Consider the following 288,358-nt stretch of genomic DNA (forward strand, 5'->3'; position numbering starts at 1 on the left):
TTTTCCTTCTCCCTCTACTGCTCCCCCAGCTTGTGATCTCTCACTCTCTCTGTAAAATAAATAAATAAAATCTTAAAAAAAAAAAAGAATGGTGCTCAAAGGAAAAAAAAAACTGCCAATCAAAAATACTGTACCTAGCAAAGTGTCCCTTCAGAAATGAAGGAGAGATTTCCCAGACAAATCAAAGCCAACGGAATTTTTTGTCACAATTCCTGCCTTACAAAAAATTCTAAAAGGAACTCCTCAAACTAAAAAAGTTAACAACATGAAAACCTGTGAAAGTAGAACAGTCACTGGTGAAAAACATATAGTCAGTTTCAAAATACTCTAATACTACAATTGTAATGTATAAATTGTAATGTATGAACCCTTGCATATATGCTAAAAGTGTTAAAAATAACCATAGTTACAATATTTGGTTAAGGGATATACCATATAAAAAGATGTAAATTGTGGGGTGCCTGGGAAGCTCAGTCAGTTAAGCATCCAACTCTTGGTTTCAGCTCAGGTCATGATCTCATGGGTTGTGGGATCAAGCCCCAGGGTGGGGCTCTGCACTCAGCAGGGAGTCTTCTTGAAAGATTCTCTCTCTTCCCCTTGCCCCATGCATCCATGCCCTCTCTCTCTTTTTCTAAAGTAAATATATAAATCTTAAAAAAAAAAAAAAGTAATTTGTAACATTAACAACATAAAATGAGACAGTTCCAAATGTTTGGAACTTTTTATGTAATTGAAGTTAAGTTCTTATTAGTTAAGACAGTAAGATGTATTATAAAACTCTCATGGTAATCAAAAGCAAAAACCTATAGTAGAAACAGAAAGACAAAAGCATAACAAAAAAATCACCAATTAATAAAACAAGAAAGGAAGCTTTTTAGTTTGATGTGGTCCTGCCTGTTTGTTTTAGCTTTTTTGGTCTTTGTTTCTTATGTCTTACCCCAAAAAATCATTACCAAGACCAGTATCAGGGAGATTTACCCTACATGTTCTTCTGGGAGGTTTATGGTTTCAGGTATTGCATGTAAGTCTTTAATCCATTTCAAGTTCATTTTTGTAAGTGGTATATGATAGGGAGTCCAATTTCATTCTTTTCCATATGTATGTACAGTTTTTCCAATAAATTTATTAAAGAGACTATTATTTCCCTTTGGCACTCTTGTCAAAGATTAGTTGATATCTTATGTGTGGGCTTATTCCTTGGCTCTTTATTCTTTTCCACTTGTTGATGTACCTGTTTTTATACCAGCACTATACTGTTTTGATTATTAAAAGTTTTTAGTATATTTTGAAATCAGGGAATATGATGCCATCAGCTTTGTTTGTCCTTCTTAACATTACTTTGGCTATCTGGGGTCTTTCGTGATTCCATATACATTTTAGGGTTATTTTTTCTATTTCTGTAAAAAATCCCATTGGAATTTTCATAAGGATTACACTGAATTTGTAGATTACTTTGGATAGCAGGGATATTTTAACAATATTAATTTCTCTAATACTAGAACATAGATATCTTTCCATTTATTTATGTCTTCAATTTCTTTCATCAGTGACTTATAGTTTTCAGTGTACAGATTTTCTACTTCCTTGACCAAATTCATTCTTCAGTATTTTATTATTTTTGATGTTTTTGTAAATGATAAGCTTTCTTAATTTTTCTTTTAGGATAGTTTATTAATGTATGGAAATGCAAATGATTGTTCTATGTTGATTCTGTATCTGGCAACCTTACTGAATTTATTCATCAGTTTTCATAGTATTTTGGTGGAGTCTTTAGGTTGCTCTATACATAAAACCCTATCTAAAAGACCCAAATTGACATTTTTACAAAGACATAGAAAAGGCCAAATAGTGCAGAAAAGTGTGCAACATCACCAGTCATCAGAGAAAAGTAAATCAAAACCACAATATTACCTCATACCTGTCAGAATGGCTAAAATCAAAAACACAAGAAACAGCAAGTGTTGGTAAGGATGTGGAGAAAAAAGAACCCTCATGCACTATTGGTGGGAGTGCAAATGGGTGTATCCACTGTAGAAAACAGTATGGGGCTTCCTAAAAATGTTAAGTATAGAACTATCATACAATCCAGTAATCTCACTACTGGGTATTTACCTAAAGAATACAAGAACACTAATTCAAAGGGATATGTGCACCCCTATGTTTACTGCAGCATTATTTACAATAGCCAAATTATGGAAGCAGCCCAAGTGTCCATTGATAGATGAATAAATAAAGAAGATGTGGTATATATATATATATATATATATATATGCCATAAAAATGAACAAAATCTTGCCATTTGTAACAATATGGATCAATATGGATGAATTTAGAGGGTATAATGCTAAGTAAATTAAATTGGTCAGAGAAAGACATATGCCATATGATTTCACTTATTTGTGAATTTAAAGAAACAAAGCAAATGAACAACGGAAAAAAGAAAGAGACAAACTAAGAAGTAGACTCTTAACTATGAGAACAAACTGGTGGCTACCAGAGAGGAGATGAGTGAGGAAAAAGGTGAAATAGGTGAAGGGTTTATGAGTACACTTGCCATTATGAGCACTGAGTTATGTACAGTTGAATTACTATATATTCAATATAGTTGAATTACTATATTGTACACCTGACACTAATATAACACTGTATGTTAACACATTAGATTAAAATTAAATAAACAATAATAAATAAAAGATAAGAGATAACGGATGTTGGCAATGATGTGGAGAAAAGAGGATCCTTGTGCAATAATTGGTGCAGCCACCATGGAAAACAGTGTGAGGGTTCCTTAAGAAATTAAAAATAGAACTATTGTGTGATCCAGCAGTCCCACTCCAGGGTATATATCCAAATGAAATGAAATCATTATCTTGAAGAGATATCTCCAGTCCCTTGTTCATTATTGCTGCATTATTTGCAATAGCCAAATATGAAAACAGCATAAAGGTTCTTCAATGGATGAATGGATAAAGAAAATGTGGTGTATATACAATGGGATATTATTCAGCCTTTAAAAAAAGGAAATCCTACCATTTTTGACAACATGGATAAACCTGGAGGTTGTTATGTTAAATGAAATAAGCCAGAAAGAGAAAAGCAAATACTTTGAAGTAATTTATACATTAAGTTAAAAAAAAAAAAAGGTGACTTCACAGAAACAGAGACTAGAATGGTGATTGTCAGGCTGTGGGTAAGGGGGTTATAGGATGGTATAGGTAAAAGAGTACAAACTTTTACAAACAGAGTAAGTTCTGAGAATCTAACATACAGCATGGTAGCTATCCTTAATAATAAGGTACTATATACTTGAAAGTTGCTGTGAATAGATTTTAAGTATTCTCACCACACACACAAAAGGAATTAACTGTGTGAGTCGATGGAGTATTAATTATCTTGATCTTGTTAATTATTCTACGAGGTATATATATATTAAATCATCATGTTGTGCATCTTAAATACGTACAATTATATTTGTTAATTATTCCTCAGTAATGTTGTGAAGGAAAAGGTAGAATCTAGATGTTTAAAGGAGGATCCCCACAGAGCTGAGATGACTCTGAAGAGGTGGACCTGTCCAAGTGATATGGTGAATCTGACAGGGTGCAATGAAGTTCAGTCTACAAATATGAGGAAAAAAAAACACCTGGAAACAAACTAATTACTGTTTCTAGAACCAACTAACACTGGCAGGAACAGATAGATGTAGACTGGAAGGAGCAATCCCTTCTGCCTCTGTTATGGGTTGATTAATATCCCCTGCAAAATTCATATGATGTAGTACAACCTTAGTACCTTAGAATGTGACCTTATTTGGAAATAGGATAACTCCAGATGTAATCAGTTAAAATGAGATCAGACTGGACTAGGGTGGAACCCTAATCTAGTATAACTGGGGTCCCTATGAAAGGGGGAAATTTGGACGCAGAGACATGTATACAAGGAGAACACCATGTAAAAATGAACGCAGAAAATTGAAGTGATGCTGCACGAACTAAGGCATGCCAAAGATGGCCCCAAATCCTGACTCTTGGATCTTGAACTTCTAGCCTCCAGAATTGGGAGACACTAAATTTCTGTTGTTTAAGCCAAAAACAAAAAGAAACCAAAGTGGTCATCATCAATAAAGGGATAAATCAAAATTGTGTGCCACTTGATATAAGATGCAATTAGAAGAACACATCACATGTGCTCTTTTTGCTAAAAATGAATAACTTAAATCTAATCATGAGGAGGTGTTCGACCATACCAAATTGATGGATATTCCACAAAGTACCTGGCCTGTGGTATTCAAAAGTGTCAAGGTCATGAAAAAAAGAGTAAAGAACTGTACCAGACTAAAAGTGACTAATGAGACATGACAGCTAATGCAATGCATGATTCTGAACTAGATCCTTTGGCTGCAAGGCAGTTGGTAAAACTTCAAAGGGGTCGGAGGATTAGATGGTAGTAATGTATCAATGTTAATTTTCTGACTGTGTTGCAGTTATTTAAAAGAATGTGCTTATTTATAAGAAATACATAATAATTCAGATGTGATAGGGCATGAGGTTGACAAGTTACTCTCAAATGTTTCAAGAAAAAAAACTATTCTCATTTTTCCTGCAAGTTTGAGATTGTTTTGAATTTAAATTATTTTTAAAATGTTTTATAGTATGTACAAATGGTGAGAGAATAAGCTTTAGAGTTTGCTTGTTTGAGATCTGTTGATGGGTATGAATTATGAATTAAATTCTTTTAAAAATTATTTGGAAGAGACTCTTCAGGATTGAACTTTCTCTTCAATTACTTTTTGGTGATTTGACTGTGGTTTTACGAATATGACTTCATGAATTGACTGAGCCACATAGGCTCAAATTTATTAGAGTTACAAGTGAAATCACACATTAGTGACTAATATAAATTGTAATACTACTTGCACAGACAATATTGAAATTATTTGTAAAAGGGCATAAATACACACAAGTTATTAGATGTAAATAGCAGAATAGTTATTTACATACAACTTTTTGTACTAATGATATGATTAAGAAGGACATTAAGTTTAGAGCTAATTTTAGTTGTATTAATAGTGAGTCAAGTATGAATCTATAAAGTCACATAATAGAAAACACCTACCTATAGAAAGGAGTATTTATGAAATTTTTCTTATTTTGGTCCTACATATTATGTGATCATTTGTGTTTGACTTACAGATACCTAACGGTGTCAATTACATTTCTGTATATATTAGCTATAAATGTTGCAGTTATTCTATCTTTGAATGTAAGAACTTAGTTTTACTTATTTTTAAATTATGTATTTATTTATCTGAGATCAAATGAGAGAGAGAGAGTAGGAGTGAGGGGAAGGGACTGAGGCAAAGGGAGAAGCAGGCTTCCACTGAGCAGGAAGCCTGATGTGGAATTTGAACCCAGGACGCTAGGGTCATAAGCCAAGCTGAATGCTTAACTGACTGAGCCATCCAGGTGCCCCTAGTTTTAATTTTTAAAATTTCATCCTCAAAAGCTTTCATCTCACCTATTATTTTCTATTTTACTGAAGCTTTATTGTTCAACTCTGAGGTAAAATAGTGAAATGGAAATTGCTGTTAGTGGAAGTTGTCATAAATATTTCTGAGAAATACTTTAGTGCTAAGTTTTGTTTACTCTGTGCTTAAAATAGATATTCTATGGAGAGAAGTTATTAGGAAATTGTTACATAATGCCATATATTTGCAAAGTTGTTCAAGTGCTGGTGGTTTACAACGGATTAATTCTTGGTCACTTTTCCTTTCAAATAAATATGTCAGATGTCACATTATTAGACAGGAAAATGAGGTAACAGCTCAGAGAGAGCTGTTATAAATACTGTTATTATTTATAGAGATAAGTAATAGGGAGGATTTCAAAGAAACCTTTAGAAACTCTATTAGTTCAAAGCTCTATTAAAAGCGAAGTGGTTTTGACTGGGGGAGGCCAACAAATAACTATCTAAAGGCAAAATGGTGTTTTCACAATGATCAATTCAATAAAGCATCAGTCAAAGCAGTGAAGCACACAATTGAACACTGTAGTCAAACCTCTATAGTGCGTAGACAAAGTCACACACTTTGTTTTATTTAATCCCCAGTTTACGAGGTAGCAATTGGAACAGTTCAAGTTTATTTTTTCCCAGATATTAAAATTAAAGATTAATATTAAAAATATAAAATTGTAAAATGTAAATTTTTATAATTTTATAAAATTATAAAAAATATAAAAAATAAAGATTAATAAATAATAAAATTAAAGATTAAAATTATATGTATGTTTTGAGCTCCTTAGTTTAAAAAAACTATTTAAATATTAAATTGTACCACCAGCAACAACAAGGATCATTACAAAGTGTGGTGGGACATACTACATGATTATGATTCATGGCACTGTCAATACTTAATCATAAGCCTTATAAACCACTTTCATAAGCTCAGTGTACTTGAAAGTAAAAAACTACTTCATATTTTAAGTTACATCTACTTTTATATTATTCTTTACCTTTAGATGCAGATATCATGCCCATGAGAGGTGAAGAGTTTGTGAAAGTTATCACTGAGTGCAACATTTTCACACTAGTAAGTTATTTGAACAAACCACTGCTAACTTACAGCTATCAATCAGTAGACCAGTGAGATTGATTTGAATTGGTGTTAAAAAAATCTTTATCAGATTCCTATGCATAAAAATGTCATCTTCTCTTACTAGTAAGACAGACAGAACTCTTAGACTCTCCTGACCTTCCTACATATAAATATGTTCTAATTTCACTGCAATTTCTCTAAAGAAAAACAGAATCCTAAGTATTGTGTGAGATCAATATACCCAGTTCAGTTTGTGTAGGTTATTGAATCTAAATTTTTCATATCCCTAGTCTAATATCCCATAGCAGTGTCAAAAGGGTTTTTAAAATTTTATTAAACTAGCTTATCATTAAATACTTGGGTTTTTAAGTTGCACAAGAAAACATGGTCATAACATAGCTTTATCAAATAATATGCCAAACATTAGCTACAATTCTCTTTGTCAGGAGTATGCAAATTTTGAAGTTTTATTTTTCTGAGAGCAGGTACGTTTCAAAGGTATTCTGGAACATAATTATAGTTCAAATCTACTTTTCTCCAGTCAGCTATAAAGATATTTGGATGCACATTCTTAAATGATTTGGTTTTCTTTTAATATGGACCTTGTGATCTGATTTGCATAACCAGACCATCCTACAAGGGGATTTCATTTTCTACTGACCTCAGAACCACTTTTAAGAACTACATACTTCACAAAATACCCAGAAAATGGAGGTCACTTTCCAAGATACTTCTGACTCAGCTTTCTTTTAAGGGCTCATCTGAAGCCATACACCTGCTTCCAGTTTCCAACATAGTCAAACAGCTACAAACTCTTCCTAAAAAACTGTTTAACCAATTTGGCTATTTTCTCACAAGAAATGCCCTCCTTTATCTCCTTCCACCTAAGGAAAGCCTATACACATTTTGATGCCTATCTAACTTTGATTCCCACCTCAAATTGCATCTTCTCATAGAAGTCCAAGCTGCCCACAAAAACTCTCAGTAATGTCCGTGTCCTCTGTGCCTATATGGCTTACTGTCTGTGTCACTCCAGTTACCAATACGGCCTTTGCGTTATATCTACGCAACAAAATGTTGCATCCTCTGAAGTCAATGATCCTGACTCATGACTTATTAATATCTTCCATAGCCCCAAATTCAGAATTTTGCACATGGCAATCATGAATTTTTTAAATCTAGAAAGAATTTTTAAGACTAATCTTAATCATATTAGACAGATAAGAGACCTAGATCTAAAAGGTTAAGGAAAGGCTTGGAATTATATATAGTGATTAATCAATGCTAGATTTACTCCTGACTATTAGAAAGGATTTTAATATTTTTCTCTTTATAAAATATCCTCTAAGACCACCCTTTCCACACTTGAGGATGCATCGGAATCAACCAGAGAACTTGTTAAAACACAGATTGAACAAACAATCAATCAATCAATCACAGATTGAGGGACCTGAAATCCAGCGTTTCTGACTAGGAGGTCTCTTGTGAGTTCTGAAAATTTGCATCCCTGGCAAGTTCCCAGGTGATGCTGATACTACAGGCCAATGGACTACCTTTGGAATAACATTGCTGCAAGATAAAATTCTCACATGTAAACGTTATCTCAATTTATAGTTTTTTTCTACTTTTGAATAAAAGGGTCATTTAAAACTCTTATATCAAATTACCATATCCTTAAAAACATATCAAAAACTTTTCTTCCTAGCATGCTTTTAATTTGCTCTTAAGGATTTCACTTCTAGGAGTGCATGGGTAACTCAGCTGGTTAAGCATCTGTCTTCTGCTCAGGAGGGTGTGAGGATTGAGCCCAATGTTGGGCTCTGGGCTCAACAGGAAGCCTACTTGTCCCTCTCCCTCTGCCTTTCCCCCTGCTTGCACACGTGGGTATGTCCGCATGTGTGTGTTCTCACTCTCTCTAACTTGTACTCTCTCTCTTGCTCATGCTCTCTCTAATAAATAAATAAATAAAATATTTTTAAAAAGGATTTTTTGGGATATCTGGGTGGTTCAGTCACTTAAGTATCTGTCTTCAGCTCAGGTCATGATCCCAGGGTCCTGGGATCGAGTCCCACATCGGACTCCCTGCTCAGCATGGAGCCTGCTTCTCCCTTGGCCTATTTGTGCTCTCCATCTCTCTGCTATGAATAAATAAAATCTTTTAAAAAATAAAAAGAGGATAATAATAATATAAAATAAAAAATAAAGTAAAAATAATAAATACATAAAATAATAAAAAATAAGAGAGAAGAACCACATGGTCCTTTCAGTTGATACAGAAAAAGCATTTGACAAGATAGAGCATCCACTCATGATTAAAACCTTTCAAAGTGTAGGGGTTGAGAGAACATTCCTCAACTTCATAAAATCTATCTATGAAAAACCCACATCAAATATCATCCTTAATGGGGGAAAGCTGATAGCCTTCCCTTTGAGATCAGGAGCACAACAATGATGTCCGACTGGACATCCACCGTTGTTCAACATAGTACTAGAAGTCCTAGCAAAAGCAGTAAGACAAAAAAAAAAAAAAAAAGGTATTCAAGTTGGTAAAGAAGAAGTCAAACTCTCTCTCTACACAGATGACATGATACTTTATATGGAAAACCCAAAAGACTCCACCCCCAAACTATTAGAACTCATACAGCAAGTCAGTAATGTGACTGGATACAAAATCAATGCACGGAAATCAGTTGCTTTCTTATACACTAACAATGAAAATATAGAAAGGGAAGTTAAAGATTCGATTCCATTTACTATAGCATCAAGAACTGTAAGATACCTTGGAATAAACCTAACCAAAGAGGTAAAGAATCTGTACTCAAGGAACTACAGAACACTCATGAAAGGAATTGAAGAAGACACAAAAAGATGGAAGACCCTTCCATGCTCATGGATCAGAAGAATAGGGGCGCCTGGGTGGCTCAGTGGGTTAAGCTGCTGCCTTCGGCTCAGGTCATGATCTCAGGGTCCTGGGATTGAGCCCCGCATCGGGCTCTCTGCTCAGCAGGGAGCCTGCTTCCTCCTCTCTCTCTGCCTGCCTCTCTGCCTGCTTGTGATCTCTGTCTGTCAAATAAATAAATAAATAAAATCTTAAAAAAAAAAAAGAAGAATAAACATTGTTAAAATGTCTAGACTGCCTAGAGCAATCTATACTTTCAATGCCATCCCAATCAAAATCCACCAGTATTTTTCAAAGAGCTGGAACAAACAACCCTAAAATTTGTACAGAACCAGAAGAGACCCAAACTTCTTTCAAGACATGTCCCCAAAGGCAAAGGAAACAAAAGTGAAAATGAACTTTTGGGACTTCATCAAGATCAGAAGTTTCTGCACAGCAAAGAAAACAATCAACAAAACAAAGAGGCAACCCACAGAATGGGAGAATATATTCACAAATGACACTACACACAAAGGGTTTATATCCAAGATCTATAAAGAACTCAAACTCAACACACACAAAACAGATAATCACATCAAAAAATGGGCAGAAGACATGAACAGACAATTCTCCAAAGAAAACATACAAATGGCTAACAGACACATGAAAAAATGTTCAGCATCCTTAGCCATCAGGGAGATTCAAGTCAAAAACCACATTGAGATACCAGCTTATCCTAGTTAGAATAGCCAAAATCAACAACACAGTTGACAAGTGTTGGAGAGGCTGTAGAGAAAAGGGAACCCTCTTACACTGTTGGTGGGAATTAAAGTTGGTGCAGAGCCACTTTGGAAAACAGTGTGGAAATTCCTTAAGAAATTAAAAATAGAGCTACCGGGGCGCCTGGGTGGCTCAGTGGGTTAAAGCCTCTGCCTTCGGCTCAGGTCATGATCTCAGGATCCTGGGATTGAGCCCCGCGTCAGGCTCTCTGCTCAGCAGGGAGCTTGCTTCCCTTCCTCTCTCTACCTGCCTCTCTGTCTACTTGTGATCTCTGTCTGTCAAATAAATAAATAAAATCTTTAAGGAAAAAAAATAGAGCTACCCTATGATCCTGCAGTTGCCCTACTGAGTATTTGCCCCAATGATACAGATGTAATGAAAAGAAGAGCCACCTGTACCCCGATGTTCATAACAGCAATGGCCACAGTCGCCAAACTGTGGAAAGAACCAAGATGCCCTGCAACAGACAAATGGATAAAGAAGATATGGTCCATATATACAATGGAATATTTTGCCTCCATCAGAAAGGATGAATATCCAACTTTTGTATCAACATGGGTGGGACTGGAAGAGATTATGCTGAATGAAGTAAGTCAAGCAGAGAAAGTCACTTATCATATGGTTTCACTTACTTGTGGAGCATAAGGAATAACACAGAGGACATTGGATGAAGGAGAGGAGAAGTGAGTTGGGGGAAATCAGAGAGGGAGACAAACTGTGGACTCTGAGAAACAAACTGAGGGTTTTGGAGGGGAGGGTGGTGGGGGTTGGGTGAGCCTGGTGGTGGGTATTAAAGAGGGCACGTATTGCATGGAGCCCTGGGTTAGGTGCATGAACAATGAATTTTGGAACACATACAAAATAAATTAATTTAATTTAATTTAATTTAAAAAAATTAAAAAAGGATTCCTCTTCCACAATGGTTCAATGATATCAATTATCAAAGCAAAAAAAAAATCCCTGTAAAAAGTCCTTTTATTCATTTTAATCAAAATTCAGATCTTATTGGAAGGGACAACTTGACTGCCAATAGGGCAATGACCTCTTATCTAAATTTATCTTTCTCTCATAGGACTGAGAACAGGGCAGATTGTAACAGTTTTCTGGAAAGTAGTTTGGTGATACATTTTGAAAGCTTTAAAAATATATGTGACTCTCACTCCACTCTCCAGCTTCTAGTGATTTATCCTGAGAAGAGAATAAAATAAGTGATCAAGGACAGAATATTCTATACCCTGATGGGATGATAGTTAACCAGGTGTATGAATTTGTCAAAACTCATCAAATCATACCCTTAAAAAAGGCATCATTTTCGGGGAAATTATACCTCAATAAAAGTAAGGATGAGTGAGAAATTGAATGAAGGTGTTTGCCATGGCCTTTGCAGTGGATGTTATATGTATGTGGAGAAGGCCAGGTTTTTGAGTGTATGTGAACCCCCTAAGACTGAGAAGTAGCCTTGCAACCACCTTTCTGGTTTTAAGTTCCAGATAGTCAGAATCATTTTAAAGACTCACCTGTTGAAAGTTTCCCAGGCATGCAGAAAATGTTGACACATTGATAAGACTTTTAAAGGCACAGTGGTCCAAAGACCTAAGTTTAAATTTTTTAAATTTTTTTAAAGATTTTATTTATTTGACAGAGATAGAGAGTACAAGCAGGGCGAGTGGCAGGGAGTGGGAGAAGCAGGCTCCTGCTGAGCAGAGAGCCTGATGTGGGGCTTGATCCCAGGACCCTGGGATCATGCATGACCAGAGCTGAAGGCAGACAATTAACTGGCTGAACCACCCAGGTGCCCCAAGACCTAAGTTTTTAGATTGGATTCAAGCCATTGGCTAGAGTTTCATTCACTCTTTTGTCTGAGATACTTTAAGGTGAAAGAACTCAGTCTCAGGTGATTTCATTGTCACACATTCCTCAGAGAAAGGGAAGCAAATAAAGAAATGGCCTACTGCCATAAGGGGCTTTCTGGGATAACACATAGGTCTGCTATTTCTGCATCATCTTTCTGCTTTCTCATCTTGATTGTCAGCTCCCTGAGAGTACTTACTCATCCTCTGTCTTCTGGAACTCTGCTTTACTCATAACTGTTACTCAGTAATTATGTAACAGGATTGAAATAATTCTGTACTTTTGAGTTTGTTTTTTGAAAACTTTCCTTTCAGTCTACTTAGAAGTGATCCATATAGTAGTACCCTGGGAGGATGTTAAGTATATTTGGAAAGTAGTTCAACAATGTTGTAAATCTTTTTTTTAACAAAACTTTCCAAATGGCATTTGTTTTCTTCTTAAGTGACTTGCAGATTAGATTTTCTTAATTTTAAAAGTAAAAAACAATGTTTTCCTCCCTATATTCTAGAACTGCAGATGAATGTGGTTTCTAAAACTTTTGCAGAGTCATATATTTTCATTAGCCACAGTGATCTTGCAACTGAAGCTTTGCTATAGGCTATGTTAAAGATACATGAGGCAGAATATAAAATAGCTAGAATTTATTGCGTTACGTGGTATTGCAAAATTAAGGCTACGTGCTTTTTTTTTTTTAACTAAACACATATAAGCTGACTGAAAAGATGTTTTGAGGACCAATCTTTCAAATAATAAGTTATATTTTAGTTAAGACTAAAATAAAAGTCTGTTAACAACATGAGGTGAAATTGAATGGGAAATGCCTGCATTTGTGAGAATCTGCTCGAGTTCCTAATGGTTAGTTCATAGAACAAGGGCCTTCAGATGTAAAAGTATGATATTATGGTAGATATACCCGAAGCTGTGACAGAAGGAAGTCTATAGGGAAAGGGCACTCCACTGCCTCTATCTGAGTTTCTTCTGGATTCCCATATAAAATCTAAATCCTGCTCATAGCTTGCTTTTTGTTGAAAACTTAATCAATTAACCTTAGGATTTTCTACTTTGTACCTCCTGATTTTTTTCAGTGGTGCAGGCATTTGCAAACTGTTCTGTTATTTTGTATGCCGAAGTGTTTTTCACCTTGTACGAAGGTTAAGAATGTCTCTCATGGAAGCTGAATTTAGGATGTAGGTATTATCAGAGATGAAGTGACTTGTCCAAGGCCACTCTGCTGATGGCGTCAGGGACAGATTTTAATTTCAGGTCTATCTGACTCCAGAGCCCAAGCATATTTCTGCAGATATGAGAATTTAGATATTAGTACCTACTCCTTAAATGTCCTTAATTATTTCCAGGTGTCCTTCCTCCTTCCCCTGTCTAAATAGTGGCCAAGTTTACTTATTTATTTATCTATCTATTTACCTATTTATTTATTTACTTATTTCTAGATCTTTATTTATTTATTTGACAGCAAGAGAAGGAACACAAGCAAGGGGAGAGGGTGAGGGAGAAGCAGACTCCCTGTTGAGCAGGGAAACCCAATGTGGGGCTTGATCGCAGGACCCCAAGATCCATGACCTAAGCGGAAGGCAGATGCTTAATGACTAAGCCACCCAAATGCCCCAAAATTGTGGCCAAATTTCTTTAGAGTGAAATCAGTTTTAGTCAGTTCTTAAGTCTTTCCTCTGGAGAGCTCTTCCTAGAATACAAAATAATTAAAATGTACTATATATCTTCCATAGTAATTTGTCTTATAATACCACCCTCTCACCCTGACTGCCCTGTCTACTTGCCAGTTACTCTCTACAACTACTTTCTGTAGTGATTGCTGACTTTATTCTCTTCAAAGCATGTTTCACTGTCTAAACTTATATTATTTACTTATTTACATTTTCCTGTCTGTCTCTCCCTACTGAGATGTAGGCTACCTTGGAGCATGAACCTCATCTACTTAATTCTACTCTTCCTTTAGCACTTATGTGCTAAGCATGGACTAAGGCTCACTAGATGTTAGTTGAATCAATAATCACTAGGTATTTGGCATTGGGCTAACAATTAGCAGGATGGTGACATCATTCTCACACTTGGCTGCAGCTCTCCTGGTAAGAAAGCAGTATATTTTTGTTTCTAGTCACTACCTTCCTACAGAGCATTTCAAATCGGTTCCAGTGTCACTAAGCTGAAAATTATTGCCATTAATATGCTTCCATTCTAGAAAGTTACATAAATGAGATAAAAGAGTAAAAATATTCTCTCTGTTACATATGAACAGTTTATGTTTTAAGGTGTCCAAAACTGTTTTTCTATGTGTACTCACAAGATACCACATTTTGCTTAATTATTAATTTCAGCCATTTGTAGACATTTACTATCAGAGAAAAGTGAATATTAACAAGGAAATAAAAAATCAACTCTGAGGTTTTCTTTTTATAACCTAAAATCATTCACACAGTGTTTGGTTATACATGACTTTTTCTCATTTCTTCTAAATCAAGCATGTATTTTTTTTTGTATTGTTAAGTGAGCACTTATAGATTGTTTAATAAGTGTGACTATAACCACACATTTAGAAGCTCAGTCACTATTAAATACTCTATTATAGTAAACTAAGAAGAAGACTGACATTAAATATCATGGACAATTAACTGTTTCCTGGTGAATGATTTATGGTTTTTTTTTTTTAAGATTTTATTTATTTATTTGAGAGAGAGAGAATGAACAAACAGTTCATGGAGTGGCAGAGGCAGAGGGAGAGGGAGAAGCAGACACCCCACTGAGCAGGGAGGCTGATGTGGGACTCTATCCTAAAACCCTGGGATCATGACCTGACCTGAAGACAGACACTTAACCAAATGAGCCACCCAGGCACCCCTGATTTATGTTTTATATGATGTTTAGAGATAATACCCTTTCCGTGGTCTAAAAGCAAAAAGCAAGAATAAAGCACTTGGTAGATAAGATCATAAACTGCAATGGGAAGTTCTAACTGGAAATAACATTGAAACAGAAATAAAACCATGGGTCACTTTTTTGTCAGCCTTCAGGCTGATAGTGACCGTAAAGCACACCCACATATATTTGAATATGTGAATATATAAATATATACATGCATATGTGTAACCTGACATTGTTTAAAAGTATTTAAAGTAACTCTTTATAGTATAATTTGTTATTCATAATAATACTTCTTAGAAGTAGGTGTTAGCTGTTTTCCACATTTTACCAATGAGGAAAGTAGGGCTCCGGGAGATTATATAATCTATCCAAGACTGAATAATTGATTAAAAAAAAACGTACATGTGTGCCTTGAATTCTGTCTGTTGTTTCACTACCTAAAAGGAATAGAAATTAAACAGGTAGAAAAAAAAAGACAAAAATGCCCAAATCACAATTTCACTTTTAATTTTAATTTGTCAAGTTTGTAAACTTTTGATTTTAATTTGTCAATTTTGTTGGCATATAGCTTTTAAATTATTCTCTTATTATTCCTTAATATCAGTAGACTCTAACTCAATTTATTTTACTGTTATCATTAAAATTTGTTAACCCATTTTTTTTTAAAAAGTAAGACAATTACTACCTTAATTTAAGGTTTAGTTGCAGGCAACATAATGTATTATAGTTAACTAATGGAAAAATATTTATTTCAGGGTATTGATTAGCTTACAAGAGTACTGGGAAGGCCAGTGTAGCAGACTTGACTGCCACCAAGCTAGTAGTACTGAACCATACCAAGAGATTGTTACATGGAAATTCACCTGTTCTGCTTCCTGCAGCTCAATTCTTATGGGACCAACAGCTTATCAGCTGCAGAAACACCATACCTTCACAACTGTGTTGGCTTCTTCAATACTCATTCTAGCCATACAGTTCTCACTAAATAGAAGCTAGCTAGCTTGTGGGAAAGTTACTGAATGCATGTATCAAGAGCTATATCAACCACAGTGCTGCAGCATAGCATATACGATTCAGCGGCTTTAACAACACTTGTCCATTTCTTCTCGTACTTCCACAATGTGGCTGAGCTTAGTGGATGTAGATTGGGCTTGACTGGGTTGCTCCACTTCATGGTATAGCCCTGGCTGGACTTGGCTCTTTGACATGGATTGAATTCATTCTGAATGCAATCATATTCATTTTGGGGCTCAAGCTGAGGGGGCAACAACTACCCAAGAGAATTACCTCTCATGGTAATGGGAGAAATCAAGAAAGCAAGCAGAAACACGCAATGTCTCTTCCAGCTTAGGGTCAGAATTGACAAATTATCAACTCTGCTACATTTTTGGGGCTTATACAAGTCTCATGGCCAAGTCCAAAATCAAGATGAAGTACATTCCACCTCTAGTGGAAGGGACTGCAAAGTCACATGGATGAAGACCTGGGACTAATACTTAAATCTATCACACCAGGAAATATTGCTCTGGGATTCAGCCTATGATAAAAGAAAGGCACAACTGGAGAACTGTGATAGTGGAGAGTTTCAAAAACTGGGCTGTGACAAAGAAAAGAGGTATACTACATAAAATAAATGTAATGGAAATCAAGAAAATATATTCTTGTAGCTAATATAAGCATAAACATTAAAACATCAATGGAATGTTCTGGGTTACAATTGTGATTCCTATCAAAAGACTTCTATATTGCATAAATAATGTGTGCATGCATAGTAGATGTATGCACATGGTAGAGACTCATACCATACCCACAGGTATGAGTATGTAAAAAAATCAGTCTTACCAACTGTACCTTAATAGGACAGAAATAAGATATGTGTAAAGTTGACAGAGATTTAAAGCTGAAATAACTTTGTTTCTAGATATTATTTGTTGTAGTCTATTATGTAGTATACATGTGGCTATATGCTGAGAATAGGGAGAGGACACTGATTAAGTTTCTGCTGGCGCAGGGGCACTTGGGTGGCTCTGTTGGTTAACTGTCTGCCTTCAACTCAGGTCATGATCTCAGGGTTCTGGGATTGAGCCCTACATCGGGCTCTCTGCTCAGCAGGGAGCCTGCTTCTCCCTCTGCCTCTCCGCCTGCTTGTGCTCTATTAAATAAATAAATAAAATCTTTAAAAAAAAATTCTGCTGGTGTAATCTTGTGCATACACAGAATAGTAACACAGGCCCCAAGGTATAAGTTGAATAAGAAGTAAAATATAGGCATTACTTATTAAATGAAAATCTTATTAAATGAAAATCTTATTAAATGAAAATATTATTAAATGAAAACTGTACTCTAGTTATGAACCTGAGGAATTAACAGATGACGCGTCTGTAAGACTCAACTCCTCAACCTCAAGAGACTCTAGATGATGCGATTGCTCCAGCTCCAGCTCCAGCTCCAGCTCTTTTAAGTTCCTAGTACCCTTACCATGGTCCATGAAACATTCCATAACCATTTATTTTCCAAGACCAGTCAGTACTTTGCCAGTCTCAGTTGGTAATGATTTCATAGTCCTGGATTAGCGGAATCTTCTCTTATGTAACAATACCATCATGTAGGGAAAGAAGAGAAATAGTTCGGTCATTTCCTATTCTTTCCCGACACTGGGGAGGGCCTTCCTTTCAAAAATTTGAAAAGTTAGACTTTTACTTTAGCAGCTACCATCTTTCCAAGCCAAGGGAAAAATTAAGCTACGGCTGCATAACAATGTATAGTATTACAGTTAAACCAATTAGAAGAAAGGCTAATAAATTCAAGAGATGTTAAAACTATAAAAAAAGATTAAAAGGTAAATAGAAATGATTACATTATATATGGTTTCTTTAAGCACTAAGTTGTAAAAGGCTGGTGAAAAGGTTTTAATTTTAATTTGATTTCACCAGGTATAAGAGAGCTTTATTTTCTATTACTCTAATATATTTTACTTATAGCTATGCTTATTTTATGATTATTTTAAATCATTTTTAAATATTTTGAGTACTATAAAACATTTTATGTTGTATTTAGGAACTTAGTCTATGAACTAGAGCATTTAAAAATGTTAACTGCCTTAACATTCAAGTGCTTAAAATTCTTCCCCAATAGCAGAAAATACCCCTAATTTTACAGTGGATTATAATGGAAGAAAAAGAATGGTATACAAGAAACTGAGTTGTTAAAGGGTAGTTAGGAATAAGCAGGAGGATACTATTACATAGAGATAAACAACCCAATCATCAAAATCAGCAAATGATTATTCAGCTTCTAATTTTTTTTGTTATGCTAGTTTTATTTTTTAAATACATCCTACAATAAATGCAATACAGTTAAAAATTTAGAGAACAGTTATTCATCTAGTGCCTAAAATCATCTCAGGTGCCATCAAGGATAAACATACCACACATGTTCAGGTAAGCAGTGGGTAGGACTTGGTGGTTTCTAGCAGGGGAATGATATAGTTAGATTTACATTTTAACCAGTTGCTTGACAGCTAGGTGAAGGATAGGTTTTCCCCTATTAATTTTTCAAAGCCTCTTGACGTTTACCTTTTTTAAAATTAATAAAACTTACTTCTTAGAGTACTTTTCGGTTCATAATGAAAATGAGCAGGAATTGCAGAGAGTTTCTATATATTCCTTGGTGTTTAAACACACACACACACATACACACACACCCTTCCCCACTATCAGGATCACCCACCAGACTGTCATTTGTGAGAACTGATGAACCTCCAATAATGACACATCATTATTACCTAAAGTGCATAGATTACATTAAGGTTCACTCCCTTTTATTTTTTTTTTTAATTTTAATTCCAATATAGTTAACATACAATGCTATACCAATTTCAGGTGTATAATGTAATGATTCACCAATTCTATACATTGGTCAATACTCATCATAAATGTACATTTAATCCTCTTCACCTACTTCACCCCCCCTCCCCCACCTCTCTTCTGGGAACCATCTGTTTGTTCTCTGTACTTTATGAGTCTGTCTTTTTGTTAGTCGCTTTTTCCTTTGTTCATTTTGCTTGTTTGTTTCTTAAATTCTACATAGGAGTGAAATCATATAGTATTTATCTTCCTCTGACTGACTGACTGACTCACTTAGTGTAATACACTCTAGCTCTATCCATGTCATTGCAAATGTCAAATTACATTCTTTCTCGTGGCTAATATTCCATTGTATATATGTACCACATTTCCTTTATGCATTCCTCAGTCAATGGACATTGGGTTCTTTCCATAATTTAGCTATTGCTGATAATGTTGCTATATACACAGGGGTGCGTGTATCCTTCCAAATTAGTGTTTTGTATTCTTTGGGTAAATACCCAGTAGTGTGATTACTGGGTCATATGGCAGTTCTATTTTTAATTTTTTTAGGAAATTCAATACTGCTTATCACAGTAGCTCACACTCCTACTGACAGCACAGGAGGGTTCCTTTTGCTCCGCATCCTCACCAACACTTTCTTGAGTTTTTGCTTTTAGCCATCCTCACAGGTGAGAAGTGGTATCTCATTGTGGTTTTGATTTGCATTTTCCTGGTGATACTTATTGAGCATCTTTTCTTGTATCTGTTGACCACCTGTATGTCTTCTTTTTTTAAAATTTAAAGTCAATTAACCAACATATAGTACATCATTAGTTTCAGATGTAGTGTTCAACAATTGATCAGTCGCATATGACACCCAGGGCTCATTGCATCACATGGCCTCCTTAATATCCATCACCGAGTTACCCCATTCCCCCACCCACCTCTCATTCACCAACCCTCAGTTTGTTTCCCATAGTTAAGAGTGTCTCATGGTTTGTCTCCCTCTCTGATTTCTTCCTATTCAGTTTTCCTTCCCTTCCCTTATGGTCCTCTGCATTGTTTCTTATATTCCACATATGAGTGAAATGATATGAAAATTGTCTTTCTCTGATTGACTTATTTCACTTAGCATACCCTCCAGTTCCATCCACATCGATATAATGGTAAGTATTCATCCTTTCTGAAGCTGAGTAATATTCCACTACACACACACACACACACACACACCCCACATCTTCTTTTCTTTTTAATATTTTATTTATTTATTTGACAGGTAGAGAGACAGTGAGAGGAAACACAAGCAGGGGAGTGGGAGAGGGTTCTCCACTGAGAACTTTCCACTGAGCAGGGAGGCTCTCCACTGAGCAGGGAGCCCGAAGCAGGGCTCCATCCCAGGAACCCTGGGATTATCACCTGAGCCAAAGGCAAACGCCTAACAACTGAGCCACCCAAGTGCCCCTACCACATCTTTATCCATCATCTGTCGAAAGACATCTTATCTCCTTCCACAGATTGGCTATTGTGGACATTGCTGCTATGAACATTGGGGTGCAGGTGCCCCTTCATTTCACTACATCTGTATCTTTTGTTGTAAATTCCATGTATAGCAATTGCTGGGTAATAGGGTAGCTCTATTTTTAACTTCTTTTCTTTTAAAATTTTATTTATCTATTTGAAAGAAAGAGAGAGGAAGAGAAAGAAAGCACAAGCAGGGTGAGGGGCAGAGCGAGAAGCAGACTCCTCATTGAGCAGGGAGACCGATTTTGCGACTCGATCCTGGGACTCCGGGATCATGACCCAAGCTAAAGGCAAACAATTAGCTGACTGAGCCACCCAGGTGCCCCTCTATTTTTAACTTCTTGAGGAATGTTCATACTGTTTTCTAGAATGGCCGAACCAGCTATCAATCCCACCAACAGTGTAAGAGGTTTCCCCTTTCTCCACATCCTGTCTTGCTTATTTTAGCCATTCTGACTGCTGTGAGGTGGTATCTCATTGTGGTTTTGATTTGTATTTTCCTGATGACAAGTGCTGTTAAACATTTTTTCCTGTGTCTGTTGGCCATTTGTATGTCTTCTTTGGAGAAATGTCTCTTCATGTCTTCTTCCCATTTCTTGACTGGATTATTTGTTTTTGGGGGGTTGAGTTTGGTAAGTTCTTTACAGAACTTGGATATTAGTCCTCTATCTGATATGTCAGTTGCAAATATCTTCTCTCATTCTGTAGGTACCCGTTTAGTTTTGTGACTGTTTCCTTTGCTGTGCACAAGCTTTTTATCTTGATGAAGTCCCAATAGTTCATTTTTACTTTTGTTTCCTTTGCCTTTGGAGATGTGTCTAGTAAGGAGTTGCTATAGTCAATATCAAAGAGGTTACTGCCTGCGTTCTCCTCTAAGATTTTAATAGTTTCCTGTCTCACATGTAGGTCTTTAATCCATTTTGAATTTATGTTTATATATGGCATAAGAAAGTGGTCCAGTTATATATTCATTCTTTTGTATATAGCTGTCCAGTTTTCCCACTGCCATTTGCTGAAGAAACTTTTCCCATTGCATATTCTTGCTTCCTATGTTGAAGATTAATTGATCTTATTATCATGGGTTTACTTCTGGGATCTCTATTCTCTGTTCTATTAATCTAGTGTCTTTTTGTGTCTGTGTCACCCTGTTTTTATTATTAACTTTGTAGTGTATATTGATATCTGTGATTATGATACTTTCAGTTTTCTTTTCTTTTTTCAAGATTGCTTTGCCTATTCAGGTCTTTTGTGTTTCCATACAAATTTTAAGATTATTTGTTCTAGTTCTGTGAAAAATGCTATTGATATTTTGATTGAGTTTGCATTAACTCTGTAGATTGCTTTGAGTAGTATGGACATTTTAGCAATATTTAATCTTCCAACCCAAGAATATGGAATATCTTTCCATTTGTTTGTGTCATCTTCAATTTCTTTAATCAATGTTTTATACTTTCAGAGTGCAGGTCTTTTCCCTCCTTGGCTATGTTTATTCATAGGTATTTTATTATTTTTGGTGCAATTATAAATGGGATTGTTTTCTTTTTTTTTAAGATTTTATTTATTTTTTTTGTCAAAGAGAGAGAGAGAGCATGCACAAGCAGGCAGAGTGGCAGGCAAAGGCAGAGAGAGAAGCAGGCTCCCTGCCGAGCAAGGAACCCAATGTGGGACTCGATATCAGGACCCTGGGATCATGACCTGAGCCGAAGGCAGCAGCTTAACCGACCAAGCCACCCAAGCGTCCCTAAATGGGATTGTTTTCTTAATTTCCCTTTCTGTTACTTCATTATTAGTGCATAGATATGAATAGATTTCTGTACATTGATTTTATATCCTGCAACCCTACTGAATTTATTTATTAATTCTAGTAATTTTTTGATGGAGTCTTTAGAGGTATTTTTAATATATTATCATGCCATCTACAAATAGTGAAAATATTACTTCTTACTCATTTGGATGCCTTTTATTTCTTTTTGTTGTCTGATTGCTATGGTGAGGACTTCCAGTACCATATTAAGTAAAAGTGGTGAGAGTGGACATCCTTGTCTTGTTCCTCATCCTTAAGGGAAAATCTCTCAGTTTTTCTCCACTGAGAATGATGTTAGCTGTGGGTTTCTCATAGATGGACTTATTATATTGTTAAGGGTTTTTATCATGAATGGATGTTGTACTTTGTTAAATGCTTTTTCCACATCTATTAAAATGATCATATAGTTTTCATTGTTTCTCTTGTTGATGCGATTATCACATTGATTGATTTGTACATATTGAACCACCCTTGTATCCCAGGAATAAATCTCATTTGATCATTGTGCATTATGTTTTTAATGTATTGTTTTATTGGTTTGCCAATATTTTGTTGAGGATTTTTACATCTGTATTCATTAGAAATATTGGCCTGAAGTTCTCTGTTTTTAATAGCATCTTCATCTGATTTTGGTATCAGGGTAATTATGGCCTCATAGAATGAATTTGGAAGCTTTCCTTCCTCTTCTATTTTTTGGAATAGTTGCAGAAGAATAGGTATTAACTTTTCTCTAAACTTTTGTAGAATTCGTCTGTGAAGTCATGTGGTCTTAGAGGGTTTTTTTGTTGCAAGTTTTTGATTACTGCCTCAATTTCATTGCTACTAATCAGTCTGTTCAAATTTTCTGTTTCTTCCTGCTTCAGTTTTGGTAGGTTGTATGGTTCTAGGGATTTATGCGTTTCTTCAAGGTTGTCAAATTCGTTAGCATATAATTTATATAAATATAAATGAATTAACCAATCAAATATATTCTCTTACAATAGTTTGTATTTCTGTAGCGTTGGTTGTTATTTCTGTTTTTGTTTATTTGAATCCTCTTCTTTCTTTCTTTCTTTCTTAAGTCTGGCTAAAGGTTTATCAATTTTGTTGATCTTTTCAAAGAATCAGCTCCTGGTTTCATTGATCTGTTCTATTATCTGTTTTGTTTATTTCTGCTCTAATCTTTATTATTTACTTCTTTCTATTGTTTTGGGTTTGTTTGTTCTTCTTTTTCTAGCTCTTTAGGTGTAAGCTTAGGTTTTTTGTTTGAAATTTTTCTTGCTTCTTGTGGTAGACTTATATTGTTATAAACTCCCCTCTTAAAGCAACTTCTGCTGCATCGCAATGATTTTGAATATTGTGTTTTTCTTTTCATTTGTCTCCATGTATTGTTTTTTATTTCTTCCTTGATTTCTTGGTTCGCCAATTCATTGTCTAGGAGTATGTTATTTAACTTCCATGTATTTGTGTTTTTTCCAAATTTTTTTCTCGTGGTTGATTTCTAGTTTCATAGTGTTGTGGTGAGAAAAGATGCATGACATGACTTATTGTTTTGAATTAGTTGAGATTAGTTTTGTGGCTTAACATGTGATCTATTCTGGAGCATGTTCCATATGCACTTGGAAAGAATATGTATTCTGCTGTTTTAGGACGAATTTTTCTGAAGGTACCTGTTAGATCCACCTGATCGAAGGTATAATTCAAAGCCATTCTTTCCTAGTTGATCATCTGTTTGGATGATGTTTCCATGCATGTCAGTAGGATATTAAAGTCTCTTACTATTACTGTATTACTATTAGTTCCTTCTTTATGTTTGTTATTAGCGGCTTTGTGTATTTGGGTGCTCCCATGTTAGGTGCATAAATATTTACAATTGTATTTTCTTGTTGGACTCTTCCCTTTATGCTTATATAGTGTCCTCCTTTGTCTCTTGTTTCAGTCTTCGTTTTAAGGTTTTGTGCCATGTAAGTATTGCTACCTCTGCTTTCTTTTCACTCCTATTTGGATGACAAATCTCTCTCCTCCTCTTATTTTTAACCTCCATGTATCTTTAAGTCTGAAATGAGTCTTTTGTAGCTGGCATATATCCATTGATGAAGTGTTTGACTGGAGTGTTCAGTCCATTTATATTCAAAGTGATTATTGATAGGTATGTACTGACTGCCATTTTGTTACCTGTTTTATGGTTGTTTTTGCAGTCATTCTCTGTTCTGTCTTCTCTTGTCTTCTCTCACAGTTTGCTGGCTTTCTTTAGTGATACACATGGATTAGTTTCTCTTTATTTATTTCTTCTTATTTTTTGAGTACCTATTACCAGTTTTTGAGTTATAGTTACAATTAAGTTTATATGAAATATTTTATGCATATAGCGTCTGTATTAAGTTGGTGGTCTCTTAACTTCAGACCCATTCTTTACTCCTCTCCTACCCCACTCCCCATCTTTTAGGTATGGTGTCATACTTTACATCCTTTTATTTTGTGAATGCTTTGACTGATTTATATAGATACACTTAATTTTACTGCTTTTGTGCTTCTACTTTTCTTACTTCTTTCTTTTCCACTCAAAGAGTCCTCTTTAACATTTCTTGTAGCATCCTTTAGTGGTGGATGAATTCCTTTAGCTTTTGTTGGTTGAGGAAACTCTTTTTCTCTCCTTCTATCCTGAATGATAGCCTTACTGAATAGAGTATTCTTGGCGACATTTTTTTTTCTTTCAGTATTTTGATTATATCATGACACTCTCTTCTGGCTGCAAAATTTCTGCTGAAAAATCAGCTGATAGCCTTACAAGGTTCTCTTGTATGTAATTGTTTTCTTTCTGCTTTTAAAAGTCTGCCTTACTACTACCTTTTGCCATTTTAATTACTATGTGACTTGATGTGGACCTCTTTGGGTTCATTTTTTGGGGGGTTCTCTGTGACTCCTGGATCTGGATTTCTATTTCCTTCTGCAGATTCAGGAATTTTCAGCTCTTATTTCTTCAAATAAATTTTCTGCCCCTTTTTCTCTCTCTTCTGGGATCCCTATAAAGTGAATGTTATTATGCTTATTGGTGTCACTGAGTTCCCTTAGTCTATTTTCATTATTATTTTTTTCTTTTTTGTTCAGTTTGATTGGTTTCCATTACTGATCCATACTTTTGCTTCTTCCAGCCTACTATTTATTATTTTTTTTAAGGATTTTACTTATTTTTCAGCGAGAGAGAGAGAGAACACAAGCAGGGGAGCAGCAGGCAGAGGGAGACGCAGGCTCCTCACTGTCAGGAAGCCCAACACAGGGCTTGATGCCAAGACCCTAGGATCATAACCTGAGCCAAAGGCAGACACTTAACTGACTGAGCCACTTAGGTGCTCCCTTCTAGTGGATCTTTTATTTCAGTTATTGAGTTCTTAATAAGTTATTTTTTTTAATGTTTTTGATCTCTTTGTTGAAGGTGTTACTGAGGTCCTCCATTCTTCTCTCAAGTCCATGGAGTATCTTCATGACCATTATTTTAAATTCTATATCAGGCATATTACTTGTCTGCATTTTGTTTAGTAACTTGCTGTGATTCTGACCTGTTCATTTATATGGAGCATATTCCTCTGTCTCCTCATTTTGTCTTTTTGTGTCCAATTCTATGTGTCAGTAAAGTCAGCTGCATCTCCTGCTCTTGAAACTGTTGGCCTAATGAAGAAGAGGTCCTGTAGTGTACCTTGTTCATCAGAACCTGGTTCTTTGAAGTATCTCCCATGTGTGTTGCATATGCCCTACTCGTGTGGCTGAGTCATTTTTGTCTTCACTCCAGTCATCTGCAATGACTCTCTTTACCCGTTGTGGTCAGGATTTGGTCCTTGTACAGTTGTCAGTGGGCGAGTCTGGGGCTGCTTCGGGCTTCAAGTGAGTCAGACAAGACATTTGCCGAAGATGCAGTAGCACTTGAACTGCAGGACACTTTCATGGTGTCCCCTGAGAAGCTTTTGTTGGTGGCTTAGGCCTGCAGTCAGACCTGATGTCTGTCCCCAACCTATTGTTGGGGCCCCAGTTGGACTGGTGGATGTGATTATCTTCTCCTCTCTCTGGGGCAGAAGTCATTTTGGAATGGTGCTGACCCCTGTCAGAGCTAAGTTTACACTGCCAGACTCGTGATACTGCTTTGGGTGGGCTCCCTCCAAGGGTGTATTGGAGGGTCAGGTCTGCAGAAGAACTTGGGAGTGGGGCATGCAGTGCCAGCAAAGACCACATTGGTCTGCTATGGGAGGGGTTGCTCAGCCTGAGAAAACTCTGGCTGAGACCTGCTGGGTTGGAGGGGGCAGATCCATAGAAGTGTGTGGAGTTTGCAGTTTGTTGTTAGCAAACTTGGTGGAGAGTAATGGTGTTGTACCTGGTTCTCACAGGTGTCTGTGTGTTGTGGGGCAGAGGAGGGAATTTGTTCCCACCAACTCTTTTTTCTCTTGGAGAAGTCTCCCAAAGACCCCTACTCCTCCAGCACATGCTCTGAGATTAGTAAACAAATCTGATTCCTGTATACCCTAAGCATTTTTCAAACTGCTGTTTCTATGCTGTATCTCATTGGGGCTGCTTGTTGTGCTATCTCTTTAAGGGCAAGAACTATGCTCTCTCAGCTCTCCCAGAGCCCAACCCATTGATTTTTAATGTTCTAGTTTAAGCCCCACTGATTGTTAGTTAGGCTCTTCTGGGTTTCGAATTCAAAAGTTATGGGGACACATATTCCATGTGCAAATCCTGTACCTGGGGTGCCTGGTATGGGTATCTGCTCCTCTTCCTACTCCACATCTGTTGTGTGCCTCCATCCTGCTTATAGTACTATGGCTCTATTTGACTTCTGACCACATCTCCACCTTCCCACCCTCTTTCATGTAGCCTCTTCTCTCCTATAGCTGTGGAGGGTCTATTCTATAGTCTTTGGATTCTTTCCTGGGTTGTTTACACTAATGTGGGTGTTATTTAATTGTATCCATGGGATGAGTTGAACTAAGGATCCTCCTTCTCTGCCATCTTCCCTTGGAGGTCAATTTGTGAACAGTTCTCATTAGAGTTCACTCTTGATGTTGTACATTCTATATATTTTGACAAATGCAAATTATATGTATCCACCATTGTAGTATCATGAAGAATAATTTTAGGACCTAAAAAGGCTCTGTGAACTACCTATTTATTCTTGCCTCCCACATAGCCCCTGAATAATACTAATCTTTTCACTCTCTCCATAGTTTTGCCTCTTCCAAAATGTCATATAGTTGGATTTATATATTATGTAGCCTTTGTAGGTTGGTTTCTTTCACTCAGTAATATGCATCTAAGTTTCTTCCATGTCCATTCATGGTTTGATAATTTATTTCTTTTTAGCATTGAATAAAATTCCACTGTCTGGGTGTACCACAGTTTATTCATTCAAACTACTGAAGGGCATTTTGTTTGCTTTCAAATTTTTGCAATTATGAATAAAACTGCTATGAACACCAGTGTTCATTTATTTCTGTCACCAGAAATTTTCAACTTCTTGAGTAAATACCAAGGAGTGCAATTCCTGGATTGTACGATAAGAATATGTTTAGTTTTGTAAGAGACTGCCAAACTGTCTTCCAAAGTGGTTGAATCATTTTGTATTTCTACCAGTAATGTATGAAAGGTCCTATTGCTCCACAACCTCATGAGCATTTGCTATAGACAGTGTTTTAGATTTTGATGATTCTAATAGGTATATATTAGAATCTTACTTAATTTTCAATTGCCTAATGACAGATATCTTGAACATATTTTCATGTTTACTCGGCATCTGTATATCTTCTTTGTTCTTCTCTGTGTCTGTGCATGTATTTTGCCCATTATTTAATCATGTTATTTTTTTTCTTTTTGTTGAGGTTTAGGAGTGGTTTTTATTTTTTGAATAACAGACCTCCTACAGGTGTGTCTTTTGCAAATATCTTCTTCCAGTCTGTAGCAGACCTTTTCATTTTCTCAACAGTGTCTTTAACAGAGCAGAAGTTCTTGATTTCAATGAAGTCAAGCTTATTAATTCTTTTTTTTTTCATTAATCATACCTTTGGTGTTGTATCCAAAAAGTCATTGCCATACCCAAAGTCACCTAGATTTTCTCCTGTTATCTCCCAAGAATTGTACTGTTTTTGGCTCTAAGAATTGTGTGGATTTAGGTCTATGATCAATTTTGGGTTAAATTTGTGAGAAACTATAAGATCTGTGTCCAGATTCTTTTTTTTTTTCTTTTTTTTTTTTTGCATATGGATGTCCAGTATTGTTCCAGTACCATTTGTTGAAAATACTGTTTTTATTGTATTACCTTTGTTCCTTTGTGAATGATCAGTTAGCATATTTACATGAATCTATTTCTGGGTTCTTCATTCTGTTCTACTGACAAATCTCTCTATTCTTGCACCATTACCACACTGACTCTATCTTTAGAGTCAGTCTTAAAGTAGTAGTAACAATCCTCCAACTTTGTTCTTTTCCTTCAATATTGAGTTGGCCCATCTGGGTCTTATGTCTTTCCATATAAACTTCAGAATCAGTTTGTCGATATCCACAGAAAACTTGTGAGAACTTCATTTGAATCATGTTGAATCTATAGATTAGGTTGAAGGGAACTAGGTTTTGACAACGTTTCCTCTTCCTATCCATGAATTTCCCCTATAACCTCACTTTTCTGATGGATCAAAGAAAGTTGTTGATTTTTTAGTTTTTTAGCTTTGTACTTGCTGTTAGGACTTCTCAGCTTCTTACATTTAAACCAGAAACCAGAAACCAGAAGCTCTCAGTAGTTCTTTAAAAGGCTAATGTGTTTATTTCTCAACACAAAATGAAAAATTCAAAATGGCAAAACATTACAGAAATACTATGGAGATGTTGTGGGTTTGGTTCTGGACCATTGCAATAAAGCAAATACCACAAAAAAAGTGACTCAAACGAGTTTTTGGTTTCCCAGCACATATACAAATTATGTTTATACTATTAAGTGTAAGTCTATTAAGTGGGCAATAGTACTGTGTATAGAAAACTATGTACACACCTTAGTTTAAAAATTACTCTGTTGCTAAAAAAATTTTAACCATCCTCTGAGATATCAGTGAGCCCTCATCACTGATCACAGATAACTATAATGAAAGAATTTGAAATATTGTGAGAATTGTCAAAATGTGACACAAAGACACAGTGAGGAAATGTTACTGAAAAAAAAATGTTGCTTGCTTGACTCAGGGTTGCCACAAAATTTCAATTGTAAAAAACTTCAACTTGGAAAAAAAAAAGTATCTTTATTGTGAAGAACAATAAAACAGAACAAAACAAAACAAGCGTGGCTGTTTTATAAATTTTGCCAAACATATTTTTTTCAGATCAAATTAAAGTTGAGGAGACCAGCCAAAGTGTGGTGGAAAACCATAGGTTGTTTTATAAAACCTGTAGGAATTAGCTATAGAGAATCCATCTTCTCCATGAATTTTGTAATTTAATCAATTCTAGCGACTGTGGTGATCATGGTGATCGTTGGGTAAACTTTAAATGATGACCTAATTACTTTCAAATAGTTTCAGGTTAACTGAAATAAAAATATGTTGAAAACATTATGTCAGTGAAAAAACAAAAACAAAAGCCTCTCTAAAAGAAGTCATTTAGGGGAAAGTGTCTTACCTTTCCTTTTATTTTTATTTTTGTTTTTGCTCTTGCCAAAGAAGATACCATCATGAATCCTCTTCAGGCCTGAATTAATAGAAAATTAATACTCAAGGCTCTTGAATACACCTTTTATGATAGGCAGTACATAAAGCATACTTCAAGATGATATTGAAAGCTATGGAAATTCCTAGAGCAGTGCTTTTCAGATTCATAGATTTTAACTTATATATTAACTATCACAGAAAGAATTTCTGGAAGAATTAGCACCCAATTATTACTGGAACTCTGTACTAGATATGTCTTTAAAGGTCACCTATTCTACTATTCTACTCTATTAGCCTCTAAGTAAAATAATCAAGACAGATGTAAGTAATATTTGTTTTCAAAGAGCTCTAGAATATTCAAAGAAAATTCTCCAGCCTTCTTCAGTACCACATACCTGATTTTGACAATCCTTGCCAGCAAGAAGGTTTATCAAATACCTAAACTAAATCATTACTATGATATTAATGCAATTCTTTTGCCTACTTCCACAGACATGGTGGCAGGGGTGTGTGGGGGGGTTATCCCTACAAGAATCTTTGACAACCAAAGAGAACTTTAATGTTAGCTTCTCTTATTAATTTGCTCAGGCAAGAGCTTTGAGGAATCAGGTTATCTTTGACTCAAATCCTGACTCTCCCACTCTTCTGCTAATGGAACCATGAACAAGTGATCTGGTGTTTTAGAGCCTCAACTTCCTCACCTGTAAAATGGGGATAATAATCCCAAAGTTAAAGGATTGTTGTGAGGAAGTAAGACAAAACATACGTAAACTGCTGAGGTGATGTCTGGCACATAGTAAGCACTCCTAAATGCAGTAGCTTCTGTGGTTGTGTTTATAACATTGTTTGATTAAACCATTCATCCATTAAAATTAGCAAACACTTATTATGTACCTTCAATGTTATAGTCATTCTGGTAACTATTATTGTCTAGTGCTGCTGAATTAGGTTAAGTTAACATAATCTATTATTTATTTTGTTAAAAAAAAAATTGTTCCTGGTCCTGTAACAGTATCTACTCTACCCCTTAGGAGTATGCCAATTTATGTTCACAAATTTATTTTCATCTGTTGCCTTAATTCGGAATTGGAGCTTCTTGCTCAGCTTAAACACTATTTTATTTCCCTTCTTTTACACTAACTGCATTATGTCAGTTTATTTTGTTGGGAAAAAACGCATGCTTTGAATTCAGGTTGACTTGATTTCCAGTCTTCATACTAGCACTTATTTACCGAGAAACCTGGATTATTGTGCAGCCTCCCTAAGACAGTTTCCTCAGCTTTTGCGGACATAATGCCAATTGCAGTGAATGGCCCTGAGACATAAATACATAAGGTAATGTTACCTAGTTTAGTGCCAACTTGGCTCTCAGTATATGGTAGTTATTCTTATTCAATGAAATAACTTAAAATCAGGCAACAATTTTAATCTGAATGTGTCATTTCTTCTATATTTTAAATTTTTCATTAGAGTCTTATTTTGACAGTTCTCATAACTTTTTAAAATCATTTTTGTTAAAGAAATTGCCTATTAAGAGAGCAGCATACTACATAATCTTAGTATTCTATTCTTTGTCAGATGAAGACCTTGTGAAAAACAGTTGAGAAAAATTTTAAATGGAAATCAGGTGTTAAAAGTTTAATTAGAAAAATTCATCCCTTATAGATGGGCTAATGTAGGCTATGGCAAGCTGCTTAATTGTTGATTCTAGGGCTATTTTTACATTGTCAATATTCTATTTAGTAATCTTGGGGGAAATAGCATCAAAAGCAGACAAAGAAAAATGTTTCACTTTCCTGCAGCTGATTCCCATGATTGCCTGACGTTTAGTTACATTTGGGCATCTGTCTCAGGAACTCCCATTGTCTGGAACCATATGCAAACTGAAGTGTGCATTGGGGTATAGACATGAGAACAGAATTTACACTTGGATATGCCATTCGACAGCAGCGGGAGAAGCTGGACAAGGCTGGGATACTTCATACAGTTCATTTAATGAACTGTTACTTTATTATTTTGTAAAGCTTCTTAATGCACATTTATGATATAAAAAGTGCCTTGCATACTGCTTCATCGGAAGGGGACCTCATTTAGATTAACCTGTGACTTCAACAGCAGGTGGTAGAATGAACCAACTGCTTCAATTACTGCTTTTGCGCATGACTTTCATGTGTTGCTAAGATTATCAGAGGAACCTGATTACATCCCCTTAGACACTATTGTTGGCACGATGATTAAGCTGTTATTTTTTTTTTTTATTTTATTTTTTTAAGACTGGGAACCTAAAAAGCTTTTTGGCATGAGGCAAAAGCACTGTGTATAGAGATCAGTAAGATAGTGTGTATCATTGCCCTGTAGCTTATCTCCACATATACAGCTCCCTGGTGGATCCCTATGATAAACATTATTGGAACAATTAGCTGCTGCTGACACAGAATCCAGACACAATAGCCATGGCCAGCAGCACAGAGCCAAAAATTATGGAGCCAAAAACCATAAAAAGCAACACCAAGCTAGTCTCCCCATTCAACTGCTGTCATAAAACCCTCCCAGTGCTATGTTTGCATAGCTGGCTTCACCGATATGGCACTGTTAACACAAAAGAAGAAGCTGCAGCACTTGTCTTTGTTTAGCTGAAATTACAAGTCATTGAATTAGTATGTCATCTTTATTGTGCTGTCATGCAGCGGAGGTGAGGAAGGCTCTGTAATGGATGGGAGAGTTTGATGGCCTGAAAGACAGGCTCACAGATGGTTGTCGATATAAAACAGTTTTCCCCCCTTTAAAAAAAAAAAAAAAAAAAGGAAGAAAGGAAGGGGGGGAAAGCAAAAAGCCTGTTTGGAATGGATCTTTGGTGATTTGTGTGCAATACCAAGCAATATTCATACCAGTATCATCTGTAAGAACTTTGGTGGCCTACAGTATATGACAAAGGCATAAATGCAGACATTCCTAAGGAATGCAGTGCCTATTTAAATAAAAGTGATGCAAACGTTTTAGCTTCTTCTAAAGCTGGTAGTTATTTTGGGGTGGGGTGTTGTTTGTCTCATAATTTTTCTAAACAATTATAAATGATTACATGTGAATGGGAAGAGTTAACAGTGTTGTAGAAATTTTAAATTCAAAGAGTGAGAATTTTGGCCATTCCTGTTAAATGATATTTAAGGTTCTGTATTTGTATGGTTAAATATATTTTGTAAGGGATATTATGCTGTCTAATAATGAGAGAGAGTTTAGGCTGAATGTAGCTTAAAATATCTTTAACTTAGTAATTTCTTCTTTTTCTCTATATTTTAGTTTTATTCACAGCACATCATTTGACAGTTATACTATATATACCTACTTAAGATCAGTGAAATAACAAACTAAATTTCAACTTTAAAGGTAGAACATTCTGTCCTTTTTGTCACAGTTATTAAAAAGTTTGATCCAGTCTAAAAGGCACTGTTCTGAATCTAATTCTTTAACAAAGAACGCACTCTTCACCAGTATTTCATTTCATGTGGGACTATAATCTGCCAAACATCCAGGGCAATGTTTTAATTGAGGAGCAAACTAGTTACACCTGAGTGTGTAGAATTTTTAATGTATTGGTAGTTATTTTTGGTCAAATTTGTCTTTTTTTTTTTTTTTCCTCTTGTGGACAAGAAGAGCAAGAGAAAAACTTAAGATCTGATTTTCTGTGATAAAATTGAGACAGATGTATGGCTATATACAAAAACTTCTAATGGGGAGCACCTGGGTGGCTAAGTCAGCTGTGTCTGACTCTTGATTTCAGCTCAGGCCATGATCTCAGGTTCGTGAGATCAAGCCCCACCTTGGGATCCAGGCTCAACACGGAGTCTGCTTAAAAGTCTCTCTCTCTCTCCCTCTCCCTACCCCCTTCTCTGCCCTAAATAAACAAATAAATAAAATCTTAAAAAAAAAAAAAAACTTCCAATGGGAATAATGCAAATGTAAATATACATTTTAAAAATATACTTAATCACATGTAAGAAAACTCTGAGAGCTGAAAATCAAGAATAGCTTAATGGCAAATATTAGATCTGTTCATGAATGTGCTTATCTTTCTTGAAATGTGAAAAAAAAACCTCCCTGAATATGTCTAAAATAGTATTTACATCTTCCAAATAAGCTGTATAAAGGAGAAATAAGGAATTAAATGCCTAGCTGGGGCTCTAAATTTATCTATCTATTTAGCAACATTATTAAACTTATTGATTTCTAGTTAGTGCTTATTTTATCCTTATTTGAAAATTCTGATGCTGACCCTTGCAGTTTGTTAGGAAAACCACGCTTTCTGGAGAATATTATTTGTATGCGTGTATTTTTGTGAGAGTTAGAGGTATGGCCAAAGATTATGGACTTTACAATTAATCAGATCTGGATTTGAATCTAGTCTTTGCCACTTGTTAGCTGTATTACCTTGAGCAGAGTATAAAAACCCCTGGCATGTCACTTTTTCATTTCTAAATATGAGTGAGGATGACTGAGCAAGGAGTGGGGATGAAGGCAGCAAACATCAGTGACATGAGCAGCAGGAGACCACAGCTTAGAAATGAGCTTTCATGGCTACAAGGTTACAAAGTGCAACTCACTGTCCTTTAGTGTCCAAATGTTACCAGTATAAGGGCTAGGACCAACAGACTCAGATATTGGAACAGGAACCAAACATGGGGGTTTGGGCACAGAAAAATATAAGTTTGGAGCAGAACCAACAGAAGGACAGCCTGATGGTACCTATCAAATCTAAAGAGAGAATCTGCTCAACTCAGGTGAATTCTCGTGCCCAAAGACTGGGTTGAGGATTAGGAGGTCCCAGCTCTTGGTAGAAGTGAATTCTGTAGCACAAAATGAAGCAAATCATTAGAGTTATGATCATCTGCAATTTAATATGACTGAACTAGGGCAAGGGAAATATTGAAAGGGGTGAAGGAAGGAAGAGCACAAGGCATGAGCAATTAATTGAAAAACTAAGATTTCTCCTTTACGGAGGAAAAGATTAAGGAAAGAAGAAGTTAGGACAATCAGGGATGAGGTGCTCAATCTTGTATTGTTAGAGCCACCTATTTTGTTACCCAAATAGGGAAAGTGTTTCCGGGCAACCACTAAAAAGCTCTAGAGCTGTTATGTCCCAATAATGGGTCCGTGATTAAAGGAATGAGACTGATATAAAGCAAAGGTCAAGCAAACCTTTATTTCGCGCCAAGCATCAAGAATCTAACCGAACGTTCAGGGACGCACCTCTTATAAGAGAGGGCGACCCTTCTCTGTTTCACAGTCTAGCTTTTAAGGGCAAAGGCCACGTGGTTGGGCCTGGCCACGCACAGGTGACCAATGAGATTTTAACACACACAGGAAACTCCACAGTGATGCTAGGTGACCAACTGAGTTACAATTTACCCCAGTAGACATTTAACCCAGCCTATTACACCTTGATTAGCATTGGTGCCAAAAAAGCTCCCAAAGGGCGGGGGGCCGTACTCCTTGGTACCTAGGGAGACAGTATGCAACCCCCCCACTGATTGATGTCTCCACCTGGCCTGACCCACCCTTGTATCTGGGCTTTGTTACCTGGAACTGGTTTCTGGGACTTGTTTTTAAGTGAATCCCCTGGGGGAAGGGGAGCAGGGACAGTTTAAGGGTTAAACAACAAGGTTTTTGTTTAACCTCAATGAAAGCCTCTTGCTAAAATATAAAAATATAAAATAGATCCTTACAAGAGCTTCCCACTTTAGGTCCTCTATACCAAAGATTATTTGGTTCAGATGTAGTGGCTAAAATAGTTTCCTATGTGGTGTGACATTTTAGGGATTCCTATTACTCCTTCTATTGTTCAAACATCTCCAACTGTTCTAAAATCTCTCAAATTCTTCTATGAGTTGTGTAAAAACTTTTAATCAACAATTAGGCTTACATTACAACCCAAGTGTCCACTAATAGATAAATGAATAAAGAAGATGTGGTATATTTATATATACATACAGATATACAATGGAATATTACCCAGCCATAAAGAAGAATGAAACTTGGTCATTTATCAGATTTATGGATGGACCTAGAGGATATTATGCTAAGTAAAAGAAGTCAGACAGAGGGGCGCCTGGGTGGCTCAGTGGGTTAAGCCGCTGCCTTCGGCTCAGGTCATGATCCCAGGTCCTGGGTTCGAGCCCCACATCAGGCTTTCTGCTCAGCAGGGAGCCTGCTTCCTCCTCTCTCTCTGCCTGCCTCTCTGCTTACTTGTGATTTCTCTCTGTCAAATAAATAAATAAAATATAAAAAAAAAAAAGAAGTCAGACAGAAAAGGCAAATACCAAACAATTTCACTTATATGTGAAATCTAAAAAACAAAACAAATGAAGACACAAAAAAACCAAACAGACTCTTCAATACAGAGGACAAACTGGTGGTTGCAGAGGGAAGGTGGTGGTGGAGAGGTGAAATAAGTGAAGCGGACTAAGAGGCTCAGTCTTCCAGTTATAAAACAGTAAGTCAAAGAGATGAAAACAGCATGGGGAATATAGTCAATAACATTGTAACAACCTTGTATGGTGGCAGATGGTAGCTACACTCACCGTGGTCAATTGTATGAGTGTATGTATTGAGTAAGGTATAGAACTGTCAAATGAATATGTTGTACATAAGAAACTAATATAACATTGTATGTCAATTATACTTCAATAGTAATAAAGAAATGAGGCAGGGACCCCTAGGTGGCTCTGCCAGTTAGTGTCTGTCTTCAGCTCAGGTCATGGTCCCGGGGTCCTAGGGTAGAGTCCAGCAGTGGGGATCCTTGCCCATTGGGGAACCTGCTTCTCCCTCTGCCTATGGCTCCCCCTGCTTGTGCTCTCTGTCTCTCTCTCTCTGACAAATAAATAAAAATAAAATCTTTAATAAAATTTAGAAAAATAAAGAAATAAGGTATACCTAAAACCTAAGAAATAATAAAAATGACCACAGAGAAAATAATTTTCTTTTTAATTCATGGTTTGCAAATCTAGTGAGACAATATATATGGAAGGCATGAGATCGGAAGATGCCAGTGTACATGAGAGTAATTAGCAACATCTCATTTAATCTGTACAAAAGAGGGAATAAGATTAGAAGTTAGTGACATGTTCACTTGAATTTGCATAAAAATGTGAATGACCTGTGAACAAAGAAGATTGTATGGAAAATAAGGGGCATCTGAGGCAAAGAGAAGTGAGAAAGAGGGAAAATGCAGGGATGAGGCCCAGAAGAATGAAGATAAATTAGTTTTCAGTTGTAGCAAAAAGACCAAATTACCTGGTGTTTATAGGTGTCCAAAGCATTTTATTATGTACATTTTTTTCTCTCTTCTTTGATTTCATCCTTCCCATAAATTTTTAATTCATTTCCTGGATGAGGACAAGAATAAAGCCAATGAACAAAAAAGCATACCTGTTCATTATATTCAAAGGGGAATATTTTTTAAATGTCACACATACACATATTTATATTCAGCTGTTCTAGAGTTATCCTAGACTAGTGTTCCAATGTTTAGGGCACAGGGTCATGTATTTTGTAACATAAGCTGATTTCAGCTGAAACATCTTTTTTTTCTTGCAGCCTGCAACTTGTTCTTTTCGAATAAATGTCACTTACCATGTTTAAACTGCCTTTTGGTTCTCTGGTCTTCCCCTTTTCTCTGGGCTCTGCATTTTGCTTCACTGTGTGATTAAATGAGAATCAGATGATAATTTGAAATGATCACAGTGTTACAACCTTGTCAAAATCAACCAGAACACATTTGGCGATCATTTTAATAAACGATACTACATAAATAATTTCATCATTTCTAATTGTTATTTTTATTCAACCAATGTGTAAACAGTAACTGAATACATCCTAGCCCATTGTAAAATTGAATTCAGGTTATCTGGCTTGGCTTGTGTATATGTCCCCCTAATTCTACCTATTTCCTTCTTTTTAAATCTCTGTATTTTCTCCCTCTGGATATTGTTACAGCCTCCTGTGGGTTCATCCCTATGCAGATAAAAGCTTGCAAATCTAGCCCAGGGTATTCTCTGTCTTCAGCCTCACTTTTATCATCGAATATTGGATTAATAATAGTCACATAAAATTCAGATTTTCTCTAAATCAGAAGTCATTAATTTATTTCTCATTCCCTCTGTGTAAGCTATGACACCATCGTTTTCATACAGGATAATATACTGGAGTAGAAAGTTACTGAAAACTTACTTTTTAATTGGGGAACACACTAGCATTGTCACTTCACATGATCTATTAGATTCCTTGCTAGTGTCTCACACTTGGTATAGCCAGAACACCTCCTCCATCATCTCCCTCAAACCAGCACCTATTTCTGCTTTAAGCCACCAGTCATGGGGCTTCAGAGTCCCTATTTATACCTCCTTCTTCAGTCATTTGCTATGTTCACTAGAATCTAGCTGTACAGTGTCGGTAACTTCTCCCCCACTGTTTTCTCTCACACTGTTAGTCTCCTGAATGGGACCTAAAAATATTTTTTTAAGATTTTATTGATTGATTGATTCATTCATTCATTCATTCATTCTTAGAGAGAGAATGAGAGAGAGAGAGAGGAGCAGGGAGAGGGGCAGAGGGAGATGGAAAGAGAGAATCTCAAACAGACTCGTACTGACCACAGAGCCCTGCACAGAGCTCAATCTCAAAACCCTTAGATCATGAACTGAGCTGAAACCGAGTCACACCCTTAACTGGAAGAGTCACCCAAGCACCCCACTGAATGGGGCCTTCAGACTTTCTTGCCACCCCCACCAAAAATTAGCCTTCTGAGGAGTCACCCCACCTTTCATTTCTCATCCTTCTCTCCTTTACAATAATTTTCCTACACCTCATATGTCTGTTCTTCCCAAAGGTTCCAAAGACGCCTATCCCTGATATACAGGGTATGTTTGTTCTTAGCCTGGAGCTTAGGGTCTTCTGTGTAATGGCCAGTTTCATTTCCTGCAGATTCCTTGAACAGAGCCTCTATTTCACAACCTATCTGCTTTATTTGAAATGATGTCACCCAATAAAATCCACTTCAAATGCCATCTTCCCCCTATGTTTCTCCCACCCCTTTGTCATCTTTTCTACTGTGAACTTTACCCCCTTGGATTTTCTAACTATTCAGTGGTGCTAATTATATTACAGATACTTGGAGATTATCAGAGCCCTTCTTTTCTCACCATGTTTGTTCCCATTCAAGTGTAAGCTCTCTCTGGGCCAGATCTGGTCAAATTGTCTTTACGTTTCCAGGACATATCACTGCAGTTCCTATACCCAATATTCAAGAGTAATTATTATTTTTGAAGAGAAGCACCTACTTGAAGTTTATGTCCCCTTGCTATTTGTCTTCACAGATGCTTCTCCCCAAACATACAGAATTATAATATATGGAATTCCAAGGATCCCAGTCAGCTGACTTAAATTGTGGGTTGTGTGACTTTCCGAGGCGATGAAATGAATGAATCCTTATAATCCTGGCTTGATTGTTGGGACTTGCATTCTGTGTGCTATTCTTTGGATTTACATTTTGGGACCCGGGCTGGTATTTGTGAGAATAGTTTAAAATGGTAGTGTTAATAAACTTCCCAGTTAACAGGTGAATTTTCAGTATCTACCCACTCTGGTATAATTCCTGAATTATAATGATAGTTTCACATTTTACATTGAGAGGAATTAGAAAATTACTTCATGGCTTTGACATCAATAAAATCTGAGTTTTGTATGACTGTTTTTTCATCAAGGGCGAAGGGCACAAAGAGTAACTCTGAAGTGATGCTCACAAGTACCTTTGTTTATCGGGCTTCCATCCAACCTTCCAGATTCACGGGAGTAGAGGGAGGGGCAGGGTATTTACAGCACTGCAAAGGCCTTATTCACCCCCTGACTTCACGCTCAGCTAAACTTGGAAATGCAATTGGTTTATTTTGTATAAATAAGCAAGAATGCTGGAAGAAACTAAATATCTTCATAAAACAAAACATTATGATACCAGAAACCCTTAGGAATAGCACTAATGCTTTTAAATGAAGGTTTTATTTGTCTCAGAGCTGCAAAAAGGAGTCACTAATGAGATGTCATTTAAATTCTAACACCTGTTTAATGGCACTTTTTTCTCTATCCCCAAAGAGTAACTGTTTATGAATGTTTGCAGTTTTCCAAGTGTATCTACAAGAATTGTTTTTTCATAAACAATGCGATGCCTTTTTCCTCATATGCTACAGTCACATTACAACATATGATGAAAATTGTTGGTTGTGGCATATTCGTATTACATAGGTTTCAAAGGTAGTGTTATTTTATGTATGGAAACTTAAAATTTTACAATTCATGTAGTGTATATTTATCAGAAACTTCATGTTTCTCAGATTTATGAGTATATACTGGTACAAGAAAAATAAAATCTCTAGTTGTATTCTTTACTTAAATTTAAATAACATGTGAAAAGACATTGCTAAAAAATGGTTGCCCCTATATTCTCTGTTATGAAAAGAAAATATATTTATAAATAAACATATATGCACATAGGTATCGGAGAGTTACAAAGAAGAAATGCTTGTTGATTTTTTTCTCAGGCAATAAATAACTAAAAAAGTTGGAAATGAAACTGTACCATATCTTTTGTGATTTTATTTTTCTTATGTAAACAATTTCTTATTCACGAAAGAAATCTACAATAATTGGATTGCCATTTTTTTCTATGATTTCTCTAGAACTTGCTAGTGAGGAGTAACAGACACTCTATGGATAAATATGTGAAATATCATTTACTCTTGGAAATATTTAGGATTTCCTAAATATTTAGGATCTCTCTCATTTGATATCTTTAGGATCTTTCTCATTTGGTATTTATAGCATTTTATATAGGTCACTTTCATGTTTAACCTCCTTTGCTAAAACTACTTGTACCTCAGGAAAATAAATGACTTCTAAGTTTATTTTAAATAAATTACCTCTATCTTGAGAAATTCAAGTATAATTAATTTCTTTGGATAACAGAGACCTCAGGCCGTGGATTTTTACCAAGATGATTGTATGAACTCTCAGAACTGCTGGCTTTTAGGCAAGCTCCAGGGAACTCATCGTTTAAGGAATGTATATCTCTGAGCTGATGTGAGCCATAGTTTTGTCCTGTTAGCATGCCGGAAGTATGACAGAGCCGTCCTTGTCTGTGTCAGGAAAGCAGGAGCTGGTCTTGAGGAAAGGTGAGACCAGGGCCTGTGGACGAAACCTCCCTTAGAACTCTTTGGGATTTCAGCTGAATGCACCAGGCTTACTTACTGCAAAAGAGAATGGCTGAGCCATAAAATGTTCAAAGTGTGGACTTGAACAGTTCTATAAAACCTAAATGTTCTGCACATTAAAGGAGGAGAGAAGAAAATTGTTGCAGATGTGATTGGATTTCTCATTATGGAGAAAACTATTCGAAATTTCTTCCTCATGATCATTATTCCTTAGATTTCTTAGTACCAAATCATTTCTTTTCCTCCCCTTTCATGACTCCCCCTTCCGTGAGATCTTTGACAATTTAAGGTGCTCTTTTGAGTGAACAGAAGAGCTAAATTTTTTCAGTTTTTAGAATGCTTTCCTTTTCTCTCTCTCTCCCCAGTATGTATGTATATATAAATATATATTTATATTTATGCTTTCCTTTTTCCTCTCCCCAGTATATATATATTTGTATGTTTTACATAAGTATACATACACCTATATATGCTTATATATATCTGCATATGCTTGTAGATATACAGTATATATATATATATACACACTGTAAGCACATATGTATACATGTGTATATAAAAGCACATATATATGTGATGCACAAGCACATATATATGCTTACAGTGTAATAGTGTGTACATTTATGTTTGTGTACACTGTGTACACTTATGTACATAACATTTATGTAGTGTATATATATGCTTAAGTGTGTATATATGTACACACATATATATATAAAACACTGAAGAATTGGGGAGTTTTACGGTTGCTTCTGGTTTATATAATTTTTATTTATAGTGGGAGTTCAGCTCTTAATCAGTGTGTTCTCTAATTATGCACTGGCTTTATTCACAATCAGTTGACATATACCTTGCTCTGAGCTGAGGGAAATAAGCATATTCTTTTTTCTATGCAGTTCCTTCCTGGCTTATGAAAGCCAAATATCCATTCTGTATGGAGAGATGAATCAGCAATCCATATAATATCTATTCATCATACATATTTCACAAGGAGGATATTGTGGTGACTGCAAAGTTCTTACAAAAATAATATGGAAATCCGGAACTTGATGTGGAGTGTCAGAGAGCTTCTTACTATTATTTACCTTATCAGCTTTTGCTTTCTGAAATCAATGGAAGGGCATCAAGTTCAGCTAATCCATATTTCTGAGTATGAAATTGAATTTATAGTCTGTAGTATGTTGACTACCGCTCGCATTTAAGGCATAATTGATTTTTATTGAAAAGCCAGCAGGCACATCAAAAATTTCCACAAACCACAAGGATGTTAAATTTTACCCTGTTTAGATAATAGTGTGGCTTTATTTATCCTTTAAAATGAAGCTTTTATATTTATATCAGCAAATGCTATGGAAGTGTGACTGATACCTTATGAAACCATCAATCCATGGTTCCATAGAACTGTACTGCACAGAAATAAGCAACTTAAGATTTCTAAGGTAAATGTCTATGGTTGGCTTGTTTTAAGAATAAATGGATAAATGGAATAATAAATCTAGCACTATATCATGTCATGTGGTGAAGTTATTTTTTTCCATTGAAACAACTGCTTGTACCATTATTTCTTCTCCCTCAAATTCCTCTGCATCTCATTTTTCCCTCTGATTTATGGATTGCATTTTTGTATCTGGGTTAATTCTTTATACATGTGAAATGTAATTTCCAAGGGGGAAAAAAATCTCGTCTTTCTATTTTTAAGTTAAGTAGTCAACTTTAGCATGCGTGATACTTCATGAAGCAAGTTTCACTCAAATGTTCCCAATCAATGTGTTAAGTCCATTTATTTTTAACTAAAAGTTATCATCAGAAGACTTTCGAGTACTCCTGCCACAGAATGTAGAAACTTAGTGTTAGTTGCATGGTGGAATTTAAAAAACCAAGCTTTGACTCACCTTAGCAAAAACAAAACAAAATAAAAACAGAAAGATCCCAGTACCATTATTTGTTTTAGTCCTCCTTCTGTAATCCTACAGCAATTGTTCTCACTGGGAGAAAATATTGTACCCTAAAGAGAAATTTGGGGATTTTGTGAGTGAATGAGGCTTTTTAAAAAATGGATGGAGTGGCGTTGGGACTGGCTTGGGTGGAGCCCAAGATTGCTAGACATTTACAGTTTGCAGGGGGGGTCCAGCATATCATAAAACTGTTCCTCCTTTGCAAGACTTTTGACTCTCCTATCAGATATTATTGTAGTTAAAAAAACTAATTATCTGCAACTAAAACCCATTTGTATTTTACATGTACTGTTAAAATATTTTTTTTACATTTTTAAATATACATGGAATTTTCCAGAAGCCAAACTATCATGTCAATTAAGAGTAAAATGTTAGTTTGAATTTTCCAGTTGTTGGTCACAATTTACCAATTAGTGGCAATTCTATAGTGTCTGCTGCATCAATACACCAATCTTGTTTCAGTTTGCATTGGTAGCTGATTCGTTTACAAATTTATAAGTTTCTCTGCATAGGTATCACACTCAATTTCTTCCTGTCTTCATTATGTAGCAATTACCTTTCAAAATATGTATTATTGTGTGATGAAGAACTTTCCTTTTTATTTCTCTTTTATTCTATAGTTGGTGTACTGTATTGATTTTTTTAAGTGATGTACTTAGAATGGCTATAATATCTATGAATTTTATTTTAGTATGGTAAATGGGCTACAAAATATTGTTATAAAAAGGAGTTTCTAAGTCTGCTAGGGTTGAAAACAATTGCCTTATGGCATCAAGGCAATGAATGCATTTGTTGGAAAATTTTCAATGATAAATCTAGAGATTATTTTAATAGAACAATTATTTCCAATGAGGAAAATAGTATCTCGGGAATTTTTAAATATGTGGTGATAAGCCCTTAGTGCCTACCTTCTTATGTGTATGGATGAAGAGTGTTCAAAACAATTTGTCATATGCACAGAAATACAAAAGATGAAACCTAAAGAGATTATACATTAGTCTCCTAAGAGTAAAACTGACGGAGAGAAGCAGTATACCTTTCACAGAGGCTGATATTTTCAAAGCAATGTGTGACAGGTACAGGGACAAATCCCGTTAATAAGTAAGAGGATTTGTGCTTGGCTCTGTCACATGCCACTTTGAAAACCTACCCTCAAACTGTCTATAAATTTTCATGCCCATCTCTTTCTCCTTGCTTTTTCCAAAGCGTCTGATTTTTTTGTGCACCATTTTTTCCTGCTTTATCTCATGGCATCCTTTAATAATTTCTCAGAGGTTGGTATGTGTACTATGATTTTTGTGGCTACTTTACTGTTAACAAAATAATATTTGCTGTATCTATTCACTTTCACTGTCCCTTTTGTTGCTTTGTTATGAGACATTTTTATATCACTTATGACTTCTACATATGAAAAAAATCTGCCTTATTTAAAGTAAGGGGAAGAGGAACATTTATCACATTTTTAGTTTTTCTTCTTAATATGTAGTTTTCTTTTTTAAGGAAAAAATATTTTAAAAATTAATGCTATGCAATATGAATAGTGTACTATCTGGAAAGAAAAAGTTATTCATTTCTTTTAGTTACAAGTTTTTTAAAAAATCAATTACTATGCCTGGAGATATATAACTTTTTTGCAAAGTAACTTCAAAACAAACTTCAATCCTAATGATTACCTCTGCTCTTGGATATTGACCTTGGTGCCTCATTGCATGTGAGAATGCTGATGGAGGTAGAGATATACAGTATTTGGTAAAATATCTGTTGGTCTATAATTTGGTGCTGGGTGATGCTACAGCCTTTTACTCTCACCAAAGATTATTTACTTTCTGGCAGTACATATTTGATAATTTGCTGTTGAAATAAAATAATTCTATGGAACTTTTCTTCTATAAAATATTTAACTCTAAATATGAATCCAGAAATTTTGCTGGTAGGAGTCAATTATTCAAATTTCAGTATTATCTTAAGATGACAAGTTTCTGAAGAAAAAGTTATTCATGAAAAGTGCTTTAAACGTGGGAAGTTCCAGAGGCGCCTGGGTGACTCAGTCCGTTGAGTGACCGACTCTTGATTTTGGCTCAGGTCATGATCTCAGGGTCATGGGATGGAGGCCTGTGCTGGCTCTGCATTCTGAGTAGAATCTGCTTGAGATTCTCTCTCCCTCTCCCTCCGCCCTCCCCCCTGCTCATGCAGTCTCTCTCAATAAAAGATCACACACACACACACACACACACACACACACAGGTGGGTATTTCTAAGCAAAAATCATCACTCTATGGATTGTCTTTTTCTCACTCAAGAATGATGCCTAGAACCTATTGAAATGAACATGTTTTCTAGAGGACTAGCAACATACAGCTGACACCATTTTTATGTTCATCTTTAAGTGCAAACTTAGGCTGCCCTTCTGTAATACTCAATAGCTGATGAAAAGTAGAGAACTAAGCTGATCTGCCAGATGGTTTGTCTACATTAATACAACATCTGGATATTTTTTAAACATTTAGATGATTGGCTGAGCTTTCCATGTTATATCTGTACATTTTTGGCACTGTGTTGCTTAGTGCGTGTGTGTGTGTGTGTGTGTGTGTGTGTTTGGAGAAAAGATGGCACCCACTCATATGAAACAATCTAGAAAAGAGAGCAATGGGCTTTAAATTTCTTTGCCTCTCTCTGAACATCCAAATCTGGACTCAAGGACCAACTAGCTCAAGTTCAAATTACAGAAAATTTCTGAGAGTCAATGACAAAGTATGAAATTCAGGATTGCTTCTTGTGGTATTCAACTCAGTAATGTCAGTAGATAGACACAAGTCACTGTGAGACAGAGGCTACCTGGCTAGGTACAGAACTTACCGGTTGGCAAGGCAAAAAGTCAAGATAATATGTTTCTTATTTTAGCATTTTTTCCTTTAGAGATGAGTTCAAATAAAACAAATGCAGAGTTGAGCCCTCAACATAAAATGGCACTTATTTCTGTGAAACCATAATCTTAGAATGCCAAGCAAGCATGTCCATACTGTAGTGATTATTCATCTAATGAATAACAAACTCTTATATTTACAAGGGCTTTTGATTTTTTTTAAGCTCTTTTATAACCATGGTCTTATTATCCCCATTTGTTAATAAAAACCTTCCTTGAATACAAGTCTTCTCATTCTTGATTTGGTGCAATTTCTAGTTATCCATGAACGGAAAACAAAATGGAAAGGGAAGGAACATTTGTGAAGCAAATCTTGTCTGAGATACACTATATTGGGGAGATTGCAAATGCATCTTTTTATTTGTTATATTGGGGAGATTGCAAATGCATCTTTTTATTTGTCACCTTTTCTTCTGGGGTAGGAAATACAAAAGCAGAATTCGCTTTATCTCTGAAAAGCTGGGTTTGAATCCTGCCTCTGATACACAGAAGCTGGCTGTGTGTCTTAGTCATGTTATTTATTATAATTTCCGAGCCTTGGGTTCCTTGTGTATGACGTGGTAATACTAATGACTTAATATACTTGTCATGAAAATTATGAGATAAAGTATGCTGAGTGTGGGCTAAATACAAAACATAGCCCATGGATAATGCTCAATAAATGTTGTTTGACATTTTACAGATGAAGAAACAGTCTTAGAGAGTTGGAACTAGAATGTCCTTTAAGAAGGGACCAAATCTATGCTTGTCTCTAAGACTTCTTATCCTGTACTCTTTCTTACATTGCTTATTTATAGAAACGATAATTTCCACAGTTCTGTTGCTTTTATAAGATTCATCCCAAGATAGCAGTGTAAATTATATAGTAATTTCACGTCTTTATTACTCATCTTGAAGTGTTATCAAAATGAAATAGATGAATGCATAGGGATGGTAATATTGATGACATATTATGGTTCCTACGAAAATCAACATAAACATTCCCGTTACTTTTACTAGGCTTTATTAGCAACAACAACAATCCTGAGGGGTGGTAGGGTCTAGCCTTCACTCTGTCACTACATCTCTGTATGACAGCAAGCTATGGGGTTAGTTGTGCAAATATTTACTATGAACCCGCTTTGGGCAACAGGATTCTGGGACACCCAAATACTGATCTTGCCCTTAAGAAAAATATCAGACAAGCCATAACATATGCAATGGAGTCTAATAAGTTGGGAGTGCACATATGTTGTGATTTGGGAACATGAGTGAATGTAAAATTCTGATTAAGGTAATCCTAGAAGTTCATGGAGAAAGTACCATTAAGAGGGCCTCAAGGATGGGTAGGATTTTGTGAGCCTAGATGAGCAGACAGCCCAGAAGTAGAGAAGCACAGGAATGTATTTGGGAAGCAACTCTACATTTTGGTCAGCACATTGGGCTCATTTAGATGACACTCAAGTTACATGTTTGGTTCCCTCAAGTCCTAGAATGCTATGGTAAGGAGTGTGAATTCTAAGATAAGTCAGTGAGGTAATCCTGAGATGTTTGCCTATGACATTAAATGATGGGAGCTGAACAATGAGAAGTTAGGTAGGGATTAGGGGAAAATGGATTGTATGGTGAAACAGACTCAAGGAAGCTGATAAAGAAACTAAAACATGTCATGTTTCATGAATCTGCAAGACATCTTCTCTATGTCTAAGTTTACTTATCAATAAGATCAGTGGGCTGGACTTGATTTATTTTATAGACCTGTTCCAGCTTTTGTTTTCTAAGTCAAATTTCCTAATTTGTGTTCTGTCAAATGCTTTTTCTCCTAGATAACAATGTGTGCTGTGTTAATGCAAAGAAGAATTTGAACAAATTTAGGAAACACTGAGTAAAATAGTAATAAGATGTTTTTAAAAGGACTTCTCAAAGCCTTATTCTATTAATATTTGTTAATGCTCATTGTACATTTCCAAAATGGAGAGTATATGTATATTGCTTTCCAAGATTATGTGACCATGGTACCCTTCTCGCTTACATGTTTTGCTGTCAGAGTTTATGACACAGATTTATTTTAATGCCTGACCCATTATGCACATTAGAGTCTCTACTTAAATCATAATAGGACTTGGTTCTCTGTTTTAAAAGAAACTTTAGTGACTCAGGTGGTACAAGAATGTCAATGGGAATTATTTTCCCCTTGACACTTTGAGAGCCATGTAAGGCAGACAAACATGTAAGGCATGTGTTCAGGTCATCCCACATTATTTGAAGATAGAATAGTTGTTTCCTCAACTATCCAAGAAGTTTGCTGTTTCTTACAGTGGACTATCATGGTACCTAAACTCTTGAGTAAAAGAATTTTTCCTGGGAGTTCCTGGGTGGCTCAGTCAGTTAAGCATCCAACTCTTGATTGGGGGTTGTGAGATAGAACCCTGCAGGCTCTGTGCTAGGCAGGGAGCCTGCTTAAGATTCTCTCTCTCCCTCTCCCTCTGCCTCTCCCACCAAAAAATAATTTCTCCTCTATCTGGAAAGATAATTCTCTCACTTATCAGGCACCTTTTTGGGAGGGAGAAACATACAGAGTAGTGAGAAGGGAAGGTTCAATTGACCAGACAGTAGATGAGTGCCGTTAACCCCTGGCTCTCAGTGGGTTGGTAGACCTCATGACCAGAATGCTCACACATCTATCAAAGAAAGCTTGAAATTATCTCCTCAGAAGAGAAGAGTTTTCAGGAGAGTCTTAAGTAAGATATGACACTTGTCAGAGGAAAATAAGAAAATTGTTCCAGATGGTTGAGATTGTGAGAAGGAGGTGAAGAGGTCAAAGGAGGCAATGACTGAGAGAGAAGGAAGAGGAGTGGTGAAAATCCTTGGGGGCTTGGACAGGTAGCTTAAACTTCATCTGAATGACAATGAGATTCCAGGAAGGAAACTCAAAAAGAAATTCTAAGTACTTTAGAATGCAAAATCAATGTTTTAGAGATATCATTCAGAAATGAATAGGAGTTGTCAGGTTTGGAGAAGCTCATAATCAAATGGCATAACATTTAAGACGAGAAGAGATCTAAGCGCAACGTACACTGGTTGGTTGCTTTCCCCCCTTTTGCTGGAGCCTGTTTACACCTTGCTGCTGAATGTACTAACAGTTCCCTCTGCTGTCTACTAGCAAGATGGTGATAGTGCAGTCAACGCTGCCTGATTTTGTGTTAGCTATTTTAACCATCTTAAGGAAATACTGAAATGAGGCATATGCTTTTTCCATTAATGACTCTTCAGACTTGGAAGCATGTCAAGTTTTCAGTTTATTGGTTTTTAAAAAATCAAAATATATCTCTTCAGCAACTGAAAGTATTTAATTCTACCTAAACCTTATCTTCCTCAAATGAGCTAAAATAAAACAAAACCAGAGATCTGGTCTATTTCTGTTCCCACAAAATATTGGAAAGTGGAAACCTGGGATGTCGAGCTAGGGCATCTCAAGCAAGCTAAGCACCATGGCACCATGGTCACATGCATATCCTGGGTGCAAGGTGTTCTGGCCATTTGGCCTTGGCCAAATTATGTATCCTTGCTCTTCCTTGGTTTATTTATGTTTAAAAACAATATTTGCACTATGGAGTTATAGTTACGATTAAAAAATACAGTATATGTAGAGACCTTGGTATAGTTCTAGGATCATGGTAAGGTTCAAATTCTGCTACTTTAGCCCTTGGATTTCTTTCATTCATTTATTTATCCCAAAAGAAATTTATTGATTACTTTCTAAATACTAGGGATACAAAAGTTCTTGCCCTTATGGAAATTACATTCCAGTTGGAGAAGATGGATAATAACTAAGCAAGGAACATACAGTATATAGCCTAATGATAAATGCAGTGGTACTAGGAGTCAAATTACTAGGTTTTTAAATCATTGTTCATTTTCTTGGATAGTAAAAACTATGCACAGTGATTAACTTATCTACAGGTGTATGGATACATTACTGAATCAATATGAAGGCAGATGCCTTACAGTCAGGGTATAGCAGTATGATCATATAATTTATGATCCAATCCAGGACTCTTTTGAGAGTGAAAGGGGAGCTTGGGTGCCATATAGGCACAACAGATGTAAACTGGGACTGTCTTGTGCAAACTAGGGAGCTGTAATTATACCAGTAATCAGGGACTGGAGCAGGCACATTTCAGGCAGGTGATGTTGATACCAGCATCACCTGCCTGAAGTAATGTGGCAAAAATTACATAGTCCAAGCAGTAAACATCTGGATAGAGTAAGATTGATAGTGTCCAAAAGCTAAACAGGATTCAGAAATAGAGTGACTCAGTGTCAACTGAGACGTTCTTGTCCTGATGCAAGTAAGCTGCTTCCATCTTGGGCTGGTCAGCTGCAAGCCAGTCACCTCCCAACCTAATACAGGTCCTCGTGGGCTCTGGAGCCTGGCTTCTGTTGGTCAGGTAGCTGTCCTTTATGGAAAAGGAGCCATGTGTTTTCCTCCAAGATCTTGCAGTGAGCCTATCCTAGTTCATGAGTCGGATAATCTTGTGCCCTTTGAGGTTTAGTGATTAGCAGGAAGTTGTTCAGACTCCTAGGAGACAGGGCGAGGGGTCCTTAGGGCTCTCTGGATGGTCCCTGTTGAGGTCCTGTTCTTCGAAGGGCCCTGTGTCCCTTCTCATGAGCTTATTACCTCCTTTTCAACCCCTTTCTACCTTGGATTAGGGAGAGACCCCTGATAACTCAGTCCTCTGAATACAGATAAGGAGGAAAACCTCTATTTGAGTCTCACAGGGGAAAAAAAAAAAACAGTTGAAAGTTTCAAATAAGTGAGTAAAATCACGACAGACACTTGGGTCCTTTTCTCTTGCCTTAAGTCAGGTGCTTGTTGTCAATTATTGCTAAAAGTAATCATATCTGCAAAGTGTATAGTATTTTAAAGTGTCAAAATGCTTTATGTTTTAAAATCTACTTTTGATGATGATAATGACCTTGTCATATATGTTGTTAAGTATCATCATCATCCTTTTCTGTTTTTACAGATGGCTCTGTTTTATAGGCTTTGGGTAGTACAAGACTTACACAGGAAAGTTAAGAGAGTCTGGTCTAAAATTTTGGACTGTTCTGATCCCTAGAGGGTTCTCTACTTTTAACAAGCACTCCTGTATCTAACCATACTTTAAGAGACTGCTTGCTCAATAGTTTTCAAAGTATTGTTTATGTTTGCAATCTTTTTGTCTATTCTTTCTTCAGCAAAGCAACAAAATCATTCCTTCTTTCTTCCTCCTCCACATATCTATCTGCCCAAGACGTAAAGATCGAATGCCTTTAGAGAAATGGTACATGTATGTAATTCAAAGAACTTCCACACAGAAGATACTTCTGGCAATTATATATTTTTTTATTCTTTGGTAAAAATAACAATCACTACAACGACAGTAGCAAATTTGCACTCTTCTAACTGCTATCATAACTAACATCTATCTATCATATCTAACATCTATCATATTATTTAATGTTTACAGTATATCTATGACTCAGGTATTATCACTATCTGCACTACAGAAATGAGAGAAGTTCGGGACACCTGGATGGCTCAGTGGGTTAAAGTCCCTACCTTCGGCTCGGGTCATGATCCCAGGGTCCTGGGATCGAGCCCTGCATCAGGCTCTCTGCTCAGCAGGGAGCCTGCTTCCTCCTCTCTCTCTCTCTCTCTCTCTCTCTCTCTCTCTCTGCCTGCCTTTCTGCCTACTTGTGATCTCTCTCTGTCAAATAAATAAATAAAATCTTTAAAAGGAAAAAAAAAGAAATGAGAAAGCTTAAGAAACTTTTGCGAATTTGAACCTCGCTCTCCTCTGGTTATCTTATAACTATTTACTGTTGCCTAATAACTGTCACATAGTAAAATAATGCAGAATACCATAGAGAGGAGTATGGACTCAAATCACAGATTAATGGTTTCACATTAATCTCTGGTTCTATAACTGACCAGCAGCATAGTTTGTACATTCCCTTAGTACCATCAGCTTCTACATCTTTAACTGCAACCTAGCAAAATAGTGGTTGGTTTGGATCATTGTGGGGACTAACGTCATGTATCTTTTAACTAATTACAGTTGACTGGTGAACAACATGGGTTAGAACTGCATGTGTCCACTTATATGTGGATTTTTTTCCATAAATACAGTATGGTGCTGTAAATGTATTTTCTCTTCCTTATGATTTTCTTAATAACATTTCCTTATCTCTAGCTTACTTTATTGTAAGGATGCAGTTTATAACACATATATCACACAAAATATGTGTTAATTGACCCTTGTGTTTTTGGTAAAGCTTCTGGTCTATAATAGGTTATTAGTAGTTAAGTTCTGGGGGAGTCAAAAGCTATACGTGGATTTTCTACTGTGTGGGGGTTCAGTGCCCCTAATCTCAGCATTGTTCAAGGGTCTTCTGTGATTCATCTGATTTTTTTCACCACCTATTATGTTCCAGCCACCATTTGTGTGTTGAGGAAAACATAGATGAGCAGAGTACTCATCCCCAAGCAAAAGAGAGAAACAAAGGAAAAAGAAATGTAAGCAAGCAGGAAAAGTAAATTACATCGATGGACTAAGGAGATCAAGAATAGAAGGGTCATTGCTGGATTATCAATTCTTTGGGTATAGTGATTGCATCTGTCCTGTTTCATCACCATATTCCCAGTGCCTGTAATATTATGAACACTTGATAAATACTAACTGAATGAATATACAAATAAAAGAAGAAAAAAACAGTAGAAGTGTCTTTAGGGACAGCTTCTTTAAAGAAGTAAGCTATGAGTTAAGCTCTGAAATATGAGAAGAGTTGGCCATGTCAAGCACAGGAGAAAAGCACTTTCTGGGTGAAAGTCATGGGCAAAAGTCCAGAAGTGAGAAGGGAAGTTTATCTTTCTCTACCTTGGCACCAAATGGAGAGAAAAATGCCCTGAGAGAATGAGGAACCCCTGACTTGGGGTCCCAAGCTAGAATACCAGCCAAGAAAATTTGCTCTGGAAGGACATTTCCTTAACCCAGACCACACAGAATAGGCACAGAAAAAGCCCTACAGATGAGATCACTTTTTAAAATTACACAACAAGATGTACTGTACTCTGAGGAAGAATTCACACATGTAACACACAGAAAAATGAGAATCACAACAAATTCAAACAATAGTATCAACTGATGATACACTAATAAGCATGTTTCAAATAATTAATGATATGGAATGAGACTCAAATAAAGCTATACACAAATAGGAAGTAAATATTGTAATATAGATTCGAATATCTTTTACACCATTTTTGTGAATTACTGTTAAACTTATACTAATGTCGCCATGCTTGCAGCCATTTATCAACAGGAACAATTCAAAACATAAAGCTCTGAATTTATGAATTAGACTCCACGGTAGCTGTCCATTTACACACGTCAGTAGCATACGTTCCTTCCCTAAAATTTCCAGTTTTGTACTACTCTATCTCACATGCAACCCGGTTCTTTCCCGTGTATGTCCCAGCATACACGCTGGTTTATATTAGGATTCTTTAAACATACAAAGGCAGAAGTTAAAAAAAAAAAAAACAACAACAACAAAGGCAAAAGTAGAAGCAGAGGCCTATAATTGATTGTACATTTAAATAAATGCACTACAGATTGAGACAAATGTGCCAAGCATGTGTGTTTCAATCACTGTATCGTCACACAATTGAATAAACACACATGTACAATACAATGTTTAATTGAGTGAAGCAAGTACATTTATTTTAGTGATTGCACCATTGCATATTCAAGCGAATGTACTGAGTTCACTCTGGTGAGCTCAAGTTTGGTACATATACACAAGTTTTAAGTCTTTCACTCAGTTTGATAGATGGCAGATACCCATATACTTCCAAGCAATTGACACGTGTGTTTATATCACAAAATTTGCTTTTAATGGACTCAAGGAAATTTGAAAAGAAATCTGGTTTTTAGCTCCCTAAGGAGAAAACAAACTTAAAATCTCAAAACATTTCTTCCTCTTAAAATGTCACTCTGGTCTCCGTGAGGAGGAAATAGAATATTTCCTCTGTGCCCGAGTAGCTTTTCTATGACTATCGCATCGGGAAATTGCAGTTCCAATTCTTTAGGCATCAAACATTTGAGTCATTTTGCTTTAGGACTGTTTGCACAGCTCCAGTCAGATTCAGTATTACCTCGTGCATGCATGCACATCTGAGGGCCAAATCTGGGCTATTAGGTCTAAAGACCCAAATGAAGCTTGCTAGATTCTTCCATACTTCCTTCATGCTCTTTTACATAGATGTTCTTTTTCAGAAGTGCTGCCATACACTGATTTCTATGTCATTTCCATTAGTAGCATCTCACAAGGAAGAAAAAAGAAAACGAACACTAAATAGTAGTGTTTCCTTTACTATGTCAGCTTTCTAACATCTGTTTCCTTTGCCAGGTGTGATGGACAGGTGGTAATGAATGCTCAGAACTAGGTACCCAAAAGCAAGTTGTTCAAGTAACAAGTTTTATGGCTTGATCTTTTTATCGTGAATGTATTGGCTTTAATTTTAATTATCTTTCTTTAATAGGTACTTTTAAAAAAATTCCTGCTCTTAGCATATTTTCACATTGAGGGTTTATCGACTGGAGAGATTCTCCAGGAGATATTCCTAACAATAGAAGTTTTACAATGTTAGGGTCAGGTAATGTTTCCAAGAGTGAGTTCTGCAAATTTGATTCCAAGTAATGTTACTTGGGAAAAAGATACTTCCCCAAATATGTTTGGAAAACCTATGCATGCTAACAATATTAGCTAACTTTGATTTTTTTTTACTCTTTGCCTGTGTTAACTGGTTTTAGAGCCTGCTTTTTCCTGCACTTTTCAGATGAGGAAACAGAATTTAAAATGTAAAATAATGTCCTCGTGTGTTTCCTACTTAAGGATGTACAAAATTCATTAACTAAGAAGTCCTGCCACAAATTAACCTGGTTAATTTTACTTAGGCCATTTTCTACCCATTGAAAAGTGAACAATTAAGTCAACCCACCAGTCATGATGCCTTGTGACTGATTTTTCTTTCCACTAAACTGAATGAATGGAATAGTTAGTTTATCTTCAAAACATTTAATGGTATTTTTCTTGCCAGTGATTCTTATACTGTTGTAGATTTGCATTAGAAGAAAGTTTGTGTTTGCTTATTATCCACAAATAATTTTGTCCAAAGTAGACATGACCCAAAGAAGACCATCTAACCACTAGATAAGTTTTCATGGCTGGGAGAAAAATCACTGTGCTTGCTTTTAAGTAAGTAGTGAGGGAAAAAAAATTAAGCTTTTTTTTTTTCTTACCTTCTCTGATGCAGCATCTTCTTTTTCTTGTCCACACAACAGAGAACATATATGATAATAAGGCATACATAAGTTTTTACGCATTTTATATCAATTAGATAAGAGCAACATAGAAGACCATAACCCCTTAATGAACAACACTTAAAGATATAAAAATATGTACATATTTTTCCTTTGTGCTGACAGAGAGCACATCTGAGATAAGCCAAATACGGCTAAATAACATCACAAACTTTTAGAGAGAACGAAATTAGCTTTCAGCCTGATTGTCCTGCGATGTTTCTATTGCCATTTTACCCATCCTCTGCTTAGCTTCTGCTTAAGATGTTGCAGAGATGATGAAAGCTGAAAAGTAAATAGATGCTTCAAAAAATGCAAACAAATGGGTGCTTTCCTAGCAAAGAATCACGGAAAATCAGCCTTTCCTCTGAAGCTAATCCCTCGACAGCTAAAACTGTGAATTTCCCCCCTCAACATGCACACAGATGGGTTGCCACTGTGGATGACAGATGAGTTGTGTTTGGCGGGATTAATGCGCATTATCATGTTAATGGGTGCTTAGGTGAGGTCTGAGCCAGTTGCAGGCCTGGGCAGAATTACCGGGGTTTACAGAACTCTGTGTGCTCATGCTCCTCTTCTCTTTCTTCTCCTTACTAATAATTAACTTGTAATGTTTAACATTTTTAGCCCACCAAATGATCCACAGCCTACTGCCTTCTTAAGTACTTGGAGCATTTATAGATCCAGCATCATGTGCTCTGTCCTTTGACATGCAAAACGCACGCAGTCCTGCCTGATTTGTCCTTCTATTGCCTTTGTGCGTTCAGATCCCTCATAATCCGGGGTCTACTTTGTTGCAATCGCTTTTGAAATCTGACATATTGATCAAGAGTAACCCTTAGTAACTACTGCACATATATCAACTGTTGTTGAGAGTGTTGGGTCACATTTGATGGCAAGATGATCCTGGACCCAACTGGAGGGGCTCCTGCAGCTCTCACCAGGGTTGCTTCTGGTAATCTCAGCTGGCCAGAAAGGTATGTTGTGGTATCATTGCTAACGCACCAGAATTTCATAGCCTCAGTGCAGGATGACTACGTAAGTGTAGAGGCAGTGGAGATAACACCACGGAGAGAAAAATACATATTTTCAATATCCTATAATGGCCTGCATTTTTAAATGAAGATAAAAATCACTAAGCATTAATGTCAGACTTTTATGTTCTTTTCAAATTGTCTAAAAAATGGCCGGGTGTTTTTCTGTTTAATTCTGCAGACTCCTTTTCCATGAAGTGTATTGATGTTACCCAATAACATGAGCAAACTTATACCGGTCTCTGCTTTAAAAAATACTATTGCAGAAAATGATTTCCGTATCCCAGAGATGTCCTTCACACCCTAGAGTGAGTGGTATTTATTTAACAGTCTAGGTAGTTCCTTGAAATTCACCCAAAATCTTTTTTTTTTAAGATTTTATTTATTTATTTGACAGACAGAGATCACAAATAGTCAGAGAGGAAGGGAGAGAGAGAGAGAGGAGGAAGTAGGCTCCCCGCCAAACAGAGAGTCTGATGCAGGGCTCAATCCCAGGACCCTGGGATCATGACCTGAGCCAAAGGCAGAGGCTTTAACCCACTGAGCCACCCAGGTGCCCCTCACCCAAAATCTTTTAGACAGAATTTCTGCCTCACTCTTAAGTGAGAAACATGGGATTAAGGGGGAAATATTTCACATGATATTGGCTTTGTGTATTAATTAAACCAAATAGCTCACCAACAGAGTGATACCTACAAGTAGATGCAGCATATGTCCCTGTTTGCTAGAGGGAACACAGGGTTACTCCTGTTGTCACAGAGTGGCTGTCAGCAGTTCCCCTCTTTTATTCCCAAAGGTTCCTATTTGTCTGATAGACCTATAAACCAAAGTAATGGATTTCTAAATGAGGCTGTCCCATATTCAGAGTGTACCAGAGAAGGAGGCTATCACTTGGCAGGAAGTTCCCCACTGCCACAAAGCGTATCAGAACCACTGAGTCTGAGGGGGACTCTGAGACACAGGATTTCCTCCTGAGGAGAACTGAATAGCTTGTGTTTTTTTAAGAAACTTTTTCAACTTTCCTTTCCCCAAATAATCAAGAATGTTAGATACACAATCAATCAATACATGATTTCTTTTTTTTTTTTGATCCAGCAATTTTTATCTCCAAGAGCTTATTTTAAATAAAATCAAAATAGAAATTAATTCAGTACAAAATCCTTAGTTATCTGAGTTGATACAATTTTGGCTACATGTATTGTCACATTAACTAATCAGTTAATTCTCACACTAACTTTATGGGTTAGGTGTTAACATAATCATTTTATACATGAGGAAACTGAGATCAGAGAGGTCAAGTAGGGTAGGATGCCCACAGCTAAGCAGTGGAGGATATGCTCAACATGCAAATATTAGATTCTGAAAGGCTCAGTCTTAACCCTTATGATGTATTAACTTATATAAACACAACCTACATATACATTTCCTTAAAGTCTAAAACATGTTGTTCATTTTGATATGATTCTGGAAATATGTTTGGTGTCAAAATATGTTCACACTAACAGAAATACCGAACTGTTCCATCGGTACCTTTGATTCCTTTTATTTGTTTTTGTTTTTGTTTTTTTTGCTATTTTCATTTTATTGTTTCCTCATCTGTTCTTATGTGTGGCTGAATTTAATAACTGACAGAACTATAATATTCATGCTGAATGACCAATTAGCACATTTCACAAATACCTCTGCAATTCAGACACAAGAAAGCCAGACTGGGAAAGATTCTTTATTAGAAAATAAAAAGAATTTAATAGATCAACAAGTAAATCTTTAGTGCTATGAATAACAGGCATCTGTGTTTTTGAGAATAACTACAGGCTATATAACAGAGATAATCTTTGGTAATTTTCCCAGGGTTTGATGTTACTCTGCAAAAAGCAAAAGCTACTGAAAACATACGAACAGAATAAAAAGCATTCCTCTTAATTAATTAAAACATTAGTTAATGATCATTAATGTCTTACTCTAGTTTCTCCATTTAAAACCTTGATATTAATAGTAACTTCTGTCCCACATCATAAGTTTCTGAGGAGGATAAATGTGGCATTACTATAAAGGTGCATTTAACTCAAGGTAATCCTTAAGGACTCAAGTAGGGGACTCACCATTTCATAAATTTTTACCAAAATGCCATGGAAAAGAATGTCCCTGGTCTAGCTGTACCTCTTTAGTACCATTCCAGGGTCAAAACCTGGTTTTAATATTGTTAGTTTTTATGTTCATAATTTTTAGTAAATGTTAATTCATGAGAATCTCTCACACCTCAAGAACATAGAGTTAATTTTCATGACCTAAGGGTGAAATGTTTTTTCATAATAGCTGAATATGGAGTGTAAATTTCATAGAAATTGAAAAGTGAATTTCAGTATTTGTGTTTTCAAAAGGTTCCTTAACCTCAGATTACAGCCTTTGTGGTAGGTTTTCTAACAGAATATCTATATGTGTTGTTGAAAAAACTTTTCAATTTTCTGAAAGATTAATTAATTCAAATTCATTCCGGTTTATCAAGTTACATAGTATTATTCCTTGTGGAGCTGAGCTTTTCACCCTCTCACACATAGATGTCTAAAGAAGGGAATGGGAGGGGGGTAAATTCTGTAATTTTTTAAAAAGTCTTATCCCATTTTGGTGAACAAATGTTACCACTGCTGCCCTTAGACCCCTTGAAAATGTGTGGCTTCCTATAGGTCTTCCTCAGATGAGCTGAAGCAGAGGACAGCTTCAGGCCTGCTGAGTTTTTTACTTCTGTGAATGTCCTTCAAGGCAGGGAGGTGAGCTCTGTGCCCTGAAAGACCCTCCAGATTAGGTGGGTGAAGTTCTTTGGGAATAAATCTTGAGCAGCGAGGATCCTCCGTCCACATATATAATCTTTTCCTTTCATCATCCGAAGCCTGTCAATGCCTATTGCCAAGGAATTAGAAGAAAAAGAAAGGCTTACTCGGCAAAATTTCTATACAGGAAAATGTGTGAAATGAAAATTATTTGAAGTGATGCACCCATTATGCATTCTCGAGTCAGACGATATGCAAAAAGACACTCCTCCCGCATACTCAGTGCTTCAGCGAGATCTGAATTTAGCCTTTTGATGAGGGCACCCTTCCAATCTGTTTACCTCCTGCGTTACCCTGAGTAAATAATTACCATAACAATACGGCTGGCATTGCAGGGGTTAACTCACTTTCTCCAGGCCTTTCTCAGAGCTCTCCTCTTTGGAGTGGTGGCTTATTTGTGTGCTCTGAAGGCTATGTGCCTCTGTTCTGGATGAGACACTGAGCTCTGAGGCACGCACAGAGGGGGCCTGGAGAGGTCCCTGGGAGGTACCTCCGTTAGGTGATGCCCTTGGAGAACAGAATTTGTTGCTTCAAGGAAAATTATTTCTACCAAATCATTTCAAATGTGTTGTTTAGTTAAGTTCTCTTCCCTTTCCTCCTTTTCAGATGTAATGGTGTCATTTTATCTCCACCCAGGAACTTGTGTCAACAGCTCCCTCCACGGACCATTCACTAGAGTTGCAATGTCACACAGTGTCAGAATCCTGTGTGTGTGTGTGTGTGTGTGTTATTTTTTTTTCTTTTTTTAAATCTAGAGATGATGCTTTTTTTTTTTTTTTTTACTTCTACGGATCTCTTTTTTCCTTTGATGTCTGTCCTTAGCTGAGCTCTTTGCCGGTCATACTGAGTCCTTACAATCCCCAGTCACATGTGCGGCCCTCCCCTCCCACTCCCCTTTTGCCCGTTGGGATTCTCTATGTTACCATTTTAGTACTCTGTTTAAAAATATTTATCAGCTCCCGTGTCCCCTAAGATTAGAACTCTTAAACTTTTATTTTCTCTAAAATTTGATTCTGATGTGGAAGAATCTTAGTAGTATGCGCTTGTGTGTTTGTTCGTGGGGGAGGAGGAATGTGTGTGTGTGCGTGTGTGCCTCTTCAATTTTTGTTTGTTTTTTTAAACATTTGGGACCAGAGTTGAGTATTTCCTATTAAAAACCTGTTGCTCCTATAGGCATCAATACTTGAAGCCTGACCGTGATTGTAAGATTATATGATGACAATGTATGGACAGGCCTCCTGCACTGAGCCTTTAGCAGAACAGGTTCAAGATTGTTTTCATTTGTTGCCTGTTGAGCAAAGCCACAGGGAAATGTCAAAGTAGTACTCAATGACATGTTACACCACTTTTAAGCAAAGGGTAATTTTTAATTTTTTATCGTTGGTACAGTTGCCTCTGTGTGTTTTTGTCTTTATGTCCTGTAGTTTTACTTCCTACTCCTGTACAGTGACCCTTTGATTGTCAAATCTTTTCTTGCTCTGTGACTCGGATGGAATGGATTACTTATCTGTTAGGGTTCTCTCACCAGATTTTCCTTAAGCCTTGAGATCTTCCCTCATTTCCTTTGTCCCAGCCCTGAATCAGAATGGGAGTGTCTCTGCGGGAGGGGAGGGGTTGGGAAGGAGACTTAGCCAAAGAAAAATCTGCGTTCAGAAAAGATGTTCTTTCTTAGGAATTCAGATCTTGGTGGAAGTGTTGAAAGTCTAGCAAACTCGAGAATCTTATCCTCCCTTCCACCAGCCTAAACCCCTAACACGTGAGAGATTCAGTATTGACTGTCATGTTATCCACTGGAGAAGTTTACTAATAAAATTATATCCCTGCTTTACTCAGGGTAAGTTTACGTGTTGCCACAATGACATACTTTATTCTGGTTTTATTATTAAACTGTCTCTGCAACTCATTTGAAATTGAGCCATCGCAATGGAAAACGAACAAAGCTTTAATGGAAGATGGTGGAATTTTTATACAAAATGAATTTCTCCCAGGACGGACTGGTAGTAGTTTGGAAGGCCCAGTGACAAATCAGGTTGGGTGCAACTAGGACACAACTGAACGGCATTTATGGTTATCATGTGTACTGCTTTGTTATTGTCTATTTATTGTATTCATAATGGATGAATAATGTAGAAGGGCTGTGCGGTTTATCAAGTGATGACCAATGGCGTATTGCATCTTGTTTAGAGGGAGTCAGTCCCCTTGCCTTGGTGGGAATGGAGAGTTTAACAAGGCACTTGCCATCATTTCCTTAACAGGGATAATAAACAGAACAATTCTGCATAAAAGCTCATATCAGCTTCTTTTATGCCTTTTCTTTTCAGAAGGCTGCCTAAGGGTTTAAGCAATTTACTGGTCTGACCCGCATCCTTTCTCTGCAGTCTGCGGTTCTTTTGTTTAACATTAGTATGTGGGCAAACAGCATTCTGAGCTGTGCAGAGCTTATCAGCCCGCGTTCAGTCGACCGGAACCCCATTCTATGTATCTAAGCGGGGCCACATTTAATACTTCACAGTGGGAGCATCTGCAGTTTCCAAAAATGACTTGTTTATCAGATAAACTCTGTCCTTATGCTGACAGATGTGGTGGATGGTGGATCTTCAGCATCATACTTCTCTAATATCGGGCATGTACAAAATATGGTGTGCTGAGGGACGATGAGACCCACAGACCAGAGTCCTGACAGGAATTGTTTATGTAGCCACTGGACGACTGAGCTCAAAATTCACTTGCTGGATGTGCGAAAAGGAAGGCAACTCTTAGTTTCTCTTTTGGAATTGAATACGTAATGAATTCCCACATTACCTGAAGTATTAAGGAGAGGAAAGATGTTTTCGCTGTTAACATAATGTTTTATGACCAATGATGGTAAACACTGTAAGGCGCCTTCGTGCCATGGTCTGATAAAAGCCAGGAGCCTGAGGGGGCTGGCTGAAATATTGATCATTGCGTACCCAGTGGTACCAGAGAGTTGGGAAATTAGAAGAAGTGGGCTTAGGAGACTTATCTGCCATTAACCCAAGCTAATGCTAATATAGTCTGTTACCTCAGAATGATCTTTTCTTTAACATTCTTATTAAAATCTTATGAAATTATTTTAAACATATCAAGGAATTATAAAACCTTGCTTCTAAAACCCACGACTCCAATTTTTTGAGATTTGGTACTACGGGCCTATAGTGTTGCAGGATCATTTTGAAAGCACTGCCAGAGCTTTATGTGTCTATGCACACATATATGCGTATATGCAAATACTTCATTTATTAACAAAAAGTTATCATGTATGCCTTTTAATAACAAAATCGTATTCTTCTTCAAGAGAATGAATTAAATGATGTGCATTTGAAAGAATTGAAAAATACTCCCCAGAGAAGTCCAGTTATGACAGAATGATCTGGACCTCACACTGACACTAGAGATTTCTAAAGTAGCATCTAAAGTGATGTTCAGTTTAACGCAGGTATGGACAACCTAGAGCCTTCCCACCAGGACTGTTGTCACAGAACAAGTGCTGATTTTAAGTGATTAGGTTTGATCCTTAATGCAATTCACATTGCTTGTGGTACGCTTATAATTTAGCACATATGTTACATTTTTACTCCTACCTATAATTACTCTTCATATTAAAGCATTTTCCCTCTAATTATTTCACTAGTCACAACCCCCTTCACCTCTCAGCTCTCTGCTAATTAAATACCTTTAAACATGTCTTTGTTATTAACTGTAAAGTGTTGCCATGACCATCTGATAAGATAATTATTTGGAAAACCAATTTAAAATTAAAAACTAAACTTCGGTATTTTCATATTGGAATAAAGGCGACACATTAAGAGCAAAACAATAAGTGCCATGAGATGCACCTTTGAAGCCTACGTGGTCAAATCATAGGCAAGGTACAACGTCATTCTTAACAAAAGTATAATCACTCTGACGCCCAAGTCAATACAGTTCTAGGAAAGAGGATGACGTATTTTTGTATTTTCTCCATATTTGCTCAGTACCCTTTTTAGGTCTGGTTAAACACATCCATGCACTGTCTTTATACGGGCAGGCTTATCAGAGAAGCAGCCATTAAGAAATACATTCAATATCAGACTAGAAGACATTTGTGTGCCTTCCCCTACTCTCACTAATGTGCGCTAGCCAACTGTTCATGCAGAAATTGTAACTGTTAATGAGGGTTAAAAGGAAATTTTAAATTAGGTGTCATCTTTGGAATAAGGTACTTCAACAGTCATATTCTGTCTACTATTTATTTTCTCATCTCGCCTCTTGCTCCTAACACAACAGACCACTAACAAAATAATAATTATTATTACAGTATTTTTCAAACCAAACACACGCAGCACCCCCTCTCCCGGCCCCGCACATTTCCTGGGTCTAGCATTTCTGATTGCGCACTGTTTTTCCTAACACTAAACCCCGGGTGTCATATGCCTTGCATGGCTGCAGACTTTGGCCTTTTCACCTGCTGTTTTGGTTGGCTTTAGATGCAAAGGGAAGAATATGAAAAAGAGAAAGGGGGAGGGAGGGAAGTTTGGAAGACTGAAGCTAAAAAAAAAAATGGCAAATGTTTTTAGCGCCTTCATCTAGACATGTGTCCCCTCACTCTGTGACATGGCTGCTCCAATGTTGCCATGGTGAGGATTTCTAATCATCCCTACACATGACAGGCTCCTATTTGTCTGCGCTCCCTTGGGTGTAAATTTCTAGGCTTAAAAAAAAATCCATGTGAGCGTATCATCCGCCGTGCAGATGTTTCGCTGCTTTAGAATATCAGGCAGCTGCTTGTGCCACCGTAGACAGCTAATTGGAGACTGCATCGTAGGAACAGAGGCGTAATTATGGCATAAATACACATCCTCTGGTGCATCATTGTATCTCTATTAACAGAAAATTTTAAACAGTGCTCAGAGTGTAATTAGTGTAGTTGATAAAGTTGTAAAACATGTAAATAAGGGAAATAGCAGGTACGTGGCCAATCCACTATCCAGCACTAGGGGATGCAGATTATTGCCTATTTAGAAATAATTAGCAAAGCTGCATTAGCAGAGCCTGTGTCCAACAGAAGCAAGGCAAACATTTATTCTGGTAACAGCTCTTTCTGTGCTAGCCATGAAAATCTACTAATATTGGTAATTTAGCCCTCATTACCAGAGGATAAAGCATGAAAAGAGCTCAGACATGAAATATGACAAGTAATATTAATTTTTATTCCAGAGGAAAGGATGCTTCCTTGGGTTGCATGCTGATTTCTCGGCAGGGTCTCAGCAGTGTGCGTGGAGGAGGCAGTGGGTAGCTGGTAGTTGAGAATTCAGGATACGGAGCTGACTCCCTGCTGGAGGTATACCCTGGGGTGGCTATGACAGTGGCTGATGAGGCATGCCACTGTTAGTGCCCAGCCAAACCTCAGGTCACAGTTCAAAACAAGCACTCAGCCATTAAACTTCAGTCCTTATGGGCCTGTGAGGGCTTATGTCCTCATTCCAGCTCTCTCCCACCTCCCGGCCCCTTTTCTCCCTTCCCCTCCGACATTTCTTTTTTCTTCCCTGGAATGATTTTGCAGAGCTATCCAGGCAATCAGATTGATTTTTGTGCTTGTACCGCCCTTTGCAACGTGCTTCTGATAATGAGCTGCTGTTGTTGAAGTGGAGAGTGTGGGAGGGGTGGTTTCAGCAGCGCCTTTGCGACGTCGGGAGCCCGGGATGAGAAATGATCCTTTGGCTCATATACATTGAAGACTGTGTCACTGGAGAATCTCACCCTGTGACCAGGAATCATGAATGGCAAAAATTTGGAGCTTGTTTTACAAATACACTTCCTAATGAAGAAAAATGCAAAGGCACTGCTAGTTTCAGAAGCCTCAATTCATTTTCCAGACAGTAGGATGAAAAGGCAGAATGTTTGGGGAAGAGCCACCTTTTTTGCATTAATCTCTTGCTGTTAGCTTGTTCTTTGTTTTACTCTTGAAATGTGAAAAAATGGCAGGAATGAGAAACCAAGCCTAGGCAACTCACCATGCTCGGTGGCATTCCTATTCTTTACTATTATCGCCTTCTTTCCCTTATGCACAGGTACTGCTTCTTTTTAAGTGCTCCTGGGCACACACATGTGAAGAGTCAATTTCCTGAATTTTAGGTTGAACTGCTAGGAAGAAGTTATTAGCCGATAGCAAACAAAATTTCCACTCCGTCTGAGTTTCACAGTATGTTCAGAATGCCACGCCAATACTGCCTTAAAAAAAAAAAAAAAAAAAAAAGGAGATTGGGTATTTTGGAATTTGTTAAAATGGAAATGGTACGTTCTTAATCAAGCTGAAATAAAGAGACGGTCCACCGGTCCACCTCCTTCTTCGATTTGAAAACTGAGACTCTAAAAGCCAGCTTCACATGTAATAGACACTGAGAGTTGTCTCCTACCCCGGGCACTCTGACAATGACGGTGGTGTTGTTTGGCACCATTAACAACACCTACTTGTTTGTCCCTACTATTTCAGATCGTCTTAATAGGGTAATGGTAACAGCCAACTAAGAAGTACTTTCACTGTTCTAGGGCATGTAAAAAGTGACTAAGACCAGAGTCATCAATGCATTTTCAACCACACGAGCCATATGAATGCTGATCACTGTCTGTGGGGCATGGTTACACACAAAATGCAAATGCGCACGTTTACCATACATGTGCACTGTCTCTATCAATATCCACAAACACACACCGTTATTCTACAACAGATTCTGAATTGTGAGGCTGCATTTCATTCTCTCTTGTTCTCCCACTTCTGAACCAAAAGCAGGAAGCCTGACCAGGCATTAAAGCCCTCTGTCTTCATGAGCTGCAAATTGGCCCTGGAATTGGAATCAGATGATCTGAATTAAAGTCCTGGTTTGAAAAGTTACCTCGGGCCAGGTAACTTCTTGGCCTCAGTTTCCTCAACTGTGAAAATGAAAATATCTCCTTTGTCTTCTTTATAGAGTCGTCATGAGAACCAAATTATGTAATACCTATAGAAGTACTCTGCAGACTGTAAATACAACAGAAATTGCTATTTAAATTATTTATCCCATTAGTATTAACACAATTTACTCACTAGACCAAGTTATGATTGTATCATTCCCCCAATCACGCTTGGACATTTGCCTAACTTTTAAAACGAAGCACAAATAAGCTCGGATAACGTCATAAAATTAATCTCTGATTGTGTCGGTACAGTGCCAAAACTGCTGATTCGCAAATGAAATTGTAGTCAACCAACCAGATGTTTCTTCCACAGAATGCCAAATTGCCACTTTAACTGATTTTTATCCAAGAAGCTTACTATGTGTATGGGAATTGTAGGAACACTGCATTCATCATTTTCATGTCAATTCCCTGTAAATAATCTTGCCCCCGATCCCGTATACCTTGCAAAGTGCATGACTCCTCATTTACCGGAGACACTTTTCTCAGTTTGGCGAAGTGAATGGCTCTTTGAGAGACCGCCTACAGGAAAGTTATGCCCAAGTTGTGAGTGAGTCTTCCCAGGGGACGGGACAGAGACGCCTGATGCTCAACTGCCCTTGTTAAGAGAAATCCCGCGTAGAACACAGCGCCGATTTGAATGATCACAGTTGTTTAACCCCTAGTTTCCTAATTCACTCTGTTGGCTTCTGGTGTTTGACAAACAGTTTCCGTTTGGAGACATTATGCTGTTCCTCTCCTCTCTAGCGCGATGCCCACTGCCTCTGCTAACTTGGCACCGTAACAGCAACCGTTGCCAAGATCTACGCAAGGGCAGGAGGGACTGAAAGGGAACATGAAGCAAAATGATCCCTTAATTCAAGTGGATTATTGTTACCTTTCTTCACGTATTCCTTCTCTCCTCCCTTATTGTCCTCCTTTCAAAAGAGAGGTAATAGGTTCCAAATCAGACCACAAAGAGGATCTTCAGAATCAAGTTACATCGGAGTACAAGGATTGGGGCTGATGGGAATATGGATTTGCAAGGTGCCAGAGTCTGATCTAATTTACATCCATTTCCTGATTTCCAGTTCTTTGACGTCTATTAAAACAGGGGTTCAGTGTAGACTTCTCATATAGCATATATTCCATATATGTTCTTTCATATTTAATTCAGAACATACAATTTTATACATTTTCTTCCGTGCAAAATCGTATGTATGTATGAATGGCGAGTTCTATGTGCCAAGTATTTAGACTAGTTTTATAATTTCTCTGGTGCTTCTCTAAGCAGCTTGCTCCAAAGGGGCCTGTAACTCATAATCACAGGGCCTGTTCGTGAATATATTTCTCTGGGTCAGAAATTTTGCCAGCTCTGACAGGCACCCTGGACAGCTTTTCAGAAATCTCCTGGTTATTACTCATCCATTAGAAAGGAAAAAATGATATTTTGCATCAGTAGTTGTTTCTCGCTCTCTTTTTTCCTTTTAAATTACAGAAATAAAGTGCCCATTGTAAATCGTTCATGCTGGCGGACAATATTGCATGCAGATCAGGCAGACAGCCCATTGGTTGGAAACGGTATGGGGGTGGGGGAGGCCTTTGTGAACGAGTAGACACAACTGGTCCTGAAATGGTTTTGGTTAGGTCAAAAGTAGCTCATTATTGGGCAGGAAGGCTAGCTGCTCCTCCTTTAGGGTGCAGAAAGGCTAACCCATATACTTACAGAGTTTCCTCTTAAGATATTTTAATAATAAAAACGTGCATTTCTTCTTTTTCTACTTAAATTTTCTGTGATCCAGCTTGGGGGTAAACAGATCTCGAAAAAACCAGAAGTTATAATAATAGTTGATAGCCTAAATGAGATTTTTTTTTTAAATTCCCCCAGACTTGAAAAGTAGAATTTAGAACCTCTAGGATCCAGAGAGAGAGAGAGAGAGAGAGATTAGTGTATTTAATCTCATTGTTCTTAACATTAAGGAGAATTTAAAGTTCCTTCTTTGCACTTCCACATTAACTTTAGCATTAACAACAGGGCTGCCTCTGCTACCCTACCTCAGAAGGTCCATGCATGGGAAATGGAAATGGAGAATATTGCATCAGACTGACAGGCTTCTTCCAAGAAACTAACCAAACAGCAGTATGAATTCTTTTGGTGGAAGATCAAAATTCCTTGTCAATTTCTTCTTTTTTTTTTTTTAAGATTTTTTTATCCATTTATTTGACAGACAGAGACCACAAGTAGGCAGAGAGGCAGGCAGAGAGAGAGGAAGGGAAGCAGGCTCCCCGCCAAGCAGAGAGCCCGACATGGGGCTCGATCCCTGGACCCCGAGATCATGACCTGAGCCGAAGGCAGAGGCTTTAACCCACTGAGCCACCCAGGCGCCCCCCCTTGTCAATTTCTTCTTAAAGAATAATCAGAGGGGCTGGGTGGTGCAGTCACTTAAGCGACTGACTCTTGATTTCAGTTCAGGTCACGATCTTGGTGTTGTGGGATGAAGCCCCAACCCCACATTGGAATTCCATGCTCAGCAGAGTCTGCCTGAGATTCTCTCTCCCCTCTCCCTCTGCCCCTCCACTCTGCAACCCCCTCCCACTTGCTCTTTCTCTTAACAAAATAAATAAAATTGTAAAATAAGAATAATCAGAATCCCAAACATCATTGCATCTATTAAGATGGGGAAAACTTTCAAAATCCTCAATTCCCTACTTATAAATGGAGAAATATGTAAATCTGGAAGAAAGATGAATAATAGACAGGCAAAATATCAGCATGTATCATGTAAAATACCATATGTTCTATTTGTTTTATGTTTGTCTTGTTTTCATCTTTATTTTTTCTGAATTAGTTTATTACATAGGCCCCTTCCTTTTTGTTTTTCTTTATTTCTCTCTCTCTCTTTCTTTTTTCTTTCTCCCTTTTTTCTAAGAGGGGAAAGCTGCTCTAATAAAGAGACTGAGCATTCTTCAAGATTCTCAAAGCATTCTAGTCTGTAATCAGACCTCTCAGGGTTACAGGGCTTCAGTTGCTCTGGGCACATTCTGGTTTGTGAAGGTGATAACTGAATTATTCAACACTAAGCAAAGTGTTATTGACTACAGAACTAGTACTTGATGACTGCAGAGGCAAAACGCTGATCAAAATTTCTGTGATCATGGATTTATTGAGCATTTATTTTGTGCCAGGCACTACGGACAGCCCACAAGTAATGAAGTGGTAAAATGGGCTGCACAGACAGCCAGAACTCGCAGGAGCAGGACCATTCCAGTCATTTCCAACATTCAACTGACCAGTTTCATGTCTGAAATCTCATACCTTGTGGGTTGTCTTGAAAGAACCTAGACAAGGCCAAGAATGGCATACTCTGTGTGCTTCTTTACCTGTAGCTGTTTTGAAAGGCCCTGGTGCTAATGTTTCTCTAGCAAAATCACTTTGCGTTCTTCAAAACTATTCATGAACTGTTTCTTTTTTAGTTTATTGAATAACTTCAGAGGCTAGAGAACATATGGAAAATCCCCTTTGTGAATTTTCTTTTGAAAAGGATAAGAGAGGCAGTTGTAGGTTACTGTTAAAGAAATCCAGTTATTTCACTGCTGCTTTTGTTATAATTTGGGAAGTGTTATTATTTATGTTTTTTTCTATTTTTACTTCAACTTCATTGGGGAGGGGGTGAACGTGTGTGTGTGTGTGTGTGTGTGTGTGTGTGTGTGTGACTGTGTGAAATATCAGACTGGAGAATGGCAAGCAAAGGCATAAGTTTTTCTATAAATGTAGAATTCAAAGTTTTAATGTATGGCAAATAGCTAGCTAGCTAGGTTACAAGTAGAAAATAAAGAGTGAGAGACATGGATGCCTAAAGATTGTAGATAATCATTTTGACAATGAAAAAAATGAAAGACAGGAAAGAAAAATGAGCACTGGGTAAGCTAACCAAGAACTAGGTAAGCTAACCAAGATCCCTGATATATGAAGGATATATATACATATATATATGTATATATAATTTAAAAAAAAGTGTCAAATGTCACTTTGTCAAAGTGTCATTAATATGTTAATGACACTTTGTTTATATTTTTATTTTCTTCATATACAACATTTACATTTCCTTTCTTCTTCTTTTTTTGCTTCCTTGCTTTTACCATATAATTTTCCTCTAGATAGGAACGGATGAAGAGGAAATAATTTTCTTCTTATATGATTGACCTGTTAGTACATATGAAATAACAGAAAAACAAAAATGAGGTCTGTGCTCTGTTAAAAGAATATGAAAGACCATGCCCTCTTAAATCATTAACTATTTAGTTATGTATATGAGGTTGTGGATAACATCTTATCTTAAATTTAAACTTATAGATGAGAGCCACCAGTTTGCATGGCTATATGATCATTTCAAGGATATTACCACTTTCTAAAACATTCTGGATATCTTCTCTTGAAATTTTCAATAAAGTTAGTTTGTTCAAGTCATATGAGAACATCAGCCTGTTTCTTATTCAAATTAACTTTATCAACTCTGTTATTAACTACTTTATTCACTTCATTTTATTCTGAATAGTTTCTATACCCCAACATCAAAGTATGAAATTGAAATAATAACTCCAACAAGGGAGAAGAGAAAAAAAAACAAAAACCTCACCAGATAATTCAATAATAGTGTTTCTACCTACATTTTTGGACTTCATACTTTTATTTGCTTAATTAATTCCAAAATATTTTGTTTAACTCTGTTTTACTGTAAAACACAAAACAGAGAGGGGAAACATATGTATATGTGAAGTTTAAATAGTTTCTATTAAATTGAGGGCCTTAAGGCAACATTTTTTACATAAGAGAATAAAAATTTAAACCAGAATAGAATTAATGAATTGCAATATTCCTGAATACATTACCTAGAATTAGATCCTTATCTGTGAAGAATGCGTAAATACTTCTATTATAGGGTGTAAATGGTTGGGTGACCAGTGTTTTGGTGCCTGAGGCTAAAATCATCACTGAGCATCCCAGACTTCAGAAGCTGAGTTTAGAGGTAAATTTCCATGAGTATTTTGGTAGAACTAGAGTACTGACCATATGGAGCTTACCTGTGGGCTTTGAACGGTGCCTGGCACAAAACAAACTTTCAGTAAATCTGAACAATAACAGAAATTGTGGTCAGCACTTTGCCTGTGGAGTTTTCAGTTTGCATTATTTGAAAACTAAGCAAGGTGCCCATCTCACACAGACCAATGTCTTCTAATTTGGCAAATGTCTGTTTGAGTCAATATATCTGTTTATCCCTCAGTAATTTATGGTGAGAATCTGAGAGCTATACTGTTGTTAGTGGTGATCATAGATTGACAAGGGCAGATAATGCCAGTTGAATTGGAACATATTTGACCTCATGCATACCAGAACCAAATTTTAATAAAGATTTTTGCTATTTCATTCCATCACTTTTATTTTTCACTTCCACTGCTGAAGCCCTTGGTATATTTGGACTATGGATATCATTATTTTATTAGAATGTCTTGTAGCATATATCTGCTGTAACTTTTGAACAGTTTTATTTTCTGCAGGTTTGGGCTCTGCTCTATGGCAAAGTTTTATTCCTGGTATAAGTTAGCATTTATGCAACTGGGTCACTTGTTATTTTTTTCAATGAGTCTCTTCAGGGCCATTTTTTTCATCAGTCTCAAAATACATTACTCACCCTATAAATACTTTTCCCATCATGTCTTTGTGCATAATAACTTGATGAAGTCCACTTTATTATTTGGATCAAGATCTGTTCTTTCTTTGTTCTCTTTCTCTGGTCTGCTGGATGAGTGGAATATTTGCTTCTTCAGAATACATGAGTATGGACATAAGCAACATACTTAAGGTGTATTCTTTCCCACCTAACATACAGATCTCCCAGTGATTTCAACAGGAACCTGAAAAGGGCATAAAGAGATGAAAATCTGATGCTAATTTTGGAAAGTAAAATTCACTTTTTTCTTTGGATGAGTTTTCATTATCCAGTTTTTTTTTTTTTTTTAAAGATTTTATTTTTTTATTTGACAGACAGAGATCACAAGTAGGCAGAGAGGCAGGCAGAGAGAGAGGAAGGGAAGCAGGCTCCCTGCTGAGCAGAGAGCCCGATGCGGGGCTCGATCCCAGGACCCTGGGATCATGACCTGAGCCGAAGGCAGCGGCTTTAACCCACTGAGCCACCCAGGCGCCCCTCATTATCCAGTTTTAAAGATATCTTTTTTATAGATTTCCATCTCTGTTCACTAAAGGTAGAAGTATCACAAACTGTCCCTCAGAAAGAGAGAGAAATAGTGACAAAGATTGTTTTCATGTCCCAGACTAATCATTTTTACTTAATAATTGCTAAAAACAAGCTTGAAAAGAAAATGCTTCCTTTAAATTAGCTGCCACTGTGCAAATTAAATTAGTTCAATAAGTAATCTGATGGTGGCTTGCCATATCATGTAGCTAATTAATATATTATGATTTGAAGAATTATCTTTATATTAAATGTATACATAATACACATTTTATGGGTGATTTTTACAAAGCAATTTTTAATCAGCAATAGTTGCTGGGTGGCTGCTTAAAGTTAAATTTGGAAAATAAACTTTAGAAAGATTAGTCATTTGTGCCAACTTCTATCTATATAAACTGAACCATTTAAAAACAGTTTATTTCCCTTTTAAAATCATGCATTATGTGTTAAAATTACATTTTATTTTACTAAATGTTAACAGTGAAAGTTTGTGATTCTACTTTAATATTATCATCTGAAAATTAAAATGACAATGAAAATCAACCTTCATGATTATTCCTCAGGAATGAAGAAATGTGGTGGTTATTGCGTTCATCACAACAAGGAAATGAACACTGCTATTAAAAAGGCATTTAAAATAGCTAGGTTTAGGGGCACTTGGGTAACGCAGTCTGTTAAGCGTCTGCATCCAGACGCCTGAGTGGCTCAGTCCGTTAAGTTTCCACCTTCGGTTCAGGTCATGATCCCAGAGTCCTGGAATCAAGACCCATCAGGCTCCCTCTTATCAGGGAGTCTGCTTCTCTCTCTGCTTGTGTTCTTGCTCTCTCTTTCTGACTCTCTCTGACTCTCAAATAAATAAATAAAATCTTGAAAAAAATAAAGTAGCTAGATTTAGAGTATCTCACTAATGCTTGAGTGTCTTAGTCAAAATGAGTCCTACGATTAGAAAATGATTTATAGGAACAAAAAAACCACCTAGATCTATTTCAATATACATGATTTTAAGTCACTTACACTTACAAACCACTTACACATGTATGTTTCTATAAATATACGAATACTTGTACATATATATGTGTATAATGTGATGTAAGTATATGTACAAGTATGAAGTATATCTATATGTATAAATAGGTACATGGATAAATATGAAATGATAAAATTAGTATGTACAATGCTTCTTATGAAGAAAAAGAAATCATTTTGGAAATAGAATAGTGTTTTAAATATTACTGAATACATTCTCCAAATGTTAGCAAACTCAATGAATAACACAATTTTGCATTGCATATTATTTAGATGTTGCTTGGAAATACATTCACCAAAAGTCTTTTACTGGAGGGGAACATACTATGACAAATAGCTTAGGAAAACTTTGCAAAAAATTCAAGTGTCTTCAAAATATATGCTCTTTGATGGAGATACTGCTATTAGTCCTGGTTGTCTGAATATGGAAACTGAGTCTTCGAGATTTAAAGCAACCTGGCCAAGTTCACAGAGCAAGTGAGAGAGGCAGCAATGTGAATCATGTGCTATGCTTCTGCTGGGCCTGTTGGGAGAGGAGTGGGGTTGTGATTTACAAAGTCGTGCTTATAGTAGTTCAAAATAGAGGTGGAGAGAGAATGAAGGCAAGCCTAACCAATTCTAAAGATGTTTTGGTTTTGTTTTCATTTGGTAGCAATCTGTATTGGAGAGACTGTGAGGGCCCAAACCATAATGGAAGCAACTGAAATTTACTTGAAACAACTGAAATTTAAAATTATGTATGAATACTAGAAATAGTGAAAAGTCAAAATCAAGAGTTTTGGTCAACTGACTATACAGGGATTGAAAAAGTAGGTGCCAATAACAAAACAGAAGAGAACTGATTAAGTAGAACAAAGTTCACTCTATTGCTAAAGGTTAACCCAAAAGGAAATACTCAAACCCTGAGTAACCTACCACAACGGTTTAACACTTTTCTAGTATAAAAACTCTCTCTTTTGTGTACCATGCTTTTCATTTGTTTAAACAAAAGAGAGAAAAGAAAAAACAAATTGCATTTTCTTTTCTAAGCTTGATTTGATTATTCCAGAAATTTAGTTCTTCGAACTCAAAATTCTTGTTATTTTTCATGCTTTTCAAATACTTCTTCCTCTTTTATATGGATGAGTTACTAACTAGTGACTTAGTCAAATTAAATAAATATTCAGGTGCCGCAGGTGCATCTAGTAGAAATGATTAGGCATTTGGGTAGTAAATTAAACCTTCATGATTTATAAAATATTTCCAGGTTGCCATCCTATAACTTTTCCTGCCCTCTTCTCTCCCAAAACATGGGCATATAAAGGCAGGTACTCTTATCCCAGAATAACCTGATTTAATTCATAAAAAAAATCATTAGTTCAGTAAATTATCAAAGAGCTGCTAAAATACACTATACCACCTCCACCCCTTGCCTAGTTCTGCCAAATCCTATGTTTCTGAGTGCTGGTCAGTCCATCACCTAGGTTAAGGTGTCTGTGTGTCTAGAATCTCTTTCCATTAGGCCACCATGGCTTTGAAGCAGCCACACACTTGTTTGCTCTTCTGCTATTCTTATATGGGCCACAGCCTGCCAAATTGTTGCTAGTATGTTTAGCTTTATGTTTAGTTTACTTATTATGAAGCCCTTAGCTCAAATGTGGCTAAACAATCTTCAGTTTCACCAGTAGGTGGGGGAACATTTCTTTTTGCTTATTGTCAACCTTTTTTTTTTTTTTCCCCCTTGGAGGGAAGTGTAACATTTTTTCCTGTGGCTTTTCCCATAATCCCACTGATGTGCTCTGGACTTCTAGTTACGGGTTCCTAGAGTGTAACCATGAGGATGTCATGGAGGAAGATAGTTTGGGAAATAAGTTCAGTTTCAGACCTATTGACTCAATTAAAGAATATAAATCAAGAAAATTTTAAAAAGTCAATTTATTTGAAAACAGTCTTTACAGTTGGTAATTAAGAGAAATTGTAGACTTCGAGAAATGTCTTTGCTTAAGAAGTCAGATAAAGTGGGACGCCTGGGTGGCTCAGTTGGTTAAGCAGCTGCCTTCGGCTCAGGTCATGATCCCAGCGATCCTGGGATCGAGTCCCACATTGGGCTCCTTGCTCAGCAGGGAGCCTGCTTCTCCCTCTGTCTCTGTCTGCCTGTGCTCGCTCTCTCTCCCTCTCTCTCTCTGACAAATAAATAAATAAAATCTTAAAAAAAAAAAAGAAGTCAGATAAAGATAGAAGGCAGATTTCATACGTAAATATTTTAAGTGATGAAAAAATTGCATGTAGTCTGCACTTTAATTTCTTTGGGTGGAACAGAACCAATAGAATCACATAGGTTAGAATCTGTTCTGTTTCTAAAAATTGATGGGAAAACAAAATCCCCAACTCTTTGAATAATCTACTGTAATTTTTTAAGAATTTTTCTATTAATGAAAGTCTTTTTATCTACAGTGCTTCAGTTTATCCTATCTTTTCTATTTCTGATACAAAGGTAGGGCATATTAGTCATCATTTTCCACTCGCAAAGGAAAAACACTTATCGTTTTCTTCTGTTTGTCAAACCCTCTCCCCTCCCTTACTTGTAAGAATCGCTAGCTAGAGTTAGTCAAGAAATTTAAATGTTTAAACATAAAGACTTTTAAGTTGCAAGCAGTGGAAACTAAATTGTCAGAAAAGGGCATGGCAGGATGGGTATTGGGTGGCTCACAGCAGTTACACAGGAGTCAAGATGACAGTGATTCATCTGAAGATTAAAGGGTGCATTAGTGCCTGGGCGCTTCGGCACATGTGCTAAGTAGATGGATGTGGGCTGCCACACTTAGGTCTTCTTGGAAGAACCTCTGGGTCCCATGGTGCCCCTATCACAGCTCATACCATCCGAGAGTTTGCAAAACCACGTACTTATTCTCATATTGAAAAGCAAAGAGGAATAAAAAAATATATGAGAGAAAAGGTAAATGTCCACCGAAAACATATAAGATGTAGCCAATTTTTTAAATCACTTGCCTCCAAGAAATGATGACTTTGATCTAATTGAAAATTAGAATGATTTTACCCCACTTTTACTGTTTTTATGGATCAATTCTGGAAAAATATTGGCATATATTGAGTAAACTTAAGATATACAATGCAGTATGTATACAGAAGAGTTATGATTTAAAATATAAAATCAGAAAATCTGAAGAGAAACACAGATCACATGTTTCGCTATTAAACGATATTCACTAAGAGTTTATTATAACAATTAGTAGTCTTCATCTATATGCTAATGGGTCAAGTAAAATTCCCATGAGTTGTTTTCACGACCTTGTCTCAAATTTTGGTGGACAAAAGAAGCTTAGTAAGCAAAAAGTAGCTCAGTTTTAAAATCATTGAGGAGGTGGAACTATAGAAGAAATATATCTATTATATTAGAAACGGTGAATAACCATGAAAATGCTGATAAACCACACAATTGAAATTCATCTAAAAATATGTGGTGCTATTTAATTTATTACCATGTATTATGCATCTCGCTCAAGTTCCACTTCAAAGAACATCTAAGTGTGTCAGTTCAAGTATACCCATTTTAAAATATACTGAGGCTTAACGGTATTAACACATTTTATTCTCCAGTCTGGGACATTGTCATCTTGACCCCTGTATACTGCTGTTAAACACAGAGGATTTACTTTGAAGCTTTCATTTAAGGAATTGAGTTATTATCCTTTGCTTGACCTTTGTCCATGGCATATTTATCATGAAGCCCTGTAAAACTATAATGTTTGAGAAAAGTGAGAAAAGGAAGTAATATATTTGTGATTTATAAAGAAAGGAGGAATGGGTATAAATCAGACTTTTAAAATCCATTCCTAGGTACCTCTTTACATAATCCATTTATAATCTCAAAATCCCTCCTTAAAATGATTTTTGTACATTTTTAAAACAATCATTAGCAAAACTAACTTGAAATCAATCATGATCTGTGACTTCTAGTTTCCATTGCCGGGTATGGTTTATATTTATTACTGGGAAGAAATAAGGGAAACAACATTATTTGTAAAAGTACAGAAAGAAAGAGTTTTCAAGCTGTTCCCTTAATGAACTAGAAATAGTAACCCTGTCAAATTTAATATAAAAATAGTGTTATAAGCCTATGGCATTTATTTATTGCTGGAGAACAAAAGCCTTCATCCATTTCCTTTAGAGAATGACATTTTTGTAATTCGCTGCCCATTTCATTTGCTCCAAAGGCCTTCGTGGGGTGACAAATATCCCACAGAAATGGCTACTGATACTTGATAGGATAATGTGCAGCCCCTCAGGACAAGGGCAAAGGCAGCAAACTTATCATCCTTTAGTTTAGCTTAGCATGGGTCAGTAACAGCGCCAGAGGTGACAGAAGATGTTAAAGTGTGGGAAGCAAGAGCTGAAAGCTGTAGGAGGGGAGTTTTTATAGTTTATCCTTTCTTTTGCCAAGAAGCTACGGAGACAGCTTGAATCACATTGTTGATTTGGTTCACTGCACGCCACACTAACTGTTTCTGGAAAAGAAGAGCAAGGGGGAGAAAAATCCAACACTTATGGGTCATTCTCACCAACAGCATGTGGCATTTCAACATATCCTATAGGAGGAGGAAATGCATATTTAATATTTCAGCTTCAAGTTCATATTTTAAGAATGCATTTTCCTGTTGGAAGGTCTGTGGTGAATAATCAGTAGGACATTACCATTATATCAACCTGATCATTTTGTGGAGAAAAAAGCATTAGTGGTGTTGTCTTTCATCTGGGAATTTTCACAATATTGTTATTTGCATCAGAGTGAACAAAAGACTGCTGCTGTGATTCTTCTTAAAGAATCTAACTTATAGGTGTTCCCAAAATGTAGTACTTTTAATTTATCATCAACATTTGTCCGTTATAGACAACTGACTGGCATGAAATCTGAATATATATCCTTTATTCCCAAGAAAATTAAATCAGCATAGAAAGTCTCCCTCAGAATGTTGTCGAAGAATGATATGTATCAGCTTGTGTATTACTGCTGATTCTATTAAAAGATCATGTGAGCAAAGGCTCCTAAACACGTCCCAATTTGAAAAAGAAGAAAGTGTAAAGAGGCACAAGTTCTTCATTAGGCAGGTATCTGTCGTCATGGCTGTCATCGCACACAATGACATTCTCAGAAATTTGATGGTTATGCTGTAATGTCTCTAATGGCACATCTGGTAAAATGATTCCTGTTTTGCAATATTAAGAAATTACTTTTTTATGTTATGTGTGATTTGAATTAATTTGTTTTAAAAATTAAATTATACCATGCAAAAATTCCTTAAGGACTGATACAAGAAAGAACGGAAAATGGCGACCTTGTCTCACAAGCAAGAAGCCAACTCCACCTAAGCGACTAACAGCTTTGATGAGCATTTTGAACCATGAACCTCCCTAGGAACTGTCAGAGCCTTTTTGAGACATTTATTTTTCTGAGCAGAAAAAAAGGCCCGCTTGTGAATCTTGTCTTGCTAATATAGATAATGAGACACGTGTTATCAACACAGAATGATGAATATTAAAACTTTAATAGAGTAAAGATGTTTTTAATTGAGTAAAATCCTTTGCAGTTTGATATAAACATAAAGAATGCTACAAAGTGTGGAGTATTTTCTAGCAGACTGTTTTTATTCCAGGCATATCTGGAAAATTACATAATTCTGAATTGCGGGAAGATGAAGACAAACGGATACCTACTTTGAAATAAGTATGTTAAATAGTTCACGTACTTTATCTCTGAAAACCTGGTTGTGTTCTCCTAATAGCACTATTGCCGACTAAAATTTATACAGTACTTTTTCCATTGAGTTGGAAATTGTTCCCTTCTCAGGAAGAGGCTCATGTTTATTTCCAATGCAGAAGAACTTGTTTTAGTTTTGAAGGTAAATTGAACAAGTGATTGCTTTCATATATCATGTAATTCCTTACATGTTGATGGCTGTAACTTTTCTACTTAACACATTTTATTCCTTACCATGCCTGTCACTGGTTTAAGCAATCTGTGGGTAATTGATTTCTTCTGTAAAACAGATAACATTTGCTTAAAGCTCTTCTGATAGCTTTACAGCCTCTGCATTAGGAGAAGCACTTCCGTCACCACTGGCATTCTTATAAAATATAATTATTATATATCCATCAAAGACTAGAAGAAAAGGGGAAGAAGAAAAGGCAGTGCAGATATTTCTTGCATTCAGTGTCGTGGCAGTCACACTGTTACTAGTCCTCCTCAGACCACCGCTGATCTTGTTTGACGCCTTGGTCGTATGACCCGCCCTTCCTTTGCACTTCCTTGTTTATTTCAACAAATGAATCTTAGTCTTTATCAAATGCTAAACTATGTCCAATCCATTGGGTTTCCTAATGAAAAACAAAAGTATCTTTAATGTGACTAGTGACTATTGCTTCACTATGATTCACACTTTTATTGCTAACTTCAGAAAAGTAAATATGCAGTAAGTCCCCTAAATAAACAATATAATGCACATAATTTGATTACAAATAAATTCAAATAGTTAAGAATTCTTTTTTGGTTTCTTTCTCTTTCTTTTCCTTCCTTCCTTCCTCCCTTCCTCCCATTTTTCTTTTCTTTTCTTTTTTTCTTCTTTTTTTTTTTTCTTTCTTCTTTCTTTCTTTCTTCTGTTTTGGTGTTTTTCTTTCTCAAGCCCCAAACCAATTGTCTAATATAGCTCTTGTCTTAAGATAAAAGAGGGGACATTTTTGTGACCCTTTGTATCTGTAACATAGGAGAGCAAACCTAACAATTTTTAATTTATCAGTATGTGTTTTTTAAAAGATTTTACTTATTTATTTGACAGAGATCACAAGTAGGCAGAGAGACAGGCAGAGAGAGGGGGGGAAGCAGGCTCCCTGCTGAGCAGAGAGCCCGATGGAGGGCTCCATCCCAGGACTCTGAGATCACGACCGGAGCCAAAGGCAGATGCTTAACCCACTGAGCCACGCAGGCGCCCCCAGTGTGTTTCTATATGAGTGGATGTGACAGAAGAATACAGAGAAAAATGGAGCTATAGTTATAATGTTCAAAGAAAAATTATTTGCTTATCTAATGATCTAGTTGATATGACTTGATCTTTCCTTTCCTTTTTTCCTTTTTTCCCTTAAAAAAAAAATCTTTATACAATAGAAAACTGAAGATTTTGAAATACCAACTGTCAGTTCACCACAAGCTGAGTATGTGGATAAGGAGATAAACCAGGTAAACCAGATAGCCAGAAGGGGATAGTTCAGTTTGAGCGGATGAAAAGTAATCTGTTAGATCTAGGTGCTGTATTAAGTTTAATATCTATAATAAATATTTAGGAGATGTATCTAATAGAAAAATAAATAAATAATCCACCAACCAAAAAAGCAAGCAAATGCTTAATGTTTTTCTATCACAATTAAATCTAACTGGTGTTCTTTACTTTGAAATGCAAGTCCTGTATAATGGGTACAAATTTAGCATTTCTCAATCTCCTATATTTTTCTTTCTTCTTATTTGAATCATTTTTGCATAGCTCATATTTTAAACACAGTTCTGCCTTTGGCATTTGTTTTCCACACTGAATTTCGTGGTTTTGAAATAGAAACTGCCTATATGGGAATTTATTATGAATAATTCTCAGACTTTTTTTTTTTTTTTCTATTATTTCTAATTCAGTTTTTTACAATTCAAAACCAGGAGTAACACTGACCTCTCCTTGGTCCAGAAAGCTGTAATTTTGGTTCTCCATGCTCAGGTTTCTCTGGTCCCCTTTCGGCTTTGTTGCCCATTTTGCTGAACACACCTTCCTATAACTTTAGTCACAGTTTCTTGGCTGCCCTCTTTTCTGTCATTCCATTCCAGCATTGTTCCAGCCAGACCCATCACATGTGATCACAGAGAATTCCATCTTGTCACTTTGCCCCAGTGTAATCTCTGTGGAAGCCCCACATCTTCCAGGAAGTCTTTGTATAGTGATCAGAGGAGAGCTGACACATTCTTCATCCCCACACTCCTGCTCATCTCTCACTCAAACTTTTTATGACGTCCACATTGGCACTTCTCTTTAGATGAATTTGTGGTCATATTTTAGCATCTACTACTTTTCAGTTATGGTGTCGTATAACACTGATCGAATCAAGTTAGTGTCAGCAGGACTGATTTTAAAATCCTCGAGGTTAGAATCTCTTTTTCTTATCCAGTGACTACTTTAACATTACATGTAAATAGTAAGCAATACATATATTTTAATTATGTTGTTAAGGTGCATTTTTAACTATAAGAGAGAATAAGCATTCAATGCTATCATGCCATTCTTTCAAAAAGTAGAATGTTAGTAAAAGATTCAAGCCACAGATCATCATTTATTTTTTTTTTCCTTGATTGATTTCAGGACTCCAAGACATTTACAAGTTTTACTATTTACTTTGTTGATAAAGTACATGTGTTCAGTGCACATAGTTGCAGTTAACCTTCTCTGTATTATGTTCCTTTCTTTCTTTCGACTAACTCCTTATGGCCCAGACTGTTCAGATGATGGAGAAAAAAAAAAATCAATCTTCAAAGTTTTATCTTGGCAATCAAAATGATTCATCTTAACGGTTACTGTTGCCCAAGTTTTTAGTAATATTTCTGAAATAGTTTAAACTCTTTAGGAAGATCTGTAGCATATATTTGGACTGTAAGTTTTTTATAGAAAATATGTCTTAATTTTTACACTGACTGTGTGTAGAACTCCTAGGCATAGCCCCAGGCCAAGAGATGTCTTTACAAAAATGATGTAGAAAAAGTTGTTATTTCAAATCACCAGTTCTAAATCACATCATTATGATGTACTAGTCTTTAATAAACCAACAATAGATTAAATTAGGTTTACTTTTTTAAGACTAAGAGAAGTCTCAGTCAGAAATGATTATACAGTATTACTAATATTATTGAAAAGTCAAAGCAAAAAATCTTGACATTTGCACTGACTTGTAAGAGGTAACACAATGTGATGGAAGGGAAGATTTATATTAGTGATTTATTCTTAGGAAAGTGCTTTTAAGTGCAAGTATGATATTAAATGCTTTTCTTAAGTCTCTAAGTGAGTTCTTCCAAGTGACCTATGAGTTGGAATCGTTTGACCTTAGAGCATTTGAGTGAACTGTTTAATTTCCTTTCTACTTAAAGATAACGTTGAGACTGGTGTTATTACTCCTATATTTTAATTGAAATTTACTTATTCTGTGTGGGAGTGGTACACAGATCCCTAAATATTTTTTTTTTAATCTGAAAGAATAAAAAAGTCTATAAACTTAAGAATACCTTCATGTTTATCTACTACAACTTTTTTTCAAGTGCAGGCCTTTGGGGTCCTTGTTTAAATACTTGTATTTCTGCAATATATGTTTCCCAAGAATGTGAAATGATACCAGTTTTAGGCAGAAATGTCTCACAGGGTAGTGCTGATTCCCTTGAGCCCTCCCAGCCCCTCAGCACAGTGTAGGAACCAGGAGTATTGCATTAGCAGGCAGACAACTACAGCAATTTAGCTGCTGTGCCTGAGAACGGCCCACTTTCTTGGCTGTAGATCTCAGCCATTTGGTCTTTTCTGCAACTTCACCTGTGGCCACAGGGGTTACCAAGCTGACTGCTTTATGTGTGACAAGCCAGGAAGGAGGAATTGAACATGGGAGAATAGTGTGCTAGGCACTGGGGACAAGGCAGGTGCCCACAAGGTCATGGCTGCAGCCAGGAGGATCTTTGTAGCTCATATATATGTGTGTCAAAATGTGTTAGATTATTTCATTACATTCTTATCATTTTTTTCTTTGTATTTTCCCTATTTCTTGTACTCTTAAAACTTGAGAAACACTCCTCGAATTCTGATTTTTCATTTGTAATACCAGTGTCTGAAACATAGTAAGCACTCAATAAATGTTTGCTGTATGAGTGAAGATGTATGTATAAGTCCTAAGTACTTAAACATTACTGCAATTGTAGATAACATGGACCTTTGTGGCCATTAGAATCCAATGGAAAACTCCCAAATGCCACATAAAATCACAACTTTATCTAGACACCTTTTGGAAAATGTAGCAATATTTCAGAAAGAAAGAAATCTGAGTCTCATATTTTACCTATGTTTTTGCAATGCTAAGACACAGAATAAAAAACATTTAACATTGTGAGTTACTCTAGTTCTGGTTAAAATATTTCAGTGCACTAAATAGGGTTTTCTCTCAGGAAGAGACAAAACTTAGGAGGAAATGAGAATTGATAGAGAATGATAAACTTTGAAGGATTAAAAATGTTTTCTGAAGTCATTCTTAGGAGGAATTCTAAACCATTTCATAGAGGAATCCTAACAAATGTAGAACTGGGATCCGTGTAGGGCAATGAGGTAATTGGCGTAGAAGAGAGTTTTGCCATCCCCTGGGAAACCAGTCGTCCTTATTATCTTCTCAGGGCCTCTCCAAGTTTCCATGTTATTCAAAACCTAAGGTTATTATATTTCTCTCTTTTTTTTAAAGGATGATTTTATTTTTTATTTTTTTATTTTTTAAGATTTTATTCATTTATTTGACAGAGAAAGAAAGAGATTACAAGCGGGAAGAACAGCAGGCAAAGAGAGAGGGGGAAGCAGGCTCCTCACTGAGCAGAGAGCCCGTGTGGGGCTTCATCCCAGGACCCTGAGATCATGACCTGAGCCAAAGGCAGAGGCTTAACCCACTGAGCCACCCAGGTGCCCCTAAGTTTATTATATTTCAATAAAGTTTTCCTTACCTTTAAGTGACAGCCACAATTATAGAAGAAAGTAGATTTACTTTTTTGTGTGGGTAGTAGGCAAGATTTATTTAACAATGGGAAAATGTATGGGCCAGTGTCAGAGAACAGAACGTTTACATATTAGACAAGTTTGCAAAATTCTTACTCTCCATGCATTATTTTTGAAAAAAAAAAAAGAATCAAAACACACATTTATGTACACGACTCTCAAATTCCCTATATTCTTTATAATAGTGTATATAAATTTTAATAGTAGACAATGCTTCCAAAGAAGTGCAACCAAGTCATAACCCAAATATGATTTTTATTCTACTAAGAAAAGACTTTTTATTAATGATGTGACTGGAGAAAAAAGTAAGCAGTAGTATTCTTACATTTGTGTTCAGGATTATAAGCTATTAGGGAACTTCATTGCACTAAATAAGACTGAAGACAGATTACTTAATGAGTTCAGTCAGATATTGATAAGCCACTAAACCCCAAAACATTATTTATTTTTTCTTAGTATTCTCTCATCCATAAAATTTTTTTTTAATGTTTTACATGTCTGACAGATATCTGAAAATTGTAGGCTTAAAAAGAGACATTCTAAGGTAAATTTGCTCATAGGCTGTAAAGTTTGAGATGTTTCTTCTTGGAAAAAACTTCATGTTTTAAATCATCTTGGGAGGCAACTGGCTATGGCCATGAAAGGTGTTATGAAATTTGCTCATAGGAAACAAAATTCTACAACACATAAGGTTAGCAAGTATTCAAAAAAGACAGTCTTGTTTTGTGCATAGTCTCCTGGCAAAGACTCAGGAGACATAGAAAGACACAGTAAAAAACAATATGAAGAGACATGGGAAGTTCTTGGGTAAAATTATGCAAACATTTCCATATTCCTAGAAGACATCAAAATTATCTCTAAAAAATCTGGTGGTGAAAAAATGATGTCATTCATCCAAACTCATTCTTTCCAGCGGTGGAAAAAATGATGTAGTTTACCACTGAACAGATTTCATCTGTCCCGCCCTTATTATCCATTAATGAGAGAGAGAAATGAGAGTGTAAGAGATGAGGAATAGAGACAAACAGGGCAGTCTACAGACATAGAGAAGCTTAGTAAGAAGCCCCATCAAATCCAGCCTAAATCATTTTGACCTTCAGCCATCCTGTAACCTGATGAGCATGGAAAAATGGTTTGCTCTTTTAGGACACTGAGGAGTTGAGGAGTTGTTTGTTACACAGCACTACAATGGAAATAGTTGACCAATACATATGCTATTGGTAATCTTTAAAGGGACTGATCAAGTACAGTTTGTCCATATGGACATATTGAAAGGTATTGATTTGCTGATTTCACAACTGTAGAAAAGGGACTTATTCTGACTAAATCACATAAATTCTAAAACAACTTTGTACCAGTATATGCAAAATTAGCCATTAAGATATAAGTAAGATGTACTGAAATCTGGCTCTAAGAATAATCTATAGAGTAATAAATAAACAAATAATGATAATTTTAATAATTTCACTTTTATGTAAGCACTATTAATAACTTCTTTTTTGCTGAAATTATATAGATGTTTAAGAGTGAAATCTTTTCTCTGAAATGTTATCTGAATAGTCTAATCCACACAAATTTTTTTCATTCTTTCATAATCTGATATTATCTAATATAGAGATTAACAAATCTCCAGCAAGGACTCTGTTCTTAAATGTCCTTCTCTTTCAAAAAGTGTTAAGGGAATTGCTACATCCTAAAGTTTGACTCTGTAGTAATGTTTATATTTAACTCTGAAGAGAAGATATGGGTCTAGAAATAAAGGGAAATACTAGGGGGGAAAATCACAATTCCTATTTTAAATGCTCAAGTAAAGATGTTCTTTATTAGTAGCAGATTAAAAGATTTTCCCACCCTGTACAAATGTGAGATGGTCAACTATATAGGCAAATGTCTTGGTTAGAGCTCTTAAGTTGTAATTTGTGGGAGTTAATATTTTTTCATCTATCACTTGGATTATTTGGAGTCTAGGTTGTTTTCAATGAATACATACAACTTGTGCAATATTTATAAAAATTATGTTTGACAGTAATTTTAGTCACAAATGATTGAATAAAGACTGCATAGTCTAGCCAGTCCTCTCCATTAAGGGTATCCTTGGATCAAGCTAGTACATAAGAAAGCTATAAACAATAAAAAGCCTGTTTTAGTTCTTTATATAACTAATTTTATTGGCTTGTGTTTGTGTTTATATTTAACCTAGTGAGCTAAAAGAGCCATTTTGGGTTCTGGAACAGAGTGATACAATGAAAGCAGTACTTTGTTAAGACGAGTCTGAAATGCCCCGGGCCCATATCCCTTCCTATAATTAATTGCCCTAGAAAGTAAAATGTTAAAGTGAAATAAAAACTAGTTAAAAAATATTTGTGTAAACTTTCACTTCTGGTCAAGATGGAGTCATAAGGATTAGAATTACCCTCCTGTAGAAACATTTAAAACTGGAAAAACATGTTTAAAACAATGTTTTTTAAGATACTGGACAGCAGTCAACAAAGGACCCTGATTTTTGAAAGATGGGAAACAGATGAGATGAGATAGTGATGCCCCAGCTAACTGCCATGAGAGAGTTTCCAGGAAAAAGGAAACATAGGTAGAGGCTGCTAGCTTTCCTGAAATGAGGAGGTGGAATGGGAGTCCAGGGGAATCAAGGGTGTTATCGTTCACATAACAAAATTCAGAAAAGGAGAGAAATGCTGATAGAGAAAACTCCAGAGATCTGCAGAGGGCTCCTCTTAAGTAGTCAGTAGATCAGTGTATGCATGTGAGGAAAATACCCCCACCCTGGGAAATAACCACACAAAAGGACTAGAAGAGATGATGTCCAACACTCATAAGCACTGGCGACATTGTCATTTTCACCAGCTAGATTAGAAAAACTCATAACTGGGCAGAGTACTCCAAAGAGTCTTACCTCACTAGCTGGGAATAATTCATCCTAGATAAACACTCTCTGGTTCTGAAATAGCAACCTTATGCAAAGCCAAAATGACTGGAACGTTTTCTAAAAATTAACTGCCTCCCAAAGCAAAGCTTAAGAATATTTTTAGGAATACAAACTTATCTACCACCCAACAATGTAAAAGATACAATATCTCAAAACCAATGAAAGATTAATCAGCATGTAAAGAAGCAGGAAATTATAAACTACAATGTGGAAAAGAAAAATCAATCAAGACCAGCCCAGAATTGACACAGATGGTAAACAAAGACTTGAAAAGTTATCCTGTTTCACATACTCTGTATATTACAAATTTAAGTACAGACATGGAAGACTGTAAAAAATTACTAAATTAATTACTAGATATGAAAACCACAATTTTTGACAAAAACACACTGAAATGGAGAATAGAAGATTAGACATTGAAAAAGAATAGATTAGTGAACTTCAAGCCATAAAAGTGACACCATTTGGAATAAAACAGAGGAAGAAATAATAATAATAATAAAAAGAAAAGTGCATCAGTGAGTTATAGGACAATTTTATATATGGACTTGTATATATGTATACTTGAAATAACTGAAGGAAATATAAAAGCTATAAACCTACAAATCTGAGATTCAGCAAAATTTGCTGAGATACCAGCAAAACCCAAGCATAAGAAACAAAAAGGAAACTACACCAGGGCATATCATAATTAAATTGATAAAAATGGTGATAATGAGAAAATGGTTAAACCAGCCTGAGAAAAAGGACACATGATACACAGGAGAATGAAGACGAGGAGAACGATATATTTCTTATTGGGAAAAATGAGAACATTGATCAACATCTTTTAAAGTATTAAAAAAATAGCAACCTAGATTTTAATACCCAATGGAAAACTGAAATTGAAATAAAAGTTTTTTTAGACTTACAAAAGCAGAAAGAATTCATCACTAGCTAACCCACACTTTAAGAAATGTTAAATAAGTTTTTTTTTTCAGGCAGAAGGAAAATTATGTGAGAAAGAAATACTGATCTATACAAAGGAATAAAGAACATCAGAAAATGTAACTAATGTGTAAATATAAAATGCTTTTATCTTATTTAAATTTCTTTAAAAATATAATAGCTGTTTAAAAGATACAATTTCACTGTCATGTGGAGTTTATATATATATATATATATATATATATATATATGTGTATGTATATATGTATATATATAAGTAGATTGTATTGCAACAATAGAATGAAGACCAGGAAGGGAAAACTGAAGTACACTGTTGTCAGGTTCTTACATTATACATGAAGTGGTATAATATTACTTGAAGATAGGCTGTATAAGTTAATTGAGTAAATTGAGTGTACCACTGTATAGGCAACAACATGGATGAATTGAAAAATAATTATGCCAGTAAAGGAATTTAGACAAAAAAGACTACATGATGTATGATTCCATGTATATAAAATTCTAGATAATGTAAACTAATCTATAGTGATAGCAGAAAAGTGGTTGCCCAGGATGGCAGTTGTGGGCGTGGTAGGGGAAAAGCACACTACAGGGGGAACAGAAGAAACTTCTTTGGAATGATGAATACGTTTCTTATATCAATTTTGGTAATGTTTTCACAGTTTTATACATATATCAAAACAAAATTGTGTATATGAAGTACATATGACTTATTGTATAAAGAATATACCTTAATAAAACTTCCAAAATATCAGTATTAAAGAACTGCCAAATGTTTTAGAATTTTTTTGATCTAGTAAAGATAACTCAGCAAGCATAAGATACTCTTCAGCTAATAGCATTACTGAAATAATTAATGTATGTCAGGAAAGAATCTGAATACTTCAGAGTTTGAAGTGTCTATCAGTATACTTTTTTCAATAAAAAGAGAATCCATGATCCAAAGGAAATTATTATAATATTTAGATATTTCCAGAACTTTTCCTGTAATAGAATTCTTTTCCATTCAAATTTTATGTTAGAACTAATTTTCTAATGTCATTCTGTTCAAGTTCTGAGATAAAGTTCGTCTTTAATGAAAATTCTACCATTCATCATAAAGATGAAATTGTTTGTCTTCTAGGGATATTTTTTCAACATCATAAGTTCAATTTTCAAATATATTTATTTTCTTATATAGTATTAAGACTAGATACCGGGGATGCCTGGGTGGCTCAGTCAGCTAAGCACCTGCCTTAGGCTCAGGTCAGGATCCCAGGGTCCTGGGATGGACCCCCACGTTAGGCATCCTGCTCAGTGGGGAGCCTACCTCTTCTTCTCCCTCTGCTCCTCCCCCATCATGCTCTCTCTCAAATCATTCTCGAATAAGTAAATTAAATCTTTAAAAAGAAAAAAAAGACTAGATACCAAAAATTAACGTAGGCAATAAATGCTAGTGATATAGTTTTCAGGCATAGTTGGTAGATAAGTAAATACAGGAACTTGGCAAAAGTATTTACTGTAGTTAACTGATTTAACAACTATGCTTCCAAATATTTATTGAATAAATTATCAAGGTATGCAAAGATTTAGCTCTAAGGATGTTCACTAAATTGTTAGTTATAATAGTAAAAAAAGTGGATAGAGCTTTAGTGTCCAATAACAAAGAATACTTAAGTAAATAGGGACACAAAAATAACAAAGTATGAAGCCATAATAAATGACATTTAATGGTCTAAAACATACTTATAAAAAGTGAGAATGATAAAGTGCTGTTTTCATGACAATTTGTATAGAATGGTACAGTTTTATATTTTAAAAGTCTGTATTTATAGCAATAAATACATATATATGCAATTCTTGAGTTAATCCTATGTTTCAGTTATTACTGTGAAACAAATCACCTTAAAATGTTATGGCTTAAAGCATTTCTTTCCACATTTGTGTTTGTTGGATGGGACCACATGAGATCATCTACGGAGAGAGTGTAGATAGAAGAGGTATCAGAGGCGTATCAATGCCTAGTATTTGGTAAGAGAAGAATCCAGCCAAGGCCACTGAAAAGTACCAACTAGTGAGGTAACAAGTTAATCAGCAAAGCATGGAGTCTTGTTGAAAACCAAGTGGAAAAGGTGTTTTAAGAAAAGAGAGATCATGGGGCGCCTGGGGGGCTCAGTGGGTTAAAGCCTCTGCCTTCGGCTCAGGTCATGATCCCAGGGTCCTGGGATCAAGCCCTGCATCTGGCTCTCTGCTCAGCAGGGAGCCTGCTTCCCCCTCTCTCTGCCTGCCTCTCTGCCTGCTTGTGACCTCTGTCTGTCAAATAAATAAAATCTTAAAAAATAAAAAAAGAAAGAAAGGAGAGATCAACTATCAAGTGACAATAGAGACACAGAAAGAGAGAGAGGGAAAGAAAAAAAGAAAGAAAAAGAAAAGAAAAAAGAAAAGTAAAAGAAGAGAAAAGAAAAGAAAAAGAAAGATCAGATTTTAAAACACAGAGATCTTTGGTGACTCTGTCAAAAGCTGTTTCATAGAGCAGATCCAAGAAGGAAAGATAAGTTAGGAAGTGGAGGCAGTGAGAATAACCAATTCTTTAGTTTTATCAAAAAGCATGTGTGCTTTATGGTGTTTGGAGACAAAGAATTAACCAATTTTCTGAGGTCATCAAAATGCAAATATCACTGATTTTTGCACAGTTGACTAAATATTTGTGCCCCACCCCCTCCAAATTCATATATTGAAATCCTACCTCCCAAATATGGTGGTATTAGGAGGTAAGGCCTTTGAGAAGTAATTAGTCATGATGGTGATCCCCTCATGGGTGAGATTAGTGTCTCTCTAGAAGAGATCCCAGAGAGCCATGGAGCTCTCTTTCCAAAGCTCTCACAGAGGGAAGACAGTAGTCCACAACCTGGAAATAGAGCTCTTACCAGAACCTGACCATGCTGGCACCCTGACCACAGACTCCTAACCTCCAGAACTAGGAGCAATACATTTCCATTGTCTAGAAGCCACTATCTATGGTCCCTTTTATAGCAGCCTGAACTAAGCCTGAACTAAAAACACTCAGGTTTTTCAATTTTTATGAAGAGGACACTTCAAATTTAATTTAATTTGTTAATTTATTTATTGTTAAAGGTAGACTATTACCTGCCTGGCATTTTGCCCCAAATTGGCAAATAATTTGTGTTCAGGCCAGTGAGTTCTCCTTATATAGAGTTCAATTAATGCATTATTTAGCACTCAGTCTCACATATGATCCCATCTTAAGCGACCTTTTTTCAGTTTCCAGTGCTCTGAGATTCTAAAGAGAAGGAATGCTCTCTTTTTGTCTCTACTTCCTTTACTTCACATTCCCAAATACTGTCCTTTGTTTCCTTTTTTCTATCTGCTTCATATCTTCTAGAAATGTATTATGATTCTTAATTACTGAGGCCTCTCACCTTTTCCTTCTTTCATTTTAATAGATCTCAGGGAAGAGGGGAAGTAAATGCATTTATTTAAATTTCTACTTGTAACCAGAAGTGTGTGTGTGTGTGTGTGTGTGTGTGTGTGTGTGTGTGTGTGTGTGTGTGTTTGGTAGGAAGGAGTTGAGAAGAAGTTACTGTTCCATTAGTATCTTAACCTTCCTGCATAAAAATATAATGCTGCTTGCTTTAGGAAGACAAAAGCAATTTTAACAACATTGAATTAATCATTCTTTGAATAAAGTATGTTGCTTTAAAAAAAATTGAGCTTATAGTGTAGACTTATAAGCAAAACAGAAAAATGTTAAAGTTTCATAACAATACACAATGAAGTTTCTCTTGGAAAGTGTTCAAATCAAATATATACAATGTATCTTTCGATGTGAGGCAGAGATATATTATGGGCCCCAAGAATTATTTCAGAAACAATCAAAGCAGTACATGGAATGTCAAGGAATTTTGGAGTTGTTCTGGAAGGAGCATAAGACTTCATTTCATGGGGAAATCAAGAAGGTAATGCAAAGGAAATTGATGTTATGCTAGATAGTTCTCTACCTTAAGTATTACATGACTCTTGAAAAAAGAATGGAAGGAAAAAATACAAGTGACCAGTCTGTTTTGTCAACTGAGAAATTCAGAATGTATATCCATATGTTGTGGATGCCATAAATTGACAGCTTAAAATCATATATATATATATAGAAAGATAGATAGATGGATATATATCTGTATTATGTATAATAACATTTTAATGGCATATATATAAAATATATAACCATATATATATGGATCTCAAAAACTATATTTCTATAAACTGTAATAATTTCTGTATAAGTTTAAAAAAATCTTTGTCACCTGTGAAATTTGTATTAAAATAACAGCATTCAGTACTAACTTTTGCTCCATTGACAATGACTGATAAGTTTGGTTAAGAAAGAAAAAGTTATGTAAATTTTGTAGTAAATGAAAGTAATTCAGAGTAGTTAGAAGTAATTTTTGTCATCATGATAACAGCTTCAGCAAACATAAAAGTATTATGAAGTTTACTTTTGACCTAGCACTTACCTTGAGAAGAGCTATCTGATAAAGGAAATAAATATGACTAAGTTTTAGAATTCTTAACATTATTTCACAGAGAATTTTTCATTTTAATGTAAGTGGAACAGCAGACATAGGAAACCATAAATAACAAGTTATACATGAAGAAGGAAAAAGTTAGATATCTTTTTTTGTTGTTTTCTGCTCATATTGATGAAGACCTAAAAGGGATGATTCCCCAAATTTTACCTCTTCTGATTACAAAAAAAATATTAACATTGAAAACCTTTGATAATGATGATTCAATTCAAAATGAACTATGCTAAACTTTTAAAATTCTGAATTCTGGAAAACTCTCATTTCAGGAAATACAAGAACCACCAAAAAAGAACAATTTTATAAGCCAAAAAAAATAGCTATATTTTGACACTGATGATTCAGAATTTGTGACAATCCTGACAGACCAAAGTTTATCTTTGGGTTTTTGCAGAAGAGCAAAATAAAGAAATGTAAATAAAACGATAACCTGATTAAGGGACTTTCAAAAGCTGTCAGTTCTCTACACTGCTATAGAAGCACCTGTGGCTAATTATTTTGCCTCTTTTTAAAGAGAGAATCTCCTAAGGATTTTACATATGAGAGAGTTAGAATCATTGAATATGAAAACTATAGGACACTGGGGAGATTATCATCACTTGAAGACTTCAGAGGAATTACTTCCAGCTTCTCAAACAATTCATTGACATTTTTAGCCATTCAAAAGTCCTTTATAATGATGTTAGTTATAAGAGTAAAATGAATTTTCTTGGGAACATGTTTAACCTTGGTCAGGCATCTGTTGTAATGAACATAATGTAAATGGATAAAGCGGACAGAGAGGACGCTGGGAAATCTGGTAAGAGGTAGGTGGGAGAAAGTGACCAGATGTAGTGCAGCTGGAAGGAGAGTTGTGAAAAGGAAGACTGGAGCAGAGGTGGCAAGGAACTGGCAGAGTGGGAGATTTCACCAAGTGTTGACATGGAATGTGAGTTCGATCTTCCCTAAGTTTTTAAAAAGTGAAAGGTAAGATTGGAAAACAGTTTTTGCTACCTTTTGGTAGTCTGAACTTTGTCCAGTCTCCCTTCTTAGGTTGCATATTTTTTTATAGAAACACAAAAATACTGGGGCACCTGGGTGACTCAGTCAGTTAAGCATCTGCATTCGGCTCAGGTCATGATCCCAGGGTCCTGGGTTTGAGCCCCACACTGGGCTCCCTTCTCATCAGGGAGCCCGCTTCTCCCTCTCTTCCCTGCTTGTGCTCTCTGTCACTATCTTTGTCTCTCCCTCTCAAATAAATAAATGAAAAAAATAAAAAAAGAAACACAAAAATACTTAGACTCTTTGTCCCATTAGTGATGTCATTCAACCACAGTTTGAACAACCAGAAGGACATAAATATCACTATATAGGTTGTTTTTTTTTTAAATGTGTTGTTGTATGATCACATTATACCAAGTTCACTTCTTTGCTGTGTGTCTTTAAGATAGTGATTTCACTAGTTTGCTGCGTTTCCTTTTGATGTTAAGTAAGGACCTCGTGCTTACTCATTAAAACTCCAACTTAATTATATATAAGGATATCACTGAGGCCCTCAAAAAAATGGACAAAATAGGATAAAATGTTCAAGGTTTTTATTAGTGGAAATATCTGTGTGAAAGAAAACAGAAAAGGAGCGAGGTAAAGCTGGGATGGTGATAAAACCACAAGCAAATCTAGCCCTGAATGAAGGGAGGAAAGAGGGTACATTGGTTAGCAGTGTCCTAGACAGACCTACAGTCTTAAGAGAGGTTTGACAAGGCTGACAGAGAGTGCCCTCAAACCAGGGTTGCCTATCAGAAGTGTCCATGTCTCCCAGGAATCAGTCTCCCTTCATATTTCTGCCACTGTCAGTCATCTGCTGGGATGAGCCCAAGGAGCACTGTGACCTCAGGATAAATGAAGTTTTGGATTTCAGAGGATAACAGCTGGGCTCAATGGTAAGTTATACTCCCGGCAGTGGTGGGTCTGCAAAGTTCCTTCTCATGGTCACCACATTGTGCTCTTGCTTCATTCAGATCTACTTCTTCATACAGGTCCAGGAGTAGCTTCTTTGTGGGTCCCATGGGCCTTTCTTCTGGAGGAAAATGAGGAAGAGGGAGGTTAGTGGGATGAACTAAAGCCCCCATCACTACAGGTATTCCCTGGGCTGTAACCATGACTCCTCCATCTTCTTTTAAATTCCCTTTATCCTCAATGATTCCCTCAGCAAGTCCTGGTGGTTTGCCAGGTGGTATGAGCCAAACCTTCTTTCCTGAAATATCTGAACCCTTGATTATCATGCCCTTCACAGTCCAGGTTGCTTCCCACATTTATAGTGGGGTAAGGGAGTACTAGGATCCAAATAGATAACCTGGGCTCTATACTCATTCCTCCCTGCCCCTGTTGTGCAAGCAGCCTTCTCTCATTCTGCTAATCAAAGTCAATTACCTCTGTTAGTATGGTGACTCCTGTTTTCTCCTATTGGTCCTTGGACATGAGAAGTATCAAGTATCAAGAAGTATACCATTAACATATAGCTTGATGGAACTCTTAGTTATTCCCTGGAAGAGCTGACGAATTGTGAGGAGAGGAAGCACAAATCTTTCCACGAGTCATTAATGGCCACTCTTTTGGACGCATGTATCCTTCCTACTGGAAACAAAGACCATATAGGCGTCTCTGGCTTGATAAATATATTTCATCCTTTCAGAGTGTTTCCTCAGTACTGGCACCTTAGTCATACACTGAGAAGGCTATTTTGGCATTCTGTGAGGCTGGCCACTCCGAGTTGTGCAGTATATATTATGATTAATGGACCCTATAGTCATGGGTCCACTCCTGTACTTCATTTGCTGTGAAATAGTTCCATAAATTAGATCCTATACATATAAGATTCCATGCCTACAGATCAGGTGTTCTATTAGCCACTGGAAAGCAGCAGTGACTAAAATTCTGCAGGCAGAAGAGATAAAGCTATGCTGAAAATAACTATTTATCCTTGGTAAGTCAAACCAGGGTGTAAATGGAGCAATGTAGTAAGCTAACCCATTGAATTCTTCAGGTAATAGTGCCATATCAGAAACTCACTATCGACCTCTGTTGTTGGCAAGTTGGACATCCTGAGACAGCAGTAGTTAGATCAGGCTGTGGTAAGTAGGAGTTCATGTTATTGGACTCATATGTAGCTTTTCTCTCTGCCATCATGGCCACTTCACTTGGTGCCCCTCATGCCCATCAGAGTGGCTGATAATGAAGACTGGTTCATGTCAACTGCATGAATCATTTTATCTACCTGGTCATTCAGTGCCTTTTCCATAGTGGATGGTTTCAGGCAGATAATGTGTAATACAAAAATCTTCATATCTTGTGCTGACTCCTATAGGACCATCAATATGTCTTTACATTCAAACCACTTTGTCTCTGATATTCTTATTCTTTTTATTCCAAACTCTAATGGTGAGGCTATTGACCATTGCCCAGAAATTTTAAGTATTCTTACCTAAGGTTACTTCTCTTTGCACACAGAAAAGATGGCCAAGCACACTGCCTACAACTCTGCCATTGGGAAATTTTTTTTTTCCACTCCACTGATTTTGAAGACAAACCTTCAGTGTGGCTGTAATGTAGCCACTGTCCACATTTTACTAGTACGCACATGCTGAGGCAATCCATCCACAAATCAAGTTCAGACTTTTGCCTTCTCTTATAGCTGGTAATATGGGAACTTCCATACAACCATAGATATAAGCCAGGGGAAGGACTCTAGTGTAACTGTGTTGGGTGACATGTGGTTTGGACTACTTTCTCATGACCAGTGAACTGTGCCTGAACCTGTCCCATTCACCTGCCAAGGAGTGGTTTAGCCAGTCCCAGATCCCCATCTCACTGTTCATTTTCTCAATCAATTTTGATACTACTTGTCTGGTTCTTCCAAGAAGTAGAAATCAAGATGGGATGAAACATGCAACTGTTTAGTTAGAGAAAACACTTCTTTGAGATAAAATGGTGAGGGAACTACCTAAGGCTGGGAAGTACTCAGACTGTAATGTGAGTGGGAGAGAAGAAGGAAAATGTCCTTGATGATAATGCTAAGGAAATTTTGGTGGCTTCAGGGAGTCTTCAAGATAAAGGCAGAGGAGTTCCCTGTTTCCCAGGAATGAGCATCACTTAATATCCCAGCTATGCTCCATCACTGACCAGAAGGAGCCTATGGGAAGTGTGACCTCAGTGAAAATGCCACAGTGGGTTTCACAGTATAGCTGCCAGGGCCCTCGGTCAGTTACACTTCTCATTGTAGGAAGTACATGAGGTATATTCTCATGGCTCTCACACAAAGATAGAGGTTTACATCTAAGGTCCTTTTTCATCCCCCACTCCATGTTCTTCCTAGTTGGTTATAATTTATAAGCTTAGTAACTGTCTTTGGAATATTTTCCCTAATGAAAATAACTGGAGGCAGCAAGGTATTCCCTGTTCAAAAGGACTTTGGTTAAATTACTACCATACTATAGCACGGCTTCAGAATAAGTTAGATGACATCTCTGGTTTGCAATTTCCTCATTTAAAAAATCGTGAAGTTGCAAGATTGCATGGAGAGTGAATGAAATCAAGTCTGCAACCTGAGGCATTATTTACTAATTTATTTATCACCTCTCTTCATTTTGCCCCTCCCCCAGCTCCATGTGCCTTCTACTGGAATGTATAGATCCGTAAGTCCAATGGGAATTTCTGAATTGTTCACTGCTCTATTACTAGTACCAGAATGACGGCTTCCAGAGAGTACGCACTTAAACAATATTTGTTGAGTGAATTAACCAACTTGTTTAGCTCGGTATTTGAGTTAACATGTAAAATTTATCATCTCACCCCAAAACAAGTCATTTTCTTCTGGTGCATTATATTGTTTCTTAAGTACAGACAAAAATAAGTTTTCTGATTAAAAAAAAAAATCAGGAAAATGGTGTAAAAAACCTCCATGATAGCCAGAGAATTCTGAGACCACTTGAAAAACTTGGATGTGAATAAATCACAGAAAATAATTTTTAGAGTTTTATTCTACAATTTGATCAGTTTATAATTTTAGACTATAGCTGAATATTGGGATTATTGTTGGCATAGGAGGTTTATTTAAAATACACATTTTTAAATTTCCTCCACTACTTAACAGATACTTCCTATATTCTAGGCACTGTGCTAGACTTACAAACTTACACACATTACACACAAACTTACACACAAGCCATTTACTTGGCTTTCTAAATATTTGTGGCAAGCTTTCTTAACTAATAAACTAGAAAAAGACAAGTCATTATTAGAATTCCATTCTTGATACAGAACTTTCCTTTATCTGATACAAGTATATGTTATTGTGCCTGGCCTTCCAGCATGCCCAAGGCCCTGGTTTTTCAAAGACTGTGAACTTTCTTTCAGTAGTATATCAGTGCACAAGAGTATATCTTAGCCATAGTAAACAAGTTCCTATCAAGTTTGTACTCTAATATAGAGTTGGAGCAGAAAGAAAATCAGACTAACATTGTAGATTGTGAAACCCACCGAGCAGGGACCGTGTCTAATTCTGTGTCCAGTACTTGATTTTTAAATGAAAGAAAAATGAAACAATTTTTTTTTCTGACTATTGGAGTTTCTCATTTGAGGAAAAATAATGCTTTCACCAGAGTTTTATAGACTACACAGTAGAATTTGGAGACTTAATTTAAAACATATAAGTTTTTGTGTAATAACTATTCACTTCAGATTCCTGATTGGTTTAATAAATTTAATACCTTCTCTTAAATATGTGACAGATATTATCAAAAATTTTATTCATCTTTAAAATGAAGAATAGACAAATGTGCTTTAGAATTAGTATCTATATTTATTAATTTAAAGCCTTATTGGAGCCTATTTAAAAATGAAAAAAGTTTTAAAAAATTCTTACTGAATAGCAGTATGTATATAATTATAGTGAATCTATAAGATTTTCCCACTGTTAAACCTTATCCTCAGGAGAGGTTGGAAGATGGCAGCAGAGTAGGAAGACCCTGGGCTTCCCTCATCCCAAGAATACAACTAGATAACTATCAAAGCATCCTAAATACCCCAGAAATTGACCTAAAGCCTGGAAGAATAAACTCAACAACTAAAGGTAGAGAAGAGGCCACATTGAAGTTGATAGGAAGTGTGGAGACTGGGCTTAGGAGAGAAATAGATTGTGGCTGCCATGGTGGGGAAGGGAGCTGGGGTCATGGAAAAGGGCAAGGGACAGAGTAACACATAAGGGAGCACATCAGAAGATAAACTCCCATAGCAATTGGCTTGGAAAGCAAGAGTGACTGAATTTTGTGAGTTCTTGCAACTAGCAGGGCTTAAAGCTTGATGTTATAAAGGTCAGTGGGTATGGTTAGGATAGAGCCCAGAGGACATTGGGGCTACTTTTGGAGAAAAGGCAGGCAAAGAGCCTGTGAATATACAGTGTGGCAACAGTGATCTGAAGAGTGCCTAGGGTACACAGTGGGGAGGTTAGTTGCTCATCTGGGAGTTCCAGAGAGACAACATTCACAGAAAGACCCCTCAAAACAAAGAAAATGGCTGGCACTATTTCCTTCTCTTGCCCTTCAACAGAACCACAGAGCTACCTGCAGGAACAAGCTCAGTGCCAACAGTTGTTACCTAACTTGCTTATACCAAGCCTGTCCCCCACCACACACCGTGTTTCAGTGGAACTGCTTCCCAGTCATACTTGCCTCAGTCCCTGCACATTTGGCCCCTTCCCCCAGAATACTGGCCCAACCCCTGCCTACACCACATCTCCTGATGTGGGAGTTTTGCACAGCCTTGATTCCCATGGCAGTGGTGATAGATCTCAGTTCACATGCAAACCAGACCACACCTTTTAAAACTTGCTACATTCAGGCCAGGGACCAAACACTATAGGACCAAATACAATAGGCAAAGAGAGCTTCTCCAGAGACCTAGCCTGAAAAATAAAGTGGCCAAGACATAATAGCAGAGTGCACACAGCATACATTGGAGACACTACCAGAAGTGTAAAACACTGGTGAATAGGGGACATTACATGTGATGGTACTACAGGACCTCTTCCCCATAAGGCCATTACCTTCCAGAACAGGAGATATAGCTTTCGTAACACAGAGAAACAGGCACAGAGTCTTAGACAAAATGAAAGACAGAGAAATTCGTCCCAAATGAAAGAATAGAACAAGACTATGGGCAGATATCTAAGCAAAACAGATACAAGTAACATGTCTGATGGACTATTTAAAGGAATGATCATAAGGATACTCACTTGACTTAAGAGTGAAGGACATCAATGAGACCCTTAACACAGAGATTAAAAAAAAAAAATAGAGATAAAGAGTGCAATAAATGAGATTAGAAACATGGTTGATGCAATGAACAGCAAGCTGAAAGTAGCAGAGGAATTAATTAGTGACCTAGAAGACAGAGTAGTAGAAAGTAATCAAGCCAAACAAAAGAGAGAAAATAGAATTATGCAGAACAAGAATGGGCCTAGGGAACTCAGTGACTCCAACAAACATAATAATAATAATCATGTTATAGGAGTCCTAGAAGAAGAGCAAGAAAAGGGAGCAGAAAATTTATTTGAAGAAATAATAGCTGAAAACTTCCCTAATCTGGGAAAGAAACAGATATCCAGATCCAGGAGGCACAGAGAACTCCCATCAGAATCAACAAAGGCAGATCCACACCAAGACCTATTGTATTTAAATTGGCATAGTACAGTGATAAAGAAAAATTTTAAAAGCAGCAAAAAAAAAGAAGACAGGAACTTACAAGGGAAAATCAATAAGGCTAACAGTGGATTTCTCAGCAGAAACTTTCTAAACCAGAAAGAAGGGTATGATATATTCACAGTGCTGAATGGGAAGAATCTTCAGCCAAGAATACTCTATCCAATAAGGCTATAATTCAGAACAAAAGAAGAGATAAAGAGTTTCACAGACAAACAAAAACTAAAGGAGTTCATAACCACTAAACCAGCATTGCAAGATACATTAAAAGGGACTCTTGGAGAAACTCTCCTTGAAAAGGAGAGACCAAAAGTGACCATATCAAGGTGGGAAATACAAAAGCAATAAAAATGAATATTTCTGTAAAAATCAGTCAAGGAACTCACAAAATAAAAGGAAATAAAATATAACATATACCTGAAATGTAGGGAGGAGAGGAGTAAAGAACTGGCTAAAACTTAAATGATCCTGAATTTAATATAGACTGTTATATTCAAAAGATGTTATATACAAATCTTATAGTAATCACAAATCAAAAACCAGTAATAGATATAAAAAAAAGAAAGAGAAAAAATCCAAATATACCACTAAAGAAAATCAGCAAACCAGGAAAGAGTGGGAGATAAGAAAGGGTCAGAGAAAACCTTCAGAAATAACCACAAAACAAATAATAAAATGACAGTAAGTACCTATCTATCAATAACTACTTTGAATTCAAATGGTTTAAGTGCTCCAATCAAAAGACAGGGTTGACAGAGTGTATAATAAAACAAGGTAAGTTTATATGCTACCTACAAGAGACTTAGAGCTAAAGACTCTTACAGATAGAAAGTGAGGGGATGAAAAAACATCTATCATGCAAATGGATGTCAAAAGAAGGCTGGAGAAGTAACCCTTATTTTGGACAAAGTAGACTTTAAAACAAAGATGGTAGCAAGAGACAAAGAAGGACATAATATAATAATAAATCCAACAAGAAGATATAACAATTATAAATATTTATGTACCTAACATAGGAACACCAAAATACATAAAACATGAAATAACAAGTATAAAAGAACTAATCATTAATAATACAATAATAACAGCATACTTTAACACCCCACTTATGCCAGTGGACAAATTAGCAAAACAGAAAATTAACAAGGAAACCATGCATTGAATGACACACTGTACCAAATAGATTTAACACAAATATTCAGAACATTCCATCCTAAGACAGCAAAATATACATTCTTTTCAAGTGCATATGGAACATTCTCAAGAAGAGACCACATATTAGCTCATAAAACAAGTCTCAACAAATTCAAGGTGGAAGTCAGGCCATGCAACTTTTCTGACCACAATGTTATATTAGAATTCAACCACAAGTAAAAATCTGGAAAGACCACAAATACATGGAGGGTAAATAATGTGCTACTAAATAATGAATGGGTCAACCAGAAAATAAAAGAAGAAATAAGAAGTACCTGGAAACAAATGAAAATGAAAACACAACAATTCAAAACCTTTGCGATGCAACAAAAACTGCTTTAAGAAGGAAGATTTTGGTAATACAGAACTAACTCAAAAAGCAAGAAAAATCTCAACTAAACAACATATAGTTCCTAAAGGAACTATAAAAAGAACAACAAAGAAAACCTAAAATCAGCAGAAAGAAGAAAATAATAAAGATGAGAGAATAAATAAATGATATAGAAACTAAAACAAACAAGCAAACAACAGAAGAGATCAAAGAAACCAGGAGCTGGTTCATTGAAAAAAATCAATAAAGTTGATAAATCTCTAGCCAGATTTTCCAAGAAAAAAAGAGAAAGGCCTCAAATAAAACCACAAATGGAAGAGGAGAAATAATAACCAAACTACAGAAATATGAACAATTATAAGAGAATATTATGAGAAAATATATGCTAAAAAATTAGACAACCTGGAAGAAATGGATAAATTCCTACAGACATATAAACTACCAAAATGGAAACAGGAATAGAAAACTTGAACAGTTAATAATCTTCAAAGACAGTGAATCAGTAATCAAAAAACTCCCAGCAAACAAAAGTCCAGAATCTGATGGCTTTACAGGTGAAGTAAACCAAACATGTAAAGAAGAATTAATACCTATTCTTCTCAAACTATACCAAAAATAGAAATGGAAGGAAAAGTGCCAGATCATTCTATGAGGTCAGCATTACCGATACATCTGATAAACACTAGTAGCCAAAATTCATAAAGAACTTACAAAACTCTTCATCCTAAAAACAAATAATCCAATTAAAATGGGCAGAAGAAAAAAAAAATAAAATAAAATGGGCAGAAGAGATGAACAGACATTTCTCCAAAGAAGACAGGGATATGGCCAACCATCACAAGATAATATACACATCATTACTGATCATCAGGAGAATACAAATCACAAGTACAATGAGATATTACCTCACATTTGTCAGATGGCTAAAATCAACAATACAATAAAAAACGGGTGTTAGCTAGGATGTGAAGTAAGGAGAACACTTGTACACTGTTAGTGTGAGTGCAAACTTGTGCACCCATCATGGAAAACAGCATGGAGGTTCTTCAAAAAAATTAAAAATAGAATTACCCTACTATCCAGGAATCACACTACTGGTTATTTACCCAAACAATACAAAAACACTAATTCAAAGAGATACATGCACCCCTATGTTTATAGCAGCATTATTTACAATAGCCAAAACATGGAAGAAATCCAAGCGTCCATTGATTGATGAATGGATAAGGAAAAGTGGAATGTATATTCAATGGAATATTACCCAACCATAAAAACAAATGAAATCTTGCCATTTGCAGTGACATGGAGCTAGAGAGTATAATGCTAAGTGAAATAAGTCAGAAAAAGACAAATACCATTTGATTTCACTCATATATGGAATTTAAGAAACAAAAGAAATGAGAAAAAGTATGAAAAGAGAGAGAGAAAGACAAATCAAGAAACAAACTGATGGTTACCAACAGAGGGGAGGTGGGTGGGGGGCTGGGTGAAATAGGGGATGGAAATGAAAGAGTTCACCTGTGATGAGCATGTATGGAAGTGTTGAATCACTATATTGTACACTGGCAACAAAGGTATGTTAACTAGCTAGAATAAAAATTATACCCTAAAAAGCCCCAAAAATCCTTTTCCTTAGGATAACGTGTTATATTAAACTAGCTTTTATAAAGTTATGCTTAAAAAAAAGACAAGTTTTTAATTACTGAATAGTATTCTATTGTGTATATATACCATAATCCGCTTATTTTTTCACCTGTTAATAGGCATTTGTTTATTTTCATTGTGGTTGTTATAAATGTTGTTTCTAGTTCAGTCACCATGATCATTTGAATACATGTCTTTTAGTGGACAGTAAGTTTTCATTCCTCTTGGTTAAATATCAAGGAGTAGAATTGCTGAGTCACATGGTAAGTATTTGTCTAACTTTATAAAAACTCCAAATAGTTTTCGAAAGTAGCTAAACCATCTTATATTCCCTATGGCAATGCACGAGATTTTGAGTCCTTCCACTTCCTCACCAACACTTGATATCATAAATCTTTTTATTTTTAGCCATTCTAGGGTATATATAATGACATTCCATACTGATACATACAACAACATGGACAGATCCTAAGAAATTGATCTGAGTAAAATAATTATGTACAAAATAAACACACTGTATAGCTCACCTGCATGAAAGAGGCAAATTTGAAGGATAGTGACTGAAAGCAGGTCAGTATTTGCTTGATTCTGGGGAGAGGGCTAAGAATTACCTGCAAAGCAGCATAACAGAAAGAAACTTTGGAGGATCATGGATATAGTCTATGTTTTTATTAGAATAGTTGCATTGTTATATATATTTGTTAGAATTCTTCACAATGTACACTTAAGATAGGTGCATTTAATTGTGTGTAAATTATAAATCTATAAATTGATACAATAAGAACCATGTTAAACCTGCTTTTGATTATTAGCAAAATATTGTAAACATATCAACATATCTGCTTGCTATTAAGAATACAAAGTATTTTGGGTCACCTGGGTAGCTCAGTGGGTTAAGCCTCCACCTTCGGGTGAGGTCATGATCTCAGGGTCTTGGGATTGACCCACATTGGGCTCTCTGCTCGGCAGGGAGCCTGCTTCCCCCCACCTCTCTCTGCCTGCCTCTCTGCCTACTTGTGATCTCTGTCAAATACCTAAATAAATAAAATCTTAAAAAAAAAAAAAAGAATACAAAGTATTTTAAGAATGTGAAAGAAGGGTGCGCATAATCCATAAAATCTGACTTTGCGTCTTCCAGCAAACGTGACTATAAAAGCTGTCTGAGTATCCTGCATTTTGTTCAATTCAGTCACATCTTTACATCTAGGGGGTAAAATTCTGATCAGTTGGTCAATTGGGTCTGGTTCATATATTTCTAATTTACCAAAATCTGAATATTTGCTCATGATTAATAAATGAATGCATGTTCTTATAAAAAGCAACACGAGGCAAAATAGCATCCATCATTCTATCACCTAAAGGAATGATTATATTTTGGAGTATTCCTTTATTTTTAGTGCAATTTTTACATGTCTCCGATAATATGGTAAGTGGTATTTTGTGAGTGCATTTTTCACTCAATATGAAATCCTTAACATTTTCCCAAGTCATTAAACATTCCATAAACATCATTTTAATAACTGCATAATAGCTCATCATATGCCTGTACCATAATTAATTATTACTCTTTTAATGGCATTTAACTTTTTTTCTAAACAGCAGTCACACTGCCTAGCTCACTGAAAGTTCAACAACAAATTTTGTTGAATGAATGAATGAGTCATAAACAGTGTTGTGAAGAACATCTTTGTGTCACAATATTTATGTTTTGTGAGAAACTAAGATAAATTCCTAGAGCTAGAATGTCTATGGTAAATATATATTTTTTAAAATGTTAAAGGCACTCAATTCATTTGTCAGAAGCTTATTTATCTTGGGAGAGCAGACAAAAATGATACCATATATAGGTTTTCAAGAGTTAAATAAGACACGTTTTAAAATAATTGTGTTTTAGAGAGTTATAATTCAGTTTTTAAAGATTTTTATTTATTAGTTTGAAAGAGAAAGAGAGCCAGTAAGAGAGAGCAGAATGGGGGGAAGGGGCAGAGGGAGAAGCAGGCTCCTGGTTGAGCAGGGAGCTCCATGCCTGACAGGGCTCTTAACTGACTAAGCCACCCAGGAGCCCCTAGTTCATTTTTAACTGGCCATTTCTTTTAATCGTGTACTAGTATGATCAATTAAAGGTAAAACTCTGCCTGTTTCTTTCTTCTCTTAAAACCAAAACCGAAACCAAACCAAACCAAAACAAAACACAAACGACACATGAAAAAGTGCTCCATATCACTCGGCATCAGGGAAATACAAATCAAAACCACAATGAGATATCACCTCACACCAGTCAGAATGGCTAAAATTAACAAGTCAGGAAATGACAGATGCTGGCGAGGATGCGGAGAAAGGGGAACCCTCCTACACTGTTGGTGGGAATGCAAGCTGGTGCAACCACTCTGGAAAACAGCATGGAGGTTCCTCAAAATGTTGAAAATAGAACTACCCTATGACCCAGCAATTGCACTGCTGGGTATTTACCCTAAAGATACAAACGTAGTGATCTGAAGGGGCACGTGCACCCGAATGTTTATAGCAGCAATGTCTACGATAGCCAAACTATGGAAAGAACCTAGATGTCCATCAACAGACGAATGGATAAAGAAGATGTGGTATATATACACAATGGAATACTATGCAGCCATCAAAAGAAATGAAATCTTGCCATTTGTGACGACGTGGATGGAACTAGAGGGTATCATGCTTAGCGAAATAAGTCAATCAGAGAAAGACAACTATCATATGATCTCCCTGATATGAGGGAGAGGAGATGCAACATGGGGGGTTGAGGGGGTAGGAGAAGAATAAATGAAACAAGATGGGATTGGGAGGGAGACAAACCATAAGTGACTCTTAAGCTCACAAAACAAACTGAGGGTTGATGGGGGGAGGGGGATTGGGAGAGGGGGGGTGGGGTTATGGATATTGGGGAGGGTATGTGCTATGGTGAGTGCTGTGAAGTGTGTAAACCTGGTGATTTGCAGACCTGTACCCCTGGGGATAAAAATATATGTTTATAAAATTTTAATAAATAAATAAATAAATAAATAATTCTTAAAAAAAAAAAAAAAACAACCTAATGGCAGTCTTATCTCTAAGGACATTTTTAGATGGTCTCTGATTCAACTACACTTATTTAAGTCCATTTTCCGAATTCAAGGTTTCTTGCCTTGATTATAGCTTCTGCTACTATGTTTTGCCATTACTGCCTTTTTGCATACAGAAAGACCAGTTTGGTCTTTCTGTAAATTCATTTTTACTTGTGCTCTGCCCTACATTAGTCAGTCCTTCGTTTATTTTCCCAATGCAGCAGCAAGCATGAGGCTGCAGTTCTTTTTGTGTTGATTCCTCTGCTCTCTTTCTCAAAGTCAAACTTTCTCATTGCTGGAAAGGGCAAGTCTTGGGTCCTATTGAACACATTTCAGGTCTTGCTAATCAAGCGGGGTATCAAGGCAAGAGTGCTGGCTGATCATCTGGCTCCTTGGCTAGAAAATTACCTGATGCTGGACCCCTCCTTCTGCCTGTTCTCACTCTGATCTCAGCCTTTCCTGAGCAGGGAGGGGCTATTGAGCCTGACGCAATGCTACAAAGCTGGAAAAAATATTTTCTTGAATTATTGCTGCTAAGATATATATCTTAGAAGGCTCTTAATTTCTTCATAGTCTTTTCTAATTTCTACATTTCTAATTCTCCTCTTCATAATTTGGGGGTAGTTGCTTAACATAAAAATATTGTTATTTATTTTCAAAACACTGCTTTCCTGGGAGAGAAGTCACTTTTTTTTTTTAGACTTATTTATTTATTTGAGAGAGAGGGATGGCATGCACACAGGTGTGAGTAGGGGGAGGGGCAGAAGGAAGGAATCTCATGCAGATTCCTGCCCAGTGCAGAGCTGCAGAGCTCAGATCCAAGCAGGGCTAGATCCCAGGACCCATGAGATCATGACCTAAGCCAAAAGGATGAGTCAGACATTCAACCAACTGAGCCATCTGGGAACCCCAAGAAGTCACTTTTAAAATACTAATTATTGGGACGCCTGGGTGGCTCAGTTGGTTGAGCAGCTGCCTTCGGCTCAGGTCATGATCCTAGCATCCTGGGATCGAGTCCCACATTGGGCTCCTTGCTCGGCGGGCAGCCTGCTTCTCCCTCTGCCTGCCTTTCTGTCTGCCTGTGCTCGCTCGCTCTCCCTCTCTCTCTCTGACAAATAAATAAAATCTTTTAAAAAAAATAAAAAAATAAAATACTAATTAGATAATTAAATTGTGTCACGTACCTTATGTAATTCATGCCCAGGACTTAAATCCATATTCATACGACCCAAATAACCAAACTAGGATGTTTTCTTGATAGTTTAGTTATCATAAAAATAAATGTAGATGAAGTCCCAAAAGTTCGTTTTTGCTTTTGTTTTTCTTGCCTTTGGAGGCATGTCTTGAAGGAAGTTGCTGTGGTTGATGTCACAGAGGTTACTGCCTATGTTCTCCTCTACGATTTTGATGGATTCCTGTCTCAACACAGATGGGCCTGGAGGAGATTACGCTGAGTGAAATAAGTCAAGAAGAGAAAGTCAATTATCATATGGTTTCACTTATTTGTGGAATATAAGGAATAGCATGGAGGACATTAGGAGAAGGAAGGGAAAAATGAAGGAGGGGAAATCAGAGGGGGAGAGGAACCCTCTCCTCTGCCCCTCTGAGAGAGACTATGGACTCTGGGAATCGAACTGAGGGTTTCAGAGGGATGAAGGGTGGGGCATGGGTTAGCCTAGTGATAGGTATTAAGGAGGCCATGTATTGTAGGGAGCGCTGGGTGTTATACACACACAAACAATGAATCCTGGAACACATCAAAAACTAATGATGTACTGTTTGGTGACTTAACATAGCATAATAAAAAAAAATAAAGTTGTAACCATCTGCAAGCTGAAAAAAAAAATCTATATGCCACATACAGCCTGCCTGGCTTTTCCAAAGATAAGTCTGAAAAAAGGAAATAAAATAGTTGGAGCAACTCAAATGATTAAGTGACAGCATCTCCGTATTTCATATGCTTCAAGGAACATTTGTTCTTTCACTTCTTTGAGTAGAGTTCAATAACTTTCTGGTTCATGGAAGATCTAGAATTTTTATGCAGCTTAATAAAGTCTGTGAGAAAAAAGTAGCTCACTGTTTCCCTCTAGGAGATATATTAAAATTTACAAAAATCTGAATATAGGTAAACAAGAAATAGACCAGACATCACAATGAGTAAACTTTCTGAATCAATTCAACGTCACACTGTGTTAAAATGATCAGTTCTTTCTCTAATTGTATGCTAGTAATAAAAGTAAACAGTCTTTGAAGAAAGTAGCATCAATCAGAATTTCCAATTATCTCTTTAACTTCTCATGTAACATCTTTAAAAAATTATCAAGCACGTAAAGGTTAAGAATTAACTAAAAATCTGAGGAAAAAACAGAAAATAGTAACTAATCTATAGGAAACCAAGATATGGTGGTATCAGACAAAAATTCAGCACAGAACTTGGAATTAAATAATCTAACAAAAATTCTAAAAGTGGATAATACAATAAATGTAATTAAGAATGCAAAATATGGTCTTAACAGTAGAATAGATGCAGGTTAAGAGAGAATTAACAATTTGGAAGAGAGGGCAAAAGACAATATTCCAGACCAAAGCAAGGAAAAATTAAGGATAGACAATAAGGCGAAAACATAAAAGATATGCAAAACCGGGCTAAATGGACTAACATATATGTAATTGAAGTTATAGAAAAAGAAGGGGACAAGAAAGGGGCAGAACCCATTTTTCTGCAGTAATTGAAGGTAGATGGGTTTAGAATTTTCCAAACTGGGTAGAAAAAAATTACAGCAGACACTCACAAAGCTTTGTGAATTTCAGACAGAATTAATGAGCAAACCAAACCAAACCAAACCAAAACCACCTAAAAACAAGTACTTCAGAGAAAACTGCTGAAAACCCAAGACAAAGAGACAATCTTTAAAATAGCCAGAGTAAAAAGATTTCTTTCAAAAGAGCCACAGAAAGACAAATGAAGAAATAAACCAAGAAAGACTTGGAATTGAAGAAAAATGTGATCTAGACTTGAAGATTGAAGAGTATCCCCAGGTTGTTGCTAAAGAGCTTATCTCAGAACATGAGCTGTGCCCCTGATTCAGAAATTAACTTGCCCAGATTGGGCAATAAAGACAGAATGTTGAAATATTCCTTGTAGTTGTCTTCTGTAGGTCACAAATGACAATGGGAGATGCCTCAATAGAACTGGGCTTGCTTATTTCAGTGGGGGACATAGCAAGATAGTTGGTAGAGGCCAATGAAATGGTGATGCATATCCAGCAGAGAGACAGTAGAAGCAATATTTACCACAACGAGAAAAAAATCTGAATGCTTTAAGGCTCAAATATTTTATAAGGTCATTTGCTGGCATGTGACAGAATAAAGCTGTGATATCTTGAAACCCAATTTAAAGCTTTTTTGGCTAATCAATACTGTCTTCAATTTTAAAACACATTTCTGTCCATTACAAATGAGGTGAGAGTTACTGTATAAGTGACAAGTCAAAAAGTATGGCACAATTCCCTTGACAGCTGCCCATTTCCTTGACTCCATTACTATGCACTTCATGAGGGCCTGTCAATGCTGCTAGCTGAGGAAGGGTCAAGGGTTTGGGGAAAACAGGTGTTGCTCAGACCATTTTACTTGACAGTAGTGAGCACTGAGGTCACTGACCCAGTGGAAGGAAAATAGGCCCAACAACAGTGGCAAGCTGTACATGTGACATTCTTTGCCCTCTTTTTTACATTCATTTCCTTTTTTGATTCATAGTGAATCTTTTCTTTTTCAACAACATAAGGAATGCCTGTTTCTGGGCCCTAGAAGGACTCACGTCTAAAGATATCTGTGGATTTTTAAAATTTCAAGACAGGTTGAAAAGTTACATGAGGCCAGTGTTTGGGTGATTGGATGATAAATTCTGACTTCTCTCAAGAGGTATAAGTAAAATAGAGCATGCAGAAGAATTACACAATGATTTTTTTTTTTTTTTTGGTTTAACATGACTTGACTTTAATTTTCCTATATGCATCAAGTGGACACAATATTTTATTTATTCATTTGACTTCTCTTTTAGTTTTCTCTTTTTATTTTCTTATGATTTCTAATTCTCTATTTCTCTTTTTCTCTCTCACAATCTTTCATACTCTGGCTTGCTTATACACATACACACACACACACTCACAAGCACACTTCCCTCTTTAAATAAAGGAGGAGGTCTTATATAATATTTTGAGATTTTTATTTCATGAGTATTATTAAGGAATGAAAGGTGGGCATGTTTTGAAATATTCTTTGAAAGATAACTGTAAGTCATCTTTTTACTTGATGCATACCACACAAAATGAAAATATTATTTTTTATTTTTTAAAAACTCCTTTAAGAGTAACAATCCTCTATAAAGATGCTATCAGGTGGCATTAAGTGACATTAAAAATTTTTTGCAAAGTAGTGTAAAAAGTACATATTTCAGTTTATACTCCTAATAATATTTTATAGCTTAGGTAGTATGTAGCTTTCTAATACTCTAGAGTATTTATGAAAACAACTGGAAATTAACTTACTAAGTGTTCAATTTAAAACCACTCTAGCATATTATATTACTTGGGTAATATCAGCATAAATGAAAAAAAAAGGTTAAAGAATATATCAAAATACAAACTGGAATTAAAGAAATACCATGATGTCTTGTGATGGAATGATAATGTTATGAATATCTGTTGGTATATTCCAGCAATTAAAAGAATATGTTTTTTAATAAATGGAATAGACACATTTAATCAACATCTGTCAGATTCAGACTTGAACAGCTAGGGAAAAACCAAAGGAAATGATGGCAGGGGTTGCATATTTATAAGGAAATATTATATGGATCAATTTGTAAGCTTGCTTCTTTTTTGATAAAAGGAGAAATACCAATTGTTTGGAAAAAAAAAAAGCTTTACTTTTACATTTGACATTTAGTTTGCACATGTTTCTTTGTTTTACTTTTCAGGCTCAACTTTTCCTACATAATTAAGAATTTGCAGCTTAAGCACTGCCAAAAACCATATCTGCACTGAAATCAATTATCTATGTTTGGTAAGTGGGGCAGAAAATATTTGATAAATATTTTTTATCTGTAATAAACTCCAATATTCATGCTTTATCTATGGCTTTATTGAAGACTCAAGAAAATTCTAAGCATCACTTAGGATTTTTTTGCCCAAACTACCTAGTATTTTGGTAAGATGAGGAACTTGCTTTTACCAATATATTTAATCGATTGTACCTAAAGCCAAGAAGATTAACATGCAGCCATTCTTAAATAAAAAACAGGAAATACTAAAAATATAAGCCTTTGTATAATCCATTTGAATCTGGTAGTTTTGTTTTTTTTTTAAGACAGGTTTTTTTTTTTTTTTAAGATTTTATTTATTCATTTGACAGGAAGAGATCACAAGTAGGCAGAGAAGCAGGCAGAGAGAGAAGAGGAAGCAGGCTCCCCGCTGAGCAGAGAACACCATGCGGAGCTCAATCCCAGGACCCTGGGATCATGACCTGAGCCGAAGGCAGAGGCTTTAACCCACTGAGCCACCCAGGCACCCTGAATCTGGTAGTTTAAATTTTCATCAAAGTCAAGCTCAAAGCAAAATACTTCCAATTGACCATATTAAGAAATTAAACCTTACTTGTCTTAGTCTGTTTGGGCAACCATAACAATGCCATTGACTGGGTAGAATATTAACAACAGAAAGTATATTAAGTATTTGTTATAGTTTTAGAGGCTGGGAATTCCAAGATCAAGGTGCTGGCAGATTCATTGTCTGGTGAGGGCCCACTTTCTGATTTATAGACAGTTGTCTTTTTCACTATGTCCTTACATGGAAGAAGGGGTGACAGAGCTCTGTAGAGTTTCTCTCTCTCTCTTTTTTTTTTTCTAGAGTCTCTTTTATAAAACCATGAATCCTATTCATGAGAGCTTCTCCCTCATGATCTAATCACCTCCACAAGGCCTTCTTTCAAATACACCACACTGGCACACTGGGGACTGGTTTCAACATACAAATTTGCCGTGGGAGGTTGGGGGGGGGAGACACAAACGTTCGCCCTATAGTATCACTATTCATTGCTATTTCTTTCATCATTTTATCTAATAAAGATCAGTAATTTAGATGCCCAGGATGTCTTAGCTTCAATAGACCATCTTATCTTTGAGTGTCAGAATTTTCCAAATACCTAAGCATTCTCTTACTATATTTGGCCTTTGACCTCAGTTTTCTCTTTGGTATTTTGTGTTAACAACTTTTTTCTAAAGATTGACTAATATGTACAAAAAAATAGACTGCAATTTTAATCTTTGATAATATGACCACAAAATATAAAATTCATGAGTATTATTGTCATTGGTTAAATCATTTACAAAAATGTTGGCAAATAGTAACAGTACAAAAGCATTTAGAGTGATTGGGGAAAGAATAATCCAAGAAATCAGGGTATAGAAACAAAGTATAAGAAAACAAAAGACTGAGAAAGTGAAAAGACAATAAAATGCAAAAGAATTAATAGTGGATACTAACCCATTCAATGAATATTTGTTGAACAGCTAATATGTTCTAGATGCTGATCTATTTCCATGATTTGCCACTAATCACTTTGTATTGACAACTTTTATGATAGATATTTTTCTGATACCAAAGAATGGCCATTTATTGTAGAAAAATACCAATATAGAAACATGTCTAAAAATAAAATTGAATAACTCTTTAATAATATCCTTGAGTATGAAACATTGCTAACATTTAGTATATTGTCTTTTTTCTGTCTATATATTGTTTTTATTAAACTGCAAATCTTCTAAATATTGAGCATATATTCTGATTTTAAGTTAGCTTTATTTTTTATTATTTTACCATTATATTAAAATCTAAAATATTTTAAATGTTTCTATGTGTTTCAACAAATGTATGTGCCAAAATATTTGTAATCCTTCCCTTACTCTTGGGCATTTAGGTTGCTTACAGTGTTCTGTGTTTTAGGTGATGTTATAATCAATACTCTCATTCATAAAGTTTTGATTTTCTTCACCACATACGTCCACAAAATAAATCCCCCAAAATATACTATAAGTATAAAATCTATATCCAGCTGAATTATATCAATTTAAATGTCTACCAGGACTTCAAGGTTATGCCTAATTCTTGGTTCCCCTCTCTAATTTTTAATCATCTAATACCTTAATCCTTGTGTAATAATTTTGGATTATGATATGAGGTATGAGTGCTGATTAATACAGATATTCTCACGAGTAAATTTTGCAGGTGAATGTTAGGACCATTTTGCCATTTTGCTATAAAAAATAGGAAAATAGTCTATTACAATAAATAGGATGTCAATTTCAGGATATTAGTATCAATATCAACTTTAATCTAAATTAATATTAAGAAATAATACCATTTAAAATTTTATCTCTAAAAGCAACTTATTTCTTTTAAAGATTTTATTTATTTGGGTGCCTGGGTGGCTCAGTGGGTTAAGCCGCTGCCTTCGGCTCAGGTCATGATCTCAGGGTCCTGGATCGAGCCCCGCATCGGGCTCTCTGCTCAGTGGGGAGCCTGCTTCCACCTCTCTCTCTGCCTGCCTCTCTGCCTGCTTGTGATCTCTCTCTGTCAAATAAATGGAAAAAAAAATCTTAAAAAAAAAAAAGATTTTATTTATTTGATAGAGAGAGAGAAAGCGAGAGAGAGCATGAGAGGGGAAAAGGTCAGAGGGAGAAGCAGACTCCCTGTGGAGCCAGGAGCCTGATGCGGGACTCAATCCTGGGACTCCGGGATCACAAACAGAGCCGAAGACAGTTGCTTAACCAACTGAGCCACTCAGGCACCTCTAAGAGCAACGTATTTCTCTTTATTAAAATAATATTATAAAAATTACAGTAACATAAAATTTCAAAACTATAATATAGTAATAAACCGTATATTTTATATGATATACCATAGATTATAACATATATTTTAAATTACTATATATAATATATTTAATATAAGGCCAAAAAGTAATAAAATTTTATTTATTTATTTATTTATTTATTAAGATTTTATTTATTTGACAGAGATCACAAGTAGGCAGAGAGGCAGGCAGAGGGGAGGGGGAAGCTAGCTCCCTGGTGAGCAGAGAGCCCAATGTGGGGCTTATCACAGGACCCTGAAAGCATGACCTGAGCCGAAGGAAGAGGCTTAACCCACTGAGCACCCAGGCACCCCATAAACTAAATTATTTATTAGGAGATCTCACATTTTGGTTTAAATTATTTATTCGTGTTTTATTATTTTGTTGACATTGCAATTATATTTTACATAAATTTTATAACTGATTATTAAAGGTATTAAGAAAGATTAAAGAGGAAAATAGTACCATGTTAAAATATTAGACTTTTAATTCAAATATGCCCAGTTTTTGGATACTGACTTTAGAAAAATTCATATTTCTGGTGAAATTATATACCATCCCAAGAATTCTATTATCCACATGTGAGGGTGGGAGAAAGATACTTGAAGAGATACAAGATATACTGAAGTTTCATTAATATAGCCATGCACTGCTTCTGTGGAAATCCCTTAAAAACTCTAAGGAAGATGGGGCATCTGGGTGGCTCAGTCAGTTGAGCATCTGACTCTTGATTTCAGCTCAGCTCATGACCTCAGGGATATGAGATTGAGCCCCATGTCAGGCTCTCCTTGTCCTACTCCACTACCCCTCCCCCTTGCTCACCCACACTCTTCCTCTTTCTCTCTCTAAAATAAACAAGTCTATAAATATATAAATAAAATCTTAAAAAAAACTCTAAATAAGATGAACAGTATATAAATCTCAAGAAGGAGGTGACAAAGATGGGAAACATTGGGATCAATAAAACTTGTACTGTTTTATCCAAATGGTAAATTAACTGTCTGAGAATATGTAATATAAATACTAAATTAAAACCCTTGGAAAGGACAGATATTTTATAAAGGAAATTATAATAACAATATCAAATTTAAAATATGTAACTATCTCAACAAAACATCGAAATTAGGGTTGCAGTTTAGAATAAGCTGAGGAAGGAAGTAAGGAAGTAAAATTTTTCCAAATGTCTCCTCTTTGTGCAAAAGGGAAAAGGAGGGAGGAGTGGGAGGAATGGATCTTATTCCTCTGAGCTAATGTTACCGTGGTGAGAGATAAGTCTTAGGTAAAAGAAAGTAAAGCATTTTGATGTACACGAGAGCACATCTGAGTGGGGAAAATATCTAGGATCTACTTTTCTAATCATGATAGAGAAAAATATGCCTGATTCTATAAATAGGAAAGGAGGATAATATCAATAACATGACAAATTGTAGTATTACTTTCAAATTTACAAGGATAAAATGGAATGAAAACAGTATGATCAAATGAGAAAAAAAGAAAATTTATTATATAATAAATATGTAATTAGGTCAAAGCAGCAAAGTCAAATTTATAAAACAACACTAAATATAAATGGAGTAAGTTTTTTTCATTAGAGAACAGAGACTATCAGGATGAGTTCAATGTGCAGGAGAATACAAGACACAAAATAAGGCAATGCATTAAATTCAATTTAAAGAAGGGATGGGAAAGAAACACTAGGCAAAAGTAAAGAAGGTAAAATGTCAGTGGTCGTATCAGACATATCTCAATCAGTGTTAAATGAAACAGTGTTAAATGAAAATGAGAAAGATATTAAGAAATGGTAACATTATTTATAAAGAAAATATGCCAGGATCTTGTATTTGACAAGGCACAAAATAGCTGAATCTGTTTACAAAGGGATATTTTAATTATCCTCTATCAGGTTTGGAGAGATATACAAATAAATATATCTCATAAAAATAAATTGAACATGAAATCAATACCATTGCATATTAGCTATACATAGGAGTTTATATATCTTGAAAAGGGAAGATACTTATTTTGGGTGTATTAAAGAATTTGCAAAAATCTATCCATACTTGGCCACAAGAAAAGCTCACAATATTTAAAACAAAATTTTTGTTACAGGTTTTACTCATTGATTATTACCAAATAAAGCATAATAAAAAATTTTAAAAGTTATTTGTGGAAAATATATAACTAGCAAATCAATGGAAATTAAGAAAAAAATAAAGATATCTCTAGAAAGCCAAAAAGAAAAAAAAAATCACTTCATGACAAAATTGTAAGGGCATCGCAAAAGTGCTACCCAGAGGAAAATGCACTATTCATGTCTTAGTGAATAAAAAATATTTATAGATTATTTTATGAATTTAGAAAAAATAAAATAGGGTAAAATAAAGTAGAAAAACATACTAAAATTAAAAATTGAAATTAAGAGGGGCGCCTGGGTGGTTAAGGGAATTGAGTGGCCGACTCTTGATTTTGGCTCAGGTCCTGGGACTGAGCCTTGTGTCAGCCTCTGTGCTCAGTGGGGAGTCTGCTTCAGGATTCTCTCTCCCTCTGACCTTCCCCCCACTCTTGGCTCTCTCTCTCTCAAATAAATAAGTCTTTTGAAAAATAAAAAAAATAATAAAAATTGATACTAATAAAATAGAATATAGAGAATAGTAAAAATTTAAATAGAGATGGTTAATATTGATAATATACAGATGGCTCCTGATTTAGAATGGTTTGACTTATGATTTTTCAACTTTATCATGGTGAGAAAACAATAGCATTCAGTTAAAAACCATACTTCAAAATTTGGATTTGCATCATTTCCAGGGCCAGTAATGTGTGCTGCTGGGCAGCAGCAATGAGCCACAACTCCCAGTAAGGCACATGATCATGAGGATAAACCAATGATATACTAAAAAGAATGCTGTGCCCATAAGAGTCATTCTTTTTTTTACTCTGAGTACAGTTTTTTCTTTCTTTCTTTTTTTTTTTTTTTGAGTACAGTTTTCAATATATTACATAAGATATTCAACACCTTATTATAAAATAGGCTTTCTCTTAGGGGATTTTGCCCAATTGTTGGCTAATGTAAATGTTCCAAGCATATTTAAGGTAGGCTAGGCTAAGTTATGATGGTCTGTACATTAGGTAAATTAAATGAATTTTCAACTTATGATGGGTTTATCAAGATGTAACCCCACTGTAAGTTGAGGAAGACCTATAATGGGAGAGACCTCATGAGATTTATTAAGAATAAAATGGAGTAAAAGGAAAAAAGAAAAAAATATAAAAGAAGAAATAATTACAAGTATTGCATAGATAAAAAATTATGAGATAATACCATGTATATATTCATGGAAATATATGACAGAAAAGATGATTAATGTCCCTGAAAATAGCAAATTTCCAAGAAAATACTCAGAATACTAGAAAAGAGTTTAGAAAGATAATTAAAGATTTACCTTTGGAAATTATAACAAGTAATTTAATTTCTGTTGACATCATGGACTACATACTGTGCAAAATATTTACACTTCAAAGCAAACAAAAAAATCTGTCCTTTAAAAGATACTCTAAATAAAGTAGAAGCCAATACATAGACATGGGATAAATATATGTAATACATGTATCTGTAAAGATCTGAATCCTGAATATGTAAAATGCACTTGAAATCAGTAACAAAAAGATAATCCTTTAAAATGAAAGGATTTTACCTTTTAAGGAGCGTTTTTAAAAATTGAGCAAACAATTCACAAAATAGGACATGTAAACTACTAAGAATGTGGAAATTTGATCAACCATTTTTTCCCATGAGGGAAGCGCATATTAAAGCTCAATGGGACATTTCTTCACACTCATTAGAATAGCAGAAAGTTAAAATGAGTAATGCCAATTGTTAGCAAAGTTTCAGAACAATAGGTGCTTTCTAAATTGCTTGTGGGAGTGTAAAATGGTTGAACTGCCTGGGAAAGCTATTTGACAATTCCAATTCTATGTATTTACCTAAGTGAACTAAAAACATGTATTCATAAAATAATTGTACAAGGATATATGTAGCAGCTTTATTCACGATATCTAAAACCTGAAATCAACAAAATGGTTTATAATATGTGAATTTGTAAATAAACTCTGATATAATCACAGAGTGGATTACTACTCAGCAAAATAAAAGCAACAAATGGAAACTTCCAAAAATATAGATAAATCTCAACTTTTAAAATTTTTATTATTTTTATTTGCTAAGAAGAAGCTACATACAAATCCCAGACATGAAAGAGAATACTTTCTGTATGATGTCATTTATATGAAGATCAGGAACATACAAGATTAGTTTATGGTGTTAATAGTCATAACAATGACTGTCGCTAGAAAGAATAATGAGAGATCTTTCTGAGGAAATGGCAATGTTTTGTAAGTTGATTAAGGTTGTGGTTTTATGGATATATACATTTGTCAACTAGGACACATGTAAAATAGTATTCATCAAATAATTATTTGTAAAAAAAATACAAATAATTATTTGTAAATAATCATTATTATTCATGACAAAAATTAGAAATTTGCTAAATATCCATCAGTAGAGAATGATTAAATAATGCCTAAAGAAATTGTAATATAAAACTATAGTGCAATACTATAATTTAGTAAAAAAATTAAAGAATTACAGATATGCACAACAATATGAATGACTTTCAGAAATAAATGACTGAAAAAACTACACAGCAGAAAAATGCATGGAGCATTATTCCTGTTAAGTAAAAATTGAATCCATGATGAATTAAACAATATATCTTAAACATAAATACAGACATCATAAAGCTATGAAGAAGAGCCATAAAAAAAAAAAAATTGGGGAAGGCAGGTACCTCTCAGTTGGAAGAAAGCAGTTAAACATTTAAAGGAACGCAGGGGTTTTCAAATGTTTTGGATATGTTTACAATTTTTTAGCTTGCCAGTGGGTCCATGGCTATTTATATTATTTTATTTGTGTGAAATATTTAATAATTTATAAACTGGGGTGAAAAAATTGTTTTATGCCTGAATTTTATTCAAACCCAAGGAATGATTAAAATTGTTACAAAATATAAACTATAGAAATCTACCCTAAAGCTGATAAGAGAAGTATAAATTAGAAAACTATGAACCATCTCCTTTATTAGTCTTGAGCTACTGTGGTAAAAATGTCAATTCTTCAAATATTGGTTATTTAATGAAATTTCAAGAATCCAAACAGAATTATTATGAGAAGTAGATAAAATTATTTAAATTGTATATGAAAGATTAAATAGACAGGAGTCAAAATAGGAAGCTATAATCAATAAACTGGACTGCTATAATACAACATGTACAAAATAAATTCCAAATGGGTTTAAAAAAATTCTACATAAATATTTTAGAGGTTACATATTCAACCTGGGTTTGTGTGGGAAGCCTTCTTAAAGAATGGAAATCCAGTTACCAGAAAAGAATAAATAGGCATGTTTGATAATGTAAAAATGGAAACTTTGTATAGCAAAACATCACATTTTTCCCAAAACTTGAGATGCAATACAACGGTAGAATAAGAGAATTGAGGATCTTATATTGTTTCTAACCCTGCTCTCTAGTATATTATATATTGAGTGAATTATTTAATTACTAAATTAGATGAGTGCTTTAAATTCAAATGAAGTCATCATTCATTTAAGGTAATCACCAAATATGTTTCAGGTACCTTTTACATTCTAGCCCTGTTTTATAATTGCTGGGGAAAAGCAGTGAATAGAACCAAAGAGAAACCTGCCTGCATGGAGCTCACATTCTAAATAAGTAAAATATATAATGAACAAAATAATAAGTAAATTGTATGTTAAAGAAAATAATATGTAGGGGAGCCTGGGTGACTCAGTTGGTTAAGTGTCTGCCTTCGGGTCAGGTCATGATCTCAGGGTCCTGGGATCGAACCCCGCATCGGGCTCTCTGCTCAGTGGGGAGCCTGCCTGTCCCTCTCTTCCCTGCTTATGCTCTCTCTCACTCTTTCTGTTAAATACATAAATAAAATATTTTAAAAAAAGAAAATAATATGTAAATTTGTAGTATGTTAGATAATGATAAAAGCAGTGGAGAAAAACCAGAGTAAGATGTAGAGAGTATGGTGTGTGTGTGTGTGTGTGTGTGTCTGTCTGTCTGTCTGTCTGTGTATGTATGTAGGTATAATTTTAGACAGGGTAGAAATGGTTCCCTGAAGGTGACAGGTGAATAAAGACCTGAAGGAAGGAAGAAAGTAAGTCATGTGAATATTCAAGTTAAGAATATTAGAGGCAAAAAAAAAAAAAAAAAAAAAAAAGAATATCAGAGTCAGAGGAAAGAGCAAATTCAAAGGCAGTGAGTTGGGAACATGCTCTATTTGTTGCAGGAGCCACAGAGAAGCCAAAGTACTTGTAATGTAATGAGCTGGGCTGGGGGCAATGGAAAAGAAGGGATAGGTGTTAAAGACAAAGACGTTAACTGGGAACCAGATTAAAGCTATCCACAGAAATAGAAGAAAAGGCAGAATATATAGTCATAAAAGCAGATTGCCAGAATTAAGAAGAAATCTCGATAAGCTTATGAAAATTCTTTTTTTTTTAAGATTTTATTTATTTATTTGACAGAGAGAGAGAGAGATCACAAGAAGGCAGAGAGGCAGGCAGAGAGAGGAGGAAGCAGGCTCACTGCTGAGCAGAGAGCCCGATGCGGGGTTCGATCCCAGGACCCTGAGATCATGACCTGAGCCGAAGGCAGAGGCTTAACCCACTGAGCCACCCAGGTCCCCCAACTTGTGGAAATTCTTTTGCATAGGTTTCTGTTTTCTCAGTAAAATAGAGAGTAGAGTGGTTGCTGAGAATGAACATGAGGGAGGAAATACTGGAGATTTGTAAGAGGAGGAGGTATGAGTAAGTCATCATTCTAGATGACGGAGAGAGTGAATGGAACTATATAACCACTGAGCACTCAGAACCCAATTGAGGCTTGTGATTAGAAATGAGTTCGGAAAGCTGTGTGTGTGTGTGTGTGTGTGTGTGTGTGTGTGTGTGTGTGTGTGTGTGTGTTTTTCTCCAGCCACACTCAGCACAAATGTATATGCCAGAAGAGACAGGGTTGGATTTAGCCAGGTTGCTTGTTCTGCCAGTGGGATTTGAACAATGAATTGAAAAGGAACAGGGGAGTGGGAGTGTATGTGAGGGAGTAAATATAACTAACTGAGGAAGTTAGCTGTGTAAACAGGAAAGTGGGGGCTTAAGGGTGACGAAGACCATAAATATCTGGTAAGCTCAATAGTTTATAGGTCTTCTGGGGATGAGGGTTGTTGAACATGGGATTTAAAGAGTGAGTTAAAAACATTAGGTGTGGTCGTTATAGATTTACACAATTAGCATGGGGTTATAGAAGAAAATAACTGCGCTTCTCCCAAGGTTTAAAGATAAAAAATAATATCTATTTGAGATTCATGAAAGTTCCAATTCAGTCATTTGTTTTAGACAGAGGTTTGAAGAGACACTTTGTACAATATTAAGTTGTACTATTTGATATGAAGCTCCTAAAAAAAACCTTGTCAAATGTATTATTAATCTTCCATAGTTCTGTTTTTCATCTTTTTTTTTTTTCTAAAGCGTTTTGGAAGCTGTTGATATCATTTCTTGAGAGTGATATCATTTTATCACCTCTGAGTATAAGGTTATTTTGTATGTCTTAAGAATACCCCTTTCAAGCTTCAAATATCCATTCGTTCATATACATATAATCTCCATTTGTGTCTATGTCTATGTCTTGTATATGTGTGTCTTTATGGTTGATAATCTCTTTTTTTAAAAAGATTTTATTTATTTATTTATTTATTTGACTGATCACAAGTAGGCAGAGAGGCAGGCAGAGAGAGAGGGGGAAGCAGGCTCCCCGCTGAGCAGAGAGCCAGATGCAGGGCTTGATCCCAGGACCCTGGGATCATGACCTGAGCCGGAGGCAGAGGCTTTAACCCACTGAGCCACCCAGGTGCCCCAATAATCCCTTTTTAACACTGATTCTCAAACTTCATGTTCATATACTTTAAAAACATTAAAAAAAAATTTAAATCCCATAAAATAACCTTTCCTACTCTCATCTACTTACCATTTTTCTGCCATGTTCACTTTCTATTCCTTGCATGGTAAGGTTTCAATACCAGGACTTCAGCCCTAATCTAACATTTATTTTTGGCTGTTGAAGACAGCACGCAGGTCCTCTGTTTGAGAGAACTTGAATAAGAAGTCACTCCGTTATGCTATAAATGTTTGCAGAAATACAGATTTCTGTAAGCATAGTTGAAATTATTTTTTCTATAACGTTTTAATTTGAATTAAATTCCTATTTCCTCTATGCACATAACCTCTAAAAAATCTCTTTAGAATTTTAAAGTTTTGCAGGGAGGAGGGAACTCAGATCATTTGGTTTAGTATTTTGCATAATCTGTGCGAGACAATAAACGTTCTATTTGTTGCATACTCTATTTTCTCACAAGACAGTCATGAAATATATTAGCATGTTAAAAATTCTAGGAAGTCCTGTAGCAAAGAAATCTGACCAAATTCAATACTGCTTTTCTCATAGTTAATATAAAAATTACTATGTGTCTTTGTTTTTTGCTGAACACCTATTGACATCCCATTAAACAAATTCTTCTCAGAACAGTTTAAGAAATACTGTTCTCTCTATAGATGAATAAGCAGAGACATTGTAGATTGATAGTTTTTTCTAAAGTTATATGATTATCAGAAAGGACTAATTTGAATTCCCAATTAAGTCCTTCTTCCTTCCTGCCATTTGCCTCCTAGCACTTTCTTATCTCCAGTATTGTACTCAGGCACACCAAGGCAAAAGGAAAAATCTATAACACTAATCCTATCTTTATTTAAAATGCTGATATGTTGGTTTTTTATTTATTTACATAATTTAAAAATATCTATTAAAATTTATGTATCTTGATTACTGAGTTTTTTGTTGTCCCTTATATTTTGTGCTTGAGTGCCCCATTCGCCTAACCAGGTTCTGGACTGGATTATCCCAACAAAACTAAATGTATCTCCAGTTTTGCAGCATCCAAACCATTCTATATTACAAATTATTTAAAAGTATGATGGGGGTGCCTGCACGGCTTAGTTGGTTGTGGTGTCTGACTCTTGAACAGCTCAGGTCTTGATCTCAAGGTCATGGGTTCAAGCCCTAACATTGGTCTCTATACTGGGCATGCAGCCTACTTAAAAATTAAAAAATTTTTAAAAATTAGTCATGCTCCCACCTCAAAACCCAATCTTCGGTTATTCTCATTCCTCACATTTGTAAATAGAAACACACCTACTATTTTCTGTCTTTTTGTTCCTGGAAATAAGAGTATCCTTCCAATTTTTTGCATATTGATTTTTAAATACCATGTAGATTATTACACACTTTCTGAAAGTCTGAGATTTTAATTAACTGATAATTAGCAACCCAGATCTTACATTAACCAGTTTCTATGTGCAAGAGAATAAACTTAGGGCTGAGATTACATCTACTAGTTCCACTTAATAAAAATTTCTATTCACCAGCTCAGAGGACTCAAATACAGCATGTCCCAAAATATGTTTCAGAGAAGAGGATGTTAATATGTTCAGGGTTGGGGGAGGTGGATATAGTAATGAAATTATTTGGATAGATAAAGATCTAAAGGAAGCTAAAGGAGTCTTTATTTCAGGACTTCTCAGAGCCTTTAATATACTAATGTTCTTCAGGAATATGAAAAAAAGAAACCTTACATAATGCAGTGTTTTCTAAATATATCTGACTATAGAATCTTTATATATATGCCTGAATTTATGTGAGCTTTTGCATAGAACATCTGTCACAGCCCTATTGCTTCACAGAACATGTTTGGAAAGCACATCTCAAAGAGGCTATTCAAGCTTAGATTTTGTTTAATAGAAAGATTTGTCAGATGATGTATAATTCAATGTTCAGTGGTTCCACTTTGTTCTCCACTAGTGGTTGATTCACTTGTCCCAAAGACCAGCCAGGACTCTCCTTGTACAGGAGCAAAATATTAAAAATTAATTGTTTTACTAAGTGGCAATTTATGAGAATAGACTTTATTTTTCTGATCAACACATCCACCTTTTCACAGCTGAATATTTTTCTAACTCTTGGGGACCTGGTATTCACCTAATGAAAGAGTCCACCTCATGAAAGAGTTCCCCTAATCAGTCGTATTTGTGACAGCTGATATGTTTCTCCCTATTGGCTCAGGTAACTGACCTGTTTCCTTTGAAAGAAATTTGGAAAATTTGGAAAATCTGAACCACCTTCCTTGTTATACCTCTGTTGCTTTCCACATACAATGTACCCTTTCTCATCTGGCCATCCATGAGGTCTGAAAGACCTCTTATTTTGCTCTTTTTCCATATTCTCAGAGATGTGACAAAAAGAATTCCTTGCGCCCCGAGCCAATTACTAATTGGAAATAGTAGTGATCTGCTGAAAATTTAATATGAAATCTAAACATGGTATTCCTGAACATGTGTTTAAGAATAATTTTATATTTTGAGAAATTACTTCTGATAATAGTACTTTCAACTGCAGACAAAGATCCAATACTGACCACAATTTAAAATAATCGCCTGCTAACTGCCTCCCCATTTCTTTTGTTTTAGGTGCGGACACTGATAACATGTCAAGGTATGGTAATGAAACATCGTCTTTCAATAACAGCACAACTGCCCATAACACACATACACTTATTGACCTAAGTTAGTTCTCACCTCTGAGCATCCCGTCCATAGCGCTTTCACTGGCCATACATGTGGCCCCTATTTGGATTAGAAAGGAATTTTCTCATCTTTAGCAGCACCACTTTGAGAGTTTGAGTTTCCCAACACGAAGTAGGTAATTGGTGTTTATAAAATATTATGATGGTCCAGAGTCTGTAGCGACTAAAAACACTGCAGTGTACGCTGCAAGGCATGAGGAGACAGTGACACAGCTCATTTCCTCAGCCGAGCTCTCTTTGCCGCCTTGTACAACACTTATTTCAAAGCACGCCACAGCTTAGAACTGTCGTGATCCCCATTAATATAAAATCATTGACCCCTGCTCCCGCTGGTGCGACTAAATTACATTCTGCTGCTCAGCGGCAGCCGCACATGGGGCCAGTGCTTTTAGTCATCGCCAGGTGCCTTGATGCCAGTGCAGCCCCTCCTACGCCCAGGGTTTGCCTTTAATGAGGATTAGGCACCTTCAAAGATCTAGGAGGACCCACTCCCAGGATGGAAGCCTTTCTAATGGCATCTGGGCTTATCGTAGGCAGTAATTTAGTATCTCAGAGGAGACTGAAGAGAGATTCATTTCTCGCCTCTAAGAAATTGCAAGAATGTGTGGTTTTGTGATTGGCTTTTTTTTTTTTTTTTTACCCTCCCCTCTCCACCAGCACAAATTCAAGAGCATTATGCCTAATAATATCGTGTTTTTGAAAAACCTCCAGGGTAGATGTGGTAAAACAATACCCCAAATGATGGCATATCCCAGCTGAGGAAAATTCTCTTTTCTGTTATATTAAGTGATGTGCTACTGATGGGACTAAACCCACTCACAGATGCCCCACAGTCATTTCATCTTTGTATTTCCAGGTGGTGGAATTTCCTTACAAAAGAATTGATAACCTGATCTGGAATGTGGGCTGTCTTCTCATTGTGTGGTCTCCCTTTGCCTCAGCTCCTGACCCTCTCTAGCCTGCCCTTCCATGTGGTTCCCTTGCTCTTTGAGAATGAGGGGATCAGGGATTCTAAACCTTCCCACAGTGGGTGTGGAATTTGCAGGAATATTCTCTGTGCTACACAGTCGCTCCTGCCTTGACTGTTAAGAGACAAAGCTGGGGAGTTATGGGATGAAACACAGAAAATAGTCCTCAAACACAGCAAACATACTTTAGATAATCAAAGTCCTTCCTTGCAAAAATCACAGAAAAATGAAAAAAGTAATTAAAGAGCACTCACACATGTGGTATTAAAATAAGTGTGATTATGTGAATGTATATACATATTTTCACACAATTATTTGCAGTGTGTTTAGATAAGTTCTTTTTATAGCAAACTGTTACTCATAAAAACCTCAGAAATAGTTTAGCACCAGAATAAAATCTGGTATTCCAAGTATTATTTTGGAAAAATCGGATGTTTTTGTCTGGCGAGGGAAGGAAGCTATGTATTAAAGTAAAGCTGGTGGGTTTAATCGAGTAGAATCTGAACTCTGATGCATCAGTTGGTTTTCTCTCTGTTTTATTTGTAGTGAGACAAAATCACGAAAGTTTCCCAATCTAGCAAATGTCAACATCTGATTTTTAGTTTTTAAGTATGTTTCAGTAAGAAATGGTGTCTTCACTCAGTCAATGTGCACACTGAAGCCATTCAGCAGTTTAAAATGGGACAAAATGTAATCAGCACTGCGTTGGTCATACTAATCGTATATGGAGACTTTGTCTGAATTTTCTACTCTGATTCCTATCAGAAGAAGCAAATTAAATTTTATGGCCATAGGGAGTCTCTGAAGAGAGTTCTCACTAACTGCAGAGAGGTTAAATGGTCTACACTATTTAATTACAAAATTTATAAATACTATTTATTGATAAAAATCCATTTTAAATAAAAATGCACGAAGGCCAACAATAATAAGGAAAAATGTGAAATTTCTGAGGGGTGAATTTACCTCTGTGATACATAAATATATATAAGTAATATGAAGAAAAATAAGCCTGTTCACTCTACTTTTGGAAAGAATTGTTTTTGGTTTCCGAAATTATTTTTTCCCCGAGGTTTAATTGTATTTCATGAAATTCAGTATCTGGATTAGCAACTTGCTTCTGAAAGCTGATACCCAAACAGAGGGCTTTCTTTCCAGAAGGGTGTCCTAACCCCAGTCACACGTCTGCTAATTTGGCCTTTCTCTTTTAATCTCAGAAGAACTTGCTGAACAGAAGTGAAACTATGCACGTGCTAATGGCTCACGCTCTGCAAACTCCCCTCTCTCCCCGAGAGTGTCTGGTGTGCAAAGCTGAGCTGGAACAAAGATACACTAATTATTCCCCATTAATTTGTCTGCTTGAATGGTCCTAAATACCAGAGTGATTAATTAGCGCAAGGCAGCCGGGGCAGGATGTCACACCCTTCTCTGCGTTTAAGTGTCGGCAAGGTTGTGCTCAAGTGTTGACAACAGCATATCTTTAATTTTCTCCAAGAAGAAAAGTTTAGTCAGTACAATTAATTTGAGCTTGGCTGGCTTGCAGGAATAAATGTAACATGTGGAATGATATTACTGCTGTATAGGCATTTTTTTTCTTTTTTTTTTTTTTTTTTTGCCTCCTTAGGGTACAGTAAAACTTTTTTTGGCAACTCAGTTATTGAATAGTGTATTTCTATAATTGTTTCAATTTGGCTTAATTACTTTTGTGCATTTTGCAGCAAAAAACATGGATCATAAAATAGTGAGAAATTATTATTCATAAAAGGCTGGGATGGCTATAGATGAATGCGTAGATAAGAATTAGAAAGAAATAAAGAATGGCATTAAATATGGTATCCTTTTAACGATGCGATTTTCTCTCGTGAATTGAAATCAATGCTATCAAAAATAATTTGAGACCACTTAACCCCTGGAAGATACGAATCAATTTATTCAAAAAGATGCAACAGGGAAGTTTATTTGGCCTGATTTGAGGGGAGGCAGGTTTTACTGAGAATTTAAGCTTTCTGAATGACTTGATTAGTCTTCCGACTAACAACATATATAAATCAGTTGTAAAGGAAAAAACAGTATAACAAGTGATGTTTAACACTTTCATTATATTCCCTTCTTTTTTGTAATTTAGTTTGTCGGACTGTTTTCTTCAGAAAAAAATTAACTCCATTCTAAAACAATTATATACTGTTCAGAAAAATAAAATGAATCAAAGTAGCTGCTGCATATACTATTCTCCCTCTTTTTAACATCGAACTACAAACATAATTCTGGAATAGAAACAAAATACTATATAACTGGGAAGTAGTATGTTTCATTTGTTGCATTATATTTCCTTGCTGTTACTGAAATTTTCAGTTAATTCATTTTGCTATGGGCATGCTGTTTTGTTTTCAAACAGTAGAAAGAGAAAAAAAAAAAAAAATCAGAGTGCCATGCAGCCGGCAGCATGGATGTTCTCATCTTTTCTTTCTCCGTCTTCCTCGCGCTTTATACAGGCCCAGAAGGCTATTATTCAGCAGCAGGGGTGGGAGCGCCGAGGGAGGGAAGGGGTCACCTCTCCCATCTCTCCATGTATCTCATTGTTCCACACTTGTCAGTGTATTTCCCACACACCATCTCTGGCCACTCTGAGCCTCATCCCGGTGGCTGGTTCCATGACCTCCACGACATTATCCTCTCTTCCTCCGCTCCCGGAATCTATACTTTTGTTTTCTTTTTTACTTTTTCCCAGACTGTGGTTGCTAGAAGACCATCACTCTGGCTATATAGGGTTGTAGGAAATATTTGTTGGACCAACTAGGCGCAAAACAAAAGTTTCTCAGTGCAGGGATCCTGGGCTCCAACAGCACCTTATTCTCCCCCCTTATCCTTATGCCTTCCCTTCTTTCATCTCCAATTTCTCCACAGGTTTTCTCAGTGTTTATTCGCTTTTCATTGAAGCAGCATGTGTCGTGGACAACGCACGGTCTCTGGGCTGGAATCTCAGTTTTACTACTCATTAATTGTGCAATTTAAAGCAAAAAAAAAAAAAAATCACTTAACCTTTTGAGCCTCATTTGCAAAATAGGATTATTAATATTTGCTTCATGGAGATGTAATTGAAATAAGAAATCTGATTCCACATCCACTTGTTTAGCAGAGTCTGGTACTCTAGGTAAAGCAAAGGTGACTATTTGCTTGGTGTTTCATAGTTTATTCAATATTTGCCATACTTGCCACATCTAAGGCAAGGCATAAAATTATTGGCAGTATTTACACTCAGTTGAAATGATGTAAGTTCCATTCATGGGTTTTACTACTTTGCTGCTGCTTCAAGAGCAGATAAACCTGAGAACAGTTGGAATGGTGTTGGGCCTCTTTAGATCAAATGGGAAAAGTGCTTTCACTGAAATTTCTCACTTTAACTTTGAGATGTGTTTGTATCTTTGAAGAGAAAAGAACTACTAAAAAGCTAAATACCATCAATTTCTGCTTCCCGCATCTAAAGATGGGATCTGGTTCCCTTCTTCTTGAATCTTGCCTGGATTTTGTGACTTGCCTTTTCCTATAGAATGCTACAGAGTGAGGTCCTAGGATTTTCAAACTAGGTCATAAGCAGCTTTTCAGTTTCCCCTGGATTGCTTGGGACACTTGTGCTTATGATACTTCCTCCAAGAACCTGTAAGAAGCTACATGAGAGAGCTACATGGAGAGGCCGCATGTTGATTTACTGGTCAGTAGCTCTAGCTGAGCTCCCATGAGACTCCAGCAGGAACTGACCACCATCTTGGATGTTTAACCCAATCAAACCTTCAGGTACCACTAGCACCAGTCACCACATGTTTACAACCCCATAAGAAAGCCCAGTTGAAAAATCACCCAGATTTTTCTGTGTTCACTTAATTCACAGACATGTGGGAGATGATACTAAATGTTGCTTTAAGCCACTAAGACTGGGAATGATTTGCTATATAGACAGACCAATGAAACAATAACAAAACTGCATATTAGCATAATTTAAACATGCTCCATCACAGTGGCAAAGCAAGATAATATTCACAGCTAGAACTTGAATAATTGAGGGAGGAATTGTATTTGTATCAGCTCGCTTCATTCATTCATTCATTCATTCAACCATCCATCCATCACTTGGCTACCATGAGCCAAAGTTTTTGTTTGATACATACACTGCAGAATTTTATAAACAGAAGGTCATGAAAAAGTTTATAAACATGAATTCTCTGATGTACACTGGTTTAGAAATGTGTTTCACCAGAATAATTTTTATAAATAAAGGAACAGGTTAAAAATGCACATCTTTAAAAAGCCATTATAGATCATTTTAAGAAATGAGGTAAGATACCAGATGTTGCTCTGTAATGATTTATCCTTAACTCTAAATTACCCTGCTTCCTAAGGACAAAATATCTCCAAACAGAGGTTATAGTTTTGTCTGTGTTTATAAATGTAGAATGTAAGAAGTAGAATGGAAAACTCTGAGTAGCTGTTAAGACAATGACACTTATTTCCCCCACAATCCCTTGATAAAAATCATCCTAATAGTGATGGCATTAGTCTTGATCTTTCAGAAAGATCAGAGCGAATACCATCTTACGTCCTATGGACAACACTGGTCACACAATTCTCTCTCCTATCTTTTGGGAGAGACAGATGAAAACAATTTAATTTATGGACTTGACTTTTCCAGAAAATACATATTTTTTCTTCTGCTTCTTGCCTTTGGCCTTCTTTGACAGTTCCATCTGCTTTTCTTTATCACCTTTGTGGTCTTGTTCCCTGCTGGACCTAAAGTTGCAAAGCTCAAAGAGGGAAATAGTTTATCAAAACAGCTTGTGTATCTTATAAAGTGAAAGTGACATAGGGTGGAATGTTCAGTATTTGGACACCAAGCAGCTTGTAATATCTAAAGGAATGACACACCTCCCCTCCTCTTGTTTCACTTTAATGAGGACTGTATACTTAGATCTCAGAAAAGGAAGATAGAAGGTGATTTTGCTTTGTAAATATAAATAAATAAAATTTTAAAAGCCCATGCTCAAAGAAGCAGTGAGCAGTGTACATGGTAACTGTGCTAAGCATAACCAGCCAGATCTCTTGAACACTGACATTCAGGAATTCCTTCCCCATTGTCTCCCAACTGTTAACATTGTTATGATGTAAAGGAGAGCATAACCGGAGTAAGGAGACATTTTCCCTCTTCCAACAGAGGATAGTTTCGAAAAGCATTTTTTTTTTTTTAAAGATTTTATTTATTTATTTGACAGAGAGAGATCACAAGCAGGCAGAGAGGCAGGCAGAGAGACAGGAGGAAGCAGGCTCCCTGCTGAGCAGAGAGCCTGATGCGGGACTCGATCCCAGGACTCCGAGATCATGACCTGAGCCGAAGGCAGCGGCTTAACCCACTGAGCCACCCAGGCGCCCCTCGAAAAGCATTTTTTTTCTTCTGCCTACCGAGAGGCTTTCTGACAATATTTTAATGTCTACCCTCACATTGAAAGTACTATTTGTGAACTTTAATTCACCTGTAGCATCTAAATGTAAAGTCTTAGTTTTAGTATCAGAGACTCTCAAATATCAGTCCAAGGTTTGATGCCAGGAAGTTGCATTGAAATCACCTGGAGAGTATGTTCAAAATCCAGACCTGTGACAGACCCCATGTTACAGGAGTGGGACCTCTGAGTTTTGCACATGTTCTCATCTACCATCAGGAGTAGCCATGCCCAAGCTTTGTTCTGTGGAACTACAGTCCCTTGAGATGCTCTATGAAAAGAACATTCTGTCTTAGAGATTCATAATCCATGTGATCATATTAAAGTCTTAAAGTTATTTGATCTGGCATAATCAAGTCTTTCCAGACTTACTGAATCTTCAAAACATTTAAAAAAATTTTTTAATTTTTTATTATTTTTTAAAATTTTATTTTATTTTTTCGGTGTTCCAAGATTCATTGTTTATGCACCACACCCAGTGCTCCATTCAATACAGTGCCCTCCCGGGGCACCTGGGTGGCTCAGTGGGGTAAAGCCTCTGCCTTTGGCTCGGGTCATGATCCCAGGGTCCTGGGATTGAGCCCCACATCGGGCTCTCTTCTCAGCAGGGAGCGTGCTTCCTCCTCTCTCTCTGCCTGCCTCTCTGCCTACTTGTGATCTCTGTCTGTCAAATAAATAAATAAAATCTTAAAAAAAAAAAATACGTGCCCTCCTTAGTACCCACAATCACGCTCATCTAACCCTCCCCCCCTTCCCCTCCAAAACCCTCTGTTTCTCAGAGTCCAGTCTTTCATGGTTCGTCGCCCCCCACCTCTGATTTCCCCCAATTCACTTTTCCTTTCCTTCTCCTAATGTCTTCCATGTTATGTTTCCTGGAGCACACTTTGAAAAAAGGGAGTTTGGAGGAATGCTGTGATGTCCCTTCCATGAAAATTAAGCAAAACAAAACTTCCTTTGTTTTGCAGATTTTTTTCTCATATACTCTTTTAATATTTTCTATAAGCTCAACATTTCTACCCTCTTTCCAATTGCTCACCATCTGTTCTTAACTTGTGTATGTTTTCTAATAACATTTGAAAATTAGAAACTACCTTAAAATTGTAAGTGTGCCTGAAATGCCCGGTTTTTTCCCAAAGAATGTGTGTATTACTCATGACTTCAAAGACGTAATTCTAAGAATTACAAAAGTATAATCAAAATATTCTGCTATGGAGTCACTGGAACAACTCTCCATTTCCTGGCTTGTATTTTAATGAGTTACGGTCATGAATTTTCTTTCACTGGACCCAGGCTACTTGAGGGAAAAGACTATATCTGGCTCACTTTGCCATGTTCAAAAATCTTTGCTGAATTGTGTTGATTGTTGAAATTAGCTTTCTCTTGGCTTGTGGTATCAATACAGAGGTGCTGCTCACTGTTCTGATTCAGTAGTTGACTGACTTTGTCAGGTTTCTGTGTTTTATTTTTTTTAAAGATAATTGATATTTCATCCCGAATTTGTATTTTGGAAGCATCACTAACAGACATTAGCTCATCATGCCCTTTGGCACCAAAACCCAATCTGTCATCTTTTTATAAGCTCGTTGAGGACAGGGTTTATATATCTTTCTTGTAAACCTGCAATACTTTTTTGTACAGCAGCATTCAAGAAGTAGTTGTGGAGTGGAAATAAATAACCAAAAGGAAAATACGTTGAACAACCTGTGACCATGATGACTTCCTCAATATAATGTTGTTCTAAAAATCAAAATCCCAGATTTGATGTTTATGGCAACATATGTGGCAACCTGGAGCTGCTTTTTATGCACTAAATGGATTTCCCCTGTTTGCTTTTTCTGACCCTTGCTCTTGTTCCTGTCCATATCCCAAACTCTGAATATTCAGTTTATGCAGTTAAAAGTTAAATTTCAAAGATAATGAATTTCAAAGTGGGTGTTTTATTAACTGCAGCAATAAACAAGTGGGAGTTACATTACATGGTAACAAAAGTTCTTCAGCTTCCATGGGCCCTTGTGTTCCCAGATGAAGAGCCAAATGGAAATGTTTAATAAAACATGTGTGAGACTGCACAATGGAACAGTCCTTACATTTTACATCAAGCTGCATCAGGGTCACGGGAGGTGTTTTATTAGCACAGTCAACAATAATATCGTGATTTTTATTAGGAGGAAAAGATAGTGAGAGACTACTAATTATTTTTCAGCCTGAGGGACATTTTTTCTTGAAATGACTGTTAATTTGATCATTGTCGTGCAGTTCACAGATTTACATGAACTTATTTCACTGTGACACATGGTTAAGAACCAGACTAAGATTGTTGCTTTATTAATGGTTTTCAGTAAATGTATTCAAAAGTGCTAACTGTGTGGGTGTATGGATGATATTGATAGCACTTGGAAGGTTGAATCCTTTTGGAAGTAGCTAGCCTGAAGCCCTTTTCACATGATATTTTCTTTGTTCATGCAGTGAGATGTTAAGCCTACAAGAATGAAATAAAATCCCAGTGAAACAAGAATGGTGTTGTCTCAGATATTACCAAAGTGGCTTTTCTGCAAATGTTTCCTTTCTTGTTTTCCCCTTTCCACAAATAGGGCAGGCTTTAAAGATATGAAAAAGCCAGTGGCTTCTCAAAACACTTGCTTTGGCATAATCAACAAAATACTGCACAATGTTTTTGTTGTTAAATGTTAGAGAATAGGCATAATCTACTAACACTTGAACTAAGAATTCTTGCAGAATATACTTCCACAGCTAATTTATTATGATTTTCTTTTTGATCTGTATGCATTATGCTAAACTGAAAGCAAGAATCTTAAGCTAGTAGTGACCAGGTTCGTTTTATTTTATCTATCTTTTTATTTTTCTACAAATGTCATTAATCTGGTGAAAAGTTTTACAAAAATCTTCCCCTCTTCTTACAGAAAGACATTCCACATAAGACATATTTTTAATGGTGGAAGTAGTCTTCAAAAAGGGCAAAAGTTTAATATGTAGAAGGAGAGAACCTCTGATTCATTCTGCAGGGTTTGCTATTTAATTTAAAATTGACTTGTTCTAAATAATTTAATGCATTTAGGAAAAAATCTTGAATTGGACTCAGAAAATTGGCAGTTTTCTTGACATAAGAATCTTATTAATTTGAAGAAAAATCCATTTCTTAAGGTAACAAATTTTTAAAGTGATGTTACATATATAAAAGTGATTTGTAAGTTATACAGTATATCAAGATTTTAAGTTATTATCATTATTAAATGAACTATTAATAGGTTGGCCGTAAACACCACTCACTATCTTTATATTATATTATTATATTATATTATATATATATATTATATAATATATTAAATAATATTATTATATTATTTTTAAATGTTCAAAAAGTATAGAAAATTTGGCAGATATCATCCACACAACAGAGTGATCTTTTATAAGAGGTAGAATGAGTGTATGCCAATTAAAAAATTAATGTTTATCCCATGGCAGATGTATATAATTCATATTTTAAGGGCAACCTCATTGTTAAAACTGCTTGATATACCTGCTCCTAACTCTTATAAAAGGGAAATGAATTTGATAAAAAATGGATTGAAACATGAATTTAATTTTGCTATAAGTGAAGGAAAAATATAGCATAGTATTCAAATATTGTCATTGGTCAAAAATAACTAAGTAGTAGTATGAGGAAATAATCCTGATTATATCTTTGTCTTTATTTAAAAGGGAAAAATTATTCCCCCAAATACAGTTTATATGTTTCAATTGATGAGCAAATTTTCTTCCAATATGTTTTAATCCTTTGGGGAAAGTACCTATATGAATAAGACAATTTTCCATGTGTTTATCACCAATCATTAGCTAGTCTTCTTTTAAGAAAGCATATTAACAGTGTCAGTTCGTAACATGGGAAACTTCCTAGAATTCAAAAACACAATTACAGACTTTTGGGGCCTTCAGAGACCTTGAAAATCGTTGACTCTGTTTGTAGACTTGTTCAGATATATTATAGCAGCAATGCAAGCTTATTTATTTATTGTGCTTTCCCACAACACACTTTCAGCAATGGCAGAACTTCACATTGTTGCAATAGCTTGTGGTCATGGAGGCAATGATCTGTTCATACTTGAGGGATGTCAGTTCCTCGCAAAGGGTAATCCCCAAATTCTGAGTCTCTGTGAGCCCCTGTGCATAATACTGGGCCACATCTGGACATGGATAGTTCCAGATGTAATTGATACTCTTATCCAGAAAGAATTTGATTGGAAATCACTTCAATTATCTCTGAGAAATCTCACAACAAATTAGATGTATATTAAGTGTAGAGGTTGTCTAAAAGTCACACAAAGATGTTTCAATAAAGAAAAGTCGGGACGCCTGAGTGGCTCAGTTGGTTAAACAGCTGCCTTAGGCTCAGGTCATGATCCCAGCGTCCTGGGATCGAGTCCCGCATCGGGCTCCTTGCTCAGCAGGGAGCCTGCTTCTCCCTCTGCCTCTGCCTGCCATTCTGTCTGCCTGCACTCGCTCTCTCTCCCTCTCTCTCTGACAAATAAATAAAAAAAAAAAAATAAAAAAAAAAGAAAAGTCTATCTTGTGCACACTGATTAGGCTAACATGTAGTCCTAATTATATGTGTCTCCTGTGTTACATTAGTGTAAAAGAGAACTTTAAGTCACCCATTGTTGATGCTAACAAATGCTTTGTTAGTCAGGGCCATTTGTCACCAAGAAGGCTGACTATTGCAAAAAGAAAAAAAAAAAATATTGGCCAAATCTCTGAATCACATTATAGATTAAGACACTAACCAAAACCAAAACCAAAACCAAATCCTTATTCCAAGATAAAAACTCATCACATTATAGTTTGCGTTTCTTCCACATTGTTTTTTATACATCTTTAACATTTACTCCATATATACAATTTAGAAACAAGATCCAAACTTGTTTCTTAGTCTTTTTATTTACAGAGGAGAGAATTTAAAAGTTTATCCTAAGAATCAAAGTAGCTATTTGGGCACCTGGATGACTCAGTAGGTTAAGCATCCTACTCTTGATTTCAGCTCAGGTCATGATCTCAGTGTCCTGAGATCTAGTCTGGATTTGACTCCCCACTTAGCAGAGAGACCACTTGAGATTCTCTCCTGCTCCCTTTCCTGGTACCCGCCCCCCACTCATGCCCCTGTCCATGTTCTCTCTCTGTCTCCCTAAAGTAAATAAATAAACCTTAAAAAAAAAAAAAAAGAATTAAAGAAGCTAATAACCTAAACATGTATGTAGGATTTTTTAAAAAGATTTTTATTTAATTGAGAAAGAGAGCACAAACAGGGGGAGGGGCACAAGCAGAGGGAGGGGCAGACTCCCCGCTGAGCAGGGAGCCCAACAGGCTCCACCCCAGGACTCTGGGATCATGACCTGAGCTGAAGGCAGATGATTAACTGACTGAGCCACCAAGGTGCCCCATATACATAGTTTTGATCCCCACTTTATAATCACAATCATTCATTGAGTAAAACCTACAAATACTACCACTCTTCTAAAACAACTTTCTTTTCTCTCTGACACTTACTTGCAAGAACTAAGAGATGATGCAAGTCTCTCCTGGCATGAAGTTCCAGGGTGATTTATCTTGAATATCTAGATGAACAACAAGAGATAGTTGATAATAATAAAAATAATAACAATAACGGACAAAGCTTTTGCCTTGTACCAGGTCCTGTGCTCAGTAATTTACATGCATTGTTGTACTGCATGACCCAGACAATACAATGAAAGACTAGAAAGATGTTTCTTTCTTTTTTTTTTTTTTTTAAAGATTTTATTTATTTATTTGACAGACAGAGATCACAAGTAGACAGAGAGGCAGGCAGAGAGAGAGAGGGAAGCAGGCTCCCTGCTGAGCAGAGAGCCCGATGTGGGACTCGATCCCAGGACCCTGAGATCATGACCTGAGCCAAAGGCAGCGGCTTAACCCACTGAGCCACCCAGGCACCCTAGAAAGATGTTTCTTAAAAATCTGGAAACTGTAATTGCATTCAGTGTGGTGGTGGTTAATATTTTGACTGGCACATTTTTTCTTTAAAAACATGCAAACTTAGGCAACATATAGTCAGAAAGTTTCTACTGAAGACTCAGTTGGCCATTAATCCAGTCTTCCTTTTTGAGGATTTCCTGCACTTGGATAAGAAGCAGTGAGAGCAGCTTTTATAAATTGCTAGGGGAGGTAAGTTGACAGGCAATGAAGATGGGAACAAGAGTCTCCACTCCAGAAGATAGGTGAAAAGGAGAAGTGCTGGAGGGGACACAACAACAAAAAAGGCAGAAAAGAGCCAGAGGCCTTTTGGCAAAACAATCAGAGCACCAGGAACTACAGTGTACTGTACTCTGGGAGCATGTTCTCCCATTGCAATATCTACATTGGCGTATCATTAAGCTATATGATAACGTGTTATTTCAGCTATTCTGGGAGTCCTTTCTGCATTTCTTTAAGTTACATTTCTGTAAGGCTCTATCAGTGGTTCGTGGTCATTTGCCTGCCCCTATATGTGGAAAGCAGTAACTACGAAAGGTAGACTTGTTCAGGTATATTATAGCAGCAATGCAAGTATGAGCAGCATTGCCTTGGGTATGAAGTATGTTGTTAAATGATAAATAACTTTTATCAGTTTGGAATAAGTAAAGGGTATACTTCCATCATTTCTTTTAATGGCCCTGTTCTGGCGAGTTCCTGTTATGTTAAAACTATACAGATAACATCTTGGGTTGCTTTAAAAAACTGATTTAGGTTCTAGGTGCTATTCACATCTTTAGAAGTATCTTGGCAAAACATCAAAAAATTGTGCAGGACTCAGGGTATTTTTTGTGGGATATCTAGCATCCATAGCTTCTCCTCAACAAAATGCCAAATGTGCCTCAATCAATGTGACCACCAAAAATTGCTTCCATGAATTTCCATGATCACTCTTGGAATGACAATGAAATTTCTGACCTTTACAACCCAGGTACTCTGGCCTATTTGAAAGAATGACCACTGGTTCTGGCAAAAACAGAAGTTTTCCCTTCCATATGCATTAAGATACCGTTTCCTTTAGTGATCTTCATTGCCTTTCAGCCAACTTTGTCCAAACAATTGATAGCTTTTGCAATGAAAAGCTCAGAAACAAAGCTTGTGATAAATTCACTGGTAGATATGGTATTTGGTTTTTTAAACAAACTTAATCATCCCAAGGCTCTATTCCCATACCCACCTACTTACCCCTCGCTTTCTGCTGCATGAAGAATTATTTGTTACAAATTGGTGACAAAGCAAAGAAGACAACTTTAGTTATGTTTTACATGAAAAATTGCAGGAGAAATCTGTTTTCAAATGTCTCTATGACAGCTAAATCCAGGGGTATGACACAGTTTCCTCTGAGCATGAAGAGGTTCTGTATGCACATTCCTTCCTCTGTTTGGTTTGCTAGTTCTTTCTGAAGGCTTGCCATTACATCATGGCAATTCCTAGTATCAGATTAGTAGGGTTTCCTTACTCTGGGATAGCTTATCAGTCATTTACCTTGAATGGTGAAAACTCTATGGAGAGGAATGTCCTTGAGTAAGTATTCCTGTTAAATTCCTTGAAATAACCCTATCTTCTGGACGTTTCTACTATAGTAATTTTCTATAAAAAGCATTTTATAAAATTTTGCTTATTTAACAAATGCTTGTTGAGCTGGAGATAGGAGCCTTGAACTAAGGCAGGCACTTCTTAAATCTTTTTCTTGATGTCTTAAAAAAAAAAAAAAAAAAAAAAGAATATTAAGGGGCGCCTGGGTGGCTCAGTGGGTTAAGCCGCTGCCTTCGGCTCAGGTCATGATCTCAGAGTCCTGGGATCGAGTCCCGCATCGGGCTCTCTGCTCAGCAGGGAGCCTGCTTCCTCCTGTCTCTCTGCCTGCCTCTCTGCCTGCTTGTGATCTCTCTCTGTCAAATAAATAAATAAAAAATCTTAAAAAAATAAAAAAAAAAAATCTTTTTCTTGATGGACCAAATAATAAAATATAATTTCAAGTTAAGTATTATAATAGCAATGATAACTAAAAAATGTTACACTAATTCATAACTATTAAGTATTTATTTCTATACATTTTATAATAGGGATAATACAATAATAAAAAATAATATAATAGGGCAGGCAGGATGGACTCAAAATTTCCAGGGTACTGAGATGAGTCCTGGGTGATGGCTAGACAGCAAAACTCATGCATCCCCAGTTTATTTTTGTTGGCCCGAAGAGTCTGGCTGAGACAGACTGATTTGAACATCCAGAACATTGCAAACAGATAGACTAGATACACTTCTATGAGCCTATAGCAAATATATTTTGAATCATTTATTTCCTGGTCACAAAAATTCCAGTGAAAAAGCAAAACAGACATCTTTTCTTGCCTTCATTATGACTCAGCATATCATAGCTGGGTCGGAATGGAAATGAAGCATACAAACAAACAAACACCTTGGCATTATGGGCTAAAATAAAACAAACAGAGGAGGAACTCTGTCTGGCACTAGTCCTCTAAATCAATAGACTTTAGTTCTTTCCCCAAAGTGGCCAACTTCCCAGCAAACAAAATTAATCCTGACTTTACAGTACTGACACCTACAGATAGGTGAAGACCCTTGGAAATAAGATAATCATTTGAGAAAACAACTGTTTTTCTTAAACTTTGGTAACCTTGTGTTTGGGTGTCTGTGTCCCTTTGCACATCTGCTTCAAACTGTGCTCAAGGAGAGAGTATTTCAGAAGACTCCCTTGTAAACGTTTTGCTTTTGCCAGTAAATATGGTTTTTGAAAACAATCTTTTCTCTGAATTTTCCCTGGACACTAACTTTGTGACATACATTCAAAGAGAGAGCAATAACTTATAAACAAATAAGGATAACAAAATTTGTCTACCCTTACTATGAATTCTACACTCCTTAAGGAGGACTAAGCATTTAAATCTATTTTCTAAAGTGCATTTCAGTTTATTTAACGCTTTTGAAATGTGTCATAAAGTGTTCCTTTCTGTATAGTTAGGCAGCCGCAGAAAATTATGTCAAATTCAGGAATTTCATCATTTGCTTACTTATTCAATAAACGCCCAATACCTATTATGTGCCAGACACTATTTCAATCACCGAAGATGAAGGAATGAACAAAACAGACACAGTCTCTGTCCTGAGGGGGCTCACATTCTGACAAACTATTAATATATTATAAATTACATGTAATATTCAAGATAATTGGTTTTATACAGTGCAAAGATGGCTAAGGAATTGGGGACTCGGATTTCATTCAGAAATTATTATCCTCCTATTTTCATGTATTTTTATACCATTAATATTTACTGCCACTAAAGGCAAACTCTGAAGTAGAGGCTCCATGACTCAAAGAGGAAAAACCCTTAGTGTTCCCCTTTGAATGTGATGACCGTTAAGATGGCCGATACTTACTGTAAAATCTTCACATTTTGAGAGAGGATTAAAAAATGGAACAGTCTGGCCCTAAAAGTCAATAACAAATTAGTTAACAAAATTTTGTGAAAAAGTTTTAGAGTATCTCGGTCCATTCCATTAAAACAAATGTTAATGCAGCTATTCAAAGTTATCTAGGAAATGACATGCTCACTGAGTGAATTTGGTTCAATATTTATGCAGAGATCACTGCAAACGCCATTTCTACTTGCGGAGGTATGAAAGAAAGCTAATATAACAATAGCCACAACTGGCATCATTATGAGATTCATGAGCCTTGTGAGGTGGGTATACTTAAAGTATGGCAGCAGTCTTCAGAAGGACTTCTGGAAAAAGCAAAGCAAAGTGATTATTACTGGGTATCCTAAATGTCATGAACACAGAAATGAAGCTGATTTAACTGTTCTCTGCTGCGTGCTCCCAAGATCTCTGTCATACAGAGTATACATGTGCCCATGTGAAGATTCTCTTTGCTTGTTAGCCAACTAGAACTTCCAGTTCACATCATTCCTTTTGAAGTTATGGAACTCAGGATGCCATCTACAAGGTCATTAAAACGCTGTTCTGGATGCCATTTGTCTTAATGGCTTTTGTCATTTGTTTCTGATTCTTCTTTCCTATCCCAATAGGGAATCAGATGAGGGTGACTCTGTTATTCTGATGGAATGCTCAGTGAGATCAGAGCCGAGGTGTTGAAGATGCCAGTAGAGTCCTGGGGAGTTTGAGGTCTCCTGCAGGGCTTGTGAGGAGGGTGCTGGAGCTTATAGATTGTTGTGGATTGCATCCTGGATGGTTTGCTGAGTGCTTTGGAATGCCTGAGGTGAAAATTACAGCAATTTTATGAGTCTGACACACTTTTCCAGCTGATAGCACTAAAAACATGAGTTGTTGCCTCCTTTCCCTTGTTTGCTTCTTTGAATGAAGATGGCAAAATGCGCTGTATGAACTATTACCCATTATGTGAATTTTTATGAATTAAACTAATTTATCTTTTAAAAATCCATTTATCTTTTTCTTTCTCTGTGAGCAGCTTATACAATGGAGCAAATCCACCATATTTGTCAAAGTTATTAGAGCTCTGGGTTTTTAATTACTGGTTTGAACCCCCAGCCCTTCTGGCAAAATGCAGACTACATACTGAAAGGCAAAAGAAGTAAAAAGAAATAATGGATTATGCAGTGTACAAAGGGACAGCAGTGACCCATTCTCATCTAAGACAACATTCAAAGCAATGATAGTTACTGTGGACCCCGTATCCCTTATATTTTGTTTTATTTTGGGGAAGGAGAGTTCTGATGTATTCAGCCAGTACAATAATTGCAACCTCAGATGACACATTGTCTTCAAAATTAAAATAGTGAAGAATGCAAAGTTGCATCCATAAATAATAGAATGTGTTCATGTACAAGCTAAAACTTTATCTTGTACTAAAATTGTAAGTGCATTTCTCCTTAGAACTAAATTATATGCCTGAAAAGAGGTGATCTTGCTCTCATTTTTATTACTTCTATCACATTACAGAATTGGATCTGTCAGAATTTACTGTTAAGAATTTGAAATTGTTTTTTCAACCTATATGAAATTTGAATTTACTATTTTATAGAAAAGGAATAAATAAATTTTCTTTCCTAGAATTTTAGAATCTATGAAAAACTCAAAACAAATATGAAGCACCTATTACAAAATGAGTCAAATTTCAGGGTTCATTAAGCTATTCCTCCGGGCAGTTTTGTGCAATGCTCCACATGTTAGACCTCTCTGTAGATGTGAATTACATTTGTGATTCTCATATCAGAGTCTATATACTAGTTTGAATACCTCCACTTGTCAAGGACTAATTATTTTTTCTCCATTCTTACGATTCTTCAACAATATAATAAGATAAAGAGTAAATGCTTTATCAATGAATCTAAGCATAACTAGGAAAGGCCAAATGATATTTAAACTAACAAAAGAAAACATTTAATATCGAATATATTTAGTTATAAGTTACAAGGGAGTTGAATAAGCTTAATTCAGCTGTGAAAAATAATATAGATCTGTCCTAGTTCTCAAAATTTAGTATTTCTTATATGCAGGGATATGTCAAAGAAGTTTAATGAGTGCATATCTTTACTTATAACAAATAAGTGTTCTTACTCCTTTCTCCTAAGACTGTAGTTCTGCATCTCTTAACTCCAGTTTTGCTTTTTGCTTTCCCAGCAGTCTGCTATCCCTCAGCTCCTCCTTTCCATATCCCTTCTAGATATCTTAATACTCCTAGGAATCTTAAGCAGCCCTTAGCAATCACATCAGAAATCTATGAATGCAATCTAAACCTCATTATTCACATGTTGTCAAATAAGAGTGACCAGAAAGGAGGTCTGTGACTAAAATTGCCACTTGGTACAACTCTTGATACAGTCAAAAACCTTAATTCATAAAATCTCAGTACAAAGAACAAAATGCAACTTTGCAATTATTTGCATAGAAGTTACCACTTAAAATGAGCACCGATACCTGTGACATTTGGGCTGTCTAGACAAAGGTTGTTTACCCAAACTAAATCCATGAAAGGTATGTCTCACACTGTTAGCTAAATCCTACTAAAAATATTCATATTGAGTCCAGCCTGCCCTGGTGCCTAACTCCATGGCATAAATTAAGGTCCAGAGACAGTGTCTTAACTCTTTCAGATCATTAGAGTACTATTCATAAAGAGCGATTCAAGAGATCATTGAATTAATCTGAAATGCAAACGTCTGCATGCTAAGGTTTATTTATCACTACAAGTTTCCATCTACATTGAAGACATGAAATGTAACATTTGAAAAGATAACCACAAAAGCTGGGCATCTGCTAAAACAAGGCAGGATAAGATTGTGTGTTATGTGTGTGGGAAAGTTTAGGTAGAATAAAAAGTGTGTGAGGTTTAACTTATAGAAGTAGTTTATAGATGAAACATTGGTGATCACAGGAAAATAGTAACAGTAAGTAACATATAAGGAGTAAGCGGGACTTCACCTCTATTCCAAATGAGAGGTTACTGTGTCTTCTAAATACTTAGGTTGACTTCCTTTAGGAAACTTTAAAATCAGACTTCAATCGTGATTTTTCATTTCCTTGTTTTAGTTTTTTTTTTTTTTTACCTTTTTTTTTACTTTTTTTTGGTCTCAAGTTCCACAGACCACTTCCCTAGCTCTTATTTTTATAATCATTGCACCTTATATAAGCTAAAACATAAATCATTATTTTATTTGAGAGTGTGGTCTAAAACAGATAGAGCCTAAAACTCTTCCACTGAAGTTAGGAGAGGCTGCCAAATTATCAATGAATTTAGTACCAGAGGTATTAGCCCTTAAAATCTCACCATTTGACAAAAATGTGGTGAAGGCAGAATTAACTGGGCTTGAGAATCTACATAATCTGATTGTTCTTTCATGGTCACTTTGACTTTCTTGTTGCTCAAGTCACTGGATTTATTTAAAATATGTTAAAACTGCATTTCTTCCTCCTCACTCTGAACTTCTGGGGTTATCTGTTCAAATCAGAACATGAACTGGTGTACCCTCTTCCTCATCTATCCAGACTCAACCAGGAATAACAACTTCTGGAAAAATATTTGGGTAGAGTGATCGTAATCATTATTGGTTTGGTTTTTGTTAACCTTTATTTTTTGTTTAAGGAAGATTAAGTCAATCCACCTGGAGTTTAATACTGTATGTTACTATAGTAACTTTATAGCCTGTTTGGCTGTGACAAAGGGGCTTCATCTCGTCCATTTCATGCTCCTGTGTCGACCTACTCCCTCCCAGTGTTTTATTATATCTGTCTTTAAGGGTATCTGCAGGAGCCACAGCTGCTGTGCTTTTGTAACAGAAAGCAGCTTTCACTGTGTGAAATGCTCAGCACTAAGAGGTCTTACAGGCTGATAGCATTATTGAATTTCAGAGCAAAGACAACATTAAATTGTTTAAAGCTAATTTTCATGTTTTCCTGCATACAGTGTATTTTTCTAGAAATGTCATATAATCTATTTTTCTAGAAAAAGTATATAATTGCTATCTAATGGCATTATAAATGAAGGCATAGGGGAAAAATCTTAAGGTAATATAATTGAAAAAACAAACCCGAAATATATTTGGGTCAGAAAATACACCAATTTGATGTACAGTCTTTTAAAGGGGAGATTTTTGTTCTAATCAAGTAATTTGATTGCATGATTTTAAAAATTATAGATCTCTAAATGTTGTTTACTGAGTAACTTCTGAATAGGCTCTTATAATCTCTGTATAGATGCTGATCCATCCAGTTCTGCAAAACTTTGCCCATTTATGTTCTATTCGTAAACCAACTCTGGTCTTGATCTCTTTTGATGGAATGTGTTAGACTCTGTTATCCCCTAAGATAAAGCATCAGTGTTTGTAAGGGCAGAATTGAATATAATTTTAGTGTACTTGGAAATTACTTATATGAATGTACTGAAAGGATGCTTTTGATAATGGTTCTGTTTTACAGTTTCATCTCAATTTAGCCAAAGCACCTGCCCAAACTTGAAACTTCAAATTATTCCTCCTCTCAGAATGGTCCAGTATTTATTGGCCTCTGTTCCATAAAAGGCAACTTTGGTGAGATTCACTTTCAGAATATCTATGCAGTGATTTTCCAGTTGTGTTAATTGTTGTGTTGGAAAAGTGGTGAAAGCTCAGTGTGATCTTGTTAACTTGCTAAGCATCTGGTCAGCAGGGTAGTTCAGTTCCAGCAAGGCTCTTGACACCTCTGCCAAGGGTTATTGATACCTCACACACCCCAGCTGAGGCGGATTGTTTTAGTGGGGCTTCACATCCATGGCTAGCCTGTAGTTAGGGGGGGGGGGGGACAACAACAGCAAACAAGTGATTGACAGCCCACACCTCCTGGGCCCTTCTTACTACCAGACACAACATCTGCTATGCCCTGTGGAGCAGTGAACCAACACACACGGAGAGAGAACTGTTTTCTAGTATTGTCAGGGTGGATTTTGTTTAACCCTTTGTAGTTACTCTCTGGAGAGAAGTGTGAGATGGCTTTTCTTTGGGGGTAAGGATGCAAGTAAATGTAGATTTGGGGGAAGATTAGAATGGCTTGTCCTAAAAGGAATTGTACTTAATAAAATACTACCAAAAATGACAGAAAAAGGAAGTCTAGTGTAAATGTCTAGAAATAACCTCATTGTGATGTGGTGTTTTTTAAATTGTCAAATGAAAGATTTGTCATATTGTCTCCCCATGCTATGTCAGAATCAGGAAAACGGACTTGTGCAGAGTAATGAATTAGTAGCGAGTGGTTTTGATTTTGGTTTTCATTCACACAGTATTCTCAAGCATATAAGATTTTCGTTCCATCTAGATTTATAAAAATTATCCTCAAAAATTTTAAAGAGATGAGGAAGCCAGTGTATTTGTTAAGTAGATAAAAAAGTCATGATGTGTCCATGCCAAAGCTTTTATAAGCCAAAATTACTGTATATCTAATATTCTGGGGCTTCTGAAGTTTTAATACTGAAATATGGGAGTCTATATATCATTTTAGAAAACTTGTTTTTTTTTGCCGTTGCCAACTCAACTACCCTGCTGATAGAATACGAAATCCTGCACTTGATAATAAATATGGTTCATTAAAAATGCATCAAGAAGCTTTTGTAGACTGCCAGCAATGTATAGGAACATTTAAAAGTTTCCCAAAGTGATTTCCAGGTTAGAATTGTTTTGACATTTTTTGAAGAGCTCATTTTTGTGTCTGGATATTTTTAAGATATCTTCTGTAACAATTTTTCACACCTTGGGCATATTAGTAAAAAAGGTAAAGAATGGGAGATAATGTTGAGGTAAAATCATCTAATCTTATGTATTGTTCTTTGATACTGACATGAATAAAAATTAGGACACAGAGCTTCTATATTAAAACAATATAGCAATGGATCTAAGAGTAATTTAACACATTTCACTTGGGCCAGTATCTGTCAGACTAGCTCTCCATCATAATGCCATACATCAAGCTAATACTTAATAGCCATAATATCTCTGTTTACAGTGCTTTAAGGACAAGCTATGCTACAGTAGAGCCAGTAGCATTTTTATTATGTCTTCATTACAGTAATGTAATTAGCAATATTATTATTGTTATGCATTACTTTTGCCTCTTGTCAGCATCATGTTACTCCCACATAATTCACCCAATATCATGAAGACAAATAAATTATTACTTGAGTGGTATGATATTATCATACTGTTATCCTCACAGTTATATTATTGAATGAGTGTGAACATATCTGTTATTTAAGATCCATTTGTTTTAAACAAACTTGTCCTCATGCCAAAAGTTTTAGCCAAAGACAATTTTCCTAATAATCAAAATTTTAAGATACTTATATGCAGACAATTTAAGAAGCATTTTTTCCTTTTTCTCACTATTTTAAACTTTAATTATGTGTCATATTTGTGTTTACTAATTAATTCTGTTTCATTGATTTATTTATCAATTGCTATTCTAAGCCACAGAATTCTCATTATTATTGCTTTACATCTTAAAGTGTACTTAGAAAATACTTTGTTTTGTTCTTTTTCATTTTTTTTTCTTGGCTATTTATGCACAACTTTCCACAAATATACAAAAAAGAAAAAGAAATTTAGATGTAACAGTTTGGTTTTTTCATATGTGATCCAATCATATAGTCTCTGGGAAGAGGGAGAATTTAGCTCATTCACAGCCATCGTGATTAGCCATTATTTATGTCTACCATTTTACTTTGTGTGTTTCATCTATCATGCATTCTGTATGTTTCCTTATCTTCTACTAGACTGACTGAATTGGATTTGGTTCCTATTTTAATAGCTTTATGTTCTAGTTCTATTCTTTGAGTTGTTAATGCTTAATTTTCAAAAACATAAATTTAAACATGTTTTTCTTAAAAGGTCAAGAGTTTATTATAATTTTTCTCCACCTTTGTCTTTCCCTGCCTCTTTATGACCCCCTTACCTTGCTCTTAATTCATTTGTACTTCTTATCTTGAATTTTATTTTCAGGTTAGTATTAAAAACATTTCTTCCTTCTTTTCTTTGCCTCCTCCTCCATTTCTCTTCTCTCCTTCCCTCTTTGTCCAATTTATACTAACTAGATTTTAGCAACCATTTAATTAATTAATTTGATGCTCATCATTCCTTCCAAATTCATTCTTTCTTTTGGAAGAATATATTTTTGAATGTTTCCTTTTATTCATTGAGAGGTTCTCATTTTACTCTAGAGAGTTGATTTCTTTAAACATTTCCCCTCCTACATACTATTATATTCTCCTTTAGAAACCACTGATAAAGTATTTTTCTCCATTCTGCTTAATATTTTCATTTGTTAATATTTTTTATTGCATTTTGACCTAATTCTCTACCTTGACCATTTAGCTCACTAATTTGCTTTTTACCAATGTGCAATTGTAAGCCTATTTTTTAAATATACAATTATATTTTTCATATTAAAAACTTTTAGCTTTTATTTGTTATCTGTTTTTTTCCTCATGAATCTTATTTTCTACCTTTTATTTCTACACATGTGATATATACTTTGAAGTTATTTTCTGACTCTGTTAATTCTGTTTCTTTGAAAAACAACTCATTTTCATTTTTGTATTCTTTTTTTCTCATAGGTCAATTACCCTCTGAGTTTATTTACTTATTTATTTATTTTAAGATTTTATTTATTTGACAGACAGAACACAAGTAGGCAGAGAGGCAGGGAGAGGCAGAGGGAGAAACAGGCTCTCCACTGAGCAGAGAGCCTGATGTGGAGCTCGATCCCAGGACCCTGGGATCATAACCTGAGCCAAAGGCAGCCACTTAATCCACTGAGCAGGAGCCCTGAGTTTATTTTTTGGTAGTATTTCATCTGTATTTGATTTTCTGGTGCAGTGGTTTATTAGTTTTCTATGACTACTGTTAACAACCATGAATTAGTGGCTTAAAACAACATGGATATATTATCTTACAGTTCTACCATTCTGAAGTCTAAAAGGGGTCTCACTAGGTTAAAATGAAGGTATTGGGAAGGCTGCTTTGTTTTTGAAGGCTTTAGAAAGAATTTGCTTGCTTGCTGTTTCTAGTTTCTAGAGGTCACCTGCATTCTTTGGCTCTTGGCCCCCTCCCTCTTTCCATCTTCAAACAGTAATACTGGGCTAAGTCCTTCCTTACCTTCCATCTCTCTGGTTTTCTCTTCTGCTTCACTCTGCCTAACAGTTTTTAGGGGCAAATCTGTATAATCAAGAATTATCTCCTTATTTTATTTCATTTTTATCTGCTACATCATTTCTCCTTTGCCTTATAATCTGGCGTATTTATAGGCTCTGGCAATTAAGATGTGGGCATCTTTGAGGTGAGGGGTGTCTTTTATTTTGATTATCACAGCTGACTAGAAAACATATTCAAGTGGGGTCAGCCACCTTTTGGAGTGGCCTTAGCTAATGAGACTGACCTTGATTGACCCCGTGAATTCTCATCTGTCTACTTTTTTGCAAAATCTGTCAGTATTAAGTCAACACAAAGTTTCTGTTTTTGTTGTTTTAAATGCAAATTATGTATCTATTTAATTTTCTTTCATGTTCTAGGTTTGAGGTGGAAATAATAAATTCTAACAGGTGCTCAAATGTAACAAATAGAAGAATAAAGAGCAGAATTTATATGTGTAAACCACTAGATTAGGAAACAATAAACAGTTTATTTAGAAAATACTGGGAAAAAGGAACAACAAGGAAAAATAAGAAAAAAGATACTAAATAAGACACAATCTAAGGACCAAATTTATGGGTCATAAAAATATGTCAATATTCAAATTATTGATAAAGATTTTCAAATTAAGTCAAAAATGATAAAAGAAAAGCATTTCTTTTGATAACATTAAGAGGAAATCACCTAAAACAATGTAAGACAGCTAGGTTGAGATAAAAGGATTTAAAATGCTTCATAGGCACAAAAAGAAAAGCAAAGATCATAATAATAACAAAAAAAGTTAAAACAAGTAAAAAGTGCTAAAAATAAAAAGTTTTTTTTAATGAGTAAGTTTATATGTTTTACTTAATAGAATTTCGGGATTTTATTTGCAATCTAATCAAGTTTGGTAATATTCCATTTTTTATTTAAGAATGTATATTGAGTCTGTGCAAATTAAAATTTTCTTGTTTTATACTAAATCAGACTTTATGTTATGCAGTAAAAAAATACAGAATTTAAAAAATCTTAATAACAAAGACTAGGATTAATATCATACAAGATGATTTTAATGTACAAAATTTAATATACATCTTACATAATCAATGTAAAACTAACAAAATTGATTTAGGTCACAACTAGAACCTCAAATTCTACAAAGCACATGCAGATCGCATTCTCTGACCATACTCTAGTAAAAAAACAAAAACATTAATATAAAATATTTAAGCAAAAACCTCTCATAACCTTTACTTTTTAAATTATCTATTATGAAACTCTTAAAGAAAGAAAAATATAATTAGCTCCTAAAAAAGAATAAAGATAGGAATATTTTTGTCATCACTTATGGAATATTGCCAAAGCTTACTCAAATGAATATCCATAACTGTGAATATTTTATCAAATAAAAATATGGAAATGAATAATTTAAACATTGAACATTAGAAAACAAGTGCAAAACAAACAAATAAAAAGTGTAACAAAGAACACCAAGAATTAGAAAACCATAGAAGTACAGAATTGGTCAGTCTAAGAACTTGTTTTATGCAAGGGAAATAGAATAGGAAGACTTTTAGATAGTCCATAACCCAAAATTTGCAGTAAGAAAGAGAATATAATTTTAAAAATTAGTTTAAAAATTGTGAGCCTATGTGTATCCATATTTTCTAATTAACTTAAATTTTTGCTATAATAGATTGCTGTTTAAAATATAAATGCCCAGGAGTGCCTGGGTGGCTCAGTGGGTTAAAGCCTCTGCCTTCAGCTCACATCATGATCTCAGGGTCCTGGGATCGAGCCCCACATCAGGCTCTCTGCTTGGCAGGGAGCCTGCTTCCTCCTCTCTCTCTCTCTCTGCCTGCCTCTCTGCCTACTTGTGATCTCTCTGTCTGTCAAATAAATAAATAAAATCTTAAAAAATAATAAAATAAATAAAATAAAATATAAATGCCCAGAGGCACCTGGGTGGCTCAGTCAGTTGAGTGCCTGGCTCTTAATTTCAGCTCAGGTCATGATCTAAGGGTTGTGGGTTGGAGCCTCATGTTGGGCCCTGTGCTCAATGGGGAGTCTGCTTGGGATTCTCTCTTTCCTTCTCTCTCACCCTTCCCCCCAACTCTCTCTCTCAAATAAAATTTAAAAATTTTTAATAAATAAATAAATAAATTACCATATTTAACTAAATAAAACACAAATATCCTGAAGATAACTGAATTTTTCAAATAACTACTTCTAACAATGTACCAAACTCCCTCAGTTTTTCAAATATGAGAATAACTATATTTTATTGTTAATATTATAGAAAAACATAGAAGGATGTTTCATTAATGGCACCAGAATTAATAAAAATTACACAAAAATATAGATCTATATTGTTTACACAAATAATTAAAAATAATAAATCAAATATAACCAGATCACAGAACTCCTATGTTAAAGATAACACATCATGTCCAACAAAGTTTATTTCTGAAATGTAATTTTTTGGAAATGTTACCAATTAATACAATGTAACAATCTTAATCTTTACTGAAAAGATATTTGACGTCTTGAATATTTATTCCTGGATAAATTGAAACAATGAAATAAAACATTAAAACAAGCAGAACAAGAAATAGAATAGACACTCCCTTAACATAATAAGGAATAATGAGAAATAAAAGTATTTACTGCTTTAATAAAAGTATTATATCTGCTTTAAGCAACTAGCCAACATCATTTTTAATGAAAAGTATAAAAGTCATTTCAATTAAGTATAGGTAGGAATTTCAAAAGTTCCTGCTTTTTTTTTTGACATTTTGCTCTAGGTCAAGGTTTATATAATATTACAATAAGGGAAGATAAACAACAACTAGACAGAGAGAGAGAGAAAGAGAGAGACAGCAGAAACAGAAAAAGAAAATATATTGTCAGTATTTATATAGGATTTTGCAAAGCCAAAGCATTAACTAATAAATTGTATTAGAAATAGGTAAATTGAAAAGATCATCCTGAAAGCATATAAATACCAATAGATTTTCTACATCTAAGAAGAGAATCAAATGAGAGAACAAAAGATTACCTATTGAGCAATAACCAAAACTATAAAATATCTGGAAATCAACCGAGATATAAATGTGCATCTAAAAGGAAAAAAACAAAATCCTACCAATAGATATACAAATACTGATAAAAATGAATATACTTCCCAGGTTTTCATAGTGGAAGACTGGATAATCAAAAGATATAAATTTATCTGAAATTAGTTTATACATCATGCAAATCTGACCATTCTTCAAAGGGATTTTTAGAAACTTATTGTGACTGAGATAGGAAAAAAGAATAGCACTGCCCAATAACATGTTAGAAAATAACACAATTATGAGGAGGAATTTATGTGATATCAATATATACTGTCCAGCCACATTTATTTAAACAGCAGGAATTGCTGTAAGAATCTACTATCTGTGGAAAAGAATCAGTCCAGATATGGATTCAAATGTGATCTCAGTAAGGGCTATTCCAACCACAGTATTCAATCCTGGGAGTCACCCTCACTTTATTTTTTATCATCTAATAAATTAAGTTCCCTGTTTAGTGTCTGATTCTAACCATTGAAATATAAAGATCTACAAGATAAGTATTTTTGGTCATTATTCACTAATATATTCTGTGAAAATAAACAAAGGAAACCTCATTTAAACTGAAGTCGGAAGTCCTGAAGGGAGTAGATTGCAGGCACCGACATGGAGACCCCAACAGGAGTAAGCTTGCTTTACGTGCCCCAGGATGAAGAAGGAAGAATTTTCCCTTGCCCAGCAACAACCCAGCCAATGAGAAGCCATCACCACCCTAAAGTCTTCAAAATATCCCCTCCCTACTTCCTCTTTTTCTCCATAAAAATAAGCCACTCCCTTCTACTCTCTGGATTTGCCTATGGTTAACCATGGTCTGCTTGTCCCAAATTGCAATTCTCTGCAATTCCTGAGTAAATTCATTTTGCTAAAGCAAGCCATTTCTGCTTTAGGCTCAACAATTTAAATAGCACTTGGTGATTAATGAGTGCCTAACAAATATCTTTTGAATTAAGTAATTGTTTCAAAATCAATTGAGAAATAATAGGTTAATTCATAACTAATGCTGGAACATCTGATTGACTATTTGATTTTAAAAATTGAGATATGGGGGCCTCTGGGTGGCTCAGTGGGTTAAAGCCTCTGCCTTCGGTTCAGGTCATGATCCCAGGGTCCTGGGATCGAGCCCTGTATCGGGCTCTCTGCTCAGCAGGGAGCCTGCTTCCCCCTCTCTCTCTGCCTGCCTCTCTCTCTACTTGTGGTCTCTGTCTGTCAAATAAATAAATAAAATCTTTAAAAATAAATAAATAAAAATTGAGATATGCCAAAATATAAGTACAAGCAGCTTATACCAAATATAATACTATTAGTGGACTAAATAAGAGTGAGTTAAAGTTAAATTTAAAACCAAACCAAAGGAAAAACTTTTTAAGAATACACATAAAATTTTGAATTTCTATTACTGAAAAGAACTTATTTAGGTAGATCAGCTTTATTTATTTTTTTTTTAAGATTTTATTTATTTATTTGACAGACAGAGATCACAAGTAGGCAGAAAGGCAGGCAGAGAGAGAGAGAGGGAAGCAGACTCCTTGCTGAGCAGAGAGCCCGATGCGGGACTCAATCCCAGGACCCTGAGATCATGACCTGAGCCGAAGGCAGTGGCTTAACCCACTGAGCTACCCAGGCGCCCGGTAGATCAGCTTTAGAACATAGTAATCAGTACTATTTCTTGTGAAATTTTCCAGTAGTGATAGACCTGTGATTCTGGTTATTTATATATTTTCCTAATATTTTAAGCTTTTTCAGGGAATTTTCTTACACTTTTTATCATTAAACTGCTATCTTATTAAAATTTACATGAAGTACTAGATAGTATATTTGAAAAACAAGAATAAATAATATAAGGATTTCTATTTTAACCATAACCAAGCAACTAGTTCTAGAATTGTCCCCTAATTGAATGAAAGATGTGCTAGAACAATGATCAGACATTGGATAACACACAGCATAGGGCTATGATTCATGACAGAAAGAAAATGTGAGATGAGATCAACAATTATTCCAGCTTTGTACCTGAGCACAGTCTGGGCACCATCTAGACTTATGTATGGAAAGATAGAGTCAAAACAAAGTAGTGCTTTCACTGAGCTGGGGAGAGACAGATTGGAGTTTGGTGACCCTGGGACTGCTAGTGTCTACAGAACAGAGTACTGAAGAAAAGCAAGCTGTATATGCATAGAGTTCTAAAAATTCATATAAGGATTCCTTCAGAAGTTTGTCTGAATAGAAATCTGAGCTTGATTAGGATGAGATTCTACAAAGGCTGACAAGGACCACTTGCTGGAGAGCTGTGAATCGAATGGAACCTGAAGGTATCAAGGTGACAAGAGGCATAGGCTTTCTGACTAGATAAAGCGCAACAACCTCTGTACAAATACAAGGCACTAGGTGACAAGTGGAGAAACCATTCTGTAGAAGAAGGAGTACTATTGCCTTAAAGTCAGTGCTACTATAGACACAACCTAACAAACACAAAAGACAAGACTCAGAAGAATCAAGAAAATCACAAAGCATATCCCCACTGAATTTAAGTGCCTGCCAGTACAAGACAACACTTCCTAAAGGAAGACAACAAAATATGGACTTTTCACAATGTAGAATCCACAACGTGCAGCAAACAATGAAAATGATTAATAACACAAAGAAGCAAGAAAAAGTGACCTCTGATCCAAGGGGGGGGGGGAAGCAGTTGATTTTGAAATGACCCAGTTATTGAAATTAGAAAAAAAAATTAAAAATTTACTAATATAATTGTTAGAAAGTCATAGCCAAGGCCTTAATTCAAGATGTTTAAAAAAAAAGTGGTCATAATAAATAAATGAGTAATCTCATTAGAGAGGTAGAAACTATAAAAAAAAAATCAAATGGAAGTTCTTGACATCAAGTTCTATGAATCTATTGAGTGGATTTAACAGCAACTTGAAGTTGCCAGAAGGAAAGGTTAGTAATTTAAAAAAAGGTCAGTAGAAGTTATCTAATCTGAGGAACAGAAAATTAAAATAAACAATATCTTCATGACCTAACAATGGCAAGAAATACTCAAAATTTTACATTTTATTGACCAAATATCTACCTGTAGATTCAAAAAGCTCCATCAATTTCAAGCAGAATAATGCATAGACAACATTAAAAACAAACAAAAAATGAAAAAAAAAAACCTGATTAAAAGACAGATTGAAAATCTTGGAAACTGTCAAAGAAAATGACACATTACAGAAAGTGAAACAACCATCAAAATATGGTAAACCTAATAAAAAGATGGCTGGCTTTTCATCAGAAGAACCAGAGAAAAAGTTAGAACATCTTTCAACAACATAGTTATTAACTCAATTCTAAATGCAGTGATAAAATTTGGAAATGTCTTTATTGGAAACATTGTTTTTAAATAATTTTATCAAAATCATTTTGGCTAAGAAGCCTGGGGTCTCACAACATCTCTCCTCAAGTTCAATAAGTTGCTAAAATGACTTACAGAATTCAGGAAAATGCTACATAAACTGTTACAGTTTATTATAAAGAATAAAAATGAACAGTGTGAAGAGGTACTTGGAGCAAGTCTTCAAGGGTCAGAAGTATATGAGCCTCAGTCTCCATGGACTTGGGGTATGTAAAACTCCTGGCATGTGGATACATTTACCAACTCAGAAACTCCCCAAACCCTGTTGTTTGGAGGTTTTTATGAAGGTTTCATTATGTAGGCATAATCGAACCCCTCTCTCGGGTTGAGGGTTGGGACTGAAGAGTTCCAAGCTTGGTCCTAATCAAGGCTTGGTCTTTTTGGTGACTAGCCCTCATCCTGAAGCTATCTAGATACCTGCCAAGTGTCCCTTCATTAGAAGAAGAGATGCTGCTATCACCCTTATCACTCAGGAAATCCCAAGGGTTTTAGGAGTTATGTGCTGGGGAATGGGGACAAAGGACAAATATTTTTCTTATCACACCACAAAAACTAATAAAAATGATAAAATATGAGTAAAACCCATTATAAAAAAGAAAAAAAAAACAAATTACTATTATCACACAAGAGAGATCTCACTACAGATTTTACAGACAATAAGAGAATAATAAGAAAAGACTATGAATGGCTTTATTCAGTAAATTTGACAACTTAGATGAAATGGATGAATTCCTGAAAAAACACAATTTTCAAAAATGAACACAAGATGAAACAAAATTGGAATAGCCACTTATCTAATGAAAAAGCGGAGTTTATTATTTTAAAAATATAAATAAATAAACTTTTTCATGAAGAAAACTCAAGGCCTAAATGGTTTTACAGCCAAATTTTATCAAGAATTTTAGAAGTGCCAATTTTATAGAAAATTTTTCAGAAAGTAGAAATAGAACACTTTCAAACTAATTTTGAGAGAAATAATACCCCAAATCTGACAATGACATTAACAACAACAACAAAAAATTAACACCAATATCCCTCATGAATAAAGATGTAAAAATTCCTAACGAAATGTCAGCAAAATGAAGCCAGTAATATATAAAAAAGATCACACATCCTGAGTAAATGTGGTTTCTCCAAGGAATTCAAGGTTGTTTTAGCATTTGAAAATCAATTATTCTAATTCACTATGTTAATAGACTGAGTAGAGATAGCTTGGAATCCTCTGAATAGGTTTGGAGAATGATTTTTTATATAGGGCATACCTAAAATATCTACCACTAATATCATGCATAATGATGAAATAGTGAATGATTTCCCACAAAGTTGGGAATAGGTAAAAATGTGTGTTTTTACCAGTTCTATATTGTGCCAATAAGGTAAGAAAAAAAAAGTTTGGAAAGGAAAAGTAAAATGTATCTGTAATGACAGATAACATAATTGTTTACACAGAAAGCCACAAGGATGGGGCACCTGGGTGGCTCAGTCAGTTAAGCGTCCAACTCTTAGTTGGACTCTTGGTCGGGTCATGACTCAGGTCATAATCTCAGAGTCATGAGATTGAGCTCTGCATTGGGCTTCATGCTCCCCACAGTGTCTGGTTGGATTCTCTCTCTCTCCTTCTCCCTTTCCCCGCTATTCTCTCTCTCTCTCAATCTCTCTCAAATAAATAAATTAATTAAATCTTAAAAAAAGGAAGAAAGTCACAAGGAATTTATAAAACAACTATTTGAACCAGTAGGTAAATTTAGTTAGCAAAGTTGTGGGGTACAAGATTAATATACTAGCAGCATAGAAAATGAATTAAAAATCAGTCCCATATATAATAGTGTGGAAAAGTATAAACATCTAGTAATAAATTTACCAAAAACCCACAAAACCTCTACACTGAAAATTACAAAACATTCCTGGAAGAAATTAAGAAAAAATTTAATTAATGGAAAGATATATTAAGTTTGTGGACTAGAGCATTCAAAATTGTTAAAATGCAAATATCCCACCTTCCTCTAGTTGAACTGTAGAATCAACACAATCTCAATGTAAATCACAATAGCCTTTTCTTATGGAAATATAAAAGACTCAAAATTTACTTGGAAATGTAAAATTGCCAGAATCACCAAAAAATTTTAGGGGGAAAAAGATGGAGGATTTACATCATCCAACTAAAGATTTACTATAAAGCTACAGTAATTAAGATATCCTGATTTTGTTTAATAATAATAAATAGATCAATCAAGCAGATTGGAGAGTTTAAGAGCAGACGCACACTTACATGGTACAATTGCATTTCCAGAGGGGCACCAAAGAAATCACTGGAGAAAGTATATTCAATAAACAAAGCTGAACAACTGAATATATGGTAGACATGAAACTGAAATTTTACCCAATGCCAAAATAGGAATTGATTTAAGATGTATCCTAATCTAAATGTTAAACTGAAGTCATATGTTTCTTTTTTGTTCTTTTATCATTTTTTTAAATTTTAATTTTAAAGTCACAATGTTTCTAAAAGGCAAACAAAGATTATCTTGGCAAAATGAGGTAGGCAAATATTTCTTAGACATGACACAGTATACAATTACTTGAAGAAAACAAAATGAACACGAATGACTAATATATCTGAGAAATACAAATTACAGCCATAAGCAGGATGCTACTATACGGACACTTAAAGTAATGAAACTGAAAACTGAAAGTACCAAACCGTAGGTGAAGAGTTTAAGTAATTGGGACCCACACACCGCCACTGAGAATGTATATGGTACAACCCTTTAAGAAAAGAGTGAACAGTTTCTTAGAAAGCTAAATGTACACCTACCGTGTGGTTCAGTAATTCCAACACTAGGTATTTTCCAAAAGAAGACATTGAAACACATGTCTATAAAAAGATGTTTTAAAGAATAATTTTGGCATTTTAGTCACACAAGGTGAAGGAGTCTAAAATAAGTCACTGTGGCATAAGAATTATTTTGACCTGAAGACATTTGAGTTCCTGAAGTCTCTTATCTGCCTAACATCAAAACCTCCCGAAAGAACTCAAGTGTCAAAATCTCTTCCCAGGAGCAACTCTAATCTTTTAATCTTCGCACCACACCCAAGCAGCCTTTGTCACAAAACTATTGTATCTCTTACCTATTTTTTTTTCTTAACCTATAACAAAAGGGGTACAGGTCTGTGATTCATCAGTCTTACACAATACACAGCACTTCCCACAACACATATCCTCCCCAATGTCCATCACCCAACCACCCCATCCCTCCCACCCCTCTCTACTCCAGCAAGGTTTCCTATTTATCTTTCCAAAAAGGCATCTATTTTTCCATAAATTCCCCTTTCTCTCTTCTAAGTAATTTGTTCTCCCAGATGTGCCCCCTGCCCTTCTCCATTTCGTCCTAATGCCGTATAAGCCCCAAATTCTAACCTTCTTGAGTTACAACTTTTCGTGTATTTCTTGTTCATCTGCTTTTGTTAGTTTAGTTCGCAAAACACCAAAGACTGAACCTGAGAGAGTAAAAGAGAAGTTCTTAATTTTTTTTTAAGTTTTATTCATTTAAGTAATCTCTACATCCAATGTGGGGCTCAGACTCATGACCCCGAGATCAAGAGTCACATGCTCTTCCCACTGAGCCAGCCACTCTAACCCTGAAAATTTTTACTTTAAAGATTTTTATTTATTTATTTGACAGACAGAGATCACAAGTAGGCAGAGAAGCAGGCAAAGAGAGAGAAGGAAGCAGGCTCCCTGCTGAGCAGAGAGTCCCATGCAGGGCTTGATCCCAGGACCCTAGGATCATGTCCTGAGCTGAAGGCAGAGGCTCACTGAGCCACCCAGGCGCTCCGCTGAAAAAAAAATTTTTTTTAACTTTAAATTGATAAGGCAAATTGATAAAAAAAAAAAAAAAGCCCAAATATCCATGAAGAGGAGAATGAATAAATGAGTTGTATACATAGGGTTGTGTGTATATGTATGTGTATACATACAACCCTATACATACATATACATACGTACATATATATGTACGTATGTATATGTATGTATGTATACATATATATACACACACACACATATATATGTATTATATATAGGAATACCAATCAGCAATAAAATACAAGAAAACTCCTAATAGATGGGAAAATCTTATTGACATAGCAAGTGGAAGAAGTTAAATATCAAAGAGTACATATTATATTATCCAACTATACTATATGATATAAATAATCTAGATATTTTAGGAGTGTAGGTTTCATTAGAATCCATTTTCAAAACTGATTGGATTTTACACTTCCAATTTGTGAATTTCACTATGTATAAATTTTATCTACAAATTAAAACAAATATTGAATTCTTTTCCTTAGGCTTGCTCTTCACCATCCTATGGATTAGCAATTTCAAAAGTATCTTCTGTGTATTCTAGGCATTCATGAATAAGTAAATATACTGAGGATAATGGGAGGAAGAATTTTTTGTTGAAGAAGCAAGTTACAAATATAGAAAAGGGGAAAAGTAGTTGTGCTCTGTGGCATTTGATTGAAATGAAAGAGCATCAATATAAAATAATTCTATATGTTTGCCATTTGCAACAACACGGATGGGCTAGAGAGTATAATGCTAAGTGAAATAAGTCAGTCAGAGAAAGACAAATACCATATGATTTCATTCATATGCGGAATTTAAGGACAAAGCAAACATGCAAGAGGGGAAAAGAGAGAGAGAGAGAGAAACAAATTAAAAAACAGACTCTTAATTATACAGAACAAACTGATGGTTACCAGAGGGGAAAGGGGTAGAAAGATGGCTTAAATAGGTGTTGGTGATTAAGGAGCACACTTGTCCTGATGAGTGCTGGGTGATGTCCATACATCACCATTATGATTGTTGAATCACTATATTGTACACCTGAAACTAATTCAATACTGCATATTAACTAACTGGAATTAAAATAAAAGGTTATAAAGATAAAACATTATTTTAAAAAATTCCATATATGCTTAAAATACATAATACAATGTATGAATATATATAACATATAACATGTATCTGTATTTATATAGTTATCTCTGTAACATAAACACATACGTGTGTACTTACATTTGCTAGATCCATCAACTAATAATCAACATGGACAGCAATTAAGACAAACTTGTTTCCTAAATATCATTTTCCAATAAAGAGAACTAGGGGCTCTTAGAGAAATGGTTGAATCCCAGGGCTTTGTTAGAGAAAGTACAAAATATGTATGAAATATCTTACAACACAATTAAGAGAATATTGAGGATATGTCTAAAGGACACAGGAGCCAACTTGAAGTGGCTCAAACTTGGTCAAGTCTGGGACAAACTGAGTATCATAATAAATCATAATAGTAAATAGTAATACTAGGAGGTTATAAATTATAAAATAAAATAAGAACCCATAAGTCTGTTGAAATGATAGATGATGATAGATGATAGATAGATAGATGATGATGATAGGTAGGTAGATAGATAGATAGATGGATGAATAAGGAAATTGCTCCCTTACAGTAGGACTCTGACTAATAATTATAAAAGAAAGGATGGACTTGTAAAATAATCAGTGGAAACTAAAATTATTGGGTAAGCTTGATGGGGGACAGATTAGTTACATAGGCACAAAATATGTCACCACAAATTAGACTCAGAATTTCTCCATATAAATCATATGTTAATTACAAAATAGAAAACAGTAACTATATAGTGGGGAAACATAATTATGTAACATAATACAGCATTTACTGAATTCAAAGGTAACATCATTAATGTTGGGTCTTGTGACTCCAGTTACAATGCACTAAGAAAAACACAGTATCTGTTTTTCTTGCTGAATAGACAAAACCTAAATTTCATCATGAGGAAAATCAGATAATCTCAAATTAAGGGATATTTCACCAAAAAACCCCTAGTTTGTACTCTTCAAAATGTCAAGGTCGACAAATAAAAGAAAGCTGAGCAACTCTTCCAGATTGAAAGATTTAAAGCTCCATACACTATGTGATACTGGATTACACCTATACTGGGCAGGGGGGGGAATAAGAATTCTTGATACAAGAATTCTTGTATCAGTTCATAAATTTGAATATGAGTTATTAACTACATAATAGCATGAATTTTGATCATTTTACTGTAATTTAAGAGAATGTCTTTGTTCTTTAAAAGATGTACTGAAATATGTAGGGGTACCAGGAAACAATGTCTTGAACTCTGTTTCAAACAGTTCAGAAAAAATATGCATATGTACAGAAGACAGAAAGATAGAATCATAAAATAATTAGGGCAAAAAATAAGTTAGTAATTCAGGATAAAGAGCTTATTGGAGTCTTAGAAATATTCTTACAACTTTTCTAGAAGTCTGAAATAATTTTGAAATAAAAACTTAAAAATAGTGCAAAATTCCTCATTTGAGGATTCATAAATACCTTTTCTGTAATCTTAACTCTGCAAACAATATTTAGAAAGGGATATCAAAAATTACCCTAACTGACAACTGTATGTAAATTTTACAGGGACATTTTTAATACTGAAACATATATGCATATTATTTTGTGAAATATATTTTTATTTCACTCAAATATTTGTACTTAAGAGGAATTCCCATATAATATGCACCTTATTTCTCCAGTAATTTGTGTGTAATATGTTGATTTTTTTAGACACTAATTCAGTATCATGTTGATAATCTAGAAACTGATTCAGCATCTTAGATTTCCTGCTTTTATATGATTTCCAAATTCATACTATTCTACTTTTTCACTTATCTCATATACTTTATTAGTTCATAAATTTGCATTTCTGTTGTTTTGTTCAATAATACATGCTGGTTGTTAATGAAATGTATTGAGCTTTAACAACACAAGTTTTTGTCAACAACTCAGAGGTCAGAGGAGAATACATGGGTCGAGCCATTTTAGACTGAACAGAACATTAAAATAACTTATTCTGATCATTTCACAATCTCTTTTCCTAGACCACAACTTTCTTTAGTTGATTCAAACTAAATAATGCATTATTTATTAAGTATAGTCATTCATAAAAGAAGCATACAGTGTTGCACTTACTGAGTTTAATAAGGCATGGTGAATGAGTCAGGGGAGTATATTCATAAAAAATAATAGTAATAACTTCAAAAATGGAAGTTAGCAGATTTAAACACACCCATGTCTTTTTAAAGCAAACTCTGATTCATCACTTTTAGTGTTAAGTAAATTAAAAGACATTTCAAAACAGCCATTTTGTCCCCCATTAATATATTTCTCTAGTGTTTACAACTTGTCATTATGCCCATGAAGTTATTCTTAATTATTATAAAATTAAAAATTACATGTGTCAGAGTTATTGTTCCCAAATAGACAGCTATCAAGGGCAGTGTTCCAAAGATATGACAGAGATATACAGATAATTAGCCCGGTGACTTATCATATCTGAATAAGGAAAGTCATTATAAAAAAATTCTTCTTGACTATATGTGCTATCAGGATATAACTTTGCACTCTATTTTCTATACCTAACTCAATTAAATGTTACTGGTATATACATGATAGGTTTTCCTTTTTAGAGTCCAATTTTCTACTGCTTCTGTAAGAAAGTAATGACAGTGAAACCTTCATCTCTCACACGTAATGTTTCTGATGATTAGGTTGACCTTCTTGGCTTAATTAATTCAAGATCTAAGCTGTCTTCATTTATAAGCTATCTTCAATTATACAGGCTATAACTACTTTTATGTTGGGTTCTGTTTTACTTTTTATTTAAATTATATTATATTTGAATGGTAAAATGAGTATTTTCCATTGGAAATAGGTATCTAAAATATTACCAATATATGCATATTTTTTCTAAAACATATTAATAATATACTTGTAAATATAATTGATATTATTAACATATTACTTTATTTCATATTTTCATATGCATGCTAATCCCATTCTTTTACTTGTATATGATGAAGCATAAGAAGTCGTCTGTTATAAGATAGGACCAGTATTTCCCCCATCTTTTACCCTACTAGTTCTAGTGGTTAGTGTAAGGGCCTATTTAGCCAGAGAGATTCCATCTAGTTAAACTGATTTTGTTGTTTATGCAGTAAAACTTAAACTGACCCTGTCCCCTCCCCCTCCGGGAACTTACTTAAAAGCAAGTCTGGGAAACCAGTAAAATATGGTCGACCAGTCCCTGATAACAGAGCCCAAATACAAGGGTGGGTCAGGTCAGGTGGAGATAACAGAGCCTGAAAGCAAGGATGAGTCGGGCCAGGTGGAGACATCCAATCAGTGGGGCACGCATACTGTCTCCCTAGCTACCAAGGAGTGTGGGCCTGGCCTTTTGGGCGAATTTTGGGTGCCAATTCTGACCAAGGTGATAGGCTAGTTCAAATAGCTACTATGGGGTGAATTGTAATTCAATTGGCCATCCGTGTGTGACCTAGCATGACTGCGCAGATTTCTCTGTGTATTACAATCTCATTGGCCACCTGTGTGTGACCAGGCTCAACCACATGGCCTTTGCTCTATAAAAGTTAGTCTGTGAGGCTGGGAGGGGTTGCCCTCTCTGTAAGAGGCGGCCCCGACTGGTCGGTTTGATTCTCGATTCTTGGTACGAAATAAAGCTTTGCTTGACCTTCACTTTGTATCAGTCTGGCTCCTTTGATCACGGACCTATCATTGGGGGATCTATCAGTTAGGACACAGCACTATCATCCATTTAGGGTCTTCCAAACTGGAAGTTTTTCTTTCATTCCAACCTAGTTTTTGTAGTGCCGGGATGTGAAAGGATATCACCATTAATATTCAGAAAGGATTAAGTTCCAAAAATGAGGTATAAGGACCCACCAAAATGATTTCTTTAAAAAGGTGTAGTTGAAATGCCTCTTCATTTAGGCAAAATGGTCTTACTTTCCCACTATCTTCTTTCCAATCAAATGTTTAGTGCTTTGGAACAACAGTGGCACAGATATTTTGTTGGGGAACAGATGCTATGTTTCCATTTGGTAATGTGTCTATCAGAGAGCTTTTCATATCATTATTCAGAAGCTCCTGTTAGTTACCCTAGTGTAATAGGGAGTAAAGAAAAGGGTAATGACTATTAATTGAGCATTTAAGCTGCACGTATTTGTGCTAAGCCCTTGACAAGTGCCACAATTATCATGTATATTAGGTATATAGCGCTTGATTTACATGCTCAAATTTGAAGAATGAGATCTTTCACATGCAAACTTTTGGGTAATAATAGCCAACATTTATAATTTACTAAATGCAAGGTAGATGTTATTAATAGCTTCACTCACTTCACAGCTGAAGAAACTAAATCACAGAAGAGTTTAAATGACTGAGTAAAAAGTGGAGCCAGGAATCTGTTTCCAGAAGTCATGCATATAACTTCCACATTCTATTATCTATTAGTTCCCTGAACTAGATAGAGAAATAGGTGAATGGAGAGATAATCATTCTTACATGATGAGAGAGATACAATGTCTTTGTATTATTTAACATACTTCAATTATGTTCTGTTAGCGTTTATGGAGAATTTACTGTGTACCAGGGAATGCTCAAGAAAGAGCAACAAGGGAGGTTTTCTTTGGGGCCATCTAACATACTTCAACTTGATCAATGAATACATAATGAAGGCTTACTAGGAACAACCCGCTATCCTCATCCCACTTGATGCAAAGGTCTTTGCCTGACAGAAGAGCTCATAATGTAGTTGGAGATAAATAAATACATATCATGTAGTGGGGTAGGTAGAGTAGGACACCAAAAAAGATGTGAACGATCAGGGAAAGCTGTATAAGTCTCCAAGGAAAGATAAACATTTTGAGTTGGGTAGTAAGGGAATACCAGATAAAAGAAACATCACATTGAAAGGCATAGAATTGTAAATTAGCATGGTATGTTCTGAATATGACCAGAGTATATGGTGTTAGATGGAAGAGGTTGAGTGATTATTAAATGAATCTGGAGAGAAGACCAGAGCCAGAAAAAACAATTAGCACACATGGCCTGGTATTATTGATCAGCTATGCTAAGAAAGAACATTCTGTCTAAAACCATTGGTTGGGGGCACCTGGGTGGCTCAGTGGGTTAAACCTCTGCCTGCAGCTCGGGTCATGATCCCAGGCTCCTGGGATCGAGCCCCACCTAGGGCTGTCTGCTCAGTGGGGAGCCTACTTCCCTCTCTCTCTCTGCCTGCCTCTCTGCCTACTTGTGACCTCTGTCTGTCAAATAAATAAACTCTCAAAAAAAAAGACAAAACAATAAAACCATTGGTTGGCAAATATCTGTTGATCCGCAGAAATAGCAAGAGTTGACCAGCAGGACATATCCAGTCCTGATCACTGGCTTCAGAAAAGACCAGTGATTTTTTTAAGAAGTTGAAGGGAAATCCACTTACTCTACCTCTGGAAATGAGCCCAAGTACTTTTACTTTTTTCAGTCTTTGTCCAATAAGGCACAATCACCACCTCTCCAGACCTAAGGTACAGACAATTCCAGTCAGCACCCTACATGAGACTTTGGGCCCAAGATAGTGTTTCTTTGAATTTAATTTTTTGTCTTGTTACTCTCATTCCCTTGAGGGCTTACAGATGTGACCCTAAATTGTAGTCTTGGCTGTGTTGGGGCTGTCACACATATTTTAGTAAACAAACACATGACTTTCAGACTTGAATTCCACATAACTATTTCACCGGTGTGTTAGGAACTCTACTATCTCTTTTCAGAAATCACTGGCTCATTATTATCTCAATCACTACTAAACTTGCTTTAGATATGGAGTCTTGACATAGTCCCTCAAATTTCTTCAGTATTTCAGTTTTAGTTGCCATCATCTGTCCTACTCTATCGTGTGAGCTTCATGGAATAACTTAGTGTACCATTTTCTTGCTTTCCCTTGCTTCTAATATAAATCATCATGCCTCATATTGAATCCAAGATAGGAAAATTATACCATCTCATTGTGTGGTTCTTGAAATCTCAAGGACATTGTGTGGTGATATATCTGTGTCTCCTTACAACAGTCAAAGATGTGGATGGAGCTTACTTGAGCAGATTTCACAACTGGAACAGACAAAATAGAGTATCACAAGGAGATCCTGTCAATTATGATATTGGCTAAAAATCTCTTTCTGCAAATATCAGAGCACATGGTAGTAGCTTGACTCACTGAAAAACAGTATTTATCATGTACATTTTAACAACAACAACAAAATGGAAGCTACTGCCCTTAACTCTTACCAAAAGTTTATGGTACTTAATTCTGACCAAAAGTAGAAGTAATGGAGGTGGCTATTTTACTTTAACATTTTATCTCAGTGTTTTCACATTTTTACTTCCTTAGCTCAGGAGTACAGATAAGTACACACTCCTGGGGGGAAATACTCAACAAATCAGAAGTAGAAATCAGTGGTTAAATGAAATCTCCTTGTCTTCCTGTGGGACAACTCTGGAATATTCTGCATGGTTTCTTGGAATGTTCAATGCATGATTGAGCCCCAGTTACCCTTGGCACTAACCCACTTTTTCATATACATTTTACTGACTTCTCTGTTTATTGTCTCACTTCTCTCTTTCTTGTTCACTTCCTCTTGCGGACTTTGGGACCTCCTCTCAAATAAACCACTTGTCCCAAACCCTCAGTTTATGTCTGTTCTTGAGAGACCAAACAAGATGAGTGGTTACTTTTAGAGTCAGTGATACTGGTATGGCAAAAGAAGGAAGTTTCTGTGGGTACTAAAAATGTTCCTTGTCTTAATTTGAATAGAGTTGAACAAAAGTTTTCAGTTTATAAAAATTCACTAAATGTGCATTGATAATTTGTTCACTTTTTGTTATATTTGCTGTAATTCAATGAAGGGGTTTATACAAAGCAATAATTATATATTAAAACGTATGAGCAATGTTTAATTCAAACAATTATAGTCATATTGGGTGACTTTTGTTGTATAGCTTTTGGTTTTAGTATATTGAAATAACCTAGCATATAAAATGGCAATTTTTTGTTTATTTTATTATTTTGTTTTTCCCCTAATTTTTGTGAATTAAAAATAATATGTAGGATGCCTGGGTGGCTCAGTCGGTTAAGTGTCCCAGGGTCCTGGGATCAAGTCTCGCATCAGGATCCTTGGTCAGCAGAGATCCTGCTTCTCCCTCTGCCTGCTGCTTCCCCTAGTTGTGCGCTCACTCTTTCTCTCTCTCTCTCTGACAAATATATAAATAAAATCTTAAAAAAATAAAAATAATATGTATGTATGTTTGTGTATATATTCATATATATTATTTTTAATAAATTTAATTTAATTACTTAATTCAATTAAAATTAAATGAATAGCATACTCACAGGCACATGCCCACACACACACACACACACACACACTTGACTATAGTTATGTATGGATAAGAAATTAAAGAGCTATATGACTTAAAATTTATATCCACAGTATTCATTTCAGGTTATATCAAATATTTAATACCAGCTATTCTTTGGGATTTGTTAGCATATCTTTTAAAACTTGCCTGCGGCAGTTACAAGAACGAATGTAAAAAGTGGTTTTGATTATCGTTTTGGATTGTCAACCTTGACAGTTTGGGTGGGATTTATAGGCATGAAGAAAGAATACACAGACACTCACACCACTGTGCCTTTATCCTTTTCCTGGGGTGGATTCTTTCCCAAAATAACCAAAGAGCTTGTTATTTGTCAGAATTACAGAGTAGAGCTCTATGGGAGTAACCTGGGGCACAGAAGTCTGAAAGTGGGAATCTACTAGAGATCAGTTTGGATCTACAGGCACAGACTAAGACATTTTTTAAAAATCTACCATGAGAGACTATGGACTCTGAAAAACAATCTGAGGGTTTTGAAGGGGTGGGGGATGGGAGGTTGGGGGATCCAGGTGGTGGGTATTGTAGAGGGCATGGATTGCATGGAGCACTGGGTGTGGTGCAAAAATAATGAATACTGTTATGCTGAAAAAAATAAAAAATTTAAAAAAAATCTGCTTTTTAAAAAGCAGACTTAGGGGCGCCTGGGTGGCTCAGTGGGTTAAGCTGCTGCCTTCGGCTCAGGTCATGATCTCGGAGTCCTGGGATCGAGTCCCGCATCGGGCTCTCTGCTCAGCAGGAAGCCTGCTTCCTCCTGTCTCTCTGCCTGCCTCTCTGCCTGCTTGTGATCTCTTTCTGTCAAATAAATAAATAAAATCTTTAAAAAAAAAAAAAGCAGACTTAAAACCCCATTTACATTATTTTACAGCCACAATCGGGGAAAGTATGACACTTGTAACATTCATCTCCTTATTATATTATTCAGAAGCATAACAAGAGTTTAAATTCAAAAACAGAAGGCAAAAATAAAACGGGTTAATATGTGACTTGCTGTTAAGGAAAAAGAAAACCAACTCAATAACAAATTGTTTGGATGTAATCAGAGGGTGAATTTCGGGATCCAGATGGTTTAGGGAAGCTACTTAGGGCTACTGAGCCCTCTAGGGAAAGACCTGTAAGAAACAGAACTATGAACTTCACGACTGTAGAAATCCAGAGGTGTCCCTGAAAGAACGTTTGAATTCTCTCATCTAATGCCTAGCTGATGCTTTAATAATTCATTAAAATGGGGGTTCCAAAGGATTGGCTGTTGAAATGCCCACCATGTGCTCATGGGGGTCACTTTCTGACTAAGCTCTTCTCTGCTCTTTTACTAAGGCATGAATAAAATATATTGGTAAGAGGATGTTGGTGCCAGAGTAATAGAACTGAAGAATGCTGCATTCAGGTCTTCCCTGAAACTTTCACGATTTGATTGGAAGCTGAATTTCAAGATTCTTTGTTACTAACACCCATGCATCATAATTGCTGAGGCATATTATCATCCATCCTTACATTGAGTCTGCATATAGCTTTACCCTGAAATCCGCATGTCTTTGTGAGGCATACATTTTTTTTTTTCATTTAAGTCCTTTTATTACAGTGGTGCCAGCTACTGCTGCTACCGTTAAATGCCTGTCAGCATTTCCATTATAAACCTTATTTTCAGGGGATTTATAACCTCGCCATTTTAATTCACATTCGGCTGAAAGTTGCCATTGAGATTCTCAACATACAGTAGGTGCTGTTTTCTTTTATCACCAAATTTTATTTGAATCTGTTTATCTGCCAGAGATTTAGCAATGTGTAAAACCATAACACTGAGATGGAAGAAAAGTGGAGATGTTTTGGTAGGTCTTTTCTAAAGTAAAGCCGTACACATGGAAAACTACCAAGGAGTTGTAAAATTGTCAGATTTTTGACAAGCAAAAGTCTTAATGGATAATTTGAAACCATTACTATTTGTAGTGTACTAATATTTTATACTCATAGTTTTTAAAATATATTTTACTGTGAACACCAACTCATATCGTGAAAGAGTTATGGTCAATTCAGCACAGCATCCTGTTCACTATAATAGACTTACTGGCGTCATGAAATGTAATATAAAGCCATATCCCTTTTATAGTAAAATAAAATGTTTTAATGTGCAAATTTAACATCGAAGTTTTTTTTAGAAATCCTGTCGAACTTTGCTTTTGTTCTTCATGAAGGAAACTGTACTTTAATTTTTTTTTGAAATATAAAATATCTTTACATCATTTGGCTTCTCCAGTTCATTTCTATTGTTGAAATAAGTTTATACTGATCATTTTTAAATACTCTAGAAATAATAATTCAGGTATTGTATAAGCACAGAAAAAAAAAATTACTACAGGTTTTTTGCTGCTGAATGCAATAAGAAAACATAAGAACAGACCATCTAAACTTGTGGAGATTTTATGACAATGAATTCAAAAGTGTATGTCAAGACAGTTCCCATGATGAACACAGATAGCTATATAACTAAAAAACAAACAAAAAACAAAGAAACATGCAAACCATGCAAACCACACAGTGTAGGCCTAAAATTATTTGGAGCTTCTCCACCAACAGTAAGAACAATATGTTGATTAAAAAAAAAAAAAAAACTGTAAGGATAGTGTAATGTTTGACCTTATTACAAAGTCATCACTTAGCATTTTCCTATGCACTACCTCACTTAAGAATCATAAGTTTTTCATAGGGGAATTATTATGCTCAGTTTTCATAGGAAGAAACTGAGGCTCGGTAAATTAAAGTTATGTGCTCAAAGTCAGACAGAATGAGATGACAGAGCCAAAACTTAACCCAGATAATTCTTAAGTCTGTGACCCTTCAGCCAAAAGGTATAAAAATCGAATGCAAAGAAGATATATTCGTTTTTCATATGCATGTGTGTGCAACTAAAATGTAAAAGTAAAAGCAAATTACACTTAACTGGTCCTCCACTTCTCTGTTTCTTTATGGCTATTATACACTGGCTAGACATCGAGATGAAAGCATTTAGTCATTTGGCATGAGTCAGTGAACCAGCAATCTGCTGCCCAGAATCCCATTCTCTACAGAGCTTTAATTCATAGAATGTAAGGCATGGAAACTTCTTCAACTGATGACTTTCAACATCTGTAATTTGTTTCATTTTATTTTCTTAAAGAGATTTTATGTATTTATTTTAGAGAGAGAGAGAGAGAGAGAGAGAGCATGCATGTAGGGGGAGGAGCAGAGGGGGAGGGAGAAAGAATCTCAAGCAGATTCTGCACTGAGTGTGGAGCCCGACATAGGGCTCAATCCCACGTCCTTGAGATCATGACCTTAGTGGAAATCAAGAATTCCATGCTCAACTGAGTGAGCCACTCATGCACCCCTGTAATTTGCTTCTTGAATTTAAGATCCCCTTCACCCCACATATCTGTCAGATTTCACACAACTTTCAGTGAACCTTCCTAAAAATGATTGTAGGTTAAACCTAATAAAATGGGTTTCTGTCACCATTTTTCAAATCTGTGATCTAATTTTGGTCATTTTCAGTATGGGAACTAAATTTGATTGCAATGTTGGGATCAAATTTCTTACCCTTCTATGATTTTGACCATGCCCCTCAGTCTCCAGATTCAAAGCTTGATCTTTCATAGTACCATATAGCTCTATTAGAGCTCTGCCTCTATTTTACTGTTTTAGATACCAAACGTCTTTGTTTTGGTTCTAAAATGGAATTCAGTGAATGCTGCAGTTCTGAACTTTATTGAATACTTTAGCTTTTAAAGTTTTCTATTTTCTCTAGATCAAAAGTTTCTTTCTTGGTATGAAGTGATTATATTGTGCTAGGACTTCCCTTGTTGGTATGCCCTTTAAGATGGGAAATGCAGGGTAAGTAAGCTGTAATGCAGAAAATTCTGTAATGTCAAACTTCTGTAATTCTTCCTTCCTCTCTCTTCTTCTCTCCTCCATCTTGAACTCCTTTTCCACCTCATCTTCTCCCTTCCTCTCCTCCTCTTCCTCTTCCTTCTCTTTATCCACTTTCTCCTTCTTTGCTCTTCCTGCTCCAAGTATAACTGTGAAGCTTTCAGTTAGGATTTTGTTACCTAGATGTTGGTAGGAAACAACCTGATAATTATTGGTTTGTGCAAAGTTTGACTAAAAGTTCAACCGTGGAAGGTACATTTGCATTTTCTACCAAGGATTCCTATTAACTCCAGAAGACCTCTCATTGGTTACATTTGTGGAGGCAAATCAAAAATATCGGTGGGATGCCTGGGTGGCTCAGTTGGTTAAGTGGCTGCCTTTGGCTCAGGTCATGATCCCAGTGTCCTGGGATCAAGTCCCACATCGGGCTCCTTGCTCAGCGTGGGGGCCTGCTTCTCCCTCTGCCTCTGCCTGCCATTCTGTCTGCCTGTGCTCACTCTCTCTCTCTGACAAATAAATAAAATCTTTGAAAAAAAAAATATCGGTAAAGCCTTAGAGGGAAGATGTGGAGATTCACTGGGACAGAGGAATGTATTAAAGAGAATTCTTTTGGTTGAAAGTGCAGTAATTCAAGCCAACTTGAGAAAATCATGAACACTTATTAGTTCATGCAATCCTAGCTGGATCCAGTAGCTCAACCATGTAATCAAGAATCTATCTCAATGCAAATCACAACTACAATGAGATATCTCCTCACACCCATTAAGATGGCTCCTGTCAAAACAAATAAACAAACAAACAAAAACAACACAAAAAATAACAAGATGACCATGTGGAAAAATTGGAACCCTTATATACTGTTAGTGGGATTGTAAAATTTTGTAATGGCTATGGAAAGCAGTGTGGTGATTCTTCAAAAAGTTACAATTAGAGGGGCGCCTGGGTGGCTCAGTGGGTTAAAGCCTCTGCCTTCGGCTCAGGTCATGATCGCAGGGTCCTGGGATCGAGCCCCACATCGGGCTCTCTGCTCAGCGGGGAACCCGCTTCCTCCTCTCTCTCTCTGCCTGCCTCACTGCCTACCTGTAATCTCTATCTGTCAAATAAATAATAAAATCTTAAAAAAAAAAGTTACAATTAGAACTACCATGATCCAGCAATCCCATTTCTTGATATATATCCAAAGGAATTGAGAGCAGAGTCTTGAAGAGATATTTATATGTATCCATGTTCATAGTATTAGTCACAATAGTCAAGAGGCAGAAACATCACCTATGTTATTGATGATAAATCGATAAAGAAAATGTATCTATATACAGTGGAATACTATTCAGCCTGAAAAATAAAGGAAATCCTGTCACTTACTACAACACAGATGAAGCTTGAGGACATTAAGCTAAGTGAAAATAAGCCAGTCACAGAAAGATTTCTATTGTATGATTCCACTTATCTGAGGTACTAAAAATAGTCAAATTCATATAAACAGAAAGTAGAATGTTAATTACTAGGGGCTGGGAGGAGGGAGGAAAGGGGAATTATTGTTTAATGCTTTATAGAGTTTTAGTTTGTAAGATGTAAGAGTCCTAGAGATCTTATGAATATGTGAATATACTCAACACTAGTATGTAAACAATGTGAATCATTTAATACTACTGGTATAGTTAAACATTTTCAAGGCGGTAAATTTTCTGTTATGTATTTTGCCACAATTAAAAATTTTTTAAGTAATTTTAAAAAAGAGTTTAACTCTTACTGACTTTAGTTCTATGCAAGTCTCTTCCATTCAGTAACTGGATAGGTGCTAGCCTTCCAATATACATGTTCTTTAAAGCTCATTGTTCTAGAAACAAAGAGAACATCTTTCCTGATAACTTATGGAAAAGCTCAGGAGTGGAACTGATTGAGACACATGGACTGGGAGAGTGGGAGCTGATACAATCCCTCCAGAACCCCATGTAGCAACATTACTATGGGATGAGGAATGGTTCTTACAAGAACTTAAATCTGCTCCTGAAGCCTGTCTTCAAGGGGACAATTCTATCATGGTAGGAAATAGGACCAAAACCTTGAGTTTTCTGAGATGTGAATGATCTTGCTTTTGATAGTCATTTCCCTATTTTTCCTTTCCAAAGTGCCATAGTTTTTAATGGTTTTTAGTTATCCCCTTTAACTTTCAAGAGAACATGAACATTTATTAAACAAATCATTCTGAGTACTTGTTTGTGTCAGACACTGTACTGAGAGCTAGGAATTAGGGATTTGGTTTAAAAGCCATAGCCCTGTGAAATGTATTCTGTTGGAGTACAAGAACAAGTAAATTAATATATGTACTAATATAAGTGAATTATATATATATATATGTGTGTATATATATATATATGTGAATTTATATAGTTAAATGTGTATATGTACAATATAGTACAATATCATAATGGGCTTTGGTAGAAACACGAACAGAGAGTTAGGAGAGCACATAAGAGGGATGCCTCACTCAGCCAGGGAGTGGGGAAATGAGGAGGATGGGGAAAGAGAAATGGATGTGGGATATTTAGATTATTCTTATGTAAGAGTTCCAAAGCAGGCAAGAGAGAAGTTTGAAAGCGAAGTTTGAAATGAAAGGACATTTCAGATATTGTGTGCAAGTAATGGGGAAGTAAGAGTGCAAATCATATTCAAGTATCTTCAAATGATTTAATACGATTAGAATGTGGAAAATAGGGGTGCCTGGGTGGCTCAGTGGGTTAAAGCCTCTGCCTTCGGCTCAGGTCATGATTCTGGGGTCCTGGAATGGAGTTCCGCATCAGGCTCTCTGCTCCATGGGAGCCTGCTTCCCCTCTCTCTCTGCCTGCCTCTCTGTCTGCTTGGGGATCTCTCTCTCTCTCTGTCAAATAAATAAATAAAATCCTAAAAAAAAAAAAAAAAAAAAAAAAAAGAACATGGAAAATGAGGGAAGCGAGATCCAGAAGACAAGATCCAGACCGTACTCTAAGAAAAAGCAGCACAGAATTTATTCTGAAAGTTCTGACAATTCACTCAAGGCAGAAATCCTAAGGAACATCAAATGATAAATAATTATTTAGGAGTTTAGGGGAGTGACATAATCAATCTGCAATTCCATGGAAAAGATAGTGAAACCGGACAGATGCTTTCTGATTCCAGATTGTTCTTCATCTACAGGTTCTCTTTGTTATAACCACATTGAATCTTACTGGACTTCTGCACAGTTAATGGAAATGGCAGTGTAAACCCAAGTTCAGTGTCAGATTCTAGCACTTCTTCGTATCTAAACTAGGCTTCTAAAACATACAAATAAGACCACGGTCACTCAGCTTTAAATATGGAGCTTTAAAAATACAAAATCCTTTATAATTTGGTCTTCATCAATGTATTCCCATCTGTCTTTAATTGTGTCTTTACATTATATACTTTAGATGACTTAAATTTACTTAAAAGAATGCTTCCTCATACAGTTTCAAGGAATTATTATTCGAGCTCCTTTATTTTCAGTGATAACAGCATTCTCTGGTCACTCTCCTGTGAACGTATACATTAATATGTACTTAAAATATTGAAAATGAAACCAGGTGGAAAATTTTCAGTAACATTTAACTTTGATAACTTAATATGTTATATTAAGAGACAGAGACTAAAAGAATTATTCCATTGATCCATAGAAGGTCAGGCCATTCATGAGCCAAAAATTCTGGCAAAAAGTTTAAATTGGTATTCTTTATTTGATCTTTCAGAAGGTTTTGATCATTTAATATGTGGTGGGATTTATATGACTTGATAACTTATTGGTTTTCAAACCTTAAATTGGTTACTTATTGAGCATGGTAGATATAATGTGTTTTTCATCAATATACTGTATCATAAATCTGCAGTTTTTTGCTATTTACTTTAAAATCAGCAAAGCAAGCAAAATGCTATGATAATAGTTTATATAGTCAGCATCAGCCTTCCATACTGGTCAGAGATTGAATATATCTTTCTATTTGGGATTGGGTAAAATGTACATAAACTGAGAATCCCTATTCAATTAGATCTTTGTTACAAAGTTTCTAAAATGGCATTATCAATAGCATCTCATCTGTGATAATCATGAAAAAGCAATACTATTTGCCCACGATTAGTGCAGTAATTAAACCAGTAAGAATTTAAGTCTGAACTTGCAATTTTAATACGGCAAGTTCTACTGAAATTCAGTTCTTAAAATACATCTAAAAACAAGAAGCAAAAATATAAGTAAGGTGTGCTTTAGAAACTCACCATCTTAATATTTTGGTTATTTTCTGAAATAAAGCTTTAAGGTAAAAAGTCTGGAGAGATTGGTTCAAACACTCATATTTGCTACAAAAACAACCTAAAATTAACTGCCTCTTAAGTCTTTATCAGTGACAGCATTAGTTTTTTTCAATTTCCAGGACAGAGTACAATTTCAAAAATAAATAAATTTTTAATTTATTTTGCTTTTGTCACTCAGGAGCTTGTATTTAGAATAGACGAAACTCATTCTGTGAAAAACTGCATCTCTATTTCAGGTTAGTATCTTCTATTTAAATATATTATTTAATCAAGGGGTACAAATTAAGAAATATGCTGCAGTTCTTCTACTTGATGTGCATAACCAATTACATCAGCATTCAGTAAGACAGAGATTCCTGTTAAAGGGTTAACAAAGAGACATTGATGAATTCTGGCTTCGTGATTCTTACCTCCACTGTATTGCAAATATAAAGAGGAAAAATAGGTCAAATAACTATGTTTTCTCTTATTAGTTACTCATTTCACTTTAATTCACAGTGAATTTCACATACTGTGAAATGTCAAAAGCAACCTTAGATTGTTTCATGCAGTAATGATATAGTTAAGCAGTTCCTTTAAATAAATGTGTCAAGTTTCATTCATCTTAGATCCAGACGATATGAGAAAACTTCACATTCTCATGGGGGATGATGGGTGGAAGAAAAATTACTCATTCCAGTTGCACTGATGATAAACACAGATGAGAGTCAGAATCTCGGATTTTAGCTAAAATGGATTCCTACAGTGAAAGAACAGAATTGGGGATAATAAAAATACTGATAAAATATTAAAAGTGAAAGCACTCTTAATAATCATCAATGATTCCTATCCTAACCACAGGTTATCATGTGTATTCATGCCAATCATGTCAATGAGACTGAGCCATGCTCAGTTTCAAACAAGAAATTTGCAATTTTCAAATTGTTGCATAAAATGTATTTTTTTTAGAAAACATCTGATTTCTGTACCCAAAATGGGTTTAAAATAATACTAAACAGTGATGAAAGTGAACGCCTCAACCATTAATTTATTCTCTTAATTCACCTCCCTGACCAGGCCCCCTTTCATATATTTTATCTTTCTGAAATTTGATCTTTGGGAGATTAGCAGGTAACACACTGAGCCAGAAAGAGCACCTTTTCCTAGAGACTGGAAGAACAAAGTTCCACATGAAACCATGCAGGATAGTAGCTGATTTGAACTATAGGGTCCTGTTGTTGTTAGGAAACTACTGATTAATTAGGAATTCTAATGCCATTATACATTCATCTTATATTTCCCTGACCAAACCTATTGTCTAGTTGTCTACTCTTCAAGTCCAGTTTAGGCAATAGTCTAAGAAAGATTACAATCATAAGCTACTATGGTAGCTTTTAAATTGGAAAAATGAAGAAACACTATCTGAATCCACTGCCTTATTTTTTCACAGAGAAGGAGCTGTGAGCATCACCCCAAAAAATAGAGGCTGATTTATAATTTACATCCCATTCAAAACATCCGCCCCAGACCAATTAGGAATCCTTCTCCTACTACCTCCAGGGCTATTTTTTTTTTTTTAAGATTTTTATTTATTTGACAGACAGAGATGACAAGTAGGCAAAGAGGCAGGCAGAAAGAGAGGAAGGGAAGCAGGCTTCCCGCTGAGCAGAGAGCCCAAAGCGGGGCTCGATCCCAGGACCCTGGGATCATGACCTGAGCTGAAGGCAGAGGCTTTAACCCACTGAGCCACCCAGGAGCCCCTCCAGGGCTACTTTTGCACACAGCAGTGTGAAAGTCCAAGAGAGGTCTGTATCCGTTGTCTATCCATCAAGCCCTTTCCTTATCAGGAAGTGGGCCAATGTAAGTAGAAAGTGTTGCCCAGAATATCCTCAAGGTTACAAATCATTTAGCAAAGATAATAAGCAATGTCTCAGCCAAGGATGATGGCATGGCCAGAGAGGCCATCAGAAAGAGATAATTCTATAGGCTTAAAAAAAAAAATAACAGCAAAGATTCATTTGTTTTTTTGGTGCAGGAGACATAAAAATGCTGCTTACTTGAAATCTGACAGATTAATGCCAATAAGATCACCATCAAACTGCTGATTTTTATGTTTTCAAAAATTTGTAGTTCTAATGTTACACATTAAAAACAGTATGAATTTCTTTTAAATGACTGCCTATGAAAGATTTTCTGTAGTAAACGGTGCTGTACTGAGCTTAGACCAGGTCATGAGGGTGGGTTGTTAAATTTGGGGGACTTTCAGTTGTTTAAAATAACTGTCACTAAAAAGCAAATTACATGAACTTAAAATTAACAAACTAAATTAAAATCAAGATAATAAATACTTACAAGCTGTTACTTCCAAATTATTTCACTCTATTTACTGACCTCTCTATATTAGTTACAACTATCATATTGGTATAGCGGAATACTATGTGATGGTGTGCTGCCGTACATCTCTTCACTCTTCGCTCAATGACACTACACTGGTAGCTGGAAATTGGCCATGGTGGGAGTAAGTACACAAAAGGAATCAGAGATACTGAGAATAAGCTGGGTTTGTTTGTTTGTTTTTTTTCCTTCTTCTGGAGAGTTGTTTATTCGACACAGAGAGAGATCACAAGTAGGCAGAGAGGCAGGCAGAGAGAGAAAGGGGGAAGCAGGTTCCCCGGTGAGCAGAAAGCCCGATGCGGGGCTTGATCCCAGGAACCTGGGATCATGACCTGAGCTGAAGACAGAGGCTTAACCCACTGAGCCACCCAGGCTCCCCGGGAAAGTTTTATGATTTTAAAATTAAGAAATCTCTTCAGCTCACAAGAAACCACTTCCTTAAAGAAATGCAACAATACAATTTAATGCAATTCAATATGTGACTTTACTCCATCACATAACTTTTTTTTTTAATTTATTATTATTTTTAATAAATATATAATGTATTTTTATCCCCAGGGGTACAGGTCTGTGAATCGCCAGGTTTACACACTTCACAGCAATCACCATAGCACATACCCTTCCCAATGTCCATAACCAGCCCCCTCTCCCGACCCCCATGCCCCCAGCAACCCTCAGTATGTTTTGTGAGATTAAGAGTCACTTATGGTTTGTCTCTCTCCCGATCCCATCTCGTTTCATTTATTCTTCTCCCACCACCCTAACCCCCCATGTTGCATCTCCACTTTCTCATATCAGGGAGATCATGTAATAGTTGTGTTTCTCCGATTGACTTATTTCACGAAGCATGATACCCTCTAGTTCCATCCATGTAGTCGCAAATGGCAAGATTTCACTTCTTTTGATGGCTGCATAGTATTCCATTGTGTATATACACCACATCATCTTTATCCATTCATCTGTTGATGGACATCTAGGTTCTTTCCATAGTTTGGCTATTATAGACATTGGTGCTATAAACATTTGGGTGCATGTGCCCCTTCGGATCACTACGTTTGTATCTTTAGGGTAAATACCCAGTAGTGTAATTGCTGGGTCATAGGGTAGCTCTATTTTCAACATTTTGAGGAACCTCCATGCTGTTTTCCAGAGTGGTTGCACCAGCTTGCATTCCCACCAACAGTGTAGGAGGGTTCCCCTTTCTCCGCATCCTCGCCAGCATCTGTCATTTCCTGACTTGTTAATTTTAGCCATTCTGACCAGTGTGAGGTGGTATCTCATTGTGGTTTTGATTTGTATTTCCCTGATGCCGAGTGATGTGGAGCACTTTTTCATGTGTCTGTTGGCCATCTGGATGTTGTTTTTGCAGAAATGTCTGTTCATGTCCTCTGCCCATTTCTTGATTAGATTATTTGTTCTTTGGGTATTGAGTTTGCTAAGTTCTTTATAGATTTTGTACACTAGCCCTTTATCTGATATGTCATTGGCAAATATCTTCTCCCATTCTGTCAGTTGTCTTTTGGTTTTGTTCACTGTTTCCTTTGCTGTGCAAAAGCTTTTGATCTTGATGAAATCCCAATAGTTCATTTTTGCCCTTGCTTCCCTTGCCTTTGGCGATGTTCCTAGGAAGATGTTGCAGCGGCTGAGGTCGAAGAGGTTGTTGCCTGTGTTCTCCTCAAGGATTTTGATGGATTCCTTTCTCACATTGAGGTCCTTCATCCATTTTGAGTCTATTTTCCTATGTGGTGTAAGGAAATGGTCTAATTTCATTTTTCTGCATGTGGCCATCCAATTTTCCCAACACCATTTATTGAAGAGGCTGTCTTTTTTCAATTGGACATTCTTTCCTGCTTTGTCGAATATTGGTTGACCATAGAGTTGAGGGTCTATTTCTGGGCTTTCTATTCTGTTCCATTGATCTATGTGTCTGTTTTTGTGCCAGTACCCTACTGTCTCGATGATGACAGCTTTGTAATAGAGCTTGAAGTCCGGAATTGTGATGCCATCAACTTTGGCTTTCTTTTTCAACATTCCTTTGGCTATTTGAGGTCTTTTCTGGTTCCATATAAATTTTAGGATTATTTCTTCCATTTCTTTGAAAAAAATGGGTGGGATTTTGATAGGGACTGCATTAAATGTGTAGATTACTTTAGGTAGCATAGACATTTTCACAATATTTGTTCTTCGAATCCAGGAGCATGGAACATTTTTCCATTTCTTTGTGTCTTCCTCAATTTCTTTCATGAGTACTTTATAGTTTTCTGAGTATAGATTCTTAGCCTCTTTGGTTAGGTTTATTCCTAAGTATCTTATACTTTTGGGTGCAATTGTAAATGGGATTGACTCCTTAATTTCTCTTTCTTCTATCTTGTTGTTGGTGTAGAGAAATGCAACTGATTTCTGTGCATTGATTTTATATCCTGACACTTTAGTAAATTCCTGTACAAGTTCTAGCAGTTTTGGAGTGGAGTCTTTTGGGTTTTCCACATATGGTATCATATCATCTGTGAAGAGTGATAGTTTGACTTCTTCTTTGCAGATTTGGATGCCTTTAATTTCTTTTTGTTGTCTGATTGCTGAGGCTAGGACTTCTAGTACTATGTTGAATAACAATGGTGATAATGGACATCCCTGGCGTGTTCCTGACCTTAGTGGAAAAGCTTTCAGTTTTTCTCCCTTGAGAATGATATTTGTGGTGGGTTTTTCATAGATGGCTTTGATAATATTGAGGTATGTGCCCTCTATCCCTATACTTTGAAGAGTTTTGATCAGGACAGAATGCTGTACTTTGTCAAATGCTTTTTCAGCATCTATGGAGAGTATCATATGGTTCTTGTTCTTTCTTTTATTAATGTGTTGTATCACATTGATTGATTTGTGGATGTTGAATGAACCTTGTAGCCCTGGAATAAATCCCACTTGGTCATGGTGAATAATCCTTTTAATGTACTGTTGAATCCTATTGGCTAGTATTTTGGTGAGAATTTTTGCATCTGTGTTCATCAAGGATATTGGTCTGTAATTCTCTTTTTTGATGGGATCCTTGTCTGGTTTTGGGATCAAGGTGATGCTGACTTCATAAAATGAGTTTGGAAGTTTTCCTTCCATTTCTATTTTTTGGAACAGTTTCAAGAGAATAGGAATTAGTTCTTCTTTAAATGTTTGGTAGAATTCCCCTGGGGAGCTGTCTGGCCCTGGGCTTTTGTTTGTTTGGAGATTTTTGATGACTGTTTCAATCTCCTTACTGGTTTTGGGTCTTGTTCAGGTTTTCTATTTCTTCCTGGTTCAGTTGTGGTAGTTTATATGTCTCTAGAAATGTATCCATTTCTTCCAGATTGTCAAATTTGTTGGCATAGAATTGCTCATAGTATGTTCTTATAATCGTTTGTATTTCTTTGGTGTTAGCTGTGATCCCTCCTCTTTCATTCATGATTTTATTTATTTGGGTCCTTTCTCTTTTCTTTTTGATAGGTCGGGCCAGGGGTTTTTCAATCTTATTAATTCTTTCAAAGAACCACCTCCTAGTTTCATTGATTTGTTCTATTGTTTTTTGGGTTTCTATTTCATTGATTTCTGCGCTGATCTTTATGATTTCTCTTCTCCTGCTGGGTTTAGGGTTTCTTTCTTGTTCTTTCTCCAGCTCCTTTAGGTATAGGGTTAGGTTGTGTATTTGAGACCTTTCTTGTTTCTTGAGAAAGGCTTGTACCACTGTATATTTTCCTCTCAGGACTGCCTTTGCTGTGTCCCACAGATTTTGAACCGTTGTGTTTTCATTATCATTTTTTTCCATGAATTTTTTCAATTCTTCTTTAATTTCCTGGTTGACCCATTCATTCTTTAGAAGGATGCTGTTTAGTCTCCATGTATTTGGGTTCTTTCCAAATTTCCTCTTGTGATTGAGTTCTAGCTTCAGAGCATTGTGGTCTGAAAATATGCAGGGAATGATCCCTAACTTTTGATACTGATTGAGACTTGATTAGGACACAGGATGTGATCTATTCTGGAGAATGTTCCATGTGCATTAGAGAAGAATGTGTATTCTGTTGCTTTGGGATGAAATGTTCTGAATATATCTGTGATGTCCATCTGGTCCAGTGTGTCATTTAAGGCCTTGATTTCCTTGTTGATCTTTTGCTTGGATGATCTGTCCATTTCAGTGAGGGGAGTGTTAAAGTCCCCTACTATTATTGGATTATTGTCAATGTGTTTCTTTGATTTTGTTATTAATGGGTTTTTATAGTTGGCTCCTCCCGTGTTAAGGGCATAGATATTTAAAATTGTTAGATCTTCTTGTTGGACAGACCCTTTGAGTATGATATAGTGTCCTTCCTCATCTCTTATTATAGTCTTTGACTTAAAATCTAATTGATCTGATATAAGGATTGCCACCCCAGCTTTCTTCTGATGTCCATTAGCATGGTAAATTCTTTTCCACCCCCTCAGTTTAAATCTGGAGGTGTCTTCAGGTCTAAAATGAGTTTCTTGTAGGCAACATATTGATGGGTTTTTTTTTTTTTTTAATCCATTCTGATACCCTGTGTCTTTTGATTGGGGCGTTTAGCCCATTAACATTCAGGGTAACTATTGAGAGATACGAATTTAGTGTCATTGTATTGCCTGTAAGGTGACTGTTACTGTATATTGTCTCTGTTCCTTTCTGATCTACTACTTTTAGGATCTCTCTTTGCTTAGAGGACCCCTTTCAATATTTCCTGTAGAGCTGGTTTGGTGTTTGCAAATTCTTTCAGTTTTTGTTTGTCCTGGAAGCTTTTTATCTCTCCTTCTATTTTCAATGATAGTCTAGCTGGATATAGTATTCTTGGCTGCATGTTTTTCTTGTTTAGTGCTCTGAATATCTCATGCCAGTTCTTTCTGGCCTGGCAGGTCTCTGTTGATAAGTCTGCTGCCAATCTAATATTTTTACCATTGTATGTTACAGACTTCTTTTCCCGGGCTGCTTTCAGGATTTTCTCTTTGTCACTAAGACTTGTAAATTTTACTATTAGGTGACAGGGTGTGGACCTATTCTTGTTGATTTTGAGGGGGGTCTCTGTACCTCCTGGATTTTGATGCTTTTCCTTTTGCCATATCAGGAAAATTCTCTCCAATAATTCTCTCTAATATACCTTCTGCTCCCCTCTCTTTCTTCTTCTTCTGGAATCCCAATTATTCTAATGTTGTGTTGTCTTCTGGTGTCACTTATCTCTCGAATTCTCCCCTCGTGGTCCAGTAGCTGTTTGTCCCTCTTTTGCTCAGTTCCTTTATTCTCTGTCATTTGGTCTTCTATATCACTAAGTCTTTCTTCTGCCTCATTTATCCTAGCAGTAAGAGCCTCCATTTTTGATTGCACCTCATTAATAGCTTTTTTTATTTCAACTTGGTTAGATTTTAGTTCTTTTATTTCTCCAGAAAGGGCTTTTATCTCTCCAGAGAGCGTTTCTCTAATATCTTCTATGGCTTTTTCAAGCCTGGCTAGAACCTTGAGAATCGTCATTTTGAACTCTAGATCTGACATATTACCAATATCAGTATTGATTAGGTCCCTAGCCTTTGGTACTGCCTCTTGTTCTTTTTTTTTTTTTTTTTTTTTTTTTTGGTGAGTTTTTTGGCCTTGTCATTTTGTTCAGATAAGAGTCTGAACCCAGTCTTATACCTGCGAGCTCTGTGACACTCAGACACCCCTGATCCTTCCGTGACCTCGTGGGATCTGGAACCACCCTGATCCCGCGTGGGCTTCACACCCGTTTAGCCTCTGGAGCGATGTCTCTCAGTGGAGCAGACTTTTAAAAGTCTTGATTTAGTGCTCCGTTGCTCCGCCGCTTGCCAGGAGCCGGCCTCTCCCCCCGCAGCCTATCTTCCCATTGCTTTGGATTCACTTCTCCGCTGGTCCTACCTTTCAGAAAGTGGTTGATTCTCTGTTTCTAGAATTGCTGTTCTTCTCTTCCATCTCCTGTTGGATATGTAGGTGTTTGCAATGGTTTGATAAGCTATCTAGCTGATCTCCTGCTACCTGATGTAGTCTCAGCCTGCTACTTCTCCACCATCTTGACTCCTCCTCCTCCATCACATAACTTCTTATACAACTTCTTTAATAATAAGTTTTAGCTTGAAGTTAATGCAGAGATTGGGTAAAGCAAATTTAAACACAAAATTTAAGTACCTAGAGAAAAACTAGTTTTCTTTTCTTTTTTTCTTTATTCATGAGTGTTACTGGAAAGTTAATTATTTCTTATGATAAGGTACATTTAGGAAGCAGATATAGTAGTAATGACTGAAATTTTTTGCTAACGTCCAGTGATTTAGTCATAGTATGTCTATGGAAATGGAAGTATTTAAAATAACAATCATAATGTTCTTCCAAACAACAAAAGCTTTGCTATATTTTTTAAATAAAATATTTATTGTTATGAGTTAGAAGCTGGACTTCCTAACCTGTTTATGTAACTGGGAATAATAATTGTTTCTAAAATTAATTATATATTTTTGCATAAGAATTTTATCCTGAAGACACCTGGGTAGCTCAGTCAGTTAAGCATCTGTCTTTGGCTCAGGTCATGATTCCAGAGTCCTAGGATTGAGCCCCATGTCAGGCTCCCTGCTTGGTGGGGAACCTGCTTCTCCCTCTGCCTGCTGCTCTCCTTGCTTGTATTCTCTCCCTGTGTGTCAAATAAATAAATAAAATCTTTAAATTAAAAAAAAAATTGTATTCTGGAAGATAATAATTGTGTTAGAGTATTTTGATCTTTTGTTTTTATACTGTGATACTATGATTTGTAAACTCCATTCATTAAGTATATCTATCCCCAAATTTTTAATAATACTAAAGGAGTTCTTTTTTTTATATCTAAGAGAAAACTGGCCAGTAGACTTTTGCTAGAAAAAAAAGCTATATCATATCTAAGGGAACATATATATAATCAAGTCCCTTTCTTCTCCACAAAAAGTGCCATTCTGTATAGTTAAGATTTTTATACTCTCCTACTAAAGCAAAATGACATTTTCACTTCAAAAAAAAATGCCTTTCCTGTGACTAAACAGTCTCATTATGAATGTAAAAACTTCCTTGTGAAATTTTTTAAAATCCAATTGATTACATGGAAAAAGTTGAGTTTTCTACCTAAAACAATGTTCATAATAACAAAGGGCTTTTATTTTAAGCTGATGTTCCTACACTGCAGAGAAGTTTAATTAGGAGTATATTTAATTGGGAGTATGTTTAATTAATTAGGAGTATGAGTCCATCTTACCTGTTGCATAGAAAAGAGTCAATCCTTCTTCTGGTACTGATTTTTACATATGGGGAGAAATGCAATAACTCGTATGATTGCTTCACAAATTTTCTGATTTATAAAAATAAAATTTCCATGCTATTTTATTTTTATGAACTGTCTTTGTATATATATGGAGGTTAATATAAGTAGATAAGGACAAAAGAATCAGCTTCATGGTACATGAGTCACAATATACACAAAGTTGTATACAATAATAGTAATGAATTCCTTTGGAATGATTATTTGAATTCACTTATGCATACTTTTGATGTATAAAACAGGCTTTTGATTTTTAAGCCACACTCTAGTATTTATGAGAAGGTACTGTGCAAATTAGCTGTTAGGTATCCCTTTCTGATGATAAATGAGAGGAAAGAATGGAATAAATTTTAAAAAAAAAGAATGGAGAAATTATGGCAGAAAAAAAAGAAAAACATCTTAACAGAACTTTACTGTTAGTATAAAATTGCTGCCTTTTTTAAAACTTACATTAATATTGCATTTGTATTCATTATGCATTTTGGCATTAATATATATTATGATCACTAATGCCTGATAACAAAGACTGTAGTTTGCTTTGGGTCCAAAACATACTTAAGCAATTTTCTGAGCAACAGGACAATATGCATACCTCTTGAGGGAGAAAAAAAAGGCAAAGGTTCTTAGCTGTAGATTAAAAGCAGATGGTCAATGATCTTTACTGAATATTATAGATGTTACTGGTTGCAAATAATTTGGAACAAATAACAACATATGAGATACAAAAGCCTTCAAAGTCCACATAAAAAGACAATAGAATTTTTGTTTAAAATGATCTGGATAATTTTTATGTTAAAATTAGGAATTTTTATGCATTATTGTATTTTTCTGTAAAGGATCTTGTAGAAGCCATCAGAATACCACAGTATTTAAACCTATTCTTTTTATTCAGTCACACTTGTGTCCATTGTTGGCATTAATCTTTTTTCCTTATTAATGACTTGGAATTCAGACTCAGAATATTGTGTTACCACTGGATAAGTCAGGCATAAGGAACAGAATTCTATTTATAAATGCTTCTGCTGCTAATCTGAAATTAATAGAAAGGAGGTACAGGAAAAGCATATGACAGTCTTATAGAGAAATATTAATGTAGTGAAATATATTTACTTTGCTACCTAAGATGTGACAGTAGTCCCTTAATCTATAAGAATAATCTCTTCTGCTGTAGCAGCAAATAAAAAGAAAGATGCATATTATGGATTCTTTGAGTATCAGCATATCACTCTGCTATAATATATCATGCTTCATTGTGACACATTCCCCCATTTGTCACTTTCTGTCATGTTACTGTATCTCAAAAGACACAACATTGCCCAACCTTTTTTTTTTTTTTAAGTGTAGCAAATGGACACAAAATGTTTGACACTGAAAACAGAACTATTTTAAAACCAAGTAGTCATAGCCAAAAGCTGTTTAAATGGCTATTTCAAGGGCTACCTAGCAGGGAAAGTGGCTATTTAAATGTATATTTGTACAGGCTGAATGTCTAGTAGAAACAAGCATTTCCCCTTCCTTGTGAGCATTTTATTCTTAAACAATGAGAACTCGTTTCCTTCCTATTTGATTGAATTCTAAAAAAGGATTATCTTTTTATTTCTGTTTCCTACCAAACATAGGTTTAACTTTCATCTGTACAAAAATACTAAAATAGTCAAACTGCCTTATCAGCTTTTCTGTTTAAGTATTTCAAGTTAATGTTTTAAAACTGTCCTTTGAAGAAATGCATAAACATATATACATGTATTAAGTACTTAGGACTCCATGTTGGAATTCAGGCAACAGAAGCCACAAGAAATATAGAGGCACCAGCCATCTTGCTGCTATGGCCACAGGGAGCTGGTGCTCTCAGAATCGGTAAACTTCTGCCAAACTTCCACATACATCCACACAGAATAAAATGTAAATGCTTAAGTAAATAGAAAGAAATTGTTAAAATTCACCTACCTTCCCATAAAATCCTAGCCCATGATTCTTTTTGTATAGACTAAGATTTTTCTAGCATCAGTGTCTATCATGACCTAATTTAAGACCTATTTTGAACTGCAACCACATAATTCAGTTTCCTGGAACTTTTGGTAACTCTTTGGGTCAGTACAGAGGAGAGCTCCCAGATTTTGTTCTCCTAGGCTGATCCTGCACTAACGGTGTTGCTAGCTGACATTATCTCCTCTACTGTACCAGGCCCTATGCTAAGGGTTTTGTGTAGAATATTTTGTCATTTCATTATTTAAACTTGATGTTTCTGTGAGGTCACTATTAGTAATTTTTTTGTTGAGGGATACATTGGCTCAGAGAGTTGATCAGAGGCTAAGGTTGTAGCTTCTGCTTTTAAAGCACAGTGATCCCTTAGAAACATCCTTGCAGGCTTTGCAAATTTTTTATTGTTTTTGTTAAATAACATGGCATTCATGCTACATATGTTAATATGTCATATTTATGTAGATGCTAATAACAAAGTGTCAACCTCTAAATGCTTTAATTTGTGTAAATTTGGAATAATGTTTTTTGTTTTCTGCTTATGTAGCTAATAACTATCATAAATAGGATATTTTGGTGAAACTGCCATAAAGAAAAAATTCTATTTGACTCTGGCTTTTGTAATATTTGCGATGTTCAGCTCATTAGAGTCATTTCTCTGTTTGAAGACCTCCAGCCCTCCACATTGCATATAAACTAGGTTCAAACTCTGCCAGGATCTTTGTTACATATATGAAAATATATTTTCTGTTGCTTGTCTTTTAATTATATGTTTATGTGCCATTGGTCTCTGGAATAGCTGAGTTTATCAGCATATTCATGTCATCCTAGTTCTGTGATTTGCTTCAGAAGACCTTCCCTTCCCCCAAGAATGTAAACTTGTGCTAATATAGTTTGTTTTAATAATCCTGTATTTTTATACTTTGTGTGTAACTCTTTCATCTATATCAAAATTTGTTGGGGTATGAATTAAATATACAACTTAATTTTTTTCCAAATTCTTCCTTATCTCTCTCTCTCTTTTTTTTTTAAATAACCGGAAGCCTATACCTCCCACTCCTTATGTCTCCTTATCTTCTAAAAAATTTAGCCAAGTTGGTAATTAGATGTATTTGCACTGTAAACATGAAGTCATTAAACACAATCACAATATGCCTGTGCAAACAAACTGTGACTCATGGGTCAATAAAATACAACTCTCCCCTGTTTATCGCAGCTGTTTTTAAAATAACAACCCAGATAGGCTGAACTTCAAATCTCTCTTTTCTAGGGGGTCTCTGCATGAAGTGAGTCTGGGAAGTCATCAATAGATTTGGAGCCAATCTCAAGTCCTGAAGGAAGGTATGTCATTTTTATGCTCAACCGTCAGATAGGTACAGGAAGAGAATCCTAGAATAAGTCCTTCTGCAGACCAGGAAAACAGGGCTTCCTCGGGTCAGGGGCTCCTGGCAGGTGCTGGTGGAGGCAGGAGCAGCACAGGGATGAGTTTCTATCCCTGGGAAAGTAAAGCAGGATATAAATTGTCTGGGAAACCCAAACAATAAACAGAACAAGGACATGCTTGCCTCATAGCCAAATATAATATACTCAGGCAAGAATTCATATGTGGAACATAAGGAATAGCATGGAGGACTAGCAGGGAAAACTGAATGGGAAGAAATCAGAGAGGGAGACATAACATGAAGGACTCTGGACTCCGGGAAACAAACTGAGGGTTATAGAAGAGAGGAGTATAGGGGAATGGGGTAACCAAGTGATGGTATGAGGGAGGGCACGTGATGTGGTAAGTGCTGGGTGTTATACACAACAGAGGAATCATTGACCACTACATCAAAAACCAACGGTGTATCACAACCCTCTTCCACATGTATCTATTCCTTTAGCACTGTTTCAGACCACTACTTCTTACTTGGAAGTACAAATTTCCTGGATAAGGAGGAAGTGGAAATAGTACCTTTTCACAATATTACAAGGAGTTATTCCTGGACCCTGATGATTTCTACCAGAAGATGAAATAGAAAAACTAGACTTGAGGTTTTTATACCTTTTGTCTTGGGAAACAATTTATAATGAGGCGTTGGGAAAAGTCCTTAATATTTTCGATGTTACTACGTGTTCATTGCTTTCTCTATTTTATCTTTTAAACATTTTTTTTTTCGAGAGTAGTGTCCCCATATAGGTGCTATTATCCTAATTTGAGACATGAAAAAGCAGAGATTCAAAATGGCCATCCAGCAGTAGAGTCAGGATTCCAGACTATGTGTTTCTATCTGCTCAGCTCACACTTTCTCGATTACTCTGCCCTTGTAACTGAGGAAGGAGCTCCTTCCTTTCCCCCCGCATCTCGTCTCTGATAGCTCTTGAGTGGCCTGCTACCCAGAAGACAACAATCTAAATGACTCATTGTGCTGATTTCATTCCCAGCCCTTTCAAAAAAACATTGCTCGGTAAAGAAGAAATATTGGTACCCCCAGTTCTGGTTTTGCATTGTATATTACACTGATCCACCGACCATAACTTCCCATCAGCAGCCTTGCTCAAGGAAACCACCTCATCCTGGCAGATGAGTTTGTTTCATGTCAAACACCAGTGTCAAACATGACCTGGCAGATAACAAGACTGGGGCAAAACTAAAAGGACTTTCTCAGGACTACCAAGATTCTTGGTATTCACATTTCAGGATCCTTCAGTTCCCAGTAAAAAGTCAATATCCTGAAAGCATTCACTACAAAGGCACCACACGTGCTTGCAGTTTGGTTTCCATATATTTTTAGTAGTAAAGCTAAACCTCTCAGGTGCTTGAGAAACCCTATATAATGTGTTTCCTGAGAGTGAAATGTCAGTGTCCTTTAGCTCAAGCGGTAAAACTCACTTGGCATATCGAAACAACTGGCTATTTTTCAGCATGATGCATCATCAAATCCATTGAGAATCACTTGCTTCATTTTCTTCAGAGAATATGTTAGTTTTGTTTTTTGGTTTTGATTTAGTTTGTGTTTCCCCCAGCAGTGACTCCTCAAAGTTTCATGGGATCACAAACTATTTAATTTCTATTCAGAGGGGTTTCTGTTCTAGATATTCACATGGTGCAAATAAAACCCAACACAGTAGGTTTGGAAAGCTGAGTTTTAAGGAACACCTGGTTTAATTTTTAAAGAAAAGAAAAAACATGGTGATTCTTTGTATTTCTTGCATTCATTTGTGTATATTGGATTTCAGGTGCAGAGAAAGGTATAATGACAAGTATCTATGGCTCCTTATTGACTCTTTCCTGCTTCATTCATTCACTCTTCTTATCCCCATTTCCATTCCCTCCCATGCGCAAACATTCAAATGTGTTTTCATCTGCAAACTTTGCATTGTGTGCCATTGGGTTTTTAAGTAGCTATTTTTAAAGTTATATATTTATATTTGTTCCTATGGTGGTTGCTCATAACTTGGGACCTATACTCAGGAATATTTACTCCTAGAATATCTTAAACATACCAATATCCCTTTATCCTCCCAGATGAGACATTTACCTGAGCAGGCTGTCCTGTCCCATCAGTCTCCCTTCACCACAAAGATCTTGATAATTTCTCACTTTTGGGTCCTGGGTTGTTGTGGAATCAATAATACAATTATTTTACAATAAGATATTGTACAATAACACATTGCTACAATAATACACTATTAAGATAGTAACACATGCTACAAGGCACTTGATTATCTTTACTTTCCATATTTCCATCTGGAAGTATCCTCCTGGGACTTTTTTTTTTTCTTTTCTTTTCTTTTTTTTTTTTTTTGAGTTTTTAACCACATTAGTGTTTTTGATACTTGTCTATACAGTCAACTCTAAAACTCTGAGGTCTCGTTCTTTTTGTTTTGTTTTGCCATAGAAAAGCTTCATTGACCTTTGGCTGTACATAAAATTCTAAGTTCAAAGTTTCTTTTCCATTAATACTTTAAAATATGATTTCCTGTTCTTTGTGTATCCAGCATTGCTTTAATAGCAATTGATGATATTCTGATTCTTATTCCTATGTAGGTAATCTGATCTTTCTCTCTGGAAGCTTTTAAAAAATTTTCTGCTTTTCTTTGATGTTCTTAATATCAATATAATATGTCCAGGTGTGGATTTGCTTCCCTACTTCTCCTGTGCAGCAATATGACCGCATTGTATTTGAGGTCATTCATCCAGCTCTATTGTGGAAAACTTATTTTTATTCATTTTTCAAATATCCCCCCTGATAATTCTGCTTTTATTCTCTTATTTTTTCCTTTGTATTTCTATGTCTTTATCCCTTCCTGCTACCTCTGAGAGAGTTCTTCAATTTGGTTTTACAGTGGACTCATTTGTTCTATGTCTGAGAGATGTTCTTTATTTTCTTTTTCAGACCTATTATCTTGTTCATATTTTTCTACTTCATTCTTTTTAATCCCCATCATGTCTTGTTTTTGCTTCAGATTGCTCATATGTTCCCTCATGTTCTTAAGCAGATTGCTGATGTTTCTTTCACATTATTGCTCTATTTCTTTCAGTATTTCTGCTTCAAATGCTGTATACCATCCCCTTTATTGTCCCATTTTATTTCTGAGGTAGCCTCAGAGCCTCTGAGGTCGCTATTTTGTCCTGTGAGTTCCTATTCCTGAAGGTGCTATGGGGAGGTGGTAAGCCCCTAGTCTCCGTCCCACATGAATTTGAGAAGAGGAGAAAGAGTGAGTCTGGGAAAGAGAACCCAAGATACCACAGAACCTGGGTTGAGAAGTCCTCTTTGTCATCTGGTGCCAAGTACTGCTAAGTTGGCCTCTCCAGAAGAAGCAGTGCTGGTAACATTGCATTTACCTAGACTGGCATCTTGCAGGCCTGAGGGTTTGGAGTGGGTGTGAGGCAGAGGACAGTTAGTCACACCACACCTGAGTTTTCCTACTTGTCACCCTTGAGAGAGCTTTAAAGTGTACTAAAATTACACCTTTCCTACTCCTGTATGTGCAAAAAAAAAAAAAAAAAGACTAAATATGAGGACTTATTTATCTCTTCTGTCAACTATTGTTTATGTTTGAAATTTTTCATAATAAAAAGTTTAAAAAACTGGGTGTAGAGAATATCTTGGTATTTTCTTTTATTCTTATAGTTTAATATGCATGGGTAAAAATGAAAAAATATGGATATGTAAATAATGACAAGAATAAATCATTACTATTGTTTCAAGATTTATCCTATCTAATTATAAAATAAAATTTGTATACTTTTATTGCTTCAACAAGCTTTTATTGAAATCCATGTCTGTTTCTAGCATCAACCTTTGATTATAAATTTATACTCATTCAAACAATAGCAAATAGCAATGAGTAATGCAACTATAGTTGCATTATATATTAGAATATATATATATATATCTAATATATATATATTAGAATAGTAATTCTAATGTCATGATGAAACACAAAGTATGAATATGAGAGTTTAAAAATATGTTACTGATTTCCTTCTCTTTTTATTTTCCTTACCTGTATTTTGGAAATGTCAAAATTTTTTCTACTTATCCTCTAGAGAAGAACTCAACACACTTTTTTGGTAATGGACCAGATAGTTAAGATTTCAGCTCTGCAGGCCACGTGGTTCTGCTGCTACTACTCAGCTCTGCTGTTAGAAGGTGCAAGCAGTCATAGATAATATTGAAACAAATGGGCATGGCCATGTTCCAATAAAATTTTCTTTGCAAAAGATAGATTGCGGGCCAGATTTGGTCTGCAGGATTTAGTTTACTTGTACCTCAACTAGAGGTGTCTATGGTATAGAATACGTTGCTGTGAGAGAGAAAACTTGGATAAATAGAAAATTACCTGCCTTGAGTAGCTGAGATTTGCCTAGCTGGGAATACAGGGAGGTGGACTATAAAAAAAATTACATAGTATTATACGCATTAAAAATGGTATATGTGGAATTTATTTAAGTTATGAAGCAAAACAAGTCCACATACCCACCCCCAAAGGAAGAAGTAGGCGAATATTAAACTAAAAATGAGCACTGAAGAAGCTGTTGTGCACTGCCCCTAATCCCATCCACTGTCCCTGTAAGCAAAGAAATAGACAATTTTAAGCAGAATTTTCATGTGCTTTCTGAGTATTTAGCAATTAAATTTTCCGTTCACAAATTGCTGCCTAATAAAACAAAAAAGTACTTTATTCCTCTGAAAGTGTAATATATTTCCAGAGCTGCTTTTCTCGGACACAGCAGGGTCTAGTCCAATATGTGTACAGCATTTTCATTATCCTTGCAAAATTGTGGCTATAGAAAGACAATGTGTTATTATTTTTATTATTGTTGATATTAATAGAATTGTTCATAATGAGTTGTTATTAATGATGCGATGTTATAAAAAGAATCCTTAATTATTAATGGCATTGATATGACATTATTAATTTTGATACTAAAATGAACATTTCATTATTCCAGATGCAATTATATTGTTAGACACAAGTTATTGCTAATAGATTATACTTTCTGCAGCCTTGTTTTGGCACATGGTAATTAGCTGTAGGTTATATTGCTGAATAAAAAACTGGCATTGGGTTTTTATTTCAGGATAGTAGATGAGAGCATTAACTCAGTGGAACGGGGCAGGTGAGAAAAATCATTGACCTTATTTGGCTCGGCCCATGTCCATCCTGCTGTGGATGACTTCTCAGTCGTACACGCGAAAGAAAAGCATAACTGACAGTACTAGTGTGTAAAGATTTGGCTGGTGAAGGGTCTTCTGTCATGTCACATTTTCTACACAGTAAATCAAGAGAAGTCTCTCTTCTGTTCAGCATTGGTTATTAAGATGTGATATTATCCCGTGATTTATATCATGTTGTCACAATGCATTTCATTTTGCTTTGTTTCAATAATACAATGAATTCTTTCATAATTTCTTTCAATTTGCCTCAGGAGTTGTTATATACTCCAGGCTTTTATTTCTTTATATTCTGCTCAGCCTTATTAATACAAGTGAAGAAAGTATATCCCTCCATAATTGCTTATAGCCTGTACAGTGCAATACAGAATATTACCTCATTTTAGATAATTCTTTTGTAGTGGCATGATATTCTAACACTTAAATGCTCTGTGTAGAAGCAAATAGCTTTGCAAATTACTTTATAATCTTGGTTAACTTCAACTGGTTATTCCCACATAACACTTTAGTCTTTGTCCTTTAGCGACCATCTTGTACTTTAAAAATCCTCAGGCACAACTTGAAGGGCAGTTAAACAGAAAAACTAATAGAAAGAATGAAATCTTCTCCAACAAAGCCTAGGGCAGGATTTCCTAAGGCCTCTCTTGCCCTCTCCAAGGCTCCATTCCCTCTTGATCTCAGCACATATAAACACACTTACTCGGAGCCATGCACCTGTAAAGCTCTGATGTCCGGGGTTAAAGAAATCGGATGACCATCTGATTCGAGACAATTAAGGCAGGTTGAATTTTTTTTTTTTTTTTTTCCAGGCTGTAAAACCGAAAAAAGCTTTATTTTCTTATCTGAACAGAATGTATGTCTTGGTGTTGATTCCTCTTGATGGCTCTAATCCTTAACCCAGTCAATTATTGAAAAATTTTAAATTTCAGCTTAAAAAAATTCTCAGTCATTTAAGATGAGGCAAATATTCTTTGTGAATATTTACTTACTCTTAAATATTTATGATATAATATTTGATACATACCAAGAAATACATATAACATATGTAAACTATAAAACTAATAATGAAAGGAAATCTTAAATAATTTTTTGTTGCTGTTGAAGTGAAGTTGACTTACAATATTATCTTAGTTTCAGGTACACAACACAGAGATTCAACATTTATATACATTGCAGAGTGATCACTAGCATAAATCTAGCTACCATTTGTTACCATCAAAACTGTTACATAGTATTAACTATATTCCCTATGCATACATTGTATCCCTGTGTCTTATTTATTTTATGACTGGAAGTTTGCACCTTTTAATCTTCTTTCCCTAGTTTGCCAATTCCCCCCTCCTCCTCTCCTCTGCCAACCACCAGATTGTTCTCTGTATCTATGAGTCTGTTTCTGTTTTGTTCATTCATTTGTTTTATCTTTTAGATTCTACATATAACTGAAATCGTGCTGTGCTTATCTTCTCTGTTTGACTTATTTCCCTTAGTGTAGTACCCTTTAGGTCCATCCACATTGTCACAAATGACAAGATTTCATTTATTTTTATGGTTGAGTAAATTTCCACTATATATAATATAATATAATACAATATAACATATGATATGATATAATATAATATAAATTCTTTCTTTCTCAATATTCTATCTATCACATCTTTTTTTTATCATTTGTTGATGGACATTTAGGTTGCTGCCATATCTTGGCCATTGCGAGTAACACTGCAATGACATAATGGTACATATATCTTTTCAAATTAGTATTTTTGTTCTTTTTAGACATATATCTAGGAGTAGAACTGCTGCATCAAATGGCAATTATATTTTTATTTTTCGAGGAACATCCATACTGTTTCCCATAGTGACTACAGCTTTTTTTACATTCCCACCAATAGCGTGTGAGTATTCTTTTTCTCCATATCCTTGCCTGCACTTACTTCTTATCTTTTTGATACTAGCCGTTGTGAAGTGATAGCTCTTTGTGGTTTCTATTTGCATTTCCCTGATGATCAGTGATGTTGAACATCTTTTCATGTGTCTACTTGGTCATCTGTACGTTTTTCACGGCAGGTTGAATTTTTGTCTATACACTTAGAAAAGTACTACAGTTAAGTAGTTTTTGACGACTTGTTGCTTCTCTTGTGTCTTTTAGTAATCAGAAACTTATCAAGAGGGGAAATTACAACTGGCTAGAAATTGCAGAAGAGTCCTGTATAAGTAAACGTTGACATTCCTTTTACATTCTTATTCTCAAGATAAAAATATTACTATATTTGATGATTTATTTAAGATAAAGATTTTACTATTGAATTTGGTGATTTTAAAAAATTTCCTTTAAAAATAGGATAAAAGAGGAGCGCCTGGGTGGCTCAGTGGGTTAAGCTGCTGCCTTCGGCTCAGGTCATGATCTCAGGGTCCTGGGATCGAGTCCCGCATCAGGCTCTCTGCTCAGCAGGGAGCCTGCTTCACGCTCTCTCTCTCTGCCTGCCTCTCTGGCTACTTGTGATCTCTCTCTGTCAAATAAATAAATAAAATCTTTAAAAAAAAATAGGTTAAAAGAACAATGAAGAAAAACATTTTATTTTTCTCATAAAATAAATATAAAACAGTAATCTACTTTAAAATAGTTCAGCATATGGGGCATCTGGGTGGCTCAGTCGTTAAGCGTCTGAGGCCACAACATCGTTAAGCGTTGGTGCAGGCCATGATCCCAGGAGGCTGGAATCAAGCCGGGCGTTGGGCTCCCTGCCCAGTGGGAAGCCTGCTTCTCCCTTTCCTACTCCCTTTGCTTGTATTTCCTCTCTCATCATTTCTTTTTCTGTCAAATAAATAAATAAATTATTTAAAAAAGTTAAAAAAAATAGTTCAGCATAAACAGTCTGAGATGTTTAAGCCATACTGAAGGGACAAGTCATTATCTAATCAGGAAATCTTACACCATGGGTGGTCATCAAGTATTTAATCAGAAAGAAGACCACTGTCCAGAGGTAGCTATTAAAAGTACTTTGAGTCTCTTTATCTTTCATCAAGAACGGAGGCTTTGCTGATTTGTGTAGAGCCTAAAGGAGAAATGGGTTTTCACTGGTGATATTGGTGGCTTATGAATGAATTAGTAAATGGATATTATAAGTGACATTGATAACACTAACGTTTTTCAGTATAAATGCATTTGCAGAAATATTGTAGCCATTTCTCCATCCTTGTGTGGACACAGCATACAAGTTCATGGGTCCTTGTCTGTGCCCTTAGGTATGGCAATGTGGACTTCTCACTAAGCTTTCTGATGTGCTGCTGGGTCCTCTTAGTTATCTGACTCTGACAAAGAGTTAATTAAATTCTGCTACTAGAATAGCATTTCATTTGCCTTAGGCAAACTTTTTGTGCAAGGGGTTTCCAGAGCTTTGGAGAAAGAACATGAGGACATGAAACGTGGAGGACTGACTATAATGACAGTTTTGTGATTCCTTATTAATAAATATCTGTGCATGTTGCTATTATTATAAACCTAGTAGCAAATTGTGGGGAGTAGCTATTTACTTATTTCAAATTCTCTATGGCTTCCAAGATACATGGAAAAGAACCTCATAAGTTTGTAACAAATTACTTTATCGCAATTCACAACAAAGTGGGAAAAAAATACAAAATAATCTGGATTTTGCTGTATCTATGCTACACAAGGTGATAATTTTCATCTTTTCAGCTTGAAACTTAGGATAAAATTAGTCTACCCTAGATGTCTAGTTTTTACATCCCCACTGATCCCTCCCCTTAGCTGACCTAATGGAGCTTTTCCTCAGCTTCAGTCATTTTGTTTTGTTCTCTGTCTCTTTGGTATGCTCTTGGGGTACAGCTATGCTAATGGATTCAGTTGGCTGGAGGTCAGGAGTCTTGTAATTTGTGTTCTCCTGAGGGCAATGGAGAAAGCCTGGCTTTATTATAACAAAAAGTTAGTTATCTAATAAACATCATTGTGTTTGGGAAGTTGTAATTATGGTTATGGAGTTATTTAATTTAGATTTCTACATCTGTGTTTCCTATATCATATAATCAAAAATGCATTCTTATTTTATATTACTGTTGCACTGTATTTCCCAAGTGATTTACATTCATAAATTAGCTTCTGTATATGGGAGTTTGATGTGAAATGAGGATAGTGATGGTCTTCCCTCACTTCCATGGGGAAGGTTAAAAAATAATATATTCCAAAGGTTAAAAAATAATATATTTTTATATCACCAGTTTCCCCCTGATTGATTCTTCACCTAAATTTTCATTTGCACAATTTCATTCACTGCTAAAGTAGATAAAATGATTTGAGTGTTATGTAACACTACTGCAACTACAAACAAGTAATTATAAAAATGAAATTGTTTATTTTATTATGAATCAGTCTCTCCACCTGGTAAATAGTTTGTATCTTCCCAATGGCCACCACCATTTTTACTGGAGATGGAGAGGTAACCTGAACAGAGCTGCCTTGGATCCAAGGTAGGGTTATAAATTTTAGCACTTCCTGTAAACAGAAGAAAAAATCCAAAAGCTCAATTGAAAATGGGCCAAAGATATGAACAGATAATCAACAGAAAAATAAATGCAAATGGTCTTTAACATATGAAAAGATGCTCATCCTTACTATAATATGAGGAATGCAAATTAAAACTATACCAAGCTATCATTTCTCATTTATCAGATTGACAAAAATAATAAAAGTTTTACAACATACTCCATCGATGAGGCCATGGAGAAGTAGGTGCTCACGTATTATGGGGGAGAAGATGAAATAGTACAGGACCTATGGGGAAGTTAACAACTGCATATGTATTACACTATGAACTAGAAGCTTTACTTCTAGGAATTTATCCTGAAATTGCATTGAAAAAATATAAAATCTTATATACAAAGGCTATTTGTTGTGACGTTATTTGTAATAACGAAAAGGGGAGAAACATTACGTGTGCCCATCCATAGAAAATGGATTGTGTAGAAGATGGTACTATATATTGACACAATAGTAAAAGGAAAAAAAAAAGGAAAAAGAAAAGAAAAAGGAGCCGCTAAAATAAGAGACTTAAGAAAATTACATCCAAAGCAATGTATGCTTATATGGAATTTAAGATTTTCTGTTCATGATTCAACCAAATCAACTATAAATAGACATCTTTGTGACAATTAGGAAAATTTGAATATGGACTGAGTATTAGATAACAGTAAGAATCACCGTTATTTTTGTGAGATGTGATAACGATGTGATAGATTAGAAGAAATTGCCCTTATTGGTGGATATGCATAATGGAGTGTTTATAGGTAAAATGACATAATATCTGAGATTTGCTTTAAAAAACTCCAGAAGAAGTGGTAGGATGGGCTGTAAATGAAACGAAAATTGGGGAAAAATGTTGATAATGCTTTGAAACTGGAGTGGTGAGCAAATATGGGTTTGTTTATTAAAATTTTCTATTCTTAGGTTTACATTAGAAATTTTCCATAATAAAATGTTTTTGAAAAGTGAGCATTTAGGCATCTTGTACTTTGTTATATAATCCAATAAGAATGAGTCATTTAAGTTACAGGAGAATTATATCAACTTGAAAAATGTCTTCCCTCTGCCTTCAAAACAAAAAACCTCTGCCCATGGTGGAGAAATAAAATGTAAAGAAAATCAGCCATCTTGGCAACAGTATTCATGGGATTGATAATGATAGACTTCCATAGACCAAATTATGCTTGCTTGTTTCTTTTTTCATTCATAGTCATATGGACAAACCCAAAGGGTTCTAGGGTCAATATTTTTGGATTCCCAAAAAGTGACATATTAGAAGTATGAATTGGTAGCCTCCTTCCTCTGCTTCAGCTGTCCTTTCTTTGAATGTGTTTTCAGTGGGTAACATTGAAAACTGTGGTAAGTTCAAAGTTGGTTGAGAAATGCCATGCCTCAGGTCTAAACAGCTAGCCAGTGTGGCTTTACCTTCACTACTGACAAACTGGTTGCTGGTGAAAACATTCCCCTCATTTTAAACAAACAAACTTACATGAGTATTCTTGTGATAAAATTAAATAATGGTGTTGCTAAGATAGGCATAAGTTGTTGATTCAATAACAATTCTCAAGAGAATTGATGTTTGGCACAATGCAATTACCCTATAGAATTAATTTTTGGCATGCCCAATCTTTGTTTCAGTCAAAGTTAAAACAGGAATGCTCCATTTTTTTCTTCACATTTAATACAGCCAGGTTTTGTTGTTTATTGTTTCAAAAGAACAAAAAAAGTCATTAAAGAGAATGACCCCCTTTAGGTGTTTATTATTAATGAGGGTAGTGTTATTATTATACAGCAATTCATTTTTAGATATCCTTTAAATACTTTGCTGTGGAATCTGAATTTATTAATGACAGTGTTTTCTGCAGCTTCAAGTGAAGTATATAGCTCAAGCAAGGAAGGAAATTTGACATTTCGAGATCTGGTACTCAGCCAAGATTAATTTTAAGTCTGCATATCAATAACAGATCAATAATAGAAACTTGCCTGATTGAAAAAAAATGTGAGCTTCAGTCAAGTCCCATCAATATTTTGTGGGTTACTCTTTTTCTTTCAGATTTACTGCTTGGTTAAATTCTATATAATAAGGATATAGTTGTGAAGAGTTACTAGAATAGCACTTAATCAAAATATCTTCAAGATTATAAGATAGTACTATTTCTATTATTTCCATTTATTTTATAACTCAGGTTTGGAAAAAGTAGAATTCTTGGTAAGAGGAAAAGAAAGAAAACTCTAGCAAAACCAAACTGCAAATAAAATAATGTACTTTTAGGCAGTGGTATTTATAGTGATTCATTATGAGTTTTTAATAAAAAATTATCTCAAAGTACTTAATCCTTATTCACTCTTGTTTAACAAAAAATGTGGTTTTCCAGCTGGGCTTTAGGTTTTTTTTTTTTTTTTTTTAAGATTTTATTTATTTATTTGACAGAGAGAGATCACAAGTAGATGGAGAGGCAGGCAGAGAGAGAGAGAGGGAAGCAGGCTCTCTGCTGAGCAGAGAGCCTGATACGGGACTCAATCCCAGGACCCTGAGATCATGACCTGAGCCGAAGGCAGCGGCTTAACCCACTGAGCCACCCAGGTGCCCCTGGGCTTTAGGTTTTTAAATTGTGGAGCTGATTTATAATGGACTAACAGAAGAAAATGTGTTTTTAATAGAAAGGTAATGTTGGAATTGCAAGGGATGAATTCTGTGCATTTGACCTGTGTTTAGATCCTGTCTCACTGATTAAGACTTGACTCAGGTGTTATCTTGATGGGCTGTTGGATGTGTTGTTGGGCAGGTAAGCAAGGAGAGGGAGTCGGAGTCGGAACCTATCTTATATGTGATATGCAGTTTTCTCCCACTAATTAAAATATATGAGTCCCAGAAACATTTCTAATTAAGCACATTTTTATTAAATGACTCATCAATTCTAAAATTGGAAACAATTATTCAATATTAAAATTAAAACCTTAGAAGTCATCAATTCTAACTCACTATGGGACACAGGAGTCTTTCTATATGTAATTCAATCCAGGAATTATTTAGCCTCATAGATATTCAAGATTGTGTGGATTGGTGGAAAATATAAAGAAAATAAGTTCATATAAATATTTATTATCCATCTTGTTTCAAGTTGACCAAAACTTGAATCTTACTCTCAAGAAGCCTCCTTCTAGGTGGGATTACACACACACACACACACACACACACACACACACACACACCCCATGACAGAAAATGAAATGTGGTAAGAGAAGTACAAATTAAAGTCCTAAAAGAGTATATGTATGGTCTCAGCCAGAACTAAAGCTGGAGACTAAAAGACTCACAAACAAGAAATATTGTTTAACTTGGGCTTTCCTGATAGATTAGGTTTTCAACAATAAAGAGAGTGAGAATGCAGGGCAGCAAAAGTTCATTTAGGCTGAGAGCCCAAACCCTTGGAAGTGTAAAAAGGCACAGAACAAACTTATCTGACCTCTTTGGGAACAGTGAACATTCTGGGTGTCTGGAATAAGATCTGTGAAAAGCTAACATGAGAAAGATCACTTATAGATGGACTACGAAAGGCCCTAAGAAGCTTTTGAGTTTTTCTTTAAGAAACAGAAGACCATTGATTGAGAGAATGTGATAACTAAATTTGTGGTTTAGGATTAGGAGGCAGTGAGAGGAAAGGATTGGAGAGTGCACTGAAGGCAGTAACTCATGGAAGGACTGCTGGGGTAATGCCCACGTGGGAAAATAGTGAGTGTGGAAAAGAAGACAGAGACAGGAGGCAGTAACTCACGGAAGGACTGCTGGGGTAATGCCTACGTGGGAAAATAGTGGGTGTGGAAAAGAAGACAGAGACAGGAGGCATGGCTGGGACTGAATCAATGGGGCCTTACAAGTGACAAGGTAAGGAAAATGGATGAAAGAAGAGAAATGGGAAATGAGAATATGGCAGAGTTGTTAAAAGAGATATAGAAACCTAGGAGTTGGGATAAAAAGAAACAGGATCCTTGATAAAATCTCCCTTTGAGGACTAATGAGTTTGCTGTGTTGCTAGAACATGCAGGTAGGGCAGACTTTCCTTCCCCCCTCACTCTCTTCCTTCCTTCCTTCCTTCCTTCCTTCCTTCCTTCCTCTCAGGATTTTATTTATTTTTTTGAGAGAGGGAGAGAGAGAGAAAGAGGGAGCGCATGCATGAGGAACAGAGGGAAAGGGAGAAGCAGATTCTCCTCTGAGCAGGGAGTCTGATGCAGAACTAGATCCCAGAACCCTGGGATCATGACCTAAGCTGAAGGCAGACACTTAACCAACTGAGCCATCCAGGTATCCCAGGTGGGGTTCTTTCAAATATAGCTAGAAATGAGGATCTCGGGAGAGAGAAGAAGCCTGAAGATACAAAGGTGAGAGTCAGGGGTGAACAGGAGATGGTTGAGGTCATGGGGACAGGAAGAACTACGTGGGCTAAAAGTCAGGAGGAGGGAGTTTTATACCTGTCCTCAGGTGGGGTCTGGGTAGGTCACCTTCCCTTTGGGCCACAGCTTTACGCATCTGCAAAAGGGCCTTATCTATTCCCAGGGTGATGGCAGCAATCCCATAGGTTAGTGAATTTAGAAGTTCTTTATAAAACACAAAACACAACACAGGCATAATGGAGTTCAGAGATCCTGAAATATTAAACATTTGTCATCCTCCAGATGAATTATCCACCTCATGTTTTATCTAGAATTAGGTACACATGAATAAGTTTTGTAACATTTCAATTACATAATATATCCCTTGAACCCATTTCTCTCTACATGTATGAAGTCTGTATTGTGCTTTCCAACATCCAAGACATTACATTGGACAACAGAGAAAGGATAAAGTGAGTCCATACCAGGAAAACAAAGAAGACTTTGCCCTCAGGAAGCTTTTAATTAAGCTGGTGAGATCCTGGGCAGGGCATGTTAAGTATGAGGCAGGGCAGAGCCAGGGAAATAGCCATGCTAATGAAGACTGGTGTTGCCTCTAATCACTGCTGGCTGCTGGCAGTCCTGGAGCAGGTGTGCACAGAAGTGGCTGAGGAGCTCAGGCCTTTCATCTGAGGGTTCTGACTCAGGGGGCCTGGGACATATACTCTGACATTGTATTTTTTTAAATCTCCCAGGTGATTTTGATGTGTCCCAGCCCCTGGCTAGATACCACTATGAAAGAGATGCCCAAAGTCCTGTGAATACTAACTCTACATGGGGATTTAAATATTCTAAAATGCAGGCCATATCCCAGACCAAGGAAATCACAATACCTGGGGGTGAGGGAGGAGACATGGTCATCAGTGGTTTTCAAGCTCCCCAGGTGATTCTAATGGGTAGACAAGTTTGGGAACCACTATAATTTCCCTTCTCCCTCAATCCACTCCCCAGAAGGAGAAAAACATACATGAATAAAGATAAAAAAATGAACTCCAGAAATCCATGTATAATAACGTGTTAAACAAAGGAGTATCTATTCGAAAAGGGACAAACATTTCTGTCTTCCTTACTGGCATCTGGATATCTTGGCTTCTCCAACTCTTAAGAAAACATTTTATGCTGCTCTTCCTTTACTTCTCCAAAATAGTTAGTGCCTCAAAAGTGGCTGGGGCTTATCCAACAAGAAGATGTTATCCTTCTCTTTTCTTTAGAGGGACAATCAGGAAAAGAACAGGGGACTAGGGAAAGGAATTATGGAATAGCATTCAGGACCGAAGACTTAGATAATTTTAACTGTATATGAAAATGATGTATTATTTAATAAGTTCACAACAGATAATATAAACAGTTGGCCACATATGGAGATGCATAATTCTAGATACTTTTAGATAGGACTAACCACTAAATCCACACTTAGATCTTCTTACATCATAGTTTCTGGTATTTCCCATTTCTTTGTGAAGTGGAAAGTTTTCCTGGATTTGCTTCTTCCAGAAAAGACCCACTAGAAGTAGCTACAGAGAATACTGTATTTGTCATGTCTTTAATGGAACTAGTTCCTTTGTGATTTCAGTTTCTTCTGTAGTTATGAGTTTTCATCAAGTTAAGAGTCAAAGTGACCCAGAGCCTAATTAACTTTTTGTTCCAAGGGTCCTGGGTATGAGGTCAAATGTGAGGTAGAGCTTCTTGAATCTGTTATAACCCCTAGTCTTGTAATCCTGAGGGTCTAGTGTTAGCCAGGGAAATACTCATAGTATCAAGGAAAGACTTTCACCCCAGCCCTCAATTTCTAATCCATCTTTATGTTCCTCCATCATCCTTGGACCTGAGGGAGAATTCAACAAGAATAACTTCTATCTTTAGAGTTAAGGCTACCCACTAGAGTAATTACCTTGTATTGAAATAGATCCAGGAATAGTTTGGGAATGTTATTTAAAACCATTCACCATTGAGGAAACAAATGTTCTTCTACTGGGAGGTTACGGGCAGGGAAGATTGTTCTCAGCCATGTCTGAAGTTCTACATCTGTCACCTGTGTCATCTTGGTAGTGGGAGACTGTAAGATATGAGATTCCTTTGATATCAGATCCTAGGATCCTATTAGTAAGTGGATGGGACAATGGGGACTGTCACACCAGGTTACACACAAGACAAGCTGGGCCCACTCAGTCCTGAGAGATCAGGGGTACAAGTTAGAGTTTGAACTCCAAGAGAGATATTATAGGGAATATAATATAAGGGAAGCCCTATGTCTTGCATTGTTTGGGCTGCTCTAACAAAATACCATAGATTTGGTGGTTTATAAAACAGAAATGTATTTCTCACAGTTCTGGAAACTGGGAAGTTTGAGATCAGGGTGCCAGCTTTTGGTTGGGTTCTAATGAGAGTCCTCTTCTGGGTTTGCAGATGACTGTCTTCTTGTTATATCTACACATGGCAGAGAGAGAGCAAACAATCTCTCTCCTGACTACTTACAAGGTCACTAATCCTACCATGAGGGCCTCAGCCTCATGACCTAATTATCTCCATAGGCCCCATCTCCAAATACCATCACAGTGGGGGTTAGGGTTTCAACAGATGAGTTCTGAAGGGGGATACATTGAGTGCACAGCACCCTACATGTGAAGTTCTGTAGGACTTAGTGGTCAACAGGAGAAACATTCAAAATTGTGAGAGCCACAAAAGAGAGAAGCAGATACTGTTAGCTCAATGACCATGGAACTTTTACTACTAAAAAAACAAACAAAAAAAACAAAACCCCCAAAACAGAAACAAACAAACAAGAACAACAACAACAACCAAAAACACATGTGGGTGTGGGCTCCTGGGACTCCGGGAAGATAAATACAAATTTGGGTGTTTGAGAAAGCAGGTTAGGCTATTTTTGAGAATCCTGCAAGAGCACACTCCTTCCAAGTTTAGTTAGAGATTTAATGGAATTCAGTAATAAACTTTGCTTAAATGTAAAAGGCACAAACTTTTGCAGTGGCTCATCCCATTGGCAGGTGAATAAAAACACATATCATATTTCCCTGAGTAGGAAGAGATTTATGTTATAGAATCTCAGCATTGTAAAGATTATCTGTTGTAAGGATTTTGAGGCCAGAGCTAGATGCTAACTAAGTTCATTCATTCATTCATTCGTTCATCCATTTATTCATTCAATCACTCCTTCATTTATTCACTCACCAGATATAAGATGAGGACCTAGAGATGTCACTCCTAATGTTATTCTGTTTTTATATTCTAACTGGACCTTCCTGCTGGGAAGAGAAACTTAACTAGTGCTCTTTGCTACCTCCAGACTCATAGGAACTAATAGTCTCTTTTATGGCAACTTAGAGGATGCAGAGGTTCATAAAAGTCAGGTGGCCCATTATACCAAGTATAGAATGGCCCAAATCCAGAACACTGACAGAACCAACTGCTCTTGAGGATGACGAAAGGACCTCTCATCATTGCTGGTGAGAAGGCAGTTTGGCAGTTTCTTACAAAGCTAAGCACACTCTTACCATACAATCCAGCAATTATATTCCTCAGGATCTATCCAAAGTTCCAAAGTGTGAACTGATAGTCACACAAAAACCTGCACACAGATGTTTTATTAAACAGCTTTATTCATAATTGCCAAAAATTGGAAGCAACCAAGATGTCCTTTCATGGATGAATGGATAAATTGTGGTACATCCAAACAACAGACTAGAACTCAGCACTGAATGAACGATCAAGCCATGAAAAGTCATGGGCTATGTCTTTTCACTATGACTAAGTGAAAGAAGTCAATCTGAAATGGCTACACACTGTAAGATCCCAGCTATATAACATTCTGAAAAAATGCAAAACTGTGGAGACAACAAAAAGATCAGTGGTTGCCAGGGGTAGAGGGAGGGGTGGGATGAGTGGGTGGAACACAGAGAATTTTTTGGGCAGTGAAGCTACTCTATATGGTACTCAAATGATGGGTACATGTCATCATAGGTTTGTCCAAACTCATAGAATGTACAGGACCACAAATGAATCCTAAAGCAAACTACAGACTTTGGGTGGTAATGATGTGTTGATGTGGGTTCATTGTAACAAAGTCCACTCTGATGGAGAACATTGATACTGGGAGAAACGTTGCATGTGTGGGAGCAGAAGGTCCTTGGGAAATCTCTGTCTTTTCTGTTCAGTTTTGCTGTGAACCTCAAACTGCATTTAAAAAAATCTTTTGGGGAGCTCTTGGTTTGGTGCAGTAGGTTAAGCGTCCAAGTCTTGGTTTCAGCTTAGGTTGTGATCTCAGGGTCGTAAGATCAAGCCCCACATGGGGCTCCACACTCAGGATCAAGTCTGCTTGAGATTCCCTCTCCCTCATCCTCTGCCTCTTCTGCTTGTGTCTCTCTCCCTAAAATAATACATAAGTAAATTTTTAATTTTTAAAAATAAATATATAAAATAAAAACTTTTTTTTTTTTTTTTTGGAAAGCAAGTGGCCGCTGTTCATGATGATATGCCTAGAGTCCCTTAGCTGCCACTGGCACAAGGAGATTGCATTGTCGAGGGAAGTGAACTAACATTAATTGATATTCAGGGAGTGGGGCAGTCCAAGGGAGCAGAACATCAGAGAACACTGGCTTCTGGAATAGGTAGAGACCCAGACAATTATATTTATTGAGCAGTCACCTGAGAGTAGGCCTCTGATGGTGCAAGACGAGAGTTGCTTCAGAAGCATCGATCTTCGGCAACATCGGCCCAAGAAGAGGATCATCCTGAAGGACTAGAAAGTACCAAGAGTTAGGCATGTCCTGTTGAATGTCATTAACTCCAAGGAGTAAGAATGAATGGTGAAAATAATCAGAAAGGCAAACAGGTTACTTATATAGGACAAAAATTCAGACCCCTACCAGGTTTGCTCATGACATTAGATGACAAAAGGCAATAGAGTGATATCCCTAGAGCTCTGAGGTTAAAAAAAAAAAAAAAAAAAAAGTCACATACAAATGATCTGTAGCTAGAGAGGTTGTCATTCATGTAGGAAGGTGGTGGAAATATATTGTCAATGAAATGGCATGCAATTATATTAGGTGGGGAGTAAATATTAGTATAGAGTCAGAACAAGATAAATAACAACAGTGTCAATTTAATAAATACATGCCGAACTTTGTGTACTGTGGACGCTACTTAGATAGCCAGAAACTCTCCTTAGAGGTCTTCTGACCTCCCTGTCATGCTGTCATGTCCTCTCACATACTCAGAATAGGGCCAAACTCCCAGTCTTTCTTCTTACCATTTTCAATCGGGGGAGTGTCTCCCTCTTTCTAAGTCTCCTTCAGAGTATGGTTGCCAGATTTAACAACAACAAAAAGTGTAGGATGCTTGGGTATGTTTGAATTTCAAATAAATAATGAATAATTATTTTTTCCTTTTCTTTCTTTCTTTCTTTCTCTCTCTCTCTTCTTTCTTTCCTTTTTCTTTCTTCCTTCCTTCCTTTCTTTCTTTCTTTCTTTCCTTCCTTCCTTCCTACCTTCCTTCCTTCCTTCCTTTTTAGGTTGAAGTATATCCCATGCTACATTTGGACATAGTTGTACTAAAAATTATCTGTTATTCATCTGAAATTTAAATTGAACTGAATTTTTGGTATTTTACCAAGAGACCTCTCTCTGTCCCAACCTGTGTCTCTCCAGGATACTTTGTCAAACTGACTTAAGCTCTTGGAATTAAAAGCAAACTTGGGAAGAAATTGTTCTTGGGTGAATTCTGCTTTCACCCAATCCCAAAGTAGTAAGCACAGGCCCAATTTCATGGCTAATAGGTGAAGGCAAAAAGGGAAGATCCAGTGAAAACTTTAATAACTCAAAAAAAAAAATGTTTCTCATTACCTTAACTCTCTCATTGTGGGGAATTTCTGTGTAAAGGGGGGTGGGGGATGGGTTAACCTGGTGATGGCTATTAAGGAGGGCATGTATTGCATGGAACACTGGGTGTTATACACAAACAATGAATCAGGGAACACTACATCAAAAACTAATTGTACTGTATGGTGACTAACAACATAATTTTTTTTTTTTTTAAAGAGCTATAATGTTGGAGATGGTAGGGCAGGGAAGAAGTCTTCCAAATTTTGTCCTTCAAAGCATACCAAGGCTTTTTAATAACAAGTAATGGTAGCATACAACCTGAATAAAATAAATTGTTTTTAATCTTGAAATAAATTATTCACAGTCTCTGTGTTGGTGCTGACTTGATCCGTGTTTTTCACTTCTTAGCACCAGTTTTCAGTGTGAAATAAACCAGATGCTCTTTTAAAAACATATTCCTAAAAATCCATGATTTTAAAAAGGCAATAGATATTTTTTTGGAATAGCACAAAAAGGAAAAGGATTTTGTTCTTTTAAAGACGAAGCGCAAAGAATTTCAGATCGAGTTTCGCTAATGATTCTGCCAGCAGATTTTAGTCAGAGACCTTGGAGGGATTCTTCAGCCAGTGCTTGCAGTGTCACTGCCACGATTGCACCCCAGTCCCTGATCATTGTCTTGTGAATGCGGATGTTGTTCATGAGGGATGCTGGATGTAAATCTGTCACTACTGCACAACAAATAATCCAAAGTATGCGTCTCCGACCAGTGGGCAAGTAACAGATTTTTCACACATAGGCACAAAGCACTCATTACCTGACTCTGATTTGTTTCATCTACTGCATTCTCCCATGTGCTGCAACTATCTTTGAGTCAGCAAGTGACTTTCTGTGTGTCTATCTTTTAAAATTAATGCATTCAAGATGAAGCTGCTGAACCTTCCTTTATCCTGGAATCCGTTCGATCCCCAAGCTCTCTCTTTGTAGTCATGGGGACCATTCTCTACCAAGTTGCTGAAGGCGTATAATCCGAGACCTGCCTTTGATTCTCCTCTCTGCCTCACCCGTCACATCCAATCCTTGAACAAGTCCTATCAACTCAGTCTCCAAAATAGATCTTTGATTATTTCTGTGGCCATGTTTCACACCTGGACCACAGCGATAACGTCCAGAAAGGGCTCCCTGCTTCTTTTCTTGCTCCTCTGTTATCCATTTTTCAAACACACACAGAATAAGAGTTTTAGAAATGTGAATCAGATTATGTTACTTCCTTGCATAAAACCTTCCAAGTGCTCCTCTCGCTTTTTTAATAAAACCCAAACTCCTGTAAGTCCTGTCTCATCAGGCTTCTGAGTACCTCTCCAGCTTGATCTCACAGACACTACTCCCCGGTCACATTAGCCTCTTTTCTTATCTTCAAATACAGCAAGTCCTTTTCCACACTTCAGAAACTTTGCACTTGCCACTTCTTCTGCCTAAAATGTGTTTCCTAGCTTTTTAGCTGATTGCTTATTCTCATTCTTTGCTCAAAAGTTACTTCCTATAAGAGGCATTCCAGATGAGTTATCTTAAATTTGGTCTTCACTTTACCCCATTTGGAACTACCTCCTCGCATCACTCTTGCCTCCCTCATTGCCCTCAGTAACAATCTATTAATTTTTCTCCATGTCTTATTCATCATTGTATTCTCAACCCTTAGCATAGTATATTAGGTGCTGAGTAAATGTCTGTTAAAGGTGTGAACTCCTTAATGCCTAGTGTATTGTCCTGTAAACTATAAAACTATAGGAATGGTAGCAAAGGTACGGAAATGATATTAACAAGGCCAGTCAGGGGAATCAGTGTTCCCCACCTGATTCCAGTTTAAGTGGTATTATTAAAGGTGGGGCTTCCCAAATGATTCTAGAATTCATGGTTATTTTTTCTTTGGAGCTATGGTTAAACAACATTTTGTTTTTTACCAAGAAAAAAAGCTAGCAGCTGTCAACAGCACCCATTTTCAGCAAAGTTCATAGAATCATTCTCTAAAGATCTTCCCTCTGACTGGAACTGCAATTCTCATTTTGGATTTAGCAGCTGTCTGAACCATATTTCATAAAGTTCCTGATTCCTAGAGGCATTTTTATAGGGTGTTTTGGTCACAAACTTAAAGTTGTGCAATTTCATAGATTTATGTGTAGTAAGCTTCTAACTGGGGTATTGATTTTTAAATCTCTGTAACTATTTATTTTAGATGCAATGAAGCATTATCATAAATAATTGAAACTCAGATAACAATGTCTAAATAAATTACAAGGGACATATTATGATTCGAGATAATTTTTATTGACCTCCGCTAGTCCACAAAATATAATAGTTCACCATTAACAGCTGTACCTATAGAATAACATAGATTATGATCTATAGGTAATTTTGACCTCAGTTATACCTACAAATTATTTTAAAAAATCTCTGCATATTTAATAAGTAAAAATGGTAAATAATATATGTATAGCATTTTCTATAGTGGCTTTTCTTATCCATCCATCCAGGCATTTAATAAATACTTATTGAACCACTGTCCTGTCCCAGGCCCCAGACTAGATGTGGAAGATCCAGTGGTAAATAAGGCAGATGGTGTTTCTTTCCTCCTGGAGTATAATATAACAGAGAGGTCACATAACATTGCATGACTTTATGCAGTTTGCTGAATCCATGAAATTGGAGGATATGGTATATTGTGTGGGGAAAAGGTTAGGTTGTAAGTCAAGACTTCTTGGAAGAAATAGATCCTGTTGAGGCAGAGTGTGGGATAAAGGATTCCAGGCAGAGGGAAGAGCATTCAAAGAGGCTCAGAGACAGGACAGAGCATGACTAGGAGAACTGGAAGGAATACAGGAACATAGATGGAAAAGAGGAAGGTGCAGAGATATATTCAACGGGTCCAGATGATGCACGGTCTATGAGTCTAATTAAAGAGTTTGGACTTATTATAAAGACAATGGGTTTTAATTGGGAATAATGTGATCAGATTTATATTTTAGAAGGTCTTCTCTAGATGCATTATGACAAATGGATGGGAGCAAGAGAAGACACTAGGTGAAGAAGTTGCCAAAAATAAAACCACTTTTAGTCAAAAATATAATGGGGTAAATTAAAATTAAAAATAAAATGCAATGACAACTCCAGACAGATGGTAAGGTTCACAGAGCCAAACTTGGATTAAAATGCATAAAATATATAAAATGTGATCTAATCAAATGCAAGATGTATGCTAAATTCATGTTCTACTGAAATTTAAGATGCTTAAATAAGGAAGTAGAAAAGTAGAGCAAGTGAAGCCACATTACCACAATTACTCAGTTCCATCCCATGTAACCATATAAAGTACATTTTCCTTTAATATGAAAAGTCCAAATGGTCACTGCTGCGTAGTCCACACACCCAGGAAGGCAGTGCTGTCAGTGTCTGTGGCACTTCTCAACCAGCACCCTTGTAGCATTGACTCCTCCTTCCGCCTGATAGAGAAAAATCATTAGAATCCTATTGTTCCATAGAGAATCCCGGGTGAAACTATTTGATCCCAGATAATTAGTTAAGGGTGTTATATAATGAGATGCTTTTTGTTCTTTTTCTGAACAATGTCGCTAACACGCAGACCCTCACCTTGAGCACCAATGAGGCAGTATTAAGATGTCTTAGTTTAAATTGGAGATAATGTATTTCCTTAAAAATTTTACAGCTGCATACCCTTAATGTGCTAAATGACAACTGTTATACGACAACTGTTTTGACTTCTTCCTTTTACCACTTTGTTCAACTTTCTCTAAAGAAAGGAGAAATACTTTAAACACACCTTCAAACCTGTACAGATAGGCAGGGCAAACTTCTAACAGTATGAATTGAAATAAATTGTTAAGTGTATGTTCAGTTCCAGATTTTGAAGCAAAAATAACTTTGAACATTTTGGGGCTAGAATTAACAAATATTATAGAATTTCCTTCCCACATTTGAAATTTTAATTTCATAGTATTTTCAGTCCTCTGGGCTGAAACGAGGACCAGATAATATTTTAGCAAAAAAGGTGTTTTGTTTTCACGCTTTCATCATGCAAAAATAACCCAACTAATTTAGCCCTAACTTTCAAAAAATATTCAGTTTCATACAGAAATCAACTATGTAATTCTCAGGCCAAAAGGAATATTTATCAGAAAAGTCTGAAGCAAAGATTTTTATAAAAATAAACTCTTCCATAAAGTTTTATTTTCAGTCATTTTTGACACGATGTAAATGAATTACTGCATTATTGCCTTCTAGTTAGCTTTTATCCTTGATCTGCCAGGATTTTGTACGATTTTTTTTGTATAAATTTTGATCACTTAAATTAAAACCCTGAGGCCAAGCTTAAATATTGTAATTTTATAATAATTCATAAAATAATAGCAGTTTGCATTTGAGTTGTACTCCCAAAACGCCAAAGACTGCGCTAAACGCTATGTACATATCATCTCTTTTAGCTGTATCACAATCTTAGGAGGGAAGTGTAATTATTATCTTCAATTTACAGTTAAGGAAACTAACTCTGAAAGGAATTAAATAATTTTCACTGAGCTACTGTGTTAGTTTGTGATGGAGCCAAGATTCCCCTACCCGCTGGCTCTCTAACTCTAGAATCCACTCAAAAATGGCATCTCCTTCAGAAACAGCCCCTGGCACAGCCCCAGTCAAAACAGTCAGAGTGAGTAGGAGCAAAAACAAGGGTGGTGAAATACTATCATATATTATAGTAGGTATAGAAGAAAAACTGAATACCCAAACCATCTGATAAATTGCATAGCCACAGGAATTATCCATTGTGTTAAATTCTGTAGTGGATTAAATCAACAGATTTTTAAAGACAAATTAAAATTGTTTATGGTATTTTAATACTGGCAGAAAGTATCAGCTCGATAATAACAACATATCAACTTAATTGTTGGGATACTTTGGACTAAATCTCAAGCCATCGGTGGCCATCCCAAAGATTTCGGATCAGCACAGAAGATATGCTTTGTTCAGTTTCCCTTAGGATTTTCACTCAGCCAGCTATTCTGAGCACCTCTTCGAAGAGGATATTGACATTGTTTTAAGTGCTAGAATAAGGAACATTCGGGTGAGCAGTAAATGGATCCTGACCTTAAGAAACTTACATCCCGTGTTTAGAATCAGGTGATTAAAACACACAAGGGACTTGCAAAGTACAGATTGCTCATAATAAGATTATGAATAAATTCCTAAGGATGTGAAGGAGAAAACAATTAATTCTGCCATGAACAACACAGTCTATAAGGACACATAATTTTCTCAAGGCTGGGCTCTGACTTTCTCTCTTTCCACACTTCCCCCCTGCTCATTTTGCTCTTGCTACATTGAGGCCATGTAGCTGTTTCGTGAAAACTCTGAGTTCAGACACTTTGTATGTGTTCTTACCTCTACCTTCACATTCCTGGGCTGGCTCCTTATCTGTGAGGACTCGACCCTGATGTCACCTGTTCAGAGAGAACTTCCACGACTCTTGTTTCTAAAGTAGTCCTCTTCCATCACTCTATTTCTTTCATAGCACTTAAAACAATCTGTTGATAGAATGTAATAAGAAGTTCCATTTTGTACATTTTGTGGATGAAGTGACTGTGATTAGGTGCCCATACCACAGACAAGTGAATAAGTTTGAGATATAAAAGATTTGATGATCAGGGTTCATGTCCATGCAAAATTGAAAATTCCAGTTACTGCTAGGGACATTCCTCTACACATGCCCTCGAAGTCAATTCCAATTCTAGATTCAGATGAGAGTTGGAAGATAACCAAGAGGTCTATTGTCACCTGGTTCTGTCTCTGTAAGTTTGGCTTGAGTACCAGAACCTACTTTCCCAAAGTTCCCAAAGAATTTGCTGGTGGCCAGCCTTCTTCTGACTGTAGTTATCTCTTTGACAACATCCTTGTGGGATCATTATTTAGTCACTGTTTCAAAATTTCTAATAATCAATAACTCAGTACTTCAAAAGCATGCATTGATTTTAGTTATGTAAAATCTTGATGTTCTTCCAAAACTTAACTGGAATTAGCCCTCCCATCAATTTGCAACCTTCTAATTCTGCTAATAAGTTTAGGGCTACACCTTAACACTTCCCTAAGTCTTTTTTTTCACATTATATTGTATATTTGAAGACATATACCACCTTTACCACTATATCTTCTTTTTAAAATTTTTTTAATTTAAATTCAATTTAGTTAACATATAGTGTATTATTAGTTTCAGGGGTAGAATTCAGTGATTTATTAGTTACACGTAACACCCAGTGCTTGCTATATCAAGTGCCTTTCTTAATGCCCATCACCTAGTTACCCCATTCCCCTATGACTCCACTGCATCTTCTAATCTCCATGTTAAACATCTTCACTTATTTCTTCCTTTCAAGCAACAAATATTTGAGTTACTACTATCTGCTAGACACTGGGATAAGCACTGAACTAACATATTTCCATTCCTTTTATAGTCCTAGAATTTCACACTATTCTGCATCAGCAATCTGCGCATTGTATAGTATCTTGAGACCCTATCATCCCTTAATGTGGACATCACATGGCTAATAACGTACTCTATTAATTCATTTGTTGAGCAGCACATTACCTTGTATTCCAGAATTTCTTAAACTTGTCATTCTCATGTCTTCATCACTATTTTGTCATATTTGGGTACTCCCAGTGAAAGACTGGATGATCTTTAAATTTTCTCACCTGTGTACCTAAATATTGTTTCAAAAAAAGCTTTTGTGCCATTGTCATAAATAAAACACCAGTATCACTTTCTATAAATGGAAAGAAAATATAAAACAAAAACAATGAAAATATTAACATTATTAAAAATTATCTGTGTCAATAAATATAGTTCTGTTTAAAATGTCTACTTTAAGAAAAAGTTTTTCAATGAAGGAATAGAACTATCTTTATATGTCACTAACTTTATAATGAAGAGAGGCACTACATAAATGAGGAAAGATAATTTTTAGTTTGCGATTAATTACCTCTTTGAAGTTTTCATTATGTATTTCTCTAAACCAAAAGATGATGATAACATTAGCTACATTATAGTTTAAATTTTTAATGGCAATAGGTGGGGAGGGAGTTGCAAAACCAAAAGCTTGATCAGCATTCATAACCATTGAACTCAGCCTTCTTTCTTGCCCCAGGAAGCAAGAGCATAAGAAACCTGGAAGTAAAAATGTCTCCCAGTAATGGGAAGCTAGGCACATGCATTGGTCTCTCTTCTCCCACCATTCCCCCAGAAAGCCTACTTAATCCACAGGAGCGGAATGGGGGAGAAAGGAGGTCATTAAATGGGAAAGAAGACAATAACAACAACTGGCAAATAAAGGGAAAGATTGTAACTGATTTTACAGATCCCAAAGCATGACTCTAACCAGCTGTGGAATGAGCCAAGAAGCAATCTGACTTACACTGCCCTAAAAAATTCTCAGAAGGTTCAGTAACGGGGTGATACATAAAGACATGAATGAACATGGGGCCAAAATTTTAAAGAATGGTTAAAAGATTATTTAGGAAGCCATCATCAGAAGACCAAGATAATCCCCTCACCCACTGGCAGATGACCGGAAGTGTATTCTCTGGAAAGAGCGAAGCAGGTTCACTGGACTCAGAAGAACCAGGCACAGTTAAAGTCAGGAGTGCCACACGGAAATCAGAAGCACTGGTGAATGTTTTCTTCCTAAATACTGAATCACCAACTTTATTATTTTTTTCCAAGATTTTATTTATTTATTTGACAGAGAGAGATCACAAGTAGGCAGAGAGGCAGGCAGAGAGAGGGGGGAAGCAGACTCCCCACTGAGCAGAGAGCCCGATGCATGGCTCTATCCCAGGACCCCGAGATCATGACCTGAGTCGAAGGCAGAGGCTCAACTCACTGAGCCACCCAGGCGCCCCAAATCACCAACTTTATTTTCCACCCAAGTCCCAGAATGCCAGCCATGATTCTGCCATCCAAGCAGGAGATGGGAAGAATTTTCTCTGAAGAAGGCAACTTTAATCAGCCCAAGAGAATATGACTAAAACTGCTGGCATCTGGGTTTCCATCCCCCAAACTCCAAAAGGCTCAAAAATAAGAAGCTCTGACAATATATACCTACAGAATTTCTGCCTAGCTTTTGATTTGCCCACTCTAATACCAGTAGATATTTGAGAAAGCCTCCAATGTGAAAGGGAGATCAGAACAGCCAAAATAAAGCAATCAGTGCTATGAGTGCCACACATTAGGAAATATAACTCCTGGGTTTTCATTTAATATTCAGTAAATACTGATGAAGCACCTACTGTTGGGGATTGTGGCCAAATGTGAGATGAACTGAATCAGACAGAAGGGATCATGATGTGAGCTATTTTCCGAAAGTGTTAGATTGGAGGATGTGACTTACTGGTCTAGCTAAAAGGGCATTCTAACACTGTGCTAATCACCCACTCACAGACCACCTCCCCACCAGGCTAGACACTGGAAAGACCATATGTAGTTTCATCTACAGTGCAGGCCTCAATACACTCAGATTGCTGCCTTAAACTGATCTGATATACAAACCAAAGAAGCAAATCGCCAGAGATCATGAGTTTTCCACTAAGTAGTTCTTACCCAGTAAGGGGATAGGGAATGAAGATACCAATGATCATCACTCACCAATCTAGTAGCACCTTCTTTCTCCATAGACAGACATGGTAAGGTGGGAGGAGTCAATGGTGTTACTCCAGTGGAGGTCCTTCCAAATAGAAACCTGAGGAAGGGAGGAATAAATGTTCCCCTGTAACACCTGCCATGTTTTAGGCTCTTTTTCACATGGCCTGAAAAGGATCCATTCTTTCATTGTGTCACTATTCAGTTTACATTTATTTCATCTTATTTTTACTTAAATACTTTGGGACAATTTTCTCAAAGTTTTGACATATTTTCATGATCTGAATGTAATAACCAACTTACCTACCTTTTTTGATCTACAAATTTGAGATCTTATCCTTTCTATACATGTATCCAAATAAATAAAATGGTACTACATAATATGACTAAGATAGGAACCTGCGCCTCTATGGTAATGATGATATATCACATGACTTTTGGAGGTATTGTCAGACCAGTTACAAATCTACTTACCTAAAAGAAGTTCAGGTCGAATTCTACCACAAAGGGAACATTAAGGGATTTGATCAAATATTGTTCAGAAACTCACATATTTGATATTCACTGCAACTTCTTCACTCATTTATGTTGTAATCATGTTTTCTTTTTAAAGAAAATATATAAGGAGAGAAAAGGAGTTTGTTCAGAATGATTTGTTCTAAGTAAACCCTTTAAAGCAAGTAATGAGCCTCACTTTCTTTTTCCAGTGCTAATGAAATAACCTTTTAAAACTTTCTGTAATTTTATCAGTGACAGGTCATAGTCATTTACTATAGTTTCCATATTTTGCTTTTTGCTTTTTTTTTTTTTTTTTTTTTTGAAAATCAGAGATTTCCCATTTCAGGTTTTCTAGCAAGTTTTTGTCAAAGGTTATCAATTGAGGCTCTATAGTCATGTCTGTAACTTATTTCAGTTTCACAGGATGAAATTCACCTAGCCTGGAGATTTAGGTGCATTTAAAGAATCTCCGTACTTCCCTACTGTCTTTTCACATTTACCTCTTCATCAGTTTCAGCCTTTCCGGTTTGCAAGTCATTCTCCTTGAAGAAAAAGACAAAAGTAAAAATACTTGTGTAGTTTTGCTTTCTCTATGTCAGCTGTCAACTCAATCTCTCTCCTCAGTAATAGAGTGATATAATATCTGTGTAGAGTCTGAAAAATCCTTTTGCTCAGGATTTGTCTTAAAAAAAAAAAAAAAAAAAAAAGAATCCAGAAAAGAAAGAAGAGATAGCAGATTTATTTACTTATTTATTTATTTATTTAGTATCTTGAACATATATACTAATTTCCTTGCTTGCCTCTTAAGTCATTTATGGGAGGTGATTAGGCACCCATTTGCTGGTCCCAGATACTGTATTGAATACAAATGATAGACGAATAGAAAGCGATATTAATTCTGCTTGAAAGAACTTATGTTGTAGTCACTGGATGTATGTTCCGGTCAGGGCAAGGGGCAGATCAAAAAAGCAAATCAACAAAGAGAATGCAAAGATTATGCACTCCAACTGGGTGCATAAGGAAGGACACTTTGCCTAAGTCAGTGCTTGTGGTGGGGAGGCTGTGAGGAAGAGTCAGGCTTAGCTTCCAAGTAGAGTCAACCCTTTCACTGAATATTAAAAGATGAATAGGAAAGAGCTTTTGGACAAGAGGAGCAGAGTCAGAGTACGTAGAGAAGATAAGTAGTTAGATAGAGCATTACCATTTCAAAATGTCCAAGTCCTGGCCATCTGATGAAGTGGAAAGGTGAAGAAGTATGTTCTTTCTTTTTTTTTTTTTTTTAAAGATCTTATTTATTTATTTGACAGAGAGAGATCACAAGTAGGCAGAGAGGAAGGCAGAGAGAGAGGAAGGGAAGCAGGCTCCCTGCTGAGCAGAGAGCCTGATGCGGGACTCGATCCCAGGACCCTGAGATCATGACCTGAGCTGAAGGCAGCGGCTTAACCCACTGAGCCACCCAGGCACCCAGTATGTTCTTTCTTAATGATGCTTTTGTTAAAAATACAATTTTGTGGGGGATGCCTACGTGGTACAGTTAATTTAATGTCCAACTCTTGATTTTTGCTCGGGTCATGATCTCAGGGTTGTGCGATTGAACCTCGAGTCAGTGTTGAGCCTGTTTAAGAATCTCTCTCTCTGCCCCTCCCTCCCTTCTCTTTATCTCCTTCTCTTAAAAAAAAGTACAATTTTTGGGTAGCTAGTTTAAGTTTTCTCAAGTGTTCTTTATTTTGCTTTCATGCATTCCTATTGAGAGCTTGTATATAGGAAGTGATTTAAAACTCGTGCTGGTCTTGTCTTGTTCACAGCAAATTTATAACTCCTTCTGAGAAGCAATGTCTTTCTTCAAAGGCTTTGTACAACGAACATCTTCTGTCCTGGGGTGCCCTCATTTCAGATGTTTTGTTATCTCTTATACTAAGATACTTGTCCCACTGTTTATAGAACAGAGGGCTTTATATGAGAGAATACTGGAATTATTGAAATCCTGGCTTTTAAATAACGCAGAAAGCAGAGAAAAATAAATAATGAAAAACAGAGTTCATAGCACACCCAAAAGTACTCCCATAATTATTTTTTCATGATATTTCATGTTGGTCTAAAAAGTATCTTTGGTTTTTCCAGATTATCATTCATAGAAAATCATCTTCTCAGACAGATGACTGAAATGCTCTTCTCTGTTTTCTTTATAAAATTTAGATGCTGCTTCCCAATTAAAATGGCATTGGACCAGCAGAATTCCCCAACTTTCTACTAGAGCGCATAAGACATTAAAATACAAACACACACACACACACACACACACACGCTCACAGGTAGGAAGCTTCTTTATACCCCACTTTCTTTTCACAGCCATACCATCCTTAGCTCCCTTTTGAAATGTCAGTCTTCACCAAAAATTAAAATAAACATAAAATAGCCTTTGGTCAGTGTACCACTTTACCATAAGTACTCTTTCCACACCTATTCAGATAACAGCTCCTAGGTAATAACTCTCCAGGAAGGAGGCAAGCACCACATCTAACCTTATGGTGGCTATAGAAACTGATGTCGGGGTCACTCTAGCCCGTGAGAGTAAAATGACATCACATTACTCTCTATGCCCTGCACTGAATTGACTGAAAGCCCTTTGTTTTAATTGTTGGGTGTCAAAACGATTCCTCCCTTTGAAATTATCCTGTCAGAATTATCATGAAATTATTTCTTAAACTCCCAAAGAAGGTATATATAACATGTATTAAAACACAAGTTCTGTCAACTGCCATCCCTAAGGGCATCCGTTATGTTCATTTTTTCTGCTAAAACTGTGCCCAGCTGAGGTGTCCAACCTTTAAGTCGAGTACCTAGAGAAGCCTCACAGGTGGTACTGTTGACATGGCAATCATGAGAGTGCCTGTGTTCTTTGTCAAAGGTCTGAGCAAAACTCTCCGTGATTTCAAACTCTCCCAAGAATCACTAGATTTTGTATGGAGGGTAAGAAATGCTCTTTTATTCATGTCTCAGCTATATTTAATTAGTTGGTCTCCTAAGCAACTCTGGTTATCACCGGACTGTTATGAGATTCTTCTACCATCTATGCTCTGCTCTTTTTCTCACAGAAGCAACTTTCCACCTGCCCCGCCCACAAGAAAACACAGCTCTCTCCACTCTCCCCACCAAATGCCCATTTCCATAGGAACAAGCAAATAAGCCACAGTTCTGACACGGTCTATTTTAGTTTATATTTTACAAAGAAACATTCCTTTCCACCTCTATCTAGCTTCCACCTCAGAAAAGCACAAATAAAATATGTCACACACATACACACATTCTAAAGCAAGAGCAACAGCCAAATACAAATTGCCACAGTTATATCACCAACCAAAACACTTCACACTATCAGTAGTGAATTTTTCGTTTTCCTCAAGAATACTGATAGGTATGTGACAGGTTGCATTATTCCAAAAGAGGCCACAACTGTGTCTGTCATCCTACATGCTCTTCTTACGGCATAACTTTGACACAGCTCCCTTTGACAGGCAGGGTCTAGATTCCCTTTCCTTGAATTGATGGGTTTGTGACAATAGCAGAAGTGACACTATGTGATTTCCAAGGAGGTTGTTAAAGATGGAGAGGCCCATGGAGAAAGGAACCAAGCCCCTGGTCCACATCCTTGCTGAGCTTCCAGCACTAACCTATCTATCAAGTTGAAAATGGATCCTCCAACCCCCAGCTGATCCACAGCCCCTCTCCCTGACACAACAAGGAGCAGAGATAAGCTATACCTACTGACTTTGTAATTGCTAAGCTCAAAATTTCAAATATGTGAGCAAAATAAATGATTGAGGTTGTTTAAAGCCGTCCCATCTAAAGTGGCGTGTTACGCGAGAATAGCTAACTGAAACACAGTTGGGGACCTGAAAGTGCTCTTGTGACAAAGGGCCTAAAGTGTGTGGCATTGCCTTTGGGATCAGGCAGCACATGTAAGCTTCAAGGGTCTCAAAGTCAGTTAGTGAAAACTCAGAGGGCTTCAAAGAGAGCATTAGCGGAAGTCTAAAGAGACCAGAGGAGGCCATCAATGAGAGCTTAAAGAAGAGTCAGGAAAATGATTTTGGGCACTGGAAGAAAGAGGACCCTTCTTATGTAGTAGCAGAGAGTTTGACAAAACTGTTGCCTGAGTTACTGTGGAAATAAGGAATATATGTAAGGAACTTGATGGTCTAGCTAAAGAGATTTCCAGGAAAAGTACTGAAGGCACTCCTGGCTTCTTCTAACTGCCTTGACTCAAAAGAGAAAGCTAAGAGATGAACTAAGAAAAGAACTGATTGGTTTACAAGCAAAATCTGAGGAAATATAAATGTTCCAGGACTTGTGGGGTCCTAAAATAAAGCTACTTCTCATTCCCATCACTCCTGACAGCAAACGATTCTCTAATGAAGAATTGATCCTGGTCAAAGATCAAATCAAGTATGGTCCGTAAGATCCTTTGTTGAGATCAGAAAGATTTAAGATGATACTGAGGCTTTCTCCACCTGGTGGCCTTCCATTCAAGGCACCCAAGCCCACTGCATATATAAATGCAACCAATCCTTCCTGAATACATGCCCTGTGTACTGCATGGGGAAAATGCTATACCATTTCACTGGTATCTTCCAGTAAAATAGGCACCAAGTCTCACAGAGCCTCAGTAGATGCTTAGAAATGCTAATGAAGATAACTTATCTTATGGGCAACTTGAACTGCTCCTTTGTTCCTGCCAAGCCCCATCCAAGTTGTAAATTTGGGAGCTTTTCATTTTGTTTTGTTTTAGTTTAAGGTTGTTGTTATGCAGCAACTAGATAATTGAAAAAAAGGTGCTAGCTTTGTATTTAGGTTAGGTGCTTTCTGATGATTTCCCTAAAATAGCAATTCTCACAGCAGTGGATGATACTGATTATTATAAAAGTAATAAATTTAAAATTTATCGAATGACCCATCACAGCATTATCTAACCAACTGTTGAATATTAAAAGAATAAATTAATTGTATCTTAACCACCTTCTCAACTATTTTGAAATTTTTTCAAGTGCTGTCATGTAATAATTTAAAAAGCATGTGGATGTGAAAAGAAGACACCATATTATTTTTGCATATGACTATAGCTATAAGAAAATAATATACCCCCCAAAAGAGTCAAACCAAAAACCAACTACCATGCATGAATAAAACAGTGGAAAGACATTCAAGAGATCCTCCCCAGAAAATGTGACTATGGATGGATTTCTTAATCTTTTTTGTGTTTTCAGTTATTTCCAAGATTTTAAAAACATATATTATTATATTTATAATAGAAGTACACATTATACCAATTTTTATTAAAAAGTAAATGATTTGATGAAACCTCAGCACGAAGAAGAATTGTGGCTTTCTGGCTGTTGTCATTTTGGGTTTTCAGGGCAAATAAAGATGACATATTTATCATCAAGAAATTTGATTTACCTTCTTGAAAAGATTTTTAGAATAGGCCTAGATGAAACTGGTTTCTTCCTTTTGTTTTATCTCCCTACTATTCCTCAGACAACACTTTAAAATTTTCCTACTAAATACATCTTATTCTTCTTTCTACATGTATAACTAATTGGGCACATGCCACAAAAGGGCCCTTCAAGAAATATTGTTCCCTAAATACAGAGGTCTTTTCTTAATAAGTCCTCATCTTTCTCACAGTACTTTCACATGTCCTCCTGTAGTCCTTGGGGAGACTGATGCAATTTTTTCTCAACCATCCTCTTAAAGAGGTGTTTTTCTATGATATTTTTGACTACCTTCTCTGTGTAGATCAATCCCTAGTCTTTGCTTTCACCCCCCTCTTTTCTGCCAGTCTTGCATTTCTCAGTGTTCCGTTAATATCTTCACAGGTATACTTATATATTTAAGATTTCACTATTTCTCAAAACTTTAAGCTCATCTTTTCATCCCTATAATATTCAAAAAGTTGTCTTCACTTTTTCATATTTAATATTCTGTCATGACCAGACTATTCCAAAATTATTTCTCTGCTTCTTCCAACTTATCATTACATTTTCTTCATTTCCCTCTTTTCCTCTCTCCTAGGAGTAAACATGATGAGAATATTTTGTTTGGAGCAAATGAAGAACTCCAGTACTCACCTCCAGCAGAGTAGGCATTCAGTCAGACTGTGATTCACTGCGCCTTTCTCTCCCTAATCCATTGCCCTGGTTATGCCAAGCAACGCACACTTCTTTCCTTTTCTCCTCTTCATTGTGGCTGAACTAAATCCCCACGGTCACAAGCATCTTTCTCATCTATCCCTTTGCCACCATAACTCTTCACCATAAATCCCCACTGACATTGGTTTTTTTCTCTCTGCCACTAATGCAGATGATTGATCTGAAGCTGTAAATTCTCTGGTAGCCAACCCTATTGACTCCCTTGATACTTCATGATCAAGCAAACAAACTTGCTCTTAGTCAAACAAACAAAAAAGAAATTATTTGACAGTCAGGAAAAAAAAAAAAATATTCTGAGAGAATCAGTGACCTGGGCTGTTAGTTTAAAAAAAAAAAAACCTATTCCTTAAAAAAAATCTTATCATTCAATTCACCCATTGACCATTTTGTTCTGATTCTGTGTGAATGTGTGCATGTATTTCCTAGTTTTTCCTGCTTAGGAGGAATGGGGAGGTGTAGCCATATTAAGAAAAAATAGAGTGATTTGAACAAATCCAAAAATATAAGTATGCATGCTTAATGCAGTTGAGTATAATGTGTGACTCTCTATTTGTAAACATAATTGATGGTTAAGTAAACGAGGTACTCAATGATATGTTGTAATTAAGTATGTATAACAACACCCAAAGAGTATGCATAGGACAGAAACCACACAAAAATAGAAAATGCAAGGTCATACAAAAGTTTAGAAATAAATATGGAACTTGTTAAACCTTGCTCAGATAATCAGGGGGTAGGTAGGCAAAGTAAAACAAAAATCAATTGCCATTTTTTTTTACATTATGTTATCAGAAAATTCAAATTATATTACAAATGTAAACAAGGAGGCCATGAAATTATTACCTTTCATTCTTCATTGGTGGCATTATCAATTGATAATAATTGTAAGATTTTGGAAAACAGCTTGGCAGTCAATTGAGAGCAATAAAATATTTGCAATCTTTGAGCCAATAACTTCCTTTATGGAAATTATTTTTGGAAAAGTAGTCTGAAAATAGAAAAAAGGTGCATTGTTATGATAGTAAAAGAAAAGGTAGTAGTTAGTAGGACTTCTCTCAATTACTCACTGGAAATTATACTACAACTAAAAATTGTTATTATAAATGCCATGTGAAGGAAAATGTGGAAATAAGGCAACTGATATGATTTATTTTGATACTTTCACTGCATTTCTTTTTGTAAACAAGGTACCTTAGGACACAGTCTAAGAGCCCGAGAGCACAGAAAGATATAACAATTAAAACTGTGTTACCCAGACAGAAATGCTATTAATATTATGGTGCATTTTGTTCCAAGAAAAGATGGAAGATTTTTTTGATAGTGAGATAGATACAGAGATAGTTAAAGATATAACATAACTCCATGCAATTATGGAGTTTATAGTTTGCTGTTTATGGTATAACATGGATACTAAATGAGAGAAACAAAGTATAAAATTGAAGATAAAGTAATGATAAAGAAAAACTTTAATTATGGGGAAAATGAAGGAAATACTGAAAAATAGTAGCAATGGGTTGGAATGGTGAAATGTGGTTAATTTTTTCCAACTTGGCAAGAACTTTCTTTTTCTGCTTTTGTTTGTGAGGACTCTAGTGATTATTTGCTAGTTTGACCACCCAGATTGAAACACCCCTCCTCCCACCCTAAAAGAAATGGGAGGTAGGGTCTCCAACAGCTCAGAAGAGATAGCTGTACCTTCCCCAGCCACCTGGCATCTCGTCTTTTAGGTGTATAGCACAGGCAGAGCCCATTTGACATTTTTGTCTTTGACTCTGAGACTAATGTTATAATGACAGCTGGGTGATTTCAAGTGACTATGGAAAACAAAGATGTGGTCATGTGTCTAGGGGTCATAATACCAGTACCTACAAATTATTCAGACTCTTTAGGGGGTAGGGGGAGTCTTGGCTGTGCCACAGGCACCTGGGGTCTATGGAGGATCTTCCAAGAACTATGAACTTAATGAAAGCATAGGTCACACATTATATGTGTATGTGCATTTTTCTTTGAAAAGAATTCCTTGATTCCTTAGATAGGCAAAGGATTCCATGAGCCAGGATGGCCCAAGAGCCTCTGATGTAAATCCTCGTAAGGGAGGGCCCCTACCTATTTCTGAGTTCCATCTGACTTTAGAAGGTAACTCTATCAGACTATAATGCTTAACAGGTAGAGATTTTAATAAATTATTATTGATCTATTATTTTAACCAATTGAGGAGTCCAATGGATCAATCCATTTGTTAATTTCCTTAAAAGTATATTTATTGCCAGCTTTTCCCTGCAGGCATCATTTGGCAGAAGGGATACCAGCAAAGGCGTTTTCAAACACATTCTAGGTCAAGGATACAGACAGATGCACGAAGTTACTGCGGTCTTTTTCTCCTGGTAAAATAGCAAACTAGATGCCCTAAAAATTTCCCACTACAAAATATCTAAAAACTCCAGATAGAACAGAGACAACATCCTCTTGAATAGAGGCATGATCTTGCAGGATAGTAATGGAAATCCTCCGGGAACCAGAAAAAAAATCTGTGATGTGAGTGAGTCCTGCAGCTACCAGCAAACTGTAGTCCTGGGTGGCCCCAAGCTTTGACTTAAAAAGGCATGTGTAGGAGAGAGACTTCTGCGGTCAATAGAAATCCAATATCAGGTTAACTCTGAGCTTTCCTGCAGTTACCAATATTGGATTCCTGGTGACTGCAAACATCTCCTCCTGGCTGATTTGTGTAAAATTAAGCAAGCCATTCAAACGCTTCATATCTCAATTCCTCTACTAATAAAATTTTAATAACAACACTTCTATTAACCTTGCAGATATATAAAAATATTACTCTATGTTACATCACTATATCCATATATGAACAGAACTCCTGCATCAGACCACCTTGTAGGCCTCCAGATGGACTACTTTTGTGTCAGATATTTACTGCAGGTCTAAACCAGAGCATGTCACCTATTTTGTGCTTACAGGATCACCTGGGCCTCTTCCCTCAGCAAAATCTATGGGTAGAAACACGTTAGAAGGAAGTAGGGAAGGAATTCTGAGGGTTTTTTTGTCCAACTAAGATGAATAAAGGGATAAGTCCTAAAAAGAAGTATTTCTCTCTATTCATAAATAGGGCTGTAAGGGCCAATTCTCCCATTTTATTCAAAAGAGTAACATAAATGTAATATATTCCTGAATCACAGCTTTCAAACTCCAATAAAACAATAAAAAATAATTCATATGCAATATAGGAGGCAATACATAGCTGGACGTGTATTTTAATATGTTATTTGAAAATATGACTTAGAAAACTAACCTTAATAACCCAAGAAATGTGTGATATGTCAGTCGCTTATCTGTATGAAAGCATATAAGCAAAAGACCCAACACGGGACAATAGACTGAGTGGTGAGACTACCTAAGATTTGTATTTATTTTCTTGTTGGGGAGAGATAAAGAAAAATGGCAAGAGTCTGGATAATATAACTTGATTTAAGACTAATAATTATAGAGGATCGCTGAATCATATATTAAATTTATAAATATCACAAAATTTGGGTGGTTTGCAAGTAGCAGCTATAACGGAAAATATGTTTATGAATATAGAGAGGTTACAGCTTTGAGTAGGAAATATCAAAATAAGATTAGGCTTTGAAAAATGTAAAGTAATGCATCTTGGATGAAAAATTCACAGATAATCAGGGAAATGGAGCTACTGTACTTGGAAAATGGTAATGTTGAATGAGACCTGGGAGTGATAGTTACAGAAAATTAGTATGAGATTGCCCAGGATGATAGAGTGGTTTATAAAAACTGTTTGGGCAGCACATGCAGAGATAACACATCATGAGTCAGACAAGTGTGTCCATTTATGAAAACCTCCGTACCAGAAGGATGTCATCATACCGGAGAGAATTCAGAGACAGCTACAAAAATGATTGAGGGGCTCGAAGGGCTGATGTGAGGTAAGATTAAAAAGAACTAAATATGTATGGCTTATCCACATATAGACTCTATCACTGCAAAACCTAAGATGCTCACGTACTGAGGAAAAGGAGAAAACTTTTTGAGGAAGTTTAAGGAGGGGCTTATTGGGAACATTCTGAAGAAAACTGAAAAAAAAAAAAAAAAAAAAAGCAAAGTTAGGGTGAAATAAGGGCTCCCTTGTGGGTTAAGTAAAGAAAATGGGATATCATATTCATTCTCTAGAGCCATTGTATGAAGTGAAAAACAAAAACATAAACAAACTATAATTTAATTTCCTAGTCCTTCAGTGTCCACATCTTTAAAGCCAGGAGTGGGGCATCTGGGCAGTGGAATCCATTAAGCCACCGACTCTTGGTTTCAGCTTGGGTCATGACATCAGGGATGTGAGATCAAGCCCAACCACAATCTCCACCTCAAATGAGTCTACTTGAGATTCTCTCTCTCCCTGCCTCCATTCTTGCTCTTTCTCTTTAAATAGATAGATAAATAAATAAACAAATAAATAAATAAAATCTTTAAAAATGAAACAAAACAACAAGCCAGGAGGACAGATTCCTCTTTGGCATACTTAAGAATTTTGACTAGTTAAGATCAATTCTAAACATACTCATTTAAATATCATTTAAAAAATACATGGCACAATGCTCAGCATATAGTGTAACAGAGTAAGGACTTTTTTCAATAATTAAATAAAGTTCACCTAAGAAATGTATAGTAAACTTAAGTTTTTTCTTAAATGGACTAAATATGAGCATGTAATATGAAAACTTGAATTTATTGAGGTTTCTGACATCAGAGCTTATAGTCTCATGGATAAGTAAACATGAATTCAAGTACACAAGCAAAGTATGTTAATAGTTATTATAGAGGTTCCAAAAAGAGCAATTAGAGCAATTAAGATTCCAAAGAATTGAGAGGGGAATGTTTTGAGGATGAGAAGGAGGTGGTATTCGAACCAACACTTGAAAGTTACTAGGGACTGACTCAACAAGAAGATTCAAAAATGGAAGAGCATATTAATGACACCAGAAGGTAAACACATAGCCCATGGCAAAAACCATGAGTGATCTAGTATGGCTGAAACGAGAAACAAGAAAGTATGGTGGAATGCAAATCTGGACAGTTGTATTATCACTTATTGGAGAAGGACATGACTGGGGCTTGAATGGGAGTGAGACCACAGACAGACCAGTAGTTTTCAAGGTTTTTAAGTTTTCATCAAATAGCATCTTAAATAGAAGCCTCATCTGTGGAATGAATAAAAGTAGTGTTTCTCTGTCTGAAGTAGGTTAGAGGCCTAGACTCCTGTCCCGTTGCAAACCATCAATCTCTCTTCCTTCTCACTCCCAGACACCCTGAGGCTTCTCAAAAGACTTCTGACAATGGTGGCGCACTGTTCAAAGAACACAAATACTAGCAGAAAGGAACAGATAAGGAGTGCTGAACTAGAAAATGAGATGACCAGTACATAACTGTAAAAAAAAAAAAAAAAAAAAAAAGGAAAGGAAAAGAAATGGGAAGGGTGGGTTGAATTAAGACTTGTCTGCGTGGGTCTGAATCTAGATGGTAGCTGGAGATTAGAAAAGATGTGACTTTGATATTATAGAGTCAAACAGCAGCTCTTCTTGGTGGTTTTTTTTTGTTTTGATTTTTTTTTTTTTGAGACTAATTGTGAGAAGTAGAATAGATGCTAACTCAGATTTTCACAGTGGGTGTGTGGGACCTTACAATGCCACTAACTGAAAGAGAGCATGAATTTTTATTTAATAAATTATTCTGGTTTCGATTTGAATCTTCCAGTCTCCCTTAGCAGCTCTGTTGTGTACCTAAATAATGTGCAGTAGTAAAATGTACTGCTTGAGAAGTGAGAGCTTAATGCAGTGTCTTTTTGTTGAATCTTAAATTACAAAATCTTGTCCCCTGTGTGAGAGGGGACAAGATGTATATACCAAGACTGGAATATCATTTTTGTAAATGTAGTCATTTCTTCATTTGTTTGCTATGCATTACTTACTGATCATTTAAAGGGTATGAAGTATTGGGGTACAGGCTGGGATAATTGAAGTTTTAATGAGTACTCATATTTTGGCTAGATTATTAACCTTTAAACTCATCTTCTGATAATTTTTAAAAACATTTCTTTCAGATTTACATTTTTCTATAAACACAGAATTCTTTCTGAACTTGCTCCTGTTTTTATATTTTTGTATGTATCAAATAGTGCCACGTATTCATGTAAGTACCAAAATTCCATCCCTAAATCAAAGTGTTTTGACCTTGACCATCTGTTATCTATTGTACATACATCTCGAAATATTCCAAGTCATCACTGATATTCTAGTTTATATTTGTCTCTATAACATTCTGTGTATTTTGTTTCAGCCATCTTTATCAAACCAAAAGCTAAGTTGGCTAATTATATTTTGCATCGGACAAGAACTATTCATTTATTTTGAGAAAACCTGAAATCTATAATTAAGGAAAATCTAGTTCCTTAAAAAACATGTGATCAGAGTGTTCATTTCACCCATAAATCTCAATGCCATGCTGTCACTTCTTATTCTGTATGGTTAGAATAACTGGCAGCAATACTATGGACTAGAATACTTTTTAGAAAGAAATGACCATTATCAAGATATTCTGGACAATCTTCTTCAGAGAGGGGTTAAGATTAAAAGGCAGTATTAGGTCTATAACCTCCAATATATGTCAGTGTCATGCTATACATTTTACTTCTTATCTCATTTAATCCTCATAACCTACATGGCAAGTAAAATCACCCATTTTATAAATGAGGAAATTGGAGTTAAGAAAGTTTAACTTCCCCGGGGCACACAGCTAGTAATCAATAGAGCAAGGCTTATAAATTTCAAAGTCCAAGTACCTTTCACTAAAAATGCTCCCTACCAGAGAATAGTAAAGAATTCATTAATAAGCATTCAATATCATTGTCATTGGAGGAGATAATAGGGAGTGATACTTTATTACAGAAGTATCACAGTTATCTTCCCTGTCATATCTCAGGAATTGTCATTTACTATTACAATATTAAAGTGAAAAGCCAATCTTACTTGATGTTTTCCTGCCTATTTGAAAGAGTTATCTTTGGGCAAATAGGCTTTTAGAAGGAAATCTTTTAATTTGGATTTCCTGTAGATGAACATTTGCCATTGATCATCATGGTCATAATGGCTCAAAATTACTGTACAGACTAATCAATATCATCAAGTCTTGAAAATACTATAAAACTAATGAATAATTTGTGAATACACATGTTGAAAAGATGTCAAATTCATTATGGGTGTTTGAGGGATTCCGATTGGTCTGTAAACTATTGGAAGTTATTTATAAGAAATTCACATCAAGCTAGATCTAAGTAGGAATAAATAAGTTTGTAAAGGACGTAATTGGAAGACTGATACATTGACATTAACTGCATGAAAAGTGGTTAATTATTCTTGTTTTTCCAAAGGTGCTTTGACAAGTAACTAGATAACAACAAAATAGACTTTCTTTATAGAAATTTCTAGGAGTGCTTAAATGGTCAAGATCCTAGTTCTGTGGCTTCTTATCTCTTTATCCTCAACTTTTTAAAGCCTCTCTGTGCCTACAGGTTTCTTCACTTATATACAGGGATAATGTTCTATCTGGTTCATAAAGTTATTTTAAGTGTTAAATTAAATAAGTCAATCTATATGAATATTTAGTCCATGTAGGTGGAAATGGGAAAAATCAAGCATAGCTAAAGGGCAGAGAGCAGTCAGGAGGATGGTATAGACATGGTTGGGCAGAAGCAGGACCAGGCCTGAGTGTGTGCTCTGAAGGCCCTAAGGATCTATCCTCAGCCTAAAGACACAGAGAAGTCACTGAGTTGTTTTAGACAGAGACATGATAGAGGACTAATGTTGGAGCTAAACAAAGGATCAGGATTATTAAATTTACTCTCTCATTCTGGAACATGCCATGATAACTATTTGGCTATTTTGTCATTTTGAAATGGGATCTGGATCAGGTTCTGATAGTGTAACTCTCTGTTCTATCACTACGAAAATAGAAACACTCATTGTTATGTAGTATAAGAGAAAAAAGTAATCAAGAGAAAGGATAATAAAGTTAAAAAAAAAAAGACGTTGCAGAAGGACGTTAGTAGAAAAAAACAATGTTATCTCAAGCCATCACACCTAGAAATAATACAATGTATAGTCTATGTGGTATTCTTATAAAAATGATGTCACATCATTGTCAATGTGTAAGGAAAGAGAGAAGGAATGAAATTAAAGAATGAAAAAAGATAGCATTTATAAACATATATGTATACATAAATATAAGTTACAGCCTCTTTACTATGTTTAGCATCCTGAATCTATTATTTGCATGTCCATGGATTTTTAAATGCATAATTAATAAATTTTGAGGTAAATATAATTTGTTTCATATTTTAAATATATATATAGCTATATATAGCGCTAGATAATATGACAGATAAATAGAAGAGAGCATAACAAGGGTTTTAGAAATGAATTGCATTGAGATAATTTTGCTCTAAAAAATAAGCATTGCATTTTCTCCCAAATATAAAGGCTATTCAGAGGAAGAAAAGGTTTCTGGACAGCCAAATATCAGCCAGATCCATAAAGAGCCAAGTATAGCTTCAATCTATCATCTGGAGCACACTACTGCTGAGCCCTACCCCAGCCAAGATAGTCAAGTATAAAATGTGCTCGGAGCTCCTGATTCCTCTCCAATATTTTGCACTCTGCTTTGGCTGATGTTCATTTAGGTTAGATTGCCTTTTTTTTTTTTTTTTTCGGAAAAGAAAAAGACATACTTCATCAATATAAAAATGTTCTTGAGAAATTTGTTCAATAAATGAAATTGATTTTAAAGTCCAAATTATGGAGTTGGTTTAAGAATTTCAGAAAACCATGTTATCTAATTATCTGGGTTATTCAAGAAAAAAAATCTTCCTTCCTCCAGTCCTCCCTCCCCCTACATTCTTTCCTCCTTCCCTTCCATCCTTTCTCCCTTTTTTCCTTCTCTTTCTCTCTCTCTCTCTCTCTCACTCTCTCTTTCTCTCCCTGCCTCCCTCCATCTTTCCTTCCTCTCTCTTTCTTTCTTTGATTGAACTAACCGGGCAGTCAGTGGTTGGTTCCTCAACAAAAGTCACCATGCAACAGAACCCGCACTCTGTTAAATAAAAGGTAATTTGTCATTGAGGGATTTCCTGGTTTATAATTTTTACAGCTGGTTCTAGTGACCATATCACTCAGTTTTGTGTCACCAATTTAGAGAGCACAGAAGACCAACTTGAGACCACTGTGTTTGTCTAAAGGCCTACAATCTAGGCCTCTGGTCTCTACTAACTATTATAACAAGGAAACTGATCATAGGAGACAACTTCATAAAACATCTCAGAAATTGGGTATTTCCCTAACTGAAGCATCTAATATTTCTACAGAAGTCCTATCATACTTGTATGGTACTTTAGAGATCACAGAGTTTTTATGTTATTTTAACTCACTCATTTTTTAACTTACTCATACATTTATTGTGTGCTTGTTATATACATCAAAGATGTTTTTGACCTTAAAGAATTTATAGTCCTGTCACTCACTTCTTCCAAAAACTATAAAGAATAGACCTTATTATCTCAACCTGAGGCTTACAAAGATTTAATAATTTAAATTAATAGAGTGGGAATGCTGAGAAACAGCCTTCTGAGGCCATGATTCTGAGTCTCTGACACAGCCTCTGCTCATCAACCCTTCCTAGTAAGCCCCATGGTGACTTGACAACAGCATGGTTTCTGGAGTCAGGTGAATCTGAATTAGGATCCCAGCTCTGTTTGTTGTTGTTGTTGTTGTTTGTTTTGTTTTGTTTTGTTTTGTTTTCCAGTTCTGTTTCTTAATACCTATAATACCTATATGAATGTGAGAAAATTACTTTTCTTCTCTGAGTGTCCCCATTAGTGATAGGGACTGTTCATGCCCACACAACAAGGTTGTGGAGAATGAGAAGGTGGAGGGGAAACACGAAGGGCTAAGCTCTTCTTTGACTAAGTGGGGACTAAGGCACTCCCCACTTGTGCAAAATTAAAGGGGGATGGCACCGATCAATAAATATCTTAATTCAATATAAAAAATGAAATTGGCAATTTAGAACTCCTAGACTGGCTGGCTGTTTCTGTGAAAACAGTTTTATCAGAAACATGTTTGGGTTTGGGTAAAGAAGTAAATCAGGGTCCATCATGCAAGTGCAAGTTTAAATTTAATCTTTAAAATTTTGATATTTTGTTCCTCTTTGTAGTAGATGGAATATAACATATCTCCCCAAAGATTTCCTGCTCTTATCTCCGGAACCTGTAAACCAGATGTGCTATCATTCCCATGGTTATGTTTTGCTATGTTATGTTGTTATTTTATGTCACAGTTGATCCTAAGATAGGAAGATTATCTAGGCGGGCCTGATCCAATCACACAAACCCTGGAAAGCAGAGAGCTTTTTCTGGCTGATGGCAAAAGATGAAGGAGAAGAAAGGGAGACTTGAAATGTAAGAAGGATTCAGCTTGCCATCCCAGGCAAGGACTGGGGAGCAGCTACAAAGAGTAAAAGTGACCAACAGGCACAGGCAACAATGACAGGTAGACCTCAGTCCTACAACCATGAAGAACTCTATTCTATTAACAGGAACGAGCTTAGAAGAGAACCATGGACTACAACTTGGTTTCAGCCTTTTAAGATCCGGAGCTATGCTAGCTATGCCATTGTAGACTTTTGACTCACAGAAGCTGTACAGATAACAAATGGAGGTTTAATCCACTAAGTTTATGGTAATTTCTATGGAACAATAAAATTCATACAATCATGAATATTTGGCCTTAATTTCTATGTTAAATATTTTGTATTGAATCACCAGTTATCTTTTTTTTTTTTAAAGATTTTATTTATTTATTTGACAGAGAGGTCACAAGCAGGCAGAGAGGCAGGCAGAGAGGCAGGCAGAGAGAGAGGAGGAAGCAGGCTCCCTGCTGAGCAGAGAGCCCAATGCGGGGCTCGATCCCAGGACTCTGAGATCATGACCTAAGCCTAAGGCAGCGGCTTAACCCACTGAGCCACCCAGGCGCCCCAACCAGTTATCTTTATTATGAATTTTTTTTGGTACCCTCTTAAATGAGAGTAGTGTCTCATTTACCTCATCCTTATCCTACTCTTAGAATGTTTGGCATAAAGAAGGTACACAATACATGTTATTGTCTTTATCTTTATTAGTTCACAGTGAGTTCTAATTCCAGTCTTACTGATAGGCAATTTTCTTAATCTTCCCAACTCCTTCAAAGTTTCTCCTCTTCATCTGCCCCTTCCCGGCAATAGCCAGCATCCATGCCTCCCTACATACTTCAAATCCGTGTAGTCCTGGGATTATTCAGATGACTAACTCTTAGAGCAGTATGTTAAGGATATCACCAGATACCATGCCATGTAACTGTCTTCTTTAAAAGGCCCCTGTTTTCCTCCTCTGTATTTGGAAACTTCTTCCTAACATTTGTATGGTACTTTGGATTCATGTTAATAACAAAATTTACTCCCACAGATATTATGTTTCTCCAGCTTTCTTTTCAAAATAATTTTGCTAAATTTAGGTGATTTGGGACTTGTGAGTTTGAGAAACATGAGTTTGGATATGGGGAGATAAGAACAAAAAGCATAATGGCTAATAAATTTGCTCGCTGATCTAGCACATATGTGTCTAAATTGTTAACAGTAACTCTTGCTCAGGAGTTCCCACTTTATTAAGAAAGAAAGAGAAGCAAAGTAGCGATAAGAATCATTCATAGCCACCCATATTAATGACTGTTTTCACTATGATTGAATCATAGATATTTTATATCTATAGAAAGTGGTCATTTTTACTGCGCATGTTGATTCATAGTTGCATAACTAATCATGACAACTTTATTAATTGCTTATTATTAAAGGTTTTCTCTTTTATTAGAGAACAAGTGACTTCCTTCCCTTATGCTGGTGTGTGTATATATCTCCCCGTGATAGAGATTAATGCATAAAGCTTTGCAGGAAACTGCCTCATTGATTTTGTTGCCTTTATATTTGTCTTCCTTAGATGACTTCCACTAACATAGATGGAGGACGTATAGCCCATTTCAGTGGGACACCCAGGGCCCCGCCTATGGCGGTTGGAGCTCTGGCTTAAATTCAGGCAGCTGAGTAAGTAAGAGGTTAGAGGGATATTTTTGGAGAAATGAATGCATTGTATCATTGGTTATTTTTAAAGTCCCCAATATAGCACTACTTTGATGGAGGTATTTTAATAAAGTATCAGTCCTTGCTTGCATTTGGTACATTAATTAGGAATTGCATTGTCAATGCTGCTGTCACGATGTCCCCTAGAATAATATTCAATGTTGTTATGAGTTGTACATAAGTTCAGTCTCTGGAGTCCATGTGTTTGGATATTCTCGCGCTGTATTTTCAAGTTCTTCAAATCTCATGCTAGCCAGTCCACCGCTCTACCATATGATTCAAAAATGTTTTCAAAAGCTCATGTTGTTTGCCCACGTTATTTAAGACTTAAATTGATTCCTGAGCTTTTTACCCAGTGGTAAATTCTACTCTTACACGTCACTTAATTTAGCAGCATCAGAGCTAATGATGACTAAATGTCCCCACCTTCGTACATGGTACCTCCTTTTAGAGAAAACTCTCCAAAAGTCTTTATTGAAGAAAAGTATCAAATCAGTACCTGAGAGTCTTCTGTGCTATGATAGTGCGTTGAATACAAGAAAGCTGATGGGGTAGTTTTAAAAAATGTCCTGACAGAGTCAAGGTGATGGCCATTTTTAGCTGCCCTGCTATCCATCACCTCTTTCAGCCAAGCATACTCCATCATATGCAACAGCCTCATGAATTTATGCATCAAGCTGTGCAGCCAGTCGTGCCGAGGGCGCTGGTGACAAGTGAAATTGCTGTGCGCCTCATTTAGCTGTTTATTGCGCCTGAGTACGTGTTGCAGCTGTCATCCCACGATGGGATGATAGTGCTCGTTAATAGACAAGACAGGCAAATAATGATGGAGGCCACAGCAAGAGATGCTCATCTGCCAATGGGCTCTGAGCAATATCACAAACATCCACAAAGTTTTCCATCAAAAGCAGCTCTGTAAGAAAATAGAGAGGGCAGGGCTGTTCTTCATAGGACTAACAATGGAGATTAAACTTTTGAAAAAAAGTGTAGCCCAGCAGATTGTGTAATTTAGGGCTGGCATCGGGGGGGTTCTTCACAATCCTTCCCTTTTAAAAGAATCCCAGGAAAATGACCACACACACCACAACCCAGTTTGCTACCAGTGTGTCCAAGGTGCCTGTGTTCCTACTCCACACCATAGATTTAACCCTAACATGATGAGTAGTTGCCCTTATTCCACTGTCCTCCGTGGCCCCGAGAATTTGCAAATATTATGTTTCAACTATTTGAAGACTTGCTTCATACATTTAGAACTTTGGATTGCTATCTTTCAATTCTTCTCAGCAATTCAGTGGAAAAGAACTTGGAATAGAAATATTCTATCTTTAGATTTGAATGGAATTTTCTTTTGTATAAAATTGAATTATACTCAAGCATTCATATCTTGGCATATAGGAAAGAGGCTCTTAATAAAATCTCTCCCAGACAAAAGTCTGTTAAGCAACTGGCTTCTATTTCCTTCCTTCCCCGAATGTGTGGTGCTTAAACTTATGGGTATTTTACAGTGGGTGATTAGTAAGTGTCTAAGGTATGGGCTTAAATGTGAATCTTTATGCTTTTGCCAACAGGTTATTCATTTTGTAAGAATATGGAACTTAAAGAGTTAATTAACATGTTTGGTAGAATGAAAGGAAGCAAATTCTGACCCTCCTTTGTGGACTTTTTTATACAATAATAATACTCAAGAGAATTTGAATTCTGTGCTTGAGAACTGGATATTATTTTGAGCCCTAAATATAGAAAAAAATATCAAGGTCTAAATTGTGAACTCAGAACAGAAATCATTATAGATATTTTATAATTTAATGGCAGACTTGGAAAACCCATAAACATAAAAATATGGAAATGAAATATGTGAATAATCATTAAACACACACACACACACACACACACACTATTTGGGAAATGGCTCTCTTGCATAAAATTGTGGCCATGGTTTTTTTGGTAGCATCTATTTTACCATAAGGAAAGACTGCCAAAAGTTTAACAAGGTCATTATTATTAATAAGCATGTCAAGAACCATAGAAAGAAAGTACTAACTAGGCCTACATAGAGAGAACGTTTTTATTAGGATCCAAGAGCTTTAATGATGTGGCCTTTTCATTTTAAGGATGAAGAAACCAAGTCCCAGCCAGGCTAAGTGACCCAGAGAGGTCTGTGGTGAGCCCTCTGCAGCATTGGCAGTGAACCCAGGTCACTGGGACCCTAATGTCCTCCAGAGCTGCCTTAGCTGTGACATTACTCATGCTCTTGCTGTGACTGGCAGTGTGGGCTCTTTTTTAACTGCTTATTATCAAGAGTCTTGCTTATATTTTATGTTACTTTGAAAGTATATCCTGATTTATTTATCATTTATATATGCTTATTTCTTTAAAAAATAAAGTGGAGAATACAAGACATCTAACAATAAAGTTAAAAAGGGTTGTGTCATGAGAAAAAAAAGAGAGTTGTAACAAAAAGCTCAGGCAAAGGATAATTACTAGATTTGAATACAGAATTTACCACTGATTTAAAAGGGTTGATTCATTCTTAAATGTGATCATTGTCTTTGAGCCAAAAATTACTTCAGTGAGAATGGATCTTTAGTTTTATGGTGGAAATAAATGAGAAAATAGAAGTTAACTTGCAAAGACAATAGTTTTATGGTGCATATTTGAGGAATATACATAGTCTGTAAAGTGAGGCACATCTGTATTAATTATTTAACGGTCCCTTTCTTCTTTAAAACATTCATATCTGTGAATCTCTTGTTACTTAAAATGTATAACAAAAGTCCTTAGACACAACTTTCCACTGGGTATCTGGATCCAGAAATATCTATGTGTCTTAGAAGTCTTTGATAAACACTTAGTATACAGGGCAATGTGTATTCTACAACAATTAATTTGGATGCATAGTAGACATCATTATACAGGGGATACGAAATCACATTTGGATTATACATTACAGCAGTGATTTAGCTCAGAGTCTTAATGTAAAAATCCTATGGACTCACATGTAATAACTTTATGTACTTTATTTCTTTTTCCTTGTTTTGTGCTTCCTAGGGAATAATACAGAGGGAGCTATATTATTCGGCTCCTTTGCTTTTTCAAAAATAACAACAACAAAATTTTTTTTGGCATTTACAGAATTAATGGTCAGCAAATTTAAATATGTTGACTCCTTTTTCTTAATGAAATGGAAAAGAGATGTGTGTTACACGTACACACGCACAAAGTTTTATTAATGTTTCATAAAAATGGTTGCTACAATCAAAGGAACTGCTCTGAAAATTAAATCACTGGGCTGGCTCTGGAAATCAGCATAATATGCTCTGCTTAATTCAGTCATGCTAAGATGTTAGATTCTCCTTCATTCTCTCAGCTTTCTCTCTCCTTCACCTGGGGGCATCTGCTGATGAGTCTCTTCTAGAGGTTGTTTAATGACTATTTTACAGGAACTGTCAGCTTTCTAAAGCCCAGTGGCATTGGGCGTCACTGTATTACCAGCCTTTTTACACAATTGGCCTGACTGTAAAGCGGAGGTTTAAAAGTACAAGAAAAGCTCCTATTTGATTTAATGACTGGCTGATGGAGGTCGATTAATCTTTCTGTGCTCAGATGTTTTACTCATAAAGGTCATCTATTGTTTGTTTATACTCGCTTTTCTGATTTTAGAAACACAAGAAATAAGAAGACCATTTTGAGAAGAGCAGATAGTCGCCTTAAGAAAAATCCCTGTCATATGCACTCTGGGATTTGGACTCAAATCCTAATTCTACAGTAAGTGAAATGAACACAGCCTTGACATTAGCCTAATGTAAGGCTGTAAAACCATGATACCTGCTCAATTTGGTTAAAGGAACTGAGGATTGTGTGGTTTTTGTTTTGTTTTGTTTTGTTTTTTGGTAGGAGAGGGCTATTTCCATTCAAAAATGAAGATCTTTTTCATTATATGAAGAAAAATATTTGTTTCTTCCCCCTCTTCACCTCTTTTTAAAAAAAAAACAAACAGGAGTCTTTTAAGCACTATGACTTTTACTTAGAGGCATTACTTTTATTTCAAGATTAGGGACTCTCTATTTTCTTAAAAATATATATGTTGAAAATGTATCCTTTTTAAAAAAAAATTAGATTATTCACTGTAATCTTGATATAGAATATAAAATCTTGCTTCCTGAATTTTAACATGAGAACTCAAGGTTCGCCATCAAATTATTTTTGTCAGTTTTAATTTTTGATCAAGGAATAACTTGTTTAATCGAAAAATATGCCAATCCGTCAACGCTGGTCAACAGAGAGCATGGCTTGGGAGCACAAAAAAGTAGCATACGGAAGATGATGCTGAGAAAACATTCAACAAGTTTGTAAATCTACCTTTGAAAGTTGAGATGATGTAGCCGAGTTATTCTTTGACCAACCAAATATTACTTAACATTGGCTCCTCCAAACAAAGGAAATAGAATGATGATTTTGGCAGTTTTCCTGAATGGAGAGTTCTGATTACAAGTGACCACAAGAGAATAAGACCCACTAGCAAGTGGAACATATATAGTGAGCAAAGATGGTTCTAAATCCCCCCACACACCCTTTCAAAAGTGGGAATAATATAAACACTGAAGAAGAATAGAGTCTCATAACTTTTCACTGGACAGTCTATTCAGACATGCAGACAAGCAACTGGATATTAATTTGGGAAAATCCCTAGAGGTAGGAATTTCTGCTATAACCTAAACAATTCAGGGCATCAAAAAGCCCACAAAAGTAAATTTAGCATTGTTTTCTATTTGAATCTCAAGTCCACATTCTATTACCAAATGGCCACAGAGCAACCGTATTTATTCAAATGATGAGTAAAAGTTTTTCTTGGAGTATTTGTTGAAAGGCATTTCTAAGGGCAAATATAAGAGAAGGAATAACTGACAGGCAGGCTCTGATAATTCTGGCAGAGCATCATATAGCTTTTTTGAAGCAGTAGCTCAATCACCTCTTCCTGGAAAGTCCCAGGATTTCTTCTACCATATGGCGCCTCCTTTGGGCTTTTGCTGAACTGAATTATAGTCATTTGTTTACATGGTGATCATTCTCTGGAGATTCGTCTTCATAAGGACAGGGCCTGTTTTATATTCATCTTTTCTTTAAGTTTTTATTTAAATTCCAGTTAGTTAATATATGGTGTAATGTTAGTTTCAGGTGTACGATACAGTGTTTCAACACTTCCCTACAGCATCTGGTGCTTATCACAACAGGTGCACTTCTTAATCTCCATCACCCATTTCACCCATCCTCCCACTGCCCACCTCCCTTCTGGTAACCATCAGTTTGTTCTCTGTAGTTAAGAGTCTGTTTCTTGGTTTGCCTCTCTCTCTTTCTCTCTCTCTCTCTTTTTTTTTTTCCTTTGCTCATTTGTTTCACTTCTTAAATGCCATATATGAATGAAATCATCTGGCATTTGTTTTTTATATTTATCTTGACATATCCCAAATATCCAGCACCTAGGACAGTGTTTGGCATCTGGTAAGCACTCAATAAATATTGCTTGAATTAAGTAACCAAATTATAGTGTTTTACGCATTCAGTAGGGGACTTACTAAAGTGTCTAAATTTACATTCCTCATTGGAATTCAGACGGCCTCTTATTGCTAAGCATGAAGGAGCAATAAGATTGGACATGGAGATGGAGGCTCTAGTCTCAGCTCTGTGACTCTGTGACTACTAAGCAAAGTACTTACACTTGAGCTTCTCCAATTCTTATCTGTAAAACTCAGGATCAGATATATAATTGTGATCCTTGACAGCAGTAATACCCTGATTCTTAGATCCCTGCTATTCCCATACGTGGTTAGCCATTTTCTTTCAGTCTACTTGGTACTCTAAATTATTACTAACACCTAACATTAACTAAGCAGTTAGATGTGATGTTAATATTATCTCCTCTAATTCTCACAACAGTCCTGTGAGTTAGGTTTTTATACATAGTGAAATTGGGAATTCAAGCTGATTTAAAACTTTGTTGTAAGGATCACTTAGTCCCAAGTGGGGTAGCGAAGGCTCAAGCCTTGGGCTCCTGGGGCCAATTTTTCTGCTCTTCCCATGGTGGTGCCTAATTCTATCTGCGGCTCATTCTTTCCCGGACTTCTAAAAGTACTGTAAGTTTGTATTTAGTATTGTACTGTTTTAAATAGAATTCTTGAAGGAAACAACAGGACCCTCTATGAAAAGATCAATTTATTATGAGTCAGGCATTCTGAGTTGTATTGTTATCAGAGGTGATGAGGCCTCTCTGATCCCCCATATCTCTTCTCCTCCTCTGGTGGCCAGTGTCATGCACTTTCAAGACAGCTGGCCAATGGACTCTGTGGCCATAAAATAGAGCTCAGCAAGCTGCTCACACAAGGTCTGAACTTGTGACCTTGGCATCATTTCCATCACACCCCAAGCAATTGAATTAAATAGCCAAAGACAAATCTAACATGACATGAAATGAAACACGACCCCAGAGATGTGGAAATATTTATCATTCAGTCTATTTATATTTCAATTAGTTTTAATTGTTTATTTTGGACTTGCACTTTGTAGAGTAGTGCACTAGGAACTGCAGAATAAATGCATAGTCTGGATCTCTAGAGCTTGACGTGTGAGGGAATAATAGGAAACAAGTGTGTGGATGACCACAGGTCCTAAGAGAAGATAAGCCAAAAGTCATAGAAGCACAAAAAAAAAAAAAAAAAAAAAAAAAAACCTCTCCATATCTATAGAACGCCCTCCCACATCTATAGAATCCTTTAGGATCAGCAATAGCCCCCAAAGTTACCCCATCAAAAGGGACCATTTAGCAACTCATTGGCTCTCATAGCTCTTTGGATCTCCAGTCCTTGCAATGCCTCTGGTTTGACCTTACTCCTCTCTATACTGTGATCTTCTTTTTGTTTAATCCCAACAGATCTGGGTGATTCCCAGTTTATTTCCTCTTTTAAGTTTTCATTTATTGTTCCCTAGCGCTCTGAGCACTTACTGGGCCCTATCTTTGATTTTGCTTTCACTCCCTAACTCTTTTGGTTCACTTCCCCCATATTATGCTGATGGTCCTACTGCAGTTAACATCTGGATTCCTTAAAGAGGTTGCTTCACACTGTTCTATCCAGCTTCCAGAGGAGCCCAGAGATTTTCATCTTAATCCTTTAGGATGATACTGCCTTGACTGCTTGGGAACAGGAATTCTGGAATTGAGTGTACGTTCAAGAGAAGACCTTAACTTTTTATTTTAAATGAAGTAAATCCAGGAACTATGGGCTAAGGATGCAACCCAAGTTCAGTTTGACCAGTAAGCAGGGACTTACAGATGGATTTTTACTTTTGGCTAGTGGATGAGGAACTAATTGAGGGAACAGAGTGTCAGGGAATGGCTTCCTTTACTTCAGGGCAAAAGTCTGAGTGTCAGTGCACTGCCCCTCCTCCCCCCAGTTCATATGCTGAAATTCTCTCCTCCATGTGATAGTATTAGCAGGTAAGGCCTTTGGAACATAATTAGGTCTTGAGTGTGAAATCCTCATGAACGGGATTAATGTCCTTTTAAAGGGACCCCATAGAGCTCTCCTGCCCTCTTTCTACCATGTAAGGAGACAAGGAAAAGAAGGTTGTCTACAACCTAGAAAAGGGTTCTCACCATAGCTCAGCTAGCATACAGACACACTGATCCCAGACTTCTAGCCTCCAGATCTGTGAGAAATAAATTTCTGTTTTTTATAAGCCACCCAGTCTATGGTACTTTGTGATAGCATTCTGAACTGAGATGCTCATGGATCTCCAACCTCCCTCTATTGGCTTCTCCTTTAAGATTCCCTCCAACTCTGAGATTCTGTAAGATGTAATGCCAACTAAGCTAAGCATATAGGAGAATGTGATGGTTCATGGTACTGCTCTCCTTGTGTACAAATCCAGTGTTTCCTTCCAGAAATTCACTCCATAAAGTAAGTTACTTTTTTGAACCACCAAAAGTAAAAATTTTAATATATGGGGTTTAGAAGAAAAGATCACCCTTTATTATTGTTCAATAGTGATTAACTCTCTAGCAGCTTGATCAATGCCATCTTTTAAGTTAGTATCCCCAGCAAGCTATGTGTAATATTTCAGATTAACTTGAACTTCCTTATTACTCTGTGTCCAAATTCTTAAATTAGAGTAATCTCACTTTCTTGTTATAAGCTAACTTCAATATTCGATCTTAATATATGATGTATTTGGCATTCAATTTAGGCAGGTCATGCCCCTGAGTACGTTTAAAGGTTTATTTTCTAAGATTTCTATAAAATAGCGCTGACCTAAAAAAAATCTATAATTGTTAAAAAGGATAAATTTCCTACCAGTAATTGCATATCAAATACAATCAAATGAACCCCATTTGCTAAAGGATTGTTCCTTATTGCTTTGACAAAAGAATTTGGAGACCTACTAAAGTTCCACTTGGCCATTTTTTCAATAAAGTTTCAATGAGTTTAACAAATTATCTGCTTAGGTCTGTAATGATGATGAGAGCAGGAAATTCGGACAGCAAAATAGGTCGCTTCTTAGGCTTGCTGCCAGACTTTGAAAACCACCATAACAAGTTGTTTCTGCCAAGTAAGTGAAATCCGAATGCTGGCTAAAACATTTGGGAAAAAAAAAAAAAGAAGAAAAAAGGAAAAAAGAAAGAAACCCATCCTGACTAATAGGCGCTAATGTGTGAATAATAATTAGCTCAATTAAGTGACTGGCGCTGTGCGGTTGAAATTTTCAGAAAACAAAACATTAATGTAGAGGTTTACATACACATAAACAAAGCTTTAAAATGGGCTAATGTGAGCTCTGATTATGGAAATGTTTAAGGATCAGTATAACAATTGTGAAATTCTCATTGCAGGTATGCTAATCTTAGGTATAGAAATTCTATGAATGTAAATCGTTGTTGTAATCTTACTAAGTCCTCAAAGATTATATCTGTATCTATGTCATCTATATCTATCACCCTATGTATGGGAAACAGGTCTGAAGTCTGATAAAGAGTCTAGTAACACTAAATTCATGTGTGTGGAGTTAGAAAAATGTCATATATATGAAGCCACACTACCTAGATGACCACTCAGACACTATTTATCCCTCCCTACCTCCTGGACCACCACCCTCCAATACAACCATGTTTCTATTCTTTAAATCTCTTTATGTGTCTCTTTCTCTCTTTCTCCTTCTCTCCCTCTCCTCCTATCATTTATCTGAAAATACAGGACCAGTTTCCTCAGTGAATAGTACAGAATTATAGCTAAGAACCATCATGGGCTTAGTTTATCTAACATGAAGAATAAATTATTATTCTCTTAGAAATACTGCTGTGTCAAGGTCAGGGTTGAGGTCATTTACAAGGCAATGTAGAGGACAGCATATAATTTACTATCCAGAATCACTCACAGCTGATGTGTGTTGGGGGGATGGGGATCTTTCCATCAGAAATCTATACTCATTTAGCTTTCATAAACAAATGCTTTTAAGACTATAAAAAAAAAAAAAGCTGTGTTGTGAGCTTAATTAAGAAGCATCAAATTACCCACTTCTTTTGTTCACCTTTGGAAAATATATTTAGTAGCTGATGATTAGCGACCTGTGTGTTTATTCAACAGAAATAAGAAACTCTAAATCAACATGTTCTAATGTGCTGTTCTTTGCAAATGAAAATAACACTATTAATTCACAATCAAAGGGCATGCATTCATTTCTTTTTGGGGGGGGGCTTAAAGTATTGATGATGAGTAGAATATCATCCCCAGTTTTTTACCTTGTTTAATTTGTGACCAACACTTTAATCTAAGAAATAGCTACCCAGGGCAAAACAAGTAGCCCTTGTTAATACAGTAAACACACCATAAAAAATGTTGTTGTTGTTGTTGTTGTTGTTGTCTAGGTACAAAGTGACCCAGAGAGTTAAAATTGTTCAGATACTCCTAGGTTTCAGTATTTCAACCCATTCTTATTGATGGTCCAATTCACCACTACCACTTGCTGTATATCTCCCTATATGCCAGAAATGTGCCTCTGTAATCAAGTCAGACAGCCTGGAGGTGAAAACGATCTAGTTCTGCAAACATTGTGACAGCATGGTCTGAACCTTGTGAACTCAACTCGATATTTAAAGCCCACCCTCATCATATCACTCTGATTTCAAAAAATCGTGAAGAGTCCCTTTGTTTGACAGATCCTCTTTCTCTGTTCTCTAGCCTGTGTCTTTCCATCTCTTCCTACATATTAGGGTTCTTTCAATAACCATTGCTCTGAGTGAAAGGGAGTTAAAGACAAACTAAATGAGGTCCCAGGTTCTCTAGTGGAAAATGTTGACAAATAGGTCATTACCTACTGCATATTCTCATGTATTTAAAGAGCTATGAGTTCATAGAGAAGGAGTACTCAATCCTTGCTGCAGGTAGAAGGAAAGAGGGCATTACGTGTTTGGAATGCAAGGAAAGCTTCCTAGGGGAACAATTTCTGTTTACTCCTGAATTTCAAAGCTCTCCTTTCCTGCTGATCTTTGCCCTGTACTCTGTGAACATGCTTAAGTTTTTCCCACCTTAACAGAAAGAAAATCTTCTCATCATCCCAGCATTTCTCTCTAGCAATAACCCAGCCCCTCCCACTCCCTCCAGCTTTCTTCTAGGCTTCCTTCTACCACTGCTTCTGCTTCCAGTCTCACTGCTTACTTCATACTTCCCTACCCTTGATCGTCACTTTTGAGCACTTTTTTTTTTTAGAGACTCTTTATTCCCAGAAATTCCGTCTTACCTTGTTCTAATTTGTCTTCCTTTTCATGATTTCAAATCCTTTCCTCTGTTCCCATTTTAAAACTTAGTGTTCTTGGGCTTCCTCTCTGGTTGATTACTCTTTTTACTCTGTACGTTGTCCTTAGTGATGTGTGTGTGTGTGTCTATGTGCTAGTGTGTGCGTGTGTGGAGGGTGGGTCTCATCCATTCTCTTGATCTTAACCACCACCTATAATGTCTGTCTTCCAAATACTAGTCTCTACCCTCAGGTTCTCCTCTAAATTCCAGAACTGAACATAACAGTTATGAAAAATTCTACTGGCCATGCCAGAGACATTTCCACATTTCCAACATGGTCCAAAACGTCTCTAATCATGTCCTCCTCAGCCCACCATATCCATGTCAAAACTTACTACTCCTTGTAATGTTTCTTTTTTTTTTTTTTAATTATCTTTATTAACATATGATGTATTATTTGCCCCAGGGGTACAGGTCTGTGAATCGTCAGGCTTACACATCTCACAGCACTCACCATAGCACATACCCTTCCCAATGTCTGTAACCCAACCAACTTATGCCTGGCCCCCCAAACCCCAGCAACCCTTAGTTTGTTTTGTGATATTAAGAATCTCTTATGGTTTGTCTCCCTCCTGATCCCATCTTGTTTCATTTTTTCCTTCCCTACCCCCCACAACCTCCCACTCTGCCTCTCAAATTCCTCATATCAGAGAGATCATATGATAGTTGTCTTTCTCTGATTGACTTATTTTGCTCAGCGTAATACCCTCTAGTTCCACCCACGTCATTGCAAATGGCAAGATTTCAGGGAAATACAAATCAAAACCACAGTGAGTTACTACCTCACACCAGTCAGAATGGCTAAAATTAACAAGTCAGCAAATGACAGATGTTGGCAAGGATACAGAGAAAGGGGAACCCTCCTACACTGTTGGTGGGAATGCAAGCTGGTGAAACCACTCTGGAAAACAGTATGGAAGTTCCCCAAAAAGCTGAAAATAGAGCTACCCTGTGTCTTAGCAATTGCACTACTGGGTATTTACCCTAAAGATACAAATGTAGTGATCCAAAGGGGCACGTGCACCCGAATATTTATAGCAGCAATGTCCACAATAGCCAAACTATGGAAAGAACCTAGATGTCCATCAACAGACAAATGGATAAAGAAGAAGTGGTGTGTGTATATATATATATATATATATATATATATATATATATACACAATGGAATACTATGCAGCCATCAAAAGAAATGACACCTCGTAATGCTTCTAATTCAGAACCCTAGGGGTCAATCCTGAGCTGCCTGCTTTTCTTCCTTCCATCCCTTACAGACTTTCACCAAGTCCTTCTAAGTTTACCTAAACATTTCTCAACTGTATTTCTCCTTGGCCCAATGGGTTCCCTTTTTACTTCTTGAGGCTTCTCCTGTCTTATTTTAGGTAGGGTTCAAAGGCAAATTTAACATAAATCTAATAAACTTCATCTTCCAACCCCTCACTAGACTTCCCCTCCTCTCCTGAGATGTTGGGAGAGGTCTGACGACGGACTCATGCAGTCCTTTATTTTTCAGGTTGCTGTTTCCACACTTACTCCTTCATTGTACTTTCCGTTAAATTGTGTGGCCTTGGAATGACTATAAGCATTGTTAAGCTCTGGCTCAGCAGAGGGTGAGTTGGGAGTACATTGCTTCGGGTTCATGTGATGTATTTTTGTGGCTAGCAATTGCTTGTGTGAGGATTTAGATTATTGTAGCCATTCAGGACTAGGAATGGCTTCCGGGAATATTCTTCACCCCCACTGTGTCCTCTCACATAGAGCGGTAAAAAAAGCCGCTGAAGCAGAGTTCAGGCCGTGATTGTGACCAGCTTCTGTGGCTCTAAAAACAGAAGTGTGTGTACAGTGGAGGGCAGATAGCTTGGAAATGGTTCTAGTGTGTGGGATTTTACCAGTTTTGAAACCTGTGAAATTCCAAGTAGAAAGCTCATGTCTTATTGACTCCTAGTCAAAATGGAAGTAATGTCCTGCCAGGCATATACTCAAAAATACAGCAAATACAATTATAAATCCAGCATGGATTTTTTTCTTTCTTTTTTTGAAGAGAATAACATAAATTTACTCAATTTCTGTATTTCTAGGGTAAAATCTTATAGCAGTGCTGTGTGTAGAACCTCATATTTAGGGGTGCCTGGGTGGCTCAGTCATTAGCATCTGCCTTCGGTTTGGGTCATGATCTCAGGATCCTGGTATTGAGCCCCACGTCCGGCTTCCTGCTCAGCAGGAAGCCTGCTTCTCCCTCTCCCACTGCCCCTGCTTGTGTTCCCTCTCTCGCTGTGTCTCTCTCTGTCAAATAAATAAATAAAATCTTAAAACATGAAACAAAACAAAACAAAACACAGCATATTTAGGGCATCCCAACATACTGAATTACTTCTTAATCTACCTGAAGAAAGTCTATCAGTTCCAAAGGAAATAGCATGAAAAACTGCCACCTATAAAGAAACAGACTAAGGAAATGCATGTTCTGGTAATAAAACTCCTACACATGTTAATTAATAAGTCAATATATGTAGTATAAAAGTAATTTGATAGCACATTTAAGTCATTCCATACATTTGAGTTGCTCTTATATATGCTTTAAATTAGGATTCCTTTTCCTAAAGGAATTACCTAGAGGTAATTAGTCCCATTTTTCAGATCTGTAAACTGAAGCAAATGCAGTTTATATCACTTGTCCAAGGCCAGTTAAGTGGTGAAAATAATAGTCAGAGTAGAAATTCAAATCCAATTCTTTTAATTCTAAAATTCGAATCCTTGTGTTCCTGGGTGGCTTAGTCAGTTAAGCATCTGTCTTCAGCTCAGGTCATGATCCCAGAGTCCTGTGATCAAGTCCCACATCAGGCTCTCTGCTCAGCAGGAATCTGCTTATCCCTCTCCCTCTGCCCCTCCTCCCCTCTCCTTGTGCTTGCTCTCTCTCGCTCTCTCTCAAATAAATAAGTAAAATCTTAAAAAAAAATAAAAATAAAATCCTAATTATTTTACTATAGCATAATGCTACATATATAATTACTGGCAAAAATTTATAACACAATTTCTTTACTCAAAACCAAAGGTCAATACCATTTCATAACCAAATGATGTTATATATTTTTTAAAAAAGAGCTTTGGTAATTTTTTCCACATTACTCTCACTTAAAATTGAAATGAGTTACAGATATTATTAGTACCTACTGATGTACACCATATGGTTTCTTAAGACTTTGTTAATGCAAATTTCAAGGATTATACTACTTAAATCCTAGCAAATTCTATTAAACACATTAATGGGAATCATATTTTTAAATTTGTTTGTAAATCTTCAAAATTATCAATGTGTGAAGGCAATCTGTTCTTCACACTTTACCCTTGAACGTTGATATCAGCCCTCTGAAAGCAGCTAAAAGGACTTGAGGTAATAATAAATGAGAAAATGAATCCTTGGAATAATCATTAGAATGGCACCCAACTGAAAGATCATGACAAAACATGGCATGACAAGTAGTGGAAATTAAAAACCAAAATTAATCAAAATATGAAATAAGCACCAATAATTAAAACCCCTTATAAAAATTAAAAGATAGTGACTCTTTTAATGATGAAAGAAGCCTTAAAGGTATGAATATGATACATTATAATACAATCTGCTTCTTGGCGCCAGCCAATTCACAAATATTCATGTAGGAGGAACAGAGAAAGTGTTTCTTACATCTTGAAAGCTAAATCTAAATAAAAGCAAACTAATAAGCAAATCTGATGACAGTTTTCTCTTCAGCATTATATAAATTAACATTTCTAATTTCATTTCTTATAAAGACTCAGAAAAGCATTTTTGGTGAAAAAAAATCAAGAAATGGTTTTACCTAAGATTTAAGTAGAAAAACCTTTGAAGTGGGAAGTACAGGAAAGCAGTAAAATGGTTTAGTAGTTTGACCTTTACAGTATTTTTTTTTTAATTCTTAGAAATATTTCACTAAAATATTTAAAAGAGTAGGATTTGAAAACCTGAAATTGATGATTTATCTTTAAACAAAGTGAATATTGATTATATATGGAGTAGAAATAGATATCATTTTATGTTGGGGGAAGACAATGATGAAAATATCTGATAACCAAGAGTGTAAGAATAAGAAAATAGAAAATAAAACTGAGTGAAGAAAATAGACTCAAAAGATAATGTGGCTTTTAAAACCAAATAAAATTCATTTTATCTTTATTTTCTTGATTTATTTAAGTAGGCTCCACACCCAGCATGAAGCCCAATGCAGGGCTTAAACTCATGATCAACACCTAAACACTTAAACAACTGAGCCACTCAGGCGCCTGTAAGTAAAACTCATTTTAAACCATTGCTTTATTCCAGTGTTGAGCTTTATTGGTAAAAAAGGAAAAGTAAATAAATCCAAGAGGATATTTTAAATTTTCTTCTAACCTTGTGGATGCATTCCTGAATCTTCAGGTCATTCTAAAGACCTGAATGAGTTTATGACTGGTATAATATATCAGATCACAAATAGGAAGCATAACTTCCTCATAAAATGGGAATATTCATACCAGGGGGAAAATAAAGCTTAAAGTTTTAAAAATTTTCTGAAGGAGTCACATTTGATAGCAGAAAAAAATGTATACATACATAGATGAAATTAGCAATTATTTACATTATAGTTATTGCTAAAATGCATTTTTGTCGACTCAAATCTCAAGTGTAGAAATTTCCATCTCCTATATTATAAGATTAAATTTCTCAACAAGTTTAACTTTCACATTCTCAAGAATTTCAGTCATGGGAACACTGGTGTCAGCCCCTCTATCACCAAAGACCAAAATAACTTTATTTTCAGAACTGTTTTAAACCTTTGTGTGCCGGTTTTTAGCACATTGTGTGTAATCCTTGTTGCTTTCCTGATACCAGACTGTTTCCCATGGTTGGTTAGAATATATTTTGTTTTGATGTATATATTGGTATGTTTAGATGTCAGGTTTAGTCTTCTGAAGATGAAGTTCAGCAATTTGCATCAAACAGCACAACAAGTGTCTGTCACTTTCCATGCATAAAGTTTAGTGAGATGTTATATATAAGATCTGATTTGTCAGTTCTTCCTTGTAGAGTTATAAATGGAAAGATTACACTCTGATTAATAGTTTCTTCATACTCTGCATATAATTTGTGGCTGCAGAATATTGTAATTTGTTGCCCACTGTGTAACAAAACAACTGAAGATGTGTTTAATAAATATTGTACTTATTGGAATTAAAAAAAAAAAATTCCACGCAGGTATGAATGTTACAAAAGGAAATATTTTAGGCAGAAATTGATTCTCCCAGGCTCTAGGAGGAGAAGCATCAAAGATAGTCCACAGAGAAACCTGAAATAATTTGTAATGGTAAGAAATGAACAGAACAATTTGTCTTTCTTTACATGGAAACTATAAAAAAGGGAAATAAGGATGTCTGGGTGGCTCAGTCAGTTAAGCACCTGCCTTCGGCTCAGGTCATAATCCCAGGATCCTGGGATCAAGCCCTGCAGCAGAGTCCCTGCTCAGTGGGGATCCTGCTTTTCCCTCCCCCTTTCCTTTCCTCCCCTTGTCCATGCTCTCTCTCTCTCTGTCTCAAATAATTAAATAAATAAAAATCTTTAAGAAAGTAGAAGATAAAAAGGAAGAAGTCTTTGTTCCTTACAGCGTGATGGTGTTGTCGCAGCTACATTAGCATTGACTGTTGCGAAGCTGACCAAGTACAAACCATGAATGATAGATGCGTTATAGAGAATGGACATCAGGAATAGAAGATGGCAGGCAGAAGGAGGCAAGAACAAAGAGCAAGGTAATTACAGGGAAACCCAATCAGGTGCCTCACAGGGTATTATACTATTTCCTTTTATTTGGCTAAACGCACGTGGGCCTACAGATCTCTAAAGAGGTGGGTTGAAAAATGAGTAAAATTTAGATTTTGGCTACAGATGTCATAAAGATAAAAGACTTAGAAATTATTTAAATTTCATCAACTGCCCTTTTTTCTTCTAAGACCTTTACCCAACCACCTTAAGTGAAGAAATTTTCATGTACTGCCTAAGCAATAAGTAATATGAATGATCTCCTTTATTTGCCTTAACTTCTCAAAAGTCCCACTAGTATTTTTTAATTAAGAAGTTTTCTCTAGGGACGCCTGGGTGGCTCAGTTGGTTGGACGACTGTCTTCGGCTCAGGTCATGATCCCGGGGTTCCAGGATTGAGTCCCACATCGGGCTCCCAGCTCCATGGGGAGTCTGCTTCTCCCTCTGACCTTCTCCTCGCTCATGCTCTCTCTCACTGTCTCTCTCTCAAATAAATAAATAAAATCTTAAAAAAAAAAAAAAGAAGTTTTCTCTAACGAGAACAAATATTACAAATTATTACAAAACATATTCTATTCTATATGTTCTATCTATATTGGGTATCATATATAGTATATTATGTTCTATGTATTATATTCTGGATTTCAAACTGGTGGCCTTTACTCAATTGCCATTTTGCCATACACATGAAAATCACCATATGTACTCAAAATTATTATCATTCCCCTTCTCTTATACAGACTAAGATATCCCATTTTACATTATGCCTTACCTTGCATTTTTTAGCAGTTCTATTATTTCCATTTTTCTCCTGTATGTCCTTATCAATTGATTAAAATATAGAGTTCAAAATAGGCAAAATGATATGCTAAGTCAGTTTTGAATTTGTGGAGCCCATGATACTGTGTCCTTATTTATACATCTTTGAGACCAATAATTAATTACCCACAGGCATTGCTGACTCGTGGTTAGTTCTCAGGTCTTTCTAATCCGTAGTGCTCCACCAATCATGCCCAATTTTATGTTTCTCAAGTCATTATGGGATATCTTATATTTGGGAATGTAATATAACTCTTTGCCTACCAACACCTCCAACTGTAATTTTGTTTTCCAGTTATTTTAACTGTGAAGTTGATAATAGATCTCTGCTCTAAGTTATAATGAAACCAAATAAATTCAAGATGTTGGGACTCTCCTTGAAGGACCTCTTGGTCCTTCAATGTAATGAATTCTTGGTCATTTTTTAACTGCTGGAAACTTATAACATGTTTCAGTATTCAGAAGTAATAGGAACAAAGAAAAATCTTTCTAAAGTGTAAAGGGCTCTAAGACTCATCAAATGATAAAGATACAGGTATATCATTTATTATTTATATCATTTATTATTTTAAATTTCATGTTATCACTGTCCTTGTGGCAGAAAGTGGTTTTTTTTAAACCAATTATTAAACAATTTATTAAATTGTACAAAGCAGTTTTTCCATTCCATTAAAACTAGAGAGTGATGTCTTCATTTCAGTGAATTCTAGAAAAAAATAAAATTACTTTGTTGATAGATTTATTTAACAACACCTGAGTTCCCAGAATATCCTGGAATCAAGTGGACCAAGATGCCTCTTAGTAACTTTAAAGAAAACAAAAAGAATCTTTAAGAGGGAAAAGATAGGTAATGGGAAAGGAATAGCTGACTATTCATGAGTGCAGTGAAGGACCTCCAGTTGCAAAGCAAAATCACATATAGCTGTCTAATACTGACTTCTATCGCATATGCTCTTGAGTTTTCACAGTTTTTCTCATGAGTTGTGACAAGATGACAACAAAACTACTGCCTTAATTACACGAAGATTGGAAGGTGTGTAACAGCATCTCAAGATGACTGAAGAAATTTCACATGAAATACAAACCTCAAGACTAGCATTTAAATACGCCAAGATAAAAATTTTAAAGTTACATGAAGGCTACAGTCTTGATATTCTATCCATCCTTCGATACATGCTACTGCTTACCTTTGGAACCAAAAGCCTACTAACCCTTTTTAACAACATGTAAATATATTTTCTAAAAATGAGTTACAACCTTCATTGGAGATCTTCTGTTTCCCACAAAATCCTGTAACATAAAAATCGTGGGTGGTATGAAGGGATGGATTTCTTTTTTTTTTTTTTTTAATTTCTTTTCAGAGTATTCATTGTTTTTGCACCACATCCAGTGCTCCATGCAATCTGTGCCCTCTCTAATACCCACCACCTGGTTCCCCCAACCTCCCACCCCCCACCCCTTCAAAACCCTCAGATTGTTTTTCAGAGTCCATAGTCTCTCATGGTTCATCTCCCCTTCCAATTTCCCTCAACTCCCTTCTCCTCTCCATCTCCTCTTGTCCTCCATGCTATTTGTTATGCTCCACAAATAAGTGAAACCATATGATAATTGACTCTCTCTGCTTGACTTATTTCACTCAGCATCATCTCTTCCAGTCCCGTCCATGTTGCTACAAAAGTTGGGTATTCATCCTTTCTGATGGAGGCATAATACTCCATAGTGTATATGGACCACATCTTCCTTATCCATTCATCCATTGAAAGGCATCTTGGTTCTTTCCACAGTTTGGTGACCGTGGCCCTTGCTGCTATAAACATTGGGGTACAGATGGCCCTTCTTTTCACTACATCTGTATCTTTGGGGTAAATACCCAGTAGTGCAATTGCAGGGTCATAGGGAAGCTCTATTTTTAATTTCTTGAGGAATCTCCACACTGTTCTCCAAAGTGGCTGCACCAACTTGCATTGCCACCAACAGTGTAAGAGGGTTCCCCTTTCTCCACATCCCCTCCAACACATGTTGTTTCCTGTCTTGCTAATTTTGGCCATTCTAAGTGGTTTAAGGTGGTATCTCAATGTGGTTTTAATTTGAATCTCCCTGATGGCTAGTGATGATGAATATTTTTTCATGTGTCTGATAGCCATTTGTATGTCTTCATTGGAGCAATGAAGAAGTCAAACTCTCTTTCTTCGCAGATGACATGATTCTTTATATGGAAAACCCAAAAGACTCCACCCCCAAACTACTAGAACTCATACAGCAATTCAACAACGTGGCAGGATACAAAGTCAATGTACAGAAATCAGTGGCTTTCTTATATACTAACAATGAAAATACAGAAAGGGAAATTAGAGAATCAATTCCATTTACTATAGCACCAAGAACCATAAGATACCTGGGAATAAACCTAACCAAAGAGGTAAAGGATCTGTACTTGAGGAACTACAGAACACTCATGAAAGAAGTTGAAGAAGACACAAAAAGATGGAAGACCATTCCATGCTCTTGGATCAGAAGAATAAACATTGTTAAAATGTCTATACTGCCTAGAGCAATCTATACTTTTAATGCCATTCCGATCAAAATTCCACCGGTATTTTTCAAAGAGCTGGAGCAAATAATCCAAAAATTTGTATGGGATCAGAAGAGACCCCAGATCGCTAAGGAAATGTTGAAAAACAAAAATAAAACTGAGGGCATTATGTTACCTGATTTCAAGCTTTACTACAAAGCTGTGATCACCAAGACAGCATGGTACTGGCATAAAAACAGACACATAGACCAGTGGAACAGAGTAGAGAGCCCAGATATGGACCCTCTACTCTATGGTCAAATAATCTTCGACAAAACAGGAAAAAATATACAGTGGAAAAAAGACAGTCTCTTCAGTAAATGGTGCTGGGAAAACTGGACAGCTATATGTAGAAGAATGAAACTCGACCATTCTCTTACACCGTACACAAAGATAAACTCAAAATGGATAAAAGACCTCAACGTGAGACAGGAATCCATCAGAATCCTAGAGGAGAACATAGGCAGTAACCTCTTTGATATCAACCACAGCAACTTCTTTCAAGATATGTCTCTAAAGGCAAAGGAAACAAAAGCGAAGATGAACTTTGGGACTTCATCAAGATCAAAAGCTTCTGCACAGCAAAGGAAACAGTCAACAAAACAAAGAGGCAACCCACAGAATGGGAGAAGATATTTGCAAATGACAGTACAGACAAAAGGTTGATATCCAGGATCTATAAAGAACTCCTCAAACTCAACACACACAAAACAGACAATCATATTAAAAATGTGCAGAAGATATGAACAGACACTTCTCCAATGAAGACATACAAATGGCTATCAGACACATGGGTTGGATTTCTAATAATGAATTATTTCCTCTTGTGACATTATTTGTGTTTATTGGGTAGGTCAGATCTCATAGGTGAAAGAAGTTTTCCCAAAGCCAATTCACAGCTTGCCACTACCCTTAGTATTTGAAGATGACATACATTCCTGGTCATGAGTGTGCTCCAAATGGAAGAGTGGAGGAAGAAACCAATGTCCAGTAACACTCTCCACCTGGAAAAATGACTCCTTAATTTTCAGATCTCTTAGACTTGACTACCCAGGTGTTTTATTAAAAAGATCAACACTCTACTGCTGCATGTCAATGCCGTCGTCCCCCACACCCACCAGGTTGTTGGACTATAAGCAGCTAAGAAACTTGAGAGCAAAAAAGAGTTTCTGTTTGTTTCCTTTGCCTGCCTTCTCTTCAGATCACTGTACAGCAGTAGCTTCAGAACCTGTCTTTCATTCTCCATACATCTACAGCCTCAGAGGTTGTGCTATGATGAGTCCCACACTTCCTTGCTAGCAGACTGGCTGAGCGCCAGCCCTTGTTGTTGTGAATGGTCCTATCTTGCCGGCTCATGCGAAGTGTTGCCCATATCTGGGCCAGTGAGTTCAGGAGCAAGGTTCTGGCGAAGGCCCTCTAGGGCCCTGGACCACTACGTTAGGGATCATCTATATGCTCTGACCACTAAACCAGAGATTGTTCATGAGGGTTAAATGCATGTCAAAAGGAAGCAGATCACTGATGTGTTCTATGTATTCATAAGGCCATGGATTTTATCCCTAACCCTCCCATATTATTCAGAAGGTGAAATATGGTTTACTGATTGATCCAAGAATAACCAAAATGACAACTGTGTTGGAGGTCAATTTAGATGAAGATAAACAAATTTGCATTATATATTCTTTAAGGTATAGAACTGAAGGCTAAGTCAAAGCTGAGGAGTTGATGCTCCTATTTATAGCTAAAAAAAATTTAGAAATTTAAAACCCAACAACTTTAGGAGACTCTCCTGAAGATTTAACTGATTACTTAGGGTAGAGCCTAAACGCCTAGATCACACAATGGATTATTTCCTTCAGCACCCGTCATCAGACATCTACCTCATTTTAGGCAACCAAATCCAGATGCCATTAGTACTTGAGAGTAGGAAGCCAGAGAACCCAGATACGTAGCCTTGTAGCACCTGACCTCTACGCCCCCTTCCCCCCACTTGAACTTCATCCTAATCCCAGTAGATGTGGAGAATTCAGAGAAATTTAAAAATTCAGTGAAGTTTAAAACTACAACTGTATTTTTATGTCCAAACTAGTTAAATTATTCATTATTTCAATGATTTTTTTTTCTTTTTAATAATGTCTTAACCTGGTAGGTTAATTTTTAAAAAGAGAAAGAACGAATGAAGAAAACATGTAAAAGACGTTTGTAAACATGGTGTCGATGTCTCTGAGCAATTGTGAAGAGCTGAGCAAATGCGTAGGTTAATAGTATGAATGCTTTCATTTCTAGAGTGGAAGAAAAGTGAAATTAGTAATGTAATGTAATAAAACATTATGGTTTCTGTAACATGATCTAGATGTACTATTTGTTATGTCATAGAACTGCTTATATCTTGAAAGTATTTATTTTATGGAATAAATAAAACTTTGCTCTCTCCCCAAATCATTTTAATCTGTAGCTGAGAAGAGTTGATTGACTATGTTTCATTATATTTGAAAATCTTGTTTAATATTTTTGAAACAGAAAACCTAATGCCTGGTTTTCAGTTGCTTACCTCATTACTTTCATTTCATTACATGGTATTTTATTTCATTACACAGATGACAGCCATGCCACCTCTACAGGCCCTATAGAAACAATATGAAATTTGCACTCAGCGTGAGGTTCATGGTGCCCATATACACATATTTCAAATTTTCCTGTGAATATGAAATCATAGTAGCTAAGTTCTTATTATATGTTTACTCATTTTTATAACAGTGTGGCTGAAAAGAACACCATACAAAGAAAGAGTCCAAGTGGCAAGACCTATTACAGAAGACCAGTAAGTGCACAAATGAAAACAGATTTAGAGAGAGGGAGACAGAAAGAGATCCCCCTTTCCCTCAGGACACAGGACATCATCTATTGTGCATGCCAGACACAGGAGCACCTGCATGCTCTGTATTCAATATTAAACATTTATAGACACAAACTGCATGTTAAGAAAGTTTTCTTCACACCCCACCCCCACCACCGAACACATTCCAATTTAGAGACTCCTTGTTTTGGCACATTCTCCCTTTGGTTTCTCTTGTTATCTTGACTATTGCTAGTTCACTCACTTACTGTCTCCCTCACTTCCATTAGATTGGGAGTCCTGTGAGGACACAGAAGATTGCAGGATTCTTGGTGACCTTGTTGAGCACCTCATGCTTACAGCTTAGGGCAGTACTTGGAATATACCTGGTGTCCAATATACACTTGTTGAGGGAGTCAATGAATAAATCAATGAATTTTCTAACATAATCATGAATAAGTTACCATATGACTTCTCCCCTTTCCCCTTCCGTTGTCTTTTGCCTTTGCTTTGTCCTTTGGACACAAGTGCCATTAACTCTTGCTGAGCTCTGTGGTTTCTCCTGGATTCTGCCACAACTTCCAAACACCTCATCTCCTGTAGGTTCTGCCAGTACCTCCACTGGGTATCAATCATGCAAAAGGCATTGCTTCTGCTATGTCTGCCATCTTCTGCTTGGCCTCCTCAATAGATGGAGGGCTTCACTATGGCTATGTTGTCCCATTTTCCATGGAGAAGTGGGGTGAACAGTATCTAATAATACTAAATATAATGGTAATAGCTGACATGTACTGAATTTCCATAGTGTACCAGGCACTAAGTTGGCTTTTGGTTTACTTGAGCCACATCTAATTCTTATAACGTTCCATCCCTTTCACAGACGAGGTTAAATAGCTTAAAGTCACATTCCTAGTCATTAGCTAAGCTGAAATTCAAGGCCAAGTCTCTTCAGTTTCAATATCAACATTCTCTTCACCATACTATATAACCACTACCAAAGTTGCACTGCCTATACCTCAGTATTTTATATAGATGTTATTGATAGTTTCAAAGTTTTCCCACCCACTAGTGGTGCAGCAAGACTTTGTGGGTGATTCTTCTAGAAACACTGCTCACCTCTAGTCACAAGATCTAGTTTACCGAATTCGCTCTTTCTTTATGTGCTTTTTATCAGAAAAGGTCTCTTTACTTTCAAATTTCTAGAAACACACCTCACTAAAGAGAGCTTTATGAGGGTAGAGCCAAGTCTTGTTTTCTCTATTCCTAAGATCCAAGACAGTATCTAGCACATCATATCATCGAATACTTTTTGAATTTATGAATTGAATTGAATTGCACTGGAGACACAACTCATGGACACACAAGTTAACAAGATAAATAAGTACAGAGAATACTGGTGAGAGGATCATTCTCAATATAAGTTTAATACCAACTTAACCACTATCTTTTTTTTTTTAACATATAATGTATTATTTGCTTCGGGTATATAGTCATCAGTCTTACATAATTCAGGGCACTCACCATAGCACGTACCCTCCCCAACGTCCATAACCCAGCCATCTTGAGCGGGTTACTTAATTTTTCTGATTCTCTATTACCCCATTTATAATAGAAGGACAACTAGTCTTTCACTGGATAGTTGTAAAGATCAAATAAAAAAGCAAGGAAAACAATCTAGCATAGTAGTTGGACTATTCACAGGCCTGTGCCTTCAGTCATGATGCCTCCATCAGTTAAACGTTGCTCTACTGTCAAGGATCACATCGTTACAACCTCGGTGCTTTCTAAAGAATCTGTAAAGTCCAAAGCAGAAGAAAGAAGGGAGCTGTGTAAAGCAAGAATGGCTTGAAAGAATTGACCTTGGGTAGGCTTATCTTCTCTGCTGATTGGTTTGTCTTCTTCCATCACTGATGATTTTGATCCACTACCAGAGCTACTCTTAGCCGTTTGGCTCCCCCCGAACATCCTGTCTCTTTCCTTTCTCTCCTACCAATATTCTTAGTATCTACCTTAAATTGGTGTCCTCTCCGGCCCCTCTAGCTTGGCTTTATTTCAGGTCTCATCTCTCTCCCGGTTAGAATAAAGCAAATCCCACCAACTTTCTCTTTTTCAAATGATACTAATGTAGAAAATCCAAATCTGCTGGATTTTCTGGGGGCATACCAATTCCAAAAGTTATCCCCATATATCCATAGAATATCCTGGGAGGAAAATTCTTATTTCCAATTTCATTTTGTCATAGAAAAAAAAGCTTTTGGTGGGCCATGTGCCCCACTTTTCAATTCAGAACATATCCTTGAGTTATCCTGTATCCAAGAAAAGGGAGTCTCTTGCTCCTTCTCCTTCTTTCTATTCAAAATGAGTTACCCCTATCTTAGATCTTACCCTTCAGGCTGATACACATAGCAGTAGAGCTGAGGGGCATTGTATTTTAAATAGGCTTATGTGGACCAGCCTTAAAACCAAACAGTGATTTATAACATTGATTCTTTGGGAAAGGGTATTTATGTCCCACATGACCTCTAACAAACAATTTTTGTAACCCATCCCCATCTGTAAGTTGGAGGCTGCCCTTATTAGGAAGAAAGCAGTAAAACAAGAATTCATATCCCTCGCATTAGCATTGCTGGAGAAGACAGAATTATGTGATAATTGTTTAATTGATGAGCATAAAGGGAACGTTTTATTTAAAGCAACACATTTGAATCATTTCCTTTGACTCTATTTCAGTTGTCTGACTAATAACATTTTAGCAATCTTTTTTCCTACATTTTCTTTTCCTTTCCTTCACCAACACTCAGTAAGATTTCATTCTAGTCCTGAGCATATTATTTGCTTTTCAGTAGGCTCTGGTGGTAATAAAGCATTACTCATTTTTCTGCTTTATTTCCTTGAGACACAGAGCAAACATGCAGTAAGTGATAGCTCTGTTCAAAAGCCACTGTATAAAACAAGTGAGCAAGACTCCTGGCCACTATCTCATCATGGAGGAATGGAATGATTTCCAGAACCACACAAGACAATAAATTAAGTGAAGGAATTTGTATCTCCTGAAAACTTTCACCATAATTCCTCCAAAATACTTTAGAATAATTCATTCTGGTTTTATGGCAACACTCTCAAGCTGGCACTCTTTCTCATTGATTCTAAGGAGAAAGGGAAGTTACTGTTGTATATGATTCTGTACTGAGATTATCAAATTATATAAGATCTCTTTTGTTCTGTCGTTTGGTTTTCCTTTTTATTTTAAGATTACATTAACAAATCAGATTTTGCCGAGAAATTACTTGCAGTTTTCACCAAATGCTTCCCACGAGGAAAATGGTGATTTTCTTCACGACTGCAAACCAAGAATAGTGTGGTTTTCTCTAGACGAGAGAAACTGGGGAATTTTTTCTCTGAGAGCATAAAGCAAACTGATTTAAGTCAAAGAGGTGTTATAACTCCTATGGGAAAGCTACATTCTTTACTTTTGAAGTATTCCCAGCAAAAATCTAGGAGATCTCACCGATAGTCACCCCATGATCCATTCTATCTTAGTTACTTGCAAGTCCTACGCAGGTCACTATAATTTACACTACTAACCATGTAAATAAGGATAAGACTCCTAATCACTATGAATAATCTTGAGTCTTCTCCATTTTTTAAAGTAATAAGAAGCATGTTAATAAAAGAGTATTAAATTGTTAAATTGATTAAAAACATTTGTATTCATGTCATTTTTTAAACTGTTATAACAAGAACCTTAGAAACAGTCCATTTTAAAGGATTTACGAGTATAACATGGGGTGCCTATCCTTCCTTCTTAATAAACATTCTTAGTATTGAAAATGAATGAAACGTATCAACAGTTTAATTCACAGGATTTATTTAATATTATGGAAGGATCATTGTAATGGAGAGTTAAGGTAAACTCTGGTTTGAGACTGCCTGGGTTCAAGTCTTAGCTCTCCCACAGGTGGGCTGTGGGACAATGGAAAAGACACCGCTTTTTTTCTACACCTCTGCTTTTTCATCTATAAAATGAGAGTAAAGACTGTCTCAGCCCTATGTGGTTGTTGAGATGATTAATATGCTTTAGAAGAGGGGCACCTGGGTGGCTCAGTGGGTTAAAGCCTCTGCCTTCCTGCTCAGGTCATGATCCCAGAGTCCTAGGATGGAGCCCCACATCGGGCTCTCTGCTCAGCAGGGAGCCTGTTTGCCCCCTCTCTGTTTCTGCCTGCCTCTCTGCCTGCTTGTGATCTCTATCTGTCAAATAAATAAATAAAATCTTATAAAAAAATATGCTTAGAAGAACCCAGCACCTTGCATGTGGGAATATGCACTGATATCTTAAATTAGTAATGCGCATTTTGGGGTGTTTTGGCATTATATTTGATAGTTTTCCCTAAAATAAAACAGAATGTAAAATGTTAACATATATTTGTGGTTAAAGAAGTTTTAATTTTGGCTCTTGACTCTTGATGATGATGACAGGAAATTCTGTGTTCAGCTTTTCACTCTTAACAAAATTTTTAATAGATAGTCGATACCTAAAATATGTAAGCTTTTCTAATCTGAGGCTAATCTTTGCTAACTATATCCATAATTTAGTTTCACTATTCATAAGCAAGTAAGTACAGCAATGTATGCCGGAGGACAAACGTAGAGGAAGAAAATAAAATTCTCATACAGTGTGTTTCACCTGGTTTGGCAAACTTAAGCTGGTGAGTAACGTCGACCCAGGGAAATTAGTTTGAATCCTTGAGTTGTGTCCGAAATATTAGACAATAAAGTTTCATACAAAATTGGGACAATACACAGTTTCCCAGACTCGTGATTTCTCTATGTTCTTTGTAGGAACACAGAGTCTAGCTAGCAGCCACTACTGAGCTTAGCTATCCTCAAAGTAGCTCAGGGATGCAGAGTCTCACATTTCTGAGTTTAGCAATCTGGAGACATATGGAGAACGTGTGAGCTGGTCAGCAATCAGTGGTGCTTGATTCTGTTGCAGAATATCAATTAAGGGAGAGAATAGGCTAATGTTCCTTCCACTAGAGAAATGACTAGAATATTATGTCTCCCTTAGCCTACCCAGTGACAGCTGACTTGTGCCCATAAACTTTGGCACACGGACCTATTAGTTCACCTACTTCGATAAGCTTTATTTTCATTAATGTACTCAAGCTGTGACTTTGTCATAATTTTCCCCATGGACATTCATATTTGGAGTGCTCTATGGTGCACACAGATATTGACACACCCTGGAACACAGTCTTGAAATCGCCACACACAATTTCCTGAAAGCAATGTGGCTGTGCTCTGAAGATGATCTACTGTTGTTAAGTGACTCTGAGCGCTGAGCATTGCTTCGTTCATGAAGGGGGAAAAATACCTACCTTCTCAAATGTCTGGATTTTGTGTTAAAAAAAAAAAGAATGAAATGGAAGAAAGAGAGAGAGAAAGAGAGTGAGCACACAGAGAGCTTATCCCTGTTTACATTTTCATCCTGTGTCTACTGGATTGATCCCTACTTCATGTCAGCTCACCAGGCTGACAGCAATTCTAGCAGAGAGACACAGGGTAAGAGGGACTTTGATTCATCCCCTCCCCCTAAGTCCCTGCCTGTCATTGTCTGCTCCTGAGTAAGCAAAGTGAATATGGTCAGAGAGGTCTGGGGCTGCTGGAGCTGTGTTTTCCAATCTCAGGGGCAGCCACCTTCTCATCAACAAATCCATGCAAGCATTCTACGCATTATGCCGCTTTTCACTCACAAGTTTTGTTCTTCACTAGAGAAGCACTTAGCCCAAATAAGACAATTCACCATGGAAGTATGTGTGTGTGTGTGTGCGGGGGGGATGCGTGATAGATAGAAAATTTAGAAGGTTTTTTTTTAAGGCTTCAGCCTTATTTTTAAAACGTTAATTTCCCCCCCCCTTAGTTCTTCCAAAAACTGCTCTGTGATGTGATCACAAATACTCATGTGCATAAATTCCCATTATCATAATAGGAGCACTGCAGTGAGGCTTCTTCTGAAAATAAATTACTCTGTAGAATATATTAGGAGAACTAAACCCAAACAAGCTAAATTGTGTGTTCTCCCATCCCGTAAGTTAAGCATTTGAAGATACAAAACCAATTGCATTTTTCATTTCATACATATTTTGTTTTCTTGTTTTATTTGCATCTTATCTGGTTCATCTATTTTCTCTCTCTCCTCCTCTTTTTAAGTTAGAAGACATTTCAATTATTAAATTTCTTATTTTCTTTCAGTTGTCTTAATCATTCTGTTAGCTGCCCCTCTCTTTTCGACACATTGTAGTCCATGTCAATATCCATGGCTGACTTCAAACACATGAATGCCTGTGTTCTCAAAGAGAGGAGAGGCGCCCACCAGGGTGTGTTTATTACGGGCAGCGTAAAGGCAGGGAACAGGCTGAAAGTGTGAGTTCTGTGTCCTGATATTGCATAGCCTTGAGTTGGTCACCAACTTTGCTTTCTCTCTCCTCATTTCTAAAACAGGGACAGACAGAACAGCTCCCCAACCAATCCCCCAAGGAGGGTGTTAATGTCTATAAAGTAATCTATAGGAAAGAATAGTCAGCATTAGGAGAAAAAACGTTATTAAATTCAAGATGATTCCTGTAAATGACCCTCATTCTAGAATTTCTGGTAAATATTTGTTAGTAACTCTTGCATATGTTTGTAGGTTTAGTTTAAAATTTTAAACTACTGGGCAAGTGATTACAATTAACCTCTGTTCAAAAGGGCTAGGATTTCAATGGCTGCATTACAGCAGGGTTTATCCTTAGGGATGAAGGTTACTGAGAATATTAAAATCACCTTAAAATGACCCAGAGGTGTCGATGCCTTTCTTGCTCCCAGTTGGTAACCACCACTGTCATTGATTCAAGGGTAGACAGTCAGCTAATTAAGAATTATCTTTGATATCATCTGGATTGATTAAAAAAATGTATGAAATTTTACTTAATGTCTTTTAAAAACTGAGCTTTGAGGGGCTTTCTTTTGAATTCAATATGAGCTTGAATTCCGTGTCAGATGGATACATTCAAATATCTTTGAGTTAAGGTTGAAACTTGTTTAAGATTATGTTTGGCATGAAAGGCATAAACCAGCCTACTGCCTTTGTGAATATATCAGACAAATGCTTTTCATGATCCTGTGCATTTTATCTTCTCTGGGGCCAGCTCCACCCAGTTTTCTCCTGATTTGTAAAAGTGAAAAACACACGTGTAAGAAATGATATTTGACAAAGTAAAGAGGTTCATAAGAATTTTTTTTTTTTTTTCAGATGTCCATGTTCCTTTTTCTTATGTGTTTTTTCCCACTTTTGTCTATTAGGAATAGTGTTTTTTTTCCCATCAATTTACATTGCTTATGCCATTTTCATATGTTGGCTGACTGGGAAGTGGCTGCATACTGGACTTTTCAATGACACACAGAAAAAAAGTGAAATCCCTCAAGCTAAGCGGAAAAAGGATTTAAAACTCAGTGTGCATCCTTGTTAGGGGCAAGAGAGCCTATTGCAGAAACAAAGAGTGAAGAGAAAATTCTATCCTTGGAAGCTTCACAACAACACAACCACAGCTTTTCATGTAATAGCTCAAATGTTCCCACTACAGCCATTAACAATGTAATGAAACAAATCACTTGCTATCTGTCACAATTATGATCGATGGAATCCAACTGGTCTAACTTGGGAGAAAAAAAAAATCATCTCAGAATGGATCCATTTTGAGAAAATAGCAAAGTTTGGGAGGGAGGGATGACACTTATTTCCCATAAACAATATAGGCAGGCAGTCATTTGATCTATCTAAACCAATAGATTACTGTCTTGATATATCTTTCCCCTGCAATTTTCTCTTTTATTTTATTAGGCCTCGTAGAGGATTTCTGGCTGCCCATGTGAATGAGAGGACAGGTTTAGGACCACACAGAAAGTAATACTGAGATATATAGTGAAACAGTGTTAGTGTCACCCAGTCTTTACTCTGCAGGTAACTACTCTTACTTTCTTTGGTTTTCATTTCTCTTATTAGGCTTCTTTATTCCTGTCATCTTCAGAAATCTCTAGAAATATTAATAGGGTGTAAGAGTTACTATAATATTTAAGAAATAATAGCAAAGACCTACACTGAGAGTACATAGCATACTGTTACATGAGGTATGGGGCCAGTGGTTACATCATATACTTCGGAAGTCAGTTTTGTTTTAAAAGTTGTTTATGAGTTGAAGCATCTTCTCCTCTTAAAAGGGGAAGTATGTGCAGAAGATGCTAAATTGAAATTGACCCACAGGGCAAAATGTAATAATAATCATAGGTATTACTTACTAAATACCTGCTATGTATGAGATCAACACACATTCTGATCCGAACCCATACTACACTCCTGTGGTCTTAGGACCTCATTTTTCAACTTCTTTTTATACATGGGGAAATGGAATTTTACAAAGCCTAAGAGACTTTCTCAAGAGCAACAGGATAGTAAATTGCCAGAACTGGAATTAGAATATAGAAATGTCTTTCTCAGGGGCGCCTGGGTGGCTCAGTGGGTTAAGCCGCTGCCTTCGGCTCAAGTCATGATCTCAGGGTCCTGGGATCGAGTCCCACATTGGGCTCTCTGCTCAGCAAGAAGCCTGCTTCCCTCTCTCTCTCTCTCTCTCTGCCTTCCTCTCCGTCTACTTGTGATCTCTCTCTGTCAAATAAATAAAATCTTTAAAAAAAAAAAAAAAAGAAATGTCTTTCTCGAAGTTCATGTTGTACCCATTAAAGAAAATTTCCTCAAATTTAAGAATTCTTTCATCCTTAAAAATACACAAGCCACATTAGTTAGCCACACAACATTAGTCATAGTTAACAGTACCTATTCAACACCACAAAACTTAAAAATGAAACACCATCAGTGGGAAGAGCAATGGGAACCAATGTATATAACAATATAAATCATAATGGGCACCGAAATCTCACAGGCAGTACCTATTAGAAGGAATCAAGCAGATAATCCAAAATTGTACTATCAGTGAAGTAAAGAAATCAAAACATAACTGCACACACATACACACACACACAGTGGTAAAGTACAGCCCCTGGAAAATATGTTCTACATTCCCAGCTGGAGAAACTGTGCCCTCCGTCAGATGGAACACAAAGGATGCTCAGGGCTGAGTGTTATGGCTGCATCTGGGGAACTAGGAGGTAAAAATGTGCTGATTATCCTAAACAGAGGCATGCTGTTTTCCTAAGAGGCATACATTATGTAAACACATTTCATCACTGACTCCTGAGTTAAATAACGGCCACCCCAACCTTAGGGAAGGTGGGTTTCTATCCAAAGGGAGATGAGTGGCCATATGAATCCAAGCCTGAAGGTATCTTTTCCCCTGTTTATCTCTCTTTTAGAGAAAGGCAAGAATTTTAGGAGATGATTTGACTGTGCAGAAAAAACAAGAAAGAAAAGAAAAGAAATGCTTGAGATGCAAATGAATTTAAATTTCATTCACGGGCAATGAAAAACTAATGGATGCATGAGGTGGGAGAGGGAAGCTTGTCTCACAGAGTTGGGTCAAAGAGATTATTTTGAAGTAACACATTGGCCTGATTGGAAAAGTGAGGTGAAGCAAGGCATGGAGAGCTCTTAGAGGACAGGAAATGTGGTTTTCCTGTGTTTTCTAAAAAGGTGAGCACCTTGCCCTCTGTGGCTCCTAATAAATATTAATAAAGGGGGATAAAGAAAGTGGTTTCAAGGACCCAAATTAAGAAGTGACTAAGCTCTGAATAATAATCCAGTGCTAGAAATGGCTGATACTTAGCACATTTTGGGTACTCCAAAAATAATGATTAAATAATAACCAGAAGGGTAGAGTTAATTATCTTCCTCTCAGGAGAAATGATGTTTTTAGAAGTGGTTAAAGAAAGTTTTGTACTGGAAAAGGAAGAACTTAAAAGAATGATGACTATTCCCAAGAAGGCAGGAGATTACTAGTGCAATAAAAGCTAAGAATGGTCTCAAAGTTAAATGAGGTTCTGTATTCCAAACTGTGAATGAGGTTCTATATCCCCACATGTCTAAAAAAAAAAAAAAAAAGTCCATTCCATTGAATAAATGTCTAAATGAGAAAAAAGAGAATGATTTCTCCTTCAAGGACCAAACTGCAGAGTAAATGACTTTGCGATACTTAATTTTATATGTTAACTTAACTGGTAAGGGATGCCCAGAGAGCTGGTAAAACATGATTTCTAGGTGTGCCTGTGAGGATGTTTCCAGGAGAGATCAACATTTGAATCAGTAGAGAAAGTACAGAAGAGCTCCCTCACCAATGGGGGAGGGCATCATCCGGTCCACTGAGGGCCCAAATAGAACAAAAAGGCAGAAGAAGGGCCAATTTTCTCTTTGTTTGAGATGAAGCATCCACTCTCCTCCTGCCCTTGGACACTGGTGCTTTATTGCTGGACTTCTGCACCTACTGGATTGACGCTCTCAGCTCCCTTAGTTCTCAGGCCCCTGGACTTGGACTGACCTCCACCATCAGCTTTCCTGGGCCTCCACTTTGCATACAGCTGACTGTGGGACTTCTCGGTTTCCATAATCACATGAGACAATTCCTATAATAAATCTCCTCTTATATCTACATATATTCTATTGGGCCTGTTTCTTTGGAGACTGCTGACTAATACAGTCTCCATCCCAGCTCCTGTCCCTTTCAGCATTCTCTTACTGTTTTCCAGCACATTTTTGTTTTCAAGCTCAAGTCTAACTATAAAGACTAGAACGGATTTACCAAGTTGAAGACAGAAATGACAGATTGTACAGCAACTTGAAAATGAAAGAGATAAACAGACATCAGAAAGAAACAAACAAAAACATGTTTTCCATAGTACACAAGAGGACTAAATAGTTGCAGAGCTCATTCTGAAAATGGAATGTGGAAGTCAGGCCTATTATTTAAATTACTAATTCTCCAGTAACTCCGTTCAGGTGGATATAGATAGCTAAGAAAACAAAACAAAACACAATAGAACAGTGGGTCAGTCATGCTGGATTGCCACCGTGTTTCAAATTTTTTAAGCTTTCCAAATTGAGTTGAGAACTGCCCATTTTGTGCTCAAATCCATATCTCTAGTCTACTTTTATTATAACACATTTCTCCCATTGATTTGTTTATATTTTGGTTATGCCCCTTACACCGTGAGGTTTTCAAGGGACCTAACCATATCTCACTCATGTTTAGCCTATTCTGGGAAATAGCTCAATAATTGTTTGTAGAAATTAATTGAATCAAATTAAAATGATAGCACAGGTTTAAAACATTAACTAATCCCATTTGGTGGCTCCATATTACCCACAGGACTTAATTATGATTCTTATATAGACTTGCTACTGAGAATGATCCTCGGAACCCACAACAATGGCATCACCTAGGAGCTTGTTAGAAATAGAAATTCAATTCTCAGGCCCCACTCCAGACCTACTGAATCAGAATCTGCATTTTAACAAGATCCCCAGGTGATTCATCTGCACATTTGAAGTTTGAGAAGCATAGATCTATCTACCGTAAGTCAATTTTCACATATGCATTTTTCAATAAGCATTTATTGTGTATCTACTATGTGCAAAGCATGGCTCAAAGCACGGTGAGTAGAAAAACAAGATTTACAGCTCTTATAAAGCTTGCACTTCTAGCAGGAAAGACAAATGATAAAAACTCCCTTATAATGAATTATTTAATTGAATATAATGATTGCTCTGTTGGAGAGGTATAGGAGCTATGAGAGATAGATCTAGCCTGGGGAATAAGGGAAGGTTTCCCTGAGTAGCTGATGTTTGAACTAAGATCTGAAGAATGAATAAGAGTTAACTAGAGAAAAACCTGATGGAATGGAGAAGGGCCTTTAGGAAAGGGGAGAGCATACGAGAAGACTCCAGGACAGAAATAAGTGTAGCATTTGGGAGAAACTTAAAACAGCCAATGTGACTGTAGTTCAGAGAGTGAGGCAGACAGTGAAAAGAGATGAGACATAGCTGGGACATATCATTCAAGACCTTGAAGATAATGTTGGAGATTTTGACTTTGATCCCAAGAGCATTGAAAAGCTATTAAAAAGTGTTAAGCAGGGTAATAATATGATAAATATATATATTTTTTTTTAAAGATTTTATTTATTTATTTGACACACAGAGATCACAAGTAGGCAGAGATGCAGGCAGAGAGAGAGGAGGAAGCAGGCTCCCCACCGAGCAGAGAGCTCAATGTGGGGCTCGATCCCAGGACCCTGGGATCATGACCTGAGCCAAAGGCAGAGGCTTTAACCCACTGAGCCACTCAGGCGCCCCCAAAATATATATATTTTTAAAAGGCTCTTGGCTATATTATGGAAAATAGAAGAAACTCAAGGATGAATGCAAGGAGACTATTCTGGTTATCTATTGCTCACTAACAAAACTTTGTGATTGAATGCAACTATTTTATTTTGCACACATTTTGTGAGTTAGAAATTCGGGAAGGATTCATCGGGTAGTTCTCTTCTGATTCCTGTGGTATCAGTTGAGGCAGCTGGTGTTGGAAGACCTAAGAGCAAATGTCTGCTGCCTTGGTTCTCATTCTCTCCCTCTCTCTCTCTCCTCTCTCTCTTTCTCTCCCTCCTGTCCTTTCATTCTCTCTCTCCTCCTCACCAAGACATCCTCCAGTCCCTCTGCCCGTAGTTTGGGTTACTAATAGCATGGTAGTCTCAAGGGTCCAAGAGTGAATGTTACAAAAACAAGTAAAGCTGCTAGATTTTCAAAGCTTGAGTCTGGAAACTGGCATGAATGAAAGCAGTCAAGAAGCCAGGCCAGATTCACGGGGGGGATATTTAGACTACCTTCCCCTTGCCCCTGAAACAGGTACACACAGAGTGAAAAAGCAAAGAATTTGAAGCAATCTTTAATCTACCGTAGGAAGTTGCCAGTTATGAAAATAATGTTATCCTAACACCAAATTTTATTTTCTAATTTGGAAGAAAGCGTCATGTGAATCTTAAGTCAAAATGAGTCAGAGAGGTCCATCTCCTGATAGTTGGGACATGGACATAGTTCATAGGCTTGGCCAATCAAATGGTCCCAAATGGAACTATGACTGTGTGGGAAGTGACCTTGGCTATGTTATCTGTAGTCTTTCTTCCCATAGTTTCTGAGGATAGCCAAAAACCACCTCTCCAGTATTCAATTGTCAGTTACCTACCCAATACCCTTAGATTATTTTTCTAAGTTAGTCACCTAGAGTTGGTTTCTATGGCCTAAAACAGAATCCTGATCATTTGAGTAGTTCAAGCAGGAGTTAATGGTAATCTTCACTCAATGGCAACAATGGAAAGAATTAACAGAATCAAATCATGTTAAACAGGTCAAATATATAGTGTTGGGTAAAATATGAGGATGAGAGAAAAGCTTGTCAACTATGGATATGGACATTAGAAGAGGGTGACATTTTAGGGGTTCTCCCATGTTTTAAGTTTTGAACATGTTGATCTTGAAATACCTATGAGAGATTCAAACTGACATCTTGTGTGGGTAGTTCTATATATCATTTATAGTTTACATATGAAGTCTGGATAGAAACAGAAATATGGGAATAACTAGTTTATAAATGACAAATAAAGCCATGTGTATGGATGAGTGAGCCTGGAAGAAAAAAAAAACAATTTCTTTCTCTGTATCTATTCTCTGGTCAACAGATTTTTAATTGAACAGAGGATGTTCCTCTACAATCTTTTCACTTAGGCTTCTCTCCAGAAAGAGTCTGCATTATTGCTTTGATGAAGTACTGTTGGAGAGATACAATTATCAGACTCAAAGGGACTCTTTTCAGAGATTTCCAAGACCTGTCATCCTTGAAGCAGCAAGACACGTAAAGAGCTTAATGCAGAAGTAAGTTGGGTTCTCAATCCTCAACTTTTGGCTCCCTAGGTTCCAAACAGCATTGTGATCAGAAACCAACAAATATTCCTATGAAAACTCCTCTTGAAATTTTTGAAATTCCTAATTAAGAGTCTTATAAGTACAAAACTATTTTCTAATAATTCATGCCAGATCTTGATTTTTTTTTTAGAGTAGAGAATTTGTTGTCTGTAAAAGAAAAGTTGCATATAAATAAATTAGGTATGCCTTGTTGCATTTAGAAGACATTAATAGAGTCTGCCTAATTACACAGAAGGGTCACCATGCATCCAAGGCATGGAGTTGAATCTTGTATAGCTAAGTGCTTGATATTTTTGCCCCAAGACAGGAGGCTCTGGGGACTAATTCATGCTAACCAAATTCAGGCATGATAAATAAATCAGAATCCTAATTTATAGATTTATGTTGATGTGTATATAGACATTTCAGTTGGTGTACAATCCTCTCTCCTATAGAAATATGTCTTTAGGAAGCCAAATCACTAATCAAAATTTTCTTGGTGATTAGAGAGAATATTTTCCAAAATTTATTTGGTGGGACACAAGTTCAAAATCATGTCAGTACGTGTTGAATTTTCCCTACTCCCCCTAAAAGGGATTTGGTGATCAAGAGAATGTATCTCTCACATTTTCTGTGTGTCAGGAATTCAGAAAAGGTTTGGCAGGGCAAAACTTGGGATCTTTCATGCATTTGCTGTGATATGATGTCTGAGATCAGAAGAGTGGATGGCTTGAGCAGCTACATGCTGGCCAGTCCTCTCTCTCTCTCTCTCCTTAATATAGCCTCAACATTTTCCATGTGGTCAATTCTACTTTTTTATAGATTTGATTTATTCATATGACAGGGCATGATATAGCAAGAGAGGGAACACAGCAGAGGGGGTGGGAGAGGGAGAGAAGCAGGCCCCTGCTGAGCAGGGAGCTCAACGTGGAGCTCGATCCCAGGGATCATGACCAGAGCTGAAGGCAAGATGCCTAACGACTGAGCCACCCAAGCACCCCTCCATGTGCTGTTTTTATGTGGGCTGATTTGGGCTTGCTCACAGTATGCTAGCCTCATGGCATTTGGACTTCATGCATTGAAGCTTGAAGTTTTAACAGGAGTATTCCACCAAATAAGGTGGAAATTGTGTCACCTTGTCTGACCTGGGCTTGGAAGTCATGTATTATCACATCTGCTGCATTTTGTTGGTTACAAGCAAGTCATAAGCTTGCCCAGATTTGAGGGGAGGAAACAAAGACCTCACCTCTCAATGGAAGGGGTGCCAAGGTCGTATTTCAGAACAGCACTTGGAATGTGAGATAATGTTGCGGCCATCTTTAGCAACTGTAGAGTATCACGCTACGTGTGTATCGTGGTCATGTAACTCAACATCTCAGAGGCTCAGACACCTCACATGGAAGAAAGGAATGAAAAGAAACAAAGGGAAGAAAAAAATCCTGATCTTGGCATCTACAAATCCATTATAGCAAACGATAACTATTAAATACATGTATCAATCAAGGTTGATGCAAATATCATTCCTTCTTTGCCTCCAATCTTTATTTCACCTATTTCTGTATTATTAACCATCTTGAACATCTGTTTCTCATCTTTCGTGATTGAAGTTCCATCTGTATGCCAGCAACTCTCAATTAATATCTCAAACTAAGACCTCTCACCTAAACTGGGGACTCGCAGATCGAACTGCCTGTGCAAACTTTATTCCCTGGAAAGAATTAAGAACTTCTTATAACAAAGAAGCACAGGGCTTAGACCAAAACTGCTTCTTTTCTTGAGCTGCGAAATATACTTGCCTTAGACTTGCTTGCCACTTGGGTGGTGGCTCTCTGAGTGTGACCTCTAGACCAACAGCGTCCGTATCACCGAAGAACTAGTACTGTGTATTCTTGGGATCACCAAGCTTTCCTGAATCAGAAATTCAAGGTGGGGCCCAGAAATCACGTTTTCACAAGTCCTGCCCATGACTCTGCTGCACACTCAAACTTGAGAACCACTGTCTTAGGCCAGATGCTTCTGAGGTCTGAGAACCGTTAACTTAGTTCTTCCTCACTCACTACCTCATATTTCTCTCTCTCATTCCCATTTTATTATGGCCAACCTAATGCTCATAAGCCATAAAACCTCTTCTAATTGCCAGTAGGCAGAGCAGAATCCCATTTATATGCTTCTCATGTTGCAACAGGAAAAAAAAAAAAGGAAAAAAAAGCCTTTTCTTTTTCACCTGTTTTCTGGTGGGACCCTTGACATCTCAAATTTGCTATATTTTCAGGCTTCTCAGCTGGTAACAACTCCAACCTTTTAGTGTTCTTTTTTTTTTTTTTTTAAGATTTTATTTATTTATTTGACAGACAGATCACAAGTAGGCAGAGAGGCAGGCAGAGAGAGAGAGGGGAAGCAGGCTCCCCGCCGAGCAGAGAGCCCGATGTTGGGCTCGATCCCAGGACCCTGAGATCATGACCCGAGCCGAAAGCAGATACTTAACCCACTGAGCCACCCAGGCACCCCACCTTTTAGCATTCTTGATGTTTATTTCTCACACATTCCAAATCAAATCTGCCAGTGAATTCTGTATGCTCTACCTTTAAAATAGATCTAGGCTCCAGCCACGTCTCACTGCCTCCAACACCATCACCTAGTCCAGCGGCCAAAATTCCCACGCGTATGATGGCCAGCGGGTCTCCCTGTGTCTGTTCCTGTCCCCTTAGACTACTCCGGACACAGGAACCCAGGCGGTCCTTTTGCAACGTAAACCAAATCAGGTCACACTCCCACTCCCTGTTAATATACCCAATTTTCTTAGAGTAAAAGCAAGCCTTCACCACAGCCTGCCAGCTGAGGCTGGCCCACCTCCACCCCTTATCTCTGACCTCTTCCTACTTTATCTACTTACGCTGGTCTCTTCCTGTTCCTGCCTGCAGGCCTTAGTGGGGAGAATGGAAACAGCCTAAGGGCTCTGTGTGTCTGACCTAGAGAGCAAAGAGGTGCGGCCTGAGACCAGAAGAGCAGCTTAAACCCTGAGGGAAGAGAGCACAACTATTGGCGGCTGCAAAAAATTGGAGTGGGTGTTAAACAGGTCACCTTAAACAGTAATTTCCCCGGGAGCTACCTTAGTCAGGCAGGGAAATAAGATGATTTTTCTGCTTGTGCACTGTGTGCTTGTTTTCGTTTTGCCCTTGTTTAAACACATCAGACTTGCTTATGCAACAAAGATGTTTTTGAGAGCTCTGTCTAGTGAGAATCTCAAGTAAGTATTCATCTGATGGTCAGTTACAAACCACCTACAGCCGGATGAGTGAGAGTTTAGTATATTGAAGGAAACCTCGGGTATAGCTGGACTCTGCATTCTGAGGCTGTTAAAGAATCCTCATTCTCAAAATTTGGAAAGGGATGAGTTGCGAATATGAAGATTAGGGCACTAATCTACCTTTAGTAGCTTGCTCTTTTTTTGAAAGAGCAGAAGCAAATACAAGCTTTGATCTGTGCCAGAGTTGAGGAACAGAACTATAGCCCCTTTGCACACTTTGATTCGGAAAGAGTCCCCTTTCACACTGGGGTTCAAAGCCTGGATCTTTACTCTTGGAATGTGTTTCTTGCTGTGAGCATAAGCACTCCCACCGCTTGATTTCCAAAAGGATTTCCTTAGACTTTCCTTCTTTCCTTCCTCCCTTCTTTCCTATCTTCCTTCCTTAAGAATTTATTTTCAGGGAGCACCTGGGTGGCTCAGTGGGTTAAAGCCTCTGCCTTCAGTTCAGGTCATGATCCCAGGGTTCTGGTATCGAGCCCTACACCGGGCTCTCTGCTCAGCCGCGAGCCTGCTTCCCCCTCTCTCTCTGCCTGCCTCTCTGCCTACTTGTGATCTCTGTCTGTCAAATAAATAAATAAAATCTTGTTTAAAAAAAGAATTTACCTTCAAGTAATCTCTATATCCAGCAGGGGCTCAAACTAGATGGTAGTGAGTATCTCTCTCTCTCTCTTTCTCTCTCTCCCTCTTCACCCTTTTCACCCAAAGTCAAAACTGAAGGTGACATTCAGTTCCATTCTACTTTATATTCACAGAGTAAAAACCTCCATTCTGTGGAGCCTACCATTATCTTCCCCTTTCCACATGTGTGATATATTTACTAAATGATGGAATGAAATTTGCACATTTTTTTTAACCTTATTTCAAAATCTCAGGTCTAGGATTTTGTGAAACTTGCCTCTTCAAAAGCCACAGCTGCAGAAGTTGGTTCCCTATGGCTTATACTTCTAGGGTCATGTATAGTTTCTGACCAGATTGTTTAACAGTGTGCAACAAGGTTTTATGGGAACCTACCGGGTGCTAGGTGTAGTGTTAGTTATAACTGTTGAAAATGTAAAAGTTCATAGTGTAGGGGGGAAGTCAAACACATAAACCATTGGTAACCGGTAATGTGGCAGAGTATCAGAGATGCCTGGGAAGCAGGGGTACCCATGGAGCTCAGCGGGGGGAGTGGGGGATGGAGATGTAGAGCAGGAGATGCCCCAACTGGAATGGAGCATAAATAGGGCTTGTCAGGTTACTAAGTAAATATATCATTTCATAGCAGATTTCTAACTCTGTTTCTGTCCATGAGCCCTCACAACTTTTATTTCTCAAAGGATCCACTGAGATCTAGAAAGATAACTAATTTTCTGAAAAAAATAAAAACAGATAAATTTGAAAACTATGTTAGAGCTGGAGTTTTATGCTGTGTGGGTTTGTTTGTTGTTAAGAAACGAGGGTGGGTGGAGTTTCTGGCAAGCTCTGCCAGCCCACTGGGATTCAAATGTGGTTACCTTAGGATCTGAAAATTGTACTTTGAAACATGAATATACTTATCCTTTTTGTAAATAAGTGATGATAAAAAGGGAAATGTGAGATTTGTATCCTCCACACCTGGCACGGAGTTGGTGTGTTTTCCGTACTCTTCCTTGTTGAATGAGTGACTGCCTTGTCACATTTTGAGCATTTTTTCCTCCTGGTCAAGAATGTTCAGCGACGCCTGCGTGGCTCAGCTGATTAAGCGTCTGCCTTTAGCTCAGGTCATGACCCCTGCATCCTGGGATGGAATCCCGCATGGGCTCCTTGCTCAGGGGAGAGCCTGCTTCTCCCTCTGCCCGACACTCCCCCTGTTTGTGCGGACTTGAGCTCTCTCTCCCTCTGACAAATAAAAAATAAAACAAACAAACAAACAAAAAGAATGTTCATTAATTATGATTGCCTTCACGCACACACACACACACACACTCTAAACCTTTCTCTTTTATTTTTTAGGTTTTTTTTTAAAGATTTTATTTATTTGTTTGACAGAGACAGAGAGAGAAAGACCACAAGTAGGCAGAGAGGCAGGCAGAGAGAGAGTGGGGGAAGCAGACTCCCTGCGGAACAGAGAGCCTGATGTGGGGCTCGATCCCAGGACTCTGAGATCATGACCTGAGCTGAAGGCAGAGGCTTAACCCACTGAGCCACCCAGGCGCCCCTCTCTTTTATTTTTAAAGATTTTATTTATTTGACACAGTGAGAGAGAGGACAGGAGCCGGGGGAGTGGAAGAGGGAGAAGCAGGCTCTGTGTCCATGAGGGAGCCTGATGCAGGCTCAATCTCAGGACCCTGGGATCATGACCTGAGCCAAAGGCAGACGCTTAATGACTGAGCCACCTAGTACCCCATAAGCCTATTCTAAGAGTTTGCTCTCCAGTATATTTTTCCTGAATATTTCTATCCCACATTTATCTTTCTCTTCAGAGAATTTTTGACAGTCATAAAATCATTATTAGAACACTGTCTCCCCTCAACCACCAACCCACACACTCAATTTAAAAGTTTATATATTAAGTTTTTTTTATCTAATTTTCCTCTGTAACTTTCTTGTTCCTCGGATGAGATTAAGCTTCTTGAAGTCAGGAACCAACTCCCGTACATATTCTCATCTTCCCAAAGTACCTTGATAAGGTGGCAATGTAGGCTTTACAACCTCATACTGTACCCACACACACGCACACACACATGCTCCCACTCCCATATACACACTCACCCACAAACCACACTCAGGCATCAGGTGGGTCTTCAGCTTCTGCTTGCATGGCCTTAGCCTACTAGAAATGCCAACAACACACACTCACATCTTTCTCCCCTAAAGTCACCTTACAGACTATTATAAAAATGCTTAACTGGCTTATAAAATCAGGTATTTTTTTAATGTGTTTTGACAGCATACTTGGTAAGGTTAATAGTCTTCTACTTTACAGATGGAATTTTGGAGTCTGAGAAGTTCAGAGATTTATCTGTACATTGCAGGAAAATCCATAAAGAATGGTAGAAAGAGCACAGACTATTGTCCTATCTATTTAAAATTTTGTCTTTATTATCAGGTCTTCCCTATTTTTTGAACACCCTCATTCTTTTTACTCTTTCAGAATTCAACATTTAACTATGAAATATAATTTCATATGAGGAAGACTATAAAAAAACTTATTTTGGACACATTGTGATAGTACATCTGACTACATTTTGAAAACTGTAAAGTAATATACAAATTACAGTATTACGTTTTCAAGAAACTTTGGCATCCTTAACAAAGTCTGCTCATGAGAATTGATCAAAACAGAATCTGTTAAATGTTATCCTTCATTTTCAATGATATATACACGAGAATATAATTGATAGGAACTATCTGTATAGTTGTCAGTGATACGGTGACAGTAAATCATGGGGTAAAACATTCTGGTCTCCCACAGGAAGCTGAAATATTGTAGCTATAAATTTTACATGAATATATAATATGTGAGTTAATAACTATATACATTGATACAAAATAATCCTTTGATAAGATGTTTACTAATGAATTAAGAATTTTTAAAAATCTGAATAGCTCTCCTCCTGCCACCATTCAGTTCTAAGTCAGTAAAATAAAATGTAGTTTTCAACTAGTTAAATGAATAAACTAGCCTCTTTACTGAGAGACTCCCTGAATTGGTTCTGGTGATGAGTGCTATACTCACTAGTTGACATCTCGTAATTTGTATCTATTGCATACATACCACTTTTCCTCAGAATAGATAAAATGTTGGGAACCTAAGCTTACAAAGCTGAATAGTTGGTAACTGCCACTGCACCAGCAATGGCTGAAGGCTGTGCAAGCAGTCTCTAGTCCTGCAGAGAAACTTATCTAGACAAACCATGGTGTGAAGTGGGAAAATGGTGAGTATTGCTTTTTTTGCTGTCTCTGAATGATCTGTTTTTTGTTGTTTTTTGTTGTTTTGGGTTTTTTGTTTGTTTGTTTGTTTGTTTGTTTTTTATTCTCATAAAAATTAGGCTTGGAGGTCCAGGTGACCTCTCTCTCTCTGGTTTTGTTTTTCTTCCTTCTTTTGCTAATCCTCCTCTTGCTTTCCAGTATCCCATCTTCATCCTGTTCCCACTCTCTGAGTTCAGCTCAATTATGCCTTGTGTCTACAATTCTTACGTTCTTTCTCACACTCGTGGTCAAGATCAGCACAGTCCATTTACCCAGTCACTTCCTCCTGGCTCCCATTATTCGGAACAGAGCAACTATATGCCAACCCATTACTAATAATGATTGCCCCTGAGAGTATGCCAGTGGTCGCAAGCTAAAAACTGGCCCTTCTTGAGCTCCCACCAGAACTTATTTTGGTCTTTACTGATTTTTCTAATTTACTTCAAAATGTTTCTAGTTTTATAGTACAGTGTGAAGTCCTTTTATTTTCTTTCTGCCTAGAGATCAAGATACTGGGATAGTCTTCCTCAGGGATTTCTATACTGAAAGTCTACTCTAGAATCAACAGCTTATCTGGTCTAGGAGCTGCCTTTTTAAGAATGTACCAATATATCATATGAGTTCGTATCCTCTATGCTTTTCCATGCTTGCCTGCATGTTAAGTTGCTGAGGCACACTATTCTTATAATGTTACTTGTATTATTCAGGGTTCTCCGGAGAACTGGAACCAATAGAAGAAAAGGGGAACAGGGAATAAGAGATTTATTATAGGCATTGGCTCACACAGGTACGGGGGCTAGAAAGTCCTACAGTCTGCCATCTGCAAGCTGGAGAACTAGGAAAGACAGTGGTATAATTCAGTCTGAGTCTAAAGGCCTGAGAACCAGGGGAGCCAGTCATGGAAGTCCCAGTCCAGGGTCAGAGGCCTGACAATGAAGGGGCAGCTGGTTTAAGTAACAGAGTCTGAGAGTCCAAGAAACCAGAGTTCCAGTATGTGATAGCAGGGAAAAATGCACCTCCCAGCTCAAGAAGAGAGAGAGAGAGCATTCTTCTTTCATGTTCCATTTAATTCCCAAGGGATTAGGTGATGCCCACCCGTATTGATGAAAGTGTATCTCTTTACTCAGTCTATGGAATCAAATGCTAATATCTTTTCTAGAAACACTCTCAGAGACATACCCAGAAATAATGTTTTATCAGCTATTTGGATATCTCTTAGCACCATGAAGTTGACACATAAAATTAACCATCACAGCACCCTAGTGGGTTCAATTCATAGCTCCTATTTTTCCCTTGGCACCTACTCTACTTTGTTTCCCAAATCCTACACTTTGAGCATCATCTAGCATCACTTATGCTATTGCTTCCCCCAAAAGCCAGGTCTCTTTTGGGCTGAAATTCATCCACCAGTGTCACCATATTGTTCCTGGATCATTTATCTTATCTTTGGGAAGAACCTATAATTCTTTAAAAGTTCCCCAAGAAATTTATCACACTTCATGAATTTCTTCCTCAATTTCTCCTGCAGAAAGTTAGTTGGAATATTTAGAATAAACTTGTATAAAAAGCCATCATTTCATTTTTTTTTAAATTTACATTCCCCTGGCAGCTCTTCCGTGATTACAATTGTCCCAATATGATTCCTCTCCCAAGAAGAGAATATCATTAATATCTTAAATGCTTGAACTGGATCTTGTCTCCTTGCTTGGCTCATTCTGCTAAAAGTGACATGGTAGCACACTACTAGCTCATTTCTGCAGTGTACTTTGTTGAGAAAACAGTTAACAATGCAACTGTCCAAAATTCACTAATCTTGAAACTTAGCCTTCACAAAGGAATTGTGCCATCCCATCTTTATATATCAAAAAGGAATATAGATAGGCACAATTATTATCAGAAAGGAGGAAGTTGTAGTCATACCTAAATGCTCTAAAAGTCAGAAGGATGCTACAATGTATCTTTACTGGTTCCTCTGAGCTTCTTCTTAGCCTAGACACTCCACCTTGAAAGCAAATCCTGAATCACCTGTCTGACCCACTGTTTTCCTATCTTTCTCTTCTCTCTGCTCCCAACTCCAGGATCCATGTTGCATATTACAGTCATCACATATACTCAAGTCAGCAATTTCTTTTCATCTTATTTGGCCAAAGCAAACATGTATCTTCTCACACAGCTTCTTCAACATAGAGAACCAACACTACAAACCTTTCTTGCGTATCATAGCACAACTTTAAAATACAGTGTGTGGGGGCACCTGGGTGGTTCAGTGGTTAAGCCTCTGCCTTCGGCTCGGGTCATGATCTCAGGGTCCTGGGATCGAGTCCCGCATCGGGCTCTCTGCTCAGCAGGGAGCCTGCTTCCCTTTCTCTCTCTCTCTCTCTCTCTGCCTGCCTCTCCGCCCACCTGTGATCTCTCTCTGTCAAATAAATAAAATCTTAAAAAAAAAAAAATAAATAAAATAAAATACAGTGTGTGTGTGTGTGTATGTGTGTGTGTGTATATAATATATATATCCTGCAGTATATGTGTGTACACACACACGCACTCACGCACATACAAATGTTTCACAAGATGTTACATAATGACTTATACTTACAAGGATGAGTATGGGAAGAATCATAGAGTTAAAGTAGATCAAGTCATTGTTGTTTCCCCCCAAATTCCCCTTGTCCTGTGTATACTTAAGTAGGGAAAGTGAAAAATGAGGAAAGAATTCTTCACAGAAAGGCTGGGAGAGCCCTACTGGCAAGCACAAAACGGCAGTAAAGGGTAGTTGGTCCATCCCTGTTTTCACCCCCACAGTGCCTCAACACAAGACACAGCTCCTGAGCAATGACTGTGAGAAGTGTCCATCCCGCCTCTGCACAACTGTCCACCCCAGTCACACACGGACCATAACTGTGGAAGTACATTTAAACAGAACCTCCAGTTTGAAGAGACTTATAAAGCGGTTTTTGCCACAGGGAACATCTTTCAAACTTGCAGAGACAATTCCCAGATGGGTTGTCTGTAGATGCAATCTGGACTGGGGCTGTCTGTCACCTCCAGCAAGGAGGCAATCTGGCAGCACAGAAAAAGAGCATGGAGAGAAAAGGAAGATGGAAGCAGTCAATGCAGCTCTTATTAAGTGACCATCATTCCCATCCATGCTTTCACCTTTATTTGAAAAGTCTTCCTTATTTTGTTTTGTTGCTATTGTGTAGAGAAAATGTAGATTCGGTCTAGAAACTATTGCATCTGTTCAGATGGAGAACTGCATGTGCCCCTTGAATTTCGCGTGAAATTTAAAATGTATGTGAAATATTTTGGAAAATATGCTGAATTTTCCATACAGTTAAAGAATTATAGAGCATACATTACCATCAATTATTAGCATACATCATTTGGAAAATGTAACCCAAGCCAAAGCAGTTTATCAATGCAATAGAGGAAAAAAAAAAAGTCTAAAAATGTTTTGAAAGGATGTTAGCACATGTAGTTTGTAGACGAGAAAACTACACTCAGAGAGACTGATTTGCCAAGATTGCATCGGTGGCAGAACGAGGATTAGAGTACATCATTTGCCTCCTTGTCACGGCCGCTTCCTACGGTATCATATACCTGGAATTGTTTAACACCAGACAGTCAGTCAATTGATTTGCTTTTCAACAGGTAGGTGTTGCATTATGTAAGCAGTGTGGGAAAGACATTTGTAAAACCTTATTAGGAATATGAGTATGACATCTTGATTACTGAAGGGAACCGTTGTAGACCAGAAAGCTGTACTTTCTCAAACACAGCAATCCTCAGATTAGAATGAGTAATTTGGTCAAGCACCAACTCAAAATCAATCATGCTGCAAAAAAGGATATGAAAGTTCAGTATGTGCTGGGCACTGGGCATAAAAATGGAAAAGGCAAGGCTTTGCTCTCACAGAGAAACTTACAGTTACATACATCTCTCCAGTTCTTGTATTTTGTATCCTTCTGGCCAAGAAGCATTGATATACAAGGACCCCAATAAAGAGCAAAGTATTATTTTCAGATTCTTCTTTAAATATGTGTAAAATATTTCCCATTATTTTCAGCTGTTAATTAAGTTTACAGTTTTAAAACATGTCATCTATTCAGAGATGCAAACCATTATCTAAAGTGCCTAAGTGTAAAGGGAGTCTGTCTCTGCCAATGATTCCTCATCTCCCTGACTTCTCAACATTAGAGTGGCCTGGGGCTCAGTCTTCAGACATTTTCTTTTCTATCTACATTCATTTCCTCAGTGATCTCATCCAATCTTGTGACTTTAAATACCATCTATATGCTGACAATTTGCAAATTTATAACCTTAGCTTAGAACTTTCCCCTCAACTCCAGACACATATATCTAACTGCCTATTTGACATCTTCACTTCAATGTCTAAAAAAACCCCTCAGACTTATTACTTCTAAAACCATGGCCTTGCTCCCTTCTGCTGTTCCTGCAGGTGGACTCATGTCAGTAAATGGTAATTCCATTCTTCTGGTTGCTCGAGTTATAACCATGGAATCATTTTTAACTCCTTTTTTTATCTTATGTCCCCCAAAGTTCAGGAAATCTGGGCTGTACTTTAAAAAATTATCACTTGTCATCACCTCCCCTGCTACTACCCTGGTCCAGGTCACAGTTTGCTCCTGCCTGGATTACCCCTCCAGCGTCCTACCTGCTCTCCCTGTTTTCACTTTTGCTTATGTGCAGTCTCTTTATTAGGGCAGCAGCCAAGGTGATCATTCCACTTCTCTACTCAAATTTACCCTATAGTTGCCCATTTCACTCAGATAAAATCCCAGAGTCTTTACAATTACCTGCATGGCCCCACTTCCCCACATTTCCTCTCTGAACTCACCTGCTACTGTCCGTCCTCCTTGTTCACTGGACACCATTGGCTGGAGCCCTTGATGTAGGATTCCTCAGGGCCTTTGTACTGGCTGTTCCCTCTGCCTGGAGGGCTGTTAACCCACATTCATGCATTTCCTTTAAGTTTTCACTCAAGTGAAAACTTCTCTGGACGCCTTCTCTAAAACTGCGAACCATATACCAAAGCACACATTTGCAGAATGCATCAAGGCCATGATTTTAGAAGTATTAAGCTTCAGAATTTTTTTTTTTAGATGTTGAAATGAACAGAGAGTTAGATAAAACACACACAAGTGAAGTTCCCCACTTTTTTTTTTTAAGTAAAGTTTTCTTGGGGCACAGCTACACCTATTTGTTATTTACTGTCTGTGGCTGTTTCCTTAGGGCCCCAAGAGCCAAAAATATTTATTTTCTAGCCCTTCACAGAACCAACTTGCCAACCCCTGTGAGTAGAATGTTCAGAAGAACAGGGGTCTTATTTTATGCTCTTCTTTGTCACTAGAGTCCCAGAGTCATGCCCAGCACGTATCAGGTACTCGGTAAGAATGTGTTGCCTGGTGAATGAATGAGCAAATGAATGAATGAAGTGTAACTGTCTGTACACTTTAAGGAACTGGACAGGAGAGTGAGACTGAGTTGCCCTCCCATGTGCCCAAGGATATTCAGCACACATTTTGGAGGGTTTTGATGAGGTTCTTTTTGTTGTTTTTCAATTAAGAAAAAACATTTCTTTGCATCATTTTCTTTATATCATTCATCTTAAGTAACAGTGGTCATTTCTTAATGTTGGCTTAAAATAAAACGTAAAAGACCTGGTAGAGGTATTGTTATTGTGCTAGTTATATTGTTACAGAAGCACACCTATAATAGAGACATTAAATAAGCCCATTGAGAGAGCAGTTCAGTAGGATGAAAATTGCCTAAAGTGCCAAATGAGATCATCTGCAGGACCTTTTCAGGACTGTTTCCATCTTGTTACCTACAAAGTGAGAGACCAAATTTAAACCATTTTGAATGCAAGATTATAGAAACTGTGGGTCACTTAAGTCCAGCAAAAAATACAGAGTCCTCTTGGCTTTATACTTTTAAGTGACAAAATAACCTATTGCTTCCAATGAAAAGGTGAGGTTGAGAGTACTTTGTTTGATCTCAGATCTCTGGTAGCACTAGAAATTTCAGTAGTTAAAACCCAAACCGATGTCTCCTTTCTTTCCTGGGGAACCAGTCACAAAGGAATTGGCACAAATGACCCTTCTCTATGGAGGGGTTCAGGCTCTAAGAGGAAGAAGATTTCCTCTCTTTTAGGTGACACCCCAACCCTCCATTCAAAAAACATGGGTTTCTGGCTTAGACTGATTGATGGCAAAAATGACAAAACCTTGAGCAGTCTGTTAGCTTGAGCTGAAAAATGTGCTCAGCTAACTGCCTTAAACATTTTAAAATATAACTCGCTAGCTGTGGTAAAGGCTGTTGAGCTGAGATTTGGGATTAATTGTTCACTGTTCAACATGATTTGTGAATAATTGTGGAACCATAGCAATTAAATTGTACTTTCTACAAAACAGGCAGCACATGCCTCCTGCTTTAGAAAGGCCCATGTTTTGGGGTGTGTGTGTGTGTGTGTTTCACAGATTAGCAAACCTCTGTACTCTATTTGGATGTGCAGGTGACATCTCTCTTTGAGTCTTCAGGACCCTGGGACCTCTGGGATATGTGCTATGTCATAAACTTGAATGATGAAAAAGCAGCAGGGCTCCTTCAGGCCCTAATTGGAACCACTCGATGTGGCAAAGAAACCGAGCAACTCTTTATTATTCCATTTAATGGGTTTTTTACATTCACAAATCATTCATCAGTATCATCTGAAAGGGAGAAATGATAAGCACAGTGATATTTGGCACAATACATCCGGTTTGTTACCCAAGAGTTGGTGCGTAGGTATGAAAGTAGTAGCGATGAAGTCATCCCCTGGAGGGGAGGCAGAAGGGGACTTGGTGTTCAGTTCTGGCTGAATTCCCAGGTTTCGGCCAGTGTGAGTCTACCGGAATCCATGATAATGTTTTCT

The 288,358-nt window shown here is 36.4% G+C and overlaps 1 long non-coding RNA gene across 1 annotated transcript; it reads left to right on the top strand.

The window, feature by feature from the left end:
* Positions 1–111,691: 111,691 nt before the first annotated feature.
* LOC125102952 (uncharacterized) lies at positions 111,692–237,339 on the top strand. The gene is made up of 4 exons (XR_007128240.1): positions 111,692–111,744; positions 125,253–125,277; positions 189,546–189,616; positions 237,236–237,339. It is a non-coding gene; the product is annotated as an uncharacterized LOC125102952 (long non-coding RNA).
* The last annotated feature ends 51,019 nt before the right edge of the window (positions 237,340–288,358 follow it).

The sequence above is a fragment of the Lutra lutra genome, chromosome 6 (genome assembly GCF_902655055.1).
Source record: "Lutra lutra chromosome 6, mLutLut1.2, whole genome shotgun sequence".
Taxonomy (NCBI): domain Eukaryota; kingdom Metazoa; phylum Chordata; class Mammalia; order Carnivora; family Mustelidae; genus Lutra; species Lutra lutra.